This window comes from Leptodactylus fuscus, chromosome 9 (assembly GCF_031893055.1).
Source record: "Leptodactylus fuscus isolate aLepFus1 chromosome 9, aLepFus1.hap2, whole genome shotgun sequence".
Lineage (NCBI taxonomy): Eukaryota > Metazoa > Chordata > Amphibia > Anura > Leptodactylidae > Leptodactylus > Leptodactylus fuscus.
The window spans coordinates 57,260,682-57,549,039 of record NC_134273.1 but is presented as its reverse complement, the minus strand read 5'-3'; the positions used below and the strand labels follow the sequence as shown (position 1 = coordinate 57,549,039).

Genomic DNA, 288,358 nt, shown 5'->3' with positions numbered 1-288,358 from the left:
TCTTGACGCCTCCATGAGATGATGTGGATCCTGCTGCTGACAAACCCAATAATGTGAATTGATATTGCTTAAACAGGTGGTTGTGTAACAGAACACAACCAGCGAAGGTGAGAGACCACCTATATAATTTATACTTTACACCTTTAATTTATCAACGCTAATACATTATGCACTGCTTGGTGCTTGTTTTTGTCTTGTATATTATTTATTACTTAAATGGAGAGCGTATTACTGATACAGGGAAATAGTTATAAGCGTGGACTGTCATTTATAAGGGAGCCATTACTGATAAGGGTGTAATATTTATAAGCAGGGACTATTTATAAAAAGGCACTATAACTGATGAGTGGGTGCAAACATGTGGTACAAAGATAGTCCTCTGAATTGTGTATGGGGAAAATGGGGCTAGTTATTACTGTTTTGGGGGCAGAAAGAAGGAATTATTAATGGGGTTGTCCCTGGAAGGGATGTACTGCCTACTTAAGTCACGGAATATGATAGTAGTGTGTGATAAAAGATTGGAGTCCAGTGAAACCTTCTTAAGTAAAAAAAATCCTGCTTTTATTAGTTCCAAAAAACTTTAAAAATGCAGTATAAATCACAGACACGGATGGTATATAAAGAATGGTAGTAAATCTATTCACTAACTGACGCGTTTCGAGAGGAACCCTCTCTTAGTCATAGCTATAACACGTCAGTCAGTGAATAGATTTACTACCATTCTTTATACACCATCCGTGTCTGTGATTTATACTGCATTTTTAAAGTTTTTTGGAACTAATAAAAGAAGGATTTTTTTTTTTACTTGAGAAGGTTTCGCTGGACTCCAATCTTATCACACATTGCTGACATGTCGACATGTTCCCACCCGGAGGAATGTGGAGTCCGTGCGGTTAATCCCTTGTCTGGAAAGTAAGTGTTCCATCTTGTAATTCACACGTATACTATTTCTGTTTTTCACACTGAAAGACATTTGTTTATTGTTTTTGGATTATCAGGTGACTGTGTTTTTCCCCTTTTTGTATACAGTGAATATGATGGCGTGGTTTGAAAATCAGCATTTGGGGATTTTAATTATGCCCAGGGCCACACTGTCTAAAACCGGCCTTTTACTATTGTTTACTATTGAAATATGGCTATCCACTTATTGGGTGCCCAATTTCCAAAAAAACCCTCCAAATTATAATCACTTATTTAAAGCAGACCTAGAAAAAGAGAAAGTAGAACAGCCATTCCCAAACCAGGGTGCCATAAAACCTACCAGGGGTGCTGCAACACTCTGTTGGAAAGAAAGATGGCTTCATGGCATTATTCAACATCATATGAATTATTATATGTTGCCGCCCAAGGAAAAAAAGAAGTGAGCTCCTCTTTCTTCAGGTGGATTCCACGGCTGATTCAGCCCCGGCGTCCACCTCGCAGCAGCACCTTCCGGTCTAGGCCCATTCATTTGGGCCTACTCCGAAGCGGGAAGCCATGACAGTTGTGGCAGGCACATTTTGACCCTATTCTGACGCGGCTTCCAGCGTCAGAATCAGGACCAAAATACGCCATACTGCGCCCTGTGTGAACGGGGCCTAAGATAGTGTTGTTTTGAAGGTACGTTCACATTTTCTAGTTGTGGAGTAGTTAAAACTGCATTGGAAAAAATGCTTCTATTTTTATTTCTTATTTTACAAGTGAAACAAATGTTTCTTCCCCCTTTTTTTCAATTAAAAAAGTAACATTCCCTGGTTCTGACGCCGCGTAGGAACGGATCAACGTGATTTAGTGTGCAGTGGCTCGGAATTACCCCCCCCCCTTTAAAATAAAACCCTGAAACAGAATGTGAAACTTACCGAACAGTGCAGGGTGGGCGGGCGGGCATTCAGGCCTCCTCTTCCTCCGATGTTCCGTCCTCCTCCACCGGCGCTCGCGAACTGATAATGGCCTGGGCGCATGCGCAGTAGCCGTAGTAGAAGCATTATGATAATGGCCTGGGCGCATGCGCAGTATCAGTTCGCGAGCGCCGGAGGAAGTGGTCAGGACATCGGAGGAAGAGGAGGCCTGAATGCCCGCCCACCCTGCACCGTTCGGTAAGTTTCACATTCTGTTTCAGGGTTTTATTTTACAAGCTCACTTGTAACAGCAAGCTGCCAGCTCTCTTCCGATGAGCAAGGACGAGCCTGCTGCAGAACCAGCATTGATTTGCCGCAGGCTAGTCCTTGCTAGCTGGGAGTGCTGGCAGTTTTCTGTTACAAAGGAGCTCTCATCTCTAGTCGTAACCACGAAACGTCGTAACCCGAGACCGTCGGAACCCGAGGACTACCTGTACTTTTAAATGGGCTTCCACCTCTTGAGCATGAATGTTACTGGCTGAAATGCACACCGTTAAGCCGGGTTCACACGGGGTATTTTGGACCGGAGTTTGCTGCGGAGGCCGCCTCAGATTCCGGGCCAAAAAATGGGTAGCTGCGACTGGATGCCGATGCAGTGCCCATACTCTGCTCCGGATCAGGCCCAAATGAATGGGCCTAGTCGGGAGGAGGGAGAGTCTTCAGGTGGATGTCGCGAGGCAAATCCGCCTGAAGAATGAGCATGTCGCTTCTTTTTTCCGAGAGCCGGAAGAAACCGCTCCCGGAAAAAAGAACTGACTGGCTCCCATTGATTTCAATGGGAGATTTTTTTGGTCAGGATATTGAGGCGGATTTTGCCTCAAAATCCTGACCAAAATACCCCATTGTGAACTCAGTCTTAAGGCCTAAATTTGTGAAAAGGTAGAGACGTATTTTGCCTCTTTTAGAGGTAAGCCACCCTTTGCCAGAGCTGCAGCAGTGGTAGCACAATGGCCGAGAAGTAAACAGTTTCCTATTCTGTGTACTGTCTATGTCAGGTTACTGAAGCTCAGCTTCATTTCACTACAAGTAATGATTTTATTTTCTTTATCATGTTTTTGTGATGAAGTATAATGAACATACCTAGACACTCTGGTGCTTCACTCCAGACGCCATTCGTACACCTTACAGTCCTTTCTCCTTTAAGAACATAATAACTTGGGCATTTATATGTCACAAATTCACCAGATTTATAGTTGGGTTTTCTAATCTGGTCAGTGTCTCCAGATAGTACATGTGGTGGTGGACCGCACTGCTGACCAGTTCCTGAAAAAGAAACAGTTACACAAATATAGTAAATGGCTATAATACCTGTGTAACAAAAAAAGTATCGTATATTACTAATCTTATCTTACTATAAATGTGAAAGTTTGTGGGTTTGGATGTTTGTTCCTCAATCACGCAAAAATGGCTGAACGGATTTGCATGAAATTTGCCACAAACATAGATAGGAACCCCAATTAAAACATGTGCTACTTTTTATCCTGGTAAATGACATCACTACACGACCACAGTAAAGGAATGTAGGTTCACACAACACTAAAGGACCTGTGATGACATCACAGGTCCTTGAGCCATTCTAGGATAGGATCATGCTAGGCAGTGGGCGGAGCTACATAATATTTTGTGGCAAAGCTATATAGGATGAAGCTGGACATTGTGAAAGCTGAAGAAAATGGAGTCTCTTGGAAGATCAGGAGACTACAGAACATGCAGGCTGTGTGTGGGCAAGAGGAGTATATCAGGTGTAGAGTTTCAGTGAGTACTACAGGGAATGTGTTGTTCTGCCTCTGATGGGGGAAGGGGGAGAACTATTGCACATTTCAGCAACATCCATTCAGCCCTTTGTAACACAGAAGCTGCTCAGTCACATAACCAAACCCCTGTAATTACAATTGCCCGATGTAGCAGAGCTTACACAGCGCTGTAGCACAGCTCAGTAGGCTCTCCATATGCAAACATTTACATACAGCTGGGTATCCTATGTATATACAGCGATGTAGCAGAGCCGAGAAGCGGGAGCAGGCTGATCGAACTGTGGCAAATTTCGGCAACATCCGTTCAGTCGTTTCCAACACAGAAGCTGCTCAGATACTGACATAAGAACACCCCTATAATCCAAATGGTTCCTAGAAGCCATGTATTACCAACTGGTGAGTGCCGGTCCCTTACAATGATGTACACTATACCTCTCTAGGTTCCGTGCTTGGCAATATGATGCAGGCGAAGTGCAATATATAGGATGTGGCGGTGGGTGCAGCAGCAACACATGACACTTTTGATTACATTTTGATTATCAAAAAGGCTGAGACACCATGTTGCGGAAAAACAGATTTTTATTGCAGATTTTGCTGCAGTTTTTTGAGTCATGTATAGAACAAAACACAGAAAGACATTCATGTGCTGTATACACTTACACATATACCATATAGTCACACACATACATTCATACACACACAAACATATTTTACCCACAAAAGACATTTAGGTGAATTACTGGGTGCACTGGACATGAAGGAAGCTCATGTGCAGCTCTGTCTGGCAGTAGTGAAACTCTTACATTGCAGCAGACTTCCTCCTTCACACTACCATGTGCTGAATGAGTCACTACATGTGTGGATGAGGAGGAGGGACAGCACAGGCTCCTGCTAAATGCCGGCAATGTATAGAAGTAGCGATCAGAAGACCCTGCATTAGCACCATGCGCTAATGGTGTCATTCACTCTTGGACATTGCTCCAAACAATAAGGAAAGTGTGGGGCCCCTATGGATGTGGGGCACTGGGCGATTGTACAGTCCGTTCCCCCCTAACGCTGGCCATGCCTGTCAGAACAGTCATCCTCAGACTTTGAAAATCTGTTTCCCCCATTCGTATCTTACTGGCTTCAAGAGATTGTACTCAAAGCTGGACAGCTGGACGACATGCATGTGGAACTCAGGCCAAAAGACATCACCCAGCAACAATTCTACCTTCTATGAAATACCTACAATTATACAACCAACATTTCAGCTGAAAGTGAAAAGTGAAAATTGCAATTTCCAAATGATGTTGTACCTGAGATAACCTACTTGGAGTGTGAGTGTCTGCTGACAAGCTGGGTACAAAAATTGAGTACTGAAATGTCATCTCTCTGGAAAATTTTGGAAAAAAACTAAATTAATGCAACACTTACAGGTTCAAATCCTTGCTTATACCCTTTGAAAAATTCTTGGAGAATTCCAATTTGCTGGTAGTTCCGAGGCTTTGAAAAGCAATATGGCATGCAAAAACCAGTCCCACTAAATTTACACTCCAAAAGCCAAAAAGTGCAGTCATATGTGCCCAAATAACAGTTTATGACCATGTATACAACTTTTTTGGTACCCAAATTACCCACAGAAACCTGAGCGCATGTCTCTGTTGACACAAAGTGGTCACTTTCAAATAAATAATCCAAAGAGCATTTCTTTTTGGAAAGAATCTCTGGGGTCAAAATGATTAATATACCCTTTGATACATTTTTTTGAGTGGCACATTTTCCAAAATGAGGAAACATTTTAGTACTCTCCGCTATACTAGCGCCTGAGGCTCTGCAAATCTGTCAAGGCACCTGAAAGTGCCCTCCAAAAGCTTCCTAACTCAGGTGATGCATTTTCTCCTTTAACTCATTGTGTTTGTGTTCACAAATCTTATGGGTGAACCTAACAGTGTTTGCAAAACAAATCTTGCAAGGTTTGCCCATCACTAATAAGCTTAGAGCATAGATACATTTGCAGAACCAAATTTACTGCAACAGACATATGTAACCCCTGTGTGCAGTTCAAGGCAACAAGGGGTTAACAGTTTGCAAACATTGTGCATGCAGCATGAAAGCAATTGTAATTGTTTATCAAATCCTTGGAGGATGGGAGGGGCTGCTTGGCAGGGGAGACCATGTGCTCAGGCAGTCTGCAGGAGAGAGGGATCACAGGTGGATGTAAGAGTAAGATCTCCTGAGCTCCCAGAGGCTGAAAGCAAATGGAAAGAGGATTTAATTTGTTCAGAGAAAAGGTTACCGGCTCAACAGAACGATTTGCCGAATAGACAGGGTATGCATACCCTCCACAACCGACGGAGGCGCCTCCCTGCTACACCGGAACATTCTTCCAGACTTAACCCTTTGGCAGCCTGTTGGACAGGACAGCGTTAATTCCTCTGGAACTGTAAGTGTACCTATCACCAGCATTCTTCTTTAGACTGCATCCTATGATCCAGGAGTAACTTGTTCTTGGCTAGTATAACTTTTTAAAGCTGGAGCCCTGCAGAAGGAGTAAAAGAGACTTGATGCATCCAGGCACCTGCTGTGCTGCCATGTCCTATTGTAAGGGATAGAGCCTGCTGCTGCTGATAGATGATTGTAGCCAGTACTGGATTTTCTGCAGTGTACCAAATCTTCTGGACTAAGGAATATTACCCTGCTAGGAATTAAAGGAGCATTGTTCATTTCTAACATATTTCATGTGCACCAACGAAAGAAGATTCTCTCCAGAACCGCGGCAACAGGCCTTGTATTAAGACTGAGCTTTGTAATTGTTATACATTGTCCTAGGGCTTTGCCATATAGACCTGCCATTTTCTAGATAGGTTTATCGTTTAAAGTATCACCTCTTACTGATGCTGTGAATGTTATTGCATATTGTACTTCACCATTACTTTTATTAAGTTCCATATAAAAGTTTCTTTGTTTACACCACAATCCTCTCTGGCGTGTTGGTGTGGGCGGGGCTTTCCCTTGTCAAGCCCCGGACAGAGATCTGAAGAAAGGTACTGTCAACCCGGAAGCACCAGAACATCACCGACAAGGGTGGAGGCACTGCGCTAAGCAAAGTAGAACGGCAACTCATACTTATCCGAACGCCCCGCTACCAGGGGGTGTGGCCAAAGGGGGTGTTACATTGGAGGCACTGCTGAGATTCGAGAAACCAACAAACCCCTAAACAGTTGCAATGGAGAATTTAGCTGAGAGAGATGTGGCTGAATGGTGTAAGGAGATGGACATTCCTGCAGAATGTAGTTTCGCAGTGACTGGAGAGTTCCATGATACCCTGGATGATGAGGTCATACAAGTGGTGAGCACACTTCACGGAGTAGATCGTCCTAAGGTGGTGGACCGGAAGAATGTAACTTCTCAGAAAATGATTTCGGCTTTAATAATGACAGATAAAGCCCTAGATAGAGACTGTATACCGATTATTCTGGTTGTACCACGAGAGCAAGGTCAGCGGTGGAGAATCACCTGGCCTTTGAGGTCTGAAGTGGGAGTGTGCCAAGATGAAGAATCTGAACAGGGGGAGTCCAGTCCTGTCCCTTTTCATAATCCTACAAGCACTCAGTCTGATGGAGCAGTAGACACTACTTCTACTCTACTTACTGCCATAGGAAAGTTGGTCGACCAGATTGGGAAGGTGCATCTTGAAGGAAGTTATCGTCGGTTGAGAATCTTCTCAGGCACCATCCCAGTACCCTCTGGAGAAGATCGGTACGAAACCTGGAGAGATGTCACCATGCAATGCCTGGATGAATGGCAATGCTCGGATGGGGTGAAGAGGCAGCGAATTGTGGAGAGTCTCAAAGGTCCCGCTATGGAAGTGGTGCAGGCCACTTGGAGAGGAAAGCCGCATGCCACTTATCAGGACTACATGGAGGCCCTTGAAGATGCATTTGGGTCGCCTGAAGACACCACTGACCTCTTATTCAAACTTCGTACCACGTACCAAGAAGCTGATGAGAAACTGTCTGACTATCTCTACAGACTGGATAAACTTGTGCATCGCATAGTGGCAAAAGGAGGACTTAGCCCTAATGAAGTGGATCAATGTCGTCTGAATCAGGTGTTGCGAGGGGCATTGACTCATAACCCTATCGCTCAGCGGTTGAGGTGTAGCAACAAGGACAAGATTCCACTGCCATTTCATCAGTTACTTAAGGAGGTGAGGCAGGAAGAAGCTACCCTGGCGGCCCGGGAACAAATCCCTGCGAGAATCGCCACAGTGGCCATACGCACCGAGTCTAATAGCAGAGAAGAGGAGCTGTTGAAAATTATTGAGAAACAGGGGGAGCAAATTGCCCAACTCATCAAGACGACTGAAGCTCTTATAGTTCAGAAGCAGCAAGCAGCCATTAGTGGTTTAGAGGAGAAGAAAGATCCTATCCGATCACCAACCTGCTTTAAGTGTGGGGAACTTGGACATCTGTATAAGCAGTGTCCGAAGAGATGGGGTCCCAAGAAGCCTGATTTCTCTTCTGGGTCAGAAGCGTACCATGTCGGGAAACGGAAAAAGGGTCCGGTAGAAGCCCATACCGGCCCCCCAGAGACCACTAGAACAAGGGAGGATGCCACCCCTCAGCAAACTTTCACTGTACGACTTCCTGGGGGCTTAGTGGGACCTGCCCCTCAGGTATCTGCCTACATCAATGAGCAGCCTTGTAATGTCCTATTGGATAGCGGGTCACAAGTGTCAGTTCTTTTCAAAGATTGGTACAAGAAGTATTTACCTAATGTCCCTCTACAACCACTTTCGGGACTAGTCGTCTGGGGACTGAGTGATCGGAGTTACCCTTACAAAGGATATGTGTCCGTTACACTACGGTTCTCAAAGGGTGTTGCTGGAATTGAAAAAGAAGTCCCCATCTTGGCGTTGGTGTGTCCGAAGACAGATGCTGGTCCTGTATCCACACCTCTGATAGTGGGAACTAATGCTAATATCTTCCTCAAGCTAGCCCAATGGTGCAAAGAAGTTGGAGGAGACAACTATTCCCAGACCCTCTCCATTCACCCCACGTGTCTAGCTGCCTATGCTAAGAAGGAAGAGGAAAGAAGGAAGGTGTTGAGCCCGGACTGTTTCGACCCATGTTTTGAGAAAAGTGATGTGCCTGCAGAAGAGAAAGAGCTACTTATCCAAGGTTTTATGGAGAGGGGAGCAGCCTTCTCGTTGGGAGACTGGGATCTGGGGCTCGCTAAAGGAGTGGAGCATCGAATTCTTCTCACTGATGAGAGACCATTTCGAGAAAGGTCCAGACGGTTGGCTCCCGCTGATGTTGAAGATGTTCGACAGCACTTGAGGGGTCTTCTTGAAACAGGAGTGATCTGTGAGTCAAACAGCCCCTACGCTTCTCCCATTGTAGTTGCACGAAAGAAGTCTGGGAAGATTCGTATGTGTGTGGACTACCGAACGCTTAACAAATGCACCGTCACTGATCAGTATGCAGTGCCCAGAGTTGATGAGGCATTGGATTGTCTACAAGGGAGTCAGTGGTTCTCAGTGTTGGATTTGCGAAGCGGATATTACCAGATCTCCATGAGTAAGGAAGATCGAGAGAAAACTGCCTTCATATGTCCCTTAGGGTTCTACGAGTTTTTACGGATGCCCCAAGGGGTGACTGGCGCCCCGGCTACTTTCCAAAGCTGCATGGACAACGTGATGGGGGATATGAACCTCAGAGAAGTCTTAGTCTACCTTGATGACCTGATCGTGTTTGGAAGGACTCTAGAAGAACATAACAGGAGATTGTTCAAAGTCTTGGACCGATTGAAGGAGGCTGGATTGAAGTTGTCCCTGGACAAGTGCTGTTTCTGCCAGAAATCCGTCAAATACGTGGGACATATTGTCAGTCGGGATGGGATTGCCACTGACCCTGCTAAAGTGGAAGCTGTTGTGAATTGGCCGAGGCCCACCAAGCTAGCTGAACTCCGGTCCTTTCTCGGATTCTGCAACTACTACCGCAGATTTGTACCACAGTTCTCCAAGATCGCTAAACCGTTGACAAATCTTACCCAGGGGTACCCACCGCCCCGCGGGTCAGCTCCACACAAGAAACCTCCAAACCAGACTTACTTCAAGGCTAATGAACCCTTTGGAGAAAGGTGGACGGATCAGTGTGAAGAGGCGTTTGAGAAACTGAAGTCTTGTCTAACTCAGGCCCCGGTGTTGGCTTATGCAGATCCTAACAAGCCCTACGTACTGCATGTGGATGCTTCATTTGAAGGACTAGGGGCTGTGTTGTATCAGGAGCATGAGGACTCTCTCCGACCCGTTTACTATGTCAGCCGGGGATTGACCCGCAGTGAGCGTAACTATCCAGCGCACAAACTTGAGTTTCTGGCTTTGAAGTGGGCCATAGTGGACAAGCTTCATGACTACCTCTACGGAGTGAAGTTCCAAGTGCACACTGACAATAATCCTTTGACGTATGTGCGAATTACGGCCAAACTGGATGCCACTGGACACCGATGGTTAGCTGCCCTAGCTGTCTACGATTTCAGTCTCAAATACAGACCAGGCACCACCAACATTGATGCAGATGCCCTCTCCAGGCTGCCTAGGCAACTCGAGAAGGAAGATGAGGATGGGTGGATAGAGGTTCCTGCTCCAGACCTGAAAGTCATGTGTCAGTTACAAAGAGCCAGAGGTGGCCCTAACCGAGGTTACGTGCATTCCCTGGGAGCCTCGGAGGAAGCTATCCCTTCGTTGTACTGCTGGGTAACGAATGTGAATCAAGACTCTCTGCCTCGGTTGTCTCGGCTGCAGATTGAAACCGCCCAGAAGGAAGATCCAGCAGTGGGGACAGTTCGGTGGTGGATTAATAGAGGTCAGAGGCCTGGGAGGCCAGAGTTGAAGTCTGAAGAGGCCCTCCTACTGGCTAAGCAGGCGAAGTGGCTGGTAATGAGACATGGATTGTTGTACCGAGAGGCTGAGCGGCGGAAGAGAGGGTCGAGGAGGCAATTAGTTCTGCCTGCTGTCTTCAGAGAGAGTGTTCTGAAAGCACTGCATGATGAGCATGGCCACTTAGGGGCAGAGAAGACTACTCACCTTGTGGCTGATAGGTTCTACTGGCCAAAAATGGAGAATGACATCGCCAAATATTGCAAAGATTGTGCTCGATGTGTCTTGAGGAAGACCTTACCAACCCGTTCTGCTCCTCTTACAAACATTACTAGTGATGGCCCATTGGATCTTGTATGCATTGACTTCCTCTCCATTGAACCAGATGAAGGGAACATCAGTAATGTCCTAGTAATAACTGATCACTTCACCAGATATGCTCAAGCCTACCCTACTAAGGATCAAAAGGTTGTAACTGTGGCCAAAACTTTGTGGGAGAAGTTTTTTGTACATTATGGATTGCCTGCCCGCATTCACTCTGATCAAGGTCGAGATTTTGAAAGTCGACTCATCAAAGAGCTGTGTGAGGTCTGCGGGATCAAGAAGTCTAGAACCACTCCATTTCATCCACAGGGTGACCCACAACCTGAGAGATTCAATAGGACTTTGCTGAACATGCTGGGCACCCTGAAGTCAAAACAAAAGGGGCGATGGAGCCGCCACCTGAGCCAGTTGGTGCACGCCTACAATTGTACAAAAAATGAGTCTACCGGGTTCTCCCCCTACTTCTTCATGTTCGGAAGGGAGGCCCGATTGCCTGTGGATGTCAGCTTTGGTGTTTCCACTGATAAATCTTCTGGAAGAAGTTATCTTCAGTATGTATCCCAGCTGCAGCGAGAGCTCAAAGAGGCGTATAAACTAGCCGAGCAAGCTTCAGGACAGTCTGGCAGAAGAAATAAGGCTCGACATGATCAAAGAGTTCGGGAACATGAGTTGAAGCCTGGAGATAGAGTTCTGGTGGAGCAGTTGGGACTGTCTGGGAAGCATAAGTTGGCTGATCGTTGGTGTCCAGAGCCCTTCATCGTGGTGGAAAAGCTGCCTGGAGTACCTGCCTATCGGGTTAGGCCTGAGTGTGGGCCTCGGAAGGAAAAAACTTACCATAGACACCATCTGTTGCCTCTGGGACAAAATGTCAATCTGTCAATTCAATTTAACTCTGACATACCGGAGGCTCCTCGACCCCCCCGAAGAAGTAAACGTTTTGAGAAAGAGACTGAAATGGCATCAGTAGATGGGGATAGTGAGACAGATGATGAAGTGGGGTTATGACGACCCGGGACTCAACAATCCAGTCATTGATACTCATGCCAATAAGAAAGTCGCCTCCAGAATTGACACTGAAACAGATCTTCCAGATGGACTATCTGAGCAACTAGTGCAAGAGGCTGCATTACCCCCCAGTGATATGGACATTGTTCATGACTCATCTGAGTGGTCAGTGAAAGAGGGGGGGGGGGGGTCCCTCAACATGAAGAATGTGAGGAGAGGCTTGCAAGCACCAGTCCGGTGTCTGGGGCTGATGAGGGGATCTCTGCTGCACCTGTACGCCCGAGGAGAGTGGTTAGGCCACCCATGATGTTAACCTATGATAATAAGGGAAATGTCACTGAGGTCCCCAGGGTGGTACATCCTAGTATGGTTGGGGCGTGGCCGTATTTTTCCCCTGTGCCTTGGTATTATAACTGTGGTCCTAATGTGCCTATTGGTGTGATTAGTCAGGATGATCTAACCTCAAATTTTTTTCCAGGTGATGGGTCTGGACTCTGTGGTGCTCATGTCCAGACCCATCAGGGGGAGAGTGTAACCCCTGTGTGCAGTTCAAGGCAACAAGGGGTTAACAGTTTGCAAACATTGTGCATGCAGCATGAAAGCAATTGTAATTGTTTATCAAATCCTTGGAGGATGGGAGGGGCTGTTTGGCAGGGGAGACCATGTGCTCGGGCAGTCTGCAGGAGAGAGGGATCACAGGTGGATGTAAGAGTAAGATCTCCTGAGCTCCCAGAGGCTGAAAGCAAATGGAAAGAGGATTTAATTCGTTCAGAGAAAAGGTTACCGGCTCAACAGAACGATTTGCCGAATAGACAGGGTATGCATACCCTCCACAACCGACGGAGGCGCCTCCCTGCTACACCGGAACGTTCTTCCAGACTTAACCCTTTGGCAGCCTGTTGGACAGGACAGCATTAACTCCTCTGGAACTGTAAGTGTACCTATCACCAGCATTCTTCTTTAGACTGCATCCTATGATCCAGGAGTGAGTTGTTCTTGTCTAGTATAACTTTTTAAGCTGAGCACTGCAGAAGGAGTAAAAGAGACTTGATGCATCCAGGCACCTGCTGTGCTGCCATGTCCTATTGTAAGGGATAGAGCCTGCTGCTGCTGATAGATGATTGTAGCCAGTACTGGATTTTCTGCAGTGTACCAAATCTTCTGGACTAAGGAATATTACCCTGCTAGGAATTAAAGGAGCATTGTTCATTTCTAACATATTTCATGTGCACCAACAAAAGAAGATTCTCTCCAGAACCGCGGCAACAGGCCTTGTATTAAGACTGAGCTTTGTGATTGTTATACATTGTCCTAGGGCTTTGCCATATAGACCTGCCATTTTCTAGATAGGTTTATCGTTTAAAGTATCACCTCTTACTGATGCTGTGAATGTTATTGCATATTGTACTTCACCATTACTTTTATTAAGTTCCATATAAAAGTTTCTTTGTTTACACCACAATCCTCTCTGGCGTGTTGGTGTGGGCGGGGCTTTCCCTTGTCAAGCCCCGGGCAGAGATCTGAAGAAAGGTACTGTCAACCCGGAAGCACCAGAACATCACCGACAAGGGTGGAGGCACTGCGCTAAGCAAGGTAGAACGGCAACTCATACTTATCCGAACGCCCCGCTACCAGGGGGTGTGGCCAAAGGGGGTGTTACACATATAATAAAAGAACCAAGCCTGTAGCAACTAGAAAATATTGCACCACTGGCCTCAGCAACTCTGGCCACACCTCACTGACAGTATTTAGTATTACTGAACAGGATGACTGTGCACATGTTAATACTTTGATATTTACCTGATCTGAAACATTTTGGATATTGCAACTTTCCTTGATCACAAGTAGTTCTCATGTTTGTGCCAGATGGAGCTTCATATCCCGATTTACACCTAAATTCCATTGTATTTCCATGTTCAGTGTAAAGTTTTTTCTGTCCTGTCCACCGTAACTCTATATTATTTTGTGCCATGTCCTTTTCCGATGCAGTACACGGCTCTGAAACATAAAATAGACATTCTCACCAGATCATCATCTCTTTTTATATAGAACAAAAACAACCAGTCAGATCCTTGTCACTTGTGTCACATATGCGCAATACTATAAATACAATTTCACTAAATATACAATAATAAATATAATTAATGGATCACAATTACAAGCTATCTATACCAGATGGCTCATTGAAATTCTATTACGGCTCAATGATGTTGGAGTCGACCAATTATAGAACACAAACTCTTTTTTTTTTTTTTTTTTTTTTTTACACTATCAGGGTCAGCGTTAGGAGGGGAGAAGACTGGGAAATTGGCCAGGGTTCCTATCCCCACATGCATCATATGCTGCAGGTCCCCTTTCCAATAGAAGCCTGCCTAGGGAAGGTCTGTAAAGTTAAACATTTTTACTCACCTCTCCTGGGCCTCACCAGCATTATATGGGATGTGCTGGCATCTCAATGTATGCGTGCCCCACAAGAACGCTGAGGCCCAATCACTATTTAAGAGGGAAACTATAAAGGGGTAATTTCTAAGGGGAACCATAATAAGTGGGCTATTAGCGATAATGGGGACAATGAGTTATAATGGTAACTTATTTATGAGAGGGCTATTAAGTGGAATTATTTATAAGGGAGCAGTATTATTTTTAAGGAGTGACCGTTATGGATAAGGAGGACTATTATTTAAAAGGGATATGTCAGAACAGGACCAAAACCACATCTAGTAAGGGAGATGCCAAATGGAAGGAACCGCTCTAACCCAGGGTTTAACTCCAAAAAGAACTTTATTTCTTCATAGAGACAGGTTGAAAATACACAACTTGTTTCAGGGTTCCTATACCCCTTTCTCTAGTGTGAAGTGCTTACTCAGCAGAGTATTTCCTTTACTGGATATGCTTTTGGTTCTGTTCTGACATTTATCTTGACGCCTCCATGAGATGATGTGGATCCTGCTGCTGACAAACCCAATAATGTGAATTGATATTGCTTAAACAGGTGGTTGTGTAACAGAACACAACCAGCGAAGGTGAGAGACCACCTATATAATTTATACTTTACACCTTTAATTTATCAACGCTAATACATTATGCACTGCTTGGTGCTTGTTTTTGTCTTGTATATTATTTATTACTTAAATGGGGAGCGTATTACTGATACAGGGAAATAGTTATAAGCGTGGACTGTCATTTATAAGGGAGCCATTACTGATAAGGGTGTAATATTTATAAGCAGGGACTATTTATAAAAAGGCACTATAACTGATGAGTGGGTGCAAAAAATGTGGTACAAAGATAGTCCTCTGAATTGTGTATGGGGAAAATGGGGCTAGTTATTACTGTTTTGGGGGCAGAAAGAAGGAATTATTAATGGGGTTGCCCCTGGAAGGAATGTACTGCCTACTTAAGTCACTGAATATGATAGTAATGTGTGATAAAAGATTGGAGTCCAGCGAAACCTTCTTAAGTAAAAAATCCTTCTTTTATTAGTTCCAAAAAACTTTAAAAATGCAGTATAAATCACAGACACGGATGGTATATAAAGAATGGTAGTAAATCTATTCACTAACTGACGCGTTTCGAGAGGAACACTCACTTAGTCATAGCTATAACACGTCAGTTAGTGAATAGATTTACTACCATTCTTTATATACCATCCATGTCTGTGATTTATACTGCAGTTTTAAAGTTTTTTGGAACTAATAAAAGAAGGGGTTTTTTTTACTAAAGAAGGTTTCGCTGGACTCCAATCTTTTATCACACATTGCTGACATGTCGACATGTTCCCAGCTGGAGGAATGTGGAGTCCGTGCGGTTAATCCCTTGTCTGGAAAGTAAGTGTTCCATCTTGTAATTCACACGTATACTATTTCTGTTTTTCACACTGAAAGACATTTGTTTATTGCTTTTGGATTATCAGGTGACTGTGTTTTTCCCCTTTTTGTATACAGTGAATATGATGGCGTGGTTTGAAAATCAGCATTTGGGGCTTTTAATTATGCCCAGGGCCATACTGTCTAAAACCGGCCTTGTTTACTATTGAAATATGGCTATCCACTTATCGGGTGCACAATTTCCAAAAAAACCCTCCAAATTATAATCACTTATTTAAAGCAGACCTAGAAAAAGAGAATGTAGAACAGCCATTCCCAAACCAGGGTGCCACAAAACCTACCAGGAGTGCTGCAACACTCTGTTGGAAAGAAAGATGGCTTCATGGCATTATTCAACATCATATGAATTATTATATGTTGCCGCCCAAGGAAAAAAAGAAGTGAGTTCCTCTTTCTTCAGGTGGATTCCACGGCTGATTCAGCCCCGGCGTCCACCTCGCGGCAGCACCTTCCGGTCTAGGCCCATTCATTTGGGCCTACTCCGAAGCGGGAAGCCATGACAGTTGTGGCAGGCACATTTTGTCCCTATTCTGATGCGGCTTCCAGCGTCAGAATCAGGACCAAAATACGCCATACTGCGCCCTGTGTGAATGGGGCCTAAGATAGTGTTGTTTTGAAGGTATGTTCACGTTTTCTAGTTGTGGAGTAGTTAAAACTGCATTTTAAAAAAATGCTTCTATTTTTCTTTCCAATTTTACAAGTGAAACAAATGTTTCTTCCCCCTTTTTTTCAATTAAAAAAGTAACATTCCCTGGTTCTGATGTGTTTTTCAGTCATTTTCCCATAGACTTCTTTAGGCTAAGGTCTTAACAGAAAGAAAATGTCTAAGAGCTTCCTTTATATTTCTCATTCGTTTTCAAGCTATTCCCTGCTTTGGCTAAAAAAACTGCATGAAAATCTGCAACATAAAATCTGCAACAGCCCTGTTTAGGATGATATTAAAGTTTGCAGTCTAAGACATAACAACAGAGCGCACACTTGGGACAGTAATTAGAAAATGGGAAGCCCTATAAGGGTCCATTCACACGAAGTAAACGCGCGCTCATTTTGGCAAAATACATGTGTAAAGAATAGATGCGTAAAAATAAGACTCCCATTGACTTCAATGATATTTTTTACACGTGTAAAAAACGTGCCAAAAAAATGTCATTGATGTCAATGGGAGTCTTAGTTTTACACGTGTATTCTTTTTGCCAAAATGAGCGCGGTTACTCTGTGTGAATGGACCCTAATACTTTTAAATGGGCTTCCACCTCTTGAGCATGAATGTTACTGGCTGAAAATACCTCGGTTCACACGGGGTATTTTGGACCGGAGTTTGACGCGGAGGCCGCCTCAGATTCCGGGCCAAATAATGGGTAGCTGCGACTGGATGCTGGTGCAGTGCCCACACTCTGCTCCGGATCAGGCCCAAATGAATGGGCCTAGTCGGGAGGAGGGAGAGTCTTCAGGTGGATGTCGCGAGGCAAATCCGCCTGAAGAATGAGCATGTCGCTTCTTTTTTCCGAGAGCCGGAAGAAACCGCTCCCGGAAAAAAGAACTGACTGGCTCCCATTGATTTCAAAGGGAGATTTTTTTGGTCAGGATATTGAGGCGGATTCTGCCTCAAAATCCTGACCAAAATACCCCATTGTGAACTCAGTCTTAAGGCCTAAATTTGTGAAAAGGTAGAGACGTATTTTGCCTCTTTTAGTGGTAAGCCACCCTTGGCCAGAGCTGCAGCAGTGGTAGCACAATGGCCGAGAAGTAAACAGTTGCCTATTCTGTGTACTGTCTATGTCAGGTTACTGAAGCTCAGCTCACATTCACTACAAGTAATGATTTTATTTTCTTTATCTTGTTTTTGTGATGAAGTATAATGAACATACCTAGACACTCTGGTGCTTCACTCCAGACGCCATTCGTACACCTTACAGTCCTCTCTCCTTTAAGAACATAATAACTTGGGCATCTATAGGTCACAAATTCACCAGATTTATAGTTGGCTTTTCTAATCTGCTCAGTGTCTCCAGATGGTACATGTGGTGGTGGACCGCACTGCTCACCAGTTCCTGAAAAAGAAACAGTTATACAAATATAGCAAATGGCTATAATACCTGTGTAACAAAAAAAAAAGTATCTTATCTTACTAATCTTATCTTATCTTACTAATATTATAAATGTGAAAGTTTGTGGGTTTGGATGTTTGTTCCTCAATCACGCAAAAATGGCTGAACAGATTTTCCTGAAATTTGCCACATACATAAATAGGAACTAGAGATGAGCGAACAGTGTTCTATCGAACACATGTTCGATCGGATATCAGGCTGTTCGATGTGTTCGATTCGAATCGAACATCACGTGGCAAACTCCAAAAAAATTTGATTCCCCTCCCACCTTCCCTGGCGCTTTTTTTGCACCAATAACAGCGCAGGGGAGGTGGGACAGGAACTACGACACCAGAGGCATCGAAAAAAATCGGAAAAAGTCATTGGCTGCCGAAATCAGGTGACCTCCATTTTAGACGAATAGTGGATTTCAAATCCGGGTCATATGAGAATGTGAACTTTGTGACTAAGAGACAGGGATAGCTGTACAGGCAGGGATAGCTAGGGATAACCTTTATTTAGGTAGGAATGTTATTAAAAATAACTTTTTGGGGCTCTATCGGGTGTGTAATTGTGATTTTTGTGACATAAACTTTTTCAATAGGAATGCATTGGACAGCGCTGATTGGCCAGAGTACGGAACTCGACCAATCAGCGCTGGCTCTGCTGGAGGAGGCGGAGTCTAAGATCGCTCCACACCAGTCTCCATTCAGGTCCGACCTTAGACTCCGCCTCCTCTAGCAGAGCCAGCGCTGATTGGTCGAATTCCGTACTCTGGCCAATCAGCGCTGGCCAATGCATTCCTATGGATTCCTATATTCACACTCGACTCTGCTACATCACACACTCGGCTCTGCTATATCACATGGGCTGACCGGCACATCAGATATAGCAGAGCCGAGTGTGCACACTCGGCTCTGCTATATCAGATGGGCTGACCGGCACATCAGATATAGCAGAGCCGAGTGTGCACACTCGGCTCTGCTACATCACACACTCGGCTCTGCTATATCAGATGGGCTGATTGCATGGAAATCCCTGTCATCCCTGTCATTGCATTGGCCAGCGCTGATTGGCCAGAGTATGGAATTCGACCAATCAGCGCTGGCTCTGCTGGAGGAGGCGGAGTCTAAGATCGCTCCACACCAGTCTCCATTCAGGTCCGACCTTAGACTCCGCCTCCTCCGGCAGAGCCAGCGCTGATTGGTCGAAGGCTGGCCAATGCACACTCAGCTCTGCTATTTGAGATGGGCTGACCGGCACATCAGATGTAGCAGAGCCAGGTGTGCACACTCGGCTCTGCTATATGAGATGGGCTGACCGGCACATCAGATGTAGCAGAGCCGAGTTTGCACACTCAGCTCTGCTACATCTGATGCGCCGGTCAGCCCATCTGATATAGCAGAGCCGAGTGTGTGATGTAGCAGAGCCGAGTGTGCACACTCGGCTCTGCTACATCTGATGTGCCGGTCAGTCCATCTGATATAGCAGAGCCGAGTGTGTGATGTAGCAGAGCCGAGTGTGCACACTCGGCTCTGCTACATCTGATGTGACGGTCAGCCCATCTGATATAGCAGAGCTGAGTGTGCATTGGCCAGCCTTCGACCAATCAGCGCTTGCTCTGCCGGAGGAGGCGGAGTCTAAGGTTGGACCTGAATGGAGACTGGTGTGGAGCGATCTTAGACTCCGCCTCCTCCAGCAGAGCCAGCGCTGATTGGTCGAATTCCGGACTCTGGCCAATCAGCGCTGGCCAATGCAATGACAGGGATGACAGGGATTTCCATGCAATCAGCCCATCTGATATAGCAGAGCCGAGTGTGTGATGTAGCAGAGCCGAGTGTGCACACTCGGCTGTGCTACATCTGATGTGCCGGTCAGCCCATCTGATATAGCAGAACCGAGTGTGTGATGTAGCAGAGCCGAGTGTGCACACTCGGCTCTGCTACATCTGATGTGCCGGTCAGCCCATCTGATATAGCAGAGCCGAGTGTGTGATGTAGCAGAGCCGAGTGTGAATATAGGAATCCATAGGAATGCATTGGCCAGCGCTGATTGGCCAGAGTACGGAATTCGACCAATCAGCGCTGGCTCTGCCGGAGGAGGCGGAGTCTATGGTCGGACCTGAATGGAGACTGGTGTGGAGCGATCTTAGACTCCGCCTCCTCCAGCAGAGCCAGCACAGATTGGTCGAATTCCGTACTTAATACTCCCAGTGAGACAATGGCACTGTATAGCAGTAGCAAAAATTGTGGGTGCACGTCACCCCAATATATTCTTTGAATTCCCAGTCAGACAATGGCACTATATACCAGTAGCAAAAATTGTGGGTGTATATAGCCCCAATTCTATTGCTAGGGGACTTGCAGGGTATTTCTGAGGTGAAGGTGGGGGGGCACACCGTTGGAACGGGGATTTGGGGTGTATATATGGGGTATACGGGAATACACTGTCAGTGTGTTCCATTCAGGATCCTGGGAAAGCTGGGTTGCGGCGATTGAGCCCGTCAGTGCCACGTTACACTGACAAGCTTCTCCCTGGAATTGAAGTTATATGTAAGCCCAATATATTCTTTGAATTCCCAGTGAGACAATGGCACTATATGGCAGTAGCAAAAATAGTGGGTGTATATAGCCCCAATCCTATTGCTAGGGGACTTGCAGGGTATTTCTGGGGTGAAGGTGGGGGGGCACACCGTTGGAACGGGTATCGGGGGTACATATCGGGTATACGGGAATACACTGACAGTGTATTCCATTCAGGATCCTGGGAAAGCTGGGTTGCGGCGATTGAGCCCGTTAGTGCCACGTTACACTGACAAGCTTCTCCCTGGAATTTAGCTCTTATAAGAGCTGTTGGTTGTCTTCTCCTTCCTATCTAGCCTGTCCCTGCCTACCCAGAATCTAAGCCCTAGCTAACTGGACGGAAACCTCCGTCCCCGGTGAATTGCAAGCTCAGAATGACGAGAAGCTGGGCGGCGCTGTTCTTTTAAATTAGAGGTCACATGTTTTCGGCAGCCAATGGGTTTTGCCTACTTTTTTCAACGTCACCGTTGCTACTTTTTATTCTGGTAAATGACATCACTACACGACCACAGTGAAGGAATGTAGGTTCACACAACACTAAAAACACTTGAGCCATTCTAGGATAGGATCATGCTAGGCAGTGGGCAGAGCTACATGCTATTTTGTGGGCAGAGCTATATAGGATGAAGCTGGATATTGTGAAAGCTGAAGAAAATGGAGTCTCTTGGAAGATCAGGAGACTACAGAACATGCAGGCTGTGTGTGGGCAAGAGGAGTATATCAGGTGTAGAGTTTCAGTGAGTACTACAGGGAATGTGTTGTTCTGCCTCTGATGGGGGAAGGGGGAGAACTGTTGCACATTTCAGCAACATCCATTCAGCCCTTTGTAACACAGAAGCTGCTCAGACAGTCACATAACCAAACCCCTGTAATCACAATTGCCCTATGTAGCAGAGCTTACACACGCTGTAGCACAGCTCAGTAGGCTCTCCATATGCAAACATTTACATACAGCTGGGTATCCTATGTATATACAGCGATGTAGCAGAGCCGAGAAGCGGGAGCAGGCTGATCAAACTGTGGCAAATTTTGACAACATCCGTTCAGTCGTTTCCAACACAGAAGCTGCTCAGATACTGACATAAGAACACCCCTATAATCCAAATGGCCAGATGTAGCAGAGCTTAGGCGGTGTTGTAGCACAGCTAAGTACGCTCTCCATATGCAGAGATGTACATACAACTGAGTATGCTGCGCATATGCAGCAATGTAGCATTATATACTTAACAAAAAAGTGTGAAACAACTTATATAACAAATATTCTTATATTCTAGGTTCTTCAAAGTAGCCACCTTTTGCTTTGATTATTGCTTTGCACACTCTTGGCATTCTCTTGATGAGCTTCATGTGTGAATGGAAGTTGACTAAAATATGTTTATTAGTATGTTTAAAACAAGTTTATGAAACTATAAAAGACTATTGCCTCTACAATGGTATGTATGAGGCAAGATAGCTTGCGGACCACAAGTAAGAATAAATCCACATCTGTGTGTCAGTCCAAGGCTGCGTATGGAATGACTATTAGCGCTTAGCCTCTGGTTGACTTATATAGTGAAGTATGGATCTTCTGCTCACTGGGAAACATGGTGGTGGCAGCATCATACTGTGGGGAGGCTTTTCTTCAGCAGAGACAGGGAATCTGATCAGAGTTAATGGGAAGATGGATGGAGCTAAATACAGGGCAATTCTGTAAGTAAACCTGTTGGAGGCTGCAAAAGACGTGAGACTGGGAAGGAGATTCATCTACAAGCAAGACAATGACCCTAAACATACAGCCAATGGCCCAGTCAAAGTCCAGACTTAAACCCTATTGAACATCTGTGGCAAAACTTAAAAATTGCTGATCACAGACAGCTTGAGCTATTTTGCAAAGAAGATTGGGAAAAATCTCATTCTCTATATGCTCAAAGCTGATAGAGACATACTCCAGAAAACTTGCAGCTGTAATTGAAGGGAAAGGTGGCTCTACAAAGTATTGATATAGGGGGCTACTTTTGCATGTCACAATTTACAGATTTTTATTCGATTTTGAGAACCATGTATCATTTTCCTTCCACTTCACAATTATCTGCTACTTTGTGTTGTTCTTAAACATTAAAAGGTGTATATCTCACTCTCTTTGAGTGTAATGATGCATCTACAGTTTTTTTGAATATAGACCCCTGTTTTAGTCAATCCTCTAATCCACATGTAAGTTTCTGCTCCCTCAATAATACGGGAACCACAAGCTGACATTGAAATAGTTAGTATTTAAGCTGTTAAGTACTGGGGAATCGGAATTGAGAATTTTATTATACATTTCTTTTAATATTCTGGTTCAGTGAGTCAATAATTTTGGTTGGAATAATCCATCTGTGATTTAACTTTTTGTAGAGTTTTAAAATGTTCTTTAACCATATGAGGTATCCAAGGTATCTTGTCTGTCCTACTCTTATATGGTAAAGTTCAACTGGGGGTATACAGCTGCCATCTTATAATCCTGTCCCTAATAGTTCACCATTTTGACCAATCTCATGTATGTGTAGCAGAGTGTTAAAGGGCTCAGTTAAAACTTGGTTATAAGAACCACTCCACCACTGAATTCACCTACATTACAGCACAGAGGTATATTGATTTTGCATAGTTGGATATATTCCCCACTCAGACCCAGCACTAATGTACAGGACCTGAAATGGGAACTATTAGGGCTCTGAAAAGAATGAAGTCAATGTGGCCAAGTACATGGAACCTTAGTGATACACGCACACGCGCACACACACGCGCGCGCGCGCACACACATACACACACACACACACACACACACACACACACACACACACGATAGCCTGGACAAAAATATAAAAATGAAGAAAAAGTATAGAATCAGTAAAGCAGTGCTGAAGGAAGTCAAGATCATATCTTGACACTTTGTATTTATACAAATAATTTTCCCCATGAAACTTTGAACATTTAGGTCAGAATCAGAGTGCTAGGGATTCTGCTGCAAATATGCATATTATGTTGACGACTTGGCTATGGAAACAGTCAAACCTTCAACTAGAAATAGGCGAACCTCTCAAGATTAGTTTCATGTTCAATGACTTGGGTCCCTGATTTGTTTGGAGTCAATCATGTTAGGCGAGTACCACATCTTAAATTGGCTTAACGTATAGTGTAGAATGCTCTTGGGACTCCTAGAAATCTATCTACCCAATTACTAGCTCTCTCTCTCTTAACTGAAGTTAAGTCAATGTGAAATAGATGTAAAAACAAACAAACAAAAAAAACATAAAACATTCATGCTCCCCTTCTGAAACCTCTATTGGGCCTTCTTGTGGTGTTTGGCGCTCTTCTTTGAAGTCATTGGCCTGCAGTTCACCGCTAAAACCCACCTGTGATTGGGCTACCAACGGACATATGGAGCGTCATGACAGCGTCATCGTTGAGCCTGGGCTGATGACTTCACTGAATAGCAACAACATCACCAGGACAGAGCCAGCCACCATGAGGAGCCACGAAAGAGGTAACAGAAGTATGAACGTGGTTTTTTTAATTTTATTTTTTCCCTCCCTGGGCCACCACTTATTATACTCTGGGGTTTAAAGAGTTCCCAAAGTATAATGTGGCAGTCATATTAGTTCACCCAAAAATGAAACTCCATTTGTTTGGTGTTTTTTTCAATAAAAAATAAAAATTAAAAAAATACATTTGGCATATTCGGGTCTGCTTGGTATGAACAGATTGACCCATCTCTACCTGCAACCAACCCATAACAAATCAGCATGCTGTAATAACATTTATTTTCTAAATATCGTAACCTTTTTAATATTTTCTCTCAAAGAATATATGGGGGTTATGTGCACCCACAATTTTTAATACTGGTATACAGTGCCATTGTCTGACTGGGAATTCAAAGAATATATTGGGGTTATGTGCACCCACAATTTTTACTACTGGTATACAGTGCCATTGTCTCACTGGGAATTCAAAGAATATATTGGGGTTATGTGCACCCACAATTTTTACTACTGGTATATAGTGCCATTGTCTGACTGGGAATTCAAAGAATATATGGGGGTTACGTGCACCCACAATTTTTGCTACTGCTATACAGTTCCATTGTCTCACTGGGAATTCAAAGAATATATGGGGGTTATGTGCACCCACAATTTTTAATACTGGTATACAGTGCCATTGTCTGACTGGGAATTCAAAGAATATATTGGGGTTATGTGCACCCACAATTTTTACTACTGGTATACAGTGCCATTGTCTGACTGGGAATTCAAAGAATATATGGGGGTTATGTGCACCCACAATTTTTAATACTGGTATACAGTGCCATTGTCTGACTGGGAATTCAAAGAATATATGGGGGTTATGTGCACCCACAATTTTTAATACTGGTATACAGTGCCATTGTCTGACTGGGAATTCAAAGAATATATTGGGGCTATGTGCACCCACAATTTTTAATACTGGTATACAGTGCCATTGTCTGACTGGGAATTCAAAGAATATATGGGGGTTATGTGCACCCACAATTTTTAATACTGGTATACAGTGCCATTGTCTGACTGGGAATTCAAAGAATATATGGGGGTTATGTGCACCCACAATTTTTGCTACTGGTATATAGTGCCATTGTCTGACTGGGAATTCAAAGAATATATTGGGGTGACGTGCACCCACAATTTTTGCTACTGCTATACAGTGCCATTGTCTCACTGGGAATTCAAAGAATATATGGGGGTTATGTGCACCCACAATTTTTAATACTGGTATACAGTGCCATTGTCTGACTGGGAATTCAAAGAATATATTGGGGTTATGTGCACCCACAATTTTTACTACTGGTATATAGTGCCATTGTCTGACTGGGAATTCAAAGAATATATGGGGGTTACGTGCACCCACAATTTTTGCTACTGCTATACAGTTCCATTGTCTCACTGGGAATTCAAAGAATATATGGGGGTTATGTGCACCCACAATTTTTAATACTGGTATACAGTGCCATTGTCTGACTGGGAATTCAAAGAATATATTGGGGTTATGTGCACCCACAATTTTTACTACTGGTATACAGTGCCATTGTCTGACTGGGAATTCAAAGAATATATGGGGGTTATGTGCACCCACAATTTTTAATACTGGTATACAGTGCCATTGTCTGACTGGGAATTCAAAGAATATATGGGGGTTATGTGCACCCACAATTTTTACTACTGGTATATAGTGCCATTGTCTGACTGGGAATTCAAAGAATATATGGGGGTTATGTGCACCCACAATTTTTAATACTGGTATACAGTGCCATTGTCTGACTGGGAATTCAAAGAATATATTGGGGTTATGTGCACCCACAATTTTTACTACTGGTATACAGTGCCATTGTCTGACTGGGAATTCAAAGAATATATTGGGGTTATGTGCACCCACAATTTTTACTACTGGTATACAGTGCCATTGTCTGACTGGGAATTCAAAGAATATATGGGGGTTACGTGCACCCACAATTTTTGCTACTGCTATACAGTTCCATTGTCTCACTGGGAATTCAAAGAATATATGGGGGTTATGTGCACCCACAATTTTTAATACTGGTATACAGTGCCATTGTCTGACTGGGAATTCAAAGAATATATGGGGGTTATGTGCACCCACAATTTTTAATACTGGTATACAGTGCCATTGTCTGACTGGGAATTCAAAGAATATATGGGGGTTATGTGCACCCACAATTTTTAATACTGGTATACAGTGCCATTGTCTGACTGGGAATTCAAAGAATATATGGGGGTTATGTGCACCCACAATTTTTAATACTGGTATACAGTGCCATTGTCTGACTGGGAATTCAAAGAATATATGGGGGTTATGTGCACCCACAATTTTTAATACTGGTATACAGTGCCATTGTCTGACTGGGAATTCAAAGAATATATTGGGGTTATGTGCACCCACAATTTTTAATACTGGTATACAGTGCTATTGTCTGACTGGGAATTCAAAGAATATATGGGGGTTATGTGCACCCACAATTTTTAATACTGGTATACAGTGCCATTGTCTGACTGGGAATTCAAAGAATATATGGGGGTTATGTGCACCCACAATTTTTAATACTGGTATACAGTGCCATTGTCTGACTGGGAATTCAAAGAATATATGGGGGTTATGTGCACCCACAATTTTTAATACTGGTATACAGTGCCATTGTCTGACTGGGAATTCAAAGAATATATGGGGGTTATGTGCACCCACAATTTTTACTACTGGTATACAGTGCCATTGTCTGACTGGGAATTCAAAGAATATATGGGGGTTATGTGCACCCACAATTTTTAATACTGGTATACAGTGCCATTGTCTGACTGGGAATTCAAAGAATATATGGGGGTTATGTGCACCCACAATTTTTAATACTGGTATACAGTGCCATTGTCTGACTGGGAATTCAAAGAATATATTGGGGTTATGTGCACCCACAATTTTTACTACTGGTATACAGTGCCATTGTCTGACTGGGAATTCAAAGAATATATGGGGGTTACGTGCACCCACAATTTTTGCTACTGGTATACAGTGCCATTGTCTCACTGGGAATTCCACAAATAATTTGGGGATTCATTCACCCTACATCTCAGGCTCTTGCCATATTCACCCAGGTTGTCAGTGCTGCACCAGCTCGTTCCCAGACAGCTCGGCCCGAAAAACACGTTACCTATATAGAGGATTTGGACAATGAAGACAACATGTTCTAAATCTAATGTCTGCACCTTCTCCAGAATTAAAATAAAGGCAGCGTTTAACTTTCAAATAGCACTGCACAAAGGAAGAGCTTATCAGCTTGTCTCATGACATGCTACTGAAAAGTTTCATTTGTGTATCTTAATGTAAATATAGTTGTATAAGCTTTTTGGGTTTTAGGCACTGCCAAGTTATTTATTACCACCCGCTCCCTTATAATGATGATGACGCCAAAGTCACTGTGGGTGTTCAGAGCTCACAGCTTTGGGTGACATTTGTCTTGCTCTCTGTCGGTACCAGCTGTCTTTTTGGATACCGTAAAGTTATGTTGACTTTATTAACAGCTATAGAAGCTTTAGCCAGGTTGTGACGGTGTGTAACCCTAACAACACTAAGTGGGATACACATTAATAGTCAGTCTATGTACGCTAAACGTATCACTGAAGTAATTTTTTTTCCCTCTCCCCTAATATAAGAAAGGAACAGACATTAGACCTAGAGCGGGGTTCGAGGCTTGAAAAAATCCAGTATTATTTGTTCTTCATGATGTGAAATATGTGTTGAAAAGCAACCCAAGATGAAGTCAGCCATGTGTGCCAGTGTGTTACTTGGCATGCCTTTGCTGGCCCCAACTGTAAGGGTCACTCTCCATTTCCTCCATTTTCCACTCCCCTTCACACCATTTGTGGTGAAGCAATGGGATGCACTGAAGTGCACCCTCTAGCCTCGTGTGGGATAGGGACATCAGATGCCACTCCAACCCCCTCGTCTTCCTCCGCCAGCCAACGGTGCGAAGATGAGAGGAGTGTGCTCTGAATGTTTTCTGCCTAGCAGAGGCTAGTTCTCACTTACGAAAATGGCCCCACTTTGACCTGTATATCAGGCACAATGGTGTAGGTTTCAAAGAAACATGGCACCAACAAGTTGGAAAACGTGGGCCATGCGTGGACCGTGTTTGAGTCTGGCAAGCTCCAGATCTGCTACCAGGTTCCAGCCATTATCACAGGCGCAAAAATGCCAGGCCCCAGGTGTAGCAGGGAAAAAAAAATGCCATCTCAGCCAGGATGGCATCCCTGACCTCGGAGGCACTGTGCTGTCTGTCCCCCAAGCTGATCAGTTTCAGCACGGCCTGCTGACATCTCCCCATGCCAGTGTTACAGTGTTTTCCGCTAGTAGCTGGGGTGGAGGTTGCAGCTTCGTAGGGTTTCAGTCTACTCCTGCCATGAATTTTGGCCTGGGAGAGGAGATAGGCCACCCCAGTTTGCACCCGGGGAACAGACTCCACCACATTCACCCTGCCTGTCATTAAAGATAAGCACTGCAGCATCCCTGACCACAGGCGCTTGTCCATGTGTCGGTGGTCAAGTGGACCTTGCAGCAAAGCGCAGAGCTCTGGGCCCGACTGATGTTATGGGACACATGCAGGCGCAAGGCAGAGACAGCACACCAAGAGAAGTAGTAACGGCTAGGCCCAGCATAGGGAGGTGCCCCAGCTGCCATCTGCTGACGGAAGGCCTGGGTCTCCAGAAGCATAAACAAACACCAACATCTCCAGGGCCAGCAGTTTATCGATGAGGCTGTTACAGGCTTGGGCATGGGGGTGGGTTGTATTGTACTTCTGCCTGCAATGAAAAGCTTGGGAAATGTGGAGTGGCTGGGAAGAGGCGCATGATGGTGCAGGCCAAAAGGGTGCATGAGGGTGAACTCCCCAATGTGTCAGAGATAGGTGTGTAGGTGTCCTTGCATCATATACTTGCACCATATTTGGCTTTGGAAGTTAATTTTGTGCCAAAAAGTGGTTAAGACAGCGATCCCTCAGCTACTCCCGTTACACTGTCTATTGAAGTTACCATCTGTGGAAGTGGACCACCATTTCTAAGATCCCAAAGGAAGCAGGCAAGAGATGTGTAGTTCAGAAAAAAAGATGAGAAAATAAGTTTAGGCTGTAGAGCACAGAGGGATCGGAGAGGACAGAGCTGGTGTCGGCCAGGTATTCCCACAACATGCGCCTATACTTGTCCCTCCTGGTGACACTAGGCCCCTGAGTGGCAGTAATTTGTCCAGGGGGGCCATTAACGTGTTCCAGACCTAGGAATAAGTCTTCCAACAGGGTAGAGTTTTGCATGCCTTTGCTTCTACCCACTGTTTTTGCTGCTTAGCTTCCCTCCACATCTACTCTGCTTTCACCCCTAAACATCACCCCAGTTTATGCCTTTGCTTCTACCCAGGTTTTTTGTTGATTTAGCTTCCCTCTACATCTACACTGCTTTAGCCCCTAGACATCACCCCTGTCCATGTGGGGTCGGTGGCCTCGTCATCCACCAACTCCTCTTCCAATTGCGCACTGCCCCCTTACTGCAAACCGCACATGACCACAGCTTGCCTTGATGGCAACTGTGTCTCATGATCCCCACTTAGGTCCAGACAAGTCGGTGGTGGGTCCAAAACCCCAAAATTGGAAGGAAATGGCAGATGCTGCAGTATTTCTAACACCTGTTCCTGGTGCTCGGGCCTGGTCTGTGTTGTACCCTGCACCCTGCTTAACGCATCTGCCATATCCGAAGTTGTGCTGAGCGCATGCTAATGTTTCGTGTCCAGTGCAATGGATGGGATGGGATTTCACATAAGTCTGCCACCCATGGCCACTCATGGTTGAGCAACTGAGGGAGTTGACTTTGACGAACCCGAGGGTTTTGGAGTTGGAACTACATCAAAGGTCTGTGCTGCTCACACACTCTGCTCAACACATGATATGTTTAGTGCCAGCAGTGTGGAGACGTCGCACAACAGCCGTTGTTCCAGCAGGTACAGGCGTTGTAGGAGTGCATAGAGGCTAGCAGCGGCAACTATACACTTTAAAAACTATCCGCACAAGCGCCACACTTTCACCAGTAGCTCAGGAACATTGGGGTACCTTTTTCAAAAGATTAGCAGCAATGAGTTAAAAACGTGGCCCAGGCATGGAATATGTTGCAGGCTGCCAAGCTACAGAGCCAATCCCAGGTTACGGCCATTATTACACATGACAACATGCCTGGGCCCAGGTGCAGTGGCAAAAACCACATTGCCGTCTCATCGAGGATGGCATGACTCACTTTGTAGGCAGTGTGCTGTCTGGCCCCCAAGCTGATGAGCTTCAGCACGGCCCGCTGACGTCTCCCCACACCAGTGTTGCAGCGTTTCCAGCTCGTAGCTGGGGTCAATTTAACAGCGGAGGAGGGTGGTGTTTCAGCCCTCCTCCCAGGAATGTTGTGTGGGGAGACAAGTCAGGCCACCACATTTTGCGACCCGGTCCACGCCTCAACTACATTCAACCACTGTGCCCAAATTGAAAGTTAGCGTCCCTGTCCGCATGCACTTGTCCATTCGTAACTGGTCACATGGAACTTTAGGGCTAAGCGCTGAATTTAGGGACCGCCTCATGTTTGGGGGAAAGTGCTGGTGTGGACGGCACAGTGCGGTGGCGCAGTAGACACTCTGCCCAAAAAGGGCAGAGTGTCCCCCAGCCGGGATTCCAACATCTCCTGGGCCAGATTTCTTGAGATGAGGCCGTTGAAGCCTTGGGCATGTGGGTGGGTTGCGCTGTACTTTAGCATGAAATGAAAGGCTTGGGAGATGGGGAGTTGCTGGGAAGAGGCGCATGATGGCACGGGCAAAAGGAGAAATGGCAGGAAAAGGTGAGGATAAGGGTGAACTCCCCAAAGTGTCAGAGGCAGATGTGGAGGTGTCCTGGCTCCTGGTCTGGACTGCAGCGCCAGCCCTGTCAACAGTGGAAGAGGCAGTGGCCGCCAGGCCAAACGACGATTATCCTGCGCTTGCTCTCACCCACTGAGCCCAGGGCTTGCCTTCCAAATGATGGCACCCGCAAGAGGTGGTGAGATTCCTCTCCGCAGATCTCCAAACCATCTTGGACTTGCAAATTGCACTAAATTTGTCATGTAACTGACATGTATATGATGAGTCTATCCATTGTCTGTTCATTTTGGTGAAAGTCAGCCTGTCAGCTGACAGACAGCTGTGCTTGTCAGTGATGATGTCACCGGCTGCTTGTACCCCCAGTTTTTGCTGCTTAGCTTGCCTCCACATCCACACTGCTTTTGCCCCTACACATCACCCCTATCCATGCCTGTGCCTCTAGCCATAAGTCTGCCACCCATGGAAACTCATGGTGCAGAAAGTGAGGGAGCTGACTCTGAGGAACCCTTGGGTTTTGTAGCTGGTACTCCATCAAAGGTCTCTGCTGCTCACACACCCTGCTGAACATACGGTATCTAGGGTTAGAGCGTGTGGTGACCTCGCACAACAGTAGGTGCTTCAGGCAGATGTAGGCCTTGCTGGAGTGTATTGCGGCTAGCTCCAGGTACTGTAGACTTGGGAAAGTGGGTGTCCAAGTGCCGCACTTTCACCCTTAGCTCAGCTAATTTGGGGTATGTTTTTAAAAATCATTGCACCACTACATTGAACATGTGGGCCAGGCATGGAACGTGTTGGAGGCTGGCAAGCTCCAGAGCCCTCCAACAAGCTAAAAAACCTGGCCCCAGGGGCAGCGGGGATAAACAAATTGCCATCTCATCCAGGATGGCATCCCTGACCTCAGAGGCAATGTGCTGTCCGTCTCCCAAGCTGATGAGCTTCAGCCCAGCCTGCTGACGTCTCCCCACACCAGTGTTGCAGCGTTTTCAGCTCGTAGCTGGGGTCAATCTAACAGCGGAGGAGGAGGAGGGTGGTGTTTCAGCCCTCCTCCCAGGAATGTTTTGTGGGGAAACAAGTCAGGAAAATTCTTGAAACGGGAGAGTTTTGCATCTTTGCCCTTGCTGCCTATGGACATCCCTTTGCCTCTAGCCACCATTTTCCCTGCTTTGCTTGCCTCCACATCCACACTGCTTTTGCCCCTAGACATCACCCCAGTCCATGCCTTAGCTTGTACCCCCAGTTTTTCCTGCTTAGCTTGCCTCCACATCCACACTGCTTTTGCCCCTAGACATCACCCCAGTCCATGCCTTAGCTTGTACCCCCAGTTTTTCCTGCTTAGCTTGCCTCCACATCCACACTGCTTTTGCCCCTAGACATCACCCCAGTCCATGCCTTAGCTTGTACCCCCAGTTTTTCCTGCTTAGCTTGCCTCCACATCCACACTGCTTTTGCCCCTAGACATCACCCCAGTCCATGCCTTAGCTTGTACCCCCAGTTTTTCCTGCTTAGCTTGCCTCCACATCCACACTGCTTTTGCCCCTAGACATCATCCCTATCCATGCCTCTTCCCCTAGCCATAACTCTGCCACCCCTGGAAACTCATGGTGCAGAAACTTTGGTTGCTGACTTTGAGGAACCCTTGGGTTTTGTAGATGGAACTCCATCAAAGGTCTGTGCAGCTCACACACCCTGCTCAAGATATGGTATTGTAGGGTTTCAGCGTGTGTGAATGACGGACAACAGCCTGTGTTTGGACAGATGTAGGCCTTGCTAGAGTGTTTTTAGGCTAGCAGCGACTCCTGTGCACTTGCAAAAGTGGGCGCACAAGCGCCGCATTTTCAACAGTAGCTTCGGTACATTTGGGTATGTTTTTAAAAAACTTTGCACCACTAGGTTAGACGTGGGCCAAACATGGAACGTGTTGGAGGCTGGCAAGCTCCAGAGCCGCTACCAGGTTCCAGCCATTATCACAGGCGTAAAAATGCCAGGCCCCAGGTGTAGCAGGGAAAAAAAAATGCCATCTCAGCCAGGATGGCATCCCTGACCTCGGAGGCACTGTGCTGTCTGTCCCCCAAGCTGATGAGCTTCAGCACCGCCTGCTGACGTCTCCCCACACCAGTGTTTTAGCGTTTGCCGCTAGTAGCTGTGGTGGAGGTTGCAGCGTCGTAGGGTTTCAGTCTACTCCTGCCATGAATTTTGGCCTGGGAGAGGAGATAGGCCACCCCAGTTTGCACCCGGGGAACAGACTCCACCACATTCACCCTGCCTGTCATTAAAGATAAGCACTGCAGCATCCCTGACCACAGGCGCTTGTCCAAGTGTCGGTGGTCAAGTGGACCTTGCAGCAAAGCGCGGAACTAAGGGCCCACCTGATGTTGAGTGACACGTGCTGGTGCAAGGCGGGGACGCCACACCGGGAGAAGTTGAGACGGCTAGGGACGGCATAGTGAGGTGCCACAGTTGCCATCAGGTCCGGGAAGGCGGGAGTTTCAACAAGCCGGAACGCCAACCTCTCCTGGGCCAGCAGTTTAGCGATGTTGGCGTTCTAGGCTTGCGTGGGTGGGTGGTTAGCGGTGTATTTCTGCCGGCGCTCCAATGTCTGAGAGATGGTGGGTTGTTGTAAAGAAGCGCCTGATGGTGCCTTTGATGGTGCAGGAGAAGGAGATAAGACAGAAACAGGGGAGGATGAGGGAGAAGTCAACAAAGTGGCGGAGGCAGATGAAGTGATGTCCTGGCTCGTCCTCTGGAGTGCATCGCCAGCACTGTGAGCAGAGGCAGTGGCATGAACGGCGGGCGACGTTTGTCCTGCCGTTGCTGCCTGCCACTGATTCCATTGCTTGGATTCCAAATGACGGTGCATTGAAGTGGTGGACAGGTTGCTCTTCTCAGGGCCCCTACTCGATTTCGAGAGGCAAATTGTGTAGACGACACTATATCTGTCCTCGGCGCATTCCTTGAAAAAACTCTACACCTTCAAGAAACGTGCCCTCGATGGGGGAGTTTTTCTGGGCTGGGTACAAAAGGGAACATCTTCGGACATTCCGGGTCTGGCCTGGCTTCGGCAAAGCAGCTAACCTCTGCCTCTGGACATGTCTCTGCCTCTAGCTACCCTTTTTGGTGCTGCACCTGCCTCAACATCCACACTACTTTCCCAGCTTGACATCTGCCTTGTCCAGGTGGGGTCGGTGTCCTCGTCGTCCACCACCTCCTCTTCCAACTCCTGTCTCGCCTCCTCCTCCTGCACAATGCGCATGTCAACTGGCTGCCCTGACAGCAACTGCGTCTCATCGTCGTCGATGAGGGTGGGTTGCTGGTCATCCGCCACCAAATCGACCGGAGATGGAATGGAGGAGACTCTAGTGTTTGAGCATCTGGACACAGATACTCGTCTGTTAGGTCCGTGGAATCGCGAAATGGAGGGGCAGGTTGCGGTACAGTCAAAGGAAGGGAGAACAGCTCTGGGGAGCAGGGACAGTTGGGGTTATTGTTCTGGGAAGATTGGGAATTTTGGGTGGAAGGAGGACAAGACTGTTGGGTAAGAGGAGGTAGAGGCTGACTGGCTGGTGGACAATGTGCTTTAAGCGTTATCCGACAGCCATTGCAAGACCTGTTCCTGGTTCTCGGGCCTACTAATCTTTGTACCATTCAGCCTAGTTAATGTGGAACTTTTGTGCAAAGCGCAGAACTTAGGGCCCGCCTGATGTTAAGGGACACACGCTGGTACAAGGCTCAACTCACCCTAAGTGCCAAAAACACTGCTGGTGCAAGGCTCTACTCATGCCAAGGGCCTCAATCTCTGCTGGTAGCTCAGCTTAAGGTCATGTAACTTTGTTTGGAAGGGCTCATGTTAAGGGCTAGAAAAGTGAATTTTGGAAGGTCTTACCACATCACACACACACACACACACACACACACACACACACACACACACACACACACTCAAAATGACAGTTAAGGGTGAGGGCTTTTGGAATTCCCATTGCCTATTCCATTTGTGGTTGTCATGGGGAACGTGATTTAAAGGGGTGGTTGTTACTGTTTGTTGAGCTTAAATTGGGGTTTGTGTCCATCCATTTGGGGAGTAAAGAAGGTTTCCAGGTATTTTCCCACTTTGATAGAGGTTTTTTTGAATGTGGAAAGTGTGTAGTTGTTAGGCAGTGATGTTGGGGTAATAGAGGGTCTTTGGTGTGTTAGATGCCCCCAGACATGCTTCCCCTGCTGTCCCAGTGTCATTCCAGAGGTGTTGGCATCATTTCCTGGGGTGTCATAGTGGACTTGGTGACCCTCCAGACACGGATTTGGGTTTCCCCCTTAACGAGTATCTGTTCCCCATAGACTATAATGGGGTTCGAAACCTGTTCGAACACACGAACATTGAGCGGCTGTTCGAATCGAATTTCGAACCTCGAACATTTTAGTGTTCGCTCATCTCTAGTAGGGTCAGAATTTGGCGTCAACAACATGAAAGCATGGATCCATCCTGCCTTGTATCAACGGTTCAGGCTGGTGGTGGTGGTGTCATGGTGTGGGGAATATTTTCTTTGGGCCCCTTGGTACCAATTGAGCATCGTTGCAACGCCAAAGCCTACCTGAGTATTGTTGCTGACCATGTCCATCCCTTTATGACCACAATGTACCCAACATCTGATGGCTACTTTCAGCAGGATAATGCGCCATGTCATAAAGCTGGAATCATCTCAGACTGGTTTCTTGAACATGACAATGAGTTCACTGTACTCCAATGGCCTCCACAGTCACCAGATCTCAATCCAATAGAGCATCTTTGGGATGTGGTGGAACGGGAGATTCGCATCATGGATGTGCAGCCGACAAATCTGCGGCAACTGTGTGATGCCATCATGTCAATATGGACCAAAATCTCTGAGGAATGCTTCCAGCACCTTGTTGAATCTATGCCACGAAGAATTGAGGCAGTTCTGAAGGCAAAAGGGGGTCCAACCCGTTACTAGCATGGTGTACCTAATAAAGTGGCCGGTGAGTGTATATATATATATATATATATATATATATATATATATATATATATATATATATATATATGCATGTATAACTTATCTTACCACAAGGAGTGGTGCAAATAAATCTACTTTTAGAGAATTCTGGTGTTCATGGTCTTTGTTAGAGATGGACGAACACCAAAATGTTCGAAGTTCGAAATCCGATTCGAACAGTCGCTCACTGTTCGAACAGGTTTCGAACCCCATTATAGTCTATGGGGAACATATACTCGTTAAGGGGAAACCCAAATCTGTCTCTGGAGGGTCACCCAGCGCCGCACCTCCCATGAGGCGACCTGAAGCGACCGCTTTAGGCAGCGCTATGCCATGGCCCCAGGGTGGGCGGCATTTTTGCTTACCTAAGCCAGTCCAGGACAAGCTGTCCTGGACTGGCTTAGCACCGAGCGGTGGATTGGGGAGGCCGCTGGAGCAGCGCTGCTCCAGCGGCCTCCCCTCACGCTCAGGCAGAGAGCAGGTCCTCTCCCTGCCTGCTCTCTACCTGCGAATGCTGCTAAGCCCCGCCCCTTCCCTTCACCCCACCCCCTTCGCTCCACGGCTCCCCCTCCGCTCCTCCCGCATCCGCCCCCTCCTCCTGGGTGAAAGGCATGAGTGTTGGTGGGGGTAGTAGTGGCAGGAGGTGTAACACTGTTTATTCTGATGGAAGGAGCACTAGGGAGAAATCTGGTAGGAATTGTGAGTGCGTAAAGGAATCCCATTGCCATGATGAGTCATAGAAAAGTGGAGAAGATGATGACATTCCTGAATTTGATAATGATTCTATTACAAATAAGATCTGGCAACTGTGTCAGGATGACATCACAGGAAGATGGTGTTAGCAGCTGAAATAGTAATAATATCACCTGATGTGCAACCCCAATATCAACAGCAGACACTTGCTCACCACATAACTCTAAGGGTTAATTCACAAGGAGGAAAATGGTGAGGAATTTGGTGTAGAATTTCAGCTAGCAGAAAAAGGAACCCATTGAAGTCAATGGTAGGCTTTTTTTTCAGTGCTGAAATTCCACACCAAATTCCTCACCATTTTCCTCTATGTGAATGGACCCTAATACGGCACTGCAGCATGACTATCATCTCTGGTGCCCCTGCACCAACGTTCAAAATTTTTGCATACACCCCCAGCAGATGTGCACCATCACGGTCGGACTGGGATGTCTAGGGCCCACCAGTGGAATTGTTTCTAGGGGCCCACCGCCAGGACCCTGCAGATCAGCGGTACCGAGACAGGGCGGTTAAAGGTAATAACATGTTGGGAGCCATGCTACTCACGCACTATACCATGTGCACTACATATACCTACTGCTACAGCCTGTATGGCAAGTGAACAGCATGGCTCCTAGAAATGTTACCATTACCCGTAGCTGAAGTGTCCTGGAAAAGCTGATCTGCAGAGGTCCTGGCTGTTGTATCATCGCAGATGTAATATTGATGGCCTATCCTAAGGACAGACCATCAATATTAGAAAGATGGATAAATCCTTTAAAGTGGTTGTCCAGGAATTGGAGCAACTCATGTGTTGGGAGGGAGGTGTAAAATAAAAAACAAATAAATAAAAAAAGAATACTCATCTGTCCTTGGCGCTCCGTTGTCTGCCGCCAGTGTCCATTCGGTCTCGTACTGGCACTACTTTCTGGGAGTCCTGCACCTCATGTGATCGCTGAGACCAATTAGGTACAGGAACTCCAGAAATGAGGCCATGAGACCAAACACAGGCGGGGACAACGGGGGGCTGGGGACAGGTGAGAAGGCTCTTTTTTTAAAAAAAAAAATATATATTTTACACCTCCCTGGCGGCCCAGTGATCACTCCAGTTTATAGACAACCCGTTATAAGGGGTTGTCTGGGCCAAATATTTTATAGCCACTTCACTGGTCCCCCATAATGTATGGAATACAGTGATGGGGCCATTATACTGCGTGGGAGCAGTGATGGGGCTAACATTGTGCGGAAGGGGGATGTTAAAACGTGTGGAGCATATTAAAGGGGTTTCCAGGGTTAAACTTTTTTTATGGCCTATACTCTCGATAAGCCATAAATACCTCAAACCTCACATTGCAGAAACACAACGTCTTTGGCTACTACAGAAAAAACAGCAAAGTGAATGAAATATAATCAAATTTACCTCATCCGCACACTGCAGGAAAAAAGATGTGGAACAGCCACAAACTCTAAAATGTGAGCACTTCTAAAAACATGGCCGGTTACTTTCAGCTGCGCAATCGGGAGAAAGTGCGGGGAAAAAAACACTGTGGAAAAAATACATTGAGATTCGCCGCTATTTTTTTCCACAGCTATTTTTTTAGCCGCGTCTCACTGTTGGGCCTCATCCTTATTATTTCAATAGATTGAGCATCATACTATAAGGCTGAGTTCACACAGAGTTTTCTGGTCAGGAATTTGGTTCTATTGGGTTAGAGTTCTATTGGGAGGCTTTTTTGGAGGATGATTTTGAGGTGGATTCCTGACCAAACAACTCCGTGTGAACTCAGCCTTAGGGCTCGTTCACATCTGCGCCTGGTCTCCGTTCTGCAGGTTTCCATTTCCTGCACAAAACAGAGGCAGGATACGGAAACCTGCAGGACTCTTTCATACCCATTTATTTGAATGGGTGAGAAAGATGTCCAGCTGTGAGCGGCGGTGAGCGTTTTATGCTCTCCGCCATTAAACCGATTTTTTAAAATCGGACACAGAGTCAAACATGCAGTACTTTGTGTCCGATTTAAAAAAAAAAAACGGTTTTGCGGCGGAGAGCATAAAACGCTCACCGCCGCACCCGGTCTGACAGCTTTCTGTCTTCTAAATGCAGAAGACGGAAAGCTTAGAACGGACTGCCTAACGCTAGTGTGAACCTAGCGTCAGCCTAAAGCCCCATGTGGGGATGTTTATTAGCTTTTGGCTAAATGCTACACCTTTTAACATATGATTCTATTAATATTTTAATGGCTTTATTAAAGGTTATGTTTTAGGTACTTTTGGGTTTCCTGATTGCTCCTTTTGGATTGATAATATAGTACTGAGCAATTATTGTCTACATTACTTGATTTTCTTGGAATCTTGTCATTTCTGGGATATGGCTGGTTTTCTCAGGACAGGTCTTGATACTGCCCAGTGGTTGAATGAATTACCAGATATATTTTCTTTTTGTTTAATCTCTTTTTATTTTGTCCTGATCCCGGAGTGAGGGTAAGTGTAACGAATCTAGGAATCGTCTAATACGAATCAGCTTTGTATTAGGGCTATCTGTAGTGTTCTGCACATGTCCATGAGCATTGTCATCTAGGTTGTATACAGAAGAATAATAGCCATGAAAAACTTTGGCTATTTCAGGCGTATCATAGACTAACTTGTTATCAACTCCCTTAATGGCGTCTATATGAGCTCGAGCTCTCTCTTTTCGCAGCATAGCCGTCATAAACTTGCCGCCTTTATTGCCATGTGCATAAATCCTGACCCTTGAATACAGTAATGCTTTAGCCGCTGACGCATTAAGCGTCTTTCTTAATTTTTCCCTTAAAATTATCAATTCATCTACTGCCAATAAGGCAGCGGATCTCTTCTATAACCTCTCAAGGGCTGCAATCTGGGACATCAAATCGTCAACCTCCCTTTGTCTCTTTTTCTTCAGAGCCGAAGCCTTTGCAATAAAAAGTCCTCGTATGTAAGGTTTGTGCGCTTCCCACAACAGGGTAGGGGACACTTCTGGCAAATCATTCAACACAAAATATTGTGCAATATCTTCACAAACTTGGTCACAAACCTTTTGGTCATCTAGTATAAGTTCATTTAAACGCCACGTCCAAGCTTTTGGGGATAACTCTGGGAGAGAGAAGGAGGTAGAGACTGGGGCATGATCCGAGATACTTATTATCCCGATGTGAGAGGTGAGTATGAATTCCATAAGGGATTTGGAACAGAGAATGTAGTCTAAGCGTTGGTGTGAGTCATGGGGAGCAGAGAAAAAAAGAGTAATCTCTCGTTGAAGGATTTGCCATTCTCCAAGAGTCTATCAAATTTAGATCTTGTAAAGTAACTTGAAGCCTCCTGATAGCTTTTTGGGACATAGAGGATTTCTTTGAAGAAGAATCTAAGAAGGGGTCAAATAACAAATTGAAATCTCCACCCAATATAATTTCGCCTTGTGCAAAATGTGAGAGTACCGTCAGGATACTCAATATCCAAGTCAATTGACCCTGATTAGGGGCATATATAGAGGCTAAGGTCATGGGGCGATTTGCTAAGTGACCTTTAATGAACAAGGCTCTGCCTTCAGCGTCAGCGTATTGATGCGTAACCACAAATGGGAGTGATTTACGTAGGGCAATCGCAACCCCTTTGGATGAAGAGGTGGGGTGCGTGGAATAGTACCACCTGTCAAAATCTGATTTGTAAGGTTTGGGGATATTACCGGACCTGAAATGGGTTTCCTGCAATAGTAAGATATCTGTTTTAAGTTTTTTAGAAAGCGTCATTAGCCAATGACGTTTATTCGGTGAATTTAATCCGTTGACATTAAATGTCGTCACTGAAACGGGGGGGGGGGGGGGGATATTGCTAGGCATAGTGACATACAATACAAAGACCCGACACAACAGGAAAAACAGACACAAAACAAACGAAGTAATCTAAGAAAGAGGAGCGGTGGGGAGAGGGGGAGGGGCAGAAAGAGTTAAGGGATACGTGGAAATGAACAAGGAAAGAATAGAAGAATAGAGGAGAAAAAAGCAAACCAAGCGATGGAATTAGAAAAGAAAACCTGGAGAAACAAAAAACAACAAATATAAACAGAGCAAAACTAAGAAAATACACTCAGGTGAGACCCGTCCTTTCTCACATTAAGCCAAGTACTGCGTTAGCAGTAAGTAACAGTGAACTAGGGAGGCGAGGGAAAATCCTGATCGGATGCGGGACTAAGGATGGGCCGTCCTATAAAGTGAAAAGATAAGCTGGGCAAGTAACCTACCAACTAAGAACATGGTCAGGTAAGTATCATGTACAGAAACAAACAATCGGTTCATTAGATGTGGATTCGAATACCCCATATAAACAAAGATGTAGAGCTACTGCAATATATGGGCATACGGAGCAACAACACATATAAGACATTAAAACAGTGCATCATCTTATAAAGTAGAGTCCTGGAATATAAAGCCGTTTAGGCCAAAAGAGATAATAAGCCATTAACCAGGGAACTACTATTGCAATTATCATTGTGAAGCAAAAAATACTGAAACCGGGCAGTAACAGCTACTTCAACAAATGGCAGCAAGGAAAACCAGATTACTGTTGTTGGTTTCTGAGAAGGAATTTCTTTGATCTCGGCGATTGAGATCTGGCGGATTCCTTCCAGGAGGGTAGGGACGGCAGAGACGGAATAGCACTCAGGTTTTGGGATGGAAGCCAAGATGGAATGTCCATAGGTTCTATATCCAATAGGGACCAAACTGCCGCCAAGTCCTTCGGTGTATGTACAACAATGCGCCTGCCTCCTTGCAAAATAGCAAGGCCGAAGGGGTATAGCCACACATATTGTATATTGCGGGCCCGCAACTCGTCTAGCAAAGGTTTGAGAAGCCTCCTTTTCGCCAGTACAGATGGTGCAATGTCCTGATATATGGATATTTCAGTACCATCCAGGGACAACTGCTCTCTATTACGGGCTGCTGTTAACCCCTTCCCGACATGCGCCGTAATAGTACGGCGCGTGTCGGGTCTGTAACTATGGCGACCGCCCGGGAGCCGGGCGGCCGTCATAGCCGCCGGGTGTCTACTGCTTCAAGCAGTAGACAACCGGCTCTAATGCCTCCGATCGGTCCCCGGACCGATCGGAGGCATTAACCCCTCCGGCGCTGCTGTCAAAGGCGCCGGAGGCGCCATCTTCCCGGCGGCGCATGGGCGCCTCCATTTTGGCAGGGATCGCCGGCTCCTGGAGCATGCTCCAGGGCCGACCCCCCGTTGCCATGACAGCCGGGAGCCTTGTTAAGGGCTCCCAGCCAGTCTGCAAATTCTCTCTTTTGCAGGCTGGTGTATACAGCCTGCAAAAGAGATGATGCTTTTTTGCAATGCATTGCAATGCATTAGCATTGTAATGCATTGCATTAGTGATCAGACCCCCTGGGGTTCAACACCCCTAGGGGGTCTAATAAATGCAAAAAAATAAATAAAAAAAAAAGTAAAAAAAAATATAAAAAAATATAAAAAGTATTAAAAGTTCAAATCACCCCCCTTTCCCTAGAACAGATATAAAAGTAGTTAAAAACTGTGAAACATATACATGTTAGGTATCCCCGCGTCTGAAATCGCCCGCTCTACAAATCTATACAAATATTTTTCCTGTTCGGTAAACGCCGTAGCAGGAAAAATAGTCAAAAGTGCCAAACCGCCGTTTTTTCACTGTTTTAATTCTGCTAAAAATTTGAATAAAAAGTGATCAAAGCAATAACATTTCCCGAAAATGGTAGAACTAAAAAGTACACCCAGCCCCGCAAAAAAAGACGCCCTATGCATCCCCGTACACCTATGTACAAAAAAGTTACGGCCGTCGGAATATGGCGTCTTTTAGAAAAAAAATTTTTTAACACCGTTTTGGAATTTTTTTTAGGGGTCAAAATGTAAATAAAACCATATAAATTTGGTATCCCTGGAACCGTACCGAAACACAGAATACAGGGGACATGTCATTTTGGCTGCACAGTGAACGCCGTAAAACCAAAGCCCGTAAGAAAGTCGCAGAAATGCATTTTTTCTTCAAATCCACCCCATTCTGAATTTTTTTCCTGCTTCCCAGTACATTATATAGAATAATTAATGGTGGCATCATGAAGAAAAAATTGTCCCGCAAAAATTAAGACCTCATATGACTCTGGGAGCGGAGAAATAAAAAAGTTATGGGGTTTAGAAGGAGGGGAGTCAAAAACGAAAAACGAAAATCAAAAAATGCCATCGGCGGGAAGGGGTTAATATCGCCTGTGTATCACGGAAAGATAGGAGCCCACATATTATGTCTCGAGGAGGGTCTCCTTGTCGGGGTTTTGGGCGCAAAGCTCTGTGGATTCTTTCTATTACAACCTGCATAGCACGTTCAGGGCCCAAGAGCTCAGAAAAAAGGCCTTCCGCCATCTTAGGAAGATCCTCTGGAGTGTAGGATTCCGGCACTCCTTTTAATCGTAGATTTCTTCTACGGCTTCTATTTTCCTGGTTCTCAATTAGTGAGAGAGACCTATCAAGAAGCTCAGTATGGCACTGTAAATGGTCTGCCACCATATCAGCGTTATCACGTACAGACGAGTATGTATTTTCTAGTGCCTGTACTCTATGTCCGGTAGCCTGTATCTCCGCTTTAATAGAGGCCAGTTCTGACAAAACCGGGTTTAGTGCCCTAGAGAGGGCTTTCTCAAGTGTTTTGTGTAGGAATCCACGTGTAATGTGTGTGGAGCCAGAGTCACAGCGCTCACCTCCTGTAACGCTCTCCATTTCAGATTCATCCTCCGAATCCAGCTCTCTCTGCAGATCCGGCGCCATCTTGGGAAGTCCTCGTGGGGAAGCAAAGTTCTTCTTTTTCAGGTACCTTTTCAGGTCTCCTTGCTGTTTAGCCAACCGAGGGGTGCCCGGGGTGTCCCCCTGTCTATCCTTGTTAGTTTTGACCATGTTCGTCGGGTAGGAATAGCAAGACGGCCGCTACGAAGTCCCAGGTTTGTGGAGCTCTAGTGAATAGCTACCACCATGATGCGCGGTCAGGCTCCGCCCCCCCCAGATATATTTTCTGATAAGAATTATACTCAACAAAAATATACCCCTACGTTTAAGGGAGCATTCAGGGAACTTACTGCAATATACAAAGAACAAATCAGCGCGTGGTGGGAGGTTCATAGCCTTGAGTGCTATATCAAACAGGGTATAGTTCCCCGTGGTTTACGTATCCCCCTGGTGCCTGCAGCACGTTGCCGAAACTCTACATTTTTGGGTAAATGGGAACGTGAGGCTACTAATAGTTCTCTGAGACTAATGCAGTTGTTGTTAGAAGAGGAAAAATCTAATCTAGAGCGACTAGATACAAAATTGAAAGATGCTATTGAGACTGCCCAGAAATTTGCACAGGAGTCAGATTTTGTGAATCAGGAACGGGTATTACAGCAAACGGTGGAGCGTTTCCAATATCATCTAAAGGAACGCAAGCATCGCCAATTTGTGCGAGATTCAGCTGATTTTAAGGATAATAAGGTCTACTCTTTTATAGGGTTACCACAGAGGGGAGGTCCTCCAGAGACGGATATCTCCTCCTCTGAGGTGGAAGTCTCCGATTCCGATTCTTCTGTTAGAAACAAAAATAAAAGTCGTAAAAATCAGAGGGGGAGAGGGCGAGGAGCATCTAGTAATCCTCAAAGTAATCAGAATTTTTTAGACAACAGCACCTCGTACCCTCTTCGCAATCGGTACCCAGGGAAACCACGTCAGTAGAGGCACAGATCATAAATCTTTCTTCCACCCCTTTAAAACCTGCTGAAATTTCAATTTTGCAGAAAGGTCTTTCTTTTGTTCCCACTAATAATTTTGATCTTTTCAATTGGACAAAAGACATTAATCTGTTTATTCGCAAACTTAAGTGGTATAAATACTTTAGAGTGAAGGATAGACGGGAGGCCTTAGAAATGGGCATCTCAACAGAAATGTTGACTGATGTCCGTCTTCTCTTTGGATTATCTGAGGAATTGCCGGAACAAACGGGATGCGGTCCTTTTACCACACTTAGGGTACATTCACACTGAGTAACGCCGGGCGTGTATGAGAGCCGTACACGCCGGCGTTACAGCAGGGCTGCCGAACACTTCCCATTCACTTCAATGGGAGCGCTCGTAAACGCCGCTGTTACGAGCGCTCCCATTGAAGTGAATGGGAAGTGTTCGGCAGTCTGCTGTAATGCGGGCGTGTACGGCTCTCATACACGCCCGGCGTTACTCAGTGTGAATGTACCCTTAAAAATAAAAGTACAGCTTCCCCCCCAATAACTGATGTTTCATGTTTAGACGTGTTTTCTGACCTCGTTTTGCGTGATTTACAACAGGTTTCTGGTGGGGTTGTCCATCATAATTGTACACGGGAGGAATCTCAGGCGCTTTCCACCCTCGGGACAGATCGGTCTAGGGTGATTAAACCCTCGGATAAAGGGGGGAACATCGTGGTGATGAATTCGGGTGATTACAAATAGAGATGAGCGAACACTAAAATGTTCGAGGTTCGAAATTCGATTCGAACAGCCGCTCACTGTTCGTGTGTTCGAACGGGTTTCGAACCCCATTATAGTCTATGGGGAACATATACTCGTTAAGGGAGAAACCCAAATGCGTCTCAGGAGGGTCACCAAGTCCACTATGACACCGCAGGAAATGATGCCAACACCTCTGGAATGACACTGGGACAGCAGGGGAAGCATGTCTGGGGGCATCTAACACACCAAAGACCCTCTATTACCCCAACATCACTGCCTAACAACTACACACTTTCCACATTCCAAAAAACCTCTATCAAAGTGGGAAAATACCTGGAAACCTTCTTTACTCCCCAAATGGATGGACACAAACCCCAATTTAAGCTCAACAAACAGTAACAACCACCCCTTTAAATCACGTTCCCCATGACAACCACAGATGGAATAGACAATGGGAAATCCAAAAGCCCTCACCCTTAACTGTCATTTTGAGTGTGTGTGTGTGTGTGTGATGTGGTAAGACCTTCCAAAATTCACTTTTCTAGCCCTTAACATGAGCCCTTCCAAACAAAGTTACAGGACCTTAAGCTGAGCTACCAGCAGAGATTGAGGCCCTTGGCATGAGTAGAGCCTTGCACCAGAAGTGTTTTTGGCACTTAGGGTGAGTTGAGCCTTGTACCAGCGTGTGTCCCTTAACATCAGGCGAGCCCTAAGTTCTGCACTTTGCACAAAAGTTCAACATTAACCTTAGTAGCCTTAGTAGGCCCGAGAACCAGGAACAGGTCTTGCAATGACTGTCGGATAACGCTTAAAGCACATTGTCCACCAGCCAGTCAGCCTCTACCTCCTCTTACCCAACAGTCTTGTCCTCCTTCCACCCAAAATTCCCAATCTTCTCAGAACAATAACCCCAACTATCCCTGCTCCCCAGAGCTGTTCTCCCTTCCTTTGACTGTACCGCAACCTGCCCCTCCATTTCGCGATTCCACGGACCTAACAGACGAGTATCTGTGTCCAGATGCTCAAACACTAGAGTCTCCTCCATCTCCGGTCGATTTGGTGGCGGATGACCAGCAACCCACCCTCATCGACGACAATGAGACGCAGTTGCTGTCAGGGCAGCCAGTTGACATGCGCATTGTGCAGGAGGAGGAGGCGAGACAGGAGTTGGAAGAGGAGGTGGTGGACGACGAGGACACCGACCCCACCTGGACAAGGCGGATATCAAGCTGGGAAAGTAGTGTGGATGTTGAGGCAGGTGCAGCACCAAAAAGGATAGCTAGAGGCAGAGACATGTCCAGAGGCAGAGGTCAGTTGCTTTGCCGAAGCCAGGCCAGACCCGGAATGTCCGAAGATGTTCCCTTTTGTACCCAGCCCAGAAAAACTCCCCCATCGAGGGCACGTTTCTCGAAGGTGTAGAGTTTTTTCAAGGAATGCGCCGAGGACAGATATAGTGTCGTCTACACAATTTGCCTCTCGAAATCGAGTAGGGGCCCTGAGAAGAGCAACCTGTCCACCACTTCAATGCACCGTCATTTGGAATCCAAGCACTGGAATCAGTGGCAGGCAGCAACGGCAGGACAAACGTCGCCCGCCGTTCATGCCACTGCCTCTGCTCACAGTGCTGGCGATGCACTCCAGAGGATGAGCCAGGACATCACTTCATCTGCCTCCGCCACTTTGTTGACTTCTCCCTCATCCTCCCCTGTTTCTGTCTTATCTCCTTCTCCTGCACCATCAAAGGCACCATCAGGCGCTTCTTTACAACAACCCACCATCTCTCAGACATTGGAGCGCCGGCAGAAATACACCGCTAACCACCCACCCACGCAAGCCTAGAACGCCAACATCGCTAAACTGCTGGCCCTGGAAATGTTGGCGTTCCGGCTTGTTGAAACTCCCGCCTTCCCGGACCTGATGGCAACTGTGGCACCTCACTATGCCATCCCTAGCTGTCACAACTTCTCCCGGTGTGGCGTCCCCGCCTTGCACCAGCACGTGTCACTCAACATCAGGTGGGCCCTTAGTTCCACGCTTTGCTGCAAGGTCCACTTGACCACCGACACTTGGACAAGCGCCTGTGGTCAGGGATGCTGCTTATCTTTAAGGACAGGCAGGGTGAATGTGGTGGAGTCTGGTCCCGGGGTGCAAACTGAGGTACCCTATCTCCTCTCCCAGGCCAAAATTCATGGCAGGAGTAGACTGAAACCCTACGACGCTGCAACCTCCATCCCAGCTACTAGCGGCAAACGCTAAAACACTGGTGTGGGGAGACGTCAGCAGGCGGTGCTGAAGCTCATCAGCTTGGAGGACAGACAGCACAGTGCCTCCGAGGTCAGGGATGCCATCCTGGCTGAGATGGCATTTTTTTTCCCTGCTACACCTGGGGCCTGGCATTTTTACGCCTGTGATAATGGCTGGAACCTGGTAGCGGCTCTGGAGCTTGCCAGCCTCCAACACGTTCCATGTTTGGCCCACGTCTAACCTAGTGGTGCAACGTTTTTTGAAAACATACCCAAATGTACCGAAGCTACTGTTGAAAATGCGGCGCTTGTGCGCCCACTTTTGCAAGTGTACAGGAGTCGCTGCTAGCCTAAAAACACTCTAGCAAGGCCTACATCTGTCCAAACACAGGCTGTTGTCCGTCATTCACACACGCTGAAACCCTACAATACCATATCTTGAGCAGGGTGTGTGAGCTGCACAGACCTTTGATGGAGTTCCATCTACAAAACCCAAGGGTTCCTCAAAGTCAGCTCCCAAAGTTTCTGCACCATGAGTTTCCAGGGGTGGCAGAGTTATGGCTAGGGGCAGAGGCATGGATAGGGATGATGTCTAGGGGCAAAAGCAGTGTGGATGTGGAGGCAAGCTAAGCAGCAAAAACTGGGGGTACAAGCTAAGGCATGGACTGGGGTGATGTCTAGGGGCAAAAGCAGTGTGGATGTGGAGGCAAGCTAAGCAGCAAAAACTGGGTGTACAAGCTAAGGCATGGACTGGGGTGATGTCTAGGGGAAAAGCAGTGTGGATGTGGAGGCAAGCTAAGCAGGGAAAAAGGTGGCTAGAGGCAAAGGGATGTCCAGAGGCAGAAGACAGCTGCATGACAGAAGCTAGACCTGAGCCAGCAAGGCCCAAGATGCCCTCTTTTCTAGCTTCCTTAGAAAAATTCCCCCATCGAGGCCACGTTCCTCGCTGGGGGAGATAATTTCTAAATGTATAGGTCGAGGACAAACTGAGTGTGGTTTACACACTTTGCAATGCGACTCCCCATCTCCCAGGCCTTTCATTCCAGGCTAAAGTACAGCACAACCCACCCACATGCCCAAGGCTTCAACGGCCTCATCTCAAAAATTCTGGCCCAGGAGATGTTGGGGTCCCGGCTTGTGGACACTCTGCCCTTTTTGGGCCTGCTGGCTACTGAGCCACCTCACTGTGCCATCCACACCAGCACTTTTCCCCAAACATGAGGCGGTCCCTAAGTTCAGCGCTTTGCCCAAAAGTTCCATGTGACCAGCTATGAATGGACAAGTGCATGGGGACAGGGACGCTAACTTTTAATCTTGGCACAGTGGTTGAATGTACTTGAGGCATGGACCGGGTCGCAAAATGTGGTAGACTGACTTGTCTCCCCGCACAACATTCCTGGGAGGAGGGCTGAAACACCACCCTCCTCCTCCGCTGTTAGAGTGACCCCAGCTACGAGCTGGAAACGCATCAACACTGGTGTGGGGAGACGTCAGCAGGCCGGGCTGAAGCTCATCAGCTTGGGGGACGGACAGCACACTGCCTCTGAGGTCAGGGATGCCATCCTGGATGAGATGGCAATTTGTTTATCCCCGCTGCCCCTGGGGCCAGGCTTTTTTGTCTTGTTTGAGGGCTCTGGAGCTTGCCAGCCTCCAACACGTTCCATGCCTGGCCCACGTGTTCAATCTAGTGGTGCAACGATTTTTAAAAACATACCCCAAATTAGCAGAGATAAGGGTGAAAGTGGGGCACTTGGACACCCACTTTCCCAAGTCTACAGTACCTGGAGCTAGCCGCAATACACTCCAGCAAGGCCTACATCTGCCTGAAGCACCTACTGTTGTGCGAGGTCACCACACGCTCAAACCCTAGATACCGTATGTTGAGCAGGGTGTGTGAGCAGCAGAGACCTTTGATGGAGTACCAGCTACAAAACCCAAGGGTTCCTCAGAGTCAGCTCCCTCACTTTCTGCACCATGAGTTTCCATGGGTGGCAGAGTTATGGCTAGAAGCACAGGCATGGATAGGGGTAATGTGTAGGGGCAAAAGCAGTGTAGATGTGGAGGGAAGCTAATTCAACAAAAAAAACAGGGTAGAAGCAAAGGCATAAACTGGGGTGATGTTTAGGGGCTAAAGCAGTGTAGATGTGGAGGGAAGCTAATTCAACAAAAAAACAGGGTAGAAGCAAAGGCATAAGCTGGGGTGATGTTTAGGGGCTAAAGCAGTGTAGATATGGAGGGAAGCTAATTCAACAAAAAAACAGGGTAGAAGCAAAGGCATAAACTGGGGTGATGTTTAGGGGCTAAAGCAGTGTAGATATGGAGGGAAGCTAATTCAACAAAAAAACAGGGTAGAAGCAAAGGCATAAACTGGGGTGATGTTTTGGGTACTAAAGCAGTGTAGATGTGGAGGGAAGCTAAGCAGCAAAAACAGTGGGTAGAAGCAAAGGCATGCAAAACTCTACCCTGTTGGAAGACTTATTCCTAGGTCTGGAACACGTTAATGGCCCCCCCCTGGACAAATTACTGCCACTCAGGGGCCTAGTGTCACCAGGAGGGACAAGTATAGGCACATGTTGTGGGAATACCTGGCCGACACCAGCTCTGTCCTCTCCAATCCCTCTGTGCTCTACTGCCTACACTTATTTTCTCATCTTTTTTCTGCACTGCACATCTCTTGCCTACTTCCTTTGGGATCTTAGAAGTGGTGGTCCACTTTCAAAGGTGGTAATTTCAGTGCTGGAGTTGTCAATAGACAGTGTAACGGGAGTAGCTGAGGTATCGCTGTCTGAACCACTTTTTGGCACAAAATTAACTTCCAAAGCCAAGTATGGTGCAAGTATATGATGCAAGGACACCTACACACCTATCTCTGACACATTGGGGAGTTCACCCTCATGCGCCCTTTTGGCCTGCACCATCATGCGCCTCTTCCCAGCCACTCCACATCTCCCAAGCTTTTCATTGCAGGCAGAAGTACAACACAACCCACCCCCATGCCCAAGCCTTTAACAGCCTCATCGATAAACTGCTGGCCCTGGAGATGGAGATGTTGGTGTTTGTTTATGCTTCTGGATACCCAGGCCTTCCGTCAGCAGATGGCAGCTGTGGCACCTCCCTATGCTGGGCCTAGCCGTTACTACTTCTCTTGGTGTGCTGTCCCTGCCTTGCGCCTGCATGTGTCCCATAACATCAGTCGGGCCCAGAGCTCTGCGCTTTGCTGCAAGGTCCACTTGACCACCGACACATGGACAAGCGCCTGTGGTCAGGGATGCTACAGTGCTTATCTTTAATGACAGGCAGGGTGAATGTCTGGTCCCCGGGTGCAAACTGGGGTGGCCTATCTCCTCTCCCAGGCCAAAATTCATGGCAGGAGTAGACTGAAACCCTACGATGCTGCAACCTCCACCCCAGCTACTAGCGGCAAACACTGTAACACTGGTGTGGGGAGATGTCAGCAGGCCGTGCTGAAACTGATCAGCTTGGGGGACAGACAGCACAGTGCCTCCAAGGTCAGGGAAGCCATCCTGGCTGAGATGGCATTTTTTTCTTCCCTGCTACACCTGGGGCCTGGCATTTTTGCGCCTGTGTTAATGGCTGGAACCTGGTAGCAGATCTGGAGCTTGCCAGACTCAAACATGGTCCACGCATGGCCCACGCTTTTCAACTTGTTGGTGCCATGTTTCTTTGAAACCTACACCATTGTGCATGATATACAGGTCAAAGTGGGGCCATTTTTGTAAGTGAGAACTAACCTCTGCTAGGCAGAAAACATTCAGAGCACACTCCTCTCATCTTCGCACCGTTGGCTGGCGGAGGAAGACGAGGGGGTTGGAGTGGCATCTGATGTCCCTGTCCCACACGAGGCTAGAGGGTGCACTTCAGTGCATCCCATTGCTTCACCACAAATGGTGTGAAGGGGAGTGGAAAATGGAGGAAATGGAGAGTGACCCTTACAGTTGGGGCCAGCAAAGGCATGCCAAGTAACACACTGGCACACATGGCTGACTTCATCTTGGGTTGGTTTTTTAACACATATTTCACATCATGAAGAACAAATAATACTGGATTTTTACAAGCCTCGAACCCCGGTCTAGGTCTAATGTCTGTTCCTTTCTTATATTAGGGGAGAGGGAAAAAAAATTACTTCAGTGATACGTTTAGCGTACATAGACTGACTATTAATGTGTATCCCACTTAGTGTTGTTAGGGTTACACACCGTCACAACCTGGCTAAAGCTTCTATAGCTGTTAATAAAGTCAACATAACTTTACGGTATCCAAAAAGACAGCTGGTACCGACAGAGAGCAAGACAAATGTCAACCAAAGCTGTGAGCTCTGAACACCCACAGTGACTTTGGCGTCATCATCATTATAAGGGAGCGGGTGGTAATAAATAACTTGGCAGTGCCTAAAACCCAAAAAGCTTATACAACTATATTTACATTAAGATACACAAATGACACTTTTTAGTAGCATGTCATGAGACAAGCTGATAAGATCTTCCTTTGTGCAGTGCTATTTGAAAGTTAAATGCTGCCTTTATTTTAATTCTGGAGAAGGTGCAGACATTAGATTTAGAACATGTTGTCTTCATTGTCCAAATCCTCTATATAGGTAATGTGTTTTTCGGGCTGAGCTGTCTGGGAACGAGCTGGTGCAGCACTGACAACCTGGGTGAATATGGCAAGAGCCTGAGATGTAGGGTGAATGAATCCCCAAATTATTTAGGGAATTTCCACTCAGAAACTGGCACTATATACCAGTAGCAAAAATTGTGGGTGCACGTAACCCCAATATATTCTTTGAATTCCCAGTCAGACAATGGCACTATATGGCAGTAGCAAGAAATGAGGGTATTTGTAACCCCAATATATTCTTGGAATTCCCAGTCAGACAATGGCACTATATGGCAGTAGCAAGAAATGAGGGTATTTGTAACCCCAATATATTCTTTGAATTCCCAGTCAGAAACTGGCACTATATGGCAGTAGCAAGAAATGAGGGTATTTGTAAACCCAATATATTCTTTGAATTCCCAGTCAGAAACTGGCACTATATGGCAGTAGCAAGAAATGAGGGTATTTGTAAACCCAATATATTCTTGGAATTCCCAGTCAGACAATGGCACTATATAGCAGTAGCAAGAAATGAGGGTATTTGTAACCCCAATATATTCTTTGAATTCCCAGTCAGACAATGGTACTATATGGCAGTAGCAAGAAATGAGGGTATTTGTAACCCCAATATATTCTTTGAATTCCCAGTCAGACAATGGCACTATATAGCAGTAGCAAGAAATAAGGGTATTTGTAAACCCAATATATTCTTTGAATTCCCAGTCAGAAACTGGCACTATATGGCAGTAGCAAGAAATGAGGGTATTTGTAACACCAATATATTCCTGGAATTCCCAGTCAGACAATGGCACTATATAGCAGTAGCAAGAAATGAGGGTATTTGTAACCCCAATATATTCTTTGAATTCCCAGTCAGACAATGGCACTATATGGCAGTAGCAAGAAATGAGGGTATTTGTAACCCCAATATATTCTTTGAATTCCCAGTCAGACAATGGCACTATATAGCAGTAGCAGGAAATGAGGGTATTTGTAAACCCAATATATTATTGGAATTCCCAGTCAGACAATGGCACTATATAGCAGTAGCAAGAAATGAGGGTATTTGTAAACCCAATATATTCTTTGAATTCCCAGTCAGACAATGGCACTATATGGCAGTAGCAAAAATAGTGGGTGTATATAGCCCCAATTCTATTGCTAGGGGACTTGCAGGGTATTTCTGGAACGGGGATTTGGGGTGTATATATGGGGTATACGGGAATACACTGTCAGTGTATTCCATTCAGGATCCTGGGAAAGATGGGTTGCGGCGATTGAGCCCGTCAGTGCCACGTTACACTGACAAGCTTCTCCCTGGAATTGAAGTTATATGTAACCCCAATATATTCTTTGAATTCCCAGTCAGACAATGGCACTATATGGCAGTAGCAAAAATAGTGGGTGTATATAGCCCCAATTCTATTGCTAGGGGACTTGCAGGGTATTTCTGAGGTGAAGGTGGGGGGGGGGGCACACCGTTGTAACGGGGATTTGGGGTGTATATATGGGGTATACGGGAATACACTGTCAGTGTATTCCATTCAGGATCCTGGGAAAGCTGGGTTGCGGGGATTCAGCCCGTCAGTGCCACGTTACACTGACAAGCTTCTCCCTGGAATTTAGCTCTTATAAGAGCTGTTGGTTGTCTTCTCCTTCCTATCCTAGCCTGTCCCTGCCTACCCAGAATCTAAGCCCTAGCTAGCTGGACGGAAACCTCCGTCCCCGGTGAATTGCAAGCTCAGAATGACGCGAACCTGAGCGGCGCTGTTCTTTTAAATTAGAGGTCACATGTTTTCGGCAGCCAATGGGTTTTTCCTACTTTTTTCAACGTCACCGGTGTCGTAGTTCCTGTCCCACCTACCCTGCGCTGTTATTGGAGCAAAAAAGGCGCCAGGGAAGGTGGGAGGGGAATCGAGTAATGGCACACTTTACCACGTGGTGTTCGATTCGATTCGAACATGCCGAACAGCCTAATATCCGATCGAACATGAGTTCGATAGAACACTGTTCGCTCATCTCTAATTACAAGGCATTATGTGAATCTTTATTGGCAGATACATCCTGCTATGAAATTTTATCGAATGATCCAACACAAATGTATTTACAGGAACTTAAATCTATTCTGACTGATGCCTTGAGTAATAATTTAATTAGTAAGGAAGAATACTCCTTTCTATTGCCAACACATCCCCGAATCGCCACTTTTTACTCCCTCCCCAAAATCCATAAGGGGACGACTCCTTTGAAGGGTCGACCGATCGTCTCGGGGGTGGGGGCGCTGTGTGAGAACATTGGTATATATTTAGACCGTATCATGGCCCCTTTTGTATGCGCACTTCCTTCTTTTGTCAAAGATACCATTGACCTATTGAAAAGGTTGGAAGGTACCCATATTGATGATCAGTGTCAATTAGCTTTAATTGATGTGGAAGCCTTATACTCGTCGATCCCCCATAAGTTTGGCCTGATGGCAGTTCGGTCCTATTTGGAGACCCGTGGCAGTCGTTTGCGGGCCCACACGGAATTCGTCCTGCGGTTGCTCGAGTTCTCCCTCACCCGGAATTATTTCATCTTTGACCAGCGGATCTTCCACCAGCTCAGGGGCTGTGCGATGGGCAGCCCTTGTGCGCCATCGTACGCTAATCTGTTCCTGGGCTGGTGGGAGCATTCGCTGGGTCCGGGTGAGGGGGAGGGCGACTGGCTTGGGCGGGTTCACGTGTGGGCTCGTTATATCGATGACATCTTTGTCGTCTGGGAAGGGACTAAATGTGAGTTTGAACAGTTCGTTGGATCCTTGAATGATAACCACATTGGTCTCCGTTTCACTTTTGAAATTGACCCTCTCAGTTTACCCTTTTTGGATGTTAAAATCTTCAAAACGGCGGGTGGTGACATACATACCACAATTTTTCGTAAATCCACCACTACTAACTCTCTGTTGAGGTGGGAGAGTCACCACCCGTCATCTTTGAAGAGGGGTATCCCTAAGGGTCAATTCTTGCGACTGCGTCGGAATTGCACTACTCTTCAGGAGTTTAAGGTCCAAGCGGATGACCTTAGAACTAGATTTCAGGCCAGGGGGTACCCTGATTCTGTTATACGGAAAGCTTACCAATTTGCTCTCAGAAGTGACCGGACACAACTCTTGATACCCAAGACAAAGGGTCCGGATGAGGGCTTAATTAGGCTCATAGCCACTTATGATGGGGCTTCTAGGCCCGTGAGAGACATTATCAACAAACATTGGAGGATTCTTTTGATGGACCCTGATATTGCGTCTGTGGTAGGATCTCGGCCTCAAATCACACACCGTAGAGGGAGAAATATCAGGGATCAAGTTGTAAATAGTCATTTCGTAGGTCCGGCTGCCGTTCCGAATTGGCTATCAGTGCAGACCAAGGGCTGTTATAGATGTAGTGGGTGTGTGGCTTGCCCATTCATTGCTTGTGGCAAATATTTTGTGAGTCAGGTGACAGGTGTAAGTTATACCATCCGACACTTTATTAATTGTCGTACCAAAGGTGTGATCTATAGAGCCATTTGCCAATGTGGCATGGAATATATTGGTAAGACAGTTAGGGAATTTCGGAGATGGGTGGGTGAACATCTGGGTGACATCCGGCATGCACAGGACACCCCAATCGCACGACACATCCGTGACGTGCATGCAGGTGACTTCACGCAATTGAGGTTTATGGGTATTGATTTGGTCAAATTCCCAGCGCGTAAGGGCGACTGGGATAGATTGGTAACACAAACAGAGACAAAGTGGATTTTTAGGTTACAAACGGTCCACCCAGGGGGTCTTAATGAACAACTTAGCTTTGCCCCATTTATTTGAAGTGTATATTGGTATATTGGTATGTGTTTTCTTTTGACCACTGGGCATGTCAGTATTTTCCTGTTTCATGGGATATATGACCAGTTTGAATATCTTCTGTTGTCGGCTCTATCTGGTTAACCACAATACAGATGAGGCGGATATATTGTTGTTTTTAGCATGTGGGTACCATCCCACTATGCTATCAGGTTTATGCTCTGCCCCTGGTACTGGGGTTAGAATATGATCCTGTCGCTTTAAGGGTCAGCCGAGATCCATTTGATGCTGTCCGTGGAGGGGATACTTACCTTCTAATATCCTCTGTTGCTAGTTAGGGACGCGAGCGCGTACATCGGACAACGCGCATGCGCCCGCTATAGCTTTGACTTCAGTGCAATCTACGCATGCGCGGGTGTTCGGTCACTCGCGCATGCGCACTGCGGTCGTCGGTTTAAAAAGGTGCGCATTTGGCGCGTCTCTCCTGAGGGGATCATAGGACGCACACTGTCCGGCACTCCGGAGTGTGGGGGGGATAGAGTGTTTGTACTTAAACGCATCCTCTGTTAACTATTCTGTCCTTTCCTATTCAGCCACTCTACACCAGTGTGGTTTGTATGTTACTTCCTCCACATATTGGAGAGTATATTGGTCCCCTATGGTAAGCATGTGTATATGAATTTGTATCCTCATGTGCTTGTGAGTTGTTCTATTGGCACTAACTACCCCTGATGAGTGGGTGCTCCAGGATATTGATGCACCACGAAACATGCATGTCGGGTATGCTGATATAACTGTATGTTTATTTGGGTATGCTGATGCAACTGTATGCCTATTTGTTTAACTTTCATGTACACTCTTTACTATTTTTATGCACATTTCTCTCTAGGAGGGTTGAAATAGGGACAGATCCCAATATCAGGGTAAGGTTCCGGACGGGGCGCCGGCCGACTAGGGAGGCGACCCCGTGTTAGGTATTAGGGCTAACTAGTCCCTTCCCTGTTGATACGCAGCAGCCCAGGGACATTTCACTTTTCCTCTATGCATCTTTGCTAGTTTTACAAGTCCTTATACAGACCCCCTGGATCTAATACACGTCTCCTGGCCATCCACATTCAGTGGGTAAGTTATCACTGGTTTCTTTTTTTTTTACCTGGGACCGCTGAGTCCACTGTTTTTGTGGTGACCTTCTTTAATGTGGGGATGTTTATTAGCTTTTGGCTAAATGCTACACCTTTTAACATATGATTCTATTAATATTTTAATGGCTTTATTAAAGGTTATGTTTTAGGTACTTTTGGGTTTCCTGATTGCTCCTTTTGGATTGATAAAGCCCCATGTAGCAAGACAAAGCAAAAAGCGCTGCAGGAAAAACCCCAGCGGCAACACATCAGTTTTTCCTGCAGCGCTTATTGCAGAAACTCCACAGAGGTTTCCTCTGAGGACTTTGTTTCCTTTAGGGTAAGTTCACGCAGGGATTTTTGGTCAGGATTTTGAGGCCGTATCTGCCTCAAAATCCTGACCAAAAAGATGGCTCCCATTGAAATCAATGGGAGCCGGTCAGTTCTTTTTTTCCCGGGAGCCGGTTTGTTCCAGCTCCCAGAAAAAGAAGCGAGGTGCTCATTCTTCAGGTCGTTTCGCCTCACAATTCAGCCTGAAGACACTCCCTCCTCCCATCTAGGCCCATTTATTGGGCCTAATCTGGAGCAGAGTGCGTGACTGGAGGCCGGTGCAGTGCACCGGCATTCAGTCGCGGCTACCCGATTTTTGGTCCGGAACCTGAGGCGGCCTCCGCCTCAGGTTCCGGACCAAAAAACCCCGTGTGAACTTAGCCTTATACCTATAGGGAAACTGCAGGTGTTTCTGTAGATATAAGTGACATGCTGCAATTTCCAAAACCGCAACAGTTTTGGAAATTGCAGTGTGTCCGCCGTGTGTGTTTTTCTGCAATGTGTGGATGGGATTGCACTCACTGCGTTCAGTAATGCATTCGGGGAGTCCGCATGGGGACCCTCCCAAACAGACTACCGAACGCATTAGCAAGCGGTGTGCAGTGAAAGCACACATAGACTATAATGGGGCCCAAGTGCTTTCCGTGCGGTGTCCGCATACAACATGCGGACAGAAAAGTACTTTACAATCTACTTTCCTGTCCACATGACTCATGCGGACACCCCGCGGAAAGCACACGGACCCCATTATAGTCTATGGGGTCCGCGTACTTTCACTGCACACCGCTTGCTAATGCGTTTGGTAATCCGTTCGGGGGGAAGGGGGAGGGGGTTCCCATGCAGACTCCCCAAACAGATCACCGAACGCAGATGTGAACCAGGCCTTAGGCTGCATTCACATGGAGTAAACGCTGGCGTTTTTTGTGTGTTTTTTGCACATAGCGCCGCGTTTACGCCGCGTAGCGTCGCGTTAACGCCGCGTATACGCCGCGTTAACGCCGCGCTATTTAGCGGTGGCGTTGCCCGGCGTTAACGCGGCGTATACGCGGCGTTAACGCGACGCTACGCGGCGTAAACGCGGCGCTATGTGCAAAAAACACACAAAAAACGCCAGCGTTTACTCCATGTGAATGCAGCCTTATACATATACCATATATACTCACACATATACAATACAATATACAATATACACATACAATACTATAGCACATATACATTTATATACATTCATATACCATATAAGTCATATATATACTTGTATGAATACTATATATACACACACACACACACACACACATATATACATACACATTATTATAGCATACAGTATATACTCACACATACCTGTATACAAACATACAGTACTCACACAGTATACAAGACACATACTTTACAAAAATGTACATATATACATATTAAACATACAGATTTTACAAAAAGAGTTTACTCACCTATTCCAGCAGTAGTGAACTCAGCAGACGGCTCCTGTCCTCCCCACACGCTACGATGTAAGAGGACTCCATGTGAGGAGGAGGGGGGAGGGGGAGGAAGTGCGTGCGTGCAGCAGGGGGAGACCTCACAGGAGAGCAGCAAAGCAGCTGCAGGTAAGTGAAGGGAGAGGCTGTTAGCTGATGCTGCAGAAAGACACGTTGTCCTCCGATGTGTACTTCTTCAGCATCAGCTAATGGGGGCCCCTGTGTGTGGAGGCAGATGCATTGGCCAGGAGCCCGGTTGGGGCCCCTGGCCATCCCGATCGGGCCCGACCAATGTATCTGCATTGGTAAAAATCAAAACTTTAAGTCAGGGCTCAGGGGCCCACCGGGGGATTCCCCTGTACATCGGTGGGCCAGTCCGAGCCTGTGCACCATACATGCTCAGCTACATATCACCAACAATCTCCAGTTCTCTGTTGCAAGTCCTTATATATTCCTATATATTATACAGGAGTGAGCAGTATAACAAGCTTTGAATTACATGTAACAGTGTGAGGCACTGGATGACATAATAGAGTGCAAAGCTCTACATTTTACTGCACAATAAGACACGTCTATGAAGACTGGCAGTGAGAGTGACAGAAAACAACACTTTATAAAGAAGATCATGATAAGTTAAGTGATGTCTTACCATTCTCCAGCTTTGGAGCTACACAACAGGACATTGCAGATATAAGAAGAACCAAAACCCCAGACAAAGTCATTCTGAGCTACACAGATCAGAGCCGTCTCCAGCTTGTTGCTTTCATCCACAGAGCCAAATGCTTAAAGTAGTGAAAGTAAAAGGACAATTTATCTCCAAGGTCCTTGTTTCTTACTGGAATGTTGAATTGATGTTGCAACTTAAGTAAATAAATAGGTTGCCTAACACTTTTATAGAAATGATTTCATTGGTATAGTCACACATTATCTGTTGTGTAAGCAAAAGCAATGCTTCCTTTGTACTTTATCAGTTTACACACTTACCCAAATAAAATGAAGGCTGACAGGTTGAAATTTTGACAAACATTTATATAGCTAACAGTGACCGCTTGGCGACCCGAAGAACTGAAAACTAATCTGCTTAAAAAGCAGAAACCATAGACTGTAATTGGGTCTGATGGAAACCTGAACAGAGAATTATCACTAGTGTGAACCTATAAAAAACAAAAAAAACTTTGCAAGTCTTCAGTAGGTGATACCTTTTTTAATGGCTAACTCATAATGATGACAGAATATGACGTTTCGAAGCTTTCCTCTGAGCTTCTTCTTCAGATATAACTAAAAAACACTTTGTAGAGGCTGCATATTTATAACTGGACACAGGGCTAGAATTACAGGAGGGAGGGGGGGAAGAGGCTAGTTACTATATACTTATAACAACAAACAATCAATTGCCAGATCCCCCAGTTCTTATCTTAATGGCTGTCTTAATGATGTGTATAAAAAGACATAAACCCACGTGAGATGTTCATCCCATTGTCCAACGTCTGGAATAGGGTCATGGCCTTGTACTCATAAATCAGTCGCTGTTTCCTTGATTTAAAGTTCCCTTTTAAGATCAAGATTTTCATGTCATTGATGATGCTGTGGTGTTCCTGGCAAAAATGATTTGGCACGGGAAGATCAGTTCTCTGTTGTTTGATTGTATGGCGATGTGAATTAATTCTCATTCTGAGTTTCTGACCAGTCTCTCCAACATACAGATTTTCAGTGGAACATTTGGTGCAAATGATCAAATACACCACATTAGGTGTGTTACAGGTGAACGTACCTGGGATTTTATATTCCCTGTTAGAGTTTGGTATCTCTATCTTGTCAGTGGTCAGTATGTGGGGGCAGGTTTTGCACCTCTTCTGTCCACATGGGAATGTTCCTTTGTTAGTTGGAGGTGACAGAGAGCTGCTAATAATCATATTCCTGAGGTTTGGTGGCTGTCTGTAGCATAGGAGAGGGGGGTCAGAAAATATGGATTTTAGACGGTTGTCTTTTTGCAGTAGTGGATGTAATTTGCGTGGGATTCCTCTCAGCGTCTCCAGGTGGGGGTTGTATGTGACAACCAGGGGTACCCGAGTGTTCTCCTGTTTGGTATTGTATTTTAATAACTCCGATCTTGGTATCCTGGTGGCTCTGGTGATTTGGTTATCAACTGTTCTTGGATGGTAACCCTGCCTCAAGAATGTGTTTTTGAGGCCCCCAAGGTGTTCGTCCCTATCTGCAGGGTTTGAACATATGCGATGGTATCTGATGGCCTGGCTGTATACAATGGAGTTCTTTATGTGTTTAGGATGAAAACTATCCCATCTTAGGTACGTAGGGCGTAGTGTGAACCTAGCCTGAGATGTTATTTTTTATCTCCAGTTCTGTGAATGGAGTCAGTATTTGCTTCAGTGCTGCATAGACATTGCAATCTTTGGGAGCCTTCACACGGAGTATATGCTCCGCTCATTCTGAACGTAAAACTCGTTCAGAATGAGCGCGTAAAAACCAGCTCCCATTGACTTGAATGGGTGCCGGCATACAAGCGCTACCCATTGAAATCTTTTGGAGGCTTTTTTCCCTATTGCTTTCCATGTGATAGGCGCATATCACAATTAAAGTTTATTCAAGTCAATGGGAGCTGGTTTTTATGCGCTCATTCTGAACGAGTTTTACGTTCAGAATGAGGGGAGCGTATACTCCGTGTGAAGGCTCCCTTTCCCATTAATGTTTGTCCTGATTAAGGCCCCTTGCACATGACCATGGGCTAGGTCAGTATGTTGTTCAGGTTTTAACCAGATAGCACACTGACCCCTTTATTGCTGTCGGCCCAAGCACATGACCATGTATTACACAGGTCAGCGTGCAAACAAATAGTATGGGCCGCAAAACTCAGGACCCATCCTATTCCTGTCCAGTTTTGCTGTTGTGCTTCCGTGGCCCCCTATTCATTGAGTAGGGCTGTGGAAGCATGTCTGGTGCAGTGCCATTCAATCACAAACAATTGTGCGCAGCGGGCCTAAGGCTCAGGATCTATTCTAAGTTCCTATGGTATGTTTTCTTGTCATGGCAGGACTGCTGTATCTTGGCTTAGCTCTGGACATCCTTCACTGATGAGAGGAAAAATAAGAATCTGTACTGCCTCTCTGAGAATACTAAAGACTAAAGTTAAGATGTACAAACAAAAAGATGGACTCAAAGAGTCCAATAGATCAAGACATTCAACATATGAGAAAATATATTTTATTATTGAAAATCTCTAAAATACACATAGCTATGAAAAATACACACATAGAGACCAATGGTATACTGTAAAAAACAGGGCAGCCCAACAGAGGCAACCTATAGCACAATCACCATAGAAGACTGATGAAAGCATTCTTCTTCCGGAAGAAGGCCGGTGTCACGTGCCGAAACGCGCGTCGGGTGGGCTTCACCCATACATTGGGGCCCTATACTAGCACCTCGTTCATCACCTAGCCATGGGTAAGTTATGCTGATAAACACATGTAGTTAGGACATGTGTTGGAGACTGAGGGATAGCTAAGCTGTCTTGGGATTATGGACATATTTTTATAGGGACTTTATATCTCAACACATCTCTCACTGAGCCGCTTTCACATGGATAGTATTTTTACATAGCAACAGCTGCTCTATTGTGATGAACATATGTTCAGGTGGATTTTTCCTCCCTATAATATTTTTTTCAGCTATCCTTATTGTGGGGGTCTTTTGATCCCGATTCCTTATACATATGTGTACAATATATGTAGGATATTGATTATATGCTTTCATCAGTCTTCTATGGTGATTGTGCTATAGGTTGCCTCTGTTGGGCTGCCCTGTTTTTTACAGTATACCATTGGTCTCTATGTGTGTATTTTTCATAGCTATGTGTATTTTAGAGATTTTCAATAATAAAATATATTTTCTCATATGTTGAATGTCTTGATCTATTGGACTCTTTGAGTCCATCTTTTTGTTTGTATTGGATATTTTTCGGTCAGGACATGTTTTACATTACGGGGTCATTGATCTAGAGTCATATGCACTTTGCTAGATATACTGTTTTGTCTGACTCTTACGTGCTATGTTTCTTCTTCTAAAGTTAAGATGTGTTTACTGATGTGACTATATGCATACACATTCAGCTCTACTTCATCGGGCTAATAGAATGCATTGGCCAATCAGCGCTGGCCAATGCATTCTATTAGCGTGAGCTGAGTTTGCACAGGGGTTCTAGTGCACCCTCGGCTCTGCTACATCTGATGTTACAGTCAAACATGGCAGAGTTTCCCTGATGTTTTGCGGTTGCTTTGCTGCCTCTGGCACTGGGCTGCTTGACCGTGTGCATGGCATTATGAAGTCTGAAGACTACCAACAAATTTTGCAGCATAATGTAGGGCCCAGTGTGAGAAAGCTGGGTCTCCCTCAGTGGTCATAGGTCCTCCAGCAGGACAATGACCCAAAACACACTTCAAAAAGCACTAGAAAATGGTTTGAGAGAAAGCACTGGAGACTTCTAAAGTGGCAGCGATGAGTCCAGACCTGAATCCCATAGAACACCTGTGGAGAGATCTCAAAATGGCAGTTTGGAGAAGGCCCCCTTCACATCTCAGGGATCTGGAGCAGTTTGCCAAAGAAGAATGATCTAAAATTCCAGCAGAGCATTGTAAGAAACTCATTGATGGTTACTGGAAGCGGTTGTTCACAGTTATTTTGCCTAAAGGTTGTGCTACCAAGTATTAGGCTGAGGGGGCCAATACTTTTGTGCAGCCCATTTTTGGAGTTTTGTTTAAAATGATCAATGATTTGACTTTTTTTTCATTCTCTTTTGTGTTTTTTCATTTTTCATTAATATCTTCATTCAATGAAGATATTAATACCAAAGAGTTTGTGCTTGCAACCATTTTCTGGAAGAAAATGAGTATTATCTGACAGAATTGCAGGGGTGTCAATACTTTTGGCCAACACTGTACCTATGGATTTACCACGGCCTGCCACTCTTTTACTTTGTCCCTGTTTTACCGTATACTCAGCTGAATATACGGTAAAACAGGGACGAAGCAGAAGAGCGGCAGGCTGCGGTATATCCCTGTGTGCTGCGCTGCTGTGAGGATGACGAGGCAAGTTCACGAGTAGATAGACAAGTCAATGTACAGTAGTATCTATCTACTAGACAAGTCAATGTACAATAATATCTATCTACTCGTGAACTTCGCTCAACTTACCTGCTCAGAAGTGCTGCCGCTTCCCTCTGCTGGTCCGTTCCTCTGTACTTCATGTGGCTTCAGAGCACCCTGCGCCCCGCTTCCGCCTCCCTAGCCTAGTATTATAAAGAAGGCAGCGCCTAGGAGAGTATGGGCGGGTACTGGGAGGGGAGACGTGATGCATAGGAAAAATAATAATCAACCTGTGACATCCTCTAGAGCAGCGGTTCTCAACCTGTGGGTCGCGACCAGGGCGGGGGTCGAACGACCAAAACACAGGGGTCGCCTAAATCATACCTCAAACCGTCTCGGTCTGTGGGAGGTATGTCCCGGTTTCAACTGATCGGCGCCCGGAGGACACCGAAGAGTTGAACACACAAGCGATTAAAGCAGGAGCTGTCATGGCCAGCTCCTGCTTTAAAGCTGCGCTGCGACTTCTGCATGTGTAGCTGCGATGTGATGATGTCACATCACGCCTACAACTATATGAGTGAGCGAGACTGCGGAGAGAGCGGCGGGGGAGTGTTGGAAGGTGAGTATAAGTGATTTTTTTTTGGTTTTAAACATTAAGGTGAAACATAATGAAGGGACCCATGAACCTGGAGGCAGATGAAGGGGGTGGGGCATGGCGTCACATTGGGGCAGATGAAGGGGGGGGACGGCATGACACTGGGGGCAGAGATGGAGGGACATAAAACTGTGGGCAGATGAAGGGGGGAATGGCATGACACTGGGGGCAGAGATGGAGGGACATAAAACTGTGGGCAGATGAAGGGGGAACGGCATGACACTGGGGGCTGAGATGGAGGGACATAACACTGTGGGCAGATAAGGGGGGGGAACGGCATGACACTGGGGGCTGAGATGGAGGGACATAAAACTGTGGGCAGATGAAGGGGGGTGGCATGACACTGGGGGCAGAGATGGAGGGACATGAAACTCTGGGCAGAGATGGGAGAACATGAAACTGGGGATCAGATGGGGGGACATGAAACTGGGCAGATGAAGGGGGGTACGGCATGACACTGGGGGAAGAGATATGGGGGACATGAAACTGGGGCAGAGATGGGGAGACATGAAATTGGGGGCAGAGATGGAGGGGGGATATGAAACTGGGAGCAGATGAAGGGGTTATATGAAACTGGGGGAGAGATGGCAGGGGGACATATAATGTATGGGTGACTGTAGGAGGATCATACTGTGTGAGAGCATATGAAAAATGAATGAGAATGGGCGGAGTAACATAAAAGTGGGTGGAGCTAAATTCACCACAGTGTGCTGCTCGCGCCGCACATCTTGTCCCTCCTTCTGATCTTCAAAAGTTGGGAGGTATGCCTAAAGACATCAGAAAATACATATTTCCGATGGCTTTAGCCGCTGAGAAGCCGCGCTACTGTCTGCAGCAGCGCTATTCAGCTGGAATGCATGCCGTTATGGACGCGTGTTCCAAACTGAATGGGGTCACCACACCATGAGGAACTGTATTGCGGGGTCACGGCATTAGAAAGGTTGAGAACCACTGCTCATTAAGTCCAGCTGGAACCAAAGTATTGAGTTTCTAAATCCAATACATTTCCTTCCTGAAAAACATATTTAACCTGTTGGCAGAAGAAGCAGGAATGTGATCCAAGGGAATAACAGAAAAACCGTCGAACATGCCATCATGAATGCCCACTGTGTGCCATTAAAAAATTTTTTTTATTATTGTAGGCTGCATGGGTATTGCAGAAAATAAATGATATATGGGGAAGAGATGACAAGTGATGTGAGATAATGGAAGATTATGAAGATAATCTGGTTTCCCTTAGCCCAAACAGCAGCACAGATTGGGGTATCTCTGTCCTCTGTGTGGACAGGTGGAATATTTAATTATACTAACTTTCCCCTATAAGAGGCTGAGAGACCTCTCCCCCCCCCCCCCCCATTAGTTATAACGTATATACAAATAAGTTAACACATGTTGATACATGAATAAAACATGAAAAATGCAAAGGATAACTGAGATAAAGCAAGGGAGGGAGCGCTGTGCTGCTGTTTTGGCTAAGGGTAAACAGATTTATCTTCACAATCTTCCATTCCCCATACGCCCAACAGCAGCATAGATTAGGGAGCTAGCGAGTAAAAAACTCAGGGTGGGTGCGTCTGGCAAGTGGATGAAAGAACCAACTGGCCAAAAGCTACAGCTTGTGAAGTGCGCCAATCCAGCCTATAATGCTTTGCAAAAGTAAGATGGGAGGACCACGTGGCCACAGAACAAATTTGGTCTAAGGAGAGTGACCGTCTCTCCACCCAGGATGTTGATACTGCCCTGGTAGAATGGGCACAAACAAATTTCGGAACCGGAAGGCCTTGGCTGTGAAGATTGCCTCCCTAATCCACCAAGATAAGGTGGATTTAGAAGCTTTAGTTCCCCTATTGTGTCCAGTGATGTTGATAAGCAGATTCTCTGCTTTCCTGAAAGAAGAGGTTCAGTCAAGATAAATCTGTAGACCTTTTACCAGATCCAAGGAATGTAGTCTGTTCTCCTCCTCCGTAGCGGGAGAAGGAAAAAACACTGGCAATGATATGACCTGATTTATATTTTGAAATGAGGGGACCTTAAGCAAGAAACCCGGAACATATCTTAGTTGTACCTTATCAGGAAAAAAACACCAGATAAGGCTCAGAGGCTGCAAGAGCCAGTAGGCGCTCACAGATTCTCTTGGCCTAGGTAATGGCCAACAAAAAAACAACCTTGTATGAAAAGTACGTTAGAGCCACATCCCTCAAAGGTTCAAAGGGAGGATTACATAATCCATGAAGAACAGAAGCCAAATCCCATTGTGGGATTGGAGTTTGTACCAGAGGGTGGAGCCTAGAGGATTCTTTAAGGTACTGCATGATCAGAGGATTTAAAGATAGCCGTGTCCTCAGAAAGGCGGAAAGTGCAGATACATGAACCCTTAGGGTTGACGGGGACAGACCTCTATCTAGACCACTCTGCAAAAACTCCAGCACTGACTCTATGGCAGACCTCTGCCACTGCCTGTCAGAACACCAATCTGATAGATAGCTCCAATCCTTTGGTAGCTCCTATTGGTGGAATCCGCCCTTGAGCATGCTAACGTCCTCTGGATGGCCTGGGACAATCCTCTATCTCCACGTATGGTGCCGTCAACTTCCAGGCAGTGAGGTTGAGTCTGTTCAGGTCCTGGTAGAGCTGTTTGTTCAGGGTTACCAGGTTCCGAATCGTTGGAAGCCTCCAGTATTCCCCTCGACTCATTAAAATGAGGTGGGTAAACCATGTCCTCTTTGGCCAGAACGACATGATCACAATTGCCCATGTCTGGTCCTACCTGATTTTTGTCAATACCTTCAGAATCATGGGTATTGGAGTAAAGATGTAGGCCAGCTTGAACCTCCAAGTTATTGTCAGAGCATCTACCGCCAAGGGGGTTTTCCTCCTGGTAGAGGGAGCAAAACCTCCTCACCTTGGCGTTATAACTGGTGGCCATCAGATCCACCTAGAGGATACCCTACATCCTGGTGAGTTGAAGGAATATGTCCTGGTTGAGTGACAATTCGCCTGATGTCATGAGGCCTCTGCTCAGATGATCCGCCAAGATGTCCAGGCATCCCCTTTTATGGACCGCTGATAAATGGGACAAGTTCTCCTTTCTCCATGAGATAATCCGGTTTGTCACCTTGAGAAGAGAGGGGGACCTGTTTTCTCCCTGTTTGTTGATGTAGATGACGGTAGTTAGATTGTCCAACCTCATCTTCACCGCCTTTCCCTGGAGCACGGGTGCAAAATGTAATAGTGCCTGATGCATGGCACTCAGCTCGCACCAGTTGGATGACTGGGCCCTCTCTAGCTGACTCCAGGTTCCTCTTGCCAGGGTCTCCCCCAGATGCGCTCCCTAGCCTGAGAGGGAGGCCTGACGACCCCTGGAAGACTGGGTAGGACTCTTACCCTTAGAGTCTGCTAGACCTTCCATAATACGATCCAACTCACTACCGAAAAGCCTTCCTGGGTCAAAGGGCAGACCACAGAGGTTCAGTTTGGAGGTATTGTCTGCCTGCCATGGTTTTAACCACAAAGGATGCCTTGCGGCCGTAGAGAGGGCCATAGATCTAGAGGCTAATTTCAGCTGGTAGGAGGTGGCCTCAGCCAGGTAATCCACAGCCATTGAGATGCCTGAAAGTGAAGAGAGCAACTCATCCCTGTGGACTCCTGAGTCCACATTCTTCTCGAGAGAAGACAGGTCACTGTGGATCTTTTGCATTACTTCATTAGTAGCGATGCCCACTGAGGCCTGGGCAGAAGCAACTGAATAAATTCTTCGAAGGGAGCCCTCGGTATGGTGGTCCATGGCATCCTGGAGATTGGACCTGTCCTCAGAAGGTACTACCGTATGCTTGGGAAGCTTTGTCACCGCCATGTCAACATGAGGCGGATGCTCCCAGGAGGCTAGTTGAGACTCCGTAATAGGAGAAAGTGCTCTAAAACCTCTGGAGATGTTGAAAGACCTCTCAGGACGCCTCTACTCCGCCTCCATACTTCTTGCCATGTCCGAACTCACCCTAAAGGTTCTGCCTCCTCGAGACGGACCTGCATCCACAAATTCAGCCTCATGGTCAGAGGTCTGCACCGCCTTCAAAAGTTTGAGCATCTTATCAATAGGGAAGAGAGATTTCTCAAAATCTTCTGAGTCCTCAACTGATGCGATCTCGTCCATAATTTGGAGATCTACTAATGGAGGAAGAGATTGTTGAGGAGACTCAAGGCGGGGTCTCTTGACTAACTGAGAAATAGAATCCCTCATCTCCCACATGGAATTTTTCATGAATTCCTTCACCCAACCAACAACGTCGCGAACTGAAGTCAACTGCGCAGGCGTCGGAGGTGATGCAGAAGGAAGACGACAAAAGAAGGGGAAGATCCAGCCGAAGATAGAGGCGTCGCTGGAACGTGTTCTCGAGCAGCAGTGGGGACGCCCCCATCGTATTTACAGGGCTGGGGCCCGCCCCCATCGCCACGAGAGAACTAATTTGCATACCGGTAAAAACTGGTATTTCTAAGGCACAGCGCAGCGGAGACCACATCTAAAGGTAAGAGACGAATAGCCTTTTTAAAGGCTATTCTGACGTGTGATCGTCAAAAAAAAAAATCATTTCAATGGTAGAATCCCTTTAAATCTGTGAACTTTTGCCTTCAGAGTCATAATTGGTCTTAAAAACCCACCCAGGTTTGAAGTTGATGAAGTGATTTCATTTCTTCATTAACCGCATTAATCCACTTTGTTTTTTCATGGGCAGGTAGTCTCATCCCATGACTGTGGCTCTAATATGGGTAGTGTTTTAGCAATGAAGGATAGATGCTTAGCTAGTATAACCTTGTTTGATCTGGACGATCTTCTTATTTCAGGTGCACTTGATGTTTCTGTTGTTTCTTCAATAGTTGAAGAATCTAACCAAATTTGTATATCTTTCTCTTTGTTATCTTGTAACTGTGAGTGAGATTGTTGTTGCTTCAGCTGGACTACTGGTATGATGTAGTTGGACTACTGGTATGATGTCATGAAACTTAATTCTCATCAATCATTTCATCGCTGCTTTTTTTTTTTTATTGTAGATTGTGAGCCCCCATATAGGGCTCACAATGTACATTTTTTCTGGATTTGTTTTCTCATTTTGTCTCTCATAGTTGAAGTCTACCTATGATGTAAATTACAGACGCCTCTCATCTTTTTAAGTGGTGGAACTTGCACTATTGGTGACTGACTAAATACTTTTTTGCCCCACTGTACATTCCTTCTGAAGAATATTCTTATCCCAGTCTCCTCCCCTCAGAGGGGGACGACTAACTGTAGCCCACTAAAATTGTAACAAAGGAGATTGCCACCATGATGAGTGGAATCGCAGGAAACTAAGAGAAATGGGAAGGGATATTCAAAGTACTAACAAAATACAAAACTTTATTAATGACTGGAGTATGCACACAATAAAATAGTAAAAGGTCAAAATATCATCAGACAAAGGGGAAGAAAGCCCAAAGGAACCAGAGGTAAATACAGTGATAGAATATGTACCTATCAAACAACATATATAAAAACACTGAGCTCATAAATTACATCTAATACCAGAGGGATATGTACAAATGGGCATAGATTAGGACATATGGCTCATAGCTAGGTAAAAGTAGCAGAAAATATGTCAACACCTCAGTAAAACATCATGTAAGAATGCAATAAGTTTTGGGTGTGTGTGAATGCTGCCACAAAGTTAGCCACAAGTATAAGAAAAGGCGATATTTATATACAGTAAAGCAGGTAGTACATGAATCAAAGTAGAACATCCCACAATAGGAACATACCCATAATAAGTGGTAACCTCAGTGGGACCGGCTCTCCCCTCTCCCCTATACGTGTTTCGGCATTTAAACTTTCTTCCGGGGGTGGTGTTGTTGTGGAGACCGAGGGTATATAACAATTGTCCCCACCAATCACCATGTATCATGAGGCCACATGAGGCGAATGGTGGCGTCACTAAAATCAGCCTCTCTCAAGTTGCGACCAAATCAACCTATGCGCAATGACTACACAACGTCACAAATATTATTACGGAACTTCCCTTGTGCAAAGCAGTAATCAAAGCAAAAGGTGGCTACTTTGAAGAACCTAGAATATAAGACATTTTCAGTTGTTTCACACTTTTTTGTTAAGTATATAATTCCACATGTGATAATTCATAGTTTTGATGCCTTCAGTGTGAATCTACAATTGTCATAGGAAGGAAGGAATGAGATATTATCATTTAGACCATGTGGTTTTATTGAGGAGAAACGAAAAATCCATTTGGCCTCTTGTCTTAAAATCTCATTGTCCCAGTTATCCCTCCTGGCAGATTTGGGGACCTTCTCCATGCCGTGAAATTTGAGGGCAAAGGGCTCTCCCCATGGACCTCCCACACATGTTTTGCCACTGGAGTATCTGCTTGGCATGTCATATCCCCTACATGGTCAAGGACACGCCTTCTAAGCTGTTGTCTGGTTTTGCCTACATAGTTTTTTTTGAGCAAGGATGCGTAATCGCGTAGATTACTCCCTCTGTTTCACAATTACTGAAGTCTCTAGTCGTGAAAACATGTCCAGTAGTGCAAGCCAGAAGTTCCTTTTTTAATATAACCACACACACGGCATGAGCCACATTTAAACGTGCCAGCCTGATGTATCTTGGCCAACCATGTCTCATCTCTCAATGTGGGTGCAAGATGACTACGAGTCACTCGATCAGCCAAATTACACCCTCTGTGAAAGGTGATAGACGCTGTTTCAGGAATGATTCTTCTTACATCTGGGTCTTGCATAAGAATAATCCAATGAGTGTTAATGACATCCATAACTTCTTTAGAATATTGATCATAGGTGCCTATAAGCCTCACTAGGTCAGACTCTTGATTTTTTTTTTTTTTTTGGAGTCAGCAAAGATTCTCTAGGGGTCTTTTTTGCCAGCTCCCTCGCAGAGGATAGTAATCTACGTGGGTAACCGTGATTGGCAAATCATACCATGAGAACATCACATCTGTTTCATAATCGGACATATTAGAGCAGTTCCTCTGAAGACGGAGGAACTGACCCTTTGGTATTGCACGTTTGAGTGGCATGGGATAATGACTTTCCCATTGGAGGAGTGCATTCGTTGCCGTGGATTTCCTGAACAATGTAGAAAGAGAAACTACCATCCGGATCTAAAGAAATTTGTATATCCAAGAAGGGAACGGTATTAGGATGGAAAAATGATGTGAACCGAAGATTGAAATCATTTGTATTGAGATCCTCGACAAAGTTGTTGAACTCATGGGAAGACCCTGACCACACTATCACTGTCGTCTATATTTCGAAGCCACAGTATGATATACTGCGACCATTTATCAGAATGTTGTCCAAAGATGACATGTTGTTCCCAACTCCCCAAATACATATTTGCATAGGAAGGTGTGGCGGTGAACCCCAATGCGGTGCCCCGCCTCTGATGGTATACCCTCCCATTGAATAAAAAAGCATTGTGCGTGAGCACAACATTGAGGAGGTCCATAACAAATTTGTTATGGTTCCCAAATTGTTCCCCCCAAGTCCCCAGGAAGCCCTCCACAGTCCCACACCCCCTGTCGTGGGGTATGGAACTGTAGAGGGCCTCCACATCCAAGGTCTCTAGGGCCACCCCAGATGGAACTTGGATGCCCTCCAAATGGCAGAGGACATCCATCGTGTCCCTGACATAGGAGGGTAAAGCCAAAATGAAGGGGCGCAGAATTTGGTCTAGATATTTGCTAGCCCCCTCCGTAACCCCTCCCATATCAGAGACAACGGGGCGGCCCTTGAGGGGATGGTAGCCCTTATGGACCTTGGGTAAACTATAAAAAATGGGGACTCGGGGAAAGGTGGTACACATAAAGCGATATTCAGATGTGGAAATAAGACCTTCAGCTTTTGACTGGTCCAGAATTACTTTTAATGCTTCAGAGTACAGTGGAGTTGAATCAGCAGGGAGAACCGTATAGTTTTCAGAATCACTGAGGATGTGATCGCACATTAAGGCTCCATTCACACAGAGTAACGCCAGGCGTCATTTGTGTGTAATTTGTGTGTCTTTTACGGCCGTCATAAAACGTTTACATAGAGTTCTATAGGAAAAGACGTCTGTAATTTACGGCCGTCATTTACGGCCATCATTGTAATGACGGCCGTAAATGACGGCAGTAAATTACGGAAATCTTTTCCTATAGAACTCTATGTAAACGTTTTATGACGGCCGTAAAAGACACACAAATTACACACAAATGATGCCTGGCATTACTCTGTGTGAATGGAGCCTAAGACATATTTCTCCCAATCCATAATCACTATGTTGCCGCCTTTATCCGCAGCTTTTATGACTATGGATTGATCATTTTCAAGAGATTTGAGGGCTGTCAGTTGATTAGTACTTAGATTGTTCCTTTTGGACACTGTATTCCGGGCCAGCTGTGATAGGCTATCCAGAACAACTTTTTCAAATATGTCAATGCATTTAGAGTCGCATGGTGGAGGATTTGAGCGACTTTTAGGTTTTAAATTTGTTAGTTGAAGAGTTTCATTATAGCCTTGGCCCTCAAGATACAGGCTCTCAAGTGTACGTAACTTCTAACTCCACCCCCAGTTCATCCCCATGGAGACAAATAGGTAAATTCTAATGACCATCAAAACAGCATTGCTTCTAGTTGATGAGAGTAAAGCTGAGGACCCACGTTGCAGAAATGCAGCTTTTTTTGTTGCAGATTTTGCTGCGGACTTTTGAGCCAAAGCCAAGAGTGGCTACAAAAGGAATGGGAAATATATAGGAAGTTCTTATACTTCTACTTTCTGCTCAATCTACTCCTGGCTTTGGCTCAAAAAACCGCGGCAAAACCTACAACAAAAAAAGCTGCGTTTCTGCAACATGAGGCTTTGACCTAAACAGATCAGTGAGTTGGGTTTAAAAAACAAAAAAACAATGAAATTGATAAAACTTTTGATGCAGAACAAATGATACTGGGCCATCAAAAATGGATGGATGCAAAATGGACCAATTAATCCATTTTAAGAGGCTACAGAGATAAGTATGTGTATCATCTGAGGAACTCAGATTGTCTGGCTGGGCATGGAAGAGGAATAGTTGAGGGACAGAGCTGCTATTTTGAGAGATTAAGTCCCCCAACTCCTCCAGTAACTCTGGGTGAAAGGACTGTCATCCAAATTCCATGAAGGAGATCTTTCCCTCCATTCCCAAACAGGACTTTCTCAATCCCAGGGAAAAATTCTGGGTGACCCCAAAGTGGCATGTATCTTGATAACAATTAAGGTAACTGATAATACTCTCTACTCAGACCCCATACAACTACTGTATCTCTCACCAGAGCACATGAGCTAAGAGAACAAAGGATCTTAGCAAGACGGGTGTGCAAAAGTTCCGACAAAGGCCTCGGGTGAAGAGGCTGGATTCTAGTTCTAGATTAGAATAGTGGGAGTAGGCATTCAGCCAATCTAGACGGACATAGTAGGCTAACTAAAGTCATGTATTTTTCTCACATACCAGTGAACATTATTTTCTAAATGAAAAAAATAGAAACAGTTTAAAGGGTTCTTAAACTTTCAAGCACCTTTTGTGTAGGAATCTCAATATCTGTATTCATCTTGAGTCCACTATGTGATCTATTTGTGTGAGAAGCATGTGCTAGTTTGTAAGCTTTGTACAATTATATAAACATATTCACACCAGTTTTTTTTTTATAGTTTTATTATCTGAAGAAACACAACATTTACTACAACAATGCACAGTAAATGACTATTACTATATTATAGTGAATTTAGTTAGAAAAAGCTGTTTGTCTATAGTTGTCATTGGAGGAATCTTCTTCCAGGCCTTTTTGCAGGCTGTGACATTACATTTTGTATATCACACTGAAGATGTGCCTGAAAAGAAGAACAAAATATGATGGAAAAAAACTAAAGCTTAAACGATAATTCTGCTACTAAATAACTACATATTGAAATAAAATTTATATGTTAGATAAAGAACAAAAACAAAACCACTTCCTGTCTTCCGTACTAATACAGCGGATATCAGGTATTTAAATATGGCGGCTTCTTGGGAGCTGAGCAGCCGCTGTACCTGGTGTGTTTCTGCTGCATTATACAGCAGACACCTAGCCCACGATCAGTGTCCGCACTGATCGGAGAATTAACCCCCCAGCACCTCGGTCAAAGCTGACTGAGGCCACCATTTTGCTGGGGATCACCTTGTGAAGGCTCCCAGGACTGTCTCTCGTTAATTTCTTTTGCAGGCTGCTCTATGCAACCTGCAATAGAAGTGTCGGTACAACACAAAGGGTGCATTCACGCTAAGTATACGCTGAGCTGATTCTGAATGTAAAACACGTTCAGAATCAGCGCATACAAAGAAGATCCCATTCCCATACGTGCGCTCCCCATTGAAATGAATGGGCTGCTTTTTTCCCCGATTTGTTTCAATGTGATACGCACGTATGCCGGCTCCCATATAAATGAATGGGATCTGCTTTGTACGTGCTGATTCTGAACGTGTTTTATGTTCAGAATCAGCTCAGCGTATACTTAGTGTGAATGCACCCAAATACTGTGAAACACACACACACATTAGGTTATCCCTGTGTCCAAAAACAGCCAGTCTACAAATCTATAAAAATATTTTTTCCGTACACTAAACACTGTAGCAGGAAAAGAAAAAAAATCAAAAGCGTCAAACCTCTGTTTTTTCAGTTTCGTCACTGATAAAAATTTGAATAAATAGTGATCAAAGCAATAACAAGATGGTATAACTAAAAAGTCCTATGCATCCCCGTACACAGAAATATGAAAAAGTTACAAGTGTCAGAATATGCTGACGGACTCTCTTTCTCTTGTCCGAGGGTGATCGCCATAGAGTGACCTTCCTTCACTCCCTGTCCTTCTGACTTTCCTAAAGGTCATTCTCCCGCTCTATCCGGGACGAGTGTTAAAGGGGGGCAGACTGAGCAATTGCCGAGGGCCCCCACATTCATATGGGCGCCATACTTTCCCTACTGTTTGGAGCAATCGGGAGTGAATGACAACATTAGCAGATGCAGAGTGTTCTGATCGCTGCTTGTGTACATTTTTGGCATTTAGCGGTAACCTGTGCTGCCCCCCCCCCCCTCCTAACATGCAGTGACTCAACCAGTAGATCATAGTGTGAAGGAGGAAGTCTGCTGTGATATAAGATCTTCACTGCTGCCAGAGAGCCATGCATGAGCTTCCTCCATCTCCAGTGCACCCAGCAATTCAGCCAAATGTAAGTGTATTTTTGGGTAAAATATGAATAATTTATGTGTGTATATGTGTATATTTGTTTATAGTATGTGTCTTATACACTGTGTGTTTGTAGACAGGTGTGTGTGTGTGTATATTGTATATGAATGTGTGTGAATATTTGATATATCTGTAAATATATTCAGCATATGAGTGTCTTTCTGTGTTTTCTTCTATACATGCCTACCATTATGAATACTAGAATTGTATTGTGTAGTGGCAATGCTCAGTATATTGGGATGTTAAATGGTTTGTTCAGGAATTGTAGTTTTCTGCAAGGAGGCTGGGGGAAGGTGAAAAATAAGTAAAAAAAAAAGAAAAAAGGGGGACACACGGTGGCTCAGTGGTTAGCACTGTAGCCTTGCAGCGCTGGAGTCCTGGTGTTCAAATCCCGCCAAGAGCAAAAAACCATCTGCAAGGAGTTTGTATGTTTATCCCCGTGTTTGCATGGATTTCCATCCCATATTCCAAAGACATACTGATAGGGAAGAATGTACATTGTGAGCTCTATGTGGGGCTCACAATCTACATTTAAAATAAAAAAAAAGTAAAAAAAAATACAAAACATAGTCTTCTGTCCCCGATGTCTCACACGGCCGACAAGTCGGGCGGCTCCTGGGCCTTGCTTTGGCAGGAGTCCTCGCCGCACATGACTGCTGAGGCCAATCAGCTGCCTAAGAAAAGGAATCAGGACATCATAGGTGACGTATGTGAGTGACATCCCAGTTCTTTTCTTTAGGCTGCTGAGGCAGATAATTGGTCTCAGTGGTTATGTGTAGTGAGGACAAGCTCACAGCCCCTATAGCATCCACCTAGCCTGGCAGTAGGGGGATTATTGGATGCACTATTTACTCATTATTAATCTTGCTACTGTCAGATTATCCAATTTTCTTTAAATTGAAATAATTTTATTTACCTCTACAATCTGGATACTCCAGTCCTTCATTTGAACATCTTCCAATGTGTTGACCAGAAATGCGAGATCCAGCTTTACAATTAAATTTTATTTCTTCACCTTCTGCATAGTGTACTTCATTATTATGTGATTCATCCAATTCTAATAGTTTTGTATCAACTTCATCTTGATCTATGCGGCAGGTGTCTATAAAATCAAATAGTAAATATGATAGTCGTGTGATAATGTTAAAGTAAAAATCATTGTACAAACAATTTGGTGCTATATATCAGCATTACAGCTCTGCCCATAACAACCTATAAGCTCTTGTGCCATTCATATATGAAATGAAAATATATTCCAGTATATTGCATGCTGATGTGTTTTATACTATATTCTATATTATAGTAGTGGTTGAAGCGTCACTCCAATTCTATGGTCATGAGACATTGCTGCAACTATATTTCTGCTATGTCCCATAATAATGATAAATTGTATTTCTATAGCGCCAACATATTCCTCAGCACTGTACAATTTGTAGGGTTCAAATACAGACAGATACATTACAAAGAAAGTCATTTCACACAATGGGACTGAGGGCCCTGCTCGCAAGAGCACTATTCTGCTACACTCTCCCCTCCACTCCCCAGACGAGCACCCAATCCTCAAGGGCCTGAAGGGCTGTTCTTGTGGGTCCCCATTTGGTATTTGCTATTGGTTCACAAGGAACGCCTCTTACTGCTTCTTATTCTTACTGGTAGAGATGAGCGAGTAGCATTCGATCGAGTAGGTGTTCAATCGAATACTACGGTATTCGAAATACTTGTACTCGATCGAACACTACTAGCTGTTCGAAGTTTAAGGTTCGATGCAGAACCAGCGTTGATTGGCAGAATGCTATACATTCTGCCAATCAACGCTGGTTCTTCTCTTACCTTTAGAAGTCTTCTCCGTGCAGCGTCCCCGCGGCGTCTTCCGGCTGGAATTCACTCTGCCTAGGCATCCGGCCTAGGCAGAGCTGACTGTGCATGCGCAGTTGGCTCTGCTCAGGCGTCAGGCCGGGCAGAGCTGACCGTGCATGCGCAGTCGGCTCTGCTTAGGCCTTGATGCCTAGGCAGAGTGAATTTCTGCCAGAAGACGCTGCAGGGGTTCTGTGCCGGGAGAAGACTTCAAGGAGAATCCAGCCCGACCGTCACTCGTGGACTTGGTAAGTATAATTTTATCGAATTTTGCGTACCCCTGAAACTAGCATTTCCCCCCATTGACTTTAATGGGGTTTGAAATCAGTTCGAACAGTCGAACAGTGTGCGGCTGTTCGAATCGGATTTCGAACCTCGGACATTTTAGTGTTTGCTCATCTCTACTAATTAGCTCTCCCTGAGACACAAGTTGTATTGTAAACTATTTTTTTTAGTTTTTATATTAATCTGTGCATGAAAATACTGACTCCACCTTAAGTAAGTGAAGTAACAGGAATGGAATGTACAAGCTACAAGCAGGTAGGACAGTGCTGATTTATCCCTTCAAATGGGGAATATGGGAATGAAGATGAATTTATTGCATGTAGATGTGAATAAACATCGGTACAGACTTGGTGAGATGGATAATAGAATTTCTGATCTAGTCAATATAGTTAAAAGAATTAGGTGGTTACTAAGAATAAGAGTGATAAAGGCAAACTTCTTGATTTGGAAAACCATTCCAAAGGTCAAATTTAAGCCGTCTGGGAATCTCTGAAGGGTAAGAAAGTGGAAATTCTTACTTTGCTCAAGGTCTGTTAGCAAACCAAATTGGGCAATATTCTTTTTTCCTCAAAAATTTCAGAGAGGACTAGTGATTCTACTGAAACAAGTTAAAACTAAGCACTGTAGGAGCCCATGACTTTAGATTTCAGGGTGTGCTGATTATTTTGTTTGTTTGTTTTCTCTGAATTTCTAAAGCCAGAACTTTATATGCCAAAAGAGAAATAATGACTTTTAAGTGGAACTAATAATATATTTAGATGCCATTTTGACTTAAACAATGTATTCTTTAACTTTTCTTAAAGTTTTGGTTATAGCAGCTTGAAAAGACACAGCAATTTTGATAGTCTTTTAGAATGAGACCCCACATTGTGGAAACAGCTATTTTTTGTTGCAGATATTGCTTTGTTTCTTTTTAGTCAAAGTCATTAGTGGATTGAAAAAAATGTAGAAGCATAAACCCGATGGCACTTTTTGACTTCCTGACCAAGCTCGATTTTTCAAAACTGACATGTGTCACTTTATGTGGCAATAAATTTGGAATGCTTACCAAAGTGATTTTGAGATTGTTTTCTTATAACACATTGTACTTCATGTTACTAGTAAATTTTGGTTGATATGTTTTGTGTTTAATTATGAAATTTTGAAAAATATGCATTTTATAAAGTTTGAAATGATGTGCATTGCATACAGATAGTCAGACCGCCAAAGTTCTATCCTAAATCTCATGTCCCAGATCTCTGCTTTATGTCGGCATCAAACTTTAGTCACCCTTTTATTTTTTACGGACATTATAAGGTTTCCAAGTGAAACAACAATATTCAAAATTTTCAAGAAATTTCCAAAACCCATTTTTTAAAGGGACTAATCCAGTTATGAAGGGGTTTTGAAAGACCCTTGTATTAAAATCCCCCATACATCACCCCATTTTCAAAACTGCACCCCTTAAATAAGCCAAAGCAACATATACCTAATATTTTAACCCTATAAGTGCTTAACAGGAATTAAGACAAAATGGAGGTGAAATTTACACATTTGATTTTATTTTACTAATATTTTCTTTTAGCCCTAGAATTTGCACATTCACAAGGGGTTAAAGGAGAAAACGCATCCCACAATTTGTTAGGCAAGTTCTCCCGACTACCATAGTACCCCACTTGTGGGTGTAAACTAATATATGGACGCACAGCGAGACGCAGAAGGGAAGGCGTGCCAAGGAGCTTTTAGAGGTCAGATCTGGCTGTGATCAGTTTCAGGAACCATGTCACATTTACAATGCCCTTGAGGTGTCAAAACAGTGGAAACCTCTAGAAAGTCACCCTGTTTTGAAAATCACACCCCTCAAAGAATTTATCAAGTGATGTAGTGAGCATTAGTAACCCCGAAGTGAATATGTAAGCTGTGTGGAGTAAATTGGGTACAGCAAAGCCCATTCTATTTTCCCACTAGCTCCTATGACACGGACGGGGAAGAGGAGCATTCTGGGGGATCAGCGCTGGTGTATTATCTCTCATAAGTTCTAAATATGGGGTGTCCCCTGAAAACGCTCGCACAGCTTACACATTTCCTTCCAGTCGCAGCCACTTATGTCCTAATGATTTGGCGACTTTTGGGGTGTTTGTCTTCACATTGTACAAGCTAGATTTTTTAAATTTATTTTCTGGCAATATGGCCATATGAGGGCTTGGTGTTTGCGGTATTAGATGTACTTTTCAATGCCACCATTTTGGGGTGCCTGTAACTTATTGACCACCTTTTATTAACTCTTTCTGGGTGGAATGTAAAAGGAAACATCATTTCTGGCATTGCTTTTTAGCATTTATTTTTTTTCCTGTGCAGAGTACAGCTTAAGCAACATGTGACCTTTATTCTGCGGGTCAGTTACAGTGATACCTCATTTATATTATTTTTTAATGCGTTGCTATTTGTGCAGAATAAAATTCAATTTAGGGAAAAAATCAATTATTTTTGCATCGCCATCTTCTGAAAGGCATAACATTTTTATTTTTTGGTAGGCAGAGTTGGTTGAGGGCTTATTTTTTGCGGGATGACCTCTGCTTTTTATTGGTACCATTTTGGTTTTCATCTGACCATTTGATTACTTTTTATTGAACATTTTGTAAGGGAAAGGTGGTGAATAATCATTATTTTGTGCGGTTTTCTACGTTTTTTCTTAAGTCGTTTGCCATTTGGGTTCAATAATATTTTAGTTTTATTGTTCAGGTTTTGACGGACGTGGTGATACCAAATATGTAATGTTTTTTCTATTTTTCTTTATTTTACATAGTAAAACATTTTATATGGGGAAAAAGGGATTTTTGGGGCTTTATTTATTTTAAACTTATTCAAACTTTTTTATCTTTACTTTTTTCTAACTTTTTTTTCTGTCCCCATGGGGGATTGAAGCAGTGATCTGCTGATCTCTGCTTAACTACATGATCGCCACAGGAAGCTATCAGCCCCCTGCAGACGCACGAGCTGACAGCCTCCATTTTGGCAGGATCAATCAGGTACGTGGAGGGGACGGTATGAGGCAGACCTGGGGTCACTGATCAGACCCCGGGCTGCTCATTAGCAACACCGGCACCCCCTGAACCGCTGCAGGGGGTGCCAATCGGGCACAAAACATACCAAAACCCCTGAGATGCCAGCGGTCATGTTAGACAGGGGTTAACACCCGCAATCGGACCCGGTTCCGACCGCAGGTGTTACAGGGCATTGTCAGCCGTATATTAAGGCTGACACCCGGAGGGCATGGTGCGCACACAGTTCCTGTGTGCACACCATGCAGCCGCCCTAGTACTACGGCGGTTTGTGGGAAGTTTTTCCCGGCAGCGCCGATGTCGGGAAGGGGTTAATTAATAAATGATGAATTTGAAAAGCACAAATTAAACATCATCAGGTAACAAGAAACAATAAATGTTACTTACTTCCAGAGAAGCATCTGGTATAACTAAATTTCCCATCCTCACATACAATCCGCAAATCCCCTTGATTCGGTCGTCTAAATCCACTCTTGCAGGTAACAGTTAATTCTTCGTCATGTTTAAATTTTTTATTAAAATTAAAGTTTTCTGAGGAAGCCAGCTGAATGTTACGTTTAGTAAGTTCCTCTAAAGAAACTTTACATGGACCTGAAAAACATGTAAAAAAGAAAAATAATAAAAAATTGGTTTTAATTTTCTTGAAAGAAATTTAGTATATCTAAGCATCTCGATTAATGCTGTACTTACGCTGGCATACTGGTAGATTGTCCCATTTACCATTCTGACATATAACATTTATACTTCCTTTTATTACATAATCTTCATTGCAATCAAATTCCACATTTGAGCCTGAGTCATAACTGGCCTGTTGTTCAGATCTGATGAATCCATTTAGGACTTTTGGAGTTTCACAGCTTTCTAAAAGATAAGAATTAAAGGCATTTTATAATAAGTCAGAACAAGCTCATAGAATAGCGAGCATGGCCCTTGTGATACATATTAAAAAATGGAAAAAAAATTTTTTTTTCAAGGATAACCGTGCTTCTCTAGGATATAGATATAGGTGTAGGTAACCAACGGGTTCGCGGCACGTTTGCACAATTGTGCTTGTGATTAACCAAGTAATGTGTGGCAGCGTATCCAATATGCGACTCCAGGTCGACCAAACTGATTTATGGATTGTATCCAAACAACTGATAGGCTACTACTGATAGGCTTTACTCGGGAAAAATTAGTAGAAAGAATATGTTGACATTAAACTTTATTCGGAATATGATGACACGTTTCGGAGTATTGAAGTCATACAAATGGCTTCACCCCTTCATCAGATAGTGCTGACTTGGACAACTCATATCGGCCAGCTACCCTCTTTGAGACTTTTATGACTGCAAAGCACCTGTGATCTATCATTCTGGGTCTATTTTGAAGGCAGAGGTTCAAAGGAAAGAGAAGCTTTACCTGAGGGATTCTTTGATGGCCCAGAAGTTGATGCAAAGGTGTGGAAAGTTGATGCCCCTAAAGACTAGAGATGAGCGAACACTAAAATGTCCAAGGTTCGAAATCTGATTCGAACAGCCTCACACTGTTCCAATGTTCGAACGGATTTCAAACCCCATTATAGTCTATGGGGGGAAATGCTCGTTTCAGGGGTACGCAACATTCGATAAAATTATACTTACCAAGTCCACGAATGACGGTCGGGCTGGATTCTCCTTGAAGTCTTCTCCCGGCGCAGCGCCCCCGCGTCTTGTTCCAGCTGGAATTCACTCTGCCTAGGCATCGGGGCCTAGCATGCGCAGTCGGCTCTGCCTAGGCCGGATGCCTAGGCAGAGTGAATTCCAGCTGGAAGACGCCGTGGGGACGCTGCGCCGGGAGAAGACTTCTAAAGGTAAGAGAAGAACCAGCATTGATTGGCAGAATGTATAACATTCTGCCAATCAACACTGGTTCTGCATCGAACCTTAAACTTCGAACAGCTAGTAGTGTTCGATCAAGTACGAGTATTTCGAATACCGTAGTATTCGATTGAACACCTACTCGATCGAACACTACTCGCTCATCTCTACTAAAGACCATTTGGATAAGGAATGGGATGAGTTTCAGAAAGAAATGCATCAAGTCAGCACTATCTGATGAAGGGGTGAAGCCATTTGTATGACTCCAATACTCAGAAACGCGTCATCATCTTCCAAATAAAGTGTTTACTGTCAACATATTCTTTCTACTAATTTTTTTTCCCAAGGGAGCTTTGTGATACATATGTAATCCTAGCTATCAGATAGGTGACAATCTCAGTCATCTGCACAGATATTTTCTAGACAATTTAAAGTATTTACTGGAAAAAGACGCACGATTAGTCTTAATGGAAAATTTTAACTATGTATATCAGCAAGTGTAGAAATCAGTAATAAAAAACACCTTTTAACTGTACAACACTAAAAATAAAGCTGTTGAGAATCCTGACATTTCCTTGTGTGATCCTCAATTCTAGGACTAATGGGAATAAAGTGGACACTTGGTTCCCATTCATACCAGTTTGAAGTTGTAAGATCAACTCACATATTTTGGTCATAAATGGAATTACCTGAATTTATAATTTATACAGAGTGCAGGGAGACTAGGATTTGCTGTATTGTAAGATTTTAGCTACCAATATTGGTGCTACTTGGTTCATGGTTCAGCTTCATCAGGAAATGAAGTGTTCCTGGATCTGGTAATTTTTAACAATGCAGAACTGTCACAGTTTGGGAAAACCTTTAGGACAATATAATAACATTACACTTTAAAAAAAAAAAAAAAAAAAAAAAACAACCTTAAAATATTGAATTTTAGAAGGGCTATGTTCCTTAGGTTAAGGGCTTCACTTAACAGTTCACCAAGGCATCAAAAGGGTTAACAATTAACACCAGGGAACATATTCTTTAAATAAGATATATTACAAACATTCTTATTTTCCAAAATACTATTCATTTATGAAAAAGGTTATATTAAATTCCTCATTGTTTACAGATACTGAAAAATACTGCATTTCATTAGGGCCTCCTACTGTGATGGGGGTACTCTGCCATATCACCATACACAGGTAAATGATTGTTGATGATATTGCTCTGATTTGAATATAAGGTTCCTTACATATATATCACAGACACACAAATATATAAAATATAATATATATATATATATATATATATATATATAAAACCAGTGAAATTTATCAAATGTATGTGATGTGTATAATTTGAGTCCCTGCAGATGATATGTATACCTCCTACTACGAAATCAAGTGAAAAATGTCACGTGACATCATGTACAAAATTGCCAAATACTCGTCATCCAGGAGAGAATCATTTACGCTACATTCATTACATTTTGTAAAATGGTTCGTTTTTTTGGCCACCACTGTATATATACATCATGTATAGTGTTATTTTACATTTACACAGCATACCAATTGATATGTTTTGGGAGTGCAGTATATTTTGTTAGGTATAAATATTTGATGGAAATATAGATTTTTGATTTGTCTCTCTAATGTAACCCTTTACCCTAGTTTCCTATCCAACCATTAATATAAAGAATATGAGCTTCTTATTATCTATGTGTTGGTAGCTGTGTTTATCTAGTGAAAGTGCTGTTTCAATTATCTCCACTAGTGGCCACTGTTTTGAAGGACTTTATACTCTCACCACTAGAGGCCACCATTCTCTAGCCATCCTCACAAACAAAATGGCCAATATTGTTTCAGATCCGTGGCCATCTTGCTTTCTGTTTGAGGCCATGTTGCTTTCTGTTTGAGGCCTATCTTATTTCCTGTTGAGGCCTATTTAAACTCAGAGCACATTCAGTCCCACACTTGAGTATTGTGTTAACTCCAGTCTCTAGCTCAGAAGTATACCTTTTCCAGTTTGCTTCTCCTTACTGCCTACCCGCTTGTACATTGAGCCCGGCTCCGTCTGACTACCCACCTTGTGTATCGGCCTCGGCTCCCTCTGACTACCCGCCTCCGTATACTGACCCCGGCTATCCACTCACCAAGCCTTCTACCATGTTATATCCTGCTGCTTCTCCCGGCCCTCAGATTCCAGTTATGTATCATTACAATTGTAACACTATGTGATGCTGTTATTTTAATTAATAGTTCTCCTGATGAACTGACAGTGAGAAAAGTGTTGAGAGCTTGATCATCATTCTGGTATTTTAGATCACTTTATGGGGGTAGTTTGTTTGTTTCAGTTGTCACATTGTAATATATATCTTTTTTAACTCTCTATTAAAGGTTACAATTTATGGGTGGGCCGTTCCATATCAAATGATCCAAATATGAATTTTATTTTTATTTTTTTTACCTGATGTCTTTAGATTTTTATATTTATGAAGTACAATTTTAGTTAATTACAAATTAAAAGTTTAGAATTTTTTTCTTCATCAGTTAATTTTTTTTTTACAGACTAAAGTTTTGAAAAGTGCAACTTTTGGCCTGGTATGGCTTTACATTTTTTATCCTATCTCCAGCTAGAATTAAGATAAAGAGGTGGCAGAGGCATCATTTTTCTCAGAACAGTACCGGCTTTCATTTGATATGTCACAAGACTATGTTTTTTTATATTTTGTTTTTGAGAAATCAAATTCAAAATTTTGATGTGCAATTGTGAAAAAAATGTATGTTTTAAAATTGTGAAAAAATGCATGTGTGTTACTTGTGATCTTGGTTATATTTGTACATGGTTTCAACTTGGGACCAAATTTTGATTTTTTTTTTTTTTTTAAGCCTTGAATCATCTGATTTTATGTTTGAGTTTCTTCCTTTTTTCTTTTCAAATTACAACTTATTGAATTTAACATTTATATGAAACAATAAAGAAACACAAAAAGAAATATCGTAAGTGTCAGAATAAATCCATCTTATTCATCATAACACAACTTGCGCAGCATTTTCAACCTGAATGCATTTAACAAATCAAAATAAAAAGGTGACCATATCCTCAAGTGGGATTTTCTAAATAGTCTCATCCCAATTATATAAGGAAAAATATCTTTGTACTGTGTTAGCCAGTGGATATGAAATATAAAGAAAAAAAAAATTGAGTTTTTTGATTTTTTTTTTCTTCAGTAGTTGATACCTTTATCAATGGCTAACTAAAAATGATGACATATTGCGAGCTTTCGGGATTACTAAAATGATCCCTTCATCAGGCTGGTATAACACTATATCTGAAGGCAAGCATATTTATACAGGAATAGAGTGTTAGATGCAAAATTGATGGAAAGCAGAACATGCAAATATGTTAATAAGATTTTTAAAAACAATATTTTTAACACCTATTTATACATGTAACAATTTTTTTTTATTACAACTAATGTTATTTATGAAGTCTTTAAGAAGAATAGAACATTAGTTAAATCGTCATTCTATAAAATTTGAACTAATCGAACAATTAACAGTACGTTTTTAAACTCGCCTTTTATCATCAATTTGTCCCTTCTAGTGGGTGAAATGTAATGTTGTCCATAAGCACTTACTCGTAGAGATGAGCGAACACTAAAATGTCCGAGGTTCGAAATCTGATTCGAAGAGCCGCACACTGTTCGACTGTTTGAATGGATTTCGAACCCCATTATAGTCTATGGGGAACATATACTCTTTTCAGGGGTAGGCAAAATTTGATAAAATTATACTTACCAAGTCCACGAGTGACGGTCGGGCTGGATTCTCCTTGAAGTCTTCTCCCGGCGCAGTGCCCCCGCGTCTTCTTCTGGCTGGAATTCACTCTGCCTAGCCCGATGCCTGAGCAGAGCCGACTGCGCATGCGCGGGCATGCCCGCGCATGCGCAGTCGGCTATGCCTAGGCCGGATGCCCAGGCAGAGTGAATTCCAGCCGGAAGATGCCGCGGGGACGCTGCACGGAGAAAACTTCTAAAGGTAAGAGAAGAACCAGCGTTGATTGGCAGAATGTATAGCATTCTGCCAATCAACGCTGGTTCTGCATCGAACCTTAAACTTCGAACAGCTAGTAGTGTTCGATCGAGTACGAGTATTTCAAATACCGTAGTATTCAATCGAACACCTACTCGATCGAACACTACTCGCTCATCTCTACTTACTAGCAATGTCAAAGAGTATGTACGGCCTGTCATGGTGTTCAGCTCAACCTGATTTTTGTTAACTTTTAAAATATCTAGTTTTCTTGGATACACAAAGGATGGTGCTGGATCAGAAAGATGCAAAAAAAAGTCAATTCTACGCCTTAATTTTCACAATCTTTGGCGAGTACAGTAGCAGCCAAAAGCACCGATTATATTCACAGGTCAGTTATGTCATCCATTGCCAATCTTGTGCCGCCTTCTACAACTTCATGGACTTCACTGTCATTGATGAATGAAAAAATCCTTTTTTTTTTTTTTTCTGTTTCACTACACAGTGTGTCACCACCTGAAAAGAAACACCCTAAGGCAGAGGCCCCACATTGCAGAAATGCAGCTTTTTTTCTTGTTGCAGATTTTGCTGTGTTCTTCTGAACCAATGCCAGGGATGGATTGAGCAGAAGGGAGACATATAAGAAGGTTCCTAGATGTTTCCCATTTTCAAAAAATTGCTACAAAAGCTGCAACAAAAATGCATCTTTCCACAACATGGGGCTTCAGCCTAAGGGCCCGTTCACACAGGCACAGAAGGGGCAGATAATGGCGCGGAATCCACGTCATAATCCGCCCCCTCACAATGGTGGTCTATGGAGACCACTTGCGACCGACAGAAAAAAGAAGCAAGCTGCCCTTTATGCCCTCTGCGACACCTCCTTCCCGACTAGGCCCCTTCATTTGTGCCTAATCCGGAGAGTAATGCTGCGACTGAGTGCACCGGCATGCAGTCGCAGCTAGACGGTTTTTGGACTGGAATCTGAGGCGGCCTCTGGGTCAAATTTTGGTCCAAAAAACCCTGTGTGAACGTGGCCTAAAGCCTCCCGCACAAAAACAGGCATGGATGTCGTTTTCACTGACTTACACATGAAAAATGAATTGACAGGGCTGCAAATGCAGACACATATAGGACACGTATAGGATCTGTTCCATAGTTTGCAGCTGATCAATTTTGGTCCAGACACATGGCCGAAAAAACAACGGCCATGTGTATGGGTCCATTAAAATATAATAGTCCACAATATTATCCACAATTGTGGATAAAAAGTCTGGTATTGTGCATTACAGCTTAGTAACTCCATGTGCCTCATATTAATAGCCGTTAACCCCATCATGTCCCTCACATTAACCCCCCTGTGTGATTTACATAAGAGTTACTGATATATGAGAGACATAGAGGTAATAATTAAGTATCTTCATCATTGAGGTCCTTTATTAGTACCCCCATATGTCTCACATATTAGTAACCCTTACACAGAGGTTAATGTGAGGGACATGATGGGGTTAGTTGCTATTAATGTGAGGCACATGGAGTTACTAAAACTAAATTAATAACCCCAAATGTCTGTTAGATTTTCTTTTTTTTTTTACTTTCTCTTTGCTCCGAGCTTCTCTTTCCCTCTCCTCTTCTAGGTCTCTTGTGTGCAGGATACACGGCAGGAGCTCTCACTGTAGGCAGAGTCCGGGAGCGGTGTAGTGATAAGCTCCGCCCCCTGAGATCACTTCTCATCTCTCATTGGTGGGCAGAGAGCAGCCCGAGAAAGAGCGGCACACATGCCAGGGGTTGCCGAACCCTTGGACTAGAGAGACAAAAAGCTATTTTTTCTCAGCCTTTTTCAGCCATGGGTACTTGCCAATGACAGGTCTAATGTTAGGAAAAGACCAATCCAGTGAGTCATTTATGTGGGGTAATGGAGATGCATCGCAGGTGGTAGACATTCAGGTGTCATGCTTCTTTTTAACCCCTTCTCAACAGCCACCATAATAGTACGGCAGATGCCGGGTCTTTAAAGATGGCGGCCGCTCTCTTGCAACACAGCCGCCATAGCAGCTGGGTCTTCACTGTATTCTACAGTAGAGACACGGTGCTAATGCAGAGTTCACTACATTGCAGGGCAGGATTTCGCCTCAAAGTGAAAAGATAGCCTCTGGGGCTGCTCCTCAACAGCCCCGTACCATTACTGATGCAGACCGGCAGAGTGAATGCTGTAAAAATGGAAAGTCGGGAAAAAGGTGGCACTACTAATTCCTCAAATTATGCAAAAGCATATACACGACCAGACATCCCACAGTAGAGTAATAAAAAGCAATCCTGCATCTACGAAAGTTGTGGTGCTCAACTCCAAAAAATAGTCATAGAAATGTATAACCAGAAGAACAAACAGAGTTGGAGGGCACTCACCGCAGAGCTGGATATCTTTGCCTCGATGCCTGGATTTGCTTTCACTTCCTCCCAGGAGCTGTTTTTAATAGAGATGAGCGAACACTAAAATGTTCGAGGTTCGAAATTCGATTCGAACAGCCGCTCACTGTTCGAGTGTTCGAATGGGTTTCGAACCCCATTATAGTCTATGGGGAACATAAACTCGTTAAGGGGAAAACCCAAATTCGTGTCTGGAGGGTCACCAAGTCCACTATGACACCCCAGGAAATGATACCAACACCCTGGAATGACACTGGGACAGCAGGGGAAGCATGTCTGGGGGCATAAAAGTCACTTTATTTCATGGAAATCCCTGTCAGTTTGCGATTTTCGCAAGCTAACTTTTCCCCATAGAAATGCATTGGCCAGTGCTGATTGGCCAGAGTACGGAACTCGACCAATCAGCGCTGGCTCTGCTGGAGGAGGCGGAGTCTAAGATAGCTCCACACCAGTCTCCATTCAGGTCCGACCTTAGACTCCGCCTCCTCCGGCAGAGCCAGCGCTGATTGGCCGAAGGCTGGCCAATGCATTCCTATGCGAATGCAGACTTAGCAGTGCTGAGTCAGTTTTGCTCAACTACACATCTGATGCACACTCGGCACTGCTACATCAGATGTAGCAATCTGATGTAGCAGAGCCGAGGGTGCACTAGAACCCCTGTGCAAACTCAGTTCACGCTAATAGAATGCATTGGCCAGCGCTGATTGGCCAATGCATTCTATTAGCCCGATGAAGTAGAGCTGAATGTGTGTGCTAAGCACACACATTCAGCACTGCTTCATCAAGCCAATACAATGCATTAGCCAGTGCTGATTGGCCAGAGTACGGAATTCGGCCAATCAGCGCTGGCTCTGCTGGAGGAGGCAGAGTCTAAGATCGCTCCACACCAGTCTCCATTCAGGTCCGACCTTAGACTCCGCCTCCTCCGGCAGAGCCAGCGCTGATTGGCCGAAGGCTGGCCAATGCATTCCTATGCGAATGCAGACTTAGCAGTGCTGAGTCAGTTTTGCTCAACTACACATCTGATGCACACTCGGCACTGCTACATCAGATGTAGCAATCTGATGTAGCAGAGCCGAGGGTGCACTAGAACCCCTGTGCAAACTCAGTTCACGCTAATAGAATGCATTGGCCAGCGCTGATTGGCCAATGCATTCTATTAGCCCGATGAAGTAGAGCTGAATGTGTGTGCTAAGCACACACATTCAGCACTGCTTCATCAAGCCAATACAATGCATTAGCCAGTGCTGATTGGCCAGAGTACGGAATTCGGCCAATCAGCGCTGGCCAATGCATTCTATTAGCCCGATGAAGTAGAGCTGAATGTGTGTGCTAAGCACACACATTCAGCACTGCTTCATCAAGCCAATACAATGCATTAGCCAGTGCTGATTGGCCAGAGTACGGAATTCGGCCAATCAGCGCTGGCTCTGCTGGAGGAGGCGGAGTCTAAGGTCGGACCTGAATGGAGACTGGTGTGGAGCGATCTTAGACTCCGCCTCCTCCAGCAGAGCCAGCGCTGATTGGCCGAATTCCGTACTCTGGCCAATCAGCACTGGCTAATGCATTGTATTGGCGTGATGAAGCAGTGCTGAATGTGTGTGCTTAGCACACACATTCAGCTCTACTTCATCGGGCTAATAGAATGCATTGGCCAGCGCTGATTGGCCGAATTCCGTACTCTGGCCAATCAGTGCTGGCCAATGCATTCTATTAGCTTGATGAAGCAGAGTGTGCACAAGGGTTCAAGCGCACCCTCGGCTCTGATGTAGCAGAGCCGAGGCTGCACAAGGGTTCAAGCGCACCCTCGGCTCTGATGTAGGAGAGCCGAGGGTGCACTTGAACCCTTGTGCAGCCTCGGCTCTGCTACATCAGAGCCGAGGGTGCGCTTGAACCCTTGTGCACACTCTGCTTCATCAAGCTAATAGAATGCATTGGCCAGCGCTGATTGGCCAATGTATTCTATTAGCCTGATGAAGTAGAGCTGAATGTGTGTGCTAAGCACACACATTCAGCTCTACTTCATCGGGCTAATAGAATGCATTGGCCAGCGCTGATTGGCCAGAGTACGGAACTCGACCAATCAGCGCTGGCTCTGCTGGAGGAGGCGGAGTCTAAGATCGCTCCACACCAGTCTCCATTCAGGTCCGACCTTAGACTCCGCCTCCTCCAGCAGAGCCAGCGCTGATTGGCCGAATTCCGTACTCTGGCCAATCAGCACTGGCTAATGCATTGTATTGGCGTGATGAAGCAGTGCTGAATGTGTGTGCTTAGCACACACATTCAGCTCTACTTCATCGGGCTAATAGAATGCATTGGCCAATCAGCGCTGGCCAATGCATTCTATTAGCGTGAACTGAGTTTGCACAGGGGTTCTAGTGCACCCTCGGCTCTGCTACATCAGATTGCTACATCTGATGTAGCAGTGCCGAGTGTGCATCAGATGTGTAGTTGAGCAAAACTGACTCAGCACTGCTAAGTCTCTGCATTCGCATAGGAATGCATTGGCCAGCCTTCGGCCAATCAGCGCTGGCTCTGCCGGAGGAGGCGGAGTCTAAGGTCGGACCTGAATGGAGACTGGTGTGGAGCGATCTTAGACTCCGCCTCCTCCAGCAGAGCCAGCGCTGATTGGTCGAGTTCCGTACTCTGGCCAATCAGCGCTGGCCAATGCATTCTATTAGCCCGATGAAGTAGAGCTGAATGTGTGTGCTTAGCACACACATTCAGCTCTACTTCATCAGGCTAATAGAATACATTGGCCAATCAGCGCTGGCCAATGCATTCTATTAGCTTGATGAAGCAGAGTGTGCACAAGGGTTCAAGCGCACCCTCGGCTCTGATGTAGCAGAGCCGAGGCTGCACAAGGGTTCAAGTGCACCCTCGGCTCTCCTACATCAGAGCCGAGGGTGCGCTTGAACCCTTGTGCAGCCTCGGCTCTGCTACATCAGAGCCGAGGGTGCGCTTGAACCCTTGTGCACACTCTGCTTCATCAAGCTAATAGAATGCATTGGCCAGCACTGATTGGCCAGAGTACGGAATTCGGCCAATCAGCGCTGGCCAATGCATCCCTATGGGAAAAAGTTTATCTCACAAAAATCACAATTACACACCCGATAGAGCCCCAAAAAGTTATTTTTAATAACATTCCCCCCTAAATAAAGGTTATCCCTAGCTATCCCTGCCTGTACAGCTATCCCTGTCTCATAGTCACAAAGTTCACATTCTCATATGACCCGGATTTGAAATCCACTATTCGTCTAAAATGGAGGTCACCTGATTTCGGCAGCCAATGACTTTTTCCAATTTTTTTCAATGCCCCCAGTGTCGTAGTTCCTGTCCCACCTCCCCTGCGCTGTTATTGGTGCAAAAAAGGCGCCAGGGAAGGTGGGAGGGGAATCGAATTTTGGCGCACTTTACCACGTGGTGTTCGATTCGATTCGAACATGGCGAACACCCTGATATCCGATCGAACATGTGTTCGATAGAACACTGTTCGCTCATCTCTAGTTTTTAATACGCTGAACTAAAGGACTGAATTTTTAAGCAAAGATATCCAGCTCTGCAGTGAGTGCCCTCCGACTTTGTTTATTCTTCTGGTTATACATTGCTGTAAAAACGGAGTCTGCAACAAAGTCACACAAATTAACTTTTTCTTCAAATCCACACCATTTTAATTTTTTTTTCCAGCTTTCCAGTACATTGTACAGAATGATGAATGGCAGCATCATGAAGAACAATTTGTCATATGGATCTGAGAAAGGAAAAATAAAAAAGTTATGGGGTTTGCAAAGCGGGAAGGCAAAAACAAAAATTGGCAAGGTGTTAACCAGTACAATAGGGGACTTCTGTGGACATTTGGCGAGCCGGATCTCATGTCTGTAGAGTATTTACTTCAAGAGTTTTCATTTCTTGATACAGGGCTAAAGGAAACTGCATGTACTACTACCTGATCAGTTAGGCGTCTCCAGTCAGTATCTGAGTCACCGCAGAATTTGGATTTAGCAGAAGCATAGAATATCCAAAGGGCTGAATCATAGTGAGACATCCCTGCTGATTGGTGGTGGTTGTTTTTTTTTCTACACTGTCCCAATAATGTTATAAATATCCCTGTATGGTCACATCACTGTGTTACAGTACAGGACATAATCATAGCAGGGACACCTCCAGATATTACCTAGCATTTGAATTTAGTGAAAAGCACTTGTGTTCACATTCAGTCAACAAAGAGCCATATAGATTAAAGAGGATGTCAGGTCACAAGTTACCCACTAGCAAGAGGACAGGGTTAACTTACTGATAGGAGGGGATTTTGAATAGAGCAACTAGTCAGAAATGTACACTGTCCCTCCATTCATTTCAGTAGGAAATACCATTGAAAGAGATAGCTGAAGTACAATCGCTTTAAGTTTTAATGTGCATTGTAAATTACATTTTCCTTTTTGTTGCATAATAGGAACAGAAAAACAGGATTCCAACTGCAAGAGACATCACATGAGAGACACTGCACTAAAGTAGCTCCCATTGTTCTAGAATTACGTCTGGTGGATTCCATCATTGTATCTGTCCTTACATTGAGGAAATAAAAAAAAGTTAAAAAAAAGCTTTATACTGCACTATTTTATTTTTTTTTACCATCAAATGTAATAAGTTTGGTAAAGTTCATATAAAGCACATGCATATATAGTAAACTTACTTGAAGCAGTACATCTTGGATAGTTTATATTTCCATTTTCACATTGGACCTTGAGTTTATTTTCTGGAGTCATTCCTTCAGTACACTGGAATGTAACTGTTTGTCCATTGTCCACTATAGAGCTTATATTATAATGAATATTATTGACTACCATTGTATTTTGCTGTAATTCACAAAAACCTGGAAGAGAAATTATTACATAGAGTTACATAAAGTGATAAACTCATAAACTGTGAGATTGAAAAAATAAAGACACCTGTCTATTAAGGCCCACCTGTAATCCTACAGATTTGATCTAGAAGAAAGTAAAACCTTGTGTATACAAATTCAGCTCAGACTAGCCCACCAGGGTAGTGGTGGATCACATGGAGGGCACCATGCCCTTGGGGGTCTTGGCTGCCTTACACTGCTTTTTAATAGATTATTAATTTACCAATCCTCTACTCCTGCCCACAGTAGTCACTTCTTCTATTTGCTCTTCAGTCTCCAAGGGGCCCCATGCACCAGACATGACATCAGAATGTGATATACAGCACACAAGGCCCCCTGGAGGCTGAAGGTTGAAAGGGAAGCAGAGAAGACCATGGGTAGAACTGGGGATCAGTAAGTAAATAACATCTATTACCTGCTGGAGTGGCCTAATCACTGTATGGGAGCCTGTAAAGGGGGCAGCTGCTGTATTGTTAACTGTATTGTTAAAGGGGAAGTATACTGTGTGTAGGGCCAGTAAATAAGGAAATTACTGTATTAAATACTATAAAGGAGAAATACACCGTGTGTGTGTGTGTGTGTGTGTGTGTGTGTGTGTGTGATTGTGTGTGAATAAAGGGGGAATGTTCTACAATGCAACAGCTAGTAGGCTCCTGGCCCAATATACACTGACTATGCACACCCTTGTCTTTTAATGGAATTTTACATGGAAGTTTTTTCCTGCATTTCTTGTATGGGCAGTCTATATATTTATATACGTTTATCATATCTCTCATTAAATACCTCATCTTAAGACTAAAATGTAACTCCCCAAATGTCACCTATAAATGAGGTCTTCCATGCCTCTTATCAATTTTGTGGACCAATTTTGTTGAAACTAAGGCTGGGCAATTTTGCCAAAAAAGAAAATCAATATATTTTTTTCCAACCCTAGGGAAGATTTTCGATTTTAATCTCTATTAAAAAAAAAAAAATCTCTTTTAAAAAATCTCTATTAAAAATAAATAAATAAAAATTATATATATATATATATATATATATATATATATATATATATATATATATATATAGGTTGCCAAATTCTGACACCTGTAACATTATGGGAGGTGAAAATGGTGAAAGAATGGTAATTTAGCTATAATGTTTTTTGTTTTTTACTTTTATGGTTTTAATTATATGGGATAAACTTTTTTCTATTTTGGGCATTTTTAGATGCAAGATACCTAATGTGTTTATTTGTATATGCATAAAAAAATAAGTTTGTTCCAATTTATTTATTTTACTCCCCCTTGTCCCCCTTGCCCTCAGTCTATGCATTCCTGCCATAGGCCTCAATAGTTATATCATGATGACAGCATAAAATTCTACTCAGGCACTCTAGAATTGAAAAAGTATCAAAAAGGTTTATTAGAACATCTTGGCAATTTTGTTACCACACGGCAGTATGTTAGTAGGTTAGTATAACATCACATATCCACAGACCCTGGAAGTTTGGGTCCGATGGACCTTAATTCTTTGCGGTATACTTGTTAAATACAGTTTTGCATATGTTGTGGAGACTGCATATCCAAACATAAAATGGACATCCTATGTGGTGGGTAGATGCTTCCTGTCCCAAATAATTTTGCTAAAATGATACATGTGGCTTCCCAGCTCAGATTCCAGATGCTCGAACAGATTCCTCCTTACATAAGGGAGGTGACTCAAACAACATAAATCCTTTTGGATTCACATATTACGTAGCCTAACACCAAATGGTCTCAACCAAGACTGTTATCTGATTATTTTCTAAAAATTGAGGTTTATTTTTAGAGTATTAATATTTAGTTTCATTTGCACATACTATGATAATAGAAAGTGGGCATTATATTACAAGATATATATGTATTTTTTTTTAGTTTCCCCATTTTGGATAACATTTTTTTTCTTTCTTATTTTCTTCCTTGTTTTTTAGATTATATTTTGAAATAATACATTCTTACTATTACAATAGGATCTATTTCCCATATAATTATCATACATCTTGATCATACCATATCAATGCTATTTAATTTATTGCCTACTCCTTTATTTGATGTTCATATCATAGGGACTATACAATTGTGTCCAAATATTGATAGGATGCTACTGCTACCAATTTATAGCTACTCTCTGTATTCTGATCAGATGGGATAGTAGAGAGGAGGATAACAATAGTAGGATCTCTCCTCTTGAGGAGCAGTAGACATGCGTGCACTGCTTCAATCATGTGATCACAGGGAGGGACGTCATGTGATTTCACTAAAGGGGGATTTGGAGTACTATATAAGGTTGGCACACACACCACCTATTACATGGTGGTGTGCAGGCTGATATTAACATTCAGGTATCACACCAAGCTTTCACCATCAGGCACAAAGATCTGATGAAGGGTTGCGTATTGCATGTTGGCAATCATACCCCGAAATGCGTTATCTAAAACACCAATAAAAGCCTGTTGATTCACTTCAAGGCATATTACATCCTGTTTTTCAAAAGGAGCACAATACGTGGGGCAGAGGAGCTATACGCTCCATTTTAGTTGTTAACATTCAGGTATAGATCGAGATGCCCAAATGCAAGGAATTGATTTACTAATTGGTTCCGGGTTCTCCTTTCACTGATTTCTTCTGACCTTTAACAATAGATTGAGAATACATTGCCATGTATGAACTAACTGACGCTGGGTTCATTCTTGTGTTCGGCTTTCCGTTCTTCAGGTCCCCAAGTGGTTCGCTTAAAAAACAAACAGTTATCCACGGACCCCATAGACTGTAAAGTGGTCTGCCTGGTTTCTGCCTGAAAAATGGAGAGAAAAATCCTACTTGCAGGACCCCCTAACAGAGACCAAGTGTTAGTGTGAACCTAGCCTAGCCACTGCCTCTCCCACTGTTGCCAGTCCTGGCACTGCAGTCCAGACCACCAACCAGGACACCTCCACATCTTCCTTCACCACTTTGGGGACTTCTCCCTCATCCTCCCTCATCTCCTTCTCCTGCACCACAGTGTGGTACTGTGTGCAGACACACGTATCTAATCCTCCCCTGTGTGATATTGTGTGAAGAGGCACTTATCTAATCCTATGGCGCATGGAACTGTATGTAGACGCACGTATTTAATCCTATGGCATGTGGTACTGTGTGCAGACGTGTGTATTTAATCCTCTGGCGTGTTGTACTGTCTGCAGATGCGCGTACCTAATCCTCCCCGTGTGGTACTGTGTGCTGAGACAAAAGTGTGCTGAGATAAAAAGTAGCCTATGTGTTAATTGAGGTTACAAACTATCTATGTGCCAAATTTCATCCAATTCCGTTCAGTCATTTTTGCATGATTGAGTAACAAACATCCAAACACACAAACATCCAAACACACAAACTTACACATTTATAATATTAGTAGGAATAGGATAGAAAGAACCAGGCCTGTAGCAACTAGCAATTATTGCACATCTGGCGTCAGCAACTCTGGCCACACCTCACTGACAGTATTTAGTATGACTAAACAAGATGACTGTGCACATGTTCATACTTTGATATTTACCTGATCTGAAACATTTTGGATATTGCAACTTTCCTTGATCACAAGTAGTTCTCATGTTTGTGCCAGATGGAGCTTCATATCCAGATTTACACTTAAATTCCATTGGCTTTCCATGTTCACTGTAAAGTTTTTTCTGTCCTGTCCACCGTAACTCTATATTATTTTGTGCCATGTCCTTTTCCGATGCAGTACACGGCTCTGAAACATAAAATAGGCATTCTCACCAGATCATCATCTCTTTTTTATAGAACAAAAGCAACGAGTCAGATCCTTGTCACTTGTGTCACATATGCGCAATACTATAAATACAATTTCACTAAATATATAATAATAAAAATAACTAATGGATCACAATTACAAGCTATCTATACTAGATGGCTCATTGAAATTCTATTCGGTTCAATGATGTTGGAATCGACCAATAATAGAACACAAACTTTTTTTTCTACACTATCAGGGCTGGCGTTAGGAGGGGACAGACTGGGAAATTGCCAAGGGTTCCTGTTCCCAAAGGAGTCCCCTGGTGATCTAGAGCGTAATTAGTCAAAAATTAGTCAGGCCTGACCACATCAATAATGAAAAAGGTACTACATCATGTGCTGCAGGGCCCCTTTCCAATAGAAGCCTGCCTAGGGGAGGTCTGTACAATTAAACATTTTTATTTACCTCTCCTGAGCTCCTGGCATCATCTTCCTTTTTGAAAAAGGAACAATGGAGTTCCGAAACGCGTTGGCATTTTTTTAGGGGTTTTTCTTTTTTCTTTTTTTGTTCTTTCATTTGCAATTATCATGATTTGGTCATTTTTATGATATCTATTAAAAGTTAAATTTTATCTACTATCGAATATTTGCCAGACTACACATTTTTCTATATGTTATATATTTCCAGCACTTTTGGAGTGAAGTGCAAGCCGTGCACCCCGAAGAGACCTTTTCATCATTAGAAGTGAGCAGGAACAAACTTTGACTTTTTTTATACATAAATAGCTAATGCTTGGTTCACACATCAGTATGCCATCTGTCCATTTGAATTGAGACTAAAAACGGACTGATGCACATACTGATTGTATACTGAAACCTTTTTATGCTGATAGCAAACACTGCCCTCCCCTAGAGGACAGATAAGGGGATTAAAAGTAACAATTGTAAACAGAGTAGAGATAAGGCCATATAATAAATGTCCTTATCTCATATAATAAATCGGTCCACAGACAATAGTCTTTGGGGGTCTCATCTTCCTCTTAGTTGGTGGCAGGTGGACACCTATTGGGCAGCGATCTCCACAGTTGACTCTTCTTCTCCCAAAGGATGTAGAATTTCCTCTTCTCATCATCCAATTAGATTAAGACAAGTCAGAAGAGTTTTATTGGTGCCAGAGGGAATGGTTGTATGGTGGGGGAGGGGGCATTAGAACACGTGGGAGTGGTTAAAATAGGGGAGGGGGGGGCAGAAATGGGGTGAATGGGTGATTTGGGGGTATAACAGTCCAAGGGGTTTCATCTTTCCCTCATTTGGTGTCAGCTGGACACGTACTGGGCAGCAATCTCCACAGTGGTCTGATCTTCTTCCAGTAGGATGTAGAGTTTCCTCTTCCTGCCTGCAGATGTGAAGTCTGGGATGTGGGCAGAGAGTCTTTGGAAGTAGACGGCCCTAACAGCTGATTATTTGGTGCAGGAAGTGTGTCTCGTCTTCTAGGGTCCCCAGTCACAGTGTTGGCACAGTCTGTTTTCCCGTGGCTTGTATGTCTGCCTGTGTCGCCCCGTTTCAATCTCTAGGTTGTGGGCGCTCAGTCTGTACCGGCTCAGGGCTTGTTTGTGTTTGGGGTGGGGTATTTTCTCCAGGTAGGTGGCCATGGTGTAGTCCCTTTGCAGTGACTGGTACACGGTGAGTTTCTAGGAGTTATTTATTGCACTTCTCCATTCCTCGATGTACCGCTGTTTGTCGCTCTCCATGGCCCCTTTTATTTGAGCCTTGTTCAGGGCATGTTGGGAGTTTTGGTTTGGCAGACGGCTGATGCTTGGTTGGGGGGCATCGGGTTTGCACAGGGCTCTGTGGCTCAGCCAGGCTTTGTGGTGGTAAGAGCCAGGGCTGCTGCCCTGTATGTGTGTCCAGAATGATAGTCCCCTCTTCTGAATGGTGAGCCATAGGGGGAGCCTGCCTAGCTCTGCCCAGTATCCCATGTTAGAGGTGCAGCAATGGACATGGAGGAGGTACTTGCAGAACTCTAGGTGGAAGGTCTCTGTTGAGCTGGAATCCCACTTTGACTGGTCTGAGTAGGTGGCTGGGCCCCAAACCTCACTGTCATAGAGAAGGATCGGAGCGATGACTGCGTCAAATATCTTCAGCCAGACCCTCACTGGTGGTTTGAGGTGGTACAGTTGTCTTCTGATGGCGTAGGAGGTTCTGTAGGCTTTTCCTTTCAGGGTTTCTATTGCTGCTTTGAAGCTCCCTGATTGGTTGAGCTACAGCCCCAGGTAGGTGTAGCTGTTGGTTTTCTCCAGTATGGAGCCTTTCAGTGTGAATTGTGGGGTGGGGGCTTTATTGTGGCCCTTCTTCTGAAATACCATGACTTTGGTCTTCTTGAGGTTGATGGTTAGAGCCTACGTGGTGCTGAATTTTTCCAGTACTGCCAGGCTGTCTTGGAGGTCTTTCTCAGTAGGGGACAGAAGTAGGAGGTCATCGGTGTATAGCAGGAACTTCACCTTACAGTCGTTCAGGGTGAGGCCTGGTGTTGGAGAGGCCTCTAGGGCTGTATCCAGTTCATTGATGTAGATGTTGAAGAGCGTTGGGCTCAGGCTACAGCCCTGTCTAAGGGCCCCTTCACACGGAGTAAACGCACCGCGCATTGTGGCGCGTTTACGGCGCGTGTACGCCGCATTTTTTTACGGTGCGCGATTACGCCGCGTTAACGCCGCGTAAACGCAGCATTAACGCGGCGTAATCACGCACCGTAAAAAAACGCGGCGTACACGCGCCACAATGCGCGGCGCGTTTACTCCGTGTGAAAGGGCCCTAACCCCTCGGGCCTGCTGGAAATATGCTGTCCTTTTCCCATTCACCTTCACACTGCACTGGTTTCCGGTGTAGGAGCTCTTGATGACATCATAAGTTCTTCTGCCCATTCCGCTCTCTAGGAGTTTCAGGAGCAGATCCGGGTGCCATACTGAGTCAAATGCCTTCTTAAAATCCATGAAGCAGGTGAATATTTGACCTCTTTTGGTGTTGTGGACGTGGGTCTTGATGAGGCTGTGCAGGGTGTAGATATGGTCTGTGGTGCGGTGGTTTGGCATGAACCCTGCTTTGCTCTTGCTGAGAACCTCATGTTGTATGAGGAAGGTGAGGATTCTGTTATTGATGATGCTGTTGAACAGTTTCCCCAGCATGCTGCTGATGCAGATCCCTCTGTAGTTGTTGGGGTTGTATTGGTCTCGATTCTTGTAGATGGCGGTTATGAGGCCTTTGTTCCAGTCTTAAGGGAACTGTCTGGTGTTGAGGACGAAGTTGAATAGTTTTGCACATCTTACAGTGTTTGAGGTTATCTATGGAGTTCACCTGTGATTCATATGGCATTGGCATGATTCAATAACTGTTTGTGGTGATGGTTTACAAAACTTGTGGCTAGAGAATTTACCCTCTTGCAATATAATGACGATCCAACCCGTAGCCTGTTCCCGAACTATATGGGGACCACAGGCAATTGCCTGTGGTCCCCATTTGTTTATCTGTTTTCAACTTCTATGAAGAACCAGTTTGTAGGTACGGATGTATATAAACACTGATGGTATGGGCAAAGTTTTGGCACAGAATAGCTTAAGAGGCATAATACATTGTTAAAGGAAAAGCGGCATAGTGAATACATTGTAGTGATGTATAAGTCCGCTCCTTTATGTCCTTGATTATATTATTCATTTAGTTTCCCCAGCATTGCGTTAATATATCAAAGCGATGTTGAAGTCCACGCGCATGTGCGTGACGTCATCGCATGTCTAAAGATGATTGGTCAATGCACTAGCCAATAGTATCTTGGCCTGCACGCATGCGCGCCACGTGGTTGGTGGGCATGTTCGTTCGGACCAATCATATCGGATGACTTGATTTTAGACATTATTAATGCTAGAAAGGAAGGGTGCATATACTGGCTGTGATTGGCCCATCGTGGTTTTGGGGGTTGGATCCTTAAATAGCCCGGCATTAGCAGGACGCTTTACCTCTGTTTAGTGAGCGGTCCTGCCGGCGGTCAGTCTACTCTACTGCCAGTCTATTGTTAAAAGCAGCTTTTACTGCTGGTAATACAACAATTATCTCAGAATTTGCCCCTGAAGATTCTTGTTATAAGATGAAACACGTAGGCTTTTATATCAGGAGTTATTGTTATGTTAAGGCGCCCTGGACTAAACCTCTGTGACCTGTGGTAGTTATTGCTCCAACCTTTCATCCCTGTTGGCGTGGCGTTAGGCCAGTAGCCTCAGGGAGTAGGGGGGTGCATCTTCCTTACATAGTTACTGATCTCAGACTATTTCATTCAGCCCTGTCAAATGCCTTGGCATACTATTTTGTGTTGTTAAGGGAGGTAGGGATTTATCAATAGGGATCACATTTGATTATTTTTCCCTCTTCCCTACCTATACCATTCTATGCATTCAATGCATATATGATGTACAGTAGTGATTCACTGGCCATATTCCTGACTGGAGCGGTCTGACTCTATTTTAAATACCTTTAGTACTATTTTAATTGTGACAATAAAGGTGAAGATTTATATTTTGTGTCTAGTTTAGTACTTATTTTGGGATCCTACCTATTTCCCTTCAGTGAATCCTTTGCCAGAGCTGCAGCAGTGGTAGCACAATGGCCCGAGAAATAACAAGTTGCCTATTCTGTGTACTGTCTATGTCAGGTTACTGCAGCTCATCTTCCATTCACTACAAGTAATGATTTTATTTTCTTTATCTTGTTTTTGTCATGAAGTATAATGAACATACCTAGACACTCTGGTGCTTCACTCCAGACGCCATTCGTACACCTTACAGTCCTTTCTCCTTTAAGAACATAATAACTTGGGCATCTATAGGTCACAAATTCACCAGATTTATAGTTGGCTTTTCTAGTCTGGTCAGTGTCTCCAGATGGTACATGTGGTGGTGGACCGCACTGCTCACCAGTTCCTGAAAAAGAAACAGTTACACAAATATAGTAAATGGCTACAATAACGGTGTAACAAAATAAAGTATTTTATATAAAAATTGTGATTTTTTTATTTATTGCCACATAATTTAACTGAAGACTTCTAAAGCAAAATCAAATCCAGTATTTTACTTGACCAAGAATGTACTTTAAAAGAAAAAAATAACAGTATTGGTAATATGACTGAGTGGAAGTTGTCTAAAATATAACGTTTATTAGTATGTTTAAAACAAGTTTATAGAAGTATAAAAGACTATTGCCTCTACACTGGTATTGTGAGAAAGTGAAGGGTGTGGTCTGGGAAGACAGGCATGTCCCAGCCAGGCAGCTAAAGGGTGTTTGGTAAAGATTCACACCAGGGAGGTCAGCTGACTAATCAGGCCCTAATAACAGTCTGAGTGTGAAGACTAGCAGGGTGGCACCACACAGACAGAGTTGAACTGTCCAGACCGGACCTTCAAAGCAGGTACTGTGCCACCCGTTGTTGTTGCCGAGGTGGGAGACTGGTAGCAAGTCTCCTGTATAGTCAGGAAAAAGTTTCCTTATGTTTAAGTTAGTTTTCTCAGCCGAGAAGGATTTTGTTTTGTTTATCCTGTGGCTTTGCAAAAGCAGTGTATGCGTTACATAAGAATAAAGCCTGAACTTGTGTGCCATCCAGTGTCTGTGTCCCTGTTTCCTGAACTGCTACAAGCATCTACCTGAGCAATTCCCCACAATATGTATGAGGCAAGATAGCTTGTGGACTACAAGTAAGAATAAGTCCACTAGTAGACTACTAGAGACATCTGTGTCAGTCCAAGGCTGCACATGGAAAGAATATTAGGGCTAAGCCTCTGGTTGACATATACTGTATAGTGAAGTATGGACCTTCTGAGGTTCCTTGTGTCCACAAAGCCTGTCCTCCCGAGCGAGAGGTGGAACCACAAAAGTAGTGAAAAAAATGCTGAGAATGACAGGAAGAATATGGATAGTGCTCAGGACACCTCTGGGGAAGGAGAATTTTTTTTCGGCATGTGCTCAAAGTTTTAGAAGGCCTTGCACTTCTTTGGGCACAGAAGGTGGCTCTCTTGCCAATTCAGTTTTCATAGCGGCTGGTTTTTCATAGCAGCCTGCATTTTCCAGTCTAAAATAGTTCCAGATGAATCTCTCAGATGTAGCTGTTCTTCAGGACAACCAGCTGCTGATCTTTCAATTTTTAATGCTTCAAGGTACTTGTGCCATGCCATCAGCAGTTTTCTTATACCTCCTTGAAAGCAGGCCTACACAGTGGTCACACGCTTTTGGATATGCTCATTAAATGCTTAGGTTTCCTCCAAGAGGAGGTAGTGGCCCCTTCCCCTTTGCCGGGACGATCCAGACTGACCTTTTAGCTCAGTAAGTGCTATATACACAGCTATTGGCGCCGCCATCATGTGGCCGCCCTCTGACCTGAAGGTCATGTGATCCACCGGGATCAGTGTCTTGCAAGAGCTGCTGGGTCCTACAGGACCCAGATCAGCTCTGTATCTGTGTATACAACATCCAGGAGGCTCTATTCCTCCTGCAACTGGGGAAATCAGCCTCTAATACAAAGAAAAAAGTGATCAGATGTCTCCAAAGGTCTCTTATGACCTTATGGGGACACCATCTGAAAAAAAAAAAATAAAAATAAAAATAAAATATATATATATATATATATATATATATATATATATATATATATATATATATATTAATAAAAACGTTTTTTTTAAAAAAATGTAAATAAAATAATTTAAAAAATAAGTAAAGTGATGCGCCAATAAAACACTGTTATTAAAAGTTATTGCCCCACCCCGACAACACCATGCAAAATAAAAATTACCGTAATGGAGAGGAAAAACTATTTTCTAAGGTTTTACAGTAGCAATTTGTGTTATTAAATAAAAAAAAAAAGAAAAGTGAAAACCAGACACAATTCCCCTCCTATTTTGTTTATATGTTCCAGATATAAAATAAATAAATAAATAAATGAATTAATTAAAACGCATTCAAAAATAAAAACAACATAAAATAAAGTCCTATGTGTCCCCGAAAAAAGACGCAAAAATTAGTTGAATGAGACGTATGAGAAAAAAGTTACAGCCCTCAAAACCACACATACAAAATAAACCTAAAATGTGTCTGGTCTTGGACCACAAACTGGCCCGGTACTGAAGTGGTTAATGGAGCTGCTGATAATATGGTTGCCCCCAAGTGAGGAAAAATGCTAATTTGAAAAACAGTAAGTGAAATACCAGTAAATGATATTTTATTGGAATTGTACTTACTTCTGCACACTGGTAGCTCGATCCATTGTTTGTTCTTACACAGAGCATCTCCTGATCCTTCCAGAGAATAACCAGTATCACACACATATGTAAACCTTTCACCAGCTTCATAAGTGGATTTGGTTCTGGATGATCTATATTTGCCATTTGAAATTTTAGGTGGAGTTCCACAAGATGTTTCTAAAATAAAAAAAAAAAATCAGGTAAATAGACATTTATTTCCATTACTATTCCATCCTTCCCCTGTACCTTTTGTCTTTCCCCCTGTTGTCCCTTCCTCCCGTTTTGACCTCTGATTTTCACCTGCTGTACCTGCCTTTTATCTTAGGCCTGGCTTAGGCCACATCTTCATTCGGTATTCCATTCTGAGAGTCTGCATGGAAACCCCCGAATGGAATACCAAACGCATTGACAAGCTGTGGGGTTAGGAAAACACACAGACCCATAGACTATAATGGGGTCCAAGTGATTTCTGCCCAAAAAATGCGGAGAAAAAAGTGCTTCTTGCAGGTCTTTTCTCTCCACATTTTTCATGCAGAGAGGGGAATGGAATAGCCCGAAAGCAGATGTGAACCGAGTCTTAGTGTAAGTTCACACTGAGTAAAAACCAGCTTATTCTGAACGTAAAACACGTTCAGAATAAGCGGCGTATAAAGCAGTTCCCATTCATTTGTATGGGAGCCGGCATACAAGCGCTCCCCATAGAAATGAATGGGCTGCTTTTTTCACTACGAGCGCTCCCATTGAAGTGAATAGGATGTGCTCGCGTGTACGGCTATCTCGGCTCATGCCGAGCCGTACACGCGGGCACTTTCCATTCACTTCAATGGGAGTGCTCATAGTGAAAAAAGCAGCCCATTCATTTCTATGGGGAGCGCTCGTATGCCGGCTCCCATAGAAATGAATGGAGCTGCTTTATACGCCGCTAATTCTGAACGTGTTTCACGTTCAGAATAAGCTGGAGTATACTCAGTGTGAATGCACCCTTATATTGTTTTTTTATGTGTTACTAATTTTGCAGAACAAAAACCCCTTTGTGGAATGGGAATGTATGTCGTTTTGATTCCATTGTTTTAGGGAGGTAATTTGGTGAAAACACCAGATCAGCTATTTTGATTCTTTTTCCGGCTACGTCATTTACCGTATGGTACAAATGTTTTTATATTTTAATAATTTGGGTGTTCTAGGACTCAGGGATGCCTAATGTGTTAATGTTTACTTTTATGTATTTGTAATTATATTCTAGGGAAAGGGGGGTGAGTTAAACTTTAAGGTTTTTTTTATATATATATTTTTAAAACGTTTTCTTTTTTTTTAACTGTTTTTTTGCCTCTCTAGTGGGCTTGAATATGTGATTTGTAGATCACCAGTGCCATAGACTGCAATACTACTGTATTGCAATCTATGGCAGATTCGCTATGCAACTACTGCAGCCTGCTGCACACAGGCTTCAGTAGTTACAATACTATGGCAGCACTGAGAGCCTTCAGAAGGCTCCAGGCTGCCATAGTAAGGGGAAGCCTCCCACGATCGCGCTGCGGGGGAGGGGGGGTCCTGTTACTAGAAATCAAAGAGAAAGCAAAAGTAACCACTCATACGTCGTAGTTGCATTTGACCACAGCATCTGAGTGGTTTAATGCCCATGATCAGAGTCATCTCTGTTTACGGGCATTACTGCCAGATCCCTACTGTATGAAACAGTGCAGACCTGGCAGCTAGTGCGGCCGTCATGTTTTTTCAGTGCACCCAATACGTCCTGGTGCACCTAAGGGTTAACCTCGCTGGCGCCTCGGTCAAAGCTGCCTCCGCTAAAACCGACCCTATGCATCGCAGATTAAGAGTTATCAGCTTTAGGAGCACCAGAAGATAGCAAGTGTGCGTATCCCTGCTAATTTCAACAATTTTGAGGTGCTTTAAAGAGGACCTTTCATGGTTTGGGGCACAGGCAGTTCTATATACTGCTGGAAAGCCAACAGTGCGCTGTAGAAGAGCTGTGCGGTGAAGAGCTAGCACCAATAGCGCTGTGCTCTGAGACCGGGGAGGAATGCCCCCTTCCCTCCTGATAATACTCGTCTATGGATGAGTACTGTGAGCAGAGGTAAAGGGCGTTCACTATAGGCGCTGCTTGTACAGAAATGCCCTTCTGACTGTAAAGAGCTACGGTACCGGCGCCGCTAACTCTTCACCCGGGGCACAGACCGTGAAAGCCGACAGTGCTCTGAATTCAGCGCACTGTTGGCTTTCCAGCAGTATATAGAACTGTCTGTGCCCCAAACCATGAAAGGTCCTCTTTAAGCAATGAGAAGGATAGGCAAGGTGCAGCTCAATGTGCGGGCTGAAGCCTCTTTCATTGTCAGCAGTCAGGCTCTGACCCAAATGCTTCCACTTTTCAATAAAACCACTCACAGATTGTGGAATATTTAGGACTGAAGAAATTCCAAACTGACTTGTAGCAGTGGCATCCTATTACAGTACCAAATTGATATTCAGTCAGCTCTGTAGAATGATGCATCCTTTCACAAATGCTTACAGAGGCAGACTGCATGGAAGGCAATGGGACTGAATGAAACATAAGTCAGAGGTGTGCTAATACTTTTGTCCCTATAATACATATACCACACCTGTATTTACCTATTTTAGATTAAAAATGCAAAACATATTTTTGGTTGTATATTATGCATAATTATATTATATACTAGCAGGAGGACCCGGCTTTGCACGTGTATATTTCATTTTTAGTTTGTGTAGTGACCCCATAAGAATTGCCCAGTTTTGCACTAGTGTATTTTGTATGTCGTTTGTGTCATTTGTATGTCGTTTGTAAGCCTCATGTGATCATTTGTATCTCATTTTGGATATCATTGAAAAACCTGCAATCGGTTGTTATGGATACCTGAAATAAAGTTGTGTGAATGTGACCTTGTGTAACAGTGGCATCCACAGGGCCCTACGCCTTTAAAGCTGACATGCAGCAGTGAATACAAATGGCTGGGTTGCTATGGAACTCTGATGTGTGGTACTCTGTGCAGAGCCACATATCTAATCCTCTGGCGTGTGGTACTGTGTGCAGAGACTCGTATCTAATCCTCTGGCATTTGGAACTGTGTGCATAGGCACGTATCTAATCCTCTGGTATGTAGTAATGTGTTCAGACACGCATATCTAACCCTCCGGCGTGTGGTACTTTGTGCTGAGCTGCGTATATTATCCTCTGATATGTGTATCTCAGTGTTGGATTGTACATGTGGAGTGACCGTGTGTATGGTAGTTGGAATATGAGTGAAAGACTTATAGGTTTGTATTGGCCTATGGGGTCATTGTTTTGGGAATACTGTATCTCTGGAACGGTACATCCGAGCGAGTTGAGGTCTTCTCTTAAACCTTCCTGGACACCTGAAGTAACTGTGTGCCAAATTTGGCGAAGATCGGTCCAGTTGTTTGGTCATGCATAGTGGCCCCATAAGAGTTGCCCAGTTTTACACTGGTGTATTTTGTATGTTGTTTGTGTTTGTTTCCATAAGCGCCAGGTGATCATGTGTATTTCAGAATGGATATCAGTGAAAAACCTGCGATCGGTTGTTATGAATACCTGGGGTAAAGCTGTGTGACCTTATGTAACAGTGTCATACACAGCAGTGAAGAAAAATGGCTGATACTGTGCCTGACTTATGTACCTAATCCTCTGGCGTGTGGTAAAATGTGCAGACACGTGTATCTAATTCTCTAAAGTGTGGAACTGTGTGCTGAGGCATGTATCTAATCCTCCGGCGTGTAGTACTGTGTGAAGAGGCATGTATCTATTCCTCCGGAGTGTGGAACTGTGTGCAGAGGCACGTATCTAATCCTCTGGTGTGTGGTTCTGGGTGAAGAGGCATGTATCTAATCCTCCAGCGTGTGGTACTGTGTGCAGATACGCATATCTAATCCACCGGCTTGTGGTACTGTGTGCAGATGCTTGTATCTAATCCTCCAGCGCTTCGTACTGTGTGCTGACGCATATCTAAACCTCTGGCGTTTGGTACTGTGTGCATAATCACGTATCTAATCCTCCAGCGTGTGATAATGTGTGGAGACGCATGTATCTAATCCTCTGGTGGTTGGTACTGTGTACTGGTGTGCGTATCTAATCCTCTGGCATGTGGAACTGTGTGTAAACATGTGTATCTAATCCTCCGGCTTATGAAACTGTGTTCTGACGCACGTATCTGATCCTCCGGGATGAGGTACTGTGTGTAGACGCGTGTGTCTAATCCTCTGGTGTATGGTACTGTGCAGAGGTGCATATCTAATCTTCTGATGCGTGTATCTCAATTTGGATATCAGTGTTGAATTGTGCATGTGGCTTATGGAGGTCATTGTTTTGGGAATACTGTACCTCTGGAACGGTAAGGGCTCATTCACACGTGGGCAAAGGGGCGGATTTCGCTTCAAAATCCGCCTCTTTACAATGGTGGTCTATGCAGACTGCCGGGCTTCTTTTTTCTGCTAGCAGCGGTCTGCTGCTAGCGGAGAAAAGAAGCAACATGTCCTATCTTCAGGTGGAAACCGCGGCGCGCTGGGCCGCGGCTTCCACCTAGCGGCAGCACCCTCCTATGTTGGCTCATTCATTTGAGCCGAAATACGAGGGGAAAGCCGCGACCGCGATGGTTGCGGCAGGTGGGTTTTGACCAGAGAGAGACGCGGCGAGCCGCATCTCTCTCTGTGTCAAAACCCCTGCGGGACTGGCAATGTGTGAACTAACCCTAAGTCTGAGCGAGTTGAGGTCTTATCTTAAACCTTTCCGGACACCTGAAGTATCTGTGTGCCAAATTTGGTGAAGATCGGTCCAGTCATTTGGTCGTGCATATAGAACAGAAAGACAGACACTCATTTTTATAATATAGAGAGATAAATAGGATTTCTTACCAACACAAGTTGGAATGTTCCACCACTCTCCTTTAAGGCAACTTGCCCAACCATCTCCAGAAGTTGCAGAAATCTCATAACCACGGATACATGTATATTTTACTTTTTCACCATGGCTGAATGTTCCCTTTTTTATTACAACAGTTGCAAAATTAAGTTTTGGAGGTTTACCACATGGATTTTCTATAAAAAAAATAAATTTGTTAATCTCAAAGCTATAAAACACATGAGTAAAGGTATTATCTTCCCAAATGTTAAAACAAAAAGACAAGTTCAGAATGCTGAAAAACAATTATATAACGTCACAATCCCGTTTCTTCTTTTTCTGATACTTTCTTGGTTAGTTAATGATCTCTGCTTCCTGTTTCCTCTCATATAGAGACTGGTAAGGGACACTGGTAGCATGAGCAATGGGTGCAATTGCAAAATGGATGTTATGATTTTTCGTTATTTTTTATTTTGCATTTTTAACCACTTCAAGACTGACCATAGACTATATACTATACATCTGGAAGGTGACTGCATTGTTCTGCAAGGACGTACTGGTATGTCCAAGTAGAACTCGGCAGCTGCATGAGATTGTGCATCTGCTGAAACTGGTAGCCGGCTGTAACTACAGCCGGAGCTCCCAGAGTGAAGGCAGGGAAGGTTTAGTATCTTCCCTGCCTTCTCGATCATGTGTATGTAGCGCACAATGAGTACTGTATACACAGCTATGGGCGAACACATATCCTGCCGGGCTCTTGCATCTTGCAAGCGCTACTGGGTCCTACAGGACCCAGATTATCTCTATAAGATGTATATACTACCGTCCAGAAGGCTGTATTCCTCCTGCAACTGGGGCTAAATGTACCAGGAAATGTGTCTCCAACACAAGAAAAAATATATGTCCCCAAAGGTTTATGGGGACATAATGTAAAAAAAAAAAAAAAAAAAAAAAAAATAGAAAAGTTTAAAAAAAAAATTTAATAAAATAATTTAAAAAAATAAAATAATACACCAATAAAACCCCGTTATTAAAGGTTATAGCCTCACCCCCGACGACACCATACAAAATAAAAATTACTGTGACGGAGAGAGGAAAAACTTTGTGTTATTAAATTTTAAAAAAAGAAAGACAAATCAAAAATAGACAAGATTTCCCTCCTATGTTGTCTATATTTTCCAGTATATAAAAGAATTAAAATGCATGCAAAGATACAAACAACATAAAAATAAAGCCCTCTGTGAGACCGAAAGAGGACGCAGATATTAGTTTAATCACATATGATAAAAATGTTACAGCCCTCAAAACAACACATACAAAAAAAACTAAAATGTTTCTGGTCTTGAAGGGAGGTAAAGGATCTGGTATGGAAGTGATTAAGCAGCTTTCTGTGCATGTCCACATTTGTCAACACAACCAGATGACCCCTTTAGGCCATTGACAGGCTTTTGAAAATTTTTGCAAAATTCCATTTGAAGGTGAATGTTTAGGTGCATAGCCCAGCTGAAGATGCGCCTTGTTTTAGTGTCAGTCGTCATAAATCTACCCCATTGATGGGCACTTGTTTGCATCAGCCGTATTACACAGGCTGAATGGGGGAAAAATGGTCCCGACTATGATCACTGCCCTGCCCATTTGGCTGCATAAATTAGACAGGGTGGTGTACTGCCAATTCACTGATCACATCTTTTTATGCAGGAACTAAAGCGATGTTTGCTTGCTAGTCAGCTGATCTGCAGAAATATTAGATAGGAAAATTTGTCCATAGCTCTGTATTGTCAGAGGGGGCATTCCTTACTGCCCAGCCATGATGCTAAACTGTGAAGAACGCCCCCCCTAGTACTAAGCTATTGAGGAGTATAGTTAGAGAGGGGGTGTTCCTCACAGGTTAGTGTCATCACTGGTTGATAAGGAATGCCTCCTCTGACAGTACAGAGCTATGGATAATACTGTCAGGAGGTTCTTCACAGCCCAGCTAGACTCTTCTAACAGTGAAGAGATATCTGTAATGGCCCCAATATCTCTTACCTGGGACACATAACGGGAAAGCCGAAGTGTGCTGAATTCAGCGCATTGCCAGCTTTCTAGTGGTATATAAAACCGTGTGTGCCCGAGGACATGAGAGGTCCTCTTTAACCCCTTCCCGACATCCGCCTTACTAGTAGCACCGCTGGGTTTCTACTGTTTTGCCCACACCGATCGGGGACATTAACCCCTCCGGCACCTCTGTCAAAGCTGACCGAGGTGCCGTTTTCCCGACAGGATCACGTGGGCACCGCCATTCTCCCATCGATCGCCGGCACCTGGAGTAAGATTCAGGTCCGGGATCACATTGCCATGACAGCAGGGAGCCTTGTGAATAGGGTTGAGTGATCGTGTTTGGAAAAGATCGGATTCCGATCGGCGATCGAGAAAATTTCACGATCGCCATCGGAATTCCGAACACAATTTTTATATGTGGGATTAAGATCGGTGATCTTTTCCCACAATGCTTTGCTTAGCCTTCACACTGAGTATACGCTGTATACTCAGTGTGAAGGCTCTGCTGCAGTTCCATGGGAATGAATGGAAGCAGCCGGCACACAGCCTTAACCCCCTGTTCGAATGGGAGGCTAAACTAAACTAACATCTCTAGCAGCTACTTACCTCTAGAGATGGCTGCTCCGGTGCCCTCCTTCTTCTTGCCTCGCTGCCCCGCCTCCCAGGTTAGTGTTTAAAGCGCTAGGTAGGCGGGGCTTGTGGCTTAGGAGAGTGTGGGCGGGTACACGGCGGAGAGACGTGACGTCTCCCCTCCCAGTACCCGCCCACTCTCTCCTAACCCGCCCATACTCTCCTAACCTGGCAGGGAGGGGACAACGAAGCGAGAAATGCAGCGTGCAGCGGCAGCGAGGAAAGAAGAAGGCACCGGGCAGCGAAGCAGCCATCTCTGGAGGTAAGTGGACACCAGGGGGGACTAAGTAGCCAGAGGATTGATAAAAAATTATCTGGCTACTTTAGTGATTCACTACACAGCGTGGATTCTAACAATTCTTAGTTTCCATGCTGTATAGTGAATAGGATTGCTTTTAAAATCCGATCTCCGATTAATAAAAAAATCCCATTGACTTGCATTGGGATCGGAATTGGGATCGAGATCGGGTTCAAATGAAAAATGATCGGAAATCGGATTTTAAAATTGATCCTGAAAAGTCAAGATCGGCTCAACCCTACTTGTGAAGGCTCCCCGACCTGTCATTCACTGGCTTCTATTGTAGGCTACTCTATGTAGCCTGCAATAGAAGCCCTAGTTTTTTCAATGCATTAGTATTGTAATGCATTGCATTACTGATCAGACCCCCTGGGGTTCAAGACCCCTAGGGGGTCTAATAAATGCATATTTATTATTTTTTTGAAAGTAAAAAAAATATAAAAAATTATAAATAATAAAAATTCAAATCACCCCACTTTCCCTAGAACACATATAAAGGAATGTAAATACTGTGAAACATATACATGTTAGGTATCCCTGTGTCCGCAAATACAAATCTATAAAAATATTTTTCCCATAGGGTAAACGCCAAAAAAAGTGCCAAACTGCCATTTTTTCACTGTTTTGCCTCTGATAAAAATTTTAATAAAAAGTGATCAAAGCAATAACAATTCCCCAAAATGGTATAACTAAAAAGTACACCCGGGCCCGCAAAAAAATACATGAGGTGTCAGAATATGGCGATTTTTAGAAAGATTTTTTTTGCACAGTCTTGGATTTTTGTGAGGGTCCATTCACATGGAGTAAACGCGCGCTCATTTTGGCAAAGTACACGTGTAAAAATAAGACTCCCATTGACTTCAATGACATTTTACACGTGTATTTTGACGTGTTTTTTGACATGTATTTTGACATGTTTTTTTACACATGTAAATAAATTTGATTGAAGTCAATGGGAGTCTTTACATGTGTATTTTTTACACATGTATTTTGCCAAAATGAGCACGCGTTTAATCCGTGTGAATGGACCCTTAAGGGGTTAAAAGGTAAATAAAACCATATATATTAGGTATCCCCGGAATCATACCAAAACATAGAATACAGATGAGGGAGGGGGCGTTCCTCTCCGCTCACACTGAACAGCGCGATAAGTGCTGCTGTGGAGAAGAACGTTCTTGACAGTCAGGAACGCCCTTCTGACTGTAAAGAGCTACAGTATCGGCACCGCTAGCTCTTTACCCAGGGCACAAATCGGGAAAGCCGACAGTGCGCTGAATTCATCGCACTGTCGACTTTCCAGCAGTATATAGAACTGCCTGTGCTCAAAGTCATGAAAGGTCCTCTTTAAACACATGGTCAGCCCAAATCTTTTGCAATACATTCATATTATGTACTTCATTCAGAAAACTCTTGAAATTCTTACCTATGCATCTTGGTATTGCTGACCACTGTTTATTATTCATGCAAGTACTTTTATCTGACCCAATGATCTGATATCCAGAATTGCAGCCATATTGTACTTCATCATCAGTCACATATTCTTCACGTTTAGAGGATTCAATTATGTAACCATTTAGTAGGGCTGGTGGATTATTGCATGATTCAGATTCTTGGGAAAGAAGAAATATAAACAAATATTACATTTTCATTCCTCTAGGAGGGTACATGTGCAATCATTATGAGCAGGGTGTACTAAGCACATGAGCAGTTGTCCATAATGATCGATCAGATAATTTTTCTGTTGTGGCATTAGCGCCACATGCAGTCCCACATTGCGTGCACTTCCACACGTTGTGGCTCTGGCTGTATGCCGCACTGCTGGTGAACTAACTTATAGTGAAACATTTACGGATCATTGGGTGCTTCATGTTACCAGCTGCTCTGTAATCCACAAAACCGCACTGCTCTAACAATTAGCAGCCAACAATTATTAAGCCTTTCACTCTGTTCGGAACCCTCCGAACGGAATACTGAATGCATTAAAAAGTGGTGAGCAAGGAAGCACACGGACCCCATAGACTATAATGGGGTCTGTGTGTTTTCCGCAAGAATCAAGTGGAGAGAAAAGTACTTCAAACAGCACTTTTCTCTCTGCAGACACTGTGTGGAAAACGCACAGACCCCATTGGAGTCTATAGGGTCCATGTGTTTTCTTTGCTAACGTCTTTTTACTACATTCTGTATTCCTTTCGAGGAGTCCCCAAACTAAATCCCCGAATGGAATACCGAACGTAGATATGAACCGGACCTAAACTGGACAAGTTAGGATGATGTACAAATGCATACCTCCCAACAGTCCCGATTTTGGCGGGACAGTCACGCTTTTGTAGTCTTTTCCCGCCGTCCCGGACAGCTTAGAGCTTGTCCTGCTCTGCCCCTGAGTACATGCTGGAGTTACTACTGTATGGCTAACAATGTCAGGCATTTGGGGTGATTAAACTAGTTTCAGTAACTCCATGTGCCTCACATTAATAGCAGTTAACCCCATCATGTCCCTAACATTAACCCCTGTGTGCCTGACATAAGGGTTACTGATGTGTGAGACATGAGTGTAATAATAATGAAGATACCGAATTATTACCTCCATGTCGCTCACATATCAGTAGCTGTAGTGGGAGGTACACAGGGGTTAATGTGAGGGATATGATGGGGTTAACTGCTATTACTATGAGGCACATGGAGTTACTCAGGGCTCGTTCACATCTGTGCCCGGGACTCTGTTATGCAGGTTTCCGTTTCCTGCACAAAACAGGGCAGGAGACGGAAACCTGACGGCATCTTTCAAACCCATTCATTTGAATGGGTTTGAAAAGTGTCCGGCCGTGAGCGCTGGTGAGCGTTTTATGCTCTCCACGGGGAATCCGTTTTTTTTAAACCGGACACAGAGTCGGACTTGCAGTACTTTGTGTCCGGTTTAAAAAAAAACTATTTCGCCTCAGAGAACATAAAACACTCGCAGGCGCTCACGGCCGGACTCGGCATGACAGGTTTCCATCTTCTGCATGCAGAAGATGGAAACCTGATAACGGAGACCCGAACGCTGGTGTGAACCCAGCGTAACTTGTAATGCACATGACCATATTTTTTATCCACAATTGTGGATAATATTGTGGACTATTATATTTTAATGGTTCCGTACACACAGTCGTTGTTTTTGCGGTCGTGTGTCCAGGCCAAATTGAAGAGCTGGAAATTATGGAGCAGGTCCCATAGCTGTCCTAAACTTAGACCTTCCATGTCCTCAGAAATGGGTGGTCTTATATACCACTAGAAAGACTGAATTCACTGCACTGCCAGCTTTCACGGTATGTGCCCCTGTGCTGGAGATATTGGTGCCATTAATTTTGGCAGCAATATCTCTCCACTGTCAGAAGAGCGGGTCTTAGGTTTCATTCACATGGAGGAAAATTTCGTTTTATTTGGCGCTGAATTTTCCACATTGAAAAAAATGCCTCCCATTAAATTCAATGGGTTCCGGTAGCTTTTTTTTTCCACTAGTGGAATAAAAGCTAGCGGCACCCATTGAAGTCAATGGGAGGCTCTTTTTTTTTTTTTCCAGCGCCGCTGAAAATAGCAGTCAGCAGCTGACATGACAGTATTTAGCCCTGGTAGGTTAGAGAGGGTGTTTTTTTTTTTTTTTTTAAATTAAAATGCATGGGATAAATTGTAGGGCTGCTTTATTCATGGGACTGTCTGAAGGATGGAGCTGGAGCAGGCAGAGAGGATAGTGCTGTCTGCATGCAGTGCCATGTTGTAGGTGGAGGAGGAGAGAGGGGTAAAGATTTTTACATGAGACTGCATATTAGGAGGTGGATAAAGGGAAAAAGTGAGGCTGTACATGTGTATTGTGCAGGGATGTGGAAATTAGGGGGTATTCACATGGAGTAAAGTGGCGCTGATTCTGCCATGATAACTCGCGGCAGAATCAGCGCTGATAAAAAGAATCCCATTGATTTCAATGTGTTCCGCGTGGAAAACGGAACCTATAAGTCAATGGGAGTCTTTATTCGCTGATTCTGCCGAGAGTTATCATGGCAGAATAGCGCCACTTTACTCCGTGTGAATGCCCCATTGTATTGGAGTATGTGTATAGGCAGGTGGAAGGTAGGGGAATTAGATGTATGGATGTGGTGTACAAGGGACACTAGCTTCACACCTGTGATCGTGTTTCTGTTCTTTGAGTCCACTTGCGGACTTGAGGGTCAGATAGAATTATAGGCAGGAAAACTGAACAACAGCAGCTCTTTTCAGAGCTATACTGCAGGGAGAGGAGATATACACCTCCGGTATATCGATTCAACCTGCCAAAATATCCCAAAAGCCCTTTTTTCCCAACCACTGGTATATAGTATATACCGGTCTCATAGGGGTAAGCAGAAACCTGTGTACTCACATAGGGTATATAAGATCCCATATACGCTCAATCTAGCTTTCCTCGGTGTATACCTCCCAAAAATCCTAAGTGGTATACAGCAAATCCGTCAGGCCATATATGCTCAATCCAGCTTTCCTCAGTGTATACCCCCTCAAAAACCTAAGTGGTATACAGCAAATCAGTCAGGCCATATACGCTCAATCCAGCTTTCCTTGGTGTATACCCCCAAAAAACCTAAGTGGTATACATCAAATCTGTGTATAGTATATATACGCTGAATCCAGCTTTCCTGGTTGTATTCCACTCCCACGCTGCTGGGACAACTGACAACTCCAAAAGAGGAGTAAAAGAATTAATCCTGGGGGTGGCACGGCTGAATTAGCACTAATGGGCACAAAATAACATCTCTGTTTATGGGCTGAAGCTGAAAGGGGCATAAACTTAAAATGCAGGGGCCCCAATCTATCTCTAACTCAAGAGAGCATAGACACTCAAGTTCTATCATGCAGTTACAAGTAGAAGAGTGGCTCTGCAACTGACAGTTGGGGTTCATTGTGTACACTCTAAGAAACCAAAAAGGCTAACTGCGGGGCGTAATTGCACCCTCTGGCCAAATTCACCCAAACCTCAGCTGGGGGAAGCCTCCACTCACCCCAAGGGCCACAGGTCCAACTTCTACACCCAATATGTGTAAGGCGCAGGGGGATCAGAGAGGACAGGGCTGTGGTTGGCCAGGTACTCACGCAACATGTACCTATACTTTTCCCTCCTGATGACACTAGGCCCCTCAGTGGCGATAGTTTGGCCGGGGGGTGGGGGGGCATTAACGTGTTCCAGACCTTGGAGAGTGTTCCCCTGGTGGTTGTGGATCGGATGGCCTCTCTCTGTTAGCCTCTTGGAGGAAATCTCGTCTCTGCCGCCAGCAAGGGTTTACGGAAACATTTCCATCATATTCTGCACCAGTTGCTTGTGGCAATCATTTATGCGATTTTTTCTCTCCCCTACCAGAACGAATGACAAGATTTTTTTCTTATACAGGGGGTCGAGGATTGCAAAAATCCAGTATTGTTTGCTCTTCATGATGTGAACTATGCCTTTGTCTCTTGAAAAGCAACCCAACATGAAGTCAGCCATGTGTGCCAGAGTGTTACTTGGCATGACTTCGCTGCCCCCAACTGGAAGGGTCACTCTCCATTTCCTCCATTTTCCACTCCCCTTCACACCATCCGTGCTGAAGCAATAGGATGCACTGAACTTCCCCTCAAGCTTCGAGTGGGACAGTGACATCAAATGCCACTTCATTCCCCTCATCTTCTTCCATCAGCCAACGGTGTGAAGATAACAGGAGTGTGCTCTGAATGTTTTCAGCCTAGCAGAGGCTACTTTTCACTTATGAAAATGGCCGCACTTTCACCAGTATGTCAAGCACAATGGTATAGGTTTCAAAGAACCTTTGCACCAACAAGTTGAAAACGTGGGCCATGTGGGGAGCATGTTTGAGTCTGGCAAGCTCCATATCTGCTATGAGGTTCCGCCCATTATCACATACGCAAATATGCCTGGGCCCAGTTGCAGCTGGGAAAACCACATTGCCGTCGCATCGAGGATGGCATCCCTAACCTCGGGGGAAGTGTGTTTTCTGTTGGCCAAGCTGATGAGCTTCGGCATGACCTGTTGACATCTCCACACCCCAGTGCTGAAGCACTTACAGGTCGCAGTATGGTGGAGGTTGCAGCGGAGGAGTAGGCTTTCAGAGAGGCCCTGCCAGGAATTTTGGGCTGGGAGAGGAGATAGGCCACCCCAGTTTGCACCCGGGACCATCCTCAACTACATTCACCCGGCCTGTCATTACAGAGAAGCAGTGTCCATGACCACAGGCACTTGTCCATGCATCCGTGGTCAAGTGGACCTTAGAGCAAAGCACGGAACTCAGGGCTCAACTAATGTTAGGGGATAAGTGCTGGCGCAAGGCGGGGACGGCACACCAACAGAGGTAATGATAGCTAGGGGCATCATAGCGAGGTGCCGCAGCTGCCATCAAGTCATGGAAGGCCTGAGTCTCCACTAGCAGGAACGCCAACATCTCCAGGGCCAGCAGTTTTGACATGAGCCCGTTGAAGGCTTGGGCATGTGGGTGGGTCGCGCTGTATTTCTGCCTGCAGTTAAACGCCTGGGAGATGGGGAGTTGCTGGGAAGAGGTGCATGATGAGGTGCAGGTGAGAGGAGCAGAGGCCAGAAAAGGTGCAGATGAGGGTGAACTCCCCAAAGTGTCAGAGACCGATGTTGAGGTGTTCAGGCTGGTGGTTTGGACTGCAGCTCCAGCACTGGAAACTATGGAAGAGTCAGTGTTGGCAACGCTGACCGACGATTGTCCTGCGTTTGCTCTCTCCCATTGAGCTCAGGGCTTGCCTTCCAAATTACGGTGCATGCCAGAGGTGATAAGGTTGCTCTTTTCAGAGTCCCTACTCAGTTTAGACTTGCAAAGTGTGCAAACCGCACTAAATTTGTCCTCCACGTATACATTGAAAAATCTCCACACCATCGAGGAACGTGGCCTTGATGGGGGAGTTTCTGTGCCTATGGACATGCCTCTGCCTCTAGCCACCTTTTTTCCTGCTTAGCTTGCCTCCACATCTACACTGCTTTCCCCCTAGACATCACCCCTGTCCATGTCTCTGCCTCTAGCCACCTTTTTTCCTGCTTAGCTTGCCTCCTCATCTACACTGCTTTTCCCCTAGACATCACCCCTGTCCATGCCTCTGCCTCTAGCCACCTTTCTTCCTGCTTAGCTTGCCTCCTCATCTACATTGCTTTCCCCCTAGACATCACCCCTGTCCATGCCTCTGCCTCTAGCCACCTTTTTTCTTGCTTCGCTTGCCTTCACACCTACACTGCTTTCCCCGCTAGACATCACCCCTGTCCAAGTCAGGTTGGTGGCCTCGTCGTCCACCAACTCCTCTTCCAATTGCTCACTCTCCTCTTACTGCAAACCGCACATAACCATAGCTTGCCCTGATCACAACTGTGTCTTATCATCATCACTGAGGCCGAGAAACACCGGTTGTGGGTCCATAACCACAAAATTGGCAGGAAATGGTGGATGCTCCAGTATTTAGGCATCAGGACACACAAAGTCGTCTGGTAGCTCCTGGGATTCGGGAAGTGGTTCTACAGAGGGAGACACAGTAAAAGGACCTGAAAATAGATCCTGGGAGGGGGCAAGGGTGGGATGACGCTGCTGGGAAGATTGGGCATGTTGGGAGGAAGGAGGGGCAGACTCTTGGGTATGAACACAACTGGAGCTAGTGGCTGACTGGCTGGTGGAAAAGCAGCTGGAAGCATTATCCGCTAGCCATTGTAACACCTGTTCCTGGTGCTCGGGCCTGGTCTGCATGTTACTCTGCACCCTGCTTAATGCAGCTGTCAAATCAGGAATTGTGATTAGCGCATGCTAATGTTTCTTTCGGTTTAAAGTTATGTTTCTGTCCATATTTATGTGGAGGAAAGAAGGTTTCCAATTATTTATCCGCTTTCATAGAGGATCTAGTGAGTTTGTAAAGTGTCCAGTGAAAAGGATAGGATAGGATTTCACATAGGTCTGCTATCCATGGCCACTCATGGTTGAGAAACTGAGGGAGCTGACTTTGATGAACCCTTGGGTTTTGGATTTGGAACTCCATCAAAGGTCTCTGCTGCTCACACACCCTGCTCAACATAGGTTATATAGGGTTTCAGCGTGTGATGACCTCGAAAAAACAGCCGGTGCTTTAGGCAGATGTAGGCATTGCTGGAGTGTATTGAGGCTAGCAGCGGCTACTGTAGACTTGTCAAAGTGGGCGCACAAGCGCAGGGAAGATGCGGCTCACAAATTTTGCCAGTGTGGAACCCCAAAATTTATGATGACGTGAGGAAGTGTATGAAACAAGTACAATATATATGAAATCAATTTACTTACTGATGCATTCTAGAGGCTGTTCCCATTTTCCGTCTATACACTGAATTGTTGAAGAGCCATATTGCTTATATCCTCTGAGACATTTCATGGTAATCTTGTCATTGCTATAATATTCTTCCTTTAGATCTATAATTTCAGCATTTTTTGGAGTATATGCACAAGGACATTTCTTTCTTTCTTCTAGGAGTTAATAAAAAAAAAAGGATGTGTTAATGAACAATGTTGTTTAGCCCTCATCCACACCTCCTCCTACAAATACATTCCCTTCTTCCAAACTTCTGCTACTCAGGCCTCTTGTCTTTACTGTTTCTTTAACCCCTTTGCGACATGCGCCGTAATAGTACGGCGCATGTCGTGTCTGTAACTATGGCGACCGCCCGGGAGCCGGGCGGCCGCCATAGCCGCCGGGTGTCTACTGCTTTAAGCAGTAGACAACCGGCTCTAATGCCTCCGATCGGTCTGGGGACCGATCGGAGGCATTAACCCCTCCGGCGCCGCGGTCAAAGGCGCCGGAGGCGCCATTTTCCCGGCGGCGCATGGGCGCCGCCATTTTGGCCGGGATTGCCGGCTCCTGGAGCATGCTCCAGGGCTGACGTCCCATTGCCATGACAGCCTGGAGCCTTGTACAGGCTCCCAGGCTTGTCTGCAAATCCTCTCTTTTGCAGGCTGGTCTATGCAGCCTGCAAAAGAAAGGATTATTTTTTGCAATGCATTGCAATGCATTAGCATTGTAATGCATTGCATTAGTGATCAGACCCCCTGGGGTTCAACACCCCTAGGGGGTCTAATAAATGCAAAAAAAAAAAAATATATAAAAAGAATTAAAAGTTCAAATCACCCCCCTTTCCCTAGAACACATATAAAAGTAGTTAAATACTGTGAAACATATACATGTTAGGTATCCCCGCATCCTAAATCGCCTGCTCTACAAATCTATAAAAATATTTTTCCTGTTTGGTAAATGCCGTAGCGGGAAAAATAGTCGAAAGTGCCAAACCGCCGTTTTTTCACTGTTTTGATTCTGATAAAAATTTGAATAAAAAGTGATCAAAGCAATAACATTTCCCAAAAATGGTAGAACTAAAAAGTACACCCGACCCCGCAAAAAAAGACGCCCTATGCATCCCCGTACACTTACGTATAAAAAAGTTACGGCCGTCGGAATATGGCGACTTTTAGAAAAAAAAATTTTTAACACAGTTTTGGAATTTTTTTTAGGGGTCAAAATGTAAATAAAACCATATAAATTTGGTATCCCTGGAACCATACCGAAACACAGAATATAGGGGACATGAGTGAACGCCGTAAAACCAAAGCCCGTAAGAAAGTCGCAGAAATGCATTTTTTCTTCAAATCCACCCCATTCTGAATTTTTTCCCTGCTTCCTAGTACATTATATAGAATAATTAATGGTAGCATCATGAAGAAAAATTTGTCCCGCAAAAATTAAGACCTCATATGGCTCTGGGAGTGGAGAAATAAAAAAGTTATGGGGTTTAGAAAGAGGGGAGTCAAAAACGAAAAACGAAAATCAAAAAATGCCATCGGCGGGAAGGGGTTAAAAGGGTATTCTGTTACTTTTCAACTGAAGACTTACCTGTTTTTCCCTGAAAATAAGTCAGAATCTTATATTTTTATTTGCTACAAAAGATGCGTTAGGGCTAGGGTTGAGCGATCAAGATCGGAAAAGATTGGATTCCGATCAAGTAAATTTCACGATCACGATCAGAATTCCGATCCCGATCTTTTCCAGCGGGATCGAGGTTGGAGGTTATCTCAAGATCAGCTCAACCCTAAAAATGACTTTTCCCATAGAGAAGCATTGACTAGGGTTGAGCGGTCAGGATTGGAAAAGATCGGACTCCGATCGGCAATCGAGAAAATTTCACGATCGCAATCGTGATCGGCTGGAAAATGATCGGAAATCGGATTTTAAAATAGATCCTGAAATCTCAAGATCGGCTCAACCCTAGTTAGGGCTTATTTTCAAAGGATAGTATTAGGTGCATCCTCCAGGAGATCAAACACTTGATCTCCTGGAGGCTCAATTATTGGACTAAGGATAAGTCATCAATTAAAGACCCCTAAAAAAATACTTTAGGCTAAAGACTTCTCGCAGCAATAAAGCTCTGCGGGAAAAACCGTGGCGGCAACGCATTTCAGTTCTTCCCTCAGCACTTTAAACAGAAAGTTTGCAGAGTTTTACTGTTTCCATTGCATGCAGTTTGTTTCATAAAGGCCATGTGAATCGATGCCATAATTACAGCGTCTTGCAAAAGTATTCATACACCTTGAACTTTTTCACATTTTGTCACCTTACAACCACAAACAAACTGTATTTTATCGAGATTTTAAGTAATAGACCAACACAAAGTAGGAGATAACTGTGAAGTGGAATGAAAATGATTCATTGTTTTCAAGATTTTATTCAAATAAAAATCTGAAAAGTGTAACATGCAGATGTATTCAACCCCCTGTACTCTGATACTCCTGCAATCAATTAAGTACAATCAATTTTCTTCAGAAGCCACTTAATTAGTTAATAGAATCTATCTGTGTGTAATTTAGTGTCTGGATAACTACACGTGTTCTGTTAAGGCCTCAGTAGTTTGTTAGAGTACACTAGTGAACAAACAGCATCATGAAGACCAGGGAACTAACCAGACAGGTCAGAGATAAAGTTGTTTTTAAAGTAGGGTTATTCTAAAAAGTATTCTACAACTGCAAACCTACCAAGACATGGCCATCCACCTAAACTAACAGATCGAGCAGGGTGAGCACTGATCAGAGAAGTAGCCTCAAGGTCCATGGTCACTCTGGAGGAGCTGCAGAAATCCACAGCTTAGGTGGGAGAATATGTCCACAGGACAACTATAAGTCATTCACTCCACAAATCTGGGCTTTATGGAAGAGTGGCAAAAAGGAAAAAAAAAACATAAGCATGTGTTAAAAGAAAGAAATAAGAAGTGCCATTTGCCACAAGCCATATAGGGGACACAACAAACATGTGGAAGAAGATGCTCTGGTCAGATGAGACCAAAGTTGAACTTTTTGGCCTAAATGCAAAGCACTATATGTGGCAGAAAAGTAACACTGCTCACCTCCCCTAACCACACCATCCACACTGTGACACATGGTGGTGGCAGCGTCATGCTGTGGGGAGGCTTTTCTTCAACAGGGACAGGGAAGTCGGTCAAAGTTGACAGGAAGATGGATGGAGCTAAATACAGAGCAAATATGGAAGAAAACCTGTTTAGATCAAAGAATATTCATGCGTTAGAATCGCCCAGACCATTGAGTGTGGCAATACATGAAAATTGCAGTTCACAGACCCTCTTCATCCAAACTTGAGCTATTTTGCAAAGACAAATGTGCAAAGCTCTCAATCTCTGGATGTGCAAAGCTGGTAGAGACATACCCCAAAAGACTTGCTGTTGTAATTTCAGAGAAAGGTGGCTCTACAAAGTATTGATATAGGGGGCTGAATAGTTCTGCACATCACACTTTTCAAATTTTTATTTCATTAAAATTTGGAAAACCATGTATCATTTTCATTCCACTTCACATGTCAATGGTACCGGCTCCTTCCCCCTGATCATTCACAATGGCACTAATCAAGGATATCCCCTCTTCTATATGCTCTAGTCATGGAGCACTTACACATGGCCGTCTGTCACAATCCAAACATCCAAGGCTTGAGATCGGAAGACATGCATCTCAATATATTAGCTTTTGCAGATAGCGTTCAGTTCTTCATCTCCCAACCGATAATGACCCTGCCCTCATTATTTAACGAAACTGCCACTTACAGTATAGTTACTATAATAACTAGAGGATCAATCTCTTCAAGCGCACTGCACTGATAGAGAGGACCCCTACCATCTTTTGTGGTGGGTTGGGAGAGGGAACTTGGCTCTCCCTTTCCACCTCATGTTTGACTATCTGACTTTCACTCTTGCCATAAGTTTTATGTCTCCTGTAAGGCACAGGAAACTAATTAAAAGATTATCTTAAGATGGTACAGAGTACCATCGGTTCTCCAAGAGATCTTTTCTGTCATATCAATGCTCGGCAGAGTGGGGCATAATGCTACATGTTTTGTGGCACTCCTCCACACATTTTAGCATGAGGCTTGTAGGGTCATTAGAGATGTGACTGGTGTTGCATTAGAGAACAATCCAGCATCCCCCCTTCTCCTCTCTATCTTCCCTCGCAAAATCTAAAAGCTTGTCCGTTGGCTAGTTGGCTACATGTTAATTGCAGGTCTATCATTTCCCACCTCTGGAAATCTACATTTTGTCTACAACTCTGTCAGACTGGTTACAAGAATTACTGCACATCCGACAGCTGGGAGACCTACTTACAGCACTACGTCAGAATGTTAGTACCCACCAAAAAGTCTGGCTGCTCTGGATCACCTTTTTATTATTCTCCCACTTTTCACTCCTCAATCTTTTCTTCCCCTCAGAAAGCTTCCTTCCTTTACAATCTCACAACCTGACATGTTTTTATATGTTTACCTTATAAAAATGTGTCAGTCAGTGGACCCATTGCATCCAATAAAAAAATCTCAAACACTCCGTTATGGTCTATGTATGCCCCTGTCTGTTATTTCAAACGGACAGAAAAACATGTACTATCGCCCTTCCCCCACCTCTCACCATGTATCCCGGCTCCCGGATGTCTACAGCACCATCCCCATGCTATCTTCTCTCTGCAAATGGGACGGCACTTGTAGTAAAAGATAGCATGGGGATAGTGCTGTAGACATTCAGGAGCCCAGACACAAGTAGTGAGAAGTCAGGGAGGGGCGGCAACAGCCATTTCTCTAATGAGGGTTACAAATGGCAGGGGGGTAGCATCCTTTAGGGGTAACACACACTGGGGAGGCAATCAATCCCTAATGGCTGCCCTCTCCACATGTGTTACTCCTGATGGTATTAGGTGAAGCACAAGTGGGGGCGGGAGGTGTCAGAAGAGCTGTCCACCAAGCACTACAAGTCACAGCATGAATAAAAGCAATTATACTGTGACTTGTAGTCCTTTGGGGACAGCTCCACGGCCACCCCCTCCCCCACTTGTGCTTCACCTAATACCATCAGGGGTAACACATGTGGAGTCGAGGAAAGCCATTAGGGATTGATTGCCCCTCCAATCTGTGCTTCCCTAATGGCTGCCCCTGATAGTATTAGGTGCATCCTTATGTCTGCTTTTCCCCCCACATGTGCAATACCCCTGATGGTATTAGGTGAAACATCAAGCTTCAACAAATAAAAAATTGTGCTGTGACTTGTAGTACTTGGGGAATAGCTCCTAAGCTACACCCCCCTCCCCCACATGTGCTTCACCTAATACCATCAGGGGTAGCACACGTGTGGAGGCAGCCATTAGGGGTGGATTGCTCCCCCATTTAACCCCCTCATGTACTAGCCCTGATGGTATTAAGTGAAACACATGTGATGGGTTGCAGAAGTAAACACAAAAAATGGCTTTTTTTGTTTTTTTTAACAAAATACTGATGCAAATGAATGCACATCTGTTAACAGATCTTTTTTTTTCATGATGTGAAAAACATAATGTGAAAGCACCCTTAGACCGGGTTCACAACTGCGCCCCGGTCTCCGCTTTCAGGTTTCCGTCTTCTGCCCGAGAAACTGGACAGAAGACGGAAACCGGCAGTGTCCGCCCGTGAGTGTCTCCTGGTCTCCGTGGCAAAACCGTTTTTTTTAACCAGACACAAAGTCAGACATGCAAGACTTTATGTCCTGTTTTTTTTTAAAAAAAAATGGTTTTGCCACGGAGACCACAAAACGCTCATAGGCGCTCACTGTCTGCCGGGTTTCCATCTCCTGTCACCAGAAGACGGAAACCTGAAAGCGGAGACCTGGGTGTAGATGTGAACCCGCCCTTAGGGTGAACGTAAAACACGTTCAGAATAAGCGGCGTCTAAAGCAGCTCCATTCATTTCTATGGGAGCGGGGATACGAGCGCTCCCCATAGAAATGAATGGGCTGCTTCTTTCACTCCGTGCAGTCCCATTGAAGTGAATGGGGAGTGCCGGCGTGTACGCTCCGGCATGAGCAGAGCTTGCCGTATACGCAACGTGATTTCTCATATTTATGCAGGCAGAGTATCGGACTGGGGCTACAGTAAGTCCTATTACTGGTGACATCAAGTGGGCATCGGGCTTACAATATCTGATTTTAGTCTCGCATCATTGGATCATTTAGACCCTAATAACATATCAGAGACTAATATCAGATATTGTAAGCCCGATGCCCACTTGATGTCACCAGTAATAGGACTTACTGTAGCCCCAGTCCGATACTCTGCCTGCATAAATATGAGAAATCACGTACGTTCTGGTTTCCTCCTGTCATAGTATAGTATAAGTGCTGGATAACAGAGCGCCGCGGGAGTATGTACACGCCCACGGAAGGGGAGTTTCCCCTGTTTGGACACTCTGCAAGCTAATTGGTGGAGGTCCGCATGACGCATGGTGGGCGTGCCCGTGAGAGTGCTAGGGCTCTATTTAAACCCCAGCATGAGAGCGGTCAGCGTCTGGCACTGAGTACTGGCTCCCACCATCGGGGAACCGGGAAATGCGGTTTTTACTGCAACATCTTCTTTATTATTTTTCCTTATCCTCTCCTGATGAGAATATGTAATCGAAACGCGTAGAGAGATTAATTATTTACAGCATATCTAGTGTGAACCCTATAGAATGGCATATTTATCAAGTGGACAGGGACACTAGTTATATGTTTAGGTGTCAGGTTAACTTTGCTATTGAGTGGACGCTTTAGGGCAGTGTGAACAGCATCAAAACAGTAGGGGGGAAGAAGGTATTTACTCTATACAACATTGTTATCAGCTACAGTATCAGTGAGATTATCATCATCTAGGCACCTATTTAGTGCTAACCGTCACCTGTTAAGTTGTGATTATCACTCCCCTAAGCTGAACTACCCTGCAGTATCTAGGAACATTGCAAAAAAGCTATATCTCTATAGTGTTCCCTACTTTTCTTATTGAGTTATGTATTCTAATTTTAGCCCTAGCTATACCGTTGAAAGATTTTAGCTGACCATATTTGACATTAAAAGTTATGTTTTATGCTAAGTGTTGTTTGTCCCATAGACTATAATGTCCACACAGAACATACAGAGAGAAAAGTACTTCATGAACTACTTTTCGCTCCACATGACTCGCCCGGACACCTCGTGGAAACCACATGGACCCCAATATAGTCTATGGGGTCCATGTGCTTTCACAAGCTCGCCGCTTGTCCATGCATTCGGTATTCCGTTCTGAGACCCACCAATCGTAATACCGATCACAGATGTGAACCAGGCATAAAGATTCATGTCATAGGAAAAATGTCATAGGAAAAATGATTCACTATACGTGAATGTTACTGGGTCAGGTTTTGACCATCTTCTCTATTCTATATATTCTGTCATAATATATCTGTCTTACATGTGCTTATGTGTGACCACCCAGTGGATGTGATGTGATTCGCAGCCCGTCAGTTTTTGCTACGATGTCACAGTATTGTATTGCATTGTATCACTACAAAGGAAACTGGCATTTAACCAAATTGAAGCTAAGGTACAAATATCTGTATGCGACCTATAGCTTATTATTTTCCCAAGACAGATAGTACAGTACATGCCAAATACCTTTCTTATTCTTTGAATCTGGAGGTGGATCAGCTGAGTCTGGTGCACTGGGATGTACAACTAGAAAAAGGAAACCTCAATATTATTGTACATTCACTTATTGCAATCAGTTTCTTCCAATTCTTATTTTTATAACGAGCTCAGTCATTTTATATGCAGCAGGTTTTTGATACATCCCCCAAAAAAAGGAATCAAGCCATCATGCATCATGTACAAAATATACATACAAAATAACTTCTTCAGAGTTGATTTCTTGCAGACTTCTGTCCTTCTATACTCTTCTAAGGAATCTCCACACTCGCTCCAGCTCTCTATCTTTCTCGTCTCACTTATTCTCTTTCTACTAGTCCTTTTGTTTCCTATACTTACATTCCCATGTCCACTTGAATAATGGGTTGTACTTACTCTTATACTCGTATCTCCTAAATTTCTCAATTCTGTATTTGGTGTATTTGTCTTCACCCCCTCTCTCTTATTTGCCTACCTTCCCTTGTGTTTATTCTTGAATACTTCTACTTAGTCCTGAGATGTCTGTAATATATCGTATTATCTTACAATTGGGTGATAGAATATTTAAAATAGCCCTTACCCTTCAAATAACACAAGAAATGCGATGCTGTTTAGATTGATTTTATGTTTGTTTTTCATTGTTTTTTATACCGATGATACATGTTCATTTGTCATTGTTCTCACTCATTATATTTTCTCATTTTGTAAAAATGTGTTAAAAACTCAAAAATAAATAAATAAATACATAAATAAATAAATAAATAAAATAAATGTATCTATCTATCTATCTATCTATCTATCTATCTATCTATCTATCTATCAGCAGACAATACCATTTTTTATGCTTGGAGAAGCCACCAAACACAGAACATTTTCTTTTGGTGAGCTATCAAGTCTTTGGGTAAAGTGTTACAGATTGCAAGCTCTTGGGTATAGTTCCTTGTGTGTTCTATTATACTGGCTGTTCAGTGGCAGCAAGATGCGCACAAAAAGACAGCTCGTGCACTAAAATAAAAATGTACTAAAGTAAAAATGAAACTGAAATATTTACATATTTTATAACATATTTTATATATAATATACATGCACACAGACTATCTAGCAACTAATTCAAACCATTATTAAATTATTTAAAAAAACAAAAAAAAAAACAAAAAAACCTGAAGCAAAAAATTTAACACATTGCTGAAAGACAAACACAAGGAAACGGCTTGTGTGTTAAGAATGTAACTGTAGTATAAAAGTAAGGCTGAGGCCCTACATTGTGGAAACAAAGCTTCTTGTGTTACAGATTTTGCTGCAGTTTTTTGAGCCAAAGCCAAGAATGGTTACAAAGGGAATGAAACATATATAGGGCGCTTTTATACTTCTACCTTTTGCTCAATCCACTCCTGCCTTTGGTATATAAAACTGAAGAAAAATCTGCAACCATAAATGTTGTGTTTCCGCATCATGGGGCCTCAGCCTCAAACAGTATAAAAAAAAAAAAAAAAAAAAAAAATAGATACTAATGCTTGACACGTTTTTGCTGGTAAAAAGCCAGCTCATCAGAGGCAAAGAGGTCAAACAAAGGCAGAGTGTACTGGTAATATACATGGCTGCCTTACATAATAACGAGCGTTACGTGTATTAGCCTGGTCGGCTGTGATGCAAAGCTTTTGTTTGACCTGTTTGCCTCTGATGAGCTGACCTTGTATCAACAGAAACGCATCAACGGGGCATGAGGGCTAATAGTGTGTGCCAATTGTAGTTGGTATTGTGTGTGTATGAGACTGTAGGTAGTATTTGGGGGGTGGGGGGGTGTAACATAAGCCCTCTAGTTAGTGATAGCCAGTTTTGTAGGTCGGCCCTTTACCGACCTCTTAGCTTGTGTGTATGCATGAAATACTTGCACTGTGGTATTATCCCTTCCTTAAGCTATGTAGCCCACAAGACTGGTTATATGTGGGTGAATAATACTACTGGAGTGAAAAGCTTTATTATTCTCAAACGATCACAGTGTATTTTTACATAACACTCTTTTTTTGGACTACAGAGTCTCATTGAAAGGCCCCTTATTTTTTTCAGTTTTTTTAGAGCTAGCCTTTTCATGTAACTTTTTGGAGTACTAATAAAAGTTAATTTTTAGTGTACTAGATAAAGGATTTTGGAGTTATTAGTTTTGGTACACATACCTTCTCATTACTTTGTATGTTTCAGGAGCATCTCCCCTTGCCTCTCCTTTGCTTCCCCTCTCTTTTCCTTCACTTGTGGTTATATTTTCTTTTTGTGCCCCTTTCTCCCCATGGCTATTAGTTATTGTTTTGACTGTTATCTCTTTATTGCCTGACTTTTTTTTATTGCGTTATTGTACTTTCTGAAAAATTCTAATAAAACTTTTTCAAGCAAAAAAAAAAAAAAAAAAAAGAGAAGAAATGTCTGCACATTCTATATAATGACCTCTGGCGCAGTACAATTACCATCATAGTAATAAACTTTACAGCATACTGTATAAGAAAAAAAGCAAACCTTAAAGGGGTTGTCCACTTTCAGACCAATATTGAGAAACAAATGTTATTGTTTGTATAATAAAAAGATATATAATTTTCCAATATACTTTCTGTATCAATTCCTCATGGTTTTCTAGATCTCTGCTCATTGTCATTCTGTTGCTTCTAGTGGATAAAAGTCTGACCAGTCTGGTCATGTGATTTACGGTCCATAGTCATGTGATGAGGACACAGGGGTACAGCTCGCTATCAGGAAGATGTCTAATTACTGTGCTGTGACTATATTGAGCTGTGCACCTGTGTGACCATCACATGACCATGGTCAGAGTTTCGTCCACTAGTGGTAAGCAGGATGGATGACAGCAAGTAGTGATCTAGAAAATGGTGAGAGATTGATACAGAAAGTATTTTGGAAAAATGTACAACTTTTTATTATACAAACCATAACATTTGTCTCTCAATATTGGTCTGAAAGTGGACAACCCCTTTTAAATATAATAAACTGTGCACAACCAAAACAAGAACACAGACACTTAACATACGTAACAGAGCTATAAAGATTCATGTACTAGTAAACATGATTAAATTGCACATGAATGTTGTAATTTGTGTTATTGCCACATGTAACTCATTCTATCAGAGGTCAAGTAACCAAAACTATAAACTCTACTTTACAGTAATGTCCTAATGGGAATATTTCAGTAAAGCAAATTATTGGGTCAGGTTTTGACCAGCTTCTCTATTCTATATATCTGTCTTACATGTGTTTATGTGTGACCACACAGTGGATGTGATGTGATTTGCAGTCATGTCACAGTATTGTATTGCATCGCATCGCTACAAGAGAAACTGGCACCTTAACCATATTGAAACAAAAGTAGAAATATCTGTATGCAACCTATAGCTTATTATTTTCCCCAAACAGATAGTACATGCCAAATTGTAAAATACCTCTCTCATTCTTTGAACCTGGACGTGGAGCAGCAGAGTCTGGTGCACTGGGATGTTCAACTAGAAAAAGGAAACCTCAATATTATTGTACATTCACTTATTGAATCCCAATGAAGCAATGGCTGTGACTAATCCAAAAACAAAAACAAAACTTGATGTCAAAGGTAAAACTAATATTTATTGGTATGCTTTAAAATAGAATGTCCAAAATAATGATATATTATAAATACACCACAAATCAAAAAAAATATATTGTTGCTGGTCCTATATATAGTGTGAACTCCCCAATTGTTTAGAATAGGACAGTAACAAATAATAGTAGGTGGCTAATCCTACATACAAGCCCCCCCCCCAAAAAAAAAAATAAAAAAAATAAGAAGGAAAAATATTATTTGAAGGTGTATAACCAATAAAATCTCCGAGCTTTATACATGTTGCCACTGAGTGCTAGAAGATTACACCCACTACCAACAGATAGCATATGGCAAAGGTGTATTGCAAAAACTGGATATAGATTATATATATATATATATATATATATATATATATATGTATATATATATATATAACTCTATCTATCTATCTATCTATCTATCTATCTATCTATCTATCTAATTACTGGCACCTTAACTAAATTGGAGCAAAGGTAAAAGGTAGAAAAATTTGTATGAGACCTATGATTTTTTTTTTTCCCCAATTAGATATTACAGTATATGCCAATTTATAAAATACCTGTCTTATTCTTTGAACCTGAAGGTGGAGCAACTGAGTCTGCCTCATTGGGATGTTCAACTAGAAAAAGGAAAAAAACATCAATATTATTGTACATTCACTTATCAGTTTCCTCCAATACTTATTAAATGAGCTCACTCATTTCGCATGTTGCCTCTTTTTTATACAACCCACAAAAGGGAATCAAGCCATCATGCATCATGTACAAAATATATAGAAAAGACAATATCAGCAGACAATACCATTTTACATGCTTGAAGAATCCATCAAAACAGAGCATTTCCTGTTAGTTAGATTGCAAGCTCTTGGGTATAGTCCCTTGTGTTTCCTATTACACTGGCTGATTATTGGACCAGTTATTACAAACGACTATTCCTAGGAATGGTCATTAGTGATAATTTATCCATGTAAGGGTGCTGCCACATGACGTTAGCCAAGGACAGCTGTTTCGATGTTATTGCATCTTGTCAGCTTGGTGCAGAGAGGACTGACCTGGCAGAGGTGAGAAGCTGCTAGACAGGATTGGGGGGATATTGTCACTCCATAGGGAGAGAACCACCATTTAGGTGTGTGGAGTCTTATTAAGCCATGAGCGCTCCACTGCAAAGGAACATGGGAAGAATATGCAAATCTGACTTCCATGATGTAATTAGGAAGTCAGTGCCTCAGTCATGCACACCAATAGAGGGCGCTGACTGAGGCTGTGCAAGTCTATCTTCCATAATGTAATTAGGAAGACAGAGCCTCAGTCATGCAACCCAATACAATTACCCAATTACATCATGGAAGATAGACTTGCACATCCTCACCCACCTGAGTAGTGAGATGTACACCCCCTCCATTACCTGACCAGCCATCGGCTTACGCAATCCAGAAAGTAAACACACAAGGCCACAAAGGCGTTTTGGGTATTTGAGGCATTAAACCCCTTTCTCAAGTGCAGAAAAGGCTTAGAATTGATCCAAAAACCTCAAAAAACTGTAGGAGCTCACAGTGATACCTCTACGTGGTGCAGACATTGATTAAATTGCGAATATGCGCACGCTTCCTACGGTAACTAAAATTGTTCAGGGGTCCAGCTGCTGTGGAACTAAAACTCCCAGCATGCTGTGACAGTCACTGTCACCATAGAAAACTCTTGAATTCACATAATATTGCAGTATAGATAGGATCCTTGAGATGGGAATACCCCTTTAATGTGAATGTCTACTTTCTACACAGTCCAGTCCAGTCATATTAATGTGACCACCGCCTACTTTTGACGTCAACGGTAAATAACCAATCGTAGAAGGCATGTGTCATCAGCCATCTGGGTGCACTCATCATTGTGGAAGGCACGATGGATCAACACAAGTATGCATCTATCCTTGCGGACCATGTTCAGCCCTACATGCAAATTGTTTTTCCTCAGGATGATGGCATCTACCAACAGGACAATGCGACGTGTCATAAAGCTCGCAGTGTACGTGCGTGGTCCGAGGAGCACCAGGATGAGTGTACCGTACTCACTTGGCCAGAAAATTCCCCAGATTTGAACCCAATCGAGAATCTGTGAGACCACCTCGATCGGGTTGTTCGCGCCATTGATGGTCAACCGTGTAACCTAGCGCAGCTGGCCACGGCGCTGGCCACGGCACTGGAATCGGCATGGCTCAACATCCCAGTGATCATCATCACAACATCCCCTCTCTTCCTGCACGTCTCGCAGCGGTCCGCTCTGCGAAATGTGGTTATTCTAGATTGTGACAGGTGGTACATTAATGTGACTGAACTGTGTATTATTGATGGAAGATAAAAAAAAAAAAAAAAGACTAGAACATTAAACATACCATGTTTTTCATCTGGATTTGGTGTTGGAACATCATCTGGAAAAAATGGAACAAAATAAATATTGATAAGAATTTAATAAATTAAGGATGGGGGGTTGGGGTATGGAATAAACTAACATAGCGGGCAAAGAAAGCATCATTGCTAAAGCAACCTATCCAGGAAAAGTGCTGAATTTACATAAGATTGCAATATAGATAAGATCCATGAGATAGGAATACCCCTTTAATGTGAATTTCAACCTTGTATTGATGAAAGATAAAAAACAGAACATTAGACATACCATTTGTTTCTGGCTTTGGTGTTGGGACAACAGCTGAAAAATAATAATAAAAAAATATTGATAAACATTTAAAAAAGGTGTTCTGTATTACATTTTCAAAACAGAAAGTATATGTTTAACCCCTTCAATGGCCAAAAATCTCCTTAAGGACAAAACACTTGATTTTGTAACACCTTTGGAACAATAACGTCCCCAAGTGATTTTGAGACCATTTTTTCCTGACATTTTTTTTGTGCACTCCATGCTAGTAATAACATGTTTCATTATTTTTTACATTTATTTGTGTGAAAACTGTTTTTATTAAGTACAACATACCAAGTAAAGGGGATCCTATACATCAAGATAAAGGCATTGTACTACGTTTTTGTTATACAAAGCATAAAAGAGTAAGTAGGAATGCCTTGAAAAACCTAGCAATAATAACAAACTTGTCATAGTAGAGGGGAAAAAGGTGGGGGAGGGGGGACCATTACAGGTGTAGTGGAGTGAGAGTAGACAAGTGATGTCTATGGGCTGTTGTGGTAGTAAGTTGATTCTGGGCAATATTTTTTTACATTTGTTTTTGGTACATAGGAAATCTGGCAAACACTGAAATTGCCTGTTTTTAGTAAAATTGCAGTTTTCACTTTTCACCATTAGCTACACATTAATTTCTAGAAAACAAATGAATGCAACACTCAAGAGTTAAAACTGCTCACTACAAGTCTCAATAAATTCAAAGAAGGGTGTTCTAAGGTCTCTAAAATAGAATCACATATCAGGGGATTACATTCTACTGGCACTTCAGTGGCTGGGTGAAGCAATATGACATCCAAAATCCAAACTGTATAAATCTGTGTTCCAAAAGCAAAATCATGCTCCTTCTGCTTCCAGATTTACATTTCGTTTTTGGATGCCATGTCATCTTTTCAGAGCTTCGGAGGTGGAATCCCACTTTAAGTAAATTCCCCAAAATAATTTTTTGAAGATGTTCAGTGAGCAATAGTTTTCAATATGTGATTGCACAGTGGGCAGAGAAAAGTGTAAATGTAATTAGAGATGAGCGAACACTGTTCGGATCAGCCGATCCGAACAGCATGCTCCCATAGAAATGAATGGAAGCACCTGTGAAGCTGACATTGCCGGCGGCCGGCGTCACAGGTGCTTCCATTCATTTTTATGGGAGCGTGCTGTTCGGATCGGCTGATCCGAACAGTGTTCGCTCATCTCTATATGTAACGTGTGTGGAGTACATTGGGTACACCAAATACTACATTATTTATAAACTAAACCTGTGGTGTACATTGATATACTCTTCTACAGCTAATCCAGTCTTCTTCCTGCTGCAGACAGTTTTGCCCTAAAGGACGTGGGGATCTCTGAGTTTTTCAGTGTCACATTCTCTAATCTATACATTTCATTTGTCGATGTAGTCACATAAGTATATTTTTTGCAGCATCGGATGCTTTTTTTAATGACACCTATAATGACTATATTTTCTAACCGCTTTCTTGGGGGATAAACACTAATTTTGATATTGCTTTATAATGTTTTAAACATTTTTCGTTCACCCTACTGCATAAGTAACGTTATTTTCATTCCATGGGTTGATATGATTTTTTCTGTTTTACTAAATTTGCAGAATAAATACTCATTTTTGGGTTAAAAAAAAAAAAGTTTTTGCTTCTCCATCTATTGAGAAGTCATTTGTATTTTTCTGTTGATGAAGCTGGTTGAGGGATTCCTTTTTGTGAGACAAGGACTGCGTTTTATCTCTACCATTTTGGGGAATATAAGACTTTTTAATCATTTTTTATTCTTTTTACAACATTCACTGTACTGATTAAATAATGCTCAGGATTTATTGCACAGGTTGCATATAGGGTAAAGGCTCCGTTCCCACGGAGTTACGCTCCACTCATTCAGACACATAAACACGTTTCAAAGTGACTGCAGTAAAACAGAATCCCATAGACTTCAATGTGTGCCGATCTTACGCGCGCTACACATTGAAATCAATGAGTTTAAAAGCCTCCCATTGATTTCAATGTGTAGTGCGCGTAAGACCGATACACATTGAAGTCTATGGGATTCTGTTTTACCTGCGGTCACTTTGACACGTGTTTACGTGTCTGAATGAGCGGAGCGTAACTCCGTGTCAGGCTGTTTTCACACAAAGTTAGGTTCACACGGAGATAACGCGTGCGCATTCTGACATGTATACACGTGTCAGAATGTGAGCGCTCAAAACAGATCCCATTCATTTCCATGTGTCGGCTTATGGGCGTATAATGCGCATAATTTTGTGCGCATAATTTTGCGCCCACAAAATTACGCGCGTTATACAAAAAAAAAGCCATTGAACTCAATGACTTACCACATTTTACACGTGTAATTTGTGGCAAAATCCGCAGAGCGTTATTCCGTGTGAAGGCTAAAAGCCTCCCATTGATTTTAATGTGTAGCGCCCGTAAGCCGTCACATTGAAATGAATGGGATCTGTTTTGACCGCTCACATTCTGACACGTGTATACGTGTCAGAATGTGCGCGCGTTAACTCCGTGTGAACTAAGCCTTATACTCTGCTCATTCTGACACATAACCACGTTCAGAGTGAGTGCAGTAAAACAGAATCCCATTGAGATCAATGGGTTCAGTTTTACGCGTGCTACTCATTGAACTGAATGGGAGGATTTTTTACCTATTGCTTTCAATGTGATACGCGCGTAAGTCAACACCCATTGAAGTCAATGGGATCTGTTTTGAAGTGCAAATGAGCAGCACGTTACTCCGTGAGAACGGAGCCTAAGAGTAATGGATGGCAGCACGTGGTATACAACCTGCTAAAAACACAGTGCTCTGTCAAATTTAAGTTTTTTCACTACTTAAGAACCCATATATATATATGAGGAGTCTATCATTACAAATAATGTTTGTTTGTTTGGGTTTTTTTTAACTACTCACACTGTATTGTGGCCTTTATAAAGGCTATCCCAGCAGTAAATTTACTTTCAACATGCATTAATAGCAGCAGCCTTAGCTGCAGCATTTTCAAACAACACAGGGGGCTTTTTGTTTCTCCACAGAGCACAGCAGCGTCATCGCTGGATCCTGTCTATGTATTGTTAGCGCTGTCCTCTTCTGGTTCTGAGACCAGATCCTCTCAGCGGCTAAGAATGTACAACCTTTGCCTGACATAGATCCATCAGTTAAACTGTTTGCAGACTTTGCCCCGTCCACTCTGGATAGGCGCAGAACCATGCGCCCTATTACCCTGACACTGCAGAAGGCCGAGATACGCTACTGCTGGGACTTCCTGGTCCAGATCACCTTTACCCTCAACAGCAAGAAATTCCTCATACGCTCCCTGACAGAAGGCCTGAAAGTCTTAAAATGTGAAGGATTACCAGTGGAAAACCCCGAACCAAATGCAGCCACTAAGACCCTCCTGTCCCTGGCTGCTGAAACACAAGAGACTGACAACTTCTGCCCCTCCTGGAGCAACCAGCTCAGTATCTACCTGATGAGTATCAGACTTGCTAACCTTGTTATTTGTTGCAGATTGCCAGTTATAGACGCTATTTACTATTCAGACTGATTTTTGTCTCTCCCAAATGTTGACTTTATCTTCTATACTTTACTTATAGTAATCCTTATTGAGCTTGGCTCATTCATCTCATTCATTGTATTCACTTTGCACCTTTTGTAGGTGTTTCTGCTATTGCCATTTTAACTATGTTTCAGGGCAGACCCTGGATTTGATTGTCTTTTACTTTTCAGGTTTTTGATCCCAGCAGTTCACTTTGCTACTATTTGGTAGTGGGCCACGGTGGACCCTATGTCCCCCAGCACTTGGGCACTCTAGGGTTTGCTACGATCCACTTTTCCCCGGATGGTGCATGCTGTTCTTCAGTTTTTGTTATTTGGTAGTGGGCCACGGTGGACCCTATGTCCCCCAGCACTTGGGCACTCTAGGGTTTGCTACGATCCACCTTTCCCCGGATGGTGCATGCTGTTCTTCAGTTTTTTGTTATGGTTATCTCACGTTCATGCTTTTTACCCCCTGCAGCGCTACTCATGTGTTTATTACTTCCTGCAGTGCTCTAGGTTACTGCACTATATGTATTTTTTGTTGCCTAATCTGTGCAATATTTTGTTGTTGTTCACTGATATGTTAAAAATCTATAATGCACATGGCAAACTGTGACTGTTATACCAAATGATATCTTTTTATGATTTCACAGCATACCTTATATAAAAATACAAATTACTATTTCATATATTCAACCACCATATGCAACTTTTCAGCAAACAGATTACAAACAAACACTGCACAAAAATTTTAAATATATGTGCAGGTGCTAAAGAAATGCCAAAAGTGCAGAAATTGGTAAAAATCTGGGTCATGTTGCCAATGAAGTTCCTGGTTATGTTAATAAGAATACCCCTCTAGTAAGGCTCAGAGGGGTATTACATTATCCCCCTGTGTGACAATCAGAAAACAAAAAAATATAACATGCTCTCTGACTGATAGAAGAGGGGATAACATGGACAAAAGTCCCAGCTAACCCCCCTCCTCCATACTCAGAGTTACATACAGGTTATACACAGATGATGATAATTTATCATCTCTGTGCAGTCTGCAGGTCTGCTCCTCCCCCCTCCTTCAGCAGCTCTTAAGATGTTACCTGAAGCAGGAGTGGGGAGGACATTTTAGAGCCCCATATCTCAGAACTTCACGATAGCCCTTACAGATTCAGAGTGAATCGCTGTTAAAAATGCTGCCAGGATTAGAGATCTGCAATATTTTCAACAGTGAATCGCTCCAGATCTGTTAGGGCTATCATGAAGATCTAAGATATGGGACTCTAAAATGTCCCCCCCCCTCCTGACTCAGGTAGCATCTTAAGAGCTGCGTTTCATCTTTAAAATGAATCCAAAGTCATCTACATAGCCCTAACCAATCCTGAGATATTGCCATTAGTAGTGAGAACATATTATATAGGCCCTCAGCTAGAAAAGTGCCACGCTGGGAGGATGTATAACATACATGGGCAGCAGGGAAAGGGTTAATGTAGAAACGTGTGGGTTTTTTGTTATCTATCAAGAATATTCCTACGTTATATCAACTCACCTTTACAGATGGGTAATGGTGGATTCCAACCATTTTCTGTACAATGAATGTTCAAAGGTCCATCTCTTTCAAAGCCTTCCTTGCATGAAATTGATACTCTTTTATTGACTGGATAAGAATCCCATGTAGGGCTTAGTATAAGATCTAAAGTATCTGGAATAGTGCACAGAATATCTGAAAGAAAAAAAAAATGGTCTGAATAGAAACATAAGCAGTATTAATGTCAAAAGCTGGGGTTTCTGCTTCATTCCTATAGGCCATCTATCAGATCATATCTATCATATCTATCAGACATTCATTCAGCCCACATCCCTGATGCCCCCAGTAGCATGCACATTCAATCTTAGTGTAATGTTTTATTAGGGTGTCCATACACGGTGCAGCCAGGCTGTGTACAGTTGTGTTAATATAATGGGCTGTGACTACTTTTTATTTCAAGCACTAGCAACTACAACTGCAGACCAACAATAAGCGGTGGCTGCTGTGAGGGCTGGCTGCATGTGATATGTTAGCTGCTCTGCTGCACTTGCTATTTTTACACAGCCCAACTATTAAACACATTCTTAATGCAACCGGACCACATAGTCTATGGGCACCATAAAGAATACCTTTAACCACCTTCACCAATTCAAGCTTCTTGCACCTGTTAACAGCCGTCACTCCACCGATTCCTGTGCTGCTGGAATTTTCTCTAGCCCCCACTGTTCCTGATTAACAAGCGCAGTCATGCTAGGTTCACATTAGCGTTCAGGTTTCTGTTCTTCAAATCCGCTTGGGGACCCAAAAACGGAAACACAATCCACTTAAAAAGTGGTTACCTGTGGAAATTCATGGACCACATAGACTATAATGGGGTCTGCAGGGTTCTCACTCAAAAAATGCAGAGAAATGTCTCTGCATTTTTCAATCGGAATGGGGAACGGAATCCCTGAACGAAGACTGAGTGGTGATGTGAACCTAGCCTTATTGCAGGTTTCTTACAATGCTCTGCTGTAATCTTAGACCATTCTTCTTTGGCAAACTGCTCCAGGTCCCTGAGATGTGAAGGGGGCCTTCTCCAAACTGCCATTTTGAGATCTCTCCACAGGTGTTCTATGGGATTCAGGTCTGGACTCATTGCTGCCACTTTACAAGTCTCCAGTGCTTTCTCTCAAACCATTTTCTAGTGCTTTTTGAAGTGTGTTTTGGGTCATTGTCCTGCTGGAAGACCCATGACCTCTGAGGGAGACCCAGCTTTCTCACACTGGGCCCTACATTATGCTGCAAAATGTGTTGGTAGTCTTCAGACTTCATAATGCCATGCACACGGTCAAGCAGTCCAGTGCCAGAGGCAGCAAAGCAACCCCAAAACATCAGGGAACCTCCGCCATGTTTGACTGTAGGGTCCGTGTTCTTTTCTTTGAAGGCCTCTTTTTTTTCCCCTGTAAACTCTATGTTGATGCCTTTTCCCAAAAAGCTCTACTTTTGTGTCAGCTAACCAGAGAACATTCTCCCAAACGTTTTTGGCTTTCTCAGGTAAGTTTTGGCTTTTTTATGTCTCTGGGTAAGAAGTGATTGCAATCATTTTCTGGAAGAAAATGAGTATTATCTGACAGAATTGCAGGGGTGCCAATACTTTTGACCAACACTGTACTTTAATAACCAGGCCTCATTTTTCAAAATTGACGTGTCACTATGTGGCAATAACTGAGATGCTTTAACTTACCTATGGGATTTTGCGACAGTAATTTATGTTAGTGGTAAACATTGATCAATACTGTTTGCATATATTTATATATATAGAAAAAAAAATGAAAAATAGGAAATTTGGTGCAAATTGGGAAAAAGTTGCAGTTTTCATAATATAAAATAATTTGCTTTTCAGACAGTCATACTACACAAATTTATTAATAAACATTACCTACCATATCTCTGCTTTATATCGGCATCATCTTTTAATCATCCTTAAATTTGGATATTAGAAGGCTTACAAGTCTAAAAAGCAATTTTCCCAAGAACACTTCCCAAACCTCTTTGTTAGGGACCACTTCAGTTATGAAAAGAGTTATAAAGGCCTATATATTAGAAACCCCCATAAATTACCCAGTTTTCAAACCTAAACTTTCAAATAATTCAAAACAACATTTGGGAAGTTTAATCTTTTAAGCATTTCACAGGATTTAACAATATGGAGGTGAAATTTAGACATTTAAATCTTTTTTTTCAATGCGTTTAGTCCTAAGATTAACATATTCACAAGGGGTTAAAGGTGAAAACGCATTGCACAGTTTGTTACACAATTTTTCCTGAGCACAGAAATACCCCAGTTGTAAACTGTTTGGGTACATGGTAGAGCGCAGAAGGCAAGGAGTGACACAGAGTGACACAGAGAAAAACAGATTTTAATGGAATAGTTTTCAGGTACCATATCTCTATTGCAATGCTCCTAGTGTACCAATACAAGCCTTCCAAAAGTGATCCTATTTTAGAAACTACACCCCTCAATGAATTTATCAAGGGGTACAATCAGCATTTGACCCCACAGACTTCATTAATATTGGGGCCTGAAAATGAAAAATTATTAAAACGACCTCATTACACATTCAGCATAACCACAGCCAGGCTGAATGCGATATGTTATTAGTGGTGGATGGCGCTCCCATTCACTTCAGTGCTGTACTTCGGCTATCTCTGGCACTCTCACTGAAGTGAATGGGATCACTGTCCACCACCAGTCACACCCACATTCAGCCTGGCTGATATTATCTTCTAATAAACAGCATATTTGTCTCTAATACTGGATAAGGGAAACTGGATATATTGTAAGTGAATCTCTTTTAACCCCTTTCCGATATCCGCCATAATGGTATGGCGCTGCCGAAACGGACTTCCTGCAAACCGCCATAGTGCTACAGGAACTGCGTGTGCACCCTGCTTTGCAGGTGTCAGCCATATGTTACAGCTAAAACTGTCCTGTAACACCCGAGATCGGAGCCCAGGTGTTAACCCTTGACATTCCACGGTCAAACATGACCAATCAGTGATCCTGGTTCTGCCCTACATCTGTCCCTCCATGTATCTGGTTGATCCTGCCAAGAATGGAGGCTGTCAGACTCCTATACACTGCAATAAACATGTTAAAAAAATATCAAATAAATAAAGCTGCATAAATCCCATTTTCTCATATAAAATGTTTTATGTAAAATAAACAAAAATAAAAGAATTACATATTTAGTATCACCACTTGCGTAAAAACCTGAACAATAAAACAAAAACATTATTTAATCCATAGGCTGAAAGGCATTAAAAAAAAGTAGAAAAATAGAGATGAGCGAGTAGTATTCGATCGATCAGGTATTCGAACGAATACTACGGTATCCGAAATACTCGTACTCATTCGAATACTTTCGCTATTCGCAGTAAAGATTCGATTCAGAACCAGCATTGATTTGCCAAATGCTATACACTGTATAGCATTCGGCAAATCAACGCTGGTTCTGCAGCAGGCTCGTACTTGCAAGTCAGGAGAGCTGGCAGCTTACTGTTACGAGGGAGCTGACTTTTTCTCATAGGAATGTATTGACCAGCGTTGATTGGCCAGTGTACAGCATTCAGCCAAATCAACGTTGGTTCTGCTGGAGGCTTGTCTGTGAGGAGGCGGAGTCAAAGATCAGACCACAGCAGTCTACATTGTGGTCCGATCTTAGACTCCACCTCCTCACAGACGAACCTCCGGCAGAACCAGCGTTGTTGGCCGAATGCTTTACACTGGCCAATCAGACCTGAATCCCATAGAACACCTGTGGAGAGATCTCAAAATGGCAGTTTGGAGAAGGCCCCCTTCAAATCTCAGGAACCTGGAGCAGTTTGCCAAAGAAGAATGGTCTAAAATTCCAGCAGAGCATTGTAAGAAACTCATTGATGGTTACCGGAAGCGGTTGTTCGCAGATATTTTGTCTAAAGGTTGTGCTACCAAGTATTAGGCTGAGGGTGCCAATACTTTTGTCTGACCCATTTTTGGAGTTTTGTGTAAAATGATCAATGATTTGACTTTTTTTTCATTCTCTTTTGTGTTTTTTAATTGCAAGCAAAATAAATGAAGATATTAATACCAAAGAGTTTGTGAATGCAATCATTTTCTGGAAGAAAATGTGTATTATCTGACAGAATTGCAGGGGTGCCAATACTTTTGGCCAGCACTGTAGATGCACGTATCTAATCCTATGGCATGTGGTACTGAGTGCAGACACGTGTATCTAATCCTATGGCGTGTACAACTGTGTGCAGGCATGTGTATTTAATCCTCTGGCATGTGGAAATGTGTGCAGATGCGTGTATCTAATCCTACGGCATGTGGTACTGTGTTCAGACATGTGTATCTAATCCTCTGGTGTGTGGAACTGTGTACAGATGTGCGTATCCAATCCTCTGGCATGTGGTACTGTGTGCAGACGCATGTATCCAATGCCCCGGCGTGTGGAACTGTGTGCAGACGCGCGTATCTAATCCTCCCGCGTGTGGTACTGTGTGCTGAGACGTGCATCTAATTCTTTGGTGTGTGGTACTGTGTGAAGACATGCGTATATAATTCTCCGGCGTGTTGAACTGTGTGCAGATGTGCGTATCTAATCCTCCCCTGTGTGGTATTGTGTGAAGAGGTGCGTATCTAATCCTCCTCCGAGTGGTACTTTATGCAGACATACGCATCTAATCCTTCAGTGTGTGGAACTGTGTGCAGACTCGCATATCGAATCCTTCCCTGTGTGGTAATGTGTGAAGAGGCATGTGTCTAATCCTACTGCATGTGGAACTGTGTGTAGATGCGCGTATCTAATCCTCTGGCGTGTGATACTGTGTGATACTGTGTGGTATGTGTCTAATCCTACTGCATGTGGAACTGTGTGTAGATGTGCGTATCTAATCCTCTGGCGTGTGATACTGTGTGATACTGTGTGGTGATCTGTGAATCCTCTAATGCGTGAATCTCAGTTTGGATATCAGTGTTGGATTGTGCATGTGGAGTGACCGTGTGTATTGCAGTTGGAATAGGAATGAAAGACTTGAAGGTTTGTATTGGCTAAGGGGGGGGGGGCATTGTGTTGGGAATGCTGTATTTCAGCAACGGTACTTCCGAGCGAGTTGGAGTCCCGTCTTAAACCCTCGGTACCGAATTTGGTGAAGATTGGTCCAGTCGTTTGGTTGCGCATAAAGAACAGACAGACAGACAAGAATTCATTTTTATAAGAGAGAGAGAGATTCAAATTTTTTTAGATAATGACTTTTGGGTTTTCCTTGGCTGTAAGCCATAATCATCAACATTAACAGAAATAAACACTCGGAAAAGTTGTAATGACTTGTAGTGACTGAATATAATTCACTTTTCAATTGAATTACTAAAAAAAATAACTTTGATGATATTATAATTTATTGAGATGCACTAGTGTTTCTTGAAATTAAAATAATGCAATACTCAAGGGTTAAAAATGCTCGCTATGCCCCTTCATACATTTCTTGAGGGGAGTAGATTTCAAAATAGGAGGGGCATTTTTTATTTTTGCCTAAGTCCCTCTGTAATGGCTCACCAACGCAGTGTAAATAACAAAATTAGGCCTCAAATACTAGTGAGTATGGCGCTTCTTAATTTCTGAGCCTTGCCATATTTGTAGGCAAAAGAGTAGGGCCACATATAGGGTGTTTCCGAACTCAGGAGACAGAGCATAATTACTGGGGAGCTGAAATTTTACAATGCCGTGATATGGGCAGGACCTATTGTCCACTGAAATGGCCTATCTGGCAAAATGTAAATTTTCATTTTGCACCATCTGCTGCGTATTTCTTTGTAGAAAGCATCTTTGGGGTTAAAATGATCACTATACCCTTTGAGTGATGCAGTTTTCAAAATTAAGTCACTTCTTGGCACTCTCCACTGCATTAGCCCCTTAGGGTCATATGTGTCATGGCACCTGAAAATAATACTTCCCTCCAAAAGCCTAATACTTCCCTCCATGCCTTCTTTGCCCAACCGTGTGCCAAAACAGTAGTTTTCCCCCACATGTGGGGTATTTCCGTATTCCGCAGAAATTTTGTAACAACTTGTTGAATACAGTGTCTCCAATTTTCCATTTTATGGCCCAATTCTGTAAAAGACCTGTAAGGTCAAAGTACTCACTATACCCCTTGATAAATTCCTTGAGGGGTCTAGTTTACAAAATAGGGTCACTTTTGGGGGGATATCCACTGTTTTGGCATCTAAGCTGAAACTGATCACAGCAAGGTCTACTCTCCAAAAGCTCAATGGCGCTCCTTCCCTTCAGCATTTCGTTGTTTACACCCACATGTGGGGTACTATGGTAGTCAGGATAACTTGCATAACAAACTGTGGGATACATTTTCTCCTTTATTTCCCTAAGAATGTGTAAGAACTAGGGCTAAATGAACATATTAGTAAAAGAAAATGGAACGTGTAAATTTCACCTCTATTTTGCCTTAGTTCCTGTTAAACACATATAGGGTTGAAATACTAGGTATACGTTGTTTTGGCTTATTTAAGGGGTGCAGTTTTGAAAATGGGGTGATTTAGGGGGGGTTTTAATACAAGGGTCTTTCAAAACCCCTTCATAACTGGATTAGTCCCTTGAAAAATGGGTTTTGGAAATGTTCTTGAAAATTTTGAATATTGTTGTTTGAGTTGTAAACCTTATAATGTCCATAAAAAATAAAAGGGTGATTAAAGTTTGATGTCAACATAAAGCAGATATTTGGTACATGAGATTTATACTCTAATTTTGGTAGTATGACTAGCTGTACGCCACGCACATCCTTTCAAACTTTTTAAAATGCATATTTTTCAAAATTTCCACCAAATTTCCTATTTTTTCATAATTAACCACAAAACATATAACCAAAATTTACCACTAAGATGATGCTCAATACAATATGTCATGAAAAAAAAAATATAAAAATTACTTTGGTGAGTTAAAGTGTTAGAAAGTAAATTAAAAACATGGAAATAAACAGAAAACAAAAATGCACATAACTAGAAAAGTGTAAAGCACATGAAAATAATAAATTCCCCCAAAACTTTGAAAGTAAAACTACAGTTCAAAATATTAGAGAGCATATATAGAGGTGTATCCAGATCAGAAAATGTATCAAAATGTTTCTCAAACTTTAACACACCAGATGTACAGACATTTATAATTACTACCCCAGTAACAAGACAGTATGAAATATGGCACAGCTCGTAATAACTATCTAGAGATAATTAATGCTTCACAAATAGTAATAATAAAGAAACTAGTAGGCAAGTCAGTAATACAACATACCATTCACTGCACATACAAATCAGTACAACCAATATGAAAACCCACCAAGAGCCATAGTAAGAGCCTTCACACTGTCCAACACCCTGATGTTCCTTTCGCACCAAGCTTCATTATAGGGTGTTAACCACCATGTCAGGGAAGGGCATAAATATGAGTGAGCCAGCTGAGGGCGGCTTCACTCCTGTGCCCGATCTGTTTTCAGGTTTCCATCTTCTGCCGACAGAAGATGGAAACCTGGCGGACAGTGTCCGGAGCGTCTGTGAGTGTTTTGTGCTCTCTGCGGTGAAACCGTTTTTTGTTTCTTTTTTAAACCGGACACAAAGTCTTGCAAACCGGTTTCACCGCGGAGAGCACAAAACACTCACAGGCACTCATGGCTGGACACTTTCCAAACCCATTCAAATAAATGGGTTTGAAAAATGACTGCAGGTTTCCATCTCCTGTCCAGTTTCGGGCAGGAAACCGAAACCTGCAAAACGGAGACCCCGGACGCAGATGTGAACCAGCCCTGAGAGTAATAAAATAGCAATACCTTGAGTGTCACCATCTCTCAAACTGACCCCAGAGTCAATGGGTGTAACCCATTATTCATACCAAACACTCATGAAGTGTTTGGCCACTAACCAACTATTTAGACTTACCTTTACAGACTCGTGGTGGACCCCAGCCATAATAAAAACATTGTCCAACATCACATTCTGCCCTTTTTCCAGAACCACATTTATATTGAATTACATCTCCATCGTAATATTTGAAACCGTCATGTACACAGGTAATAGCTGATGGGAGAAAAAATAAATACATTTTCCTACATTTAGTGACAGTATAACAAAGGGGAGGTAATACATTATATACTGTATAAGACAGAGATTTGAAAGCCATCATTTTTGCATAAATTCATTTCTGTAAAAACAAATACTGGAAGACATCATTCAGAAGAAAAAAGGTCTGAACAGAAAATATAAGATCATTGAAAATCTTGCACAGAAATTCTAGTCTTGATAAAGGGTGGTCTTGTAAAGTGGTTGTTTTGGAAAGTCTTCACAGTCAGTGGCATAACTAAACTCTTTTAAGCCGAGGCCCCACGTTGCGAAAACGCAGCTTTTTTTTGTCAGGTAATGTCTAATTTTGGCTGTACAGTGAACGCCGTAAAAATAAAGCCCACAAGAAAGTCGCACAAATGCACTTTTTCTTCAAATCCACCCCATCCTGAATTTTTTTCCAGCTTCCCAGTACATTATACAGAATAATTAATGGTAGCAACATGAAGATCAAATTGTCCTGCAAACATTAAGACCTCATATGGCTCCAGGAGCAGAGGAATAAAAAATGTGTGGGGTTTGGAAGTGGGGAGTAAAAAACAAAAATCGAAAAAGGCCCGCGGTGGGAAGAGGAAACGAACAAATCCTTAAGATATGTAACTGGAGGTACACTTTAAGTTTCTTGGCATTTAAATACTAAAAAAAAAAATTGGTGGTATCCTTAATTTCCCTGGCAATGGACCTCTGTCTCAATCTTTACTACCTTTTTATCTTTTATTTACATTTTATACACATCTTTACAGTAGTTTAATGCATTTCCACTTGTTTCAAAATTGTTGAACAATTTTGCACCCCCTAGTTTTGCAATACAACAATCCTGTAAAGCCATCAGATTAATATCAGTATGAAGAAATGCAACGAGAGGGCAGCAGCACACATTAAGAGGAAATTGATGCTATAGTGTTGAAGTTATCATCAATGCAAAGAGCAAACAGCAGGATACCGTATTTTTCGGAGTCCTGCACTCTGCAGCAGAGCAGTCGCCATTATTCTTATAGACACGGCATCCGCTTTAATAGACTGGTGGTGCCGGGGAGGGTTTTAGACACCGGCACAGGTGCCGGGGCTCGCAGCATCACCACGCTCCTGCCACTGCAGGAAGCAAGCAGCGGCAGGAGCGTGGCGATGATGCAATTCCGCTTCTTTGCCCCCACATTCGGACTATAAGACGCACCCTCATTTTCCCACCAAATTTTTGGGAAAAAAAGGGCGTCTTATAGTCCGAAAAATACGGCACATATACTGAGTGTTCAGCTATAAATTAATGCATTTATTTCATTGTCTTAATCTATTATGAAGCAGGTATAATTACCTTTTATAGTATCATATTTGGCACAACTTTTAACTATTACGTTTTACTAATTAATGGTGTAATATTGGGGAATCTGTTTATTCATATACTAATAACATTTTAAGTATTCTAACATTTGAACTACTCAGCTGATGCAGTGGTGAACCTAGCCTCTCTGCTGCCTGAGGCGGACAATCAAAAGACACCCCAACTTCCCCACTGGACTGAATACTGGGAAAGGGGCGGTGTTCATCTTTTGATTGTTACCATACAGGCAATGGTATAGTAATATCCCAGACCACGTGGCGTCTGGGGCATTAGCATACAGGCCCGAAGCCTGCTAAGATTAACATTGGATCCCGGAGAGGTGAGTAACACTGTTTATTATGTTCCCTCACCTCCCCGACGATGACTGCAATCAGTAAAGTATACTTGAAAATGGGTAATGAGCAGAACATAATACATGTAACATGTTACATGTAATCTCAACTTTTGATATTGTCAGGTCTATTGGTACAAATTAGATTTAAAGTAACCCACCTACTTTCGTATTGAGTCCTGTACTAGTTGCAAAAGGCAATTATCTTTAATTAGTGCCAAAAAACTGCTCTCTTGGTTAGACCTGCAGACAGTGGCGTAACTACCACGGAGGCAGCAGCCACAGGGCCCGGGACATTAGGGGCCCGGTGATAGCCGCTACAACTATCATTATTCTCGGGGGTCTTTTCGGACCCCCGAGTATAATGATCGGGGCCCCTGTTGGTGGAATACTTTCCCTATTAATATAGGGAAAGTATATGTACGATGCTGCAGCTACGGCTGATACACAGGAGCTGCAGGTCTGACTCCTCTCTTCGCTTCAGGACGCTTTCTCTCTCCCCCCTTTCTCTGGCTGTCCTCTGCCCACCAGGAGGCGGGGCTTATCCCTATACAAGAAATAGACCCCTGCCGAGCTCCTGCATGCAAGAGAAGAAGCTCCAGGAAAGTGAAACTAGAAGAAGAAAACACAGGTACACAGGACATACTGGGGTTACTATACTTATTAATATCAGGCATTTGGGGTAATTAATTTTGTTTTAGTAACTCCATGTGCCTCATATTAATAGCAATTAACCCCATCATGTCCCTCACATTAACCCCTGTGTGTCTCACCATAAGAGTTACTAATATGTGAGATATATGGTGGTAATAATAATGAAGATACTTTATTATTACCTCCATGTCTCTCACATATCAGTAACTCTTATGTGAGGTACACAAGGGTTAATGGTTACCGGAAGCAGTTGTTCGCAGTTATTTTGTCTAAAGGTTGTGCTACCAAGTATTAGGCTGAGGGTGCCAATACTTTTGTCCGGCCCATTTTTGGAGTTTTGTGTAAAATGATCAATGATTTGACTTTTTTTTCATTCTCTTTTGTGTTTTTTCATTGCAAGCAAAATAAATGAAGATATTAATACCAAAGAGTTTGTGCTTGCAATCATTTTCTGGAAGAAACCGAGTATTATCTGACAGAATTGCAGGGGTGCCAATACTTTTGGCCAACACTGTATGTAGCCTGCAATAGAAGCCCCAGTATTTTGCAATGCATTGGTATTATAATGCATTGCATTAGTGATCAGACCCCTTGGGGGGTCTAATAAATGTACGTACTCTATAAGTCAATAATAATATTTTTCCCATATAGTAAACACTGTAGCGGGAGAAAAAAAGTCAAAAGTGCCAAACCACCATTTTTCACTGTTTTGCCTTTGATAAAAATTTAAATAAAAAGTGATCAAAGCAATAAAAAATCCCCAAAATGGTATAACTGAAAGTACACCCGGCCCTGCAAAAAAAGACACCTTATACAGCCTCGTACATGGAAGTATAAAAAAGTTATGGGTATTAGATTATTTATGATGCCTTTTAGAAAAATAAGTTTTGGCAGTATTTTTAGCTGACTTGTTCCATTAGTAAATGTTCTGCTTCCTTCAATATACTTGGTAATTTTTAACATTCCCCTTTTAGTTTTTATTTTTAAATTTTCCCTCCCCTTACTTCCACCCCATATGGGCTATATATGTTGAATTTTCATGATTCTGAGCTTTGACACTGTCCACCCCTGATTGGAGCTCTGATTCACGCCCCCTTTTCCTGCTTTTTCCCGATATTGCCTACGTGATAGTCAGAGCCTAAATATCAAGTCAGGCACCAAAACTAATTGCACCAGAATTGTTGAGACTAGAAAAAAAAAATCCAACTAATAGAATCAGGGGATCAACACCCATTAACAAATGGTGAAAAGTCCTCTTTAAATACTCTAGCCATCTTCTCCCCCAACACAGCTGTACTCTTTCCACTGAGGTCCAGACCATTCCTACTGAAGATCCTGTAATCAACACAGGAGTCCTCCACCCTACACAGATTCATGAGCCACTTGTGTACCTCTGTAATCTCCCAATGCCTCACTGGTGTATGCCGTGGGGTCATGGTGCCTTTTGAGGTCCTTTACTTTAACCTGTTGTAATTCTGACTGGTCATTAGTGCCAATGTGTATGTGTCTTAACCAGCCCCCAATATTCTGTCTGCAATATGCTAAACCTGAGCACCCATAAGACAGCATGCACTTTGGTATTCCTGTTTTGTTTATCTTTTTTTTTTTTACAGATTGTCCTATCGGTACCCCTAATACAGTCCCCTACTACCAAAACCTGTCTGTCCTTTTCTATGCTCCCATTTCTCTTATTGGTGAAACAGACATTCAGGCAGCTGTGCTACCCCTCAGCCAGCATCCCCCTCATCTGCCAACTTAGCAAATATATTGGAGTGCTCCAGGCCAGGACTACTCTCTCTGATACTCTTCCCTCTATCGAATATGACCTCTCAGTTGGCTCTCCAGCCAAGCTCTGCCACAGTCTGCTGCTGGAGCTGACTTCTTAAAGGGATTCTACCATTAAAACCTCTTTTTTGTGGATAAGACGTCGGAATAGCCTTTAGAAAGGCTATTCTTCTCTTACCTTTAGATGTGATCTCTGCCGCGCCGTTCCTTAGAAATACTGGTTTTTACCGGTATGTAAATTAGTTCTCTGGTAGCGATGGGGGCGGGCCCCAACACTGAAAATGCGATGGGGGCGTCCCCACTGCTGCTCGAGAACACGATCTTGCGACGCCTCTATCTTCGGCTGGATCCTCCCCTTCTCTGTCGTCTTCCTCCTGCATCACCTCCGACACCTGCGCAGTTGGCTCTGCCAGTGAGACACTAGTAGAGCTGACTGCGCATGCCGGTCGGCGGCCATTTTTGGGAGGCCGCTCTTGCTCTTGTAGTTCAATGCACGAGCAGCCTCCCAAAAATGGCCGCCTTCGGCATGTGCACTCGGCTCTGCTGGTATCTCACTGGCAGAGCCAACTGTGCAGGCTTCGGAGGTGACGCAGGAGGAAGACGACAGAGAAGGGGGGGGGATCCAGCCGAAGATAGAGGCGTCGCAGGATCGTGATCTCGAGCAGCAGTGGGAACACCCCCATCGCATTTTCAGCGCTGGGGACCACCCCCATCGCTGCCAGACAACTAATTTATATACCGGTAAAAACTGGTATTTCTAAGGAATGGCGCGGCAGAGATCACATCTAAAGGTAAGAGATGAATAGCCCTTCTAAAGGCTATTCCGACGTCTTATCACCAAAAAAAGAGGTTTTAATGGTAGAATCCCTTTAAGCTCCCTTGATGAGCAGACTCTCTGCAGCTGAGTCGCTGCCGATACATCCCCAAAGTGTGGACTGGAGTGGGGGTGGAATGATAGGTCCCACTACCAACCTACCTGCCATTCCTATAAATCCAGCCCAGTAACCGGAACTCTGAAATAATCCTCAGCAGACAATAGTCATCTGCTGAGAAACTTTCTTTCTGGAGTTTTCTCATCTCACCCACCCTAGTACACCCCCTCCATTACCTGACTAGCCATTGGCTTACTATCTATCTATCTATCTATCTATCTATCTATCTATCTATCTATCTATAATATTACCCAAGTAGATACCTCTACACCAGTTCAATCTATATTTTTTACAAACTGATGCCATTTTCTATATCATATCATTTATATGGCTAATCATTGTTCATCAGTTTTCAAAAAACAAAAGAGACTTACGTATACAGCTAGGAGTTTCAGACCATCCTCTGCTGAGACACTGAGCACTGCCCAGAAGACTTCTGCTTTTTGTCATATAACCTTTATCGCATTCATACTGCAAATAATCTCCAAGCTGAAATTCATCTTTATTTGAGGAAAATTTTCCATTTTGAAGATTGGGAGCCTCGCATATTCCTAAGATAAAAACAAAAGACAAACAGAAATAGAAATGAGAAATCTAACTCAAATGGTATTAAATATATTTATAGCAATGAGGCAGAAGTAATTCCAGAACTCTTGACACTGCCAAGCAAGAAAAATAAATAAATAAATAAATAAATTACTAATAATAATAATAATAATAATAATAATAATAATAACTGTACTATACTTATGAGTAACCAATAACCAAGCAGCAACAGTAACAAAAATTTGAAGCTAAATTACTGTATAGAGGTGGCATTGGAATCAGATAGGAATTGAAACACATCCATTATGGATCCATCAGAAACAGAAGTGGTCATGTCCCATCTTGGGTCATGTACTCAGTGCTTCACTTCATCATCATACTTTTGCTTTTGCTCAATTTTTCCCATCTCTTCTCCCTTACCCACTCTCTGCTCCCTTCCCTCCTGTCTGTAATATCATATAGATTGTCTAAATTGTGCTTTATTCACTCAGCCTGGAAAATCATCATCATCTTTTTTTACACCCTGTATTACATCTATCCAGAGTTCTACTTGAATAAACTTTCACCTGAATGTCTTCCATGTCTTACAGAGGAGTTGAGCTATCTTGTAATGTTTAAAGAGGACCTTTCATCAAATCGGGTACATGCAGTTTTATATACTGCTGGAAAGCTGACAGTGCGCTGAGTTCAGCGCACTGTCAACTTTCCCGATCTGTGCCCCGGGTAAAGCGCTATGGCATGAGCCATACACGCAGCACTTCCTATTCACTTCAATGGGAGCGCTCGTAGTGAAAAAAGCATCCCATTCATTTCTATGGGGAGCGCTCGTATGCCAGCTCCCATAGAAATGAATGGAACTGCTTTATACTCCGCTTATTCTGAACGTGTTTTACGTTCAGAATAAGCTTCCGTATATGTAGTGTGAATGAGCCCTTACTTGTTTTTCAACCGGTAGCAGATTATTTTTATTGATGTATCTCACTAACACCACATTACTATACTATCACCTAGTTTTAACGCTCCAGTTTGACTTTATTGGTATATATGGCACCGCTTAATTGCGTGACAATTTTCTATTTCTCAATGGGAAAATTAAAGTACTTCTCATGGTTTCCTCTTGTTTTTTCCTAGAATCAATTGATGATTGGTTAACTATGGAATAATTTCTAGTGGCAATGTATGCTTAATATCTTCTATAATATGAGTTCTGCAAGCCTGGCATTATTTGTCCATTTGTGTAATGGATTAACCTGATATGTTGGCGCTTACATGAATCCTGTTATATTTCAGCGCGTATATTAACTATAGGAATATGTGCCTTCATTATAGTAGTGCAATTCAGTGATTGATTGCCGTTTTCATTCATGTCTATAGCGCATTCTTTAGTCTAGCTGGCTGATAGAGGATCGGCATCCATGAATCAGGATACGCGATGGCCTGGTGTACTACTAACACAGGGTGTACATGCTTCACAGGCTATGATGGCACTCACACGTATAGATGTGCAGCAGTCTGGCGTTCTCCTTTCAGATGACAGGAGCAACGTTGCGATCGAGACGGAGGGCGGCGCCTTTGGAGTATATGCCACATTGACACTGAAAGGTCATATCGAGTTGTACAGCTTTCCTATACAGGGCAGCACCCTATCCTGACAAGCCCTTAGTAGGAAATTCATATAGGGACACATATAGGGGTGCATTCACACTGAGTATATGCTGACTGATTCTGAACATTAAAACACGTTTAGACTCAGCGCGTACAAAGCAGATCCCATTCATTTCAATGGGAGCCGGCATACGTGTGCTCCCCATAGAAATGAATGGGCTGCTTTTTTACCTATTGGTTTCAATAGGTAAAAAAAATCAAAAAATAATACTTCATCACTTTTTAACTACTGTGAGGAGGTGACAGGCAGGGTGCTGGAATCTCACTATATCTCCCAAAGGTTTTGCATGTATGTGTGGTCCAGTGCAGATACACCTCAGCTTCAGGTGTGAATCCTTGGCTCATTACTGGGCCAGAAAAGGTTGCAGATTCTGCACTCCAAGGCAGATCCATGTAGTGAAAGGAGGTGTGTGGGTCTGTCCTGTAACCCTGTGTCTGAAGAGACAAAAGTTATGCTTGTTTTTGTTCGTGTGGCTGGTAGTAAGGGCTCGTTCACATCTGCGCCTGGTCTCCGTTCATGCAGGTTTCCGTTTCCTGCACAAAACAGAGCAGGAGATGGAAACCTGCAGGACTCTTTCATACCCATTCATTTGAAGGGGTTTGAAAGATGTCCGGCCTTTATGCTCTCCACCGTGAAATCGTTTTTTTTAAAATCGGACACGGAGTCGGACATGCAGTACACTGTGTCCGGTTTTAAAAAAAAGTTTTTGCGGTGGAGAGCATAAAACGCTCACCGGCGCTCATGGCCGGACCGGGTCTGACAACTTTCCGTCTTCTGCATGCCATAATGAAAGCTGAGAGGTGACAACAGCAAGCACAAGCTCAGCAGCAGGAGGTGAACTTACAGCTTATGGAGTCACTGACGCAACTCAGCAAGGCTTTGGTTGACCAGAGGACAGCAGGAGAGTACAGTGTTGGCCAAAAGTATTGGCACCCCTGCAATTCTGTCAGATAATACTCAGTTTCTTCCAGAAAATGATTGCAAGCACAAACTCTTTGGTATTAATATCTTCATTTATTTTACTTGCAATGAAAAAACACAAAAGAGAATGAAAAAAAAGTCAAATCATTGATCATTTTACACAAAACTCCAAAAATGGGCCGGACAAAAGTATTGGCACCCTCAGCCTAATACTTGGTAGCACAACCTTTAGACAAAATAACTGCGCACAATCGCTTCCGGTAACCATCAATGAGTTTCTTACAATGCTCTGCTGGAATCTTAGACCCTTCTTCTTTAGCAAACTGCTCCAGGTCCCTGAGATTTGAAGGGGGCCTTCTCCAAACTGCCATTTTGAGATCTCTCCACAGGTGTTCTATGGGATTCAGGTCTGGACTCATTGCTGGCCACTTTACAAGTCTCCAGTGCTTTCTCTCAAACCATTTTCTAGTGCTTTTTGAAGTGTGTTTTGGGTCATTGTCCTGCTGGAAGACCCATGACCTCTGAGGGAGACCCAGCTTTCTCACACTGGGCCCTACATTATGCTGCAAAATTTGTTGGTAGTCTTCAGACTTCATAATGCCATGGACACAATTAAACAGTCCAGTGCCAGAAGCAGCAAAGCAACCCCAAAACATCAGGTATCCTCCACCATGTTTGACTGTAGGGACCGTGTTCTTTTCTTTGAAGGCCTCTTTTTTTTCCTGTAAACTCTATGTTGATGCCTTTTCCCAAAAAGCTCTACTTTCTCTCATCTGACCAGAGAACATTCTTCCAAAACATTTTTGGCTTTCTCAGGTAAGTTTTGGCAAACTCCAGCCTGGCTTTTTTATGTCTCTGGGTAAGAAGTCGGGTCTTCCTGGGTATCCTACCATACAGTCCCTTTTCATTAAGATGCCGATGGATAGTACGGGTTGACACTGTTGTACCTTCAGACTGCAGGGCAGCTTAAACTTGTTTGGATGTTAGTCGAGGTTCTTTATCCACCATCCGTACAATCTTGCGTTGAAATCTCTCATTAATTTTTATTTTCTATCCACATCTAGGGAGGTTAGCCACAGTGCCATGGGCTTTAAACTTCTTGATGACACTGCGCACGGTAGACAAAGGAACATTCAGGTCTTTGGAGATGGACTTGTAGCCTTGAGATTGCTCATGCTTCCTCACAATTTTTTGCTTCTCAAGTCCTCAGACAGTTCTTTGTCTTCTTTCTTTTCTCCATGCTCAATGTGGTACACACAAGGACACAGGACAGAGGTTGAGTCAACTTTAATCCATTTCAACTGGCTGCAAGTGTGATTTAGTTATTGCCACCACCTGTTAGGTGCCTCAGGTAAGTAACAGGTGTTGTTAATTACACAAATTAGAGAAGCATCACATGATTTTTCAAACAGTACCAATACTTTTGTCCACCCCCTTTTTATATTTGCTGTTGAATTGGATTTTTGACAATTATTTTTGTGGTTTTCCATTGAAGACAAATTAAATGAAGATAATAATACCAAAGAATATGTGATTGCAATCATTTTCTGGAAGAAAGTGAGTATTATCTGACAGAATTGCAGGGGTGCCAATACTTTTGACCAACACTGTGCATATGTGAACACATCCTAACAATTTTTTACTGAATGCCAGGCATCACATGACGTGCCCATACGTTGTTATTGGCACAGCAAGCAAAAGGGCCTTCACATTGCTTTACCCTGTATAATTCATTTAATAAGTTAACCGACACATTGCAGGTTTTATATATATATATATATATATATATATATATATATATATTTATTTATTTCATGTCATCTAGAAGGTGGCATTATACGTCACTTGTCACTGTAGCCACTGAGACCACTGATTGGCCTCAGCAGTCACATGTGACAAGGAGAGCAAGATTTTTTTTTTTTTTAATGTTCCATCTTCCCCATCCTTCTACCTAAATGTTGTAATCCCTGGAGAACCCCTTTAGCTGTTATTAATACCCAAAGTACCCTCCATATATACTACTTCCGCTACATGATTATCATTGATATATGTCATGTTTTCTCTTTGTTGAAAATTGTTAATAAAAATGCATCTATGAAAAAAAACTTACTGTAACATATTGCTGAAGAAAATTCTCCATTAGGAAGACATGTTCTCTCTCCAAAGTTTTTTCCATCCGGTGTTTGATAATTCTTACGACACTGGAACTTCACTGTTTCTCCTTCTAGGTATACGCCCCGAGGATTTTCAAGTTCTGCATTTTGTACAACAGCATCATAGTATGAACATTGTCCTAAAACACACAAAAGCAGTTTATAAGATTTTTTTCATTCTCAGGTATATTTAAATGGAAATATGTATATGTTCCACATGTCAGATGTGATTGAACCATTCATCTGAATAAGACTTGCAGAAACCTGTTCACATAATACAGGACAGTGATGTAGCTATAGGTGGTACATTTGCAACCGGGTCTTGGACCCTAAGGGGGCCCCAAAGGTTCCTCGGCTCCATTACAGATTTTGCATTGGTGCTCAGGAGTTTCAAGTCACAACTCTGCTGCCGGATGAACCTTTTCAGATCAGCAGGGGACTCCAGTGCCAGATGCTGCCCATTAACTGTTCTCAGCAGCCAATATACAGAGACTAGAATTGGAAGCAGATACCTCCGTTCTCTGTGTAGTGGAGGTCCAGAGTTACTACAGCTCAGCTCCTATACAAGTGAATCCTACACAACCTTATCAAACCTTCCAATGATCCCTCAGATTATGACATCTTCTGCCATCTTATTAGTGATGTGTGGTGCCTTTTAGAGCAATCTTATAGGAGTCTTTCAGAACAATCAGCACTCTTAGGCAAATATGCTCAGGAAATAAATCTTAGGATCCCCTCATTATAGAGTCTAGGATGGCAGATCTCCCACCTGAAGAGGCTATAGGTCACCGTTATTTTACAAAAATAAAACTATTGTGCGAGAGCCATCTGTGTTCATTGGAGATAGCAGACAATGACATATTATTTTCTACTGAGGTCCTCTTTTACTGAAGTGGATGGTATATACACAAAGTATACCAAGTGCACCAAGACAACTGAAAGATGACAGGCTCATAGTAACAGCAATTGTTAGGCCTAGTGAGCAAATCACAGGAAGCAAACAGAATACTTAAGCTGTTCACAGGAGAAGCACTGTCCATTACCAGAGAACCTGTCCTCTTATCCACAAGTGTCCTAAGTTGTCTTGTTCTCAGGTGGCCAGAAGGCTTTCTTGTTAAACATTGCAATTTTCTCCCAAGTTGCTTATATACTCCAAGTGGTTTTCCACTCCTATCAGCATTTCTGATTATAAACTGTCCTCCGAGCCAGCTTAGGGAGTGTTCATACTACCATCAGTGTCCGACAGCTAGTGTTCGCTGCTAATGTCCATTCAAAATCTTGTGCGGGCATTAGCATTGGACACTAGCTGTATCCGTGACATTTTGCTTTGATTTAAATGGACATTGGGTGCGTTCTTTTACAGTCCGTGGGTGTCCTTAACTGTCCGTTCTCAAAGATGTCCGACTTTTCAAGCGGACAGAAAAAACCTACATGTCAGGTTTTGCTGTCCGCTTGAAATTCGGACATCTTTGGGAACGGACAGTTAAGGACACCCACGGACAGTAAAAAACCGCACCCGATCTCCATTTAACCCCTTCCCGACATGCGCCGTAATAGTACGGCGCGTGTCGGGTCTGTAACTATGGCGACCGCCCGGGAGCCGGGCGGCCGTCATAGCCGCCGGGTGTCTACTGCTTTAAGCAGTAGACAACCGGCTCTAATGCCTCCGATCGGTCCCCGTACCGATCGGAGGCATTAACCCCTCCGGCGCTGCTGTCAAAGGCGCCGGAGGCGCCATTTTCCTGGCGGCGCATGGGCGCCGCCATTTTGGCAGGGATCGCCGGCTCCTGGAGCATGCTCCAGGGCCGACCCCCGTTGCCATGACAGCCGGGAGCCTTGTTAAAGGCTCCCAGCTGGTCTGCAAATTCTCTCTTTTGCAGGCTGGTGTATACAGCCTGCAAAAGAGATGATGATTTTTTGCAATGCATTGCAATGCATTAGCATTGTAATGCATTGCATTAGTGATCAGACCCCCTGGGGTTCAACACCCCTAGGGGGTCTAATAAATGCAAAAAAAAAATAAAAAAAAAGTAAAAAAAAAATATAAAAAAATATAAAAAGTATTAAAAGTTCAAATCACCCCCCTTTCCCTAGAACAAATATAAAAGTAGTTAAAAACTGTGAAACACATACATATTAGGTATCCCCACGTCCGAAATCGCCCGCTGTACAAATCTATAAAAATATTTTTCCTGTTCGGTAAACGCCGTAGCAGGAAAAATAGTCAAAAGTGCCAAACCGCCGTTTTTTCACTGTTTTAATTCTGATAAAAATTTGAATAAAAAGTGATCAAAGCAATAACATTTCCCGAAAATGGTAGAACTAAAAAGTACACCCGGCCCTGCAAAAAAAGACGCCCTATGCATCCCCGTACACCTATGTATAAAAAAGTTACGGCCGTCGGAATATGGCGACTTTTAGAAAAAAATTTTTTTAACTCCGTTTTGGAATTTTTTTTAGGGGTCAAAATGTAAATAAAACCATATAAATTTGATATCCCTGGAACCGTACCGAAACACAGAATACAGTGGACATGTCATTTTGGCTGCAGAGTGAACGCCGTAAAACCAAAGCCCGTAAGAAAGTCGCAGAAATGCATTTTTTCTTCAAATCCACCCCATTCTGAATTTTTTTCCTGCTTCCCAGTACATTATATAGAATAATTAATGGTGGCATCATGAAGAAAAAATTGTCCCGCAAAAATTAAGACCTCATATGACTCTGGGAGCAGAGAAATAAAAAAGTTATGGGGTTTAGAAGGAGGGGAGTCAAAAACGAAAAACGAAAATCAAAAAATGCCATCGGCGGGAAGGGGTTAAATCAAAGCAAAATGTCACGGACACAGCTAGTGTCCAATGCTAATGTCCGCACAAGATTTTAAACGGACATTAGCAGCGAAGACTAGCTGTCGGACACTGACACAAATCCCCCTGCCATTGAGAATCAATATTTGATACGAAAATTTTATTTTTCACAAAAATGTTTCTATTTTGTTTAACCCCTTCCCGACATGCGCCGTAATAGTACGGCGCGTGTCGGGTCTGTAACTATGGCGACCGCCCGGGAGCCAGGCGGCCGTCATAGCCGCCGGGTGTCTACTGCTTTAAGCAGTAGACAACCGGCTCTAATGCCTCCGATCGGTCCCCGGACCGATCGGAGGCATTAACCCCTCCGGCGCTGCTGTCAAAGGCGCCGGAGGCGCCATCTTCCCGGCGGCGCATGGGCGCCGCCATTTTGGCAGGGATCGCCGGCTCCTGGAGCATGCTCCAGGGCCGACCCCCCGTTGCCATGACAGCCGGGAGCCTTGTTAAAGGCTCCCAGCTGGTCTGCAAATTCTCTCTTTTGCAGGCTGGTGTATACAGCCTGCAAAAGAGATGATGATTTTTTGCAATGCATTGCAATGCATTAGCATTGTAATGCATTGCATTAGTGATCAGACCCCCTGGGGTTCAACAGCCCTAGGGGGTTTAATAAATGCAAAAAAAAATAAAAAAAAAAGTAAAAAAAAATATAAAAAAATATAAAAAGTATTAAAAGTTCAAATCACCCCCCTTTCCCTAGAACAAATATAAAAGTAGTTAAAAACTGTGAAACACATACATGTTAGGTATCCCCACGTCCAAAATCGCCCGCTCTACAAATCTATAAAAATATTTTTCCTGTTCGGTAAACGCCGTAGCAGGAAAAATAGTCAAAAGTGCCAAACCGCCGTTTTTTCACTGTTTTAATTCTGATAAAAATTTGAATAAAAAGTGATCAAAGCAATAACATTTCCTGAAAATGGTAGAACTACAAAGTACACCCGACCCCACAAAAAAAGACGCCCTATGCATCCCCGTACACCTATGTATAAAAAAGTTACGGCCGTCGGAATATGGCGACTTTTAGAAAAAAAAAATTTTAACACCGTTTTGGAATTTTTTTTAGGGGTCAAAATGTAAATAAAACCATATAAATTTGGTATCCCTGGAACCGTACCGAAACACAGAATACAGGGGACATGTCATTTTGGCTGCACAGTGAACGCTGTAAAACCAAAGCCCGTAAGAAAGTCGCAGAAATGCATTTTTTCTTCAAATCCACCCCATTCTGAATTTTTTTCCTGCTTCCCAGTACATTATATAGAATAATTAATGGTGGCATCATGAAGAAAAAATTGTCCCGCAAACATTAAGACCTCATATGACTCTGGGAGCGGAGAAATAAAAAAGTTATGGGGTTTAGAAGGAGGGGAGTCAAAAACGAAAAACGAAAATCAAAAAATGCCATCGGCGGGAAGGGGTTAAAGAGCATATAAACTGTTTGTTCAATTAGCCAAGAAGCTACAGCAGGCTTCTTTATACCATGTTTTTTAACAGATCTGTATAAACTCTCCAAGCCTCCAAAAGAGCCTGCTGCTTTAGGATTAAAATATGTCTTTTGCAAATATTTTTCAGCCTGCTTCGCCATCATGATTTTGTATTAATTATGTTCGTTTCATCTCACACATCAATGTTATATCAGCGGGGGCTATCACTGTAGCGCTTTTATGCACAGCTTTTATATACAGTTTATACAGTGGGGCAAAAAAGTATTTAGTCAGTCACCAATAGTGCAAGTTCCACCACTTAAAAAGATGAGAGGCGTCTGTAATTTACATCATAGGTAGACCTCAACTATGAGAGACAAAATGTGACAACAAATCCAGAAAATCACATTGTCTGATTTTGTAAGAATTTATTTGCAAATTATGGTGGAAAATAAGTATTTGGTCAGTAACAAAATTTCATCTCAATACTTTGTTATATATCCTTTGTTGGCAATGACAGAGGTCAAACGTTTTCTGTAAGTCTTCACAAGGTTGGCACACACTGTTGTTGGTATGTTGGCCCATTCCTCCATGCAGATCTCCTCTAGAGCAGTGATGTTTTGGGGCTGTCGCTTGGCAACACGGACTTTCAACTCCCTCCAAAGATTTTCTATAGGGTTGAGATCTGGAGACTGACTAGGCCACTCCAGGACCTTGAAATGCTTCTTACAAAGCCACTCCTTTGTTGCCCTGGCGGTGTGCTTTGGATTATTGTCATGTTGAAAGACCCAGCCACGTTTCATCTTCAATGCCCTTGCTGATGGAAGGAGGTTTGCACTCAAAATCTCACAATACATGGCCCCATTCATTCTTTCATATACCCGGATCAGTCGTCCTGGCCCCTTTGCAGAGACACTGCCCCAAAGCATGATATTTCCACCCCCATGCTTTACAGTAGGTATGGTGTTTGATGGATGCAACTCAGTATTCTTTTTCCTCCAAACACGAAAATTTGTGTTTCTACCAAACAGTTCCAGTTTGGTTTCATCAGACCATAGGACATTCTCCCAATACTCTTCTGGATCATCCAAATGCTCTCTAGCAAACTTCAGACGGGCCCGGACATGTACTGGCTTAAGCAGTGGGACACGTCTGGCACTGCAGGATCTGAGTCCCTGGCGGCGTAGTGTGTTACTGATTGTAGGCTTTGTTACATTGGTCCCAGCTCTCTGCAGTTCATTCACTAGGTCCCCCCGCGTGGTTCTGGGATTTTTGCTCACCGTTCTTGTGATCATTTTGACCCCACGGGGTGAGATTTTGCGTGGAGCCCCAGATCGAGGGAGATTATCAGTGGTCTTGTATGTCTTCCATTTTCTAATTATTGCTCCCACAGTTGATTTCTTCAATCCAAGCTGGTTGCCTATTGCAGATTCAGTCTTCCCAGCCTGGTGCAGGGCTACAATTTTATTTCTGGTGTCCTTTGAAAGCTCTTTGGTCTTCACTATAGTGGAGTTTGGAGTCTGACTGTTTGAGGGTGTGCACAGGTGTCTTTTTATACTGATAAGTTTAAACAGGTGTCATTACTACAAGTAATGAGTGGAGGAAAGAGGAGACTCTTAAAGAAGAAGTTACAGGTCTGTGAGAGCCAGAAATCTTGATTGTTTGTAGGTGACCAAATACTTATTTTCCACCATAATTTGAAAATAAATTCTTACAAAATCAGACAATGTGATTTTCTGGATTTGTTTTCTCATTTTGTCTCTCATAGTTGAGGTCTACCTATGATGTAAATTACAGACGCCTCTCATCTTTTTAAGTGGTGGAACTTGCACTATTGGTGACTGACTAAATACTTTTTTGCCCCACTGTAGTATAGAGTTATAAGCTATTGATAAAATTAATTGATTACATTGTTTTTTTTTGTTTTTTTTTCATTTTGTTACTTATATTTTGAAAGTTACCCACTAATATTTGAACGTTATTAACTGTAGTTGTTATTAGAGATGAGCGAACACTAAAATGTTCGAGGTTCGAAATTCGATTCGAACAGCCGCTCAATGTTCGTGTGTTCGAATGGGTTTCGAACCCCATTATAGTCTATGGGGAACAGATACTCGTTAAGGGGGAAACCCAAATCCGTGTCTGGAGGGTCACCAAGTCCACTATGACACCCCAGGAAATGATGCCAACACCTCTGGAATGACACTGGGACAGCAGGGGAAGCATGTCTGGGGGCATCTAACACACCAAAGACCCTCTATTACCCCAACATCACAGCCTAACAACTACACACTTTACACACTCAATACCACATCTCTGACAGTAGGAAAACACCTTGAAACATGTGTATTTGGCACTTGCAGTGAGGAGAGCTTGTCACCAGCAGTGAATTTGGCCCTTGTAGTAAGTTGAGGTTGGCACCAACATTTGTTTTGAAAATCAGGGTGGATTGAGCCTCTAACCAGCAGAGTTTGGGCAAATTCATGGTGGAGGGAGCCTCTAAACACCCCAGTTTGGGCAAATTCATGGTGGAGGGAGCCTCTAAAAACCCCAGTTTGGACCAATTCATGGTGGAGGGAGCCTCTAACCAGCCCAGTGTGGGCAAATTCATGGTGGAGGGAGCCTCTAAAAAACCCAGTTTGGACCAATTCATGGTGGAGGGAGCCTCTAACCAGCCCAGTTTGGGCAAATTCATGGTGGAGGGAGCCTCTAAAAAACCCAGTTTGGACCAATTCATGGTGGAGGGAGCCTCTAACCAGCCCAGTTTGGGCAAATTCATGGTGGAGGGAGCCTCTAACCAGCCCAGTTTGGACCAATTAATGGTGGAGGGAGCCTCTAACCAGCCCAGTTTGGACCAATTAATGGTGGAGGGAGCCTCTAAACAGCCAAGTTTGGACCAATTCATAGTGGAGGGAGCCTCTAAAAACCCCAGTTTGGACCAATTCATGGTGGAGGGAGCCTCTAACCAGCCCAGTTTGGACCAATTAATGGTGGAGGGAGCCTCTAACCAGCCCAGTTTGGACCAATTAATGGTGGAGGGAGCCTCTAAACAGCCAAGTTTTGGGAAATTCATGGTGGAGGGAGCCTCTAACCAGCCCAGTTTGGACCAATTCATGGTGGAGGGAGCCTCTAAACAGCCCAGTTTGGGCAAATTCATGGTGGAGGGAGCCTCTAAAAAACCCAGTTTGGACCAATTCATGGTGGAGGGAGCCTCTAACCAGCCCAGTTTGGGCAAATTCATGGTGGAGGGAGCCTCTAACCAGCCCAGTTTGGACCAATTAATGGTGGAGGGAGCCTCTAACCAGCCCAGTTTGGACCAATTAATGGTGGAGGGAGCCTCTAACCAGCCCAGTTTGGACCAATTAATGGTGGAGGGAGCCTCTAACCAGCCCAGTTTGGACCAATTAATGGTGGAGGGAGCCTCTAACCAGCCCAGTTTGGACCAATTAATGGTGGAGGGAGCCTCTAACCACCCCAGTTTGGACCAATTCATGGTGGAGGGAGCCTCTAAACAGCCAAGTTTGGACCAATTAATGGTGGAGGGAGCCTCTAAACAGCCAAGTTTTGGGAAATTCATGGTGGAGGGAGCCTCTAACCAGCCCAGTTTGGACCAATTCATGGTGGAGGGAGCCTCTAAACAGCCCAGTTTGGGCAAATTCATGGTGGAGGGAGCCTCTAAAAAACCCAGTTTGGACCAATTCATGGTGGAGGGAGCCTCTAACCAGTCCAGTTTGGGCAAATTCATGGTGGAGGGAGCCTCTAACCAGCCCAGTTTGGACCAATTAATGGTGGAGGGAGCCTCTAACCAGCCCAGTTTGGACCAATTAATGGTGGAGGGAGCCTCTAACCAGCCCAGTTTGGACCAATTAATGGTGGAGGGAGCCTCTAACCAGCCCAGTTTGGACCAATTAATGGTGGAGGGAGCCTCTAACCACCCCAGTTTGGACCAATTCATGGTGGAGGGAGCCTCTAAACAGCCAAGTTTGGACCAATTCATGGTCGAGGGAGCCTCTAAAAACCCCAGTTTGGACCAATTCATGGTGGAGGGAGCCTCTAACCAGCCCAGTTTGGGCAAATTCATGGTGGAGGGAGCCTCTAAACAGCCCAGTTTGGGCAAATTCATGGTGGAGGGAGCCTCTAACCAGCCCAGTTTGGACCAATTAATGGTGGAGGGAGCCTCTAAACAGCCCAGTTTGGGCAAATTCATGGTGGAGGGAGCCTCTAACCAGCCCAGTTTGGGCAAATTCATGGTGGAGGGAGCCTCTAAACAGCCCAGTTTGGGCAAATTCATGGTGGAGGGAGCCTCTAACCAGCCCAGTTTGGACCAATTAATGGTGGAGGGAGCCGCTAAACAGCCCAGTTTGGACCAATTCATGGTGGAGGGAGCCTCTAAAAAACCCAGTTTGGACCAATTCATGGTGGAGGGAGCCTCTAAACAGCCCAGTTTGGGCAAATTCATGGTGGAGGGAGCCTCTGAAAACCCCAGTTTGGACCAATTCATGGTGGAGGGAGCCTCTAAACAGCCCAGTTTGGACCAATTCATGATGGAGGGAGCCTCTAAACAGCCCAGTTTGGGCAAATTCATGGTGGAGGGAGCCTCTAACCAGCCCAGTTTGGACCAATTAATGGTGGAGGGAGCCTCTAAACAGCCAAGTTTTGGGAAATTCATGGTGGAGGGAGCCTCTAACCAGCCCAGTTTGGACCAATTCATGGTGGAGGGAGCCTCTAAACAGCCCAGTTTGGGCAAATTCATGGTGGAGGGAGCCTCTAAAAACCCCAGTTTGGACCAATTCATGGTGGAGGGAGCCTCTAAAAACCCCAGTTTGGGCCAATTCATGGTGGAGGGAGCCTCTAAAAAACCCAGTTTGGACCAATTCATGGTGGAGGGAGCCTCTAACCAGCCCAGTTTGGACCAATTCATGGTGGAGGGAGCCTCTAACCAGCCCAGTTTGGGCAAATTCATGGTGGAGGGAGCCTCTAACCAGCAGAGTTGTGGGAAAGCAGGGTGGAGGGAGCCTCTAACCAGCAGAGTTGGTGGAAATCAGGGTGGAGGGAGCCTCTAACCAGCAGAGTTGGGGGAAATCATGTTGGAGGGAGCCTAGTATTAGCAGAATTGTGCAACGCTTATGGTCGATGAGTATGAGGATGCGGAGGAATTGGAGAGGTTGAGTACAGACATGGAGTTTCATGTTGGGGTGCTTTACACAGGTGGGCACAAAAATGAAGGCTCTATCCAGTGGTGGTTCATTTTTATCAAAGTGAGCCGGTCGGCACTCTCAGCTGACAGACGGGTGCGCTTGTCAGTGATGATGCCACCGGCTGCACTGAACACCCTCTCAGATAGGACGCTGGCGGCAGGACAGGACAGCACCTCCAAGGCATATAGGGCAAGTTCAAGCCACAGGTCCAACTTCGACACCCAATACGTGTAGGGCGCAGAGGGGTCGGAGAGGACAGGGCTGTGGTCGGAAAGGTATTCCCGCAACATGCGCCTATACTTCTCACGCCTGGTGACACTAGGACCCTCCGTGGCGGCACTTTGGCGAGGGGGTGCCATCAAGGTGTCCCAGACCTTAGACAGTGTGCCCCTCGTTTGTGTGGACCGGTGAGAACTTGGTTGCCTACTGGAGGAACTGCCCTCCCTGCCGCCAACGTCACATGCTGGAAACATCTCCATCATATTCTGCACCAATTGCCTGTGGCAAGCATTGATGCGATTGGCCCTCCCCTCTACCGGAATAAAAGACGAGATGTTGTTTTTATACCGGGGGTCAAGGATAGCAAAGATTCAGTACTGGTTGTCCTCCATGATTTTGACAATACGCTTGTCGGTTGTAAAGCACCCCAACATGAACTCAGCCATGTCTGCCACAGTGTTAGTTGGCATGACTCCTCTGGCCCCACCGGAAAGTTCAATCTCCATTTCCTCCTCATCCTCCATGTCTACCCATCCGCGCTGCAACAATGGGACGATTCGAAGTTGCCCGGAAGCCTCCTGTATCACCATCACATCATCGGACAACTCTTCTTCCTCCTCCTCCTCCTCCTCCATTAAACGCAGTGAAGCGGACAGATGTGTGGACCTACTCTCCAGCTGTGACGGATCGGATGCTATCCCTAACTCCTCTGTGTGATCTGAGTTATCCCTGATGTCAATCAGGGATTCTCTCAGAACACACAAGAGCGGGATTGTAAGGCTCACCATCGCATCCTCAGAGCTCACCCTCCTTGTGGACTCCTCAAAGACCCGTAGGATGTCACAAAGGTCTCTCATCCATGGCCACTCATGGATGTGAAACTGAGGCAGCTGACTTTGTGGCACCCTAGGGTTTTGTAGCTGGTATTCCATCAAAGGTCTCTGCTGCTCAACCACTCTATTCAACATCTGAAACGTTGAGTTCCAGCGTGTGGGGACGTCGCACAAAAGCCGGTGTTGTGGCACATGCAGGCGTTGCTGGAGAGATTTTAAGCTAGCAGCGGCTACTGTCGACTTGCGAAAGTGGGCGCACATGCGCCGCACTTTCACCAGTAGCTCTGGAACATTGGGGTAGCTCTTTAGGAAACATTGCACCACTAGGTTGAAGACGTGGGCCAGGCATGGAACATGTTGGAGTCCGGCAAGCTCCAGAGCTGCTACCAGGTTCCGGCCGTTATCACAAACGACCATGCCTGGGCCCAGGTGCAGCGGCTCAAACCATATTGCCGTCTCATCGAGGAGGGCATCCCTCACCTCGGAGGCAGTGTGCTGTCTGTCCCCCAAGCTGATCAGCTTCAGCACAGCCTGCTGACGTCTACCAACGCCAGTGCTGCAACGTTTCCAACTCGTAGCTGGGGTCAATCTAACAGCGGAGGAGGAGGCGGTGGCGGAGGAGGAGGCGGTGGCGGAGGAGGAGGCGGTAGAGGAGGAGGAGGAGGGGGGTGTTCTTCTCGTGTCCCTGCCAGGAATGTTAGGCGGGGAGACGAGGTACACCGGGCCAGTTTGGGAAGCAGTCCCAGCCTCAACTACATTCACCCAGTGTGCCGTCAGTGAAATGTAGCGTCCCTGTCCGCATGCACTTGTCCACGCGTCGGTGGTCAAGTGGACCTTTGTGCAAAGCGCGGAACTAAGGGCCCGCCTGATGTTGAGTGACACGTGCTGGTGCAAGGCGGGGACGGCACACCGGGAGAAGTAGTGACGGCTAGGGATGGCATAGCGAGGTGCCGCAGTTGCCATCAGGTCCAGGAAGGCGGGAGTTTCAACAAGCCGGAACGCCAACATCTCCTGGGCCAGCAGTTTAGCGATGTTGGCGTTCAAGGCTTGCGCGTGTGGGTGGTTAGCAGTGTATTTCTGCCGCCGCTCCAATGTCTGAGAGATGGTGGGTTATTGTAAAGAAACGCCTGATGGTGCCTTTGATGGTGCAGGAGAAGGAGATAAGACAGGACCAGGGGAGGATGAGGTAGAAGTCAACAAAGTGGCGGAGGCAGATGAAGTGGTGTCCTGGCTCGTCCTCTGGAGTGCATCGCCAGCACAGTCAACAGTGGCAGTGGCAGAGGCAGAGGCAGTGGCAGAGGCAGTGGCAGTGGCGTGAACGGCAGGCGGCCTTTGTCCTGCCGTTGCTGCCTGCCACTGATTCCAGTGCTTGGATTCCAAATGACGGCGCATTGAAGTGGTGGACAGGTTGCTCTTCTCAGAGCCCCTAATCAATTTCGAGAGGCAAATTGTGCAGACAACACTATATCTGTCCTCGGCGCATTCCTTGAAAACACTCCACACCTTCGAGAAACGTGCCCTCGAGGTGGGAGTTTTTCGGGGCTGGGTACGAACTGGAACATCTTGGGAGATTCTGGGTGTGGCCTGGCTTCGCCTAAGCTGCTGACCTCTGCCTCTGCCTCTAGCTACCCTTTTTGGTGCTGCACCTGCCTCAACATCCACACTACTTTCCCCGCTTGACATCCCCCCTGTCCAGGTCGGGTCAGTGTCCTCATCATCCACCACTTCCTCTTCCAACTCCTGTCTCATCTCCTCCTCCCGCACAATGCGCCGGTCAACTGGATGCCCTGACGGCAACTGCGTCACATCATCGTCGATGAGGGTGGGTTGCTGGTCATCCACCACCAAATCGAACGGAGATGGAGGAGACTCTAGTGTTTGAGCATCTGGACACAGATGCTCCTCTGTTAGGTTCGTGGAATCGTGACGTGGAGAGGCAGGTTGAGGGACAATGAAAGGAGCGGAGAACAGCTCTGGGGAGCAGGGACAGTTTGGGTTATTGTTCTGTAAAGCTTCGGAATTTTGGGAGGAAGGAAGACAAGACTGTTGGGTAATAGGAGGAGAGGAGGCAGAGTCTGACTGGCTGCTGGACAATGTGCTGTAAGCGTTCTCTGACAGCCATTGCAAGACCTGTTCCTGGTTCTCGGGCCTACTAAGGTTTGTACCCTGCAGTTTAGTTAATGTGGCAAGCAACCCTGGCACTGTGGAGTGGCGCAATGCTTGCTGCCCCACAGGAGTAGGCACGGGAAGCCCTGTGGCTTCACTGCTACCTTGCTCCCCAGAACCATTCCCCCGACCTCGCCCACGGCCTCGTCCACGTCCCTTTCCGGGAGCCTTGCGCATTTTGAATTCCTAGTTAGAAATTGGCACTGTATACCAGTAGTAAAAATTGTGGGTGCACGTAACCCCAATATATTCTTTGAATTACCAGTCAGAAACTGGCACTATATGGCAGTAGCAAGAAATGAGGGTATTTGTATTCCCAATATATTCTTTGAATTCCCAGTCAGACAATGGCACTGTATACCAGTAGTAAAAATTGTGGGTGCACGTAACCCCAATATATTCTTTGAATTACCAGTCAGAAACTGGCACTATATGGCAGTAGCAAGAAATGAGGGTATTTATAACCCCAATATATTCTTTGAATTCCCAGTCAGACAATGGCACTGTATACCAGTAGTAAAAATTGTGGGTGCACGTAACCCCAATATATTCTTTGAATTCCCAGTCAGACACTGGCACTATATGGCAGTAGCAAGAAATGAGGGTATTTGTATTCCCAATATATTCTTTGAATTCCCAGTCAGACAATGGCACTGTATACCAGTAGTAAAAATTGTGGGTGCACGTAACCACAATATATTCTTTGAATTACCAGTCAGAAACTGGCACTATATGGCAGTAGCAAGAAATGAGGGTATTTATAACCCCAATATATTCTTTGAATTCCCAGTCAGACAATGGCACTGTATACCAGTAGTAAAAATTGTGGGTGCATGTAACCCCAATATATTCTTTGAATTCCCAGTCAGACACTGGCACTATATGGCAGTAGCAAGAAATGAGGGTATTTGTATTCCCAATATATTCTTTGAATTCCCAGTCAGACAATGGCACTGTATACCAGTAGTAAAAATTGTGGGTGCACGTAACCCCAATATATTCTTTGAATTCCCAGTCAGACACTGGCACTATATGGCAGTAGCAAGAAATGAGGGTATTTGTATTCCCAATATATTCTTTGAATTCCCAGTCAGACAATGGCACTGTATACCAGTAGTAAAAATTGTGGGTGCACGTAACCCCAATATATTCTTTGAATTCCCAGTCAGACACTGGCACTATATGGCAGTAGCAAGAAATGAGGGTATTTGTATTCCCAATATATTCTTTGAATTCCCAGTCAGAGAATGGCACTGTATACCAGTAGTAAAAATTGTGGGTGCACGTAACCCCAATATATTCTTTGAATTCCCAGTCAGACACTGGCACTATATGGCAGTAGCAAGAAATGAGGGTATTTGTATTCCCAATATATTCTTTGAATTCCCAGTCAGACAATGGCACTGTATACCAGTAGTAAAAATTGTGGGTGCACGTAACCCCAATATATTCTTTGAATTCCCAGTCAGACACTGGCACTATATGGCAGTAGCAAGAAATGAGGGTATTTGTATTCCCAATATATTCTTTGAATTCCCAGTCAGACAATGGCACTGTATACCAGTAGTAAAAATTGTGGGTGCACGTAACCCCAATATATTCTTTGAATTACCAGTCAGAAACTGGCACTATATGGCAGTAGCAAGAAATGAGGGTATTTGTAACCCCAATATATTCTTTGAATTCCCAGTCAGACAATGGCACTGTATACCAGTAGTAAAAATTGTGGGTGTATATAGCCCCAATTCTATTGCTAGGGGACTTGCAGGGTATTTCTGGGGTGAAGGTGGGGGGGCACACCGTTGGAACGGGTATCGGGGTATATATCGGGTATACGGGAATACACTGACAGTGTATTCCATTCAGGATCCTGGGAAAGCTGGGTTGCGGCGATTGAGCCCGTCAGTGCCACGTTACACTGACAAGCTTCTCCCTGGAATTTAGCTCTTATAAGAGCTGTTGGTTGTCTTCTCCTTCCTATCCTAGCCTGTCCCTGCCTACCCAGAATCTAAGCCCTAGCTAGCTGGACGGAAACCTCCGTCCTCGGTGAATTGCAAGCTCAGAATGACGCGAACCTGGGCGGCGCTGTTCTTTTAAATTAGAGGTCACATGTTTTCGGCAGCCAATGGGTTTTGCCTACTTTTTTCAACGTCACCGGTGTCGTAGTTCCTGTCCCACCTACCCTGCGCTGTTATTGGAGCAAAAAAGGCGCCAGGGAAGGTGGGAGGGGAATCGAGTAATGGCGCACTTTACCACGCGGTGTTCGATTCGATTCGAACATGCCGAACAGCCTAATATCCGATCGAACATGAGTTCGATAGAACACTGTTCGCTCATCTCTAGTTGTTATCATACATTATATCTATTTATGCTTCACTTATATTTTGAGAGTTGCCTGCTAATACTTGAAAGTTAACTGCAATTGTTCTCATGAACTACAGTATATCTATTTATTCTTTAAGAAAATTTATTGAAATACATTTATTTTTACTCCATTATTATTTATGTATTTTTACGGATAATGTGTTTATATTTATATTTCACTGTTTTGCGTGCGAAAAAATAGCAACATTTTAACATATTGTTATTTATATTTTGAGAGTTATCCGTTAATATTTGAAAGTATAAAAACTGTGCTGAAAAAGTCGGCTTATACTCTAGTATATACGGAACTTGGCTACTGAGTGAAACTATAACAGATCCACTTGGCTTTGCATCCACCCTGGAAAGGCATACTGTATTAGATTATAGTAGAGATGAGCGTATATATTCGATCGAATATAAGGGTATTCGACATATTTGATTCCAATCGAATACCACGCGGTAAACGCAGTAAAAATTCGTATGCCCTCCCAACTTCCCTGGTGCTTTTTTTGTACCAATAACTGTGCAGGGAAGGTGGCACAGGAAGTAGGAAAACGTAGGCATAAAAAAAAAAAAAAAAAAAAAGGAAAAAGTCATAGGCTGGCTAAATCAGGTGACCTCGGATTTATAAGAATAGTGTCGCCCATATTCGTGTCAGATGCATTTTGGTGAGATAGGGAGAGACATTGTATTGAGGGTGAGATAGAGTTTAGACACTGCTAGGCAGGAACAATTACAATCAACAGCTCTTTTCAGAGCTACACTGCAGGAACAGTGTATATACACTGAACCTGCCAAAGATGCATCAGGGTAGCATCAAGGGACGGGGGACGTAGACGTGGAAATTCAGCTGAGGATCCAGTTCACAGTCCAGCTACTGGAGAGGGGCTGCCAGCAGTGCCCCTTGTCAATAGCACAAGGGGACGAGTACGGGGACATGGACGAGGAAATCTAGCTGATGATCCAGGCCGCAGTAGCTCGACTGCGGATCCAATTATCCACTGAAGAGGGGCAGCCAGCAGTGCCACAACATCAAGCAGGGTGCAGGGTACCCCGCTGATGAGGCCCAAGCACCAGGAACCTATGCTAGGGTGGATAGCAGATATTGTGGACCCGCAACCAGCATGTCCCGTCCACAGTTGGGCGAGACACAGTTTCATGTGTCTGTGCCAGCACACAAGTTCCTCGTCCTCGTCCAACACCACTACCTTCACCGTTAACAAATAGTTTAAAAAAAACAAAAACATTAATGTTTTAGGGCTCACCCCAAGGACTAGAAAAATAATTTTTTTGGGCTCGCCCCAAGGGCCTGAAAATTAATGTTTTAGGGCTCACCCCAAGAGACTGAAAATTAATGTTTTAGGGCTCACCCCAAGGGCCTGAAAAATAATTTTTTAGGGCTCACCCCAAGGGCCAAAGACTAAAACTTTGCTGGTGAAAGGCTCAATTCACCCAAAGGGCCTAAAACACTGCTGGTTAAAGGCTCAACTCACCAAAAGGGCCAAAAACACTGCTGGTGCAAGGTTCTACTCACCCGAAGGGCCAAAAAATAAAACATTGCGGGTGAAAAGCTCTACTCACCCGAAGGGCCAAAAAGTAAAACACTGCTGGTTTAAGGCTCTACTCACCCCAAGGGCCAAAAACTATGTTGGTTAGAGACTCAACCCACCCAAAGGGCCAAAAACTAAGCTGGTTAGAGGCTCAACTCACCCAAAGGCCCTAACATTCTGCTGGTTAAAAGCTCGACTCACTCAAAGGGCCTAACATTCTGCTGGTGCAATGCTCAACTCAATTAAAGGTGCAACGTTTAGATGGCTTCTTTCCAAACCGAGGGTGATTCCTTTCGGTAAGGTCTGATGGCTGTTTCCAGCCCTAATTATCCTGGTTGATCTTGTTCAGTAATGAGGCCAGCTCAGCATGATAATCTTCTACATTAAGTTGTCCATGCCCACTAATGTGCATGAAGACTCAGTCACAGTTAATGTTCTTATTTTTCTCCAATTCAATCTCTGAATGAACTGCTCTGACAGATGGCCTAGGCACTGCTGCAATGGCAATCACTGGCTTTTCCTGTTCTGCAGGGGCGGATCCAGGGCCGGGCGAGCCGGGCAACCGCCCGGGGCCCCGCGCTTAGCGGGGCCCCGCGGCGCGGCCGGGACCTAACAAAATGGTCCCGGTCGGCATGTCCCGACTCCAGCTGAGCTCAGCGTTAAAGCAGGAGCTGAGCTCACAGCTCCTGCTTTAAACGCCTATGTATTTCAGCTCATCGGCGGTAGGACGCCGATGAGCTGAATGCATAGGCGTTTAAAGCCGGAGCTGTCACAGCTCAGCTCCTGCTTTAACGCTGAACTCCGGCCTCCAGCATTTGTAGCCGCGATGCGATGACGTCATCACATCGCGGCTACAATATGTGTATGAGGGAGAGAGCTGCGAGGGAACGAGGAATGGTGAGTGTGTGTGTGTGCGTGTGTGTGTGTGTGAGAGAGAACGTGAGAACGGCATGACACTGGGGCAGATGGAGGGGGAGAACGGCATGACACTGGGGCAGATGAAGAGGGGGAGAGAACAGCATGACACTGGGGCAGATGGAGGGGGGAGAATGGCATGACACTGGGGCAGATGAAGGGGGGAGAATGGCATGACACTGGGGCAGATGGAGGGGGAGAATGGCATGACACTGGGGCAGATGGAGGGGGGAGAATGGCATGACACTGGGGCAGATGAAGGGGGGAAGAACAGCATGACACTGGGGCAGATGGAGGGGGGAGAACGGCATGACACTGGGGCAGATGGAGGGGGGAGAATGGCATGACACTGGGGCAGATGGAGGGGGAGAATGGCATGACACTGGGGCAGATGGAGGGGGGAGAATGGCATGACACTGGGGCAGATGGAGGGGGGAGAATGGCATGACACTGGGGCAGATGGAGGGGGAGAATGGCATGACACTGGGGCAGATGGAGGGGGGAGAATGGCATGACACTAGGACAGATGGAGGGGGGAGAATGGCATGGCACTGGGGCAGATGAAGGGGGAAAGAACAGCATGACACTGGGGCAGATGGAGGGGGGAGAATGGCATGACACTGGGGCAGATGGAGGGGGGAGAATGGCATGACACTGGGGCAGATGGAGGGGGGAGAATGGCATGGCACTGGGGCAGATGAAGGGGGGAAGAACAGCATGACACTGGGGCAGATGGAGGGGGAAGAATGGCATGACACTGGGGCAGATGGAGGGGGGAGAATGGCATGACACTGGGGCAGATGGAGGGGGGAGAATGTCATGACACTGGGGCAGATGGAGGGGGGAGAATGGCATGACACTGGGGCAGATAGAGGGGGAGAGAACAGCATGACACTGGGGCAGATGGAGGGGGAGAATGGTATGACACTGGGGCAGATGAAGGGGGAAAGAACAGAATTACACTAGGGCAGATGGAGGGGGGAGAATGGCATGGCACTGGGGCAGATGAAGGGGGGAAGAACAGCATGACACTGGGGCAGATGGAGGGGGGAGAATGGCATGACACTGGGGCAGATGGAGGGGGGAGAATGGCATGACACTGGGGCAGATGGAGGGGGGAGAATGGCATGACACTGGGGCATATAGAGGGGGAGAACGGCATGACACTGGGGCAGATGGAGGGGGGAGAACGGCATGACACTGGGGTAGATGGAGGGGGAGAACGGCATGACACTGGAGCAGATGGAGGGGGGAGAACAGCATGACACTGGGGCAGATGAAGGGGGAAGAACAGCATGACACTGGGGCAGATGGAGGGGGAGAACGGCATGACACTAGGGCAGATGAAGGGGGGGAATGGCATGACATTGGGGCAGATGAAGGGGGAGAATGGCATGACACTGGGGCAGATGAAGGGGGGGAGAACGGCATGACACTGGGGCAGAGACGGGGGGGAAATGAAACTGTGGGCAGATAAAGGGGGAGAATGGCATGAAACTGGGGACAGAGATAGAGGGGGGGCATGAAACTAGGGGTAGATGAAGGGTGTATATGAAAATGGGGGGGAGATATAATTTACGGGTGACTGTAGGAGGATTATACTGTGTGGAATCACATGAAAATTGAATGAGTATGGGTGGAGTCAACATAAAAGTGGGCGGGGCCTAATTTGCTGCTGCGCGCGCCGCACGTTTTGTTCCCTCTTTCTAGTCTTCAACAGTTGGGAAGTACAGGTTAGAAGTGCGAGACCCCCAGTAAGTAGGGCCCCGCCAAAGTCAATTGCCCAAGGCCCTGCAAACCCTGGATCCGCCACTGCTGTTCTGGTTCCAAAGAATCTTGTGTCTTACTTGAAGAAGAGACAATCTTAGTCTGACTACTGGTTGCTTGTGCTGCAGCATTTGGAGTTGGGTCTGTCAGCCTTGTGATGAACTCCTCATTCTGGATCCCATTACTTTCAACAGTCTCTAAAGTATTTTGACACTTTGAATTTTGTTCAGTTCCAAATGACTCTGTGTTTAGATTTGGCTCAGTCTCAGCTACAGAACATGTCTTGGAAGGCAAGGTTTCCTTTAGTGGCTCCATCTCAGCAGGATGATGATGAACTGTGGTTAAATCTGGTGTCAGAAGAGAAAGTGATATCTGATCTATATCTAAAGTACTGGAGCATGTTGTTTGGACTGTTAACACCTGATCAGAACCCTGTAGAGGTAATGTAGTCTGATATTAGAGGACCATTACCGATAGTAGTGGTTGCAGCCAATTGTCCACCTTTACGGTCCTCTAAATAAAAGTTACCCCCCAGGGCTGCTGGTTAAAGGCTCAGCTCACCCTAAGGGACAGCAAATCTCTGCTGGTTAAAGGCTCAACTCATCCAAAGGGTCAACAAATCTCTGCTGGTTAAAGGCTCAACTCACCCAAAGGGCCAAAAACTCTGCTGGTGCAAGGGACAACTCACTTAAAAGGCCTAACAATCCGCTGGTGCAAGGCTGAACTAACTGAAAGGGCCTAAAACTATGCTGGTAAAAGGCTCAATCTCCTCTGGTTGCTCAGCTCAAGGGACTCTAACTTAAAGTGGACCTTTCATCAGATTGGGCACAGGCAGTTCCATATACTGCTGGAAAGCCGACAGTGTGCTGAATTCAGCTGTCGGCTTTCCTGATCTGTGCCCCGTGTAAAGCACTATCGGTCCCGGTACCGTAGCGCTTTAGTGTCAGAAGGGCGTTTCTGACATTTAGCCAGGGACGCCCTTCTGTCCAGCAGCGCCTATCACGCTGTACTGTGGAGTGGGGAGGAACGCCCCCTCCCTCTGCTCACAGTGCTCGCCCATAGAGTATTATCAGGAGCGGGAGGGGGGAGTTCCTCCCCGCTTCACAGTACAGCGCGATAGGCGCTGATGGGCAGAAGGGCGTCCCTGGCTAACTGTCAGAAACGCCCTTCTGACTGTAAAGCGCTACTTTACCGGGACCGATAGCGCTTTACACCGGGCACAGATCGGGAAAGCCGACAGCTTTCCAGCAGTATATAGAACTGCATGTGCCCGATCTGATGAAAGGTCCTCTTTAATTTGGAAGGGCTCACGTTAAGGGCCAGAAAAGTGATTTTTTTTTAAAGGTATTACCACATCACACACACACACACACACACAGGCTGAACTAAATTAAAGGGCCAAAAACTATGCTGGTTAGAGGCTGAGTTCACTCCAAGGGCCAAAAACACTGCTGGTGCAAGGCTCTTCTCATCCCAAGGACCAAAAACACTGCTGGAGCATGGCTCAACTCACCCCAAGCGCAAAAAACTCTGCTGCTGCAACGCTGAACTAACTTAAAGGGCCTAAAACTATGTTGGCAAAAGGCTCAAGTCACCTCAAGGACCTCAATCTCTGCTGGTAGCTCAGCTTAAGGGCATCTAACTTAATTTGGAAGGGCTCACGTGAAGGGCCAGAAAAGTAATTTTTGGAGGTCTCACCACATCACACACACATAAACAATGACAGTTAAGGGTGGGGGCTGTTGGATTTCCCATTGCCTATTCCATTTGTGGTTGTCATGGGCAACGTGATTTAAAGGGGTGCATGCTAATGTTTCTTTAGCTTTAAATTTGTGTTTCTGTTCATACTATTGTGGAGGAAAGAAGGTTTCCAAGTATTTTTCCACTTCCATAGAGGTTCTATTGAGTTTGGAAAGTGTCTAGCTGATAGCCTGTGATAGTGGGGTAATACTGGGACTTGGGCATGTTAGATGCCCCCAGGCATGCTTCCCCTGCTGTCTCAGTTGCATTCCAGAGGTGTTGGCATCATTTCCTGGGGTGTCATTGTGGACTTGGTGACTCTCCTTAGTCTAATTTGGGTTTCCCATGAAACGAGCATTTTTTCCCCATAGACTATAATGGAATTTGATATTCGGTTGAATAGTCGAATATTGAGGGTCTGCTCGAAACAAATATTGAATATTTCACTACTCACTCATCTCTAGATTGTAGTGCTCTATACACATCAGAACGCTACTCAGGAAATTGGCGAAATACGTAATATACCCATTGTATCGATTTGATTAGAAAGTTTATAGTCTGGCTTGCAAAGAAACTCCCTAGAAAGACAGGTAGGTATGTAAATGGTATAAGATATCCAGGGCCAATGAGGTTTGATCTCAGGAAAAGTCCTCAGGATCGGATTAGCAGCTCCCAAAGTACCCTGGGTAAGGGCTCTATTATTTACTAAAGGAGGGAATGCGAAGGATGCCTGCTTGTGTTTGTCTCTATATTACATTCTGTTCTAGAGCATGCCTGTAGCCATCTTACATTCCTTTCTTGAGCACTGTCCAGGGAGTTCATCATCCTAGAATCTATAATGGGATATGGCTTCTGTCCTGTATCCACTAGCTATGAGCCAGAACCAAGTTACAACTTACAGTGTTGGCCAAAAGCCCATGGCACGGTGGCTAAGCTCACTAGATGTGGACGGAAAAGAAAAATTGACGAGAAATTTCAACGCAAGATTGTGCGGATGGTGGATAAAGAGCCTCGACTAATATCCAAACAAGTTCAAGCTGCCCTGCAGTCTGAGGGTACAACAGTGTCAACCCGTACTATCTGTCAGCGTCTGAATGAAAAGGGACTGTATGGTAGGATACCCCAAGGAAGACCCCACTTCTTACCCAGAGACATTAAAAATCCTGGCTGGAGTTTGCCAAAACTTACCTGAGAAAGCCAAAAACGTTTTGGAAGAATGTTCTCTGGTTAGATGAGACAAAAGTAGAGCTTTTTGGGAAAAGGCATCAACATAGAGTTTAAAGGGAAAAAAAAAAGAGGCCTTCAAAGAAAAGAACACGGTCCTTACAGTCAAACATGGCGGAGGTTCCCTGATGTTTTGGGGTTGCTTTGCTGCCTCTGGCACTGGACTGCTTGACCGTGTGCATGGCATTATGAAGTCTGAAGACTACCAACAAATTTTGCAGCATAATGTAGGACCCAGTGTGAGAAAGCTGGGTCTCCCTCAGAGGTCATGGGTCTTCCAGCAGGACAATGACCCAAAACACACTTCAAAAAAGCACTAGAAAATGGTTTGAGAGAAAGCACTGGAGAGTTGTAAAGTGGCAGCAATGAGTCCAGATCTGAATCCCATAGAACACCTGTGGGGGAGGAGAGATCTCTTGATGGCAGTTTGGAGAAGGCCCCCTTCACATCTCAGGGACCTGGAGCAGTTTGCCAAAGAAGAATGGTCTAAAATTCCAGCAGAGCATTGTAAGAAACTCATTGATGGTTACCGGAAGCGGTTGTTCGCAGTTATTTTGTCTAAAGGTTGTGCTACCAAGTATTAGGCTGAGGGTGCCAATACTTTCGCCCGGCCCATTTTTGGACTTTTGTGTAAAATTATCAATGATTTGAGGGTTTTTTTCATTCTATTTTGCGTTTTTTAATTGCAAGCAAAATAAATGAAGATATTAATACCAAAGAGTTTGTGCTTGCAATCATTTTCTGGAAGAAACTGAGTATTATCTGACAGAATTGCAGGGGTGCCAATACTTTTGGTCAACACTGTATATCCAATCCACAATGTACTTAATACCCACCCATTCCTCCATTAAACAGAATCCACTTAACACACCATGATGACGTGTGGCGTTTTTATTCTCTGAACTAGCTTATATAACAATTCAAATCATTTGGACTTCAGTACAATGATACCTAGAGCAGATTGTTCTCACAACATCAGTCAAGTGTGCTTCTTCCCCAGCGGTGCCTTTCTCACCAACTAATATTGTACCTGTTCCAGTCTACCACCTAAATTTTAGATAATATGCAAGTCACGGTTCTATTGATTACAAACTCTTTATACACTGTTGGTACTCCATACTAAACTCTGTATTTAGTGATTAAGTTTATATTTAATGTGTTTTAAATAGCCTTCGTTTTGTAATTTTTGTGTCTACAGTCAGTTCTGGAATGTACCAATGTGCCTGCAGTTTGATATGGCAACAGGTTATTTTTAACTACCCTTTACTTGTTTGATGGGGATTAAATTTATCTCTTAATATTAGAAACACCTTCTTTAAATGAAATTTAATTTGAATTTAATTTTTGAAATTGGATTGTGTTGTGACAAGTCTCTAGAAGACATCTCTTGGAAGGGGATTACTTTACGATACAGCACAAGTCATCCCCATATACAATTCATTCTACCACAGGCACAAAATGCACAGGGGTATGCATAATGGTGAAGTGTTCCCCATATTTAATGGTGTATGAGATCAAGATGGATTCACCCAGTAGATTTATTATGTGCATTTTCAATGGTCAACAAATTCCCTTTTTTCCCTTTATGCCCCAAAAGTTCGCATTTCCTGTTTGTAAAAAGAAAAAAAAAAAAAAAAAAAAAAAAAAAAAAAGCTCTTAAAAAGTCAACATTTTGTTCTTGGGTTAATTCATAAGGCGTGGAAACTTTAATGTTCCAATTTGCAAGGATATGGATACAGCCTCCCTTCCCTCCTTCTGTTGGAGGAATCCCTATAAGACATGTGGCGCTACCATTATGACAATGAAGAAGATTACACATGCTGTTTGCAAGATTTGCCTATTTTTGAAATCATTATTTTGTTGTCAGTTTCGATTGTCTGCCATCCTTTAGTGACACCACTATAGGCATTATATCGTAAGCGGACCATGCCCTGGTGACTCATTGAAATGAAATATCTTTACCCCCACTTATATTGCAGTTAGATATGTCAATTTTTAATTCAGCGAATACTAGAAAAGAGCTCCTACTACCATTTAAGGACTTCTTTAAAGTCAACGATAACAGAGAAGTTGGTGATAATATTCTGTGGAACAATAAACAAAATAATAAATATTGCTAGGTATGTCCCTTAATAATTGAACATGACAAAAAAACAGTGAAAGGGGACTGAGCGCCGATGTGAGTGCCCCAAATAACAATCCCCTGATGACACTATTAGCAGAAACGCGTAGGAAGCAGTGGCAAGGCGAGATTAGTAGGTACTTTGTACGAGGTAGAAACTAGCGGAGTACAGTATCTTTGCTAGCAGAGGGTGTTTCTTTCTAGTACTCCAGCTAGCAATAGACTAGTCTTTTTTTGCGATATCACAGGATATGCAGCGTTGGTTCCCTATGGTCACCCAGCTATAACAGGCATTGGCAACTACTGGAAATAGTGATCATAAGCAAGGGTGGTAGACCTGCTGTGTACCTATAAGGCAGTACTACACATATAGCAAGCGTGCGGTTTGGCTGCTATCGCTTAGTATGCTGTGACAATTATCTCCACGTTAGTGGTAGTAGCAGTGGTCTGTATCAATTGAGCACAGCACTGATTCGCTTACATTTAGTCTAGTTGCCTTGCAGCAAATAGCTGGGTGAGGTAGACTGCCAAAGCAAGCTTTTAATGTGACCTCATCTTGGTAACACAAGTTGAGTTGTTAGGTCAGATTGTGGACTGTTTCTGACATACAGTAGTACCGGAACAGAGATTTACATGTGACACACCTGTTAATTGGTGGTAGGAGAGGCTGATTATTGAATACATAAGACCTCCCCTGCCAGTTAGAATTAAGTATAAGAGACAGGGTGTCATATCATACCGTTTTTAAGAATGCCGACACTATGTGGTTTATCCTGTCTATGAGATTGTAGCAGCGGGGTAACGTATCCAGGTTTACATATTTAGGAGGTGTGATATAGGTTTTAGCATATGTAAGCCAATGGCTGGTCAGGTAATGGAGGGGGTGTACATCTCACCCAGACTACTCAGGTGGGTGAGATGAGAAAACTCCAGGAATGTTCTCAGCAGGCAACTTTCGTCTGCTGAGCATTTTGGTAAATGCTCAGTACTGGGCTGGATTTTTAGAAATGACAGGTAGGATTGGAAGTGGAACCTGTCATTCCACCCCCCTCCAGTCCACACTTTGGGGATGTTCCAGCAGCGACTCATCTAAAGAGAGTCTCCTCGTCAAGGAGGCTTAAGTAGGCACCTCCAGCAGCAACACTTTGGCAGAGCTTGGCTGGTGAGCAAACAGAGAGGTCATATTTTTGGAGCTGTGTCCTGAATGATTCTACTGGCTTTTGGATTTCTGTTATTCTAGGTGAGGTAACCTATTCTATGTTTAGTTAGAGCCTAGACGGGCAGGTATTTTTGTATTTTGTTTGTTTTATATTGTTTCCTTTTGTTGCTGCACTGCCTTTTTGAGTGAAAATAAACTCTACCTTTGTTTTTGGACTAAAGAATCTGGACTTTTGTGTCTATGCCACCCCACCTAGCGACCCCAGACCCTGACTCATAATATAGCTATAGTAATATCATATTATCAGCAAGACAGATATACCTACATGTAAAGTCATTCCTGTGGAACTCCATCTCATATATGCACAGTTTATCATTAATACACCAATCACATTTTATTTTATCCAATAAGGGTTGTTTTAGTCCCCTTTCACTGGTTTTTCATAGTATTCTTTGGAAGGCTTAAATCTGGCTAGTCATAGCAGAAAGAGTGAAAAGGATGTTTGCAACTTCCGTAATATAAGCTTGAAACAGCTAAAAAATGGAAAAAAATCACTAAGACTACTCAGTACTAAGGCTTTTCAGTGATTTTTTGTGAAGGTGTGGAAGTACCTCACAGTGATTTCTACGATTGTCATTTGGGGAACCAATAAAATTGACTCGACAGCTACTACACAGAAACACTTAGTACATTTAAGAACTTAATTATATCCAATTCTACTGTACACTTATGAATGTAACATGAACTATAGGGCTAAATATAATACTAGGGGTGATCGCGTTAGTGAATTACTAGCTACATGGTCAAAAAGCAATCTACCAAATTGAAAATGGAATATCTTGAAGACTCCTCGGGGAATATAATCAGAAATCCTACAGACATTGCAAATACTTTTACAACTTATTACTCCATGGACCCCCAGTAGCCTTGGCCTGTGGCAGCCACCTATACCACCTATTTTATAATCCAGTCATAGTAGAAACCCTTGTTGTTCACCTCAAATCTTTGAATCCAATGAATGAATGCATGCAAAGGCCTTAAATATAGTAAAAAAAAAGTAACGTATAAATGGAAAACAGTATAACGTTTCATTCTATATAATCCACAGGGTGTAAGGATAACTCAACTTAAACACACTAAACATCCTTGCTAATGGCCAATAAAATAAAACTTAACTTTTAATAAGTACTGTTAAAACATCTAGTGTGTATAAACACATCTGGACCATCCCTCTCTCTATTGTTCCCACCATTAATGAGAAGGAGGACCCATTCAAGATCTATCATAGAAAAGGTAGGAACGATATCGAGTCGTTTAAGCCCAGTGGTTTCACAGAAGCGAAATGTTCACTGAGCTTCCTTCTGCAAAATGAGTCCGTCCCAATCTCCACGTCTAATTGACTTCGGTACCCTTTCCAAACCCTGAAATTTAATGGCAAAGGGATCTCCAGAGTGGCACATCCAATTGTGGTTCGATATTGAGGTCTCCGGTTTATAGAATATATCACCAATGTGGTCCAGTATCCTCCTGCGAAACTCAAGTTTCATTTTTCCCACATAGTTGATAGGGCAAGAACATGTTGTGACATACACAACCCTCTCACTATGACAGTTAATGAACTGTTTAATTTTATAGGATTTGCCCGTGGCATGTGCCACCATACCTGTTTATTAAAATTATTTAAGCGTAGACTGAGGTTGTGCTGAAATTGCTGGACTCAATAGGGACAGTAATGATATATCATTATCCATAACTAACAGGGGGAAGGGGGAAAAATCAATGTAATATCATTATGTGCAATGTGTGTGTTTTAAATATTTTTGCATCATGTGTAGAAACTCCACCTGTTTAGTAACATGGGAGTGGGTGTGTACCACTGGTCTCGTGCTCTATCCCAGGTGTGGAGATGTTTCAGTATACTTCAGGCTACGACTAAGAACACTCAGTTGTTCGAAACGCGTCAGCTTTGTCCTGGATGTTGCTCACATAATGTGAGGTTTAGTCTTGTGGCTACCTCGGCTTTTATGTTTATCTTTAATATTTATTAAAAGTTCAGTTTTATAAAAAAAAAAAGAAGAAACGGATTACTGGAATTTTACCTCTTCATTATGATATATCATTAGACCACTAGTAGGGTCTTTATGAGTTGCTCCCATTGTGGACTGTAGAAAGTCACCGAATTCAGTCTTTTTTCCTCCTGTATGAACCAACTGGAGGACTCTATTGTCTATTTACCCAAAAGGACTGATTTTACTGATGTTTTAACAGTACTTATTAAAAGTTAAGTTTTATTTTATTGGCCATTAGTTCGGATCTTTAGTGTGTATAACTTTTCATTCTCCCACAATGAACTGTTATTTGCTTAAACAAAAACCCTTCAAGTTAAAATCTTATATTAAGAATCTTACGTGAACATCTTGGTTCAGGATTCCATCCAGTTCTAGTACAGGTGATTTGAATCCAATCCCTTGGATAATAATATTCATCACAAATATAATAATGTGAATTTCCCCAAAAACTACTGGAATATCTTCCATGATTTATTCGAGGTATTTCACAATTTTCTGCATAAACAAGAACAGTAGAAAGCAAGATTTCAGGTACAGTTTAAGTTGAAAAGACACTTAAGACTAAGGAGATTTTAATGGCAGATATAGCTGGCCACACAAAGTTAGAATACATGGCCATCTTTCCTGCACTGACATCTGCATTATTAATTTCACAAAAAAATAGAAACCAATCAGAAGATACTATTCATTTTTATTTTACCATTTGAGTTAGAACAGATATTGTACAAGTGGAAAGTCTTCAGCTTGTATCCATTAATAATGGAACAAATTATTTCCTTTTGTCTGATCCTCTGACTGATCAAAATATCAGAAAAGGCAACAGTGGTGCGAAAGTAAAACTTACTCTCCTTAAAATGTATAAATCATTTATAAATATTAGAGTTTTTATTTTTTAAATTTACAAAATATATTTCAAAGGGGTTTTCCCACAAAAACCAGTTATTCTCTATTTATGGATAGGGGATAATTTGCAGACCAGTGGGACTCCGACAGCTCAGATCCCCAGAATACACAAAAATTCACTTTTTACCAACACCAAGCTCCTTTAGTGGGCCCACAGTACATACTCCTCAGTGGCCCCCAGACACCTAATAATGCTGCCCACTGGCTCCCAGGCAAGAAGTGTTCTTTAGTAGCCCCCAGGCAAGTAATATCCCTCAGTGGCCTCACATCTCCTCGGTCCCCTGGTGCTCTGTGATCCTCATCTTCTGAAGACCTGCTCCATCTATCTGAAAAAGTGATCACTAGCTGATGCCTGAGTATTAGAGCAGGAGGCTAAAATCCTGCTTTTCCATTCTATTCAACTACATCGGCATCCTAAGGATGGCCATGCAGTTAAAAGGAGGCACCTGTCTATTATGTGCCTGGCTTTACATCCAACAATTGTTCTGCAGTAACAATAAGAGGATGTGACTGAAAACTCAGCTTTTTATTCTTACCAGTATTTTTGAGCCAACAAATCTCTAGCTTAAATAATGGGAAAGTTAACATCTATAAAGATTTGATGAAGACTTATGGTTTTTTGCACCCAAGAAGATTTAATTAGAGTTTATATATTGGTATAATATAGACTGAATTATCTAAAACTTACTACTTAATGACTATTATAGGAAACACACAAACAATATCACTTAAAACTGTACTTACGGACACAAGTAGAAGGTGGATACCAGCCATTTTCTGTGCATTTACGCCTTGTATTTGGTTCTGACTGAAGCCTGTAGCCGTCATCACATTCCACATCTATTTCTTCTCCATATTTGTATACAGGTTTATGTGCTACTAGCTTTCCTTTAGTCACGGCTTGATTAGAACTGCAGGTTATTTCTAGTAAAGATTTAGATGAACAACTAAATAAAACATGGACTTTGTAAATTATAAAACACATAAATATAATGGAATGATGACAGCACTTCCCCATTTACACATGCTAACTATTATAGGATGAGGATGGCCCAATAGGCTGAAACAGCGCTGTCCATAGCTGGGAATCTGTTCCTTTTGGAATAGAAATACTAAGTTGGCAATTAAATCCACATCATGATTAAATAGACTTTTTAACTGAGTCAGGCATGATGTTAAGGATGCTGCCCTCTAGAGGGCGGCATACAGAGTGCACTGTTCTCCTAATTACATCCTGGAGAATAGATTTGCATATTTTTTACCATATAGTGTGTCTCAGATACTAATACAAATATATTTCAAGAAAGAATCTAGGATAAGTAATGTATTCTACTATTACTGACCAGGGTAAAAAGACATAAAAGGCCTCTGAACATTGCAAATGCCTTGTTGTAAAGGGTCCGCCCAGTGGATTTGCACATGGGAGATGCCATCACACAGCCAAAAACACCACCAGGCCCATCTGGCAGCATAGACACTGGGTTCACCCCTGCATGAGGTGAAACATTAGATACAATAGAGCGTGACCAGCGTTGAGAGGGATGGGCTACATAAGCAAGGGGGTGGAATACAAGATGCTTTGTGAAGGAATCAATAAAATCATGTGAACCAGTTAAAATGAAGCAGTGGGACTACCGAAGATGGTAAAGGGGAATTAGGTGGATACAGCAAAGCAACCTGGGTAAATGGAAAATGCTGGGACAGAAAAAAAAAATGTCCTTCCTCCATACCAGGTATCCCAGTGTCAGCACAGCCAGAACAGGGATGTGGAAAACACCATTAAATTGAAAACAGGAGGAAAACAGAAAGTATTTAATAGTTATCTATAACAGCCCCCAGAAAACCCCTTTAATCTTTCTTGTACACACACTATGGGGTGAAAAAAACCTGCAGAAAAACTGTTTAGCTAATTTAATTTGGCATAGCTGGACTGTTACTGGCCCGCAGAATGCAGGTAGAATTTAGGTAATTTTACTGTGCAATGATCAGCTTAAAAATGAAACCCGAATAAAACAATGGAAGACTTTTCCAATAATACACACAAGTCCTGGCTTTGGCCCTTGGGTCTTTTCCCCTTAGCCTTCACATCTGGTTGTCCATCTGGCACAGATGGATCAGAAATAAAAATTACAATGGAGTCCCTCGGGTTCCATTTGTATTTTTCATTTATCCGGGCTGTCCAATTAATATTTTTTTTTCCTTTTGGTCCTCCAATGGCCAGAAGAACAAATTAAAGTGCAGATCTGTGCATCACATAGGATGGACCTTGGCTGCTTGCATTGTAGGTTTTTATTATGGCCCACCAGCAGTTGGCCACTTGCATTTTTCACATGGGGAGGGGGGCATTGCAATTTCCACTTGGCAGCTGAATAGCTAGTCTGACCTGCTTAAAGTTGCAATATATAATTCACTGCATAGTACATATTGTACAAATAATATATTGTATTGTTCAAATTCAAATATGATACAAACCACTGCAAGACGGATTAGGATTCCAGCCATCTTTAGTACATGTTGCTTCTCCATTTTTAGTTGCTTGAAATCCCTCAATACATGTATAAAGTAACAGGTCTTTATTTTTGTAGACATTTTTTATATTGTCCACGTTTCCATTTTCAATTTTTGGAATTGTGCAACTAATCTCTATAAAAAAAAAAACACAAAAGTATATATATTTAACAAAATACAATACAATTGCTTCAGATGCTAGGTTTACACTTGCACCTGGCATCTGTCCGCTGCTAAACAGTTACACAGTGAATACCCGAATCAGTCTTTTAAGATGACCTAGTCAATAGGTGTCAGTCAAAAAAAAAACCAAACTTGTGTGAGTTATATAAAACCAGTTCCCTCCTTCATTCGGAGCATGTGCAGAGAGAAAATCTTATGCAAAAGGTACAGATTGGTGTCCGCCTTCCTCAATGTTAAAAAATAAATACGTAATATATATAATTTATTTACGTATTTATTTTTTAACATTGAGGAAGGTGGACACCAATCTGTACCTTTTATATATGTATATATACACACACACACACACACACACACACACACATTATGTATGCAAAATAATAATAACAATAAATATATTTGCCGCTGTCTGGCATCATTTTTTGGACAGAGAAAAAGTCCTGAAAGTCTGACTTATCTCTCCACCCAAAAGAGCGGATACGAGACAGAAATGCATGTTAAAAGTTCGCCACGGGGCCCTGCCGGTGCTAGTTATGCCACTGGCACAGATCTTCTGTGGATGTAAGCTTGCTCAAAACTTTCTGTCTCTTCATGAAATCTCACACTAACTTTATATTGATATCAGGACTCTGTGGCATCCATATCACCACTTTCAGGCCTCCTGCACCATAGGGTAGACACCCCAAATATTGATTTTATTTTACATTTCTCTTCAAATATCTCTAAAAGAGTTGTTTCCCACACTTGTCTAAAACTTTTAATCTTCCTGGAATAACCACAAGATTTGGTATGACAATAACTACATTGTCTAGATCAGAGGTTCTCAAACTTATTTTGTCTACCGCCCACTTCGAGAATTAATTATTTTCTAGCGCCCCCCAAATTTTTTTTACTTTACTACATCTTAAGAATCACAATCGCAGTCATTATGTTAATAATTAAATTATGTGTGTCATGTGAAAATAAGACTTGGATTTACCTTGTACGGAGTATCCTAAAGGACCTGGCTCCTCTGCCCACTAGCAGACTGCTCTATATAATAAAGCTTTATATTAGTGAACAGAGAGACCAGGTCCCTTAGCCCAGTAGGATTTAGAATGCTTTATATAAGAAAGCAGCACTTATTCCACACACCCCCCCCCTCTATCTCACAACAGGGAGCTAGGTGATGTGTATGTGATGTGTATGTGTGGTGCAGACATAGGCTGGCTCTGTACACTCAGCCCCCCCTCCCTTTCTCCCCCCACACAGCAGGGAGCTATGTCATGTGGCTCCCTCAGCAATGAGCAGGGGGCCAGGTGCTAGTGTCCATAATGAAGTGAATAAAGTAAGATAGTGGACAAACAAAGCAGTTTTGCTGAAGCAGTGTATTTAGGAAAAGTCTTAAATCCACATTAACAAGCAGTATAGATAGGATCCTTGTTATGATACCACCCCTTTAAATTAGCCATTGCCCCCCTAAACCGCTTCAACGCCCCCCAATCTTCTCTGTGCCCTTTACTGCCCCCCTATAGGCCTCCAGCGCCCACAAGGGGGCATTATCGCCCACTTTGAGAAAGACTGGTCTAGATAGTATAGAAATAATCACTTATATAGCTTTCTTATTCGATGTGTCAATCAATGAAGCTGAACAATTAACTGGTGTTGTAGGTTTTTGCCTTGAAAGTGTTTTATAAATATACTTCATCAGCTGTCTCAAATGCATTACTGCATATATAGATTCGGGTACAGGATGGGTTCACATCCGAGAAGGAATCTCCATTGGGAAAAATCCATTGCTGTCATAGCGGACTGAAAAGTCCTGCAAGTCTAGTAGTTACAGAGAATGGGGTCCATTGTAGAAGTCCATTTGTCCATTGTTCTGGTTCTCCAATGTACCAGAGCAATGGACACCCTGATGGTAGCGTGAACCTAGCGTAAGAAATGTGAACCAACTGCACATCTTTACCTACTATACTTAATTAATGTAAGACCCTGTCAAATCCACGTTTGATGTAGATGTCCATTGTATATGCTGGGAGATTTTTCTGGTGTAGACTATGAACAGTTTTCAGATGGAATTCAAATGAGAGTGTGTAGGAAAGCATTATGTGGCATGCTTTACAATACAATTAGTTACTGAAGGAAAATGTAGTCAATGTAATTTTTTCTTAAATCATGAAGTACTATGACTGATGTATGCCATTATATGTATGGATGTAATCCCTAATGAAAAGTTAGGTTACCATATTCTTTACTATGAACCCTCTGTCTTATTTGGGCAGTGCATATGATCATTAAAGTTCCCCATTTGGGAACCCCTCTATTACAGTATATTTAGAGTAGATCTAGAAGGAGTGCCTTGGCTCTTGCTGCATAACCAAAAACTGCACACGGTGTTACTATTCATTTACAGTTTAGCAGTTCTATGAAGCTTCACTTATGCTAACTGTGTGGAACTGCAGTAATTTGTACTAAAACTAATTGTGGTTTCCAGCAAGCTGCTATGCTTGACTATACCCTAGGAGTGTCTTTCCTTCTGGGGAGCAGACCAGCAGTCCCATTAAGATCATTGGCCCTAATATCTATTGACAGATTACGAAAATATATACAGAGTTTCAATGTAATGTCTTATCAATTCCCTTATATATTGACAGCATTGCATGGTCAATACCTATAGCTCCTCAATATAATATAAAATGTACTACCATTGTTACAAGCGTTTTTTTTTTATAACTCGATCTCTTACCTTTACATGTTGGGGGGTCTGAACTCCATTCTCCTACTGATGTGCAGAAAATCTCATAAGGGCCATTCAGCATATGGTTTGGATCTTTGCATTCAAATCTAACCACATGGCCAACAGAATATGCTTCATCATAAACAGTGGACAAAACTTTAATATTGCTTGCAGCCTCAATTGGTGGACAGTTCCTGACTGAAAAATATTCAAGGAAATATTAGTAAATGTGGGCGGCCATTGTGAGAAGTACCTCAAGTGCTGAATTGCAGTACAAATGCTGAAAAGTGGCTGATGCTGGTTGGTAAACCTGGTGCTTCCTTTGGGACCATGCTAATCACATTATGACTATTATATCTGAATATTAGTTTTGCATGATTCCATTTTTAAGCTGGGGTCCCATCTGGTGTAAATGTGGGATAAATGCTATTCATAAAAAAAACACACACACACCACAAAAAAAAAAAAAAAAAAAAAAAAACTACCTGCACACCTTACCAAGAATATTCAGTTGTCACCATTGTGTGAGAGTATAATACAGTGAAAAAAAAAAAAAACATACATATGATTGTAGTGTACGTCACCGTAGATTTGGAGTAAATACTACATTATGCAGTAAAGGCTTCTGGGAAAGTCGGGCATGATGTTCAGGGTGCTTCCCATAGAGGGCAGCATAACAGAGGCACTGTCTCCCTGTTTACATCTTGGGAGACAGATTTGCATATTCTTCCCATGTTCCCTTGCAGTGGAGCAACTATGGCTGTATAAGTCTCCACACACCTGAAAAGGTGGTCTCTCCCTAAGGAGTGCCATTATCCCCATAATATAATGCAGTGGTAATGGTTGAATATGCTTGGGGAACTGATAGACTCCCTTTAAAAGCTTAATTTATTAAAAGCTTTTTATTTTGCTTTATGCAGCACATCAATATAGATCAACGTAATCGATGTCTGTCAACCAAGAATGGAAGATGTGTTTTTTGTACCATATTTTCCTATAATGTACCCCCAAAAAATGGTGTTGGCACAGAAGAGGGAGGAAGAGGTAGAGAAATGGAAAAGGGCTAACAAATTGTTTAGTGTTTGGAAATGTCGCCAAGGGGAGGTAACGTATGTAAATATTACAATGCCCAACTCAGAGAATACTAAAACAGAGAACAAGTAGAACAATCTCCTAGGGTAGTCTAGTTTAGTGATTCAATAAATACAAAGTGTCAGAAACTGTTGAGTGTTATTATTAACCCTATCTCTCTGGAAGAATTTTAAAATTTTTCTTTTGGACTCCCTGCTTTGCAAGCCCCATAACTTTTTTTTCCGTTCACTTAGCCATTGAGGGATTAATGTTTGCGGGAAAAATTGTTCTTCATGATGGGAAGCTGGTAAAAAATTCAGATTGGGGTGGAATTGGAGAAAAAGTGAATTTGTGCCACTTTTACAGCATTCACTCTGCAGCCAAAATGACAAGTCACCTGTATTATATATTTTATCTACATTTTAATTCTTAAAAAATCTAAATAAAAAAACTTTGCAAAAAAGTCATATTTTTTATTGTAATTTTTAATTACATTTTTCATAACAGAACAGAAAAAAAACAAAGAGGAAGAGAGAGTGTGCCAGTCCCCATAAATGCAAATAACCCAAAAGGGAAACAAAAAACCAGAGAATCCAAAAAGAAATAAGCAAGGACAACGGGAAAGGGAGACAGGGAAAGAACAAGAGGAAAGGAGTGGGAGGGGGAAAGACAAGGATTAGAGACCCCTCAATGTGCAATAAGTGTCCCGGGGGACCAGATAGAGCAGAAGGCATCTAGGGTGTTATTAAGACTAGCAGTCAAGTACTCAAGACTCCTCATGTCCTTCATATGGGTCAAAAACTCAAGATCAGACGGAGGAGTCGCACTTTTCCAAATTTCTAGTAATAATAGTCTTGGCAAATCACCATATTCTAACACCAGTAACTTTTATATTTCCTTACACAGGGATGAATAGGATGCGGGGCCAGGTGTACTTTTTAATTCTACCATTTTGGGGAATGTCTATTGCTTTGCCCACTTTTTATTAATTTTTTTTTTTTTTTTTAATCAGAGGCAACACAGCAAAAAAATGGTGGTTCAGCATTTTTGAATTCTTCCTCCCCCACTATTCCGTTCACTGTATGGGAAAATTATTTTTAAATTTTTGTAGAGGTTTTTGGACACAGCGATACCTAATGTGTGTGAGTTTCACAGTAATTTTTAACTTTCATATGTATTCTAGTGAAAGAGGGGTGATTTGAACTTTTAAATTTTTTTTACATTTTTTATTTTATCAATGCATCACCACCGAGATCTTGAACCCCAGGAGGTCTGATGACTAATGCAATGCTTTATAATTCTAATGCATTTCAAAATGTCAGCATTTGTAAGACAGGCTGCATGAAGCAGTCTGGCATAAGTTTATATGACAGACAAGCCTGGGAGCCTTCAATATGCTCCAGCTGTTATGGCAACGGGATGCCAGCATCGAATTTAAAGGGGTTGGCCACTTTCAGACCAATATTGACAAACAAATGTACAATTTAAAGATATACAAGTTTCCAATATATTTTCTGTATCAATTCCTCACGGTTTTCTAGATCTCTGCTTTCTAGATTCTCTTACTTCTAGAGGATAAAAGTCTGACCATGGTCATGTGATTTCCGGTCCATGGTCATGTGATGAGCACACAGGTGCACAGCTGATTACCAGGCAGATGTCTGATTACTGTGCCGTGACTATAACGAGCGGCACCTGTGTACTCGTCACATGAGCATGGACCATAAATCACATGACCATGGTCAGAGTTTTATCCTCTAGAAGTAACAGAATGAATGACAGCAAGCAGAGATCTAGAAAACCCTGAGGAATTGATACAGAAAGTATATTGGAAACTTGTATAACATTTTATTGTACCTTTGTTTGTCAATACTGGTCTGAAAGTGGCCAACCCCTTTAATGATCCCTAGCAAAATGGTGGGCACTGATCGAAGGCATAATACAGCAGAGCCAGGGCAGCTATGGCAACAAGTCAGCTCCTGAGCAGCTGCCATATTTAAATAGGCAACATCCGATGTACTATTACAGCGGATGTCGAAGGGGGTTAACCCATTACTGCTCAGCGCTGTTATAGTACAGGAGCTGTGCCTATGGCATTATGTCCAGCTCTTGGGTGTGTTACACAGCCGAGGACTGGAACCAGTTGAATGTATGAATTAACTGCCTGGATGCCATGATCATTAGTGATCACAGCATCCAGGGGGTCCGGGAACAAGATCTGGACATATCTCCATCAACAGTACAGTAAAAAATAAAGTTATATGCGTCAATATGGTGACCCCAGGAAAACAGTTAATTTTTTATTTTTTTTAAAAAAAAGTGACGTTTTATTTGTCAAAGCGGTAAAACTTAAAAACCAATCATAATAATTACAATTACGGTGGTATATAATCATAATGACCCATCAGACAAAGCTACCATGTCATTTTTAATGCAGAGTGAATGCCTTAAGTACTACATGCAAAAAATTATGAGAGAATTGTGTTATTTCACATGGACTCTCCAAAAATGTAAATAAAAGCTAATCAAAACATTATATGTACCCCATAATGTTGGCAAATTAAAGTGCACTAGTCATGCAAAGAATAAGCCCTCATATAGTTATGAGGACTTAAAAAAAATAGGAGGGAAAAAAAAAGTCACAGAGCATTAATGTACAAACTATCCTGCATCATTAAGGGGTTAATAAACCGTTAGTAATCATAGACCAGGCTTTCCACGATTGACATCACAATGCCGCAGAGCCCTGGCCATCTTCATCAGGCGCCATACCACTCCAGTCAAAGGACCGGGGGGGGGGGGGGGTTGCGTTCCTTAGCATCCAGCGAGGATGCTGAGTTGTAATGCCCGCCCTTATGATGTCGAAGGGATAGCAATGCTAGAAACTACCAGCACCGATATCTCCAGCAGCCAGGCGTGTACTGCCAAAAGTTATACTCCTGTGTTCTTTAAATGAGAGAATAAAAACTGACAATGTGGGTCCTCTCCAAAATAATCTGGGTGTAATGGTGGAGGATGAAGAAAAAGCACAACTATTAAATGCCTTCTTCTCTATGGTGTTTACACAAGAAAAGCCAATGGCCAGCAACATGTTTAGGGGTAATGTTGACTCTCAAATGTCATCTGTTTAACCCAGGAGAAAGTGTGGTGCCACTTTTAAAACACTAAAATAGAGAAATGTCCAGGTCCTGATGGCATACACCCCTGAGTTCTGAGGGAATTAAGCATGGTAATAGACCTTTAATATCTAACGTTTAAGGATTCAGTAATGACTGTGTCTGTTCCACAGGATTGGCGCATAGCAAAGGTGGTGCCAATTTTCAAAAAGGGGTGTAAAAGTGAGCCTGGAAACTATGGGCCAGTAAGTTTGACTTCTGTGGTGGGAAAGATATTTGAGGGATTTCAAAGAGATGATCAGCTTCTATGAAGAAGTCAGTTAAAGACTGGACATGGGTAATGCAGTAGACGTGGTGTATCTGGACTTTTCCCAAGGCTTTTGATACTGTACCACATAAAAGTTTGGTATGCAAAATGAGAATGTTGGGACTGGGGGAAAACATATGTATTTGGGTTCACAACTGGCTCACTGATAGGAAACAGAGGGGACTTGTTAATGGTAGATATTCAGACTGGGCCACAGTCACCAGTGGGGTGCCGCAGGGGTCAGTATTAGGTCCTGTCTTGTTAATATCTTTTTCAATGACCTGGTAGAGGGTTTACAAAGCAGGGTGTCCATATTTGCAGATGATACAAAACTTTGTAAGGTAATCAATAATGAGGAGGATAGAATATTACAAGGGGATCTAAGGAAACTGGAAGCATGGGCGGAGACTTGGCAAATTAAGTTTAATATTGACAAATGTAAGGTAATGCATTTGTCGACAAAATAAAATATATGATTAATAGTAAATTACTGTGTACTGGCGGACAGCAAGTGTACATTTAGTGAATCGTGCCAGGCAGCACTTTGTGTATAGTGTGTGTCGTAAGCTCATAGAAATGACCAGTCAAACACAGGAAATGTGCTTAAGACTATTTCCTCTTTTATTGGCGTACAACATAAATCCTTATTATTAATCAAAAGTAGACATGGCGAAAACATAAAGATTGTGCCCAGCAACATGCATCATACAATCGTGATTGGTGGTTGGTTATCTATCCCCTCCCCAGTTCTTAACTCCAAGCTAGCATTTTATTTCACTGTTTGGCACTATCTGGATGTTGCAAGAGATCATAAGTTCTGATATTAAAATAGAATAAACAACATTTCAAATGCAGAACTAAATGCAGACATTATTGTGACATGATATCTTTCCATAAGCTTGATGACAAAATATATTTATCCATCTCAAAGACATTAAAGAGACAGCATATTTCTATAAACATACCCATTTTCTACACTTCTTTATAAAACAAGGTACAAGCTCCACCAGATGTAAAACCTTATCCTTAATAGGTTAGCCTGTATATTTTCTATATTACTCAGAGGTGTTGCAGTCTGTATTGACTGGGCACCTTGGGGGTTAAATGGCTGAGATACTGCCTGCTCTAATGGCTGAAACCATCACTGCAGCATAATGGTATAGTAGTTGGCAAGAATAAAATTACAACTCTCAGAAGATCTGGAGAACATGAGGCTGCTGGGGATTGCAGTTCTCAGAAGGTCATGGAAGAATAAGGGCCCGTTCAGACAGTGGAAAATAAAGAGGATTTTAGGTGAACGTTCACCACAGATTCCTCTTAATTTTCTAGTAGGGTTGAGCTGATCTTGACTTTTCAGGATCGATTTTAAAATCCGATTTCCGATCATTTTTCATTCAAACCCAATCTCGATCCCAATTCCGATCCCAATGTAAGTCAAAGGGATTTTTTTTAATTAATCGGAGATCGGATTTTAAAAGCAATCCTATTCACTATGCTGCATTGGAATCTAACAATTGTTAGAATCCACGCTGTGTAGTGAATCACTAAGTAGCCAGAGGATTTTTTTTTTAATCCTCTGGCTACTTAGTCCCCCCTGGTGTCCACTTACCTCCAGAGATGGCTGGTCCAGTGCCCGGTGCCTTCCTTCTTCTTTGCTTCGCTGCAGCTCCACGCTGCTCCCTGCCAGGTTAGGACAGTGTGGGCGGGTTAGGAGAGTGTGGGCGGGTACTGGGAGGGGAGACATCATGTCTCCCTGCCCTGTACCCGCCCACACTCTCCTAAGCCACATGCCCCGCCTACCTAGTGCTTTAAACACTAACCTGGGAGGCGGGGCAGCGAGGCAAGAAGAAGGAGGGCACCGGAGCAACCATCTCTAGAGGTAAGTAGCTGCTAGAGGTGCTACTTTAGCCTCCCATTGCAATGAATGGAGGCAGCCGACGCGCAGGGGGTTAAGGCTGTGTGCCGGCTGCTTCCATTCATTCCTATGGAACTGCAGCGGAGCCTTCACACTGAGTATACACTATATACTCAGTGTGAAGGCATTGTGGGAAATACTACCGATCTCGATCCCACCTAAAAAGATCATGTTCGGAATTCCGATCACGATCGTGAAATTTACTCGATCGCCGAACGGAATCTGATTTTTTCCAAAGACGATCGCTCAACCCTATTTTCTAGCCCTCCAGATATCCACAGTGGAAAGCTGAAGCAGAGATTCACTCACTGATTGGCCCTTTATGGGCTCCACATAGTATAACACAACTTGCAAAAAAACCAGGATAAACTGGCAACTCATCTGAAGAAGTATGAATAAAATTTAACTTTTAATAATAACTTATTTAGAAAAAACAAAGAGTGAATAAACAAACAAAAATAACAAAAATCCCCCCTAAAAAAACTCACTATAAATACACTCCTTTTCCTTCCTCCCAACAAAGTTCCGGTTGATCAATATAAAACACATACTGATTATGCTTAATTATTTTCAAATATTGCCTCATAGTCCCAATAAAGGCAACAAACACAATCAGAGACAAATTAAGTCCTATTCACACTCATTTGCGATTTCTTAGAATGTGCCGACATTCTGAATTAATTCATTTCTACGTCTCACATTGTCCCATATTTTACATATGATGTTATTATTATTATTTATGTAAATAAATGAACAAATTCCTACTTTTATTATATATATAAACTTCTGCCCAATTTTCCTTTAGGGTGTAATATTTCTACAAAAAGTCCTTTATCAAACTCCGTCTACCACATATCCTAATATAAATTGAAAGAAGATGATTTTCCATGTTACTTACATCTATTTGTACACTTTCCTATCCTCCATATCCCTAGCGGTCTTTAGATGTTGAGTTTGAGGCTTCCTGTGTGTTGGGTCATGTGGTACATTTACATTAATTGAAAACTGCATTACAATCATTCATAAAACCAGCTCATCAAATACCATTTGTTCCACAGACAAGGTCACGTGGGTCGGTCTGGCTATTATAGCACGAGCTTCACTTGCCATGCCATCATATGTGGCTATCAGCCTAATTTGAGTTTCTTGTGGGTACGGTTTTTTTGGGGCAAGTAATTGACTACGATTAGATTGTAACGCATGTTGGAAAGATTTCCGTAAGACATAATCCGGGTACCCCCTTGCCCGAAATCTGGACAGCAAATCATTAGCCTGTTTTCTAAATTCAGCCATGGTACTACAATTCCATTGGAGCCTTAAGTACTGCCCCTTAGGAATGCCTTTTTTCAGAGACAGGGGGTGGTGACTCTCCCAACGCAATAAAGATGTGGCAGTAGTTGCGGGGTCGCACTCTATCTGAGGTTTGAGCTATGTTGGTCCCTGTTTGGCACTCCAGGGGACTATTTATCCTTTATATCTATTATTAGGATTCACCTTAACCTCACTCTCCTATCCCATGTCCTTGTGGGATATTTGGCTGTACAATGTATGAGTGAGTATGTATAGTGTATGGCTCAGGATAACTTTTCTGTTATCTGTCTATCAGCCTAAACAGGGCTGGTTTGTTTGAGCACCGTTAACCCCTGATGAGTCAGGGTTGGTTTGTCTAACTTTAACTCTGACGAAACATGCATGTCGGGTGGCATGCTCATATTATTTTATCTCACTATTCTGAGTGCACTATCACTAGGGATTAGGGATCATTAGGGATTCAACAGAAATATCCACTGTCTAGTTTTTCCTGACTTGCCATCTCACATTACCTCCCCTCACTTGAATTTATATATTTTTGGCCTCCGGCTATTGGGTCAAACCTTATTGAATGGTCCAGTTTATTCACAGTCGACCTCGAGGTTTATTTTCTTGGAGGCTGCCATGTCTGTGTAATTTTATACTATATACTGGCCCATTTGTTCCCTTTCCCCGCACCTCATTTATATTTTTTTACATATATTATTAAAAGTTATGTTTTATGATATTTATATCTATTCCGTTTGGTGGTATGCCCTAATTCAGTGTGAATAGTTACTGAGTGAACCGATACCTTGGTACTTTTTGGATTTTATTAGATGCCTTGAAAAAGGAACATGGTTTTCCGAAACGCGTCAGTTTTTTTTTAGGGAGGATTTTTGTTATTTTTGTTTGTTTATTCACTCTTTGTATCTTCTAAATGAGTTATTATTAAAAGTTTAATTGTATTTATACTTCTTTGGATGAGTTGCCGGTTTATCCTGGTTTTTTGCAAGTTCTGTTGAAGACATTTTTTGTCCTGAATGTGCCGTGCACCCCGAAGATTAATAACGGCTGCAAGGAATAAGATGGGTGAGCTCTAAACTATTTCTAACTTTGGATTTCTTGTGAATATTATAACACACCCTTTCCTAGCCCCACCCTGCCCCTCTACAGGCCCAACCCAAGCAGTGACTAAGCCATTACTTGCTGATTGTTCCAGCAGGTAATGACTGATATTTACTTACCAGTCCCTGCTACCCCCACAGCCTCTTCCATTTCCACTTCACTCAGGACTTGATTGGCCGTGTATATCACTGGGAAAATAGCTAGGAAACCAAATAATATGGGTTGCTGCAACGGCAAGATACCTGTCCCGAGGCCCTGCCCTTACCCTGAATATTGCTGCAAGGCAGCCATACATATATATTACCTTAGCTGCAGGCCAAATGATTGCTTGGCTAACAGTTATCTTGCTGCCAGTACACCATGCATGCTTGACCACAGCAGGGAATGTTTAATAAGATAGTAATGTGACCTACAGCAACAGTGGGCCAGGAGGTGCAATATTGTAATGTCATTTGAAGACTGTAGGACCAGGGACAGGGGAATGGGGAAAATAGACTATTAAGGTCCCCCCCCCACCTTTTTTGTTTAATACATACAGTAGAGGACAAATGAAGGGGTACATCAAGCTGTAAGGGAAACCTGGAGAGAGGCATGAAACTCTAGGGGGCATCTCAGGGGGAACAGGTTAAAGTGTGATACCTGCAAGGAGCATTTTACTGTGTAATATTGTATGGGGCCACTAGACAGACAGGAAAATGGCCGACGGACATGCACAGTCGGCGCTTTTGGACCCAGAGAAAGAGGAGCGTGAGAGAAGAAGGCAGAGGCAGTGAAGAAGACAGGCCGTCGCTGGAGCGTTTTCAAAAAGTACTGGGGGCGCCCGCAGTGCTGGGAGAAAACTCATTTGCATAAGGAAGAAAGAAGAAATTCCTCAAGAACAACTTCGCGGATCAGAATAATAAAGGAACTTTCTTAAGGCTATTCCTACATATATTTATTGTAAAAAGGGTTTCTATATGATAGAATTGTAAGCTCTTGCGAGCAGGGCCCTCAGTCCCATTGTGTGAAATGACTTTCTTTGTAATGTATCTTTCTGTCTGTATTTGAACCCTACAAATTGTACAGTGCTGCAGAATATGTTGGCGCTATATAAATAAAATTTATTATTATTATTATTATTATTATTATTATTATTATTATTATCCCTTTAAAGCTTTTAAAGTAACTACAACAGCAGTGTGTGGTGTAATTTCTTTGGTTCTGGGCCTTGGAGTTGTGGGTTTTTGTACTGTAAATACTGTAATACACAGTGCAAACCTCTAAACTACCATCCCTAAGTCCACACCACAGAGAAGTCTAAATTAAATATAACATTGTTGCTCTGGCTCTCTAGCTCTAATGTCAGCGTTACATTAATGGAAGAGTTGCATCGTGAACCCAAGGATGCTGAGTGCACAATATCTAGTCAATGGCAAACGCAGCAGTGCTTGACTTTTTTGCAAATCATAATAGCAGTTGTAGCATGCTTGGAGTTGAGATAAGACCCCCTTCATTTACATTAGTGCAGGCAAAGGCTGACAGTAATCTTTGACCACATGTCAGAAATCATGGTCAGAATCACTGCAGAGTGGTCATTTAAAGGTGTAGTACGAATTACATTATAGCTGATTGCAGAGTACAATGGAATTTTTTTTTTTTTATTGAACAATGACTTTAATTTCCCCAATGTACACAGTACTGTAAAATGATACAAGTTACAAAACTGCATAAAATCATTGAACTTAATGAACTAGAGTCCTCAATTTTGTCTCAGTTTCCTCGAGCACCCCTTTTATTTTGCCTATACTTTCCAGGGCTATTTGCAGAAGTTGTTGCATTTCTGTTTTTGCTGAATTTTCACCTAGAAAAGGATTAAATAAATAAGTTTATAAGTGAACCCCATTCCATTTTTGTGGACTATGCAAGATATTACTTATTCTCAGGGCTGGGATGATGGCTAGGCAAGAGTACATCACTGCTTAGGGCACTGCCTCTCCATAGCTGAAGCTGTATCATGTTTGTGTTCTCTACAAAGTATAATGCCCCCTTAAAGGGGTATTCCCACGTCGCATACTCACCAGTCTTCGTTGCTGTAAAATCTTCTGTCTTACTGCTTTGTTGCGTCATTGGTGGGCGGGGTTACATATGCAAAGCCAGCGGCGAGATGCCGCCGGCCCTGCGTGCACGCTCATAGACCAGTCTAGTCAACTCTACCATCAGAATAAGAATAAGCCTTCACAATGCGAATACAGACCCAGCATCCGCCTCTCTATTACAGCGGATGACGGGTCTGTATTCGCATTGTGAAGGCTAGACTGGTCACACCATCTATGAGCGTGCACGCAGGGCCAGCGGCATCTCGACGCTTGGCTTTGCATATGTGAATACAGACCCGGCATCCACTGTAATAGAGAGGCGGATGCCGGGGAGTGTAGACGCCGGCACAGGTGCCTGCAAAATCGCTATGCTCCTACCCTGCATGAAGCCAGCAGCGGCAGGAGCTCCTGTTATTTCGCTCCTCCGCACCCCCCCCCTCTCTGGAATAGCAGCATCGCTCCTGCCACTGCTGGCTTCATGCAGAGCAGGAGCATAGCGATGTTGCAGGCACCTGTGCCGGCGTCTACACTCCCCGGCATCCGCTGTAATAGAGAGGCGGATGCCGGGGAGTGTAGACGCCGGCACAGTCTGTATTGGCAGTCCCTTCCCCCCAAAGGGTAAACTACTCCCCCCCCCCTCCAGGCTCGCTCCCGTGCACTTAGCCCCTCCTCCCTCCCCCCTCAGAGCAGGCTGATACATCACTTGACTTATGACTAGATAAGTCAAGGGATGTGTCAAAAAAAAAAATGAATAAAGTAAGATAGTAGACAAACAAAGCAGTTTTGCTGAAGCAATGTATTTAGGAAAAGTCTTACATCCACATTAACAAGCATTATAGATAGGATCCTTGTGATGGGACAACCCCTTTAAAGCCCCTACAGCATAATGCCTCCCCATAGTATGATCACCTACTTAACCCCTTTCCACCGACGGCATTTTTTGATTTTCGTTTTTGCCCCCCCCCCACACACACACACACACACACAGACACCCGACTTCCAAATCCCATAACTTTTTTTTATTTCTCCGCTCTCAGAGCCATATGAGGTCTCAATGTTTGCGGGACAAATTTTTCTTCATGATGCTACCATTATTTATTCTGTACAATGTACTGGCAAAGCTGGAAAAAAAATTCAGAATGGGGTGGATTTGAAGAAAGTGCATTTGTGCGATTTTCTTGCGGAATTTGTTTTTACGGAGTTCACTGTGCAGCCAAAATGACATGTCCCCTGTATTCTATGTTTCGGTACAATTCTGGAGATACCAAATTTATATGGTTTTATTTACAATTTAACCCCTTAAGAAAAATCCAAAACTGTGCCAATTTGTTTTTTTTCTAAAAGTCGCCATATTTTGACACCTGTAACTTTTATACTTCTGTGTACAGGGATGTATAGAGCGTCTTTTTTTGCGGGGCCGGGTGTATTTTTTAGTTATACCATTTTGGAGAATTGCCATTCCTTTGATCACTTTTTATTCAAATTTTTATCAGAGACAAAACTGTGAAAAAATAGCGGTTTGGCACTTTTGCCTTTTTTTTTCCCGCTATGGTGTTTACCATACAGGAAAAATATTTTTATAGATTTGTAGCGGGTGTTTTCAGACACAGGGATAGCTAACATATATGTGTTTCACAGTATTTAGCTACTTTTATATGTGTTCAAGGGAAAGGGGGGGTGATTTGAATTTTTTATACTTTTTAATATTTTTTTTTTTTTTTTTTATTTTTTTTTGCATTTATTAGACCCCCTAGGGGTCTTGAACCCCAAGGGGTCTGATCACTAATGCAATGCATTACAATGCTAATGCATTGCAATACATTTACAAGGCTCTCGGCTGTCATGCCAACATGATGTCGGCTCTGGAGCTTGCTCCAGGCGCCGGCGATCACTGGCAAAATAATGGTGCCCATGCGCCACCTGGAAAATGGCACCTCGGTCAGCTTTGACCGAGGCGCCAGAAGGGTTAATGTCCACAATTGGTGTGGACACTGACCATGGGCATTACTGCATGTTGTTTGCTGTATGATACAGCAGACAACAGGCAGCTGTTAAACACCCGGCGTCTGCCGTACTAGTACAGCGGATGTTGGCAAGGGGTTAATAGGGCTTTGGGAACAGTAGGCCCAATGTGGTGACATCACTATTTTGCCCCAATGGCTTCCAAAATGCTGATGGCTGAATGCAGGGGTGAACCTTCCCCTTTCGCCGCCCGAGCTAACTGCAGAAAGCCGCCCCCCCCCCCCCGCCGGGAGGAGGGGGCGGATCGGGGGCATGTCCGGTTGAATCGGGGGGGTGGCCGGTGAATCGGGGGCATGGCCGGGTGGATCGGGGGTGTGGCCGAGTGAAGGAGCGGGGCTTAGCCCCGTTCGCCGGCAGAGAGTAGGCCCGGAGACTGCCTGCTCTCTGCCTGAGCGTGAGGGGAGGCTGCCGGAGCAGCGCTGCTCCAGTGGCCTCCCCAAACTACCGCTCCGTGCTAAGCCAGTCCAGGACAGCTTGTCCTGGACTGGCTTAGGTTAGCAAAAATTCCGCCCTCCCTGAGGCCCTGGCATAGTGCCGCCTGAAGCGCTCGCTTCAGGTCGCCTCATGGGAGGTGCGGCACTGGCTGAATGGTGAAGCAGAGAGTACATTTCTTGGTTCATTATTAGGAGATGAATGCAACTAACTAAGGTGAGACATGCCCTTCATTTTTTTGTACAGCGGGACAATACCCAGAATCTGGGAAGGTCCATTGAACGAGAGTAGGATGGGAAGCATGGTACAGGTGCCTCAATTAGTGCCAAGTATGGCTGGCAATTCTGTCATCAGCATTACTCACCACTTACTGCCTTAAGGTAATCTGGTGCTGCATTGCTGCAGGACATAGTTGTAGCAAGTGTGGCACTCAGAGCAGAAGGGCCCAAATCATACAATACAGACCACAGATGAAATTTATTAAGGAATCTCCCAATCACCTCCATCTGAGCCTTTGACATTGGCCCTGGTTCTGCTGTAAATTGGGTAGAACAACATTACAGTTTGCAGAGTGAAAAATAAAAGTGGGAGGTGATGACTAGAGATGAGCGAACAGTGTTCTATCGAACACATGTTCGATCGGATATCAGGGTGTTCGCTATGTTCGAATCGAATCGAACACCGCGTGGTAAAGTGCGCCAAAATTCGATTCCCCTCCCACCTTCCCTGGCGCCTTTTTTGCACCAATAACAGTGCAGGGGAGGTGGGACAGGAACTACGACACCGGGGGCATTGAAAAAAATTGGAAAAAGTCATTGGCTGCCGAAATCAGGTGACCTCCATTTTAGACGAATAGTGGATTTCAAATCCGGGTCATATGAGAATGTGAACTTTGTGACTATGAGACAGGGATAGCTGTACAGGCAGGGATAGCTAGGGATAACCTTTATTTAGGGGGGGATGTTATTAAAAATAACTTTTTGGGGCTCTATCGGGTGTGTAATTGTGATTTTTGTGAGATAAACTTTTTCCCATAGGGATGCATTGGCCAGCGCTGATTGGCCGAATTCCGTACTTTGGCCAATCAGCGCTGGCTCTGCTGGAGGAGGCGGAGTCTAAGATCGCTCCACACCAGTCTCCATTCAGGTCCGACCTTAGACTCCGCCTCCTCCAGCAGAGCCAGCGCTGATTGGCCGAATTCCGTACTCTGGCCAATCAGCACTGGCTAATGCATTGTATTGGCGTGATGAAGCAGTGCTGAATGTGTGTGCTTAGCACACACATTCAGCTCTACTTCATCGGGCTAATAGAATGCATTGGCCAATCAGCGCTGGCCAATGCATTCTATTAGCTTGATGAAGCAGAGTGTGCACAAGGGTTCAAGCGCACCCTCGGCTCTGATGTAGCAGAGCCGAGGGTGCACAAGGGTTCAAGCGCACCCTCGGCTCTGATGTAGCAGAGCCGAGGCTGCACAAGGGTTCAAGTGCACCCTCGGCTCTGCTACATCAGAGCCGAGGGTGCGCTTGAACCCTTGTGCAGCCTCGGCTCTGCTACATCAGAGCCGAGGGTGCGCTTGAACCCTTGTGCACACTCTGCTTCATCAAGCTAATAGAATGCATTGGCCAGCGCTGATTGGCCAATGCATTCTATTAGCCCGATGAAGTAGAGCTGAATGTGTGTGCTAAGCACACACATTCAGCACTGCTTCATCACGCCAATACAATGCATTAGCCAGTGCTGATTGGCCAGAGTACGGAATTCGGCAATCAGCGCTGGCTCTGCTGGAGGAGGCGGAGTCTAAGGTCGGACCTGAATGGAGACTGGTGTGGAGCGATCTTAGACTCCGCCTCCTCCAGCAGAGCCAGCGCTGATTGGTCGAGTTCCGTACTCTGGCCAATCAGCGCTGGCCAATGCATTCTATTAGCGTGAACTGAGTTTGCACAGGGGTTCTAGTGCACCCTCGGCTCTGCTACATCAGATTGCTACATCTGATGTAGCAGTGCCGAGTGTGCATCAGATGTGTAGTTGAGCAAAACTGACTCAGCACTGCTAAGTCTCTGCATTCGCATAGGAATGCATTGGCCAGCCTTCGGCCAATCAGCGCTGGCTCTGCCAGAGGAGGCGGAGTCTAAGGTCGGACCTGAATGGAGACTGGTGTGGAGCGATCTTAGACTCCGCCTCCTCCAGCAGAGCCAGCGCTGATTGGTCGAGTTCCGTACTCTGGCCAATCAGCACTGGCCAATGCATTTCTATGGGGAAAAGTTAGCTTGCGAAAATTGCAAACTGACAGGGATTTCCATGAAATAAAGTGACTTTTATGCCCCCAGACATGCTTCCCCTGCTGTCCCAGTGTCATTCCAGGGTGTTGGTATCATTTCCTGGGGTGTCATAGTGGACTTGGTGACCCTCCAGACACGAATTTGGGTTTCCCCCTTAACGAGTATATGTTCCCCATAGACTATAATGGGGTTCGAAACCCATTCGAACACTCGAACAGTGAGCGGCTGTTCGAATCGAATTTCGAACCTCGAACATTTTAGTGTTCGCTCATCTCTAGTGATGACTAGTAACCCTGATCAGATCCAGTAGGGTAAACCAGCCAATGCTGGTTGTTGACTGAACCTATGGGGAGGGGTGGGCAGGAGGGGAAAGGAGTGACCGCTGTTTATATGAATTGACAGGCAGGACCTGCACTTACAGGAGGAACTATGCTGGAGTGAAATATCACACCAGCATCACAACTCCTGTAATTTCATCACCGACCAAATCCCCTTAGTAGTGTTTGGAGTGATTTCTGGGTTTCTCTTGGAGCTCCTGGCATCTGCATTTGTTCACATGGGTATCTTTCTATTCAGTTTCCCTACAGCTAACATGATGCCTTGCACTTCACTTAGAGCTAATGCACACCACCTTCTTCTCTCAACCCCTCCCAGTTTCCCTAGCTAAGGCTTGCTTCACACATGTTTATGTGATCACTCCATTTGAATTCAGTTTGAGACTAAAAACTGACTGATGCACATCCTGATTGCAAACTGATGCTGGGTTCATACCAGCGTTCGGGTCTCCGTTATCAGGTTTCTGTCTTCTGCATAAAACACTCACCGGTGCTCAAGGCTGGACACTTTTCAAACCCATTCAAATGAATGAGTTTGAAAAATGCCTGCAGGTTTCCGTCTCCTGCCCAGTTTCAGGCAGGAAACGGAAACCTGCAGAATGGAGACCACGGGCGCAAATGTGAATTAGCCCTGACACCTTTTTATGCTGATAGCAAACGCTGCCTGTTTAAAATGTGTCAGTTTACTTTAGATATCTTTTTCTTTTAATCTAGAAGTTTGACTTGACTTGAGGACAGATAAGGGGATTAAAAGTAGGTAAGAAGTGGGGTAAGAAGAGTAGAGATAAGGACTAGAGATGAGCGAACACTAAAATGTTCGAGGTTCGAAATTCGATTCGAACAGCCGCTCAATGTTCGTGTGTTCGAACGGGTTTCGAACCCCATTATAGTCTATGGGGAACAGATACTCGTTAAGGGGGAAACCCAAATCCGTGTCTGGAGGGTCACCAAGTCCACTATGACACCCCAGGAAATGATGCCAACACCTCTGGAATGACACTGGGACAGCAGGGGAAGCATGTCTGGGGGCATCTAACACACCAAAGACCCTCTATTACCCCAACATCACAGCCTAACAACTACACACTTTACACACTCAATACCACCTCTCTGACAGTAGGAAAACACCTTGAAACGTGTATTTGGCACTTGCAGTGAGGAGAGCTTGTCACCAGCAGTGAATTTGGCCCTTGTAGTAAGTTGAGGTTGGCACCAACATTTGTTTTGAAAATCAGGGTGGATTGAGCCTCTAACCAGCAGAGTTTGGGCAAATTCATGGTGGAGGGAGCCTCTAAACACCCCAGTTTGGGCAAATTCATGGTGGAGGGAGCCTCTAAAAACCCCAGTTTGGACCAATTCATGGTGGAGGGAGCCTCTAACCAGCCCAGTTTGGGCAAATTCATGGTGGAGGGAGCCTCTAAAAAACCCAGTTTGGACCAATTCATGGTGGAGGGAGCCTCTAACCAGCCCAGTTTGGGCAAATTCATGGTGGAGGGAGCCTCTAACCAGACCAGTTTGGACCAATTAATGGTGGAGGGAGCCTCTAACCAGCCCAGTTTGGACCAATTAATGGTGGAGGGAGCCTCTAAACAGCCAAGTTTGGACCAATTCATGGTGGAGGGAGCCTCTAAAAACCCCAGTTTGGACCAATTCATGGTGGATGGAGCCTCTAACCAGCCCAGTTTGGGCAAATTCATGGTGGAGGGAGCCTCTAAACAGCCCAGTTTGGGCAAATTCATGGTGGAGGGAGCCTCTAACCAGCCCAGTTTGGACCAATTAATGGTGGAGGGAGCCGCTAAACAGCCCAGTTTGGACCAATTCATGGTGGAGGGAGCCTCTAAAAACCCCAGTTTGGACCAATTCATGGTGGAGGGAGCCTCTAAAAAACCCAGTTTGGACCAATTCATGGTGGAGGGAGCCTCTAACCAGCCCAGTTTGGACCAATTCATGGTGGAGGGAGCCTCTAAACAGCCAAGTTTGGACCAATTCATGGTGGAGGGAGCCTCTAAAAACCCCAGTTTGGACCAATTCATGGTGGAGGGAGCCTCTAACCAGCCCAGTTTGGGCAAATTCATGGTGGAGGGAGCCTCTAACCAGCCCAGTTTGGACCAATTAATGGTGGAGGGAGCCGCTAAACAGCCCAGTTTGGGCAAATTCATGGTGGAGGGAGCCTCTAAACAGCCCAGTTTGGGCAAATTCATGGTGGAGGGAGCCTCTAAACACCCCAGTTTGGGCAAATTCATGGTGGAGGGAGCCTCTAAACACCCCAGTTTGGGCAAATTCATGGTGGAGGGAGCCTCTAAAAACCCCAGTTTGGACCAATTCATGGTGGAGGGAGCCTCTAACCAGCCCAGTTTGGGCAAATTCATGGTGGAGGGAGCCTCTAAAAAACCCAGTTTGGACCAATTCATGGTGGAGGGAGCCTCTAACCAGCCCAGTTTGGGCAAATTCATGGTGGAGGGAGCCTCTAACCAGCCCAGTTTGGACCAATTAATGGTGGAGGGAGCCTCTAACCAGCCCAGTTTGGACCAATTAATGGTGGAGGGAGCCTCTAACCACCCCAGTTTGGACCAATTCATGGTGGAGGGAGCCTCTAAACAGCCAAGTTTGGACCAATTCATGGTGGAGGGAGCCTCTAAAAACCCCAGTTTGGACCAATTCATGGTGGAGGGAGCCTCTAACCAGCCCAGTTTGGGCAAATTCATGGTGGAGGGAGCCTCTAAACAGCCCAGTTTGGGCAAATTCATGGTGGAGGGAGCCTCTAACCAGCCCAGTTTGGACCAATTAATGGTGGAGGGAGCCGCTAAACAGCCCAGTTTGGACCAATTCATGGTGGAGGGAGCCTCTAAAAACCCCAGTTTGGACCAATTCATGGTGGAGGGAGCCTCTAAAAAACCCAGTTTGGACCAATTCATGGTGGAGGGAGCCTCTAACCAGCCCAGTTTGGACCAATTCATGGTGGAGGGAGCCTCTAAACAGCCAAGTTTGGACCAATTCATGGTGGAGGGAGCCTCTAAAAACCCCAGTTTGGACCAATTCATGGTGGAGGGAGCCTCTAACCAGCCCAGTTTGGGCAAATTCATGGTGGAGGGAGCCTCTAACCAGCCCAGTTTGGACCAATTAATGGTGGAGGGAGCCGCTAAACAGCCCAGTTTGGGCAAATTCATGGTGGAGGGAGCCTCTAAACAGCCCAGTTTGGACCAATTCATGGTGGAGGGAGCCTCTAAAAAACCCAGTTTGGACCAATTCATGGTGGAGGGAGCCTCTAAACAGCCCAGTTTGGGCAAATTCATGGTGGAGGGAGCCTCTAAACAGCCCAGTTTGGGCAAATTCATGGTGGAGGGAGCCTCTAACCAGCCCAGTTTGGACCAATTAATGGTGGAGGGAGCCTCTAAACAGCCAAGTTTTGGGAAATTCATGGTGGAGGGAGCCTCTAACCAGCCCAGTTTGGACCAATTCATGGTGGAGGGAGCCTCTAAACAGCCCAGTTTGGGCAAATTCATGGTGGAGGGAGCCTCTAAAAAACCCAGTTTGGACCAATTCATGGTGGAGGGAGCCTCTAACCAGCCCAGTTTGGACCAATTAATGGTGGAGGGAGCCTCTAAACAGCCAAGTTTGGACCAATTCATGGTGGAGGGAGCCTCTAAAAACCCCAGTTTGGACCAATTCATGGTGGAGGGAGCCTCTAACCAGCCCAGTTTGGGCAAATTCATGGTGGAGGGAGCCTCTAAACAGCCCAGTTTGGGCAAATTCATGGTGGAGGGAGCCTCTAACCAGCCCAGTTTGGACCAATTAATGGTGGAGGGAGCCTCTAACCAGCCCAGTTTGGACCAATTAATGGTGGAGGGAGCCTCTAACCACCCCAGTTTGGACCAATTCATGGTGGAGGGAGCCTCTAAACAGCCAAGTTTGGACCAATTCATGGTGGAGGGAGCCTCTAAAAACCCCAGTTTGGACCAATTCATGGTGGAGGGAGCCTCTAACCAGCCCAGTTTGGGCAAATTCATGGTGGAGGGAGCCTCTAAACAGCCCAGTTTGGGCAAATTCATGGTGGAGGGAGCCTCTAACCAGCCCAGTTTGGACCAATTAATGGTGGAGGGAGCCTCTAACCAGCCCAGTTTGGACCAATTAATGGTGGAGGGAGCCTCTAACCAGCCCAGTTTGGACCAATTAATGGTGGAGGGAGCCTCTAACCAGCCCAGTTTGGACCAATTAATGGTGGAGGGAGCCTCTAACCACCCCAGTTTGGACCAATTCATGGTGGAGGCAGCCTCTAAACAGCCAAGTTTGGACCAATTCATGGTGGAGGGAGCCTCTAAAAACCCCAGTTTGGACCAATTCATGGTGGAGGGAGCCTCTAACCAGCCCAGTTTGGGCAAATTCATGGTGGAGGGAGCCTCTAACCAGCCCAGTTTGGACCAATTAATGGTGGAGGGAGCCGCTAAACAGCCCAGTTTGGGCAAATTCATGGTGGAGGGAGCTTCTAAACAGCCCAGTTTGGACCAATTCATGGTGGAGGGAGCCTCTAACCAGCCCAGTTTGGGCAAATTCATGGTGGAGGGAGCCTCTAAACAGCCCAGTTTGGACCAATTCATGGTGGAGGGAGCCTCTAACCAGCCCAGTTTGGACCAATTAATGGTGGAGGGAGCCTCTAACCAGCCCAGTTTGGACCAATTAATGGTGGAGGGAGCCTCTAACCAGCCCAGTTTGGACCAATTCATGGTGGAGGGAGCCTCTAAACAGCCAAGTTTGGACCAATTCATGGTGGAGGGAGCCTCTAAAAACCCCAGTTTGGACCAATTCATGGTGGAGAGAGCCTCTAACCAGCCCAGTTTGGGCAAATTCATGGTGGAGGGAGCCTCTAACCAGCCCAGTTTGGACCAATTAATGGTGGAGGGAGCCGCTAAACAGCCCAGTTTGGGCAAATTCATGGTGGAGGGAGCCTCTAAACAGCCCAGTTTGGACCAATTCATGGTGGAGGGAGCCTCTAAAAAACCCAGTTTGGACCAATTCATGGTGGAGGGAGCCTCTAAACAGCCCAGTTTGGGCAAATTCAAGGTGGAGGGAGCCTCTAAACAGCCCAGTTTGGGCAAATTCATGGTGGAGGGAGCCTCTAACCAGCCCAGTTTGGACCAATTAATGGTGGAGGGAGCCTCTAAACAGCCAAGTTTTGGGAAATTCATGGTGGAGGGAGCCTCTAACCAGCCCAGTTTGGACCAATTCATGGTGGAGGGAGCCTCTAAACAGCCCAGTTTGGGCAAATTCATGGTGGAGGGAGCCTCTAAAAAACCCAGTTTGGACCAATTCATGGTGGAGGGAGCCTCTAACCAGCCCAGTTTGGACCAATTAATGGTGGAGGGAGCTTCTAAACAGCCAAGTTTGGACCAATTCATGGTGGAGGGAGCCTCTAAAAACCCCAGTTTGGACCAATTCATGGTGGAGGGAGCCTCTAACCAGCCCAGTTTGGGCAAATTCATGGTGGAGGGAGCCTCTAAACAGCCCAGTTTGGGCAAATTCATGGTGGAGGGAGCCTCTAACCAGCCCAGTTTGGACCAATTAATGGTGGAGGGAGCCTCTAACCAGCCCAGTTTGGACCAATTAATGGTGGAGGGAGTCTCTAACCACCCCAGTTTGGACCAATTCATGGTGGAGGGAGCCTCTAAACAGCCAAGTTTGGACCAATTCATGGTGGAGGGAGCCTCTAAAAACCCCAGTTTGGACCAATTCATGGTGGAGGGAGCCTCTAACCAGCCCAGTTTGGGCAAATTCATGGTGGAGGGAGCCTCTAAACAGCCCAGTTTGGGCAAATTCATGGTGGAGGGAGCCTCTAACCAGCCCAGTTTGGACCAATTAATGGTGGAGGGAGCCGCTAAACAGCCCAGTTTGGACCAATTCATGGTGGAGGGAGCCTCTAAAAACCCCAGTTTGGACCAATTCATGGTGGAGGGAGCCTCTAAAAAACCCAGTTTGGACCAATTCATGGTGGAGGGAGCCTCTAACCAGCCCAGTTTGGACCAATTAATGGTGGAGGGAGCCTCTAAACAGCCAAGTTTGGACCAATTCATGGTGGAGGGAGCCTCTAAAAACCCCAGTTTGGACCAATTCATGGTGGAGGGAGCCTCTAACCAGCCCAGTTTGGACCAATTAATGGTGGAGGGAGCCTCTAACCAGCCCAGTTTGGACCAATTAATGGTGGAGGGAGCCTCTAACCACCCCAGTTTGGACCAATTCATGGTGGAGGGAGCCTCTAAACAGCCAAGTTTGGACCAATTCATGGTGGAGGGAGCCTCTAAAAACCCCAGTTTGGACCAATTCATGGTGGAGGGAGCCTCTAAACAGCCCAGTTTGGGCAAATTCATGGTGGAGGGAGCCTCTAACCAGCAGAGTTGTGGGAAAGCAGGGTGGAGGGAGCCTCTAACCAGCAGAGTTGGTGGAAATCAGGGTGGAGGGAGCCTCTAACCAGCAGAGTTGGGGGAAATCATGTTGGAGGGAGCCTAGTATTAGCAGAATTGTGCAACGCTTATGGTGGATGAGTATGAGGATGCGGAGGAATTGGAGAGGTTGAGTACAGACATGGAGTTTCATGTTGGGGTGCTTTACACAGGTGGGCACAAAAATGAAGGCTCTATCCAGTGGTGGTTCATTTTTATCAAAGTGAGCCGGTCGGCACTCTCAGCTGACAGACGGGTGCGCTTGTCAGTGATGATGCCACCGGCTGCACTGAACACCCTCTCAGATAGGACGCTGGCGGCAGGACAGGACAGCACCTCCAAGGCATATAGGGCAAGTTCAAGCCACAGGTCCAACTTCGACACCCAATACGTGTAGGGCGCAGAGGGGTCGGAGAGGACAGGGCTGTGGTCGGAAAGGTATTCCCGCAACATGCGCCTATACTTCTCACGCCTGGTGACACTAGGACCCTCCGTGGCGGCACTTTGGCGAGGGGGTGCCATCAAGGTGTCCCAGACCTTAGACAGTGTGCCCCTCGTTTGTGTGGACCGGTGAGAACTTGGTTGCCTACTGGAGGAACTGCCCTCCCTGCCGCCAACGTCACATGCTGGAAACATCTCCATCATATTCTGCACCAATTGCCTGTGGCAAGCATTGATGCGATTGGCCCTCCCCTCTACCGGAATAAAAGACGAGATGTTGTTTTTATACCGGGGGTCAAGGATAGCAAAGATCCAGTACTGGTTGTCCTCCATGATTTTGACAATACGCTTGTCGGTTGTAAAGCACCCCAACATGAACTCAGCCATGTCTGCCACAGTGTTAGTTGGCATGACTCCTCTGGCCCCACCGGAAAGTTCAATCTCCATTTCCTCCTCATCCTCCATGTCTACCCATCCGCGCTGCAACAATGGGACGATTCGAAGTTGCCCGGAAGCCTCCTGTATCACCATCACATCATCGGACAACTCTTCTTCCTCCTCCTCCTCCTCCTCCATTAAACGCAGTGAAGCGGACAGATGTGTGGACCTACTCTCCAGCTGTGACGGATCGGATGCTATCCCTAACTCCTCTGTGTGATCTGAGTTATCCCTGATGTCAATCAGGGATTCTCTCAGAACACACAAGAGCGGGATTGTAAGGCTCACCATCGCATCCTCAGAGCTCACCCTCCTTGTGGACTCCTCAAAGACCCGTAGGATGTCACAGAGGTCTCTCATCCATGGCCACTCATGGATGTGAAACTGAGGCAGCTGACTTTGTGGCACCCTAGGGTTTTGTAGCTGGTATTCCATCAAAGGTCTCTGCTGCTCAACCACTCTATTCAACATCTGAAACGTTGAGTTCCAGCGTGTGGGGACGTCGCACAAAAGCCGGTGTTGTGGCACATGCAGGCGTTGCTGGAGAGATTTTAAGCTAGCAGCGGCTACTGTCGACTTGCGAAAGTGGGCGCACATGCGCCGCACTTTCACCAGTAGCTCTGGAACATTGGGGTAGCTCTTTAGGAAACGTTGCACCACTAGGTTGAAGACGTGGGCCAGGCATGGAACATGTTGGAGTCCGGCAAGCTCCAGAGCTGCTACCAGGTTCCGGCCGTTATCACAAACGACCATGCCTGGGCCCAGGTGCAGCGGCTCAAACCATATTGCCGTCTCATCAAGGAGGGCATCCCTCACCTCGGAGGCAGTGTGCTGTCTGTCCCCCAAGCTGATCAGCTTCAGCACAGCCTGCTGACGTCTACCAACGCCAGTGCTGCAACGTTTCCAACTCGTAGCTGGGGTCAATCTAACAGCGGAGGAGGAGGCGGTGGCGGAGGAGGAGGCGGTGGCGGAGGAGGAGGCGGTAGAGGAGGAGGAGGAGGGGGGTGTTCTTCTCGTGTCCCTGCCAGGAATGTTAGGCGGGGAGACGAGGTACACCGGGCCAGTTTGGGAAGCAGTCCCAGCCTCAACTACATTCACCCAGTGTGCCGTCAGTGAAATGTAGCGTCCCTGTCCGCATGCACTTGTCCACGCGTCGGTGGTCAAGTGGACCTTTGTGCAAAGCGCGGAACTAAGGGCCCGCCTGATGTTGAGTGACACGTGCTGGTGCAAGGCGGGGACGGCACACCGGGAGAAGTAGTGACGGCTAGGGACGGCATAGCGAGGTGCCGCAGTTGCCATCAGGTCCAGGAAGGCGGGAGTTTCAACAAGCCGGAACGCCAACATCTCCTGGGCCAGCAGTTTAGCGATGTTGGCGTTCAAGGCTTGCACGTGTGGGTGGTTAGCAGTGTATTTCTGCCGCCGCTCCAATGTCTGAGAGATGGTGGGTTATTGTAAAGAAACGCCTGATGGTGCCTTTGATGGTGCAGGAGAAGGAGATAAGACAGGACCAGGGGAGGATGAGGTAGAAGTCAACAAAGTGGCGGAGGCAGATGAAGTGGTGTCCTGGCTCGTCCTCTGGAGTGCATCGCCAGCACAGTCAGCAGTGGCAGTGGCAGAGGCAGAGGCAGTGGCAGAGGCAGTGGCAGTGGCGTGAACGGCAGGCGGCCTTTGTCCTGCCGTTGCTGCCTGCCACTGATTCCAGTGCTTGGATTCCAAATGACGGCACATTGAAGTGGTGGACAGGTTGCTCTTCTCAGAGCCCCTAATCAATTTCGAGAGGCAAATTGTGCAGACAACACTATATCTGTCCTCGGCGCATTCCTTGAAAAAACTCCACACCTTCGAGAAACGTGCCCTCGAGGTGGGAGTTTTTCGGGGCTGGGTACGAACTGGAACATCTTGGGAGATTCTGGGTGTGGCCTGGCTTCGCCTAAGCTGCTGACCTCTGCCTCTGCCTCTAGCTACCCTTTTTGGTGCTGCACCTGCCTCAACATCCACACTACTTTCCCCGCTTGACATCCCCCCTGTCCAGGTCGGGTCAGTGTCCTCATCATCCACCACTTCCTCTTCCAACTCCTGTCTCATCTCCTCCTCCCGCACAATGCGCCGGTCAACTGGATGCCCTGACGGCAACTGCGTCACATCATCGTCGATGAGGGTGGGTTGCTGGTCATCCACCACCAAATCGAACGGAGATGGAGGAGACTCTAGTGTTTGAGCATCTGGACACAGATGCTCCTCTGTTAGGTTCGTGGAATCGTGACGTGGAGAGGCAGGTTGAGGGACAATGAAAGGAGCGGAGAACAGCTCTGGGGAGCAGGGACAGTTTGGGTTATTGTTCTGTAAAGCTTCGGAATTTTGGGAGGAAGGAAGACAAGACTGTTGGGTAATAGGAGGAGAGGAGGCAGAGTCTGACTGGCTGCTGGACAATGTGCTGTAAGCGTTCTCTGACAGCCATTGCAAGACCTGTTCCTGGTTCTCGGGCCTACTAAGGTTTGTACCCTGCAGTTTAGTTAATGTGGCAAGCAACCCTGGCACTGTGGAGTGGCGCAATGCTTGCTGCCCCACAGGAGTAGGCACGGGACGCCCTGTGGCTTCACTGCTACCTTGCTCCCCAGAACCATTCCCCCGACCTCGCCCACGGCCTCGTCCACGTCCCTTTCCGGGAGCCTTGCGCATTTTGAATTCCTAGTTAGAAATTGGCACTGTATACCAGTAGTAAAAATTGTGGGTGCACGTAACCCCAATATATTCTTTGAATTCCCAGTCAGACACTGGCACTATATGGCAGTAGCAAGAAATGAGGGTATTTGTATTCCCAATATATTCTTTGAATTCCCAGTCAGACAATGGCACTGTATACCAGTAGTAAAAATTGTGGGTGCACGTAACCCCAATATATTCTTTGAATTACCAGTCAGAAACTGGCACTATATGGCAGTAGCAAGAAATGAGGGTATTTGTATTCCCAATATATTCTTTGAATTCCCAGTCAGACACTGGCACTATATGGCAGTAGCAAGAAATGAGGGTATTTGTATTCCCAATATATTCTTTGAATTCCCAGTCAGACAATGGCACTGTATACCAGTAGTAAAAATTGTGGGTGCACGTAACCACAATATATTCTTTGAATTACCAGTCAGAAACTGGCACTATATGGCAGTAGCAAGAAATGAGGGTATTTATAACCCCAATATATTCTTTGAATTACCAGTCAGAAACTGGCACTATATGGCAGTAGCAAGAAATGAGGGTATTTGTATTCCCAATATATTCTTTGAATTCCCAGTCAGACACTGGCACTATATGGCAGTAGCAAGAAATGAGGGTATTTGTATTCCCAATATATTCTTTGAATTCCCAGTCAGACAATGGCACTGTATACCAGTAGTAAAAATTGTGGGTGCACGTAACCACAATATATTCTTTGAATTACCAGTCAGAAACTGGCACTATATGGCAGTAGCAAGAAATGAGGGTATTTATAACCCCAATATATTCTTTGAATTCCCAGTCAGACAATGGCACTGTATACCAGTAGTAAAAATTGTGGGTGCACGTAACCCCAATATATTCTTTGAATTACCAGTCAGAAACTGGCACTATATGGCAGTAGCAAGAAATGAGGGTATTTGTATTCCCAATATATTCTTTGAATTCCCAGTCAGACACTGGCACTATATGGCAGTAGCAAGAAATGAGGGTATTTGTATTCCCAATATATTCTTTGAATTCCCAGTCAGACAATGGCACTGTATACCAGTAGTAAAAATTGTGGGTGCACGTAACCCCAATATATTCTTTGAATTCCCAGTCAGACACTGGCACTATATGGCAGTAGCAAGAAATGAGGGTATTTGTATTCCCAATATATTCTTTGAATTCCCAGTCAGACAATGGCACTGTATACCAGTAGTAAAAATTGTGGGTGCACGTAACCCCAATATATTCTTTGAATTCCCAGTCAGACACTGGCACTATATGGCAGTAGCAAGAAATGAGGGTATTTGTATTCCCAATATATTCTTTGAATTCCCAGTCAGACACTGGCACTGTATACCAGTAGTAAAAATTGTGGGTGCACGTAACCACAATATATTCTTTGAATTACCAGTCAGAAACTGGCACTATATGGCAGTAGCAAGAAATGAGGGTATTTATAACCCCAATATATTCTTTGAATTCCCAGTCAGACAATGGCACTGTATACCAGTAGTAAAAATTGTGGGTGCACGTAACCCCAATATATTCTTTGAATTACCAGTCAGAAACTGGCACTATATGGCAGTAGCAAGAAATGAGGGTATTTGTATTCCCAATATATTCTTTGAATTCCCAGTCAGACACTGGCACTATATGGCAGTAGCAAGAAATGAGGGTATTTGTATTCCCAATATATTCTTTGAATTCCCAGTCAGACAATGGCACTGTATACCAGTAGTAAAAATTGTGGGTGCACGTAACCACAATATATTCTTTGAATTACCAGTCAGAAACTGGCACTATATGGCAGTAGCAAGAAATGAGGGTATTTATAACCCCAATATATTCTTTGAATTCCCAGTCAGACAATGGCACTGTATACCAGTAGTAAAAATTGTGGGTGCACGTAACCCCAATATATTCTTTGAATTACCAGTCAGAAACTGGCACTATATGGCAGTAGCAAGAAATGAGGGTATTTGTATTCCCAATATATTCTTTGAATTCCCAGTAAGACACTGGCACTATATGGCAGTAGCAAGAAATGAGGGTATTTGTATTCCCAATATATTCTTTGAATTCCCAGTCAGACAATGGCACTGTATACCAGTAGTAAAAATTGTGGGTGCACGTAACCCCAATATATTCTTTGAATTCCCAGTCAGACACTGGCACTATATGGCAGTAGCAAGAAATGAGGGTATTTGTATTCCCAATATATTCTTTGAATTCCCAGTCAGACAATGGCACTGTATACCAGTAGTAAAAATTGTGGGTGCACGTAACCCCAATATATTCTTTGAATTCCCAGTCAGACACTGGCACTATATGGCAGTAGCAAGAAATGAGGGTATTTGTATTCCCAATATATTCTTTGAATTCCCAGTCAGACAATGGCACTGTATACCAGTAGTAAAAATTGTGGGTGCACGTAACCCCAATATATTCTTTGAATTCCCAGTCAGACACTGGCACTATATGGCAGTAGCAAGAAATGAGGGTACTTGTATTCCCAATATATTCTTTGAATTCCCAGTCAGACAATGGCACTGTATACCAGTAGTAAAAATTGTGGGTGCACGTAACCCCAATATATTCTTTGAATTCCCAGTCAGACACTGGCACTATATGGCAGTAGCAAGAAATGAGGGTATTTATAACCCCAATATATTCTTTGAATTCCCAGTCAGACAATGGCACTGTATACCAGTAGTAAAAATTGTGGGTGCACGTAACCACAATATATTCTTTGAATTACCAGTCAGAAACTGGCACTATATGGCAGTAGCAAGAAATGAGGGTATTTATAACCCCAATATATTCTTTGAATTCCCAGTCAGACAATGGCACTATATGGCAGTAGCAAGAAATGAGGGTATTTGTATTCCCAATATATTCTTTGAATTCCCAGTCAGACAATGGCACTGTATACCAGTAGTAAAAATTGTGGGTGCACGTAACCCCAATATATTCTTTGAATTACCAGTCAGAAACTGGCACTATATGGCAGTAGCAAGAAATGAGGGTATTTATAACCCCAATATATTCTTTGAATTCCCAGTCAGACAATGGCACTGTATACCAGTAGTAAAAATTGTGGGTGCACGTAACCACAATATATTCTTTGAATTACCAGTCAGAAACTGGCACTATATGGCAGTAGCAAGAAATGAGGGTATTTATAACCCCAATATATTCTTTGAATTCCCAGTCAGACAATGGCACTGTATACCAGTAGTAAAAATTGTGGGTGCACGTAGCCCCAATATATTCTTTGAATTCCCAGTCAGACACTGGCACTATATGGCAGTAGCAAGAAATGAGGGTATTTGTATTCCCAATATATTCTTTGAATTCCCAGTCAGACAATGGCACTGTATACCAGTAGTAAAAATTGTGGGTGCACGTAACCCCAATATATTCTTTGAATTCCCAGTCAGACACTGGCACTATATGGCAGTAGCAAGAAATGAGGGTATTTGTATTCCCAATATATTCTTTGAATTCCCAGTCAGACAATGGCACTGTATACCAGTAGTAAAAATTGTGGGTGCACGTAACCCCAATATATTCTTTGAATTCCCAGTCAGACACTGGCACTATATGGCAGTAGCAAGAAATGAGGGTATTTGTATTCCCAATATATTCTTTGAATTCCCAGTCAGACAATGGCACTGTATACCAGTAGTAAAAATTGTGGGTGCACGTAACCCCAATATATTCTTTGAATTACCAGTCAGACACTGGCACTATATGGCAGTAGCAAGAAATGAGGGTATTTGTATTCCCAATATATTCTTTGAATTCCCAGTCAGACAATGGCACTGTATACCAGTAGTAAAAATTGTGGGTGTATATAGCCCCAATTCTATTGCTAGGGGACTTGCAGGGTATTTCTGGGGTGAAGGTGGGGGGGCACACCGTTGGAACGGGTATCGGGGTATATATCGGGTATACGGGAATACACTGACAGTGTATTCCATTCAGGATCCTGGGAAAGCTGGGTTGCGGCGATTGAGCCCGTCAGTGCCACTTTACACTGACAAGCTTCTCCCTGGAATTTAGCTCTTATAAGAGCTGTTGGTTGTCTTCTCCTTCCTATCCTAGCCTGTCCCTGCCTACCCAGAATCTAAGCCCTAGCTAGCTGGACGGAAACCTCCGTCCTCGGTGAATTGCAAGCTCAGAATGACGCGAACCTGGGCGTCGCTGTTCTTTTAAATTAGAGGTCACATGTTTTCGGCAGCCAATGGGTTTTGCCTACTTTTCTCAACGTCACCGGTGTCGTAGTTCCTGTCCCACCTACCCTGCGCTGTTATTGGAGCAAAAAAGGCGCCAGGGAAGGTGGGAGGGGAATCGAGTAATGGCGCACTTTACCACGCGGTGTTCGATTCGATTCGAACATGCCGAACAGCCTAATATCCGATCGAACATGAGTTCGATAGAACACTGTTCGCTCATCTCTAATAAGGACATAAGGACATTTATTATATGTTCCTATATCTACTCTGTTCTGTCCTTGTCTGTCCTTAAGTGACCGTTCACAAAGATGTCCGACTTTTCAAGCGAACAGCAAAACCCTACATGTAAAGAACGTGCATGATGCCCTATTAAATCAATGCAAAATTTACTGACACAGCTAGTGTCCGATGCTAATGTCCGCGCAAGATTTTGCGTGGACATTAGCACCGGACACTAGCTGTCGGACACCGACGCTAGTGTGAACGCCCCCTAACTTTAAAATTGCCACTACATCCTAAGGCTAGGTCATCAGTATACAAGTTGCAGAAAATTCCTTCAGCACTTAGATACCCAGATTTCCTTGACATGTATGCTCTTTTCTATATCTGTTTGAAATTGCAATTTATACAATATCTTGTGCATTTCTAATGAGATTTTCAGCATCTCAAACTTTACCATTGCATTCAGGAACATAATTGCTCCATCCAGAGGCTGTGCACTGCCGTCTTCTTTCTCTGCTCGCCATCTGATATCTAAAACATAAAATGACTACAGTCATTCATAAATTACAATATACGTATGTTTGATATGGCATAAACTGGCATAGATTAGGTATAGATAAAACATAAAATCTAGGGGGAAGGGGAAGATAAACCAAATAAAAATGCACACGAATTCTTGTACAATTCGCACATTTATTCCATTCACTTTGCAGGTATTGTAATATACTGCGTTTTGGCTACAACAAAAAAAGTGCGTATTTGGAACGAGAAGCCCCGGTCTAACAAGTTATAAGCCTCGTTCGGCAGGTGGGTGGGAGTTGTTGATATGGGGTAGAACTTAATATGCAAAACTGCAACAAACACCACCACCTTCTGGACTATGCACTAAAATTGGTCCTGAATAGAGATGAGCGAGTAGTGAAATATTCGATATTCGTTTCGAGTAGCCTCTCAATATTCGACCGAATATCGAATCCCATTATTGTCTATGGGGAAAAAATGCTCGTTTCAGGGGAAACCACAATTCGACTCAGGAGAGTCACCAAGTCCACTATGACACCCCAGGACAGTAGGGGAAGCATGCCTGGGGCCATCTAACACGCCCAAGTCCCAGTATTACCCCAATATCACAGCCTATCAACTAGACACTCCAAACTCAATATGGAAAGTGGAAAAATACTTGGAAACCTTCTTTCCTCCACAACAGTATGGACAGAAACACAAATTTAAGGCTAAAGAAACATTAGCATGCACCCCTTTAAATCACGTTGCCCATGACAACCACAGATGGCATAGGCAATGGGAAATCCAAAAGCCCCCACCCTTAACTGTCATTGTTTATGTGTGTGTGATGTGGTGAGACTTCCAAAAATTATTTTTCTGGCCCTTCACGTGAGCCCTTCCAAATTAAGTTAGAGGCCCTTAAGCTGAGCTACCAGCAGAGATTGAGGCCCTTGAGGTGATTACAGCCTTTTACCAGCATATTTTTAGGCCCTTTAAGTTAGTTCAGCCTTGCAGCAGCAGTTTTTTGTGCTTGGGGTGAGTTGAGCCATGCTCCAGCAGTGTTTTTGGTCCTTGGGATGAGAAGAGCCTTGCACCAGCAGTGTTTTTGGCCCTTGGAGTGAACTGAGCCTCTTACCAGCATAGTTTTTGGCCCTTTAATTTAGTTCAGCCTTGCACCAGCAGAGTTTTTGGCCCATTGGGTGAATAGAGCCTTTAAACAGCAGAGTTTTAGTTTCTGGCCCTTGGGGTGACCCCTAAAAAATTAGATTTCAGGCCCTTGGGGTCGAGCCCTAAAACATTAATTTTCAGGCCCTTGGGGGGAGACCTAAAACATTAATAGGGTTTTTTAACTATTTATTTACAGTGAAGGTGGTGGTGTTGGAGGAGGAGGAGGACAAGGAACTTGTGTGCTGGCACAGACACATGGAACTGTGTCTCGTCAGTACTGTGGACGGGACATGCTGGTTGCGGGTCCACAATATCTGTTATCCACCCTGGTATAGATTCCTGGTGCTCGGGCCTCGTCAGCACTACACCCTGCTTGAAGTTGTGGCACTGCTGGCTGCCTCTCTCCAGTATATAATTGGAGTCGAGCTACTGCGGCCTGGACCCCCAGCTGGATTTCCTCTTCCTCGCCCCTTTGTGCTACTGAGGAGAGGCACTGCTGGCAGCCCCTCTCCAGTACCTGGACTGTGGACTGGATCTCCAGCTGGATTTCCATGTCCACGTCCTCGCCTCCTTGTGCTACTGACGAGGGGCACTTCTGGCAGCCCATCTCCAGTAGCTGGACTGTGAAGTGGATCCCTAGCTGGATTTCCACGTCCACGTGCCCGCCCCCGTCCCTTGATACTATTCTGATACATCATTGGCAGGTTCAGTGTATGTGTACACTGTTCCTGCAGTGTGGTTCTGAAACGAGCTTTTGATTGTAATGTTTTCCTGCTTAGCAGCGTCTAAACTATATCTCACCCTCAATACAGTGACTCTCCCTATCTCACCAAAACGTATCTGACAAGAATATGGCTGACACTATTCTTATAAATTCGAGGTCACCTGATTTTGCCAGCCAATGACTTTTTCCTCATTTTTTTTTTTTTTTTTTGATGCCTACATTTTCCTGCTTCCTGTACCACCTTCCCTGCACAGTTATTGGTGCAAAAAAAAAACACCAGAGAAGGTGGATACGAATTTTTACTGCATTTACCACGTGGCATCCAATTGGAATCAAATATGTCGAATGCTTTAAAATTCGATCGAATATCTACTCGATCGAACAGTATTCGCTCATCTCTAGTCCTGAAACTTTGAAGGAAACTAGGATAACTTTATATCACTTTTTAGTTAACTTAAACTAGCTAAAAGTAATCCATATTTTAATTCACAATCCCCCTCCTTGCACAAGGACCTTTGCACAAGGGGGGCAACACGGTGGCTCAGTGGTTAGCACTGTAGCCTTACAGTGCTGGTGTCCTGGGTTTGAATCCCACCAGGAACAACAAATGCAAGGAGTTTGTATGTTCTCCCCGTGTTTGCATGGATTCCCTCCCATTCTACAAAGACATACTGATAGGGGAGAAAATGTACATTGTGATTCCTATATGGGGCTCACAATCTACATCTTAATTTAAAAAAAAAAAAAAAAAAAAAAAAAAAAAAAGGACCTTTGCACAGGTTAGAGTGTCTAGAAAACTGTACCGTAGAAGTCACTGAATTATTTCCAGACCATTGCTGCCTAGCAAAGAATGGACTTTGTAAGGACACACACCTAACACCCTGTTGTGAATTTTGTCATATATTTGTAGAAGGAATAACATAGGAAAGAAGCAAAATGTAGAGCATTAGTAAAAGACACCCCAGAATTATTTCATGAGGGATAAAAATAACTTGTAAAAAAATATGTGAACAAGGTCCTCTTTAATTGTATAATATAGATTTGACTTACCCGACCTCACAAGAATATTCAACAATGGCTCCAAAATCAAATGAATCGTCGTTGATCACCTCAAATCTTCCATTTTCGAGGTCACCCGGATGCCCACAATTTTTTTCTGTAAACAAACAAAAAAAAAAGTACATTTTTGTATTTATCTATTTAAACAAATGATTTAAAGATCATTCAAGTCTATTGCATTTTGCCATGTCCATTTCTACAGTTATAAAAATATGTATAGATGCTACATTGTTCCTATTTACAGAAAATCACAGTCTATCACTGATATACTTGGCCTCAGAGCCTGGCTACCCAGTCGATAAAGGCTGCATTGAACGTGTTCTCTAGGTAGGATCATCAGTGTCCTGGTGTTTGCTGTCAAGATCTTAAAGGGATATTATTAGAGATGAGCGAACACTAAAATGTTCGAGGTTCAAAATCCGATTTGAACAGCCGCTCACTGTTCGAGTGTTCGAACGGGTTTCGAATCCCATTATAGTCTATGGGGAACATATACTCGTTAAGGGGGAAACCCAAATCCGTCTCTGGAGGGTCACCAAGTCCACTATGACACCACAGGAAATGATGCCAACACCTCTGGAATGACACTGGGACATCAGGGGAAGCATGTCTGGGGGCATCTAACACACCAAAGACCCTCTATTACCCCAACATCACAGCCTAACAACTAAACACTCTACACATTCAAAAAAACCTCTATCAAAGTGGGAAAATACCTGGAAACCTTCTTTACTCCCCAAATGGATGGACACAAACCCCAATTTAAGCTCAACAAACAGTAACAACCACCCCTTTAAACCACGTTCCCCATGACAACCACAGATGGAACAGGCAATGGGAAATCCTTCAGTCCTCACCCTCTACGGTCATTGTGGATGTGTGTGTGTGTGTGTGTGTGACTGTGTGAGATGTGGTAAGACTTTCCAAAATTCACTTTTATGGCCCTTAACGTGAGCCCTTCAAAACAAAGATACAGGACCTTAAGCTGAGCTACCAGCAGAGATTGAGGCCCTTGGCATGAGTAGAGCCTTGCACCAGCAGTGTTTTTGGCCCTTGGAGTGAGTAGAGCCTTGCACCAGCAGTGTTTTTGGCCCTTGGAGTGAGTAAAGCCTTGCACCAGCAGAGTGTTAGCCCCTTTAAAACTCTTTGCCCCTAAAACAGTGGTTCCAGAACCATCACTCTCATTGTGTTGGATTAATGCAGTGGATTGGACTGAGGACCCAAACATTGACCTTGATTTTGACTGTCAAATTGATAACATTTTGGCATCAAGTCCTGGGGGTAACTTTTATTTAGAGGACCACAAAGGGGGAGAATTGGCTGCAACCACTACTAGCGGTAATGGTCCTCTAATATCGGACTCTACATTACCTATACAGGGCTCTGATCAGGTGTTAATTGTCCAAACAACATGCTCCAGTACTTTACATGTAGATCAGAAACCACTTTCCCTTCCGACACCAGAGTTAACCAAGCTTCACCATCATCATGCTGCTGAGATGGAGCCACTAAAGGAAACCTTGCCTTCAAAGGCATATCCTGGAGCTGTGACTGAGCCAAATGTAAACACAGAGTCCTTTTGAACTGAACAAAATTCACCAGCAGTGTTTTTGGCCCTTAGGGTGAGTTGAGCCTTGCACCAGCGTGTGTCCCGTAACATCAGGCGGGCCCTAACTTCTGCGCTTTGCACAAAACTTCCACTGGACCACCAATGCTTGGACAAGTGCATGCGGCCAGGGACGCTACATCTCAATCACGGCACACTGACTGAATGTAGTTGAGGCTGGGACCGGGTCGCAAACTGTGGCAGCCTGCTTTCTCTCCCCGCCCATTATTCCTGGCAGGAGTGCTGAAACACCACCCTCCTCCTCCTCCACCGTTAAGTGGACCTCAGGTACGAGCTGCAAATGCTGCAACACTGGCGTGGGGAGACGTCAGCATGCCGTGCTGAAGCTCATCAGCTTGGGGGACAGACAGCACACTGCCTCTGAGGTCAGGGATGCCATCCTGGATGAGATGGCAATTTGTTTTTCCCCGCTGCCCCTGGGGCCAGGCTTTTTTGTCTTGTTGGAGCTTGCCAGCCTCCAACACGTTCCATGCCTGGCCCATGTGTTCAATGTAGTGGTGCAACGATTTTTAAAATCATACCCCAAATTAGCAGAGCTAAGGGTGAAAGTGCGGCGCTTGGACACCCACTTTCGCAAGTCTATGCTAGCCACTGCTAGCCTCAAAACACTCCAGCAAGGCCTAAAGCTGTCCGAACACCATCTGTTGTTCGTCATCCACACACGCTGAAACCCTACATACCATATCTTGACCAGAGTGTGTGAGCTGCACAGACCTTTGATGGAGTTCCATCTACAAAACCCAAGGGTTCCTCAAAGTCAGCTCCCTCAGTTTCTGCACCATGAGTTTCCAGGGGTGGCAGAGTTATGGCTAGAGGCAGAGGGAGGCATGGATAGGGGTGATGTCTAGGGGCAAAAGCAGTGTGGATGTGGAGGCAAGCTAAGCAGCAAAAACTGGGGATACAAGCATAGGCATGGACTGGGGTGATGTCTAGTGGCAAAAGCAGTGTGGATGTGGAGGCAAGCTAAGCAGCAAAAACTAGGGATACAAGCAGAGGCATGGACTGGGGTAATGTCTAGGGGCAAAAGCAGTGTGGATGTGGAGGCAAGCTAAGCAGCAAAAACTGGGGATACAAGCTGAGGCATTGACTGGGGTGATGTCTAGGGGCAAAAGCAGTGTGGATGTGAAGGCAAGCTAAGCAGCAAAAACTGGGTATACAAGCTGAGGCATGGACTGGGGTGATGTGTAAGGACAAAAGCAGTGTGGATGTGGAGGCAAGCTAAGCAGGGAAAAAGGTGGCTAGAGGCAGAGGCATGTCCAGAGTCACAGGACAGCTGCTTGACAGAAGCTAGGCCTGAGCCAGCAAGGCCCAAGATGCTCTCTTTTCTAGCCTCCTTAGAAAAATTCCCCCATCGAGGCCACGTTCCTCGATGGGGGAGATAATTTGTAAATGTATAGGTCGAGGACAAACTGAGTGTGGTTTGCACACTTTGCAATGATAAACTGAGTAGGGGCTTCAAAAAGAGTAACTTTACCACCTCTGTCATGTGCCGTCATTTGTAAAGCAAGCACTGGGCTCAGTGGGTGACAGCAAGCGCAGGATAATCGCTGTCTGGCGTTGTGGCCACTGCCTCTCACACTGTTGACAGTGCTGACACTGCAGTCCAGACCACCATCCAGGTCACCTCCAAATCTAACTGTGATGCTTTGGGGAGTTCACCCTCATCCTCCCTTTTTCCTGCTACTTCTCCTTTTGCCTGCGCCATCATGCGCCTCTTCCCAGCAACTCCGCATCTCCCAGGCCTTTCATTCCAGGCTAAAGTACAGCGCAACCCACCCACATGCCCAAGGCTTCAACTGCCTCATCTTAAAACTTCTGGCCCAGAAGATGTTGGTGTCCCGGCTTGTGGACACTCTGCCCTTTTTGGGCCTGCTGGCTCCTGCGCCACCTCACTGTGCCGTCCACACCAGCACTTTTCCCCAAACATTAGGTGGTCCCTAAGTTCAGCGCTTTGCACAAAGTTCCACGTGACCACCTACGCATGGACAAGTGCATGCAGACAGGGATGCTACCTTTCAATCTTGGCACAGTGGTTGAATGTACTTGAGGCGGGGACCGGGTCGCAAAATGTGGTGGACTGACTTGTCTCCCCACACAACATTCCTGGGAGGAGGGCTGAAACACCACCCTCCTCCTCCGCCATTAAGTGGACCTCAGCTACGAGCTGGAAACGCTGCAATACTGGCGTGGGGAGACGTCAGCAGGCCCTGCAGAAGCTCATCAGCTTTGAGGCCAGACAGCACACTGCCTACAAAGTGAGTCATGCCATCCTCGATGACACGGCAATGTGGTTTTTGCCACTGCACCTGGGCCCAGGCATGTTGTCATGTGTGATAATGGCTGTAACCTGGGATTGGCTCTGTAGCTTGGCAGCCTGCAACATGTTCCATACCTGGGCCACGTTTTTAACTCAATGCTGCAACGCTTTTTAAAAAAGTCCCCCAATGTTCCCGAGCTACTGGTGAAAGTGCTGCGCTTGTGCAGATAGTTTTGAACATCTATAGTAGCTGTTGCTAGCTTCTATGCACTCCTACAACGCCGGTATCTGCCCGAACAACGGCTGTTGTGCGACGTCTCCACACTTCTGGAACTAAACATATCATCTCTTGAGCAGAGTGTGTGAGCAGCACAGACCTTTGATGGCGTTCCAACTGCAAAACCCTAGGGTTCATCAAAGTCAGCTCCCTCAGTTGCTCAACCATGAGTAACCATGGGTGGCAGACTTATGTGAAATCCTATCCCATCCATTGCAGTGGACACAAAACATTAGCATGCGCTCATCACAACTTTTTGTGGTTGTGGACCCGCCACCGACGTTTCTGGACCTCAGTGAGGATGATGAGACAAAGTTGCCATCAGGGAAAGCTGTGTCTATGTGCGGTTTGCAGTAAGGGGACAGTGCGCAATTGGAAGAGGAGTTGGTGGATGACGAGGCCACCGACCCCACATGGACAGGGGTGATGTCTAGGGGCTAAAGCAGTGTAGATGTGGAGGGAAGCTAAATCAACAAAAATCCTGGGTAGAAGCAGAGGCATAAACTGGGGTGATGTTTAGGGGCGAAAGCAGTGTAGATGTAGAGGGAAGCTAATTCAACAAAAAAACAGGGTAGAAGCAGAGGCATAAACTGGGGTGATGTTTAGGGGTGAAAGCAGTGTAGATGTGGAGGGAAGCTAATTCAACAAAAAAACAGGGTAGAAGCAGAGGAATAAACTGGGTTGATGTTTAGGGGCGAAAGCAGTGTAGATGTGGAGAGAAGCTAAGCAGCAGAAACAGTGGGTAGAGGCAAAGGCATACAAAACTCTACCCTGTTGGAAGACTTATTCCTAGGTCTGGGACACGTTAATGGCCCCCCTGGACAAATTACCGCAACTCAGGGGCCTAGTGTCACCAGGAGGGACAAGTATAGGCGCATGTTGTGGGAGTACCTGTCCGACCCCAGCTCTGTCCTCTCCAATCCCTTTGTGCTCTACACTTATTTTCTCATAAGTTTTTCTGCAATACACATGTCCTGTGAAGTTCCCTTGGGATCTCAGAGGAGTTGGCCTCAGTGCTGTTCATCTGAGTTCCCTTGGCAATTAGCTGTAAGAGAACCCTGGACAAACCTACTGTAGGCAGCTAGCATAGCATCCAGCATGGCCTGCACCATCATGCACCTCTCCCCAGCCACTCCCCATCTCCCTGGCATTTCATTGCAGGCAGAAGTACAGCGCAAGCCACCCACATGCCCAAGCCTTTAATGGCCTCATCTCAAAACTGCTGGCCCTGGAGATGTTGGCGTTTAGGCTTTTGGATACCTAGGTCTTCCATCACCAGATGGCAGCTGGGGCACCTCCCTATGCTGGGCCTAGCCATTACTACTTCTCTTGGTGTGCTGTCCCTGTCTTGCACCTGCATGTGTCCCATAACATCAGTCGGGCCCAGAGCTCTGCGCTTTGCTGCAAGGTCCACTTGCCCACCGACACATGGACAAGTGCCTGTGGTCAGGGATGCTGCTTATCTTGAATGACATGCAGGGTGAATGTAGTGGAGTCTGGTCCCGGGGTGCAAACTGGGGTAGCATATCTCCTCTCCCAGCCCAAAATTCATGGCAGGAGTTCACTGAAAGCCTACTACGCTGCAACCTCCACCCCAGCTACTAGCGGCAAATGCTGTAACACTGGCGTGGGGAGATGTCAGCAGGACGTACTGAAGCTCATCAGCTTGAGGGACAGACAGCAAACTGCCTCCGAGGTCAGGGATGCCATCCTGGCTGAGATGGCAATGTTTCTTTCCCTGCTACACCTGAGGCCTGGCATTTTTGCGCCTGTGATAATGGCCGGAACATGGTGGCATATCTGGAGCTTGCCAGACTCAAACACGGTCCACACATGGCCCACGTTTTCAACTTGTTGGTGCAATGGTTCTTTGAAACCTACACCATTGTGCCTGATATACAGGTCAAAGTGGGGCCATTTTCGTAAGTGAGAAGTAGCCTCTGCTAGGCAGAAAACATTCAGAGCACACTCCTCTCATCTTCGCACCGTTGGCTGGCGAAGGAAGACGAGGGGGATGGAGTGGCATCTGATGTCCCTGTCCCACACGAGGCTTGAGGGTGCACTTCAGTGCATCCCATTGCTTCACCACAGATGGTGTGAAGGGGAGTGGAAAATGGAGGAAATGGAGAGTGACCCTTACAGTTGGGGGCAGCAAAGTCATGCCAAGTAACACACTGGCACACATGGCTGACTTGATGTCTGGTTGCTTTTCAAGAGTCAAACGCATACTTCACATCATGGAGAGCAAATAATACTGGATTTTTGCAAGCCTCGAACCCCGGTATAGGTCTAATGTCTGTTCCTTTCTTATATTAGGGGAGAGGAAAAAAAAATTGCTAAAATGATGGGTTTAGTGTACATAGTCTGACAATTAATGTGTATCCCACTTAGTGTTGGTGGGGTTACACACCGTCACAACCTGGCTAAAGCTTCTATAGCTGTTTATAAAGTCTACGTAACTTTATAGTAACGGAAAAGAGAGCTGGTACCGACAGAGAGCAAGACAAATGTCAACAAAAGCTGTGAGCTCTGAACACCCACAGTGACTTTGGCGTCATTATAAGAGAGCGGGTGGTAATAAATAACTTGACAGTGCCTAAAACCCAACAAGCTTACAACTATATTTAGATTAAGATACACAAATGTCACTTTTTTAGGAGCATGTCATGAGACAAGCTGATAAGATCTTCCTTTGTGCAGTGCTATTTGAAAGTAAATAGCTGCCTTCATTTTAGTTAAGAACAATGTGCAGACAGATTAGAACATGTCTTCATTGTCAGAATCCTCTATATAAGTAATGGATTTTTTTTGCCCGAGCTGTCTGGGAACGAGCTGGTGCAGCACTGACAACCTGGGTGAATATGGCAAGATAATAATAATAATAATAATACATTTTATTTATATAGCGCCAACATATTCCGCAGCGCTGTACAATTTGTAGGGTTCAAATATAGACAGAAAGATACATTACAAAGAAAATCATTTCACTCAATGGGACTGAGGGCCCTGCTCGCAAGAGCTTACAATCTATGAGGTAGAAGGGGTGACACAAGAGGTAGCAGGGGCGGTATTGCTTATGCAGAGGTCAGACACTTTTGTAATAGAGGTGACTGTCATTACATAAACATAAAACTTTATGAGCCATCGACAGTCGTGTCCTTTAACATGTGGATGGAGCTTGGATCCATATCTACATCATATCATGTGGGGAAATGTGGGAGCAGGGACAGAGGAGGGTTAAGGGTTTACGTTAGACATTGTGATAGGCTTGTCTGAAAAGATGCGTCTTTAGTTTGCGTTTGAAACTGTAGAAATTGGGAGTTAATCTGATTGTCTGGGGTAGAGCATTCCAGAGAAGTGGTGCAACTTGGGAGAAGTCTTGTATATGAGTGTGGGAGGTTCTGATAATAGAGGATGTAAGTGTTAGGTCATTGAGTGAACGGGCAAGAGCCTGAGATGTAGGGTGTATGTATCCCCAAATTATTGGGGAATTAACACTGACAACCTGGGTGAATATGGCAAGAGCCTGAGATGTAGGGTGTATATATCCCCAAATTATTTGGGGAATTAACACTGACAACCTGGGTGAATATGGCAAGAGCCTGAGATGTAGGGTGTATGTATCCCCAAATTGTTTGGGGAATTAACACTGACAACCTGGGTGAATATGGCAAGAGCCTGAGATGTAGGGTGTATGTATCCTCAAATTATTTGGGAAATTAACAGTCAGCACCTGGCACTATATGCCAATAGCAACAATTGAGGGTAGTACGAAGGCCCCAATATATTTTAGGAATTAACACTCAGAACCTGGCACTATATGCCAATAGCAACAATTGAGGGTGGTATGAAGGCCCCAATATATTTTAGGAATTAACACTTACAACCTGGCACTATATGCCAATAGCAACAATTGAGGGTGGTATGAAGGCCCCAATATATTTTAGGAATTAACTCTCAGAATCTGGCACTATATGCCAAAAGCAAGAATTGAGGGTGGTAAGAAGGCCCCAATATATTTGGGGAATTAACACTGACAACCTGGGTGAATGTGCCAATACCCAGAAATTTTCCATTTATGTTTCCCCAAATAATTTGGGGATTTCACACTGACAACCCAGGTGAATGTGCCAATACCCAGAAATTTTCCATTTATGTTTCCCCAAATAATTTGGGGATTTTACACTGACAACCCAGGTGAATGTGCCAATACCCAGAAATTTTCCTTTTATGTTTCCCCAAATAATATGGGGATTTAACACTGACAACTCAGGTGAATGTGCCAATACCCAGAAATTTTCCATGTATGTTTCCTCAAATAATTTGGGGATTTCACACTGACAACCCAGGTGAATATTCCAGTTTATACAAGTTAGGTGCGGGGGCACACTGTCCCTATATACCCTTAATCCACATTCTATGGGCTGAGCATTTCAGTTTATGCCAGTTAGTTCCTGGGGGTACACTGTTAGGATGTGGATTAAGGGTATATAGAGTATGTGGGAATACACTTTCAGTGTATCCCACTTAGTATTATCCCCACCGCGGAAAGCTGTGTAGCGCTGATGCAGCCTGTGAATCCCACGTTAGCGTTAGTGGGTAGACACTGTGACATTCTTTTTTTGATTCCCCCTTCAATGTAGCTCTTAAAAGAGCTGTTGGTTTTCTTCTCCTCTCCCATCCTATCCTATCCCTGCCTAGCAGAATCTAATCCCTATCTAAATTGACAGAGACCTCCATCCCTGACGAAGTGCAAGCTCTGACTGACTCGAAGATGGCCGCCGTTGTCTTAGGAATCAGAGGTCACATGTTTTCGGCAGCCAATGGGTTTTTAGTATTTTTTTCAATGTCCCTGTTGTCGTAGTTTCTGTCCCACCTCCCCTGCGCTGTTATTGGTGCAAAAAAGGCGCCAGGGAAGGTGGGAGGGGAATCGAGTTTTTAGTCAGTTTACCACGCGGTGTTCGATTCGAACATGGCTTACAGCGTGATATCCGATCGAACATGTGTTCGATAGAACACTGTTTGCTCATCTCTAGATACTATCATTGGATACCCTTTTTTTCCTCGATAAAACATCAGAATAGCCTTAAGAAAAGCTATTCGTCTCCTACCTTTAGATGTCTTCTCTGCGTCGCTGTTCAGTAGAAAACAGGGTTTTCTTCGGTATGCAAATGAGTTCTCTCGCAGCACTGGGGACAGGCCCCAGCTTTCAAACAGCACTGGGGGTGTCCCCAATGCTGCAAGAGAACTCTCCAGCGACGCCTCCATCTTCTGACACTGTGATCACCACAAGGTACAGTTCTTGCCCCATTTCTCTTCACACTGTACACTGCTGACTTTAGGCACAACTCATCCAGCTGTTACTTACAGAAGTACTCTGATGACTCTGCAATAGTAGGCCTTATCACTGATGGCGACGATAGGAAATACAGAGACTTAAACCGGGACTTTGTTGAATGGTGCCAGCGGAACCACCTCAGGATTAATGCTGGGAAGACCAAGGAGATGGTGGTGGACTTTAATAAATGGAGAAGTGCTCCAACCCCGGTGGAGATCCAAGGAACATGCATTGAGATAGTCAGGACCTATAAGTACCCAGGTGTGCTCCTCAATAATAAACTAGACTGGGCTGATCACCTGGAGGTGCTGCACAGAAAGGGTCACAGCACACTCTACCTGCTCAGGAGGCTGAGGGCCTTCGGAGTCCAGGGGACACTTCTTAGGGCCTTTTTCAACTCTGCGGTTGCTTCTGCCATCTTTTTTGGTATGGCCTGCTGGGGGAGCAGTATATCAACCAGGGACAGAAATAGACATGACAGGCTGATCAGAAGGGCCAGCTCTGTCCTGGGGGGCCCCCTGGACCCAGTACAGGTGGTGGGTGACAGAAGGATACTGTCCGTGGTGACCTCCATGCAGGTGAACAAATCCCACCCCATGTATGAGACCTTGATAGCACTTAGCAGCACTGTAAGTGACCGTCTGCTTCACCCCAAGTGTGAGAAGGAGCGCTATCGCAAGTCCTTCCTTCCAACCGCGACCAGGCTATATAATCTACATCAGACCAAGAGAAGATCACTCCGCACAGAAAACTAATAAAGATTATGACTATGAAGTCTTCCTTCTTTCTTCTTCTGTTCCTTAGCTGCTATGTGCTCCTAGTATATCTTCTCTTCTCAGCATATGTGTGTCTACGTCTGTAATATATTACTGTGTATCATCCTGTATCTGTATTACTATGCTGCTGTAACACACTTAAATTTCCCCACTGTGGGACTATTAAAGAATTATCTTATCTTATCTTCTTCAGGAACCTGCCTCTCTGCGCGTCTTCTTCCGTCCTGGGTTTTCAATTTTCTAGGCCTCCGGCAGAGCCGACTGCACATGCCCAGGCCACAAGAAAATGGCTGCTTACACAGCTTACAGCTTATTTATAAGTTCTAAATACCCTAAATCTCTACAACCCCTTTAAGTTATTCACAGGAGTGGGTGACCAAGTTATTGCTCTAGTGAGTTGCATATGGGATTTCATCGATTACAAATAGGACAGTTATTACAGTCATACAAAGTGAGGAGGTGAAGAAAAGAACACAATTTAAGCAAGTAACCCCTTAATGCTGTTTCAAGTACATGTAAGTCAGGGAATGTGGTTAGTTACTGTAATCCCATGTGCAAGTACATGATGGTGATCAAATGGGCTCAGAAGCGGAGCCCATGCGATCACCATGGGAGCCCAGCTGTATCTGACAGCCAAGCTCCCGATGCAACAGCAGGGACGGTGAAGACACCAATCCCCGCTTTTTAACCCTTAAGATGCCACAGTCAATAGCGACTACGGCATCTTAGGGTTTGTAAATGAGACAAAGTATCGGCAGCATTGGGAGCAGGTGTAACTAACAGCTAATGCCCTGCTTCTTAATCTACAATCGGAGCTCCAATGGGGGGTTATCCCCATGGATGCTGTGGTCAAACATGACCGTGGCAAGGGGTTCCACCATTCAAAATGTCTCCTTTGGCACCCCCCGCGGAGAAATCAGAGGGTGCCCAAATGTATTTTCTGAAGCTTGAAGTCTAGCCAGTGACCCCAGGCTGCTTGGAGCCCCCCACATACCTGGTTGATCCTGCCAGGAAGTGAGGAGGTCAGCCTATGCATCTGCATAGCCTGACGTCCTCTATAGACTGCAACACACGTGTATTGCAGTCTATAGTGCTGAACCAGTAATCCGGTGGATCACTGGTTCAAGTCCCCTAGTTGGACATCACTAAAAGGTAAAAAAATAAATAAATTGAAGTGTATGAGAAAATGAACAAATAAATCACACAAGGAAATAATGGTTTTTCACCATCTCGCTTTCAAAAACACTATAAAAAGCCTTTAAAAAATCGAATGTACCCCAAAACAGTACCAATAAAAAGCACAGATCGTCCCGCAAAAAATACGCTCTCAACCAACTCAACCGAAAAAAAAATGCTACACATCTCAGAAGATGGTGATGTAAAGATAGTTGATTTCCTTCCCCAAATGTTTTTTTGTTCTGCAGAACTAGTAACATATATATATATATATATATATATATATATATATATATAAAATACAAATGAGAAATTGCTGTAATTGAACCGACTCAGAATAAAAGTCACATGTTACTTATACTATGTACTAGAAAAAAATTAAAAGAGTTTAAAAAAAAAAGATACCCAGGTATACCCATATACCCAGATATGACCCCATATGGCTACATCACCAGAAAATATATATATATATATATATATATATATATATATATATATATATATATATATATATATATATATAGTATTGTGTGAAGACAAAAACCCCCAAAATCGCCAAATCATTAGAACACAACTGGGTGCGGCAGGAAGGGAATGTATAAGTTGTGTGAGCAAATATGGGGGTATACCCCGATTTGCAGCTTACAAGGGAAGAGACACCAAAAGTTACCCCCCACCGCATCCCCTCCATTCATAGGAGCTACTGGGGAAATAGTGGAGAATTTGATGATCTCAGCATAGCTTATAAATTCACGCTTCACCATTCGCTGTGCATTCACGCTTGGGATACGAAATATTCACTACAACCCTTGATAAATTCTTCAAGTGGTGCAGTTTTCAAAATGGGGAAATTCCTTAGGAGATTTCCTTCTACTGGTACTTTACAGGCTCTGCAAACATGACATGGCGTCCAGATGCCAAACATCTAAATATACACTTCAAAAGCTGCATAGCGCTCCTTCCCCTCTGCACCATACTGTGTGTCCAAACTGCAGTTTATACCCACACGTATGACACTGTTGTGCCCAGTTATAATGTACTTAATGTCATATGTAGGTATAAACTGCTATTTGGGCACAGTATGGCACATAAGGGAAGGAGCACAATTTTGATTTTTGGAACACAGATTTAGATGGTTTGGTTTTTGGTCACTTTTTGGGGTCTCCATTTTATTGGTACTTTAGGGGCTGTGTGAATGTGACACAGCACATGAAAACTATTCCAGCAAAATCTGCTCTCCAAAATCCAAATAGCGCTCTTTGCATTCGGAGCCCCACCATCAGATTACAACCACATATTGGGCATAGCTGTGTTTAGGAGAAATTGTGTAACAAAATTTGGAGAGCTTTTTCTCCTTTAATCCTTTTGTGAAAATAAAAACGTTGAGTATAAAGTGTTGAGCGAGTAGTATTCGATCAAATGCCTCGCTCCCATAGGAATGCGTGTAAACGGCCAAACACCAAGGGGTTAAGCGCAGTGAATATTTGATGCGTTTAACCCCTTGGTGTTCCGCTGTTTACACGCATTCCTATGGGAGCGAGGTATTCGATCGAATACTACTCGCTCAACACTAGTAGTTTCCAAAATGGGGTCACTTTTTGTGGGTTCCCATGTATTGGTAAACCTACCTAACCTCAACACTAGGGTCATGCATACATGATACCTAACAAAAAAATCATGAAAAAAAAAAACCTATCCGGTATCTGTATTAAAGATTACAACATCATCATCAAACAAGAAATTAATTTAATCATGAAGCAGGGTGTGAAATGTGCGTCGGGGCTCTGGGTGGAGGTCGCAGTGGTAAGCATAACCTATATACACTCACTCTCTGATTTGTGATGCTATTTGCTTGTTCCTGATATTTGTAACACTGTTGATATATTTATTCTAAGTTCCAAATACCTTTTGGTTTGTTGTATTTCATGGGATGTGATACTTTACTTTGCACATTTATATTCTTATCTTTTGGGGTATATACAGCTATACTAATGATATAACAGATTACATTACTCCCCAATCTTAGGGGTGTTTCCGATTTATATTTATTAACCATTTGTGATATTTAACCCCTTATGTGCTCAAGTACCCCATCACACCTTATTAAAGCATACTATGCTCTATACTAGCATTTATACTCTTTTTTTATATGGTTTCTGTATGCTGTGAGACCCTGCGACCTCCACTCATATATCGATGCGACATTGTATTTTTATTGTTTTTAATGTGGTTTGCTCTTCTTTGATATTTTGTGATAATAAAATGTATTGATGATTAAATTAATTTCTTGTTAGGTGATGATGGTGTTATCTTTAATACAGATACCGGATAGGTTTTCCAATGTATTAGTACTCTAGAAGCTCTGCAAATGAGACATGGCACCGAAAACTTTTCCAGCAAAATATGCTTTTCATTCCCCCAGTGTCGCTCTTTCCCTTCTGTGCACTGCCATGTGCCCAAAAATCAGTTTACACCCACAGGTGGGGTATTTCTATGCTCTGGAGAAATTGTATAACAAGCTGTGATATGCATTTTCTCCTTTAACCCTTTGTGAATGTGTTGATTTTAGGGATAAATGAATGTATTATAGAATAAAAATGAAATGTCTAAATTTCACTTTCGTAAAGGGTTAACAAACTTCCCAAATGCGGTTTTGAATTATTTGAGGGGTGCAGTTTTGAAAATGGGGCGATTTATAGGGGGTTTCTAATATATAGCCTTTATAATCCCTGTAAGAACTAAAGTGTTCCCTAAAAAATTAGTATGGGCTGTGTCCATAAGGGGTTAAGCTTGAGTATTCTAATCAATCATTAACCCCTTCCTGCCATAGACATTCCCCCCCCCCCCATTTGTTTCTGACTTCCAGTCTTTTCAAACTATTTTTCATTCACAGAGCTGTATTAAGGATTAATTTTCGCTGTACCCCCCATCTTGAAGATTCTCTATTGACTGGTATGGTGCTAAACTGCTAATGTGGTGCCTATTTTCAAAGAGGGCTCTAGGACTTCCCCAGGTAAATACAGACCGCTGATTTTAACATCCATTGTGGGAAAACTGTTTGATGGCCTTTTAAACAACTATATACTGGAGTATGTGACTGTACATAACGTTATATGTAACATAAAGCATGTCTTTACTAAAGATAGAAGTTGTCAGACTAACCTAATTTTCTTTTATGAAGAGGTGAGTAGAAGTTCGGACGGGGGCTGTGGATATAATGTTCCTGGACTTTGCAAAGGCATTTGACACTGACCCTCATAGATGTTTAAAGGGATCCTATCATTCAAATTCATTTTTTTCTCACTAACACATCGGAATAGCCTTAAGAATGGCTATTCTTCTCCTACCTTTTGATGTCTTCTCCGCGCCGCCATTTGCTTGAAATCCCATTTTTTTGTCGGTATGCAAATGAGTTTTCTGAGTAAACAGCACTGGTGGCGTCCCCAATGCTGCGAGAGAACTCGCTCCAGTGCCGCCTCCATCTTCTTCAGCAACAACTCTGCCAGTGGGCCGTGGGCAGAGCTGACTGCACATGCGGGCGGCCATTTTTTTTTATCATACAATTATGGGGTGTAGGAGCAGATGGATATTTTGATAGAAAATGAGTAATCTGATGATGTCAGTAATACTGTCGAGAAGGAATATCAAACCTTTGCTGTAAGTCAAGAAAAATAACAGTTGTTCCCTTTCACAATATAGCTCAGAGACTTGGATAATGTCACAACTTTCCCAAAATGACAAATCCAAGTCTGCAATTGCCCAGGGCAAAAGCAACAGAGGCATATCAGAAGTGCCAAAATGGGACTGGGGTCGGGATTTTTGGTGAAGTGTTGACCATGCTGTCAAGGAGGCACGCATGATCGGGGTGAATGATTTAGTCAGAAGGCTGTTCCAAAAGGGCAACAACAGAAGATCTTTGAGTTGCAAGGGCGCTCTATAAGATTGCTCAATCTGCATCCATGGGATGGATACACTATTGGAACACCCAGGCCCCCAACCAACACAGAAAATTTAAAACAGAAAATTCCTATTAATCCGTGGCCATCTACCACACCATATATATCTAGATATCACTCTCTGTATAGTTTCAAAATAAGACAGAGGGAGGAGGATCGGGAGGGTGCGAAATAGGTAGAGGAGCTTTGGTAGTAGCAGCATTTTAAAAGCCGCAACGCATCCCAACCAGGAAACGTCCGCCACTAGAATACGTTCTGTTTCATCTTCCAAGGTTTTCACCATGGGCAAGTAATTGTAGCAGAAGAGCGACCTTGGGGAGAATGTCACTTGAATCCCTAGATGTTTAATAGCTTCTTGTTACCAGTCAAATTGATAATCAGAATGCAATGTTTGAAGTGAGGGGAATGGAACATTGATAGGAAGAGCCTGCGACTTAGACATATTTAGCTTATAAAATGATAGTCAGTTGGGGCCACACGGTGGCTCAGTGGTTAGCACTGCAGCCTTGCAGCGCTGGAGTCCTGGTGCTCAAATCCCGCCAAGGGCATAAAACCATCTACAAGGAGTTTGTATGTTCTCCCCGTGTTTGCATGGATTTCCATCCCATATTCCAAAAAAGACATAATGATAGGGAAAAAATGTATTGTGAGCTCTATGTGGGGCTCACTATCTATATTTATAAATAAAAAATAAAATAAAAAAATAAATAAATAAAATGATAGTCGGCCAAAGCTATCAATGATCTCCATAAGGCATTGAAGTGATGACTGCGGATTAGATAAAGTAAGGATAATGTCATCAGCATATTAAGAGACGTGAATGGTCTTTAACCTGAATGCCATGTATACATGGGTCAGATCTAATCACCTGTGCAAGGGGCTCCATACCCTTAATTCTCCTGACAATAGACAGAAAGTTTTTTTTTTTTCCTGATATTGAGTGGATAATATAATGGTGATTCGCTTGAGAATTTTAATGTAAATCGATCCACCAACTTTATCCGTTTATTAGATGTGGTGGTGACGGTATAAATATTATTACAATATTTCAGTGATATCCAGTCATCATAAATCCATAAATCCCTTCTCTCTTTTTTTGATGGTAAAACCTTTTCATGTACGACATATTCTGAATGCCTAGCATGATTAGATGTGAAAAGGATGGGCATTCAAACAGAGGAATAGGTCCATCTTCTAACAGTAGCATTGGGCGTAGTTCACATTGCTCTGGTTTGGAGCTGTGGAACAAGTTTTTTTTTCCCCACAAGATGTAGCGATGTATATTTATGAACATCCATGTACATTTGTCGGGACACTTTTACTTCATCTATTGCTAATCCCTACCTATCTGGGTTGGGTATCTTATGGACGGGGGGGGAATTTATGTATATAATATAATCGATTTAAGGTTGGGTTCTTATAGGCAGCATTAGATTGACCTGCTGGGAGATTAGTCGACTAACTATGTTGCCCAAAACAAATTGCTACAGTGTAATAACCAGCTACATTCTTGATACAACTGTGTTTAATGTTACTGGCTTCTTCAGAGTCATGATCTGTAATGTATTCAATAATAGTTGTGTTCCTGCCAGACCTGTTATACAAACATGAGGGGGTGGGTCGGTCCGCACCAATCGGCGTGAGCCGACACCCCTCTAGGGCGGTCTAAGGCGGAGACCACAGGCGCTGGGTCTTTAAATAGACGAGCGTTTCCAGCATGCAGCATTGACCATACTGAAATCCTAGAGGCTACCATCTGGCTTCTAGGAACTGCAGATTGGGTAGATTTTTGTTCCTGATGAGCCTCTAGAAGTTAGGAGGCGAAATACGTAGAACACGAACACGCAATGCAAAATTATTATGCTTTGGAAACTTTAAGGGCCAATGGCTTTATTACAGGGATGGATGAATTGCTTGGGAAAGGTGTACTTTATATATGGCCTCACTAGAAATGATTGTCCAGTCCACCCAGACTTATTGATGGGACAGGGAGGTCAGGCATTGTTGATTCAACCCCTGTAAAGTGACTACATGGCTCTTAATACTTAACACTAGTTGCTGATTGGCAACATACACTCCACAGATGTCCGTGTCCTGCCGCACTAGCCCATAGACTTCTATGGGCGAGTCCGTGCAGTGCCGCAATTCACGGGCATTACGGACATGCTCTATAAATTGCGGACCACGGTTGCGGCCCGGCCACACCACGGATAAAATATCCGGTGGTGTAAGAAGCCGCATTGAGTATAATGTGTCCGCAATTGAAAACCCTCAATTGCGGACCATTTGCGGACTTACATTATGGTCGTGTAAGACCAGCCTTAACTGTGGAATTGTTTGAACAGTGGGCCCACTTTTGTTACCTATGGGGGTAATGTAGTGTATGAGGAGATTCAAACATACACTAGAGTGAATTCCACCACACCCTTTGAGACCTAGATGTTGATATAAGTGGAACACATTGCATGAGGATATGGATTCCTTAATATTTATGTGTTGTTTTCCGATCATATCTACTGGAGGGGTCACATAGTATTGTCAGTGTTGCTGATGTTTTTGAGAGACACAAGTTTTTACAGATCCCAATAAAAGTAAAATTTTAATTGTTTGTTTTGGGGGACACCTCCCTTCCCTACTAGTGCTTGAAATTCAGGTGTTCATTTCACCAGTGTTATGCTTCTAAGGGCTCCATGGAAAGGACAAAAATCAATGGAGATAATGATAACCCCTGTCTAGTCCTGTTAGTAATAGGAAACGTGTCTGACATAGTGCCATTAGTGGATACTCTAGCAGAGGGCGTGGAATACAATGCATCAATAGTAGAGATGAGAGAACAGCGTTCGATTGAGTACATGTTCGATTGGATATCAGGCTTTTTGAGATGTTTGATTCGAGTCGAACACCAGGTGGCAAACTCACAAAAAATTTGATTCCCCTCCCACTTTCCCTGGCGCTTTTTTTGCACCAATAACTGCACAGGGGAGGTGGGACGGGAACTACGACAACGGAGGCATCGAAAAAAAAATCGGAAAAAGTAATTGGCTGGCTAATTCAGGTGACCTCCAATTTATACGAACAGTGGATTTAATATCCGGTTCATATGAGACTGTGAACTATGTGACTGTGAGACAATGATAGATGTACAGGCAGGGTTAGCTAGGAATTACCTTTATTTAGGTGGGAATGTCACTCACACAGCTCTTTGGGGCTCTATCTGGTTGGGATCCTTGTCAGCTTGCGATATGTGGGAGCTGACTTTTTCCCCATAGGAAAGCATTGACCAGCGTTGATTGGCTGAATGCCATACAGAGTTCAGCATTCGGCCAATCAATGCTGGTTCTCCCGGAGGCTCATCTGTGAGGAGGCGGAGTCTAATATCGGACCAGAATGGAGACTGCTGTGGACCGATCTTAGCCTCCGCCTCCTCCGGCAGAATCAGCGTTGATTGGCCGAATACTGTACTCTGTATGGCATTCGGCCAATCAACACTGGTCAATGCATTCCTATGCCGAGATGTAGCAGTGCTGGCCATGCGCTCAGCTCGGCTACACCGGAGATGAAGCAGAGCTGAGTGTTTGCTGAACCCTGCTGCACACTCAGCTCTGCTAAGATGTTGCAGAGCTGAGTGTGCAGCAGGGTTCAGCGCATCTCTGATGCAGCAGAGCTGAGTGTGCAGCAGGATTCAGCGCACACTCAGCTCTGCTACATCTCTGATGCAGCAGAGCTGAGTGTGCAGCAGGGTTCAGCGCATCTCTAATGCAGCAGAGCTGCGTGTGCAGCAGGGTTCAGCGCACACTCAGCTCTGCTACATCTCTGATGCAGTAGAGCTGAGTGTGCAGCAGGGTTCACATCTCCGGTGTAGTAGTGCTGGCCGTGCGCTCAGCTCGGCTGCATCTCCGGTGTAGACGAGCTGATCGCACGGCCAGCACTGCTACATCTAGGCATAGGAATGCATTGACCAGCGTTGATTGGCTGAATGCCATACAGAGTACATCATTCGGCCAATCAACGCTGGTTCTGCTGGAGGAGGCAGAGTCTAAGATCGGTCCACAGCACTCTCCATTCTGGTTCGATTTAGACTCCGCCTCCTCATAGACGAGCCTCTGGCAGAACCAGCGTTGATTGGCCGAATGCTGTACTCTGTATGGCATTCGGCCAATCAACGCTGGTCAATGCATTCCTATGGGAAAAAGTCAGCTCCCTCATATCGCAAGCTGACAGGGATCCCGACGCAATACAGTGACTTGGGCATGTTAGATGCCCCCAGACATGCTTCCCCTGCTGTTCCAGTTGCATTCCAGAGTGTTGGTATTATTTCCTGGGGTGTCATAGTGGACTTGGTGACCCTCCTGAGTCGAATAGTGGTTTCCCCCTAAACAAGTATTTATTCCCTATAGACTATAATGGGGTTCGATGTTAGATCAAACAGTCGAGTATTGAGCAGCTACTTGAATCGAACTTCGAACATTTCACTGTTTGCTCATCTCTTGTCAATAGCTCTCATAATCATGCTAGTGAAGCTCATATTCCGTAACACCGAAAAGGCATACGACCAGCAAATGTAGTCAAATGCCTTCTCAGCGTCTAGTGCCAAAACAACTGCCTCTTGTTTCCTGGAATGAATGTAAGGTACTAAATGTAATACTCGTCTAGAGTTCTCATGGGATTAATGGCTTGACAAATGCCACTTGATCTTAATTTAAAAAAAAAAAAAGTATTTTTTATTGCAGAAGCTCTTAAATGTTTTCAATGTCTGTTAAATGTTCTCTTGACTGGATCACAAAAAGAAAATCTGCAACAAAAAACCCCCCAAAACCAAGACACTGTGTCCGCAATGTAGGGCCTTAGAGAAACTTTACTGTGTAGTATTAGTCTATTTGTCTATGCATGCAAACTTTCTGTTTCTCTTTCTATACATATTTATACGAGGCATTTCATTAAATGTTAGACTGCAGTACTTACTTTTGCATTGACCAGATGATAAGATTGCCCATTTGCCCTCTGCGCAAATTTTCTTAATCGTTCCAAGACGACTATATCCAGGTCGACACAAGTAAATTGCTATTTTACCCTGAGGGTATGAGTCACTATCCCAGTCATCCTGCAGTTCTGCTTCTGTCAATCTTGGTGGCATTGGGCATGAACCTAAGTGCAGGGGAAAAAATTAAGTTAATAATTGATAAAAGGTCATATAATAAAATACATTAAGTAGGTGACAATGATAAACAATATAGAATTGTCTGCAATTTTATTTGTTGCACCCGAGTGGTTATGTTGAATAGGACAGAATGTTGGAGTTAGTTTCTCTGGTTAAAGTGTGTTCTTACTTTTCAACAAAAACACACATGCAATTTCCATCTACTTTTTATATTTTTAATTTTTTATTGTGCTATTATATACCACTAGAAAGCTCAGTGTTGGCTTTCCTAGTATGTGCCCTGGTGCTAGAGATATCAGTGCCGTTAATTTTGATCCCCACCATCAGAAGAGCGGGTCTTAAAGGCTAGCATCATTTTTGGGCTGTGACGAATGCCACCCGCTGACAGTGGGGTCTCTAAAAGGTTCGCCATCACTGCTATACAGTAATAGGCTATTACAAATATATTTGATAATTATCTGTCTTTAAATGATATACTCCTACATCTGTAGTACTCAGGCATAGTCACAAGATGGCAACCTAGGACAACATATTTTCACAGAATGTCCCCTGTAAACAATTTTCATTTTTCCTTTTTTTATTTTGTATTTATTATTATTATTATTATTATTATTATTATTATTATTATTATTATTATTATATTTTTTTTTAAAAGCAAACCATAAAATATTTTTGTCGATATTTTTCAAATGGCAAAGTGCACAGATTCACTGCAAAATCTTGAAGCTTGCAAAATCAATACTTTATTTTTTTGCTTTTGTGTCAAAGGGTCTATGCAAAAATGGACACCCTGTTTAAGCTCTAAATAGGCCAGGGGCAGTGTGTGGGGGGAGGGGGAAGATGCCAGGCCAACCTCTTTAAATATATTCGAAAAATGTTCGCAAATCTAACTTTGTATTAATAGAAAACAGGTTGTAGCGTTCCCACTAGTAATGTTCTAAGCATTGTCAGGAAGTGTTTGTCCCATACACCTGCACTCAATGCAGCAGGTAAAGCTGTAGCATACCTCCCAACTTTCAAAGAACAGAAAGAGGGACGGATGTGCTGCACTGCAAATTTAGCCCCACCCACTTTTACTTTGACCCCTCCCATTCTCATCCATTTCTCTTTGTGTTCCCACACAGTTCAGTGCCCTTACAGTCACTTCGAAAATCTGGATCTCAGATTTTATATAATCTAAAAAATGGTTCTTGCATCACAGGATACCAACACAATATGTAAAACGAGCATGTGTACACGACTTCGTCTGCGGGCCCCCGCACCTCCCACTCCTGTGGAGCCCTAGCCTCACCCCGCCTTCCTTTTCCGCAGGCCCCCCATATTGCGGCAACTACGGCCCCCAGCCCCTACTCCCATGGCTGCCCCCGCACCTGTTACCGTGGCCCCCCTCCTGGACCCTCCTCCCGCAGCAACCCCTGCACACATTCCACCCCCACGACCCCCCTTCCCGTGCCACCCCTCCACATCTTACTTCTGTATCACCCCCCCCTGCACAACCCTTTTAAAACATCCAAACATCTAAACCCATAAACATCCAAACTTTCACATTTATAATATTAGTAGGATAACTGGAGATATCACTAGTTGAAAAACACTAACAGGAATGTGATGTTTGTATGCAACATAAACTGCTGCATATAAGGGTCAAATGTCTGACTATATTTTTAACTAGTGATATCTAAGGTTATTGTAAGATCTTTGCACCACAGTCCTTGTGTGGGCTTCATTTCCTTAACTGAATTGGCCAACGTGCATAGAACTCACTGCATCATAGTCAGTTATAGCGCAGTGAGCTCCCAAAATTCCCAATCACTACAGTAATGAACCAATATAATGTTAGTTCTGAGAGTTCTATGCACATGGCAGAGTTCAGTCTGGGAAATACAGCCCACAAACCATTTCCCATGGACTGGAATCCACTATGTACAAGGGCCCTCATAGCTAAAAACGCAATCTTGAAAGGATATGAAAGTGGAGAACCATTTTTCTAGATGGTATAAAACTGGAGATAAAGCCATATGTAAAAAAAAAAATAAAATATAGCTCTACATGTTCATACTACAAGTGTGCACAGAATCTCTCTAGTAACAGCTCAATTAGAGAGTTGCTATGAAGAATTTTCACACTGGTTTTCTATAAAAGAAAATTGTATCTATATTTATTTATTTATATTAAGGGATTTATACGTTTCCGATTGAAATATAGTTACGTATGGCTCCTCAATGTTAAACTGGCATGAAAAAGTTACCCTGTAATGATTTAATACATAGTGATGGGGCGACAATCATTAGCATGATATTACAATATACTTAACCTCACTGTGGATTACATCACTACTAGAGATGAGCGAGTAGTATTCGATCGAGTAGGTATTCGATCGAATACTACGGTATTCGAAATATCGGGCCTGGGCAGAGCCGACTGCGCATGCCCGCGCTACAAAAAAATGGCCGCTTTGACAGTCGGCTCTGTCCAGGCCCGGTGCCTGGCAGAGTGAATTCAGAGCCGGAAGACGCCGCGGGGACGCTGCAAGGAGAAGACTTCTCGGAGAATCCAGCCCGACCCTCACTCGTTTACTTGGTAAGTTCTATTTGATCGAATGTTGCCTACCCCTGAAACGAGCATTTTTCCCCCCATAGAGTATAATAGGGTTCGATATTCGATTTGAGTAGTCAAATATTGCGGGGCTACTCGAAACGAATATCAAATATCGAACATTTTTCTGTTCACTCATCTCTAATCACTACATAAAATATTACTGTCATCTAGTAAATACAACTTTATCAGTGGTATATAGTGGCCTGTATCTGAATACCTATTTGGATATCCTTGCGTTCTCACGCACTTTGATATTTATCAACGTGGTGTCCAAAACACTATCTATGCTTATGCGCTCACCCACATATATAAATGTAATACATGCGCAAAATATATAATCTGTTTTATTGTCCTAAGTAAGTCATTGATAAAACAGACGTTACGACCTGTTTATATCAGAATAAGTCAATTGAAAGATTATTGGGAAGGGCCCTCCATAAGAAAGGAGTATCGCTTGGCAGACCCAACTGTGATTGTGTATATGAAATAGTCAAATAGTCACCAAATGTGAAGGCCATATGTCAAAATAAACCAACAGACTCCAAACAGTACCCTCATAGCCAAGTGATATAAAACCACTGCACATTGGACTCAAACACTGATACAGTCAACACTAACACCATATACTGTGCATACTGTATGTATATACAAACACATTACCCAACATAGCCACTGCCTGAACCAATGACAAGACATGGGATGGGTCTCAATAGGTCAGACTCCTTGTAATCAATGTAGCTAAACTATAGTTACATATTACAGATAGTTTTAAAGGGGCTATGAGGGCATCACGTAAGTACATTTAGTAATATACAGTGCGATAGCTGTAGCAGGTGCAGAGGTAGCTATCGCTACGGGGTAAACTTGTTCCAGCATACTGTTATTTTGGCCAGAGCAGGATGGGGAGTGGAGACCAAGGCAGTCTGGAGATGCCCAAGCCTGACAAATTTACCATAACTCATGCTAGTTTTCTGGTGTGACTTATAACTAAAATCAATGACAGTTCCTCACTGGAGTAGACTTCAGTCCTGGCACGTGCAGTGCCCCAGAATTATTGAGATACTGGACCCTCTTACTTCAGGTGCTTCTCATGCTACCAAGGGTTCAGACTGGCATACAAAACACCAATCTAAATACATTCCCCTCTGTGTATTTCATCAGGTTAGACTTTGCTGCGTCTGTAATTTATATAATACTGTATATATAAAAATCTGTTTAGAACATAAGTCATGACTGGTATATTAATGTACATTTGAGATGTGTTTTTAGACACACACACGTGGAAACTAACACAACGGTGATGTTTTAATTGTTCATAGTTGGAGTAAAATTCATTCAATAATTATACTGCACTTTTCCAAATACATTTTAAAAACTTTCTTGCAAGCATTTAGTTATTGCACATTTTTGACCATGAGTGTAAAATACGCAAAAACTTTTAACACCTTACATTGAGACATTGTGATGTCTTACCGTCAGATGCTGGTGCTGCTGTACAACATATTGCAGCTGTAAGGAAAAGTACATATCCAAGTGGAGACATTGTAAAAGACCATTAACTGGGCATTTGTCCTTTAGACAGCTTGCTGCTTCTCCCTCCTCCTTGCTTCTGCCAAAGTGACACTACTCACAGACCAGCCTTGTTTTTAATCTCAGAGCTGACTTCCCCCTACTTAAATAATTTCGTAATCAGTATAGGAATGCAGAGTGGGAGGGGTCCGGCTAAAGACCTGATGCCTTCCCCTATGATTTGCACATAAGCTTCCAGTATTAGACATTGAAAAAAAAAGTGATAAAATATCTTATGTTTGGTCAATAAGGTAAACAATTGCTTAAAATAAACTTTACTTAGTGATAATCTATCAGAAAAAAAACCCACACACACAGCAAGCCTCTTCTGACTAATTTCTGTAGAATTATTGCAACACGTTCCTTTTATCCTTAAGTGAGAAGAGTTTGTGAAGGCAAAATCTGATTCTATGAGGATTTTTCAATGGCTGCATGAGCAGAGAGGGATAGAAGACACATAGTTTAAAGTGACTGTAAATGGTTTATTGTCACTTTTGTTAGAGAATGAGAAGTTTTCCAATTAAGGCCAGGGCCCCACGTGGTGTAAGCACCGTGGTTTGCAAGCGGCAGAAACACTACAGGAAAAATGTGGTGTTTTACAGTCACTGTTGTGAGAAGGTGAAAGGCAGACACACTGGAGTACAGCGATATCAACCACAGGTTTGACGTATGTGGTCCAAAGCAGATCTGGAGTAGGCCTCAGCACACGTACAGATCCGTGGCTCATTACTGGGCCAGAAAAACGCTGCATTCCAGTGCAGGTCTAGGAGGTGTGTGGTTCTGTCCTGTAACCCTGAGTGTGCTGAGACAATATTGCTCAGGTTTTGTTCGTGTGATGGGAGTAAGCCACATGTATAGCTAGGTTATCAGTTCTGTTTATTTAGTTGCTCAGACGAGCAGGTTTTTATTTTGTTTTTTTGCCTGAAGTTAACGCTGTATTTTGTTTTGCTTATTTAGTACCTGAAGTCAAGGTTTGTTTATTTATTTTCCTGTTTTTTTTTTTCCTGTTTGCTGCATATTTTGTGTCCGTCTTGATTGTTTGGGTCCACACCACTGCTTCTACCGAGCATGTGATTTATACCTACAGAAACACTGGTGGTTTCCCTATAAGTATAATGGAAGCAGAAAGTCCACAGAGGAAACCTCTGCAGACTTTCTGTGAAAAGCAATGTTGGAAAAATCACAATGCTTTGCTGCCATGGTTTCTCCTGTGGCCTGCTACGTGGGGCTTTAGCCTAAAATAGCTTTAGCCCAAGGCCTCATGGGATGGATCTCTTGCCGATTTTCAGTAGTGTAGTGGAGGAAAACTCTGCAGACTTTGTTTCCAGTCCGTTTTTTTCCTGCAGTGCTTTTTGGCTGCAATGCGCTACGTGGGGCCTTGGCATTATCATGTCTTGCACTGCAGGTTTTAGATATAGTTTGTGGATGAGATTTGTTGAAATATGGGTTAGACACAGTCAACTCTCCAGTAGCCTTAAAATCTTCATTAGAAGAAAATCTACCACTTTCTATTTAGAGTTCCTATCCACAGTAGCATAGCAATAGGGTTCGCCAATCTTGTCACACTATTATTATTATTATTTATTTATTTATATAGCATCATTAATTCCATGGTGCTTTACATTTGGGGGTTACATACAATACACAGAATATACAGGTAGATATAATACTAACAGTGACCGACTGGCACAGTGGGGTAGAGGGCCCTGCCCGCAAGGGCTTACAATCTATGAGGGAAGGGGGGTAGAGACAGAAGGAGAGGGGGAGACTGTACAGATGGCAGTGCGGTGATAGTGAAGTCCCGGTATCGGTCCTGGTACTGTAGCGCTTTACAGTCAGAAGGGCCTTTCTGACAGTCTGTCAGGAACGTCTTTCTCTACAGCAGCGCCTATCGCGCTGTACAGTGTGAGCAGGGAGGAACGCCTCCCTCCCTCTGCTCACAGTGCTTGTCCATAGACGAGTATTATCAGGAGGGGAGGGGGGCGTTCCTTCCCACTCACACTGTACAGCGTGATAGGCGCTGCTTTGAAGAAGGACATTCCTGACAGACTGTCAGAAAGGCCCTTCTGACTGTAAAGCGCTACGGTACCGGGACCGATAGCGCTTTACCCGGGGCACAGATCGGGAAAGCCGATAGTGCGCTGAATTCAGTGCACTGTCAGCTTTCCAGCAGTATATGGAACAGCCCGTGCCCAATCTGATGAAAGGTTCCTTTTAAGAGACCCAGAAATGCAACTGAAAGTTAAACTGAGACAACATGGTGACTTTGGCAACAATTCCAACAAAGTGACCAAAGATCACCTTGTGATTCATTAATGTAAGTTAAAGGAGTCACGTAAAGGGCCCGAGGGTCTTGCAACTGTGACTTCTAGTCACAAACATATTGAGCATTGCATTATTTTTTTGGTGACTGGGAGTTGAAGAAGTTTAAATCTGCTAGGTTGCAATGTAACTCCATGTAAAGGAGTAATGGCCAAGGTTGCTGTGTAACCCTAGCTTTACAGACAGGGATGGCAGCCATAAATGAAACTGTAAGGGAGTGTGCTGGGCCCAAGCTGAAATTTTGCATCAGGGTCCTTTAGCTACACCTTTTCCTATGCAGAGCTATTTTTCTGGATAGTTATGGACTGCAAACAAACCTTGGCTGTAGTCTGACCTTCTCGTTGTGTGTCTGACCCTTTAGTTCTTGATAACTTCAGACAGAAGGATTACTGACAGATGGGAGGGGGTAATAGGTACGTTTACAAGCTCAGAATACATTTTTGCAGCCTGTTACAAAATATAGTGACACACAGTTCTATATAGAAACTGTAGATGTAGAAGGGCAAAACTTTTAAAATGCAGGCTTCCAATTTTTTTTAATTTATAATAATGCACCAAAACATTAGAAATAAATGTTTGTATAAGTTGTGAGTTGAGGCAAGACACTTCTAACCTCAAAGATATTATACAATATAAATTTTTTCTTCATTGTTTTTGAAGACAAGCATAATACATACAAAAATAATAGAATATAATGTCCTTTCATGAACAGAGAATCAATTGTGGTCACAACATCCTTTCAATAGTAGAGAAAAACACAGTCCAAAAGGTTGCACGTTGGATCTACTAGTAATAATCACACGTTTCTTTTAACATTAGGATACAGTAGAACAATGAAATAAGAAGGGGTGATTTTGCGGACTTTCTGCTTCAATTACAATTATTGGGATACCGCTGACATTTCTGTAGGTATAATTGACACGCTGTGATTGATGCATTGGTTATGAAAATCACAGCATTTCCACTGCAGTATTTTTCTGCAGTGTGTGGATGGGATTCGCTAGAATTTTGTTGCAGATTTTGCTGAAGTTTTTTGAGCCAAAACCAAGAATGGCTAGAAACAGAATGGAAAATATATAGGAAGTATTATTTACTTATTTCTGCAACATGCGGCCTATTCATCTAATGAATAGGTGCTACGGAAGCAGAGCCATCGGACAGGAATAGGACCTGTTCCATATTTTGCTTCCTGTACTCTTGACCTGCACACGTGACTGTATAATTCACGGTCATGTGTACAGACCCATTATAAATGTATGGCTCAGTTTGCTATCCGGGAAAAACCTGACCTAACACACGGTTGTCTGCAAGGTGGCTTTGCCTAAGGCCCCACATTGTGGAAACACAATTGTTGCAGATTTTGCTGGGTTTTTTTAGAGCAAAAAAGAAATGTGAAATATATAAGAAGTTCTTATACTTTTCCCTTCTGCTTAATCCATTCCAGGGTTTGGCTCAAAAAAACGCAGCAAAATCTGCAACAAAAAAGCTGCTTTTCCACAATATGATGCCTCAGCCTCAAGCCACTCTTACTGAACACTTAATATGCAAACTTTAAAGTGTAACGCCCATATTTTTTGGTATTGCTTCAGGGGTGTGGTGAACAATTTTGTAATATACTTTATTAACCTATCAGACTTCATTTTAATAGAATTTTATACTGGGGGGAAAAATTCCCAAAGGAGTACAAAAATTGGAAATAAAAATAAAACCTCACCTTTATTGATAATGTAGATAAAACCATTAATAAGGTAAAACCAGATATTTGAATATGGCCGCCTGGGCAGTAGTACACCCAAGTGCAACAGGTGTGCTTTTAGATCAAGCAACACCAAAAGGTAAGTGGGGTAAATGTAAAAGGCCAATGTGCCTGTCACAATACTTTATCGCCCTTACCACTAATACCCTCACTCCCTATCCATATCAATTCAAATATGCCAGATATTTGATGGTACTGAATCAAATATCACTCCACTGACTTCAGATGAATATAACACGGTGAAAGTTGCCTCCTCCCCCCTGAGGATACTGACCTTGTGCCACACCAACAGGGAAGGAAGTCGGACCACTATTACACCAATAGTCAGGAAGCTTCAGAACTTCATGTATTGGCATATGACTAATTAAACTGCAACTTCACCCACTTCATTTTAATAGAAAGGCTATAAAGTTCCGATGCTCTTAGTCTTGCCAAAGAGATTCTGTCAGTACACAAGTACCCAATGCAACATGTAGAGCTGAAGCATTTACTGAAGAGGGGATGGTCACTTTAAATAACTGTATCACCTTGAAAAATGGTTATGGTATCGCAAGAAAGCTGAGATTTTCAGAACATGAGATATCACAAGTTAAAAATACAATTAAGAATGTGATTTCATATGCAGCATGAACTGGAGATCCAACCATGCCCCCTTTGATAAATTCTTTAACTCTGCACATTTACGATGCAAAATGTGTGTGTGTGTGGGGGGGGGGGGGGGAGGGGGGCGTGGCTGGCTTGTGGAGCAGCAAGACGCATATCTCCTGTGCTCCGACCGCCACAATCTTATCCAGGAGGCTTACGGGCCTTCCCCCAGCCCCATTGCGACTCACCGGAGGCACAGTGCAGAACGTGAGGTGAGGCCTACCTTGTTTGGTCTGATGAGTCCAAATTTGAGATCTTTGGTTCCAACCACCGTGTCTTTGTGCGACGCAGAAAAGGTGAATGGATGGATTCTACATGCCTGGTTCCCACCGTGAAGCATGGAATGGAGGAGGAGATGTGATGGTGTGGGGGTGCTTTGCTGGTGACACTGTTGGGGATTTATTCAAAACTGAAGGCATACCGAACCAGCATGGCTACCACAACATCTTGCAGCAGCATGCTATTCCATCCGGTTTGCGTTTAGTTGGACTATCATTTATTTTTCAACAGGACAATGACCCCAAACACACCTCCAGGCTGTGTAAGGGCTATTTGACCAAGAAGGAGAGTGATGGGGTGCTACGCCAGATGACCTGGCCTCCACAGTCACCAGACCTGAACCCAATCAAGATGGTTTGGGGTGAGCTGGACCGCAGAGTGAAGGCAAAAGGGCCAACAAGTGCTAAGCATCTCTGGGAACTCCTTCAAGACTGTTGGAAGACCATTTCCGGTGACTACCTCTTGAAGCTCATCAGGAGAATGCCAAGAGTGTGCAAAGCAGTAGTCAAGGCAAAAGGTGGCTACTTTGAAGAACCTAGAGTATAAGACATATTTTCAGTTGTTTCACACTTTTTTGTTAAGTATATAATTCCACAAGTGTTAATTCATAGCTTTGATGCCTTCAGTGTGAATCTACAATTTTCATAGTCATGAAAATACAGAATGAGGTGTGTCCAAACTTTTTGGTCTGTACTGTAGCTAAACCCCAATTCTTGAGTCTGGATTAGCCATGGCATGTTTGGTGATATCATGTTGCACCCAGATGAACAGCAAGCTTCAGATGGAGGCATCTACAGACACTACAGACAGAGGGGGACAAAATGGGAGATATCACTCAAGCAATGTAGGGAGTAGCTGGGTGGCAATAAAGGGAGGTCTCTCCACATATTATACGTACAGATCCCTTAATAAAAGTATGGGTAGGGTGGGGGTCCTCACTCAGTTAGTGGTGATATTGAGATATATTCCATAATAAAGTATAGGTAGGACAGGGTGGACTATCACTCATTAATAGTGTCCCCAACACACAGGTTATGTTATTAACTGGAGGCACTATTACTGTAATAGTGCCCCCCACATGTAATATTACCAGCATAGGCAGTACTACTAGGCCCTATTACAGTTATGGTGCTCCCCATAGTCAATGACTATCCCCACCCAAACACAGGTAATGTTATTAACTGGGGGGGAGAGGGGACACTGCTAGGGCCCTATTACAGTAATACCTTTACCTGTGTGTGCGCCCTGTTAACTGTGGGAGTCTGGCACTATAACTGTGTGCACCCCCATGAGTAATAGTCTCCACTATTTAGTTATTTTGGGAATTATTTATTTCATATACTGTAAATAGAAGAAAAGTGCCAATTGTTTTTACGCTGCATCTATTTAAGTTTTTTATTGCAGTAAAGAGGAAGCTTTTATTCGGCACTTAATCTCAAGAATGCACTTTATAAACATGGCTGGAGCACAGAGCAATCCTCTTATCTGTGTGCTGCATAGATGCACATATGGTGATTTTGAAGATTTCACTGAAGATTAACCACAGTGTCGAGAAACTATTAAACTCAGAAAATAGCTGATCAGAAAGTCATAGATATGTGGAATATATCCCAAAATGATCAGCACAACAGTCTAGACTAAGAGATAGAAGGTTTTATTTTAGTTCTATCAAATAAATTGGTTTATTTTTCACCTTATAATTCACATATTGTAGTTGCCATAAAGCAGTTAAACATGCAACTTGTTTATATTCCTATATTTCTATTACACCACATTTTTGGCCTATGTCAGATGTATTCCATAGAATAAAAGAATCTGCTTGGATTTACTATATGTGTCTTTATAAAACTGTATGCTATATGATGGATATGATCAGTAAGGCTGAATCAGTGGAGCAGGCACCTTGGGAGCTTGAAAAAAGAGCCAGGTGACTTCTTAAAAGGGACTCAAAGAGGGAAACCAACACCATTAAGAATGTAATGGGGTTGTTGGTCATAGCTGTAGATCCCACTCCAAGCACACAGCTGGTTTTGCAGGGGAAGCAGTAGCCGACCGGGGAACTCCTTTTTGCAGTGGCCACTGCAAGAAAAATAAAGTATTCTCTCCAACATAGAAGGAGATTCAGATTTACAGGACCCCCTTTATGAACTGATATGCCCCAATAGTACGAATCAAATCAAATCAAATCAAAAAAGCTTTATTGGCACGTCCGAATAGATATTTGGCATTGCCAAAGCTAGTAGAGGGGGGGGGAGTTGGACTCGGGTGGGTGAGTGGTGGGGGTGGTGTGGGTGGTTTGGGGTATAACAGTCCATGGAGTCTCATCTTCCTCTTCGTTGGTGACCGTTATATGAGGAGGTGGGTGGGGCGGGGCGGTTGGTTTGGGGTATAACAGTCCGTGGAGTCTCATCTTCCTCTTCGTTGGTGACAGCTGGACACGTATTGGGCAGCGATCTCCACAGTGGCCTCTTCTTCTCCCAGTAGGATGTAGAGTTTCCTCTTCTCGTCTGCAGATATGAAGTCTGGGATGTGGGCAGAGAGTCTTTGGTAGTAGACGGCCCTCACAGCTGAGTATTTGGTGCAGTGTAGCAGGAAGTGGGTCTCGTCTTCTAGGACCCCCCTGGTCACAGTGCTGGCACAGTCTCTTCTCCCGTGGCTTGTACGTCTGCCTGTATCGCCCCGTCTCTATCTCTAGGTTGTGGGCGCTCAGTCTGTACCGGCTCAGGGTCTGTCTGTGCTTGGGGTGGCGTATTCTCTCCAGGTAGGTGGCCATGGTGTAGTCCCTTTGTAGGGATTGGTACACGGTGAGTTTGTTGGAGTTATTTATTTCGTTTCTCCATTCTTCAATGTACCGCTCTCTGTTTGCCTCTGTGGTCGCCTTTATTTCGGCCTTGGTTATCATCTGTTGGTGTTTTTGGTTTGGTGGTTGGCTGTTGTTTGGTTGGTGAGTGTCTGGTTTGCTCAGGTGGCTTAGCCATGCTTGGTGGTGGTAGGAGTCGGGCTTGCTCCCCTGGATGTGTGCCTGGAAAGCTAGCGCCCTCTTCTGTATGGTGAGCCATAGGGGGAGTCTGCCTAGCTCTGCCCTGCAGGCCATGTTGGTGGTGTTGCGATGGACATGGAGCAGGTATTTGCAGAACTCTAGGTGGAAGTTCTCTGTTGGGCTGGAATCCCACTTTGACTGGTCTGGGTAGGTGGCTGGGCCCCAAACCTCGCTGCCATAGAGAAGGATCGGGGAGATGACTGCGTCAAATATCTTCAGCCAGACCCTCACCGGTGGTTTGAGGTGGTACAGTTGTCTTCTGATGGCGTAGAAGGTTCTGCAGGCTTTTGCTTTCAGGGTTTCTATTGCTGCTTTGAAGTTTCCTGATTGGCTGAGCTCCAGCCCCAGGTAGGTGTAGCTGTTGGTTTTCTCTAGTGTGGAGCCGTTCAGTGTGAATTGTGGGGTGGTGGAGGCTTTATTGTGGCCCTTCTTCTGGAATACCATGACTTTGGTCTTCTTCTGGTTGATGGGTAGGGCCCATGTGGTGCTGAATTTTTCCAGCACTGACAGGCTTTCTTGGAGGTCTTTCTCGGTGGGGGCCAGGAGTAGGAGGTCATCGGCGTATAGCAGGAACTTCACCTCTCGATTGTTCAGGGTGAGGCCTGGGATTGGTGAGGTCTCCAGGGCTGTAGCCAGATCATTGATATAGATGTTGAAGAGCGTTGGGCTCAGGCTACAGCCTTGTCTGACCCCTCGGGCCTGTTGGAAGTATGCTGTCCTTTTCCCATTCACCTTCACACTGCACTGGTTTCCGGTGTAGGAGCTCTTGATGACGTCGTACGTTCTTCCTCCTATTCCACTCTCTAGGAGTTTGAGGTGTAGGCCTGGGTGCCATACTGAGTCGAACGCCTTCTTAAAGTCTACGAAGCAGGCGAATATCTTGCCTCTTCTGATGTTGTGGACGTGCGTCTTGATGAGGCTGTGCAGGGTGTAGATATGGTCTGTGGTGCGGTGGTTTGGCATGAACCCTGCTTGGCTCTTGCTGAGGACCCCGTGTTGTGTGAGGAAGGTGAGGATTCTGTTATTGATGATGCTGTTGAGCAGTTTCCCCAGCGTGCTGCTGACGCAGATCCCTCTGTAGTTGTTGGGGTCATATTGGTCCCCATTCTTGTAGATGGGGGTTATGAGCCCTTTGTTCCAGTCTTGGAGGAAGTGTCCAGCATTGAGCACAAGGGTGAATAGCTTTGCCAGTGCCGCGTGTATTGCTGGAGGGCTGTATTTGATCATCTTTGGTAGAATGCTGTCAGGGCCACTGGCCTTTTTGCCTTTCAGCAGGACAATTCTTTCCTGTATATCTTTTATGGTGATTGGTGAGTCCAGAGGATTCTGGAAGTCTTTGATGACTTTCTCCATGTCCCTCAGTTTGGTGGTTATCTGTTGCTGTTCTGGAGTTAGTTCTTCTTCTGGGATGTTTTTGTAGAGACCTTTGAAGTAGTTGAGCCAGATATTGCCATTTTGGATGTGGAGAGAGTTTTTCTTGGGCTTTGTGCCCATGTGGTGCCAGGTCTCCCAGAATGAGCTGTCCTGGAGGGAGTCCTCCAGTTGCTCTATTTTGTGGGAGAGGTACCTTTGTTTCTTCTCTCTGAGGGTGACCTTGTATTGCTTGCATAGATTGTTGTAGGCTTCCCTCGACTCTCTGTTGTTGGGGTCTCTGTGTTTCCGGTTGGAGGCTGCCCTTAGAGAATGGCGTAGAGCCTTGCAGTCGCTGTCAAACCATTTGTGAGACTGTTTGTTAGTCGGTCTCTTGGGCTTTGTCTGTTTTAGGCCTGCTAGTTCTGCCGTGGTGTACAGGATGTTACTGAAGTCCTTCACTGCTTGGGTGACCCCTTGTTGGTCTGGCTGGTAGGAACTCATATAGAAGTTTGTGAGCAGTTCCTTGATTTCGGGTCGGTTAGCCGCATTGGTGTATTCGGTGGCCCGGTGACTGGCCCATTTGAAGAATGGTGGCAGGTTGTAGAGACCAATCTGGTGGGGCTGCTGTGTGAGTGGCTTGTCAGTGGATCTCATGTACAGCAGGATCTGGTTGTGGTCTGACAGGTGTGTCTCAGGGGTGACTATGAGAGCATCTATGTCTGACCGGTCTGCGTCTGTGATGACATAGTCCACCACGCTGTTGCCCACATGGGAGTTTAGTGTGAAGCGTCCCTGAGTGTCCCCTCTGGTACGCCCGTTCATTATGTACAGTCCCAGACTCCGGCACAGGTTCAGCAGCTGTCTCCCGCTCTTGTTGACGACTATGTCATAGCTATTTCTTCTTCTCTGTGCAGACTCCAGGTGGTGGACCTCACCTACCGGGATGTGCAGGTTTCCATCAGAGGACAGGTAGTCTATCTCTGTTCCAGTCCTGGCGTTTAGGTCGCCGCAGATCAGCACTCTGCCTTGGGACTGGAACTGGGCAGATTCCCTTTGTAGGACCTCATAGATGTCTGGGTTGTGGTAGGTGGACTCAGATGGGGGGATGTATACTGCACAGAGATAGATGTCGTGTTGGCCGTTGAGGATGGAGTTGCTTATTTTTATCCACATGTGGTTGTCACCGCGTTTGATGGCTTTCACATGTTCTTTAAGCTCCTCCTTGTACCATATTAGTATGCCTCCTGAGTGGCGGCCTAGTTTGGTAGTCTTGCTTTTCCGGGCAGCGACAGAGAATTCCTTGTAGCCCATGGGTGTTAGGGATTCATCTTCTGCCCGGGTCCATGTCTCTAGGAGGATTTGGATGTCTATGTTTTTTAGTCTGTCTATAAATTCTGGATCGTTTGGTTTGGATCCAAAGGCTGAGGCGTTCAGCCCTTGGATATTCCAGCTACTGATAGTCAGTGGTGTCATCTTTGGTGGGTATACCTTGTAATGAGCTGTCCTGCAGAGGACGGGCTGGGTTCCTGATTGGTGGCCATGTTGTGGATCCCAGTCTGGAGCAGTGTGTTGCACAGGGTGCTAAACATGGTTCTTATCTCCTCCATGTCTGTGCTCTGTCTTGTTCTGTATGGCACAGGTGGCTTCCGCCCTGGCTTATAGTAGTCCCCATTTCCATTTTTTTGGGGGAGACGTTGTGTTTGAGATATTTTCCAGCCAGGCAACCCCCCCATGGGTCTTTGTCTTGTATGTTGAGGGGGGTATGGTGTTTGGGTGTGACTCCTGGAAGGTGACTTCTCCACAGGTGACTTCTCCACAGGTTTTTGTCTTGTTTGGTGTATGGGCCCGGGGTCTCTGTTGAGCACTATGTCTTTAAGTTCTTTGGCCAGGAGGCTGACTCCCTGTTTGTTGAGGTGTTTGTTATCATATAGGTGACGCTTGTCTATGGAGGGGTGTTGTGCCAGGGTAATACCTGGTGTTGATCGGATTTTGGATGCCAGCTCTGAATTGATATCTCTGATGATGTGTTCAGAGATGTCTCCTTGTGGGAGCAGAGATGACAGGATGATACTACAGTCTGGGAACTGTTGTTGTGCTTTCTCTGCTAGCTGGGTCAGCTGTCCCGCTATCTGTTGGTGCTGGCCCTGGGCCTCAAGGTTTTTTGTCCCTGTGTGTATGATGACGTGGTTGGGTTTGGTGAAATAAGGGTCGTTGATGACAGCGTTTGCTTTTTTGATTGTTAAACAGCGGATTTTGGTGACTCTTTTCCCTGGGAACAGTCTATTTGTGTCCAGGTATTTGCTATTGGAGTCTGTGATCAGGACAATATCTGGACCCGGTGGTCTCCTCGTCAAGACTTGTCTGCTGTTCGGTTGGGTTGTTGGGGTTTGTTCTGGTTCTGATCTTGGGATGGAGGGCAGCTCTGGTTCTGATCTTGGGATGGGGGGCAGCTCTGGTTCTGATCTTGGGATGGAGGGCAGCTCTGGTTCTGATCTTGGGATGGAGGGCAGCTCTGGTTCTGATCTTGGGTTGGGGGGTAGCTCTGGTTCTGTTCTTTGGGTGGGGAGCAGCTCTGATCTCTCCTGTGTTGTATTTCCTTCTGCTTTGTTGGGGTCCTGTCTGTTATCTGTCCTTAGTTTCTCACCCCCCTCATTCTCTGACCCTCTCTCTTGGGTGAGGTGTTGTATCTGAGATTTCATGTCTGCTATCACTCTCCACAATTCTGCGTTTTCTTGGCGTAGTTTATGAAAATCACATTCTAGTTTCTGCAGGGCTTCACACCTCAGCCTGGTCGGCTCAGCAGTGGTTTGCTTATTTGTGTTGTCACTGTGGTTCCTTTTAATTTGTTGTTTGAAGTATGTGAAATCTCTTTCTAGTTCAGATAAGGAGTCTCTGAGGATCTCAAGTGAAAGGTGAGGGGGGTTGTGGCTTGGAGCAGTGGGGGGGATTTGCTGCTGGGGGTTCCTGTGGAGGGGGTTTGCTGGAGGGATGGCTCCCCTGTGTCAGTCTCTGTGCAGGCAGAGGTGTCTGTCTTCTGTTTGTGGGTTTGTGTCAATCTCTTAATCTTTGGAAAGACATCTTCAAACTGCTGTAGTATGACTTCTCTGCCCTGTATTGTAATATTACCAGTATTGTATACGGTTATAGTGAGTATCACGTCGCCATCATTTTGTGGGTCTTTTACTCTAATTCGTCTGCCTGTGCTGTTGTTCCCTTTTGTAATTTTCTTATAGTAGGTGGACAGAGCGGTGTGCCAGGCAGATAGATGCTTAGTATAGAATATTAAATTGGTTATTCTCCTGGTCTTTCCATTAAGAGAGTAATCAGCAAACAAGACCTCTGGGTGTTGCTTGAGCATGGCATGTTTTATAGCTTTCTGTTGACTGAAGTTTAGGCTGTTAGGATAAACAATCTCCAGGGTGCCGGACCCCCTGCTGTGCAAGAATGCAGTTCTCAGCTCTGTCTGATTAAGGGCTGTAGTGCATTGTTCTAAATTTTGGATATCCATATTGTAGTTTCCCAAAATTCCCAGAATCTTAGGGTGTTCTCAATGTTCTTATTTCTGCTGGAGTCTAGGGGGCTAATCTACTTGGTTTGGGGAGTTAGCCAAGATGGCCCTACCTTTAGATGATCCGCTCTGGTGTGGGATTGTGTGATCGGATGTCATCAGATGTGATGCTCCTATTGCTTACAGCTTACAAGTCCTGTAGGTAGGAATCTTCTCTTGGAATTTAATGTTCCATTTTGCTCTTGTTTCATTTTTCCTTAAGATATTTTTAGTCTTCCTTAATTGTGTGTTCCATGGAGTCGATATTTTCCAAGTTTCGTCTTACAGGTAGCTCATTACAAGGTATTAGTTGGAGGGAATTCAGGAGCTCATCTCCAGAGCTCCTTCCTCTTCAGTGACTAAGTGAAGTGAAGTACGTACAGTATGAACAGTGGTTCTTATCTTGACACAACTAAGTAAATATATAGAATTCTTACTTGAATATTGATCCAGTTTGATCACCATTTGGGATCAAAAAGGAAGTTTTTCTCTTTTGAGCATGAGTTTCCGTTCTAGGGTCTGCTTGGGGACCCCCCCTGTAACCGAAACCTAATCTGCATAAAAAACAGTTACCTTAGAAAACCTGTGGACTCCATAGACTATAAGGGAGCCTTCACACGGAGTATACGCTCTGCTCATTCTGAACGTAAAAGCCGTTCAGAATGAGCGCGTAAAAACCAGCTTTCATTGACTTGAATGGGTGCCGGCATACGAGCGCTTCCCATTGAAATCTATGGGAGGCTTTTTTCCCTATTGCTTTTAATGTGATACGCACGTTCATTGTTGATTCATTGTGTCTTATGTCTGTTGTATGGAGGAGAGGAAGCTACAGTAAAGTGACACACACAGGTACCTTCCTTTAGTTACTCTGCCTATTAATGTCAGGAATTTGGGGTTATTAATTTAGTTTCAGTAACTCCATGTGCCTCACATTAATAACAGTTAACCCCATCATGTCCCTCATATTAACCCCTGTGTGCCCCATATAAGGGTTACTAATATGTGAGACGCATGGGGGTACTAATGAAGGACCTTAATTATGAAGATACGTAATTATTACCTCCATATGTCCCACATATCAGTAACTCTTATGTGAGGCACACGGGGGTTAATGTGAGGGACATTATGGGGTTAACTGTATAGATGAGCGAGTAGTACTCGATTGAGTAGGTATTCGATTGAATACTACGTTATTCGAAAAACTCGTACTCGATCGAGTACCACTCGCTATTCAAATGTAAAAGTTTGATGCAGAACCAGCATTGATTGGCCGAATGCTATACAGTCGGCCAATCATCGCTGGTTCTTCTCCTACCTTTAGAAGTCTTCTCCCTGCAGCTTCCCTGCGGCGTCTTCCAGCTCTGAATTCACTCTACCAGGCATCGGGCCTGGGCAGAGCCAACTGTGCATGCCTGCTTGTAGTGCGGGAATGCACAGTCGACTCTGCCCAGGCCCGATGCCTGGCAGAGTGAATGAAGAGCCGGAAGATGCTGCGGGGACGCTGCACGGAGAAGACTTCTCGGAGGATCCAGCCCGACCCTCACTCGTGGACTTGGTAAGTATAATTTGATCGAATGTTGCCTACCCCTGAAACGAGCATTTTCCCCCCATAGACTATAATAGGGTTCGATATTCGATTCGAGTAGTCGAATATTGAGGGGCTACTCGAAACGAATATCGAACCTCGAACATTTTACTGTTCGCTCATCTCTAATTAACTGCTATTACTATGAGGCACATGTAGTTACTAAGCTGCAATGCGGATGACCAGACTTTTTATCTGCAATAGTGGATACCCCCCCCCCCCCCCTCAGCTTATACTCGAGTCAATAAGTTTTCCCAGTTTTTTTTGGTAAAATTAGAGGTCTCGGCTTATATTCGGATCGGCTTATACTCGAGTATATACGGTAAGTAAAAAGTCGTAGCAAACTAAACAGAATGTGTTGCCATTTTTTACAATTGTTTTTAAACCAGTGAAATATGTAATTTTTTTTTCTAAAAGAGGCATCAATGCTCAATATATGTTGAGAGCATAACTTGTGTTATGGCTCCCCACGTTGCAAAAATGCAACATTTTGACCACAACAAAATACTCTGCATTTACATTACCTGCAGTTAGCCAAAATCCCAACCATGCAGAAAAAACAACGGCAGCAGAAATTATGCGATTTCAAAAATGCTTGCATTTTTATAAATCGCAGCATATCAATTATACCTACAAAAACGCTGGCATTTTTCCGTATAGGTATAATAGAGGCAGAAAGTCCACAGAGGAAAATTCTGCAGACTTTCTATGAAAAATACTGTGTAAAAAAATGCAGTGCAAATCATTAGTATGGCTACTGTGAGAAGGTGACAGGCGGAGTGCTGGAGTCCAGATATATCAGCCCCAGGTTTCTGATGTATGTGTGGTCCAGAGCAGATCTGGAGTAGGCCTCAGCCCAGGTGTAGATCCTTGGCTCATGACTGGGCCAGAAAAAGGCTCCTGCACTGCAGTGCAGTTCTATGAGGTGAAAGGAGGTTTATGATTCTGCCCTGCAATCCTGAGTCTGGTGAGACTATATTGCTTCTGTTTTGTTCGTGTGGCTGTTAGTAAGTCACACGTATAGTTAGATTACCCATTCTGCCAGTTAGTGGTTCAGACAAGCAGGTATTTAGTTTGTTTTTGCCGAAGTTAAGGCTGTATTTTGTTTTGTTTATTTTGTGCCTGAAGTGAAGGTTTATTTATTTTCCTGTTTTTTTCCTAAATAAACCAGTTTGCTGCATGTTGTGTCCCTGTCTTGACTTTTTGGGTCCGCACCACTGCTTCTACCGAGCTAACTTCCCCACACTACATATGATAGAAAATTTTGGCTTCCTATGTACAAGAAGTACATAGCTGGGCTAGAAAGAGTGCAAAGAAGGCGGACCAAGACAATTAGGGCATGGATGGATTGGAGTGCAGTGACAGTTTAACAAATTTAAGATTATGCAGTTTAGACAAAAAAGATGTCTACGGGTAGATCTAATAAAAAAAAATATACAAATACATGAAACGACAGTATAAAGAATATATCTTCATCTGCATTTCAGAAGTTCTATTTGAACATATACAGATATTGTATCATGCAGTTATGCAGTATTTATTTTAGGGTTCACACATTGTAGTTTTGGAGCAAAATACCTGAATGCACATGCTGCAAAATAACTCCATTCATATTTATGGGACAGATTTTCAGTTGCTGAAATTGCCACGTATTTGTTGCTTAGTAACTTAACCTAAAGTGATAATATCTAAGCACCACAAAACAAGTTGTTCATGTTCATTATATGATTAATATCACCGAATATTGCATTAGTATGTGGTCTGTATGGTATTATGTTATATTGTATATCTGGTTACCAGGACTTATCTCTTTCAAACTGCAGTGGAATTCTGGACCAGAAGGATAAGGATATATCTAGTTTTTAAAGTCTGGTCCTCAATGCATTCTATCGGTAACTTTTCTATTTGTATCTTAAGTTTTCAGTTTGGACATTTTACAATATATACACATTGCCATTGTTGAATTTTTATTAATATTTTTTTTGAAGAGATCTCACGAACAAAAGCAACCATGCCATCGTCCATTCTATGGCTTTCACTGCTATTCACTGAAGTATTTTAACTCTTACAAACAGACAGATGTGCAGCATTCTACCTCTTCCCACTTGAGAGGCGATTTTGCCGGCTGCATCTGTTTGCAAAGCAACCTGACCCACCTATCCAGTGATGCTTCTAGAGTCACGGATCTCTCGCTGTTTGGTTGCTATGATATCTTTTGTTGACATCAGACCTAGTGGCCTATTTAAATGAGAAGGTGACTTTGAAACCCTTGCCTGTAGATTAAGGAATTTCTACTGTTGTTGGTTGTTCTTCTGGTTCTGACACCTGACTATGGCTTCATTACTGAATTCTGTGTCTGTCTTGCCATTTTGACTTGTTGCCTGGAACTAAATGTCCTACCTCTAGATCTGACCCTTGGCTATCCCCTGACTACTGTATGTCTTTGTTGGATCCATCTCTTTGTCCTTTCTTAACCACTTTTCTGTTGATGGTCCAATTCTCTTTTTTTTTTATACCATACCATGAATGAAGACATCAGTCCAACAAGTCCAACCTATAACCCTACAATGTTGATCCAGGGGAAGGCAAAAAAAAAACCCCATGAGTATTTTCAGTGCATATGACTATTATGGGAACTGCAACAGAAATCAACAGATAAAGGTCCCACCTCTTTGGGGATAAGGGAAAGAAAGCGTTCCATTCCACACCTCAGTCTAGACCAGGGGTAGGGAACCTTCGGCTCTCCAGCTGCTGTGAAACTACAACTCCCATCATGCTCCATTCACTTTCATGGGAGTTCCAAGAACAGAAGAGCAAGTGTGCATGCTGGGAGTTGTAGTTTTGTAACAGCTGGAGAGCCGTATGTTCCCTACCCCTGGTCTAGACAAAGTCAAATATAGTGTATCCACGTCTCTACACAAAATTGCACAAAGCAGATAATCCATACCTCCCAAATGTGCCAGATTCAACAGAAGTGTCTCGGATTCTCAGTGCTGTTCACTATCCTGGTTGGCAGGAGCTATGTCCCATCTTCAACTCATCTTCATCCTGCAGACTTAGATGTATTGAGTCTTGATCCTAGATTCTTGGGAGCAGTAGATGTGATTTGGTGATGTCACTTACATTGTACTTGCTGCTTCCTGAAGCTTCCAGGACCAGAAATAATGCAGAGCATCAAGGGAATGGGGCAAGGTAAATGTATTCTTTTTTATTTGATTTCTTATGCTGGGGGGGTTTACAAGGAGAGGGGCATTATACTGTGGGGGCCTCAGGAGATGGACTTTGTACTATGGGGCAGCAAGAGGGTAAATTTAAATTGTGGGGGTAGCTGGAGGGGTAATTTATACTGTGGGAAAACTGGAGGGGTACTTTATACTGGGGCAGCTGGAGGGGGACATTAAGTTGTAGGTGTATGAGGAGAGAGACTTTATTCTGTGGAGGAAGCTGTAGGATAAAATAACATGAAATGGGCAGAGAAGTTCAATGGGCCACATTTGCCATACAACACAGTCTGTCCATCTTTCAGTCCTTTGAAAGTTGGGAGATATGGATAACCTGAATCAGAGACCACGTCACATTGTAGTCTTTGTGAGTATAGCATAATGTGGGACTTTAACACGTATGGAATACATAAAAAAAAATAATCCAAAAAATGCATTGAAACATAATTAACAGAGAGAAAGAGACAAACTAGATAGGTATAGTAGACATTAAACCCTTCCCGCCAGAGGAATTTTTCGATTTTCATTTTTGACTCCCCTTCCCCCTTCCAAAGCCCATAACTTTTGTATTTTTCCGTTGGCTTAGCTATATAAGGTTTTAATGTTTGCAGGACAAATTTTAATTTGTGATGCTATCATTAATTATTCTGTACAATATACTGGGAAGCTGGAAAAATGGGGTGGATTTGTAGAAAAAGTGCATTTGTGTGACTTTCTTACGGGCTTTGTTTTTACGACAGTCACTGTGCAGCCAAAATGATATTTCAACTGTATTCTATGTTACGGTACAATTCCAAGGATACCGAATTTATATGGTTTTATTTACATTTTAACCCCTTATCAAAAATACCCCCAATTTTTTTTTTTTTTTTTGAAAGTCGCCATATTCTGACACCTGTAACATTTTTATACTTCTGTGTATGGGGATAGTTAGGGCGTCTTTTTTTTTCTGCGGGACTAGTTATACTTTTTAGATATACCATTTTGGGAAACTACTATTGCTTTGATCATTTTTTATTAATTTTTTTTTTTTATCAAAGGCGAAATAGGGAAAAACGGTGGTTTGGAACTTTTGATTTTTCCCCCCCCCCGCTATTGCTTTTACCATACGGGAATTTTTTTTTTAATAGATTTGTAGACTGGACACTTTCAGAACTCCAGGGGGGTTTGATCACTTATGCAATGCATAACAGCATTTATATTGCAAGCTGCATAGAATAGCTTGCAATTGAAAGATACTAAAGACAAGCTTGGAAACCTTCACAAGGCTCCCGGCTGTTATGGTAATGGGACAGTGGCTCTGGAGCTTGCTCTGGGTGCTGGCAACCCCCAGCAAAACAGCGGCACCCGCATACCACTGGTAAAATGGCGCCTCGGTTAGCTTTGACTGAAGCGTCAGAGGGGTTAATGTCTGTGATCAGTGTGGCTACAGATCACGGGCGTTAGCGCAGAGTCTCTGCTGTATAAAACAGCAGAGACTCCGTGGCTATGCTCATCGAGCGTCCGCTTATATTTAAACCCTCAACATTCTCTGTACTATTACAGTGGATGTCAGGAAGGGGTTAATGAACGTGCACATCTTTTGGGCCAGGTGCTTTATAAATTGTAAGCTATTTAATCTTACCTGGTCTTTTTGAGAAGAAAGAAAAATGTAATGTTTTGCAAGTGACACAGAATGTTTGTTGTTATCACAAACCTAGATGAAAAGAACATGATTTAGTCAGTCAGCCTTGAAATGAAGCCCTTCCAGTTCAGGTTTCTTTTTACAAAGGTCAATAACTATAATCTTTTATTTTTATATAAAAAAAAAATCATTTGGATCAAGGCTCAGTTCACACATCATGATTTTTCCATCAATTTGCTACTACAGTATTTTAGCAGTTGTGTCTTAGAAAATAAAGTGAGACTAAACCAGGAGAAAGGCAAATTTAAAGACAAGATTCCCCCCCCAAAAAAAAAAAAAACTTTCATAAAAACAGATTTTATTCTGCGAGAGGATTGAAAGTTTGTAACCATCCATGTGATAACCATCTTTTAGGCTAAGGACCCAATTTGTGGAAACGCTGCTTTTTTTGTAGCAGATTTTGCTGTGTTATTTTTAAACCAAAGCCAAGAATAGCTACAAAAGGAATGGGAAATATGTAGGTGTCAGCACTTTGTTACTAGGCTTCTGGAGATGACTTGGTTGGGGTCTGTAGTGCAGCAGTAGTTGCTTGGAGCTTGCGGTGCAGCTGGAGTAGCTGGGACTTGCAGTGCAGCAGTAGTATAGAGCTGAATAGAAACAATTGATCTCGGCTCAAGGACTGAGAGAAGCTTCAACACAATACTCACAGGCACTGAGTGATCGGGTGCAGGAGTTCAAAGAATCAACAGGCAGGAACCAAAATGGCCACAGACAGGAAACACACAAAACGCCATCTTACTAAGGGATCAGTACTGCCAAAACAAAGAGTTCATCAAATCAATATCCTGACAGTAGGAAATACTTATAGTTCTACTGTTTTTCCTAGTCCACTCCTAGCTTTGACTCAAGAAACCTTAGCAAAATCTGCAACAAAAAAAAAAAAAAAATGCATTTCTCCAATGCGGAACCTTAGCCTTATACAGCTACATAAAGGAAATATTTTAAAAAGTTATGGCTTGGAATTTTCTCATGCAAAACAAAAATAAAATTCTTTGTCCTCATGGCCCAAAAATATGTACAAAGCTTATTGGTATGCAACAGTACAGATAACATATAAGGCTAAGGCCCCACATTGCGGAAATACAGCTTTTTTGTTGCAGATTTTGCTGCGGTTTTTGAGCCCAAACCAAGAGTGGTTACAAGGAATGGGAATATATATGGGAAATATAAAGGAAGTTCTTATACTTCACCCTTTTGCTCAATCCACTCCTGATTTTTGCTCAAAAAAACTGCAACAAAAAAAGTTGCATTTCCACAACATGGGGCCTTAGCCACTGGACAGAAACTCAGCAAAAAAACGCAGCGTAAAAAAATGCAGAGAAAACAAATAGAGATGAGCGAACAGTGAAATATTCGAGATTCGATTCGAATACCCCTCAATATTCGACTATTCGAACGAATATCGAATCCCATTATAGTCTATGGGGAAAAAATGTTCGTTTCAGGGGAAACCGCTATTCGCCTAAGGAGGGTCACCAAGTCCACTATGACACCTCAGCAAATGATGACAACACCTCTGCAATGCAACTGGGACAGCAGGGGAAGCATGCCTGGGGGCATCTAACACGCCCAAGTCACAGTTTTACCTCACCATCACAGCCTAACAACTAGACACTTTCCACACTCAAAAAAACCTCTATGAAAGTTGAAAAATACCTGGAAACCTTCTTTCCTCCCCAATTGGATGGACAGAAACCCAAATTTTAAGCTAAAGAAACATTACCAAGCACCCATTTAAATCACATTGCTCCTGACAACCACAGATGGAATAGGCAATGGGAAATCTAACAGTACCCACCCTGAACTGTCATTGTGTATGTGTGTGTGTGTGTGTGAGGAGTTCATCACAAGGCTGACAGACCCAACTCCAAATGCTGCAGCACAAGCAACCAGCAGTCAACCTAAGATTGTCTCTTCTTCAAGTAAGACACAAGATTCTTTGGAACCAGAACAGGAAAACAAAGTGATTGCCATTGCAGCAGTGCCTAGGCCATCTTTCAGAGCAGTTCATTCAGAGATTGAATTGGAGAAAAATAAGAACATTTACTGTGATGGAGGGATGGTTGGTTGTAGCAGAACTGTGTGTATGACAGGAGGAGTAGATAGAGGGATGTTTGGGTGTAGCAGAGCTCAGCTCACGGCCAGCTCTGCTACATCTGAGATCGGACCAGAATGGAGACTGCTGTGGACCGATCTTAGATTCCGCCTCCTCACAGACGAGCCTCCGGCAGAACCAGTGTTGACTGGCCGAATGCTGTACTCTGTATGGCATTCAGCCAATCAGCGCTGGTCAATGCATTCCTATGGGAAAAAGTCAGCCCCCGCATATCGCATGCATCCTGCCCGACGAGCTTCTGGTATTTTACGCACTTTAAAAAGGGTCCACTGTACCCAAAACGCATTGTGCTTTTTCTGTATCTGTCATTATTAAAAATCGACTCAATTCATCTGTCAATCGTTTCTAACTCAACACGACCATTTGAGCGCGGATCCTTGCCTCCTTCTTTTCCACATTTATCTTCCCGGTCAATCCGGTGTCCAGTCCTGGAACCGCTGCCACTCTCACCAGAAGTGATTACTGTGTTAATGAAAGTTTAGGGTGTTGTGATCTTATCACAACCCCACCAGGTGAGAGGCATATTGGTTGTTTTTTCTTTTATCTAGTTAATAATCACAATACTACTACACTTAGTGCGCTCGGTGTTTCTCTCTCTCTTTTTTTGCATATCGCAAGCTGACAGGGATCCCGACGAGATATTGGCGTAATACAGTGACTTGGGCTTGTTAGATGCCCCCAGACATGCTTCCCCTGCTGTCCCAGTTGCATTGCAGAGGTGTTGGCATCATTGCCTGGGGTGTCATAATGGACTTGGTGACTCTCCTGAGTCGAAGTGTGGCTTCCCCTGAAACAAAGCATTTTTCCACATAAACTATAATGGGGTTCGATATTCGTTCGAATAGTCAAATATTGAGGGGCTATTCGAAACGAATATTGAATCTCAAATATTTCACTGTTCGCTCATCTCTAATGAGTTTTTGTCTGCAGATTTTGATACTTTTCCGCAGCTTTTTTGCAGAGTTTCCACAACACATTTATCATGCTGCCGTTTTGCGGAGGTTTTCACACTCTCCATAGAAATCTATGGAGGGAAAAACTCAGTGTTTCCACAACTATAATTGACATGCTGCACGCGAAGGTTTTTCAAAAACACAGCTTTTCCGCAGTGTGGGGCTAGGATTAGACAAAATTACATTCACTATGCTGATACTGTAAAATACAGCATTATTTTCTGCTGCGTTTCCGCAATGCCCAAAAACGCTGCTTTTCTGCCCAGTGGGGCCTTAGCCTTTGGGTAAGTTCACACTGAGTAAACACTAGCTTATTTTGTAGAGTAAAATTACACTTTTTGTAAATTTTGATATCCCATTGACTTCGATGATATTTTTTACACGTGTAAAAATACTCCTGTACAAATACGCTTGTAAAAATACGCCTGTAAAATGTCATTTAAGTCAATGGGAGTCTTATTTTTACATAATTTTTACACATGAACGGGCTCATTCACACGGAGTAAACGCTAGCTTATTCTGAACGTAAAACACGTTCAGAATCAGAGGCGTATAAAGCAGCTCCATTCATTTCTATGGGAGCCGGCATACGAGCGCTCCCCATAGAAATGAATGGGCTGCTTTTTTTACTACGAGCACTCCCATTGAAGTGAATGGGAAGTGCCCACGTGTACGGCTCGGCATGAGCAGAGCTTGCCGTACACGCCGGCACTTCCCATTCACTTCAATGGGACTGCTCGTACTGAAAGAAGCAGCCCATTCATTTCTATGGGGAGCGCTCGTATGCCGGCTCCCATAGAAATGAATTGAACTGCTATATACGCCGCTGATTCTGAACATGTTTTACGTTCAGAATAAGCTAGCGTTTCTCCATGTGAATGAGCCCGTATTTTGCAAAAATACACGCGCGTTTACTCAGTGTGAATACACCCGAAGGGCTCGTTCACATGGAGTAAATGCGGCACGCAATGTGCCGCGTGTACGGGACATTTGCGCCGCGATTTTGACGGTGCATGTTTGCAGCCGCATTAGCGCCGCGTAAACGCGCGTTAACGCAGCGCTAACGTGACCACAAACATGCACCGTCAAAATTGCGGCACAAACGTCCCGTACACGCGGCACATTGCATGCCACGTTTACTCCGTGTGAACGAGTCCTAAGATGGACTTTTGTTTCCCTTTGTGTCGTTCCCTGGTCTTTTTTTGTTCCTGATTTGTGTTTATTGCCCCATTAGAACATAATACTGCTTGTTTCTTCTGGCTTTGTTATATGATTTATGCTTGTGTTGTTATTTTTTAACATGAAATATTTTAATAAAAATTACAGTTGAAAAAAAAGATGGCCTTTTGCCTGAATCATTTCCATACCATAGAAAATGCACAAGAAAGAAAAGAAAAATCTTGCTTTCAATGCAGTTCTGTTTACTATTTGAATTGAGAAACATATTAAAAAACGTCCCAGGAGCTCAGCCATGTCCACCTCCTGTTCAATATGCAGAGAGCCTGTATAATGGTGTAGAACACCATTATACACATGGGTAGTCTGCTGTGATAGTGAAACAATAATGTGATACTAGAATAAATACCAAGAAAAGGCTTTACAACATATAACTGCACCGCACAAGGACTAACAAGACCCCAATAATTTGAATTACACAGGTATATTCTATTGCAAACCTGCAATGAGCAGCAGTATAATGGCAGTCAGTGCAACAAGGTGTAGTAGGATTGCTCCTGTTACCCAGGCTGCAAACACCCCAAATGAACCCTGTTCTCCTTCAAAACTCTGTATAAATTCCTCCTGATCCTTTCCCTACACTACAAATGCTCTTTCCCTGAAATTCGAGTGAGCAAAATATCAGTTTTCAAGTATTTTCTTCCATTCCCCCTAGCACCTGCTGATGTCTATCCCTGCACTAAGTACACAGGAAAATACCTGAATCCAAGATGGCAGAGGGTATTTATAGGGCTGGCAGGCATTATGGGTGATCCTGCATTCCCAGAGTTCCTTGCCCCATGTCCTACCATGTGCAGCAGCCATTTTATGAAAAAAAAAGTGATTCGTTACATTGAAGCGTGAGGAAATCTGATCAAGTTCCACTTCGTCAGCTTCGATTTCCTCATCTCTAACAATAACCTTACCCCAGTGAATTCTTAACAGTGTTGCTAATAAATGAGCCTCATAGCAATAGATATCATTATAAAACCTGTCTGATATAAAGCATTTACATATTCAGCCTGTGTAAGCCGATGGCTGGTCAGGTAATGGAGGGGGTGTACATGAGAAAACTCCAGAAAGAACGTTTCTTTCAAACGGGTTATTTCAAAGTTCCGGTTACTGGGCTGGATTTTTAGGAATGGCAGGTAGGTTGGTAGTGGGACCTGTCATTCTACCCTCCCTCCAGTCCACACTTTGGGGATGTTCCAGCAGTAACTCAGCTGCAGACAGTCTGCTCATCAACAGAGCTTAAGAAGTCAGCTCCAGCTGCAGGCTGGGGGCAGAGTTTGGCTGGAGAGTCAAAGAGAGAGGTCATATTTTTGGAGCTGTGTCCTGAATGTTTCTACCGGCTATTGGATTTCTGTTATTCTAGGTGAGGTAACCTATTCTATGTTTAGTTAGAGCCTAGCCGGGCAGGTTTTTATTTGTGTATTGTTTCCTTTTGTTGCTGCACTATATTTTTTAGTGAAAATAAACTCTACCTTTGTTTTGGAGTAAAGAAACTGGACTTTTGTGTCGATGCCACCCTACCTAGCAACTCCAGACCCTGACACCTAATACTACATACAGTACAAGTCCTATAAAAAAGCATGTAAATACCCATTTCTCATTTAGTCTTTGTGAGGACATAGTTTTTAGTGCAGAAATTCTTTTACACTCTACCAGTTCAAATCTTTGCATAACCTTCTACATTTTACCTTTTCTTAATCTGGTATAATCTGTGGGTCTGATGTGCATTACTGCTCTTAATTCTTTAATATGTTCCAGCAAATGTACCTGCAGTTCCCAAGATATGAGCTCAGGGTAGGTGACAAATCACTGCCATCCTGTGATAATTTTCGAGTTGGTTTTCTGTTTAAGTTGTGATTGAATTCCTTCAGGAGTTCCCCTCTAAACAAAGCACATGTGTATAAATTGCCTACAAGATCTACCTTCTATTGTGTAATATTTTTGGACTGTACCTTCACCTATTTTCAGAATCACAGAAACAAATTGTTACATTCATGTCTATGCCCAGACCCAAAATCCGGACTGCAGACTACACCGCTAAGGGAACAGGGGAGGGAAACTTTCCCTGACGCTGCGGCTGCTAGCTAGGCCCTGACTGCGGGTCGTGGTCAGCTGTTCCCAAGCTAGCCTTGGCCCCGACAACTCCTGGCTCTCTAACATGAAGACCTAGCCGACAAATAGGGGAAGAGATAAAGAGAGCTAGGGACTGGGGGTACTAAGGTGGTCACCCCTACAGAAACCAAGGTGCAGCTGCAGACAAAACAAACAGGATGGGATGTGCTGGACAACAGACACACAGCACAACACAATACGTAACAAGAGAATGAGGAGAGGGACAGTGGAGAGGTGAGGAAAGGGTTAACACAAGACTGGGGCAATATAAACTGGAACCCAAACCTCACAAATAACCAGATAGTGCCAGGCAAACAAAACTGAAGGACAGGGTAGAGTAGAAGTGTGGAGGGACAAACCAGACTCACACACAAGGCAACACTCACACCACTTCCAAGTCAGCTATAGTTCCAAAAACACTCCTCCCTGAGCCACGAATTCTATGTTGGATACAACGAAAACCGGCAACAAGTGAAGCCAGCCCTCCTCCTTATACAGGCCCCAGAAGCGTCCGATAGGACAATGGTAACGACCAACACCTGAGGCTCAATCTAAAGAGCCTCAGGTATACTCCGAAGGCCAATACCAAATGTACAAACAGATGATCCAATGGCAAGGAAACCACCAAAAGACCACGGAACACAGGATCAAATCCCCACCAGAAACACACACAACTTAATCACAAGAATTCAGGTCATGACACAAATTTGTGTTGAATAAAACACGCATTACTCCCATGGCAATACCTTTTGCTTGTAAAATAAACCCCACAAAACACAGCTCTGGATGTGACAGGAGTATATATGCAGTCAGTATTCTGTTGTACATCATGTCTTATACTCCAGTCACCTCCAGAGCTGCAGTCACTATTCCACTGTTACAATTTGTCATATACTCCTGTCACCTCCAGAGCTGCACTCACTATTCTGCTGTTACTTCATGCCTTATACTCCAGTCACCTCTAGAGCTGCAGTCACTATTCTGCTGTTACATCATGTCTTATACTCCAGTCACATCTAGAGCTGCAGTCACTATTCTGCTGTGCATCATGTCTTATACTCCAGTCACCTCTAGAGCTGGTCACTATTCTGCTGTTACATTATGTATTATACTCCAGTCACCTCTAGAGCTGCAGTCACTATTCTGCTGTTACATCATCACATACTCCAGTCACATCCAGAACTGAAGTGACTATTCTGTTGTACATCATGTCTTATATTCCTGTCACCTCCAGAGCTGCATTCACTATTCTGTTGTTACATCATGTCTTATACTTCAGTCACCTATAGAGCTGCAGTCACTATTCTGCTGTTACATTATATCTTATACTCCAGTCACATCTAGAGCTACATTCACTATTCTGCTGTACATCATGTCTTATACTCCAGTCACAACTAGAGCTGCAGTCACTATTCTGCTGTTACATTATGTCTTATACTCCAGTCACATCCAGAGCTGCAGTCACTATTCTGCTGTACATCATGTCTTATACTCCTGTCGCCTCCAGAGCTGCAGTCACTATTCTGCTGTTACATCATGTCTTATACTCCAATCACCTCTAGAGCTGCAGTCACTATTCTGCTGTTACATCATGTTTTATACACCAGTCACCTCTAGAGCTGCAGTCACTATTCTGCTGTTACATTATGTCTTATACTCCAGTCACATCTAAAGCTGGAATCACTATTCTGCTGTTACATCATGTCTTATACTCCAGTCACAGCCAGTTCTGCTAGATTTGAGATGTAGCAGGGTTCAGCACACAGTCTGCTCTGCTGCATCTGAGGGTGTAGCAGAGCACATCATGCGCTTAACGCTGCTACATCTCAGGTGTAGCAGAGCTGTGCACTCAACACTGCTACATCTGAGATCGGACCAGAATGGAGACTGCTGTGGACCGATCTTAGACTCCGCCTCCTCACAGACAAGCCTCTGGCAGAACCAGCGTTGATTGGCCGAATGCTGTACTCTGTATGGCATTCGGCCAATCAACGCTGGTCAATGCATTCCTGTGGGAAAAAGTCAACTCCCGCATATCGCAAGCTGACAGGGATCCCGACGTAATACAGTGACTTGGGCTTGTTAGATGCCCCCAGGCATGCTTCCCCTGCTGTCCCAGTTGCATTTTAGAGGTGTTGGCATAATTTCCTGGGGTGTCATAGTGGAGTTGGTGACCCTCCTGAGTCGAATTGTGGGTTCCCCTGAAACGAAGCATTTTTCCCCATAGACTATAATGGGGTTTGATATTCGTTCGAATAGTCGAATATTGAGGGGCTATTCAAAACGAATAACGAATATCAAATATTTTACTGTTCGCTCATCTCTAGTGGCTGCTGATCCCACAGCACAACTGATCCCACAGCAGCAGGAACAGTGGATATAGTGCAGCAGTGGCAGAAGCAGCAAGCATGTACAGAACACACGTACAGTGTTCCCTGGAGGCAGCAGCGGCTGCAATATTTTCCTTTATTTGTTCTTTGCACAGCAAACACAATTTACGAGAAATGTAAGAACTTGTTTATTTAATCAGGTAACACTATTGTTTGGGAAGGGGGGGGTAGGAAAAATAAGACATCTTTAGGAGCAAAAATTAATGTAAGACACCAGCTTATTTTCGAGGACACATGGTAGTGAATAGAGATGAGCGAGTAGTGAAATATTCGAAAATTCAAAATTCGATTCAAGTAGACTTCAATATTCGTCTATTCATTCAAATATCGAATCCCATTATAGTCTATGGGAAAAACATGCTCATTTCAGGGAAACCAAAATTCGACCAATTGGAGTCACCAAGTCCACTATGACACCTCAGGAAATGACGCCAACACCTCTGGAATGCAACTGGGACAGCAGGGGAAGCATGTCTGGGGGCATCTAACACGCCCAAGTCCCAGTATTATTATTGCTATTGCTGCTACTGCTACTACTGAATTAGCCAGCCAATGACTGTATACGTTTTTTTTTTTCCATTGCTTACGTGGTCCTAGTTCCTGCCCCACCTCTCCTGCATAGTTATTGGTGTAAAAAAAAATGCACCAGGGAAGGTGGGAGGGGAATCGAATTTTTACTGCGTTTATCGCGTGGTATTTGACCGAGTATGAGTATTTCGAATACTGTAATATTCGATCGAATACCTACTCGATCGAATACTACTCACTCATCTTTAGTAGTGAATTTTCAATATCTGAGCCTTTTCTCCTTCTTACAGAAGTAGTGTTGATTATAAGTGCCATGCAGTTGGACAACAGACAGCAAAGTCTTTGTTCTGCTGTGTTGATACAAATCATAAAGATTGTGAAAGTTAGTAAGACTTAGTTTGGTTTTGCAATTGTTCGGTGGAATAAACATTGCATTCAGTGTAACAGCTTCTTGACAATCTGATTGTCCTTGTGGCCAGAGGAAGAGATTACATAAGGTTAAAACAAACAATGTGAACATAGAAAATTGCTGAACCTTATAGCTGAAAAGGTACCAATGAGAAAAATGTGCAAAAATGAAAATAAGGCTGCTAGGATTTACTTGTACAATATACTATATTAATCAGTACACTATTAAATACATAGCTCCCAATTGTCCCGGATTCAGCAGGACAGTCCCTGATTCCGGTTCATTTCCTGATGTCTCGATAGGCAGGAGGAATATCCCAGTATCAACTCATCGGCATCCTCTCTGGACGCAGATGAGTTAAATACAATGATGAAGCAGGAGCTGCCCGCAGACAACTTCTGCTTCACTGTTGTGTGTGAAGCACATCGTTGTGTGCTCCGATCCCAGGAGCTGTATGCGCAATGTGTTGAGGTCACTCACATCGCGCCTGCAGCTCCTCCCTGAACATTCCGTAAGAACAGACTTCTACAGAGCAGCAGCAGGGGAGTGAGGAGAGGTCAGTATCAGTGTTTTTATTTTGTTAAACTGGGTGGGGGAACATTAAACTGGTGGAAGATGAACGGGGGACACTAAACTGGGAGCAGATGGAGGGGGAATATTAAACTGGGGCAGATGGGGGGCATTAAACTGGGGGCAAATGAAAGGGGGCATTAAACTTGGGGCAGATGGAGGGGAATAATAAACTGGGAGCAAATGAAGAGGGGACATTAAACTGGGGGCAGATGAGATGGAGAGGGGCATTAAACTAGGGACAGATGAGATGGAGGGGGGCATTAAACTGGGGGAAAATGAAGGGGTACATAAACTGGGGGCAGATGGAGGGGGCATTAGGCTAAGTTCACATGGAGCTTTTTGGTCAGGATTTTGAGGCTGTATTCACCATGTCTTTTTTCCGGGAACCATCTCTTTCTGGCTCCTGGAAAAAAGAAGCGAGATGCTCATTCTTCAGGCCGAGTCGTCTCACGATTCGGCCTGAAGACACTCCCTTCTCCGGACTAGGCCCATTCATTGGGCCTAATCCAGAGTGGAGTGCGCGGCAGGTTCTGGTCCAAAAAACTCCGTATGAACTTACCCTTAAACTGAGGGCAGATGGAAGGGGCATTACATTGGGGGAAAAATGAAGGGGGGACATTAAACTGGAAGCAGAAGGAGGGGGCATTAAACTGAGGGCAGATGGAAGGGGCAATAATTTGAGGATGGGACATTAAACTGAGGGCAGATGGAAGGGGCATTAAACTAGGGCAGATGGAGGGGGAATATTAACCTGGGGTAAATGAAGGGGAAACGTTAAACAAGGGGGGCAGATGAAGGGGGTATATTAAACTGAGGACAGATGGAAGGGGGATTAAATTGGGGAGAAAATGAAGGGGGGGCATTAAACTGGAGGCAGATGGAGGAGGAATTAAACTGAGGGCAGATGGAAGGGGCATTAAACTGGGACAGATGAAGGGGGACATTGAACTGGGGCAGATGGAGGGAACCTTAACCTGGGATAGATGATGAAGGGACATTAAACTGGGAAGCTGGAAGAGGAACATTAAACTGATGGCAGATGGAGGGGGTATAACACTGAGGGTAGAAGAAAGGGGATATTAAATTGGGGGCAGATAAAGGAGGGCATTAAACTGGGGATAGATGAAGCAGGACATTAAACTGAGGACAACTTCAAGCGGGCATTAAACTAGGAACAGATGGAGGGATGACATTAAACTGGGGGAGATAAAGAGAAACATTAAACTGGGGGGACAGATGGAAGGTGACATTAAACTATGGGCAGCTGGAGCGGGACATTAAACTGTGGGCAAATTGGAAGGAGACATTAATCCATGGAATTAGCTAAAGGGGTACATGTCTGCCTCTAGTTGCTCCCAGTTTAATGTATCCTCTCCAGCTACCCCCACGGTTTAATATCCCCCCCAGCTGCCTCAGTTTAATGTCTCCAGGTTAATGTCCCACTCTAGTTTCCCACAGTTTAAACTGGGGCACCAGGAAAGATGCTTCATAATGTGGGGCAATTGGGGAACATTATAATGTGGGGGAATCTGATGTTAGGGTGACTATAGGAGCATTATACTTCATGGAGGCACATGGAAAAATGGATGAGAAAGGGAAGAACTGAGTGGAGCTAAGTTCTTAGTGCGCCACTCATACCATCCCTCTTTCTATCCTTTGAAAGTTGGGAGGTATGTAATAAATATAGATAAAATATTGTATAACGTATAATCTATTTTGGTAACAAAAATGTTCATACTATCATAATCTTTTTATTATTATTATTATTATTATTATTATTATTATTATTATTACTACCAGAGAATCTCTGGTGCTAAATTGCAATGGGCCACACCGGAGAGCTACTGCCGCTATGGAATTCAATTAGCTCTTCTGATAATAGTGGTGCTATCATCTATTTGCGGTGGCCAATTTATTCGTCTGGTAAGAATCCCAAATTGTTTGGTTTCATTATAAACTGAACAATTTGGAATATTCGGTTCGATTCCAAGAATTGATTCTCCCATCTTTATTCACAATATTTATGAGGTTCATCCTTCTGGTTCATTTTGGACTGTAATGTTGGGTACGGGAATGCTATTATTATACTTTGAAGTCTCCTTAGACCCCAGATTATTATAACTTGCAGCATCTATTGCACCCTGGCTCTTTCTTGAGATCCCTTCCGGCCTCTTATTTTGACTTAGGGTCATCAAGTTGGCACACCCCACATGACAGCTGAGTTCCAATCACAGGTCTCAGCATTGACCCCGGGTCACATCAGCCAGAGGCTGGAAGAGGTTTGTTACTTGCCTCCCCAGGCTTCCACTTATTATACTTTGCATTCTTTTTGAAAATTTGGGTTGAATCCGGTTATATTCAAATCAGTTAGTTCATCCCTATGACCACTTGCAAAAACCTATTTTGCAACTTTTTGACACCATAAAGTTGGTACTATATAATTTGATTACCAGACAGTAATTTTTGGGGTTTCCAGCTGCTGGCTTGGCTGGGCTTCTAAATGGTAGCTGGCCATCCAGTGAAATTATAAATGTACATGGATCTCAGTAGGGAATAAAAAGAGACAATCTACATGCTGTGACAGGCATGTTTATTTGATTCGCATTTCAGGAATGAACAGCCCCTTTCTTTAGACCAGTACAATACATGTTCATCAATCTGAAGAAGGGGTTTGTTCATCCCTAACATGCCTAATCAAATAAAGACACTGCAAACCGATTTATGGTCTCTGTCTCTATTTTTAGATTCTTCATTCACCTGTTATGGAATCTAGGCCCTATCTTTTTTACTCTCAATACAGTACATTTCTATGGCTCCATAGTTAGCTAAAATGACAAAATTAAAGGATGCAAACCATTGGATTTAATATAATTTAATAACGTTTACACTAGTTAAACAGGTTTTCTAGGCAAAAAAAGTTATCTGTGGTTTTTTTTTTTTTTTTTAATGTATGTTATTACTACTAATGGGTTAGTAAATGCACCCATATACCTTTTAGCATTCTTTGAGTGATTTCTAAGTGATTCTGGGGGCAGTTGGTATCTCTGCTTTTTTTTTTAAATGTAGATTGTGAGCCCCACATAGAGCTCACAATGTACATTTTTCCCTATCAGTATGTCTTTGGAATATGGGATGGAAATCCATGGAAACACGGGGAGAACATACAAACTCCTTGCAGATGATTTTTTTTTTGCCCTTGGTGGGATTTGAACACCAGGACTTCAGTGCTGCAGTGCTAACCACTGAGCCACTGTGTGGCCCCCTCTGTTTTTTTTTTGTGTGTTTTTTTTGCATCCTCAGCTTCCTGCTATGTAACTTCCTCAGCTTATCCCCCCTCCTTCCTCTCTCTCCCCCTCCCATAACTCCTTCCATGTATCTCTAACTATCCTGCCCTTCTCTAACTATCCTGCCCATCTGTACCTACTCAGACCAACCCCTGACCTATGTTATATACTTACCCCTCCAAGCTTGTTCCAGTGAGATGGCCCCTGCTCCTGTACTGCTCCCGAACTCCTCCTTCTCAGCAGCGGCGAATTACCAGCAGCGGCGGTGTGCACAGTGGAGAAGAGTGCGCACTACACAGACAGAATCATTACAGATAGAGGAGCCGTCTTGCCGGAAGAAGCCTGAATGGTAAGTAAAATGGAGTGGTTGGGGTAGTAGTGACGATCCGTTTCCGGAAATGTGATAACTGATCATCACCGGGTAATCAGAAACTGTCCCTGGGGTGGTCATGTGACCCACCCAGGTGTATGGGCAATAATGCATTTTTGATAATTGATGTTATTTAGAAAGTAGGAGGGGAGGGTGTCTAGAGTAGTGTATGGATTTCAAGTTATTCCAAACAACCTTTTTAAGCTTTATTACTAAAAAGTAAGCTGGTCCCCTGCAGGCCCCAACTTTTCCTTGCAGAGGGCAGCTGAGGTGGTCAGAAGTCTTGTTCCTCTGCCTTCCCTGCTGACATTGTAGGAGCTACTGCAGGGAAGGCAAAGAAACCATAGTTATGGCCTCCTCAGCTGCTCCCTGGAAATGCACCATTATTCCCAAAATAACCCCAATAATGAAGGACTGTGGCATTTTAGTTTTCTTATATTATTTGCCTTTCTCACTTCCAGTATGGACTGCTTTACATAAGCTCACAAGCATCACTAAATAATGAGTATGATTAGTTATATGGGTATAATAAAGAAGCTCAAAGGACAGCCCTTATCGGATTTATAGCAAATCGTAGAGAAAGAAATCCAAAATCCAAGAAGGTATCTGATCTGGAGCTAAAGAGAAGCTGTATTGCAATCTACATAAGAGAAGCTTAGAAGGCTAGAGACAATCGTGTGAGGGATGCGGGGATAGATGAAAGTGTTTTCACTGGACTATTTCTTTAAGTACAGATCTCATTATTACTTGTCTTTGTACAGTTAGAAATATTGAGATATGTCTGTAAACCTAACCTTAAGAAAACTTCTAGAGGAAGAAATGATCAAAAGTTACCTTTACCAGCCACTACAATTGAAAAAATGTGGAAAATCTGCTATACCTTGTACCCATTACTTCATAAGTTAGCCTGAATAAAGTAAAATGTATTTTTCATTGTGAAATGATCTGTTAGTTAAGTGAAGGTTGAACGACTTAAAGTATCTTTGGGTTCTTTGCAGACGAGAAAGATGAGTTTAAATGGGGATATCCAAGGACAGGAATTAAGTAAAAAAAAAATAAAAAAAATACTGTGAAATACTTATATTTAAAATTATTTTCCTTTGGTGTGATATACATACTGTATAACATATATCCAGATTTGATCTCAACACCATAGGGGAGTATATTGTCAAAGACCGGGGTCAAAGTATTTTAGAAAGTCTTTTATTATTCAATATGGGAAAAGGGGAGGGGGCTTCGTTCATAACACAGGTTTCATGATTTAGATTACATTTCCTAATAAGCAGCACACATTTTGTTACTCCTGCTGTATATTACCTTCAGTATAACCAGTAATACTTTCAATAGGGGCTATTATATTTTGATTTTGACATTATGGGGTAGTTTATGGTAAAATAAGATTACTTGCAAGGTTTAACAATTTCCTTGGTCAAGGGCATACATACATAGTGCTAAATAACACCATCACATTCTAACCCTCTAAGACAAAGGGACTTGTCTCCTATTTGCTTACTTGTTGTCACTGTAATGCTAAAAATGAAAACAGAGAAATATTTAAAGAAATCTTATCTTTCTGTTGCAGAATCTCTGATACATCCCCCTCAGTCTTCACAATTTTGTGTCTGGCTGTAGGACAACTGGCAGGAGCAGGACCCTCCCGACTGTGCTCTGTCTGCTAACTTTGACCCCTGTTAGTTGCCCCTCAGTTGAAGTTGGAAGTGATGAGAAGTAGAGGAAACCCTGTGTACTGTGTATGCTGCAGTATTTCTTTAAGACTTTCATTGAGATAGTCAAGACCTATAAGTACCTGGGTGTGCTCCTCAATAATATGCTGGACTGGGCTGATCACCTGGAGGCGCTGCACTGAAAGGGTCACAGCAGACTCTACCTGCTCAGGAGGCTGAGGGCCTTTGGAGTTCAGGGGCCACTTCTTGAGGCCTTTTTCAACTCTGTGGTTGCCTCAGCCATCTTTTTCGGTGTGGCCTGCTGGGGGAGCAGTATATCAACCAGGGACAGAAACAGACTTGACAGGCTGATCAGAAGGGCCTGTCCTGTGGAGCCCCCTGGACCCAGTACAGGTGGTGGGTGACAGAAGGATACTGTCCGTGGTGACCTCCATGGAGAATAAATCCCACCCCATGTATGGGACCCTGATGGGACTTGGCAGCACTGTAAGTGAGCGTCTGCTTCACCCCAAGTGTGAGAAGGAACGCTATCGCAGGTCCTTCCTCCCAACCGCGGTCAGGCTGTATAATCTACATCAGACCAAGTGAAGATCACTCTGCACAGAGAATTAAGTGACCCTGAAGTCTTCCTCTTTCTTCTCTTACTTAGCTGCTACGGATTCCTAGTATATCTTTTTTTCTCATTATATGTGTGTCTACTTCTGTAATATATTACTGTTTTATTATCCTGTATCTGTATTACTATGCTGCTGTAACATACTGAAATTTTGCCACTGTGGGACTATTAAAGGATTATATCTTATCTCTTAAATATATTTATTTTTAGATATTTTTTTAAAAAAATTTGAATATTTGATTTAAAAAATTTACGAAAATTGTTAGATTTACATTTAAGTGACAACTGTAAATCATGCAGCTATATATTTTCAAGAGGGCTAAAAAAAAGATGGTACAAAAAATTGTTGTTTTTGACTATAACTTTGACTATTGATCATTGCTTATTCAAATAATTTGTAAATATCTTCAGATTGTTACTTTTTACTTGTTATTTTTCTAAACTGTTACCAATTTATGTCAAATTAACAATTGGCTTTTAACGACACATATTAATAAAGTTCAACCTTATTGTGGCAGGATAGGCTTAGTGGTAGCAGCACTGGACCCAGTCAAGGACAGACACAAAATTCAGGTCCAAACAGGTTTTACATTGTATGTTTATTTTGCACAAGCAGCAAAACAAAATAAGCCTTAACTTCAGGCAAAACAATAACAGAAATCCAGCTTGACTGAGCTACTAACTATACAGAGAATACCCTAACTGTACATGTGGCTTGCTTCAGCCATACGGTCAACACAGAGCACAGTTACAGCAACAATTCAGACTGGACTCTCACCAGTTTGCAATGTGTTAGGACAAAACCCATCTCCTCCAGGAACTGCGCAGGACAGAGATCTTGGCAACCTTTTATTGGCCCTGCTCCCACCTGTGTCTGAAGGTTTCTCCCTAGTAGGACAAGTGTTTGATAAAAGATGCCATTGAGGCAACATGGTGGCTCAGTGGTTAGCACTACAGCCATGCAGTGCTGGTAGTCTTGGGTTCACATCCTGCCAGATGCAACATCTGCAAGGAGTTTGTATGTTCTCCCCGTGTTTGTGTGGATTTCCTCCCATACTCCAAAAACACACTGACAGGCAAAAATGTACATTGGGAGCCCTATATGGGGCTCACAATCTACATAAAAAAAAAAAAAAAAAAAAAAAAATTGAAGGAGCCAACTCACAGCTAAGGTGTAACCTGAATTGTAGCCTCACTTAAAGAATAAAAAGACCAGCACAAGTTCAGGTGTCCAGAACATCAGGAAGGCATGAGGGGCGTACAGACTGTTCAGGGTCTATAT

At 43.8% G+C, this 288,358-nt stretch overlaps 1 protein-coding gene across 1 annotated transcript; it reads right to left on the bottom strand.

Moving 5' to 3' along the window:
- Window positions 1-74,146: 74,146 nt before the first annotated feature.
- Window positions 74,147-251,440, bottom strand: CFH (complement factor H). Its single transcript, XM_075287702.1, has 28 exons — window positions 251,286-251,440; window positions 247,019-247,201; window positions 226,641-226,746; window positions 223,650-223,726; window positions 192,759-192,947; window positions 189,812-189,982; window positions 188,084-188,263; window positions 186,776-186,931; window positions 158,780-158,962; window positions 153,911-154,087; window positions 148,316-148,453; window positions 140,371-140,544; window positions 135,258-135,290; window positions 134,977-135,012; window positions 133,148-133,207; window positions 132,416-132,475; window positions 128,967-129,026; window positions 121,285-121,464; window positions 114,378-114,563; window positions 110,001-110,183; window positions 105,096-105,275; window positions 102,606-102,788; window positions 97,625-97,822; window positions 93,857-94,036; window positions 81,573-81,743; window positions 81,270-81,473; window positions 76,619-76,804; window positions 74,147-74,310 (listed from the first exon to the last, which is right to left on the bottom strand). The coding sequence occupies exons 1-28, from the start codon at window positions 251,353-251,355 to the stop codon at window positions 74,294-74,296; spliced, it is 3,921 nt and encodes a 1,306-aa protein (XP_075143803.1). The 5' UTR covers window positions 251,356-251,440; the 3' UTR covers window positions 74,147-74,293.
- Between the last annotated feature and the right edge of the window lie 36,918 nt (window positions 251,441-288,358).

What these genes read in the sequence shown, in the direction of transcription:
- CFH (XM_075287702.1), bottom strand. Translation starts at nt 251,355, where the DNA reads ATGTCTCCACTTGGATATGTACTTTTCCTTACAGCTGCAATATGTTGT. An exon ending in TCCTGAACCAAGATGTTCAC is followed by an intron (nt 158,963 to 186,775) that starts GTAAGATTCTTA and finishes TGTGTGTTTTAG; the next exon opens with GACAATGTTCATACTATGAT. An exon ending in CGAGCTACCAGTGTGCAGAA is followed by an intron (nt 102,789 to 105,095) that starts GTAAGTACAATT and finishes TTTCTTTTTCAG; the next exon opens with GAACTGGTGAGCAGTGCGGT.